The sequence below is a fragment of the Mobula hypostoma genome, chromosome 8 (genome assembly GCF_963921235.1).
Source record: "Mobula hypostoma chromosome 8, sMobHyp1.1, whole genome shotgun sequence".
In the NCBI taxonomy this organism is placed as follows: Eukaryota; Metazoa; Chordata; class Chondrichthyes; order Myliobatiformes; family Myliobatidae; genus Mobula; species Mobula hypostoma.
Window position 1 is genome coordinate 6,362,518 of NC_086104.1, and position 288,358 is coordinate 6,650,875.

The 288,358-nt window shown below is 46.6% G+C and overlaps 5 protein-coding genes, 6 non-coding genes and 1 pseudogene across 14 annotated transcripts in view; 8 read left to right on the forward strand and 4 right to left on the reverse strand.

Annotated features, from left to right (window-relative positions):
* The window catches only part of phactr2 (phosphatase and actin regulator 2), a 143,240-nt gene extending 129,786 nt beyond the window's left edge, over positions 1-13,454 (forward strand). For all 4 annotated transcript variants that reach the window (XM_063055435.1, XM_063055433.1, XM_063055434.1 and 1 more), the window contains 4 exons: positions 3,262-3,323; positions 4,640-4,777; positions 7,394-7,470; positions 8,763-13,454. In XM_063055435.1, coding sequence (XP_062911505.1) covers positions 3,262-3,323; positions 4,640-4,777; positions 7,394-7,470; positions 8,763-8,778 — 293 coding nt within the window. In that variant the 3' untranslated portion in view covers positions 8,779-13,454. The remainder of the gene's footprint in view (positions 1-3,261; positions 3,324-4,639; positions 4,778-7,393; positions 7,471-8,762) is intronic.
* An 18,038-nt stretch (positions 13,455-31,492) lies between these two features.
* Positions 31,493-63,283, forward strand: ltv1 (LTV1 ribosome biogenesis factor). The gene is made up of 11 exons (XM_063055437.1): positions 31,493-31,625; positions 40,619-40,747; positions 42,875-43,069; positions 43,916-44,003; positions 45,047-45,182; positions 49,147-49,384; positions 49,490-49,617; positions 51,972-52,108; positions 54,567-54,619; positions 55,535-55,735; positions 62,533-63,283. Exons 1-11 carry the CDS (start codon positions 31,623-31,625, stop codon positions 62,641-62,643), a joined length of 1,419 nt encoding a protein of 472 aa, XP_062911507.1. The 5' UTR covers positions 31,493-31,622; the 3' UTR covers positions 62,644-63,283.
* A 9,156-nt stretch (positions 63,284-72,439) lies between these two features.
* Positions 72,440-103,694, forward strand: LOC134350045 (zinc finger C2HC domain-containing protein 1A-like). The gene is made up of 7 exons (XM_063054956.1): positions 72,440-72,539; positions 79,892-80,011; positions 82,155-82,293; positions 87,272-87,573; positions 100,208-100,274; positions 101,286-101,355; positions 102,533-103,694. Exons 2-7 carry the CDS (start codon positions 79,973-79,975, stop codon positions 102,552-102,554), a joined length of 639 nt encoding a protein of 212 aa, XP_062911026.1. The 5' UTR covers positions 72,440-72,539; positions 79,892-79,972; the 3' UTR covers positions 102,555-103,694.
* A 12,865-nt stretch (positions 103,695-116,559) lies between these two features.
* sf3b5 (splicing factor 3b, subunit 5) lies at positions 116,560-119,064 on the reverse strand. The gene has a single exon (XM_063054957.1). It carries the CDS (start codon positions 119,016-119,018, stop codon positions 118,758-118,760), a length of 261 nt encoding a protein of 86 aa, XP_062911027.1. The 5' UTR covers positions 119,019-119,064; the 3' UTR covers positions 116,560-118,757.
* Positions 119,065-121,274: 2,210 nt separating this feature from the next.
* LOC134351239 (small nucleolar RNA U3) lies at positions 121,275-121,493 on the forward strand. The gene has a single exon (XR_010019086.1). It is a non-coding gene; the product is annotated as a small nucleolar RNA U3 (small nucleolar RNA).
* A 6,454-nt stretch (positions 121,494-127,947) lies between these two features.
* Positions 127,948-128,166, forward strand: LOC134351238 (small nucleolar RNA U3). The gene has a single exon (XR_010019085.1). It is a non-coding gene; the product is annotated as a small nucleolar RNA U3 (small nucleolar RNA).
* Positions 128,167-141,805: 13,639 nt separating this feature from the next.
* LOC134351240 (small nucleolar RNA U3) lies at positions 141,806-142,024 on the forward strand. The gene has a single exon (XR_010019087.1). It is a non-coding gene; the product is annotated as a small nucleolar RNA U3 (small nucleolar RNA).
* A 3,854-nt stretch (positions 142,025-145,878) lies between these two features.
* LOC134351242 (small nucleolar RNA U3) lies at positions 145,879-146,085 on the forward strand. Its single transcript, XR_010019089.1, has one exon. It is a non-coding gene; the product is annotated as a small nucleolar RNA U3 (small nucleolar RNA).
* A 9,847-nt stretch (positions 146,086-155,932) lies between these two features.
* On the reverse strand, positions 155,933-156,151 carry LOC134351241 (small nucleolar RNA U3). The gene has a single exon (XR_010019088.1). It is a non-coding gene; the product is annotated as a small nucleolar RNA U3 (small nucleolar RNA).
* A 9,018-nt stretch (positions 156,152-165,169) lies between these two features.
* LOC134351237 (small nucleolar RNA U3) lies at positions 165,170-165,388 on the forward strand. The gene has a single exon (XR_010019084.1). It is a non-coding gene; the product is annotated as a small nucleolar RNA U3 (small nucleolar RNA).
* Positions 165,389-185,326: 19,938 nt separating this feature from the next.
* Positions 185,327-213,608, reverse strand: oprm1 (opioid receptor, mu 1). Its single transcript, XM_063055438.1, has 3 exons — positions 213,145-213,608; positions 200,125-200,477; positions 185,327-191,947 (listed from the first exon to the last, which is right to left on the reverse strand). The coding sequence occupies exons 1-3, from the start codon at positions 213,411-213,413 to the stop codon at positions 191,421-191,423; spliced, it is 1,149 nt and encodes a 382-aa protein (XP_062911508.1). The 5' UTR covers positions 213,414-213,608; the 3' UTR covers positions 185,327-191,420.
* LOC134351236 (U2 spliceosomal RNA) lies at positions 197,255-197,387 on the reverse strand (annotated as a pseudogene).
* Positions 213,609-288,358: the final 74,750 nt, after the last annotated feature.

Consider the following 288,358-nt stretch of genomic DNA (forward strand, 5'->3'; position numbering starts at 1 on the left):
GCTCTTCTCAGAATCAGACTTAGCATCACCGGTACATTTGTTGTTTTGTAGCAGCAGTACATTGCAATGCATCGTAATAACTAATAACTATAAATTACAATAATAAATATATATTTAAATTAAATAAGTGCAAAAAGAAGTCCGCAGAGAACCCAGATCTCCGGGTGACCATCACAGATGTCCTCTAGACATTGCGATCTATTAAATGTTAACATGTGTAAGAATATTTGTTTTTTTTTCGGGGGGGGTTATAATATTGCTGCTTCTCTTGCACCGCTTGGTTTATTCAGACTGATAATTCTACCCCCTCCCGTTCCCGGGGAAATTGTTGCAGAAGAGATCATTGTTGTAAAACGCACCTTCTAGCTGCATGGCTGCGGTTGCATGAAATAAAAATGCCCCCCATATCTTCCCCCTGTCTGCCGCAGCACCGGGGCTGTTGGGGAGTGAGAATCCGCCCCCTCTCCCTGCGTGGGAGCCTCCCCGATGGAATCCCACCTCCCGCCTGCGTCACCCAGGCTTCCCCGTGACGTCACGCCGCGGCGGATCCACTATAACCGTTTCAGTGCTGGGGGGGTTTCCTCTTCTGGCCTCTTCTCGCTGGAGTTTAGAGGAATCAGTGGGGATCTCATTGAAACCGATCCAATATCGAAAGCCCAAGTTAGAGTGGATGTGGAGAGGATGTTTCCTATTGTGGGGGGTCTACCTCCAGAGGGCACGGCTTAGAACAGAGATCAGAAGGAATTTCTTTAGCCAGAGGATGGTGAATCTGTTGAATTCATTGCCACAGATGGCAGTGGAGGCCGTGATTATGTATACTTCCAGCGGAGGTTGATGGGTTCTTGATTAGTCAGGGTGCCAAAGGTTACTGAGAGAAGGTAGGAGAATGGGGCTCAGAGGGATAATAAATGGAATGACCAGAGCAGACTTGATGGGCCAAATGGCCTCTTGCATCTTATGGTTTCCCCCTCCACAAAGCAGCCCTCCCCTTGGAGGGGAGGTTACATTGGGTGGGCAGAGGAAGGATGGCGGGAGGTCACTGTGATCTGAACTGTGAAAGATTGGTTTATTTGTTGCATGTACATAGAAACAAAGAGTGAAATGTGGCGGACACCCAGTGCAGTGAGCAATCCTTACAATAAAATTACTCTTAGAAAAATAAATAATGTAAAAAAAATGAGGTACAGTATCTCTGCAAAAGTCTTAGGCACACAGTAAGGTGCTTAAGACTTTTGCACAGTACTGTATTTGTCAACGTGGATTGGACAGCAAGTTTGTAACTCTGGCAGGAGCAAAGGATATTTGGAATGGTGAGGGAGGAGTGGGACAGGTGGCAGAGAAGTGCCAGGGGCCGGGTGGGGTGGTGTGGATGTAGACACACTCCTCCCGGAGACACCAGGCAAGGTCACTTGATTCCAGAAAATTGGTTTATTGATCATTACAGAATGTCTCTCTGGTGCTTCCCACTCTCTCCTCTCTCCCTTCCCCTTTTCCCAACTATGATTCCCCTCGACCTGCCCCCTTCCCACTCTCAGACCCATATCAGAATCAGGTTTATCATCATACTCACATAAGTCATGAAATTTGTTTATTTTTTGTGTGGCAGCAGTACCGTGCAATACATAAAATTCCTCAGGCACCCTAGATATATACTGTATATGCCCCTAAGACAGTGCTGTAGTCTATAAACCATTCAAAAACCTGATGGTGGAGGGGAAGGTGTGTTCTCAAATTGTTTAGTGCAGGTCTTGGGTCTCCTGTAGCCCCTCCCTGATGGTAGTAATGAGAGGAGAGCATGTCCCGGGTTATGGGGATCCTTAACAATGGACGCTGCTCTCTTGAGGCATTGTCTCTTAAAGGATGTCCTGAGTGTGGAGAGAGTTTTGTTGTCCTGAGTGTGGAGAGAGTTTTGTTGTCCTGAGTGTGGAGAGAGTTTTGTTTTCCTGAGTGTGGAGAGGGTTTTGTTGTCCTGAGTATAGAGAGAGTTTTGTTGTCCTCAGTTTGGAGAGAGTTTTGTTGTCCTCAGTGGTGGGGAGGGCCTGTGTAGTCTCTGCAACCTCTGTTTGTTGGACTTCATTGTAAAGTGAGGTCAGTCAGAGCTCCGGGCAGAGTCCTAGGTTTCCCAGAGTAGTCCCAGGGAAAGATTGGGCTTTAGGTCCATGGATTCAGATTATTGTCACATCCAGCAGGGTGCTATAAAGTTCCTCGCTGGCGTGAAGCTAATAGAATGCAGAGCGTATCTGGTAATAATGATGGTGCAGAGATTGTACGACAGACTAAGGCTGTGCACAAAGGAACACTGACGTGTCAAAGGCGTACGTACGGGCTAAGGATAGTGCGTTGTGGGCTGAAGGTCCCATAGAACAGGAGGCGGGCGTTGGGACCAACCCAGAAGTGTCGGGTTGCACCGTCTGCTGGATCTTACCTCCCGTGGGTGCTTGTTTCTTGCGTTGTGGCAAACAGCCTGATTCCCAAAGGGCGGTTGAGGGTGGGGCTGAGTTTCATTCTCACAGCCGATCTCACCGGCTGCCTGCTCGCCCCTGGGCTCCAGGGTCCCCCCCCCCACCCTTTAGATTGCACTGGGACGGTCCTACGACTTTGGGCAAGCCGTTGGTCAGCTGTTTATCCGATGACACTCCTGCTGATTGCCCTGGGATGCTGTACTATGCTCAAGATGCTCTACAAGTGTCAGATGCTGATGTCCTGTGGGGAATTTGCCATAGGAATCAGTGGGTGTGCAGTCGATTGTTGCCTCTGAGCTGTGAAATGTAGGGTGGTGGTGTGTGAATGTCGATGTGTGTATGTGTCTGTGGGATTCTCTGTGTATGAGTGTGAGTGTGTGTATGTGGGAGTGTGTGTGTGTGTGTGTCTAGGTGGTGGTGTGTCGATGTGTGTATGTGTCTGTGGGATTCTCTGTGTAAGTGTGTGGGAACATGTGTGTTTCTGAATTTTGTGTGTCTCTGAGTGTGTGTGTTACTGTGTCAGTGTGTTTCTGTGTGTGGGTGTGTGTCTCTGTGTACGTGCACGTTTGGGTAAGGTTGACACAGCTCCTGACCCTGGGAACGTGCTACTATTCACTCGGGACTGTGCGCGGTGATGTCACTGCTCGGGAGGACCTCTTGCACATCATTGCTGGGCCTCCCCCCGCCCTCTTCGGGTAACACCCGCAGAAGTGACCGTCGCGGTGGCTGCGAAGTGCCCCCGCCCCGCAGGGCTGCACACTCACCCTCTGCATTTTGTTTCTGTTTGTCTTGGTAACAGACCGCAATGAAGAGGAGGAGCAGGAGGAGCGGCTGGAGATCCGGAGGAGGCTGACACGCAAGGTAAACCTCGGCAAAGCGATCTGCCGACCCTGGGGGGGGGGGCGCGGGGAGGAGTGTCCTCACCGGAATCCAGCAAACCCAGGGCTCAATGACCCTCCATCAAAGTGTGAGACATTGAGACATCCACACTCCCCAGTCGTGGGCTTCATTCGTTCGTTACGTGTTGTGGCAATGGCAAAGCACTTCTGTAGAAAGATTTGCCGAGAACAGTCTCGGTCGTGGAAAGACCATGATCACCCATGTCAGCCCTGGGAAGGGGTATTCAAATCCACAACCCATGGGTGCTGGGCTGCTGAGGGGGGGGGGTTGTCGTGGTGCAGAGATTTAGAATCCTGTTTATGACAAGAACTATCTTTAGGTGTCACATTTGCCCCACTCTCTGCTGCAGGAAGGATTTGGTCTGTGGAGACATTAACCCAAAGTACTCTCTCACTGAATGCACATCCTGGCAGAAGTCATAGTGACCGTCCCCTTGCACTTACTGAGTGAACATAGAACAGCACAGGCCCTTCGGCCCACAGTGCTGTGATAACCTTTTAACCTGGTCTAAAATCAATCTCACACATCCCTCCCATGTAATCCTCAATTTTTCTATCAACCATGTTCCTATCTAAAAGTTCTTAATGTCCGTAATGTATCTGCCTCCACCACCAGCCCCTGGCAGGGCATTCCACACACTCTGTGTAAAAAAAACTTACCTCTGATATTCCCCCTATGCTTTCTTCCAATCATCCTAAGATATGCCCTCTCCTGTTAGCCTTTTCCTCCCTGGGAAAAAGCCTCTGGCTGTCCCCATCTTGTACACCTCTATCAAGTCTCCTCTCAGCCTCCTTCATTCCAAAGTGAAAAGCCCCAGCTCGCTCAATCTATCCTCTTAAGGCACCATCTCTAATCCAGGCAGCATCCTAGTAAATCTCATTGGCAAGGTCTCTAAAGCTTCCACATCCTTCCTGTGATGAGGCGACCAGAACTGAACACAAGTGTGGTCTAGCCAGGGTTTTATAGAGCTGCAACATTACCTCACGGCTCTTGTGGTTAATCTCCCGACTAATGAAGGCCAACACACCATACTCTACCTTAACCCCTTATCAACTTGTTCACAACTTTGAGTGACCTATGGATGTGGATCCCTCTGTTCCTCCACGCTGCTAAGAATCCTGACGTTACCCCTTTACTCTGCCTTCATGGTTATTTCCCCAGCCTGTGAGTGCAATAGGCCATTCAGCCCGTTGTGTTGGTCGGAGGGCAGCTTTAGGTGGTGTGAATTTTGCAGGATCCCAGTGAATGACGGGCCACCCTCCCTCTTCTCCCCTCAGCTCAGTCTCCGCCCTACTGTTGCCGAGCTGCAAGCTCGCCGCATCCTGCGCTTCAATGAGTACGTGGAGGTGACGGAGGCCCAGGACTACGACCGGCGGGCGGACAAACCCTGGACCCGTCTCACACCCGCTGACAAGGTGAGGAGAAGGGGCCCAGTCGGGAGCTCCGGGGCTGCCTCGGGCGGTGGTGGGGGGGGGGGGGTCACCTGTTTACTCTGCTTGCTCAGCGGGACCCACCAGTCACAGCTGTGCTCTCCGAACCAAGACCACCTCCTGCATCCCTACCCTTCTCCCAGCCTCTCCTTCTGTTGTCTCTCTGCCCACACCCTCTCCCTCCCACAGTGTGTTTCTTTGTTCCTCCTACTCTCCCTCTCTGTCTCTCTCTACATATGTGTTCCAGTTGGAATCCATCTCAGGTGAACCTTCACCTTTCTGAATCTTTATATCTTCCTGCCTCATCCTCTGCTTCTATTGTCACTCTCTCTCTGCCTTACTGTCTTAGTATTGTTCTCAGTCTTCATCATCTCTCTCTCTGACTCTCTCCCCCTGAATCTCTCTGGCTCCTCTCTGACCCACTAGTCACAACCTCTCTCTCTTCCCCCACCTCTCCGTCTGGGAGGGATGAGCGCTGGATTAAAAAGCTGTGCATCCCAGTAATGAACCCTGTGCTGTCTCCCATCTCCATGGCAACACATTGCAAAGAACTTACTGCTTGTAAACCATCCAAAGTGCAGGGAAGGGAGTTATTTTTATTTTCTGTGGTTTTATTTTTTTCTTAAGTCTACAACTGTACCACCTTCATGTGAAATTGCAGATACAAAGTGTTGATAATGTGTGGGTTGTTCTGCCGGGTGTCTTGTGAAGCAATTAAAACTCTTTAATGCATGCATTAAATATAGCAGGAACATTCCAATGTGATCCTCGGGAACTGAAAATAAAATTGCCCCTGTTACCTACAGTTATATTAAAGGAGGTGTCTAGAGAGCTGAGAGAGAGAGAGAGAAATGTATTTTAGATAGAGGAAGAGGGCGTGTGTGGGAGAAACAAAGGGACAGAGCTGAGAGAGAGAGTGAGATGGAATGGTTCATGGGAGGGATACCAGCTCTGGAGTGATTAACTTCAGGAGTCTGGGGCTGGGACAGCAGGGAAGCAGGAGGAGGTTGTGGAGGGAGAGGGGGTGAGGCAGCAGAGGCTTGAGAAGGCAAGGATGACTAGTAGAAAGAGGGCACTGCCAAACCCAGACCACTGGATGTCGGTGGTGATGCCTGCGAGGCTACTGGTTCATTAAATAGTTTATTTCGGAACCTTTTTCAGTGGGATCCTACTTAGGAGAGCCGGAGGTTGAGGGGAAATTAGAATTCAGGAAGGGCCATTATGTGTGTAGTGTACCGGGATAGAGACAGCTCTTTAGAAGGTGTGCGTGGCACAAGTGCATGGAGAGGGTGGACATTTCATTCCTATCTGCTCACTCATCCTCGTTGGACGACATGAGGTAGAACATAGAACGTTACAGCACAGTACAGGCCCTTTGGCCCATGACGTTTTAACCTACTCTAAGAGCAATCTACATAGCCACATAGCCCTCCATTTTTCTATCATCCATGTGCCTATCTGCTTCTCAAATGCCCCAATTGTATCTGCCTCCAGCACCTCCAATGCCTTCCACTCACCTAACTTATCCCTGACACCCCCCTTTACTCATCTCCAATCACTTCAAAATTATGCCCAGCACAGTGAAAACCTTTGTTTTCCTTGCCATCCATACAACAGTGCATTGAAGTAAGACAAGGGAAAACAGTAACAAAATGCAGAATAAAATGTTACAGTCACAGAAAGAGTACAGTGCATGTAAACAATAAAGTGTGAGATCGTATCGAGGCAGATCGTGAGGCCAAGAGTCCATCTTATCGTACAAGAGGTCTGTTTAAGAGTAATAACAGTGGGCTAGAAGCTGTCAGGGTTTTGCATCTTCTGCCTGATGAGAGAAGGGAGAAGAGAGTATGCCCCAGGTGGATGGGGCCTTTGATTATGTTAGCTGCTTTTACTGGGTCAGTGAGAAGCGTAGAGAGACTCCAGAGAGGGGAGGCTGGTTTCTGTGATGTGCTGAGCTGTGGCCACAACTCTCCGCAGTTTCTATCGGTCACGTGCAGAACAGTTATTCAGACAGAATGTATTCTTTTAATTAAGAGCAGCGCAGTTCTCCCCACTATCCTAGACCCAAAATGCAACCCTTGTTTAGAATAAAATTGCATTTTCCTTGTGGGAGTTTACTGTGTACAAAGTGGCTGCCAAATTTCCTCCTCTGGGAGTGTGACTATCTCCAAAGTACCTGATTGGTTGTGAAGTGCTTTGGGATGTTCTGAGTGCTATATCAATGCAAATAGACTTCCTGTGCTTTCATAGTGGGAAGCACAGCGGAATGACATTGAAGAAGGGAAGGGTTAATGGTTTAATTTCCTATATTTGGTGACAATGCTGAAAAGATCCAATAACCATCTATCTGTGACACACAGTGGACCTGACTGTCTCTGATAGAGGGGACCTTTTAGTGGAACTGCCTGTAAGGGAGTTCACCGTGTAGAAACAATTACCTCAGCCAGGAGGCTGTGTATCCTTGCAGCAGAGTTGAGGGGGGAGTCCCGCTTCTGGCTATGGGGCTGGTGTGTCCGTAATCGGGTACAGACGCTGGCCTGCTGTGCTCACTCGTGTGACGTCTCGTTCTCTCTCTCTCTCTCTCTTTCTCTCGTTACGAAGGCTGCAATACGGAAAGAATTAAATGAATTCAAAAGCAGAGAGATGGAGGTTCATGAAGAGAGCCGACACTTAACAAGGTGAGTAGCATGATTCATCCATCTTTGTCCGTGCACTCCCACCCTGTTCCCATAGAATGTGTCTCCCTGTCCCTCTCTCTCTCTCCCTCCTTCTGTCCCACACTTTGTTGTAACTTATCTTCCTCTCCCTTCCCTCTATGTGTCCACTTCTCCCTCCCTCCACCCCCAGAGTGTGTACCAGAGCTCTGAACTGATGCAGTTAGCACTGTACAATGATGGCATTCGTCCCACATTAACCCCCCCCGACTATTTCACATAGTTCACGCCATTCCACCAGCAATCGCCACCCCCGGTGTTTGGGGACATGAGTCAGCTGCAGTCACTCGAGGCTTCCCACAGCTCTCGCTCATCGCTCCAGATCTCCGACAGTGCAGGTTCAGAGCACAGCTGACAACAGCAAGCGAGTCACTGTTATTTTATATATATGGTATAACATACATGTATGTATGTATAATATATACACTCATTTGTATGTTATATGCATAATTGTATACACACACGCACACACACATATAAAATTATTGCATGTATAACATAAAATTACAAGATATATATGTATACACACACTATTAAATAAGGCATCCATTAGTCTTGCGAGACCATGGATCTGCGCCTGGAAAGTCTTCACTCTCCAGGGCGCAGGCCTGGGCAATGTTGTATGGAAGACCAGCAGTTGCCCGTGCTGCAAGTCTCCCCTCTCCACGACACCAATGTTGTCCAAGGGAAGGGCATTAGGACCCATACATCTTGGCACCAGTGTCGTCGCAGAGCGATGTGTGATTAAGTGCCTTGTTCAAGGACACAACATGCTGCCTCGGCTGGGGCTCGAACTCACAACCTTCAGGTCGCTAGTCCAATGTCTTAACCACTTGGCCATGTGCCCACATTATTAGATATATATACTCCAGCGTCCTCTGTAAGGTGTTTGTACGTTCTACCCTGTGACTGCATGGGTTCCTTCTGGGTGCTCCAGTTTCTTCCCACATTCTAAAAACATACCAGTTAGTAGGTTAATTGGACATTGTAAATTGTCCTGTGGTGAGGCTAGGGTTAAATCAATAGGTTGCTGGGTGGTATGGCTCATTTGTCCAGAAGGGCCTATTTTGCATTGTATCTCTAAGTAAATAAAAAATAAAGATCTTGTAATTTACTGTATTTTTAAAATCTATTGCAATGTACTGCTGTCACAAAACAACAAATTTCACTGCCTATGTCGTTGATAATGAACCTGATTCTGACTGTGCATTTTTGGCATTGCGGCCCCTAACGAGACCTCCGTTGCTGCTCTGCAGGTTCCACCGGCCATAAGGCAGCCAGCCGTGAGCGACCCGACCTGAGCAAGTATCGACAACGGTGCGTTGGTTGAATCACAGCGAAGGCTACTCGTGACTTGACGTGTGTTCCGTGCACCCTCCCATGTCAGCGGCTGGTGCTCAACAGCGAGCTGGCCATGCACGCTACAACAAAACAAACACACACACAAAAAAAAACGAGAAGTTTTAATATCTAAGTATTTTTTAAAAGATCCTTTCTCAGTGGAAGCAGGCTAGCTTCTTTTGTTGTGGCTGTCGTGGGAAAGTGGAGATGATGTCACTCTAACGGAAGTGATCCTTGAGAATGAGGGACCCTCGTGCAACGGCGGATTCAGAGGTGGAGCTATACCTATCGGTGACAGTGGACAGGTTATCCAGAGTCAGACGTTGTGCGTATGTGTTGTGTTCTGCCGTGTGGAAATTCATAGCCGGTATTTTGGGAGGGGTGGGGGAGCATTTCTCCTGCTGTTTATTAACCGGCTTCAATTTACGCTCCCTCCTGAAGAACCAGTAGCAGGTGGGAAGGGGGAATTATTTTTCAATGTAACTACATCAAGTGACTACTGCTGTCAATTTAGCGCAGAGAGTGATGTGAGCTGTGTCTCAGAGCAGTCAACCACTCCAGTTGTCCATGCTGAATGAGTCTTTAGTCTGAACTTGTACCTTATTACTTATCTCCCTCTCTGTATCTCTTTTTAACCCCTCGCCCTCTTACTCCTCAGACTGTGTTGGTCATTGATGCAAAATAACCCTAAGTCAGCCATGATGGAATGGCGGAGCAGATTTAATGGGCCGAATGGCATAATTCTGCTCCTATGTCTTGTGGTCTAAAATGCCAGCCACATTATACTCGTGCAACATTGGTGTACATCATAATGTATCAGATATTCTACTTCTGTTATCGCCCCGGCAGACTGTTCCAGGCATCTGCAACACTCCGTTTTTAAAAAGCAAAACATGCACTGTGTTTCCAATGGTGGAAGAGTCTTGGACCAGAGGGCATCATCTCATAATAGAATGGAGATGAGGAGGAATTTCTTTAGCCAGAGGGTGGTGAATCTGTGGAATTTGTTGCCACTGGCGGCTGTGGAGACCAGGTCATTGTGTCTGTTTAAAGTAGAAGTTTGTCGGTTCTTGATCAGTCAGAGTGTCAAAGGCTACGGGGAAGAAGGCAGGAGAATGGGGTTGAGAGTGATAGTACATCAGCCATGATGGAAAGGCAGAACAGACTCAATGGGCTGAATGGCCTCATTCTGCTGCATGTCATATGGTGCTCATTGATGCTAATTTGTTCCATTTGCGGGAGTTTCAGATTCTGCTCCCAGTGACCTGAGGCACAGACGTAAAATTTTACGATCTCCCCGCAATATGTACAGTTCAGAGCAATAGAGATACACTGAGCCAGGTTCTCGGATGCATGGATTTGCCGGAGGGAGGGCAGCTCTCTGCAGACGGAAGGGGATAGGTGGGGATTGGGAAGGGGCTGTACAGGTGGGCTCTGTGCCAGTCAGTAAGTGGGTGTTTGCAGAGTCACTTGAGACAGGAAATGAACAACTTCAATTTGCTGTTCTGCAATAGAGAGATATTTTCTTTAGGCATGCACTCTCCCTCCCACTGGCACTCCTGTAATTGGAGGGTGGGATTCAAGAGTTGATGATCCTTCACCCACCACTCCCCAATGCTGAGCTCCCACTGAGCCCTGGGGACCACTTACAGAGCGAGGGCCTCCCAGCCTCCTGTTAAATTCACCTCTTCGAGAGTTCAGCCTTGTAATGGAACAGAACTGTTGCCCTCCCAGGGGGGAGGACCACCTCCTGCGATGCCCTTGGGACCAAACTGGCATAAATTAGACTAGATGAGAGAGATTGGCTTTATGTTATCAAACATGCTGTGAAATGGATCGTTTTGCATCAATGACCAGCACAGTCCGCAGATCGTAGTGGGGCAGCCCACAAGTGTCGGAGCCAACATGGCGTGCCCACAGCTCACTAACCCTAAGCCAGATCTGAGGAAACCCATGCAGTCACGGTGAGAATGTACAAATGGCGGCAGGAATTGAACCTGGGTCGCTGGCTCTGTGCTACTATGATCCTGAAGCCCCGTTCCTGACCAAGGAAGGCGGAGGTGGTGAGGGAAGATTTTTTTCCCAATGAGAATCAACTGGATCACTCTTTTCCAATGCCCATTGAGGGCAAGCCAAGGGGATTGCAACAGACGGGTCATGTGGGCTGTCCAGTAATCAAAATATCAATGGTACATTCTCTGGGAGTGATTGGACAGGAGGTGGAGAGAGAGAGTTGGGACATCACGATTTGCACAAAGCTATTACAGCTCGGGGTAATCTGGAGTTTGGAGTTCATTACTGACGCCATCTACTGTGGAGTTTGTACGTTCACCCCGTGACCGTGTGGGTTTCCTCTGGGTGCTCCAGTTCCTCCCATGGTCCAAAGCCATACTGGTTAGTAGGTTAACCAGTCACTTTAAGCTGTCCTGTGATTAAGTTAGTGTTAAATTGGCGGGTTGCAGGGTGGTGCGGTTCACTGTGTTGGAGGAGCCTGTTCTGCTCTGTATCTCTAAACAATATAAAATACAATAGAGAGAGGGAATGCTTTTTAGGTGGAAATTTCCCAGGAGTGGGTTTTATTTAAACAGTTCTAACATGCCGTGAGAGAATGTTAGGCCTGAAGCTTGTTCATGTGGACAGAGAGTGGAGCAAAGAGCTTAAGGTTTTTGTATACATACCAACTTATTGTGAATTTAAAACCCTCCTTTTTAACTGTGACCGACTCGGTCGGTAGGTCGGTACAGAGTAATGTGTAAACTTGCACACTGCCAGATGTTGGCACATTGATGGTGTTCTAATGTATTTCCAGATGCTGAGACATGATGTGTAACTATTCTGTTGCCAGATGTTTGAATATGGTTATGTATAATCCAGATGTTGGCATGTGATGGTATGCCATACAGTGTATTTCCAGATGCTGAGACAAGATGTGTAACTATTCTGTTGCCAGATGTTTGAATATGGTTATGTGTGACCCAGACGATGGCAAAGATGTATGACCCACTGTGTTGCCCAGATATTGGCCCACAGTGCGAGCCAGCGGACTGCAATGTGCTCACAGCTGCCTCTGTGACCTTGGCCTTCTGCCTCATTAGCCCACTCTCTGTACAGCCCCCTAACCTTACTCTGTGAACTTCCTTTCCTATATCACCCACAGAACAGGGTGGAGGAGAGGTTGGGGGATGGGCTTCCTCCCCTGTTTAATTGATTGTCCTCCTCCCCTGTCTGGGAGGGGGCTGGGGCCCACGGGAGAGTGCAGGGCAGGGTCGAACACATCCCATGGAACAGAGTCCCCTCCCCTTTGGGTGACAGGATCCAAAAGGTATAAAGCATTAACTGGAGAGAGAGAGAGAGAGAGAGGACAAGCTTGAGTTAATCAATATGTTTTTCTGACATGTCTTGTGGGAGTAATCCTCATCATTGCAGTACACAAGAGTGGCCACTTCATTAGGTACACCTATACACCTCGTTAATTCAAAGATCTAATCAGCAAATCGTGTGGCAGTGACAGTGCATAAAAGCATGCAGGCATGGTCAAGAGGTTCAGAATGGGGAAGAAATGTGATCTAAGTGACTTTGACCATGGAATGACTGTTGGTGGCAGATGGGGTTTGAGTATCTCAAAAACTGCTGATCCCCTAGGATTTTCACACACAACATTCCCCAGGGTTCACAGAGAATGGTGCGAGAAACCCAAAAACAAAATCCAGTGATCAGCAATTCTGTTGGCGAAAATACCTTGTCAATGAGAGAGGTCAGAGGGGAATGGCCAGCCTGGTTCAAGCTAACAGGATCAAATAACCACACATTACAACCGTGGTGTGCAGAAGAGCTTCTCTGAAAGCACAAACTTGAACCTTAAAGTGGTTGTGCTACAGCAGCAAAAGACCAGGAACATCCATACGGTGGCCACTTTATTGGGTATAGGAGGTACCTGTGAAGCTGACAACCCAGTTCTGATTAAGATACACACTCTATACAAGATCTGACCACAAGCAAAATTCTCATTCTCATTCTCTCTCTCTCTCTCTCTCTCACACACACACACACACACACACACACACACACACGCTCTGTTACCCGTGTGTTGCCTTGATCATGAAAGTGGGGCAGTTCTGAAGACCAGCATTTCTCTCAAGCTGGCATCTGAGAAATATCTACCTGTTCTGTAAAACTCCTGTCTTGTGGACAGGAGAGCCTCTACATAAGGACAACAGCTAAGAATGTAAATTAGATTTATATGTGTACTGGTGTAAATAACTGGAAAATTGTATGCTGTCTGGAATCCGAATATAATTTTACAGCTTCTCCAAGGTTTTCTCTGTAAAGTGTTGCAATAGTATTTATTTTCAAAACAAAAACAATCAAGAAATTTCTGTGTTCGATGCCAACGTGTTCCCCTTCTGGTCGTACACCAGACCTGGTTACTTGTATGTTTTTAACTGTTCCTAAATTGTATTCTACCTTTTTGGAAGGTATTTAATGTGATAATATTATGTTGTAAGCTAATTTGTTCTACACGGTGAGCACATTCTTGAAGTGCCTTAAATTACCGCTTGTCTGATTTAATGTTTCCTGTCAACTTTTGTTAATAAAATATTATCAGGTGCTGACTTGCATTTTGGTTCATTTCTTACACCCCTTGGCAACAATAGCAGTAGGCAGGATGAAAGGTCAGTCACAGAACACTGCAGCAAGGAAACAGGCCTTTGGGGCCAACTAGTCCACACCAAACTATTAATCTCCTTATCCCAGTGACCCCGCACCTGGACCATAGCCCGCCATACACCATCCAAACTTCTCTTATATGTTGAAATTGAATCCACATCTACACTCTCATCACCTTCTGAGTGAAGTTCACCTTCACATGCTTCACCTTTCACCTATGACCTCTAGTTCTAGTCTCAGCCAACTTCAAATGAAAAGGCCTGCTTGCATTTGCCCTATCTATACCCCTTGACCAAATCTCTCCTCAAGTGGCCAAAGCTCTCTTTGAAGTTCAGTAGATGTCACACCAGGGGTGGGGAGTTCTGGGGAGAAGAGGAGGAAGTCTTTTCATTGCTCTGGGTGAATCCCAAATTCGTGCTGAAATGGAAACACACTGGCAATCAGAATACAGTTGTCACATCTCCAAGGATCTCATATGGTCTGTACATATCAGCTGTGTGGTGAAAAAAGCCCACTATTCAGGATGTTTACAAAGACAAGTGTGTAAAAACGGCCCGAAGGTTCACTGGGGACCCAAGTTACTGCAACCACAAACTGTTCCAGCTGCTACCATCCAGGAAACGGAACCTGCATATTTATACGGAGACAGCATAAAGATTTTTACTCCATGAATATGAAGGATGTAAGTAATAAAGTCAATTCAATTCAAACACAAGAGATTCTGCAGATAGTGGAAATTAAGAGCAACACACACAAAATGCTGGAGGAACTCAGCAGGTTGGAACATCTATGGAGGAAATGAACAGGCAACGTTTTGGGCCGAGACCCTTCATGAGGAAGGGGGCAGGAGCCAGAATAAGAAGTCTGGGGGGGGGGGAGTAATTACCAGATGGTAGAGAAATAGATGTTCACATTGGAGACAACCAAGATGGAATATGAGATGTTGCTTCTCCAAACTGAGAGTGACCTCATGGCCACAATGTATGAAAGTAAAATGGAGGGATATACGGGAGTGAACCGTTAGATCATGGTTAAAAGGTGGGCACTATATTATGGGCCAAAGGGCCAGTACTGTACTGTAATGTTCTAAGTTCTATGGTAGTAGTGGAGGCCATGGGCAGTCATGTGAGAATGGAAAGTTGAATCTAAATGGGTGCCACTGAGAGATCCTGCTTTATAACGCCATAAGACATAGCAGCAGAATTAGGCCATTTGTCCCATCGAGTCTGCTCTGCTATTTCATCTTGGCTGATCCATTTCCCTCTCAACCCCTTCTCCTGCCTTCTCCCCATAACCATTCACACCTCATTACTAATCAAGAACCTATCAACGTCCACCTAATGACAGCTTCCACAGCCGCCTGTGCAACGAACTCCACAGACTGACCACTCCCTGGCTAAAGAAATTCTTCCTCATCTCCATCTAAATGGATGTCCCTCTATTCTGAAACTGTGCCCTCTGGTCCTAAATACCCCCACCAAAGGGGACATCCTCTTAACATCCACTCTATCTGCGCCTTTCAACACTTGATAGGTTTCAATGAGATTCCCCCCTCAATCTTCTAAATTCCAGCGAATATTATGGACAGAGCGAAGGTGCCTAGTGAAGAGTCAAAGCATGTCTACCTGCCGTAAAGGAGGTGGCACTAGGGGTACTGGATACAGTCGATGATCCTGACATGTCAGCAAATACAGTGGTTTACTGCAAAACCATGTGTGCGAGAGTGGATTTGGTGATGTTGATAAGAAAACCCTGATTCATATATTCAGGGAGCACTGGATGGCATCCGTTAGTCTCGTGAGACCATGGATCTGCGCCTGTAAAATCTTGCTTCAGTTTCTCCAGGGCGCAGGCTTGGGCAAGGTTGTATAGAAGACAGGCAGTTGCCCAAGCAGCAAGTCTCCCCTCTCCATGCCACCGATGTCCAAGGGAAGGGCAAGGGCTGATACAGCTTGGCACCAGTGTCATCGCAGGAGTTGCCAGAGCTTGGTTGAAAGCAATGTTGGACTGCCTTGGGGACTCCAGCTCCAGATTTGTCCTCAGGGTTTACTCCCGAAGCCTTTCCCATAAATGGGTATGGCCACAAGGCAGCAGGGCACTACAGCACTGAAAAGGGCCCTTCAGCCCATCTAGTCTGTACCAAACTACTCTTCTACCTAGTCTCCCTCTATGAACTCTGCCTACACTTCTCACTGACTTGGTAAAACAGCCAGTTTCCACCCAGTTTCCAAAGTCCCCACCCTCCCCAAACATTCTCTCTTCCCTCTCTCCCATCGGGAGAAAATACAAATGCCTGAAATCATGTGCCTCGATATTCAGAGACAGTTATTATCCCACTGTGTAAGACTATCGAATGGTCCTGAGCACATTAAAGATGAAGTCTTGATCTCGTTGGAAGAAAATGTAGGGGGGGATGTCAGAGGTAGGCTCTTGTGGGCGCGTGGAACACACCCTTGGTGGTACATCGATGATAGGAAAATAGAGGCTTATGTGAGAGGGGAGGGTTTGATTCATCTTGGAGTAGGTTAAAAGGTCGGCACAACATTGTGGGTGTAATAACTGTGAACAAAGTCAGCAGAAAGACACAAGCTGATGGATATAGAAGTATTTATTCAATAAAACAAGCAGCAGGTATCATGTCTTGAGTATCACTCTTAGAAGAAGAGGCCTCCTAAACAAAAAGTACATATAAAAATCAATGGTAACTCAATACAGTTTCAATTATTACGAAGACATAATTTACTTCAATACCTTGGGTTGACAATGTTTCATTTAAATTGCAAATAATTTTCAAACATCTAAATCATCACACCAACACCCCAGCCACCCTAGACTGAATGTTAATCAGCATTTTCTCTCTAACTGCTTTCATGCATATGCAGACATCTCAGGTCAATGGGATGTTTCCTGGTTTACGATCAGCCCCAGCCTACAACTCGAGTAAGACAATTGTTCAGAGTTGCATTTTAAATTAAATCTACAATCCACATTCAGATCTCAAGGCTGGTTGCTGTTGAAATTAATATTTGTAATATACCATAATGTGCCCTAAATGGGCTGAAGGGCCTGTACTGTGCAATGTTCTATTCTGCATTGTGTTATCTTTCCCTTGTACCACCTCAAAGCAATGACGTGATGAAATGACCAGTGTGGATGGCATTGCAAACCAAGCTTTTCACTGTGTCATCTGACAATAATAAACCAGATTACTGGTCACCACTGCACCAAACCAGGTCACCATCAAACCAGACCTGGTTACTGCCACTGCACCACAATCGGACACTTACACCAACAGCTACAGCCACAACTGCACCACAGAAGGGGTCTCACTCGGACCAATGTGGTCACCATTGGCACCAAACCCATGAGACACAGGAGAAGGCCATTTGTCCCTTTGACACTTGCTCTACCATTTGTCAAGGTCATGGCTAACTTTTGACCTCAGTACCACCTCCTGCACTATTCCCATCTCCCAATTTCTCCAACGTGCTGGAATCCGTCAACTGAATTCCCCTCACCCCCTCCCAAACTCCCTTCTGATGCGGGCTTTCAACCCAAAAACTCAACAGTTCCCTACCACCACAGATGCTGCTCGACCTGCTGAGTTCCTCCAGCAGATTGTTGGTTGCTCCAGATTCTGGAGGTCTCTCGTGTTTCCTTGACGCCAGCACCCCGATTCGTTGGTAGAAAAGAAAGAACAGAGTGGCGTTTGCAGTGCATATGAAATGAGAAAAAAGTAATGGATACGGCCCAGCCCAGCACGCATAAAGCCCTCCCTACCATTGAGATCAATGGTTGTGGATGCATTTCAATGACAAGGCAAGTGAGTTGAGTATAATTATCCCGGTTTGTTCAAGAACCTAATGGTTGCGGGATAGTAACTGTTCTTGAACCCAGTGGTGCAAGTCCTGAGGGTCTTGAACCTTCTCCCTGGTGGCAGCAGCGAGTAAATTGTATGGCCTGGGTGGTGGGGATCCTTGATGACGGACGGCTGCTTTCCTAGGACAGCGTTTCATGTAGACGTGCTCAATGGGGATATGAATTAGATATGAATGTAAGAAAAATGAAGTGTTATTGGCTTTGTGGGAGGAAAGAGTTAAATTGACCTTGGGAGGAGGTTAAAAGATCAGCACAACACTGTGGGCCAAAGGGACCATACTGTACTGTGATGATGCATGTTCTATGCTCTAAATGTGAGGTGATTCACTTTTGCAGGGGAAACCAAGAAGAAAGAACACGTTATTTAAATAACAACGAGCACAGAACAGTTTGAGTGTGTTGAATCAGCAAACACAACATGTAATTAGGAAACATTAGTCATAAGTCAGGAAGATGCTGCGGTCGCACAGTGCTTTGGAGAGGTATCATTTGGAGGAGTGTGCAGTTTTGGTCTCTGTATTTGAGGAAGTACACACCATGGATTCCGGTAAATTGGGACACAGCGGGACCGGTACATTTTCAAGTCAAGTCACTTTTTATTGTCATTTCAATCATAATTGCTGGTACAGAACATAGTAAAAATGAGACAACGTTTTCCAGGACCATGGTACTACATGAAACAATACAGAAACTACACTGAACTACGTAACAAAAAACACAAAAACTACATTGGAGAACAGACCTATCCAGGACTGCATAAAGTGCAAAAACAGTGCAGGCATTACAATAAATAATAAACAAGACAATAGGCACAGTAGAGGGCAGCAGGTTGGTGTCAGTCCAGGCTCTGGGTATTGAGGAGTCTGATGGCTTGGGGGAAGAAACTGCTTCATAGTCTGGTCGTGAGAGCCCGAATGCTTCAGTGCCTTTTTCCAGATGGCAGGAGGGAGAAGAGTTTATATTTTGGCCCAATTAGCTGAAGTTTCATGGAAATAGTTAAAAAGTTGTAAAAAAAAAGACAAAGTACTATTTAATTGAGTAACAAATTACAAGACCATAAGACATAAGAGCAGAATTAGGCCATCTGGCCCATCGAGTCTGCTCCACCATTCAATCATGGCTGATGCTTTTTTCTATCTCCTCCTCAACCCCAGTTCCTGGTCTTCTCCCCGTAAATTTCGATGCCATGGCCAGTCAAGAACCTATCAATCTCTGCCTTAAATACACCCAACGACCTGGCCTCCACAGCTGCATGTGGCAACACATTCGACAAATTTACCACCCTTTGGCTAAAGAAATTTCTCCGTATCTCTGTTTTGAAAGGGCGCCCCTCTATCCTGAGACTGTGTTATCGACAGAAGACTTCATCCAGTGTACCCTGCTACGTTCTTTATACTGACTGTAAATGTACAAAATCAGTGCAGACACCTAGTGTAGATAACGGACTGAATTCATACAATGCCATCTTCGACTGCATCCCCCAAATCTTCATTTTCATTGTAATATTCAAGATGATTGTCGATACCTTCGAATTTTTCATAGTTCCTAACTTGATGAAGTAGTGAAATTGTTCTGTTTTCACTCCCAGACGTTACTGGCATCTCCAAGCCTGAATGCATGAAACCGCAGTGAGCAAAACAGTTCGAAATTGTCTCACTGCTTATTACTCACCAACTGCTTATAGAACACAGACACGCAAGTAAAGCTATTTAAAAACTTCTCCCTCTAAGCATGGAGTAGCGTCTAACAATAGATAATAGACACTAGGTGCAGGAGTAGGCCATTCGGCCCTTCGACCCAGCACCGCCATTCACTGTGATCATGGCTGATCATCCACAATCAGTACCCTGTTCCTTCCTTCTCCCCATATCCCTTCACTCCGCTATCTTTAAGAGCCACATAAGTACACATATCTGATACTAGTTAGAATTGTTCGGCAAAAGTCTCCTGCCCCAATTAAGCGGCATAGTGTACCGAATTAACAAGAGGAATCCTGGCTATTTTCTTGATTACTTTAAGAGTTGTCCCAAATAAGTGGCTGCTGCAAATAACTGGAGTCCACTGTACACGTAGATAGGACTCGCAGACACATGCAATTGACCCTGCCACTGCTATTGACCCTAGGTGCCGCCAACCATGGGTTGACCTTCGGGCTTCGATTTCCAGACTCGCATGGACCCCCCCCCCCTATTAGCTACCAGCTTGTAGTCTACCCCCTCCTGCTTGTTCTGGATTTCTCCCTTTCTTCTCCTGTTGAAGGATCTTGGCCCGAAACGTTAACTGTTCATTTCTTTCCACAGAGGCTGCCTGACCTGCTGAGTTCCTTCTGCATTTTATACACGTTGTTGCTGATAACAAATCTGATTCTAAAGTAAGGTTCTCGTATTGACCTCCTATACACTAAAGAGGAACTCTCGATCTCTCAATCTATCTGGTTGTGACTCTTGCACCTTATTGTCTACAGGCACAGCACTTTTGTCTGTAACTGTAACAAAAGCCTGAAGGCACGTACCACCAGGCACAAGAACAGCTTCTACCCCGCTGTAACAAGATTGAATGATTCCCTACAATAAGATGGACTCCTGACCTCACATCTACCTTGTTATGGTCTTGCACTGCACTTTCTCTGCAACTTTGTTCTGTATTCTGTTATTGTTTTACCTCAATGCACTGTGTAGTGATCTGAACAGTATGAACAGTATGCAAGACACACCGTACCTCATATGACAATAAACCAATATGACAGATATGGATGATACCCACAAGGAGGACTTTAGTACAAATAGTCATCAAGATTAGCACAGTATTGTGGGCCGAATGGACTGTGCTGTACTGCTCTGTGTTCTGAATGCTCTGCTGGGGAGGTGGTAGTGGCAGATACATTGGGGGTATTTAAGATAGGCACATAGATGATAAAAAAACGGAGGGTTTGGGTGGGAAGGATCAGTTTGATCTTAGAGTAAGTTAAAAGGCTGGCCCAAGAGCCAAAGAGCCTGTGCAGCAATGTAAAGCTCCTATCAGATCCTTTTTTCTTCAGGCCTGCACTTTTTCCACCTATCATCTCACAGCTTCGTACTTCATCCCCCTCCCACCCACCCGCTGGGCTTCAATTACCACCTTCTAGACCGTCCTCCTCCCTCCTTCTTATTCTGCGTCTTCGGCCTTCCTATCCAGGCCCGATGAAGGGCCCCAGGCCAAATACTGACTGCTTACTCCTCTCCATACACACTGCCTGGCTTGTTGAGTCTCTTAAGCATGTTGTGTGCGCTACTCTGGATTTCTAGCATCTGCAGAATCTCTTGGTTATAATGCTGTAACATTCTGTGTTCTCAATGAAAGTATGGGCCCGAGATGTTGCAGAAGCTGATCTAATCATGAAAGAACATCTAATTCTGGTTTCTCAGCAGAGGGCTTTGAATGTATAAAGGCAATCTGTTCGCACTCAGAGGAAGAGCATACAGAGATAGGATTGGTAAAGAAAATGAAAAAGAAGGATTACAGTATTGAGAACAGGAGTTGGGATGTTATGTTGAAGTTGTGAAAGACATTGGTGAGGCCTAATTTGGAGTATCATGCGCAGTTTTGGTCACCTACCTGAAGAAAAGACATCAATAAGATCAAAAAGAGTACTGAGAAAATCTACAAGGATGTTGCCAGAACTTGAGGATGTGAGTGATAGGGAAAGGTAGAATAGGTTAGGCAGCATCTAAGGAGAGGAAGTAACAGCCAACATTTGGGGCTGAGAGGGATATAAAGGGTCTTGGCCCGACACGTCAACTGTTTATTCATCGATGCTGCCTGGCCTGCTGAGTTCCTCCAGCAGTTTGTGTGTGTTACTCTGGATTTCCAGCATCTGCAGAATCGCCTATGCTTTTGAAAATGTTATGATTTTATTCCTTAGAGTGTAGAAGATTGAGGAGAGATTTAATAGAGGTATACAAAATTATGAGGGGTATGAATAGAGTAAATGCAAGCAGTTCCCCCCCCCCCGCCCCCCATGGAGGTTGCTGAGACTAGAACTATAGGTCATAGGTTAAGGGTGAAAGGTTAAATATGTAAGGGGAACATGAAGGTTAACTTCTTCACTGGAGGGGGCTGAGAGTGTGGAACGAGATGTCAGTAAAAGTCATGGATGTTGGTTTGATTTCACTGCTTAAGAGAAGTTTGGATAAGGACATGGATGGGAGGGGTATAGAGGCCTTTGGTCCACATGCAGATCGATGGGACTAGGCCGAATAACAGTTCAGCATGGACCAGATGAGCCAAAGGGCCTGTTTCAGTGCTGTAGTGTTCTATGACTCTATACAGGAGACTCAAGATACTGGAAATCTGGAACAAGACACAATCTGCTCGAGGAACTCATCAGGTTAGGCAGCATCTGTGGAGGGAAATGACCTGTCGACATTTCAGGCCGAGACCCTTCATCAGGTAGGACAGATGGGGAGAAGGTCAGTGAGTTTGCAGATGACTTAAAATTAGGAAATGTTGCTAATGGTGAAGAATGTCATTGTAAATTACAGTGGGATCTTGGTCAGTTCGGAAAGTGGGCTGAGAAGCAGCAAATGGATTTCTGTACAGCTAAGTGTGAGGTGATTCTCTTTGGGAAAATCGGTCAGAAATGGGATTGTCCTGATGAAACGTCCAAAACATTGACTGTTTATTCACCTACATCGATGCTGCCTGACTTGCTGAGTTCCTCTAGCATTTTGTGTGTGTTGCTCTGGATTTCCAAGTTTAGAATCTCGTGTTTAGAAATGTGAGCTGGCATGGACTCGATGGATCGACTGCCTTCTGCAACGTGGGAAAGTAAAGTATTGGTATATTTTTGGATGTTGAGGGAACTAAGGTGCCCGTGGTCACTGCAGAAAAGTGATGCTGTGGGTAACACTTTGGCCACAACCTCACCAAGCACCACCCCAGGCTCAACGGGGGTGGGAGGTGAAGTCATCTGCTTCTTACGTCTTCATCCACCTAGAAATCCAACTGCAGCTCCTGAGATCCTTTGGGTCTCTTTCATGGCTCAGCAGTACAGCAGCCAACGTTCTGCAATTTCCAGAAAAGCTCCTGGTTCTGAGCTAAATTTAAACCTTTAATAACTCCAAACCTACAGAGACCGCAGGAAATGTCTGCAAGTAAAGTCTTCATCCCGAGCCCCTTTACTAAAGGCACCTATAAACTGTGATTCTTCTGCACAGCATCTGTTTATATATTAAATGAAGAGCCTACCTTTGTAGATCTTGCTCTTTGTGCGTGTGCGGTACAGTAGCAGTTAGCGTAACGCTTTACAGTGCTAGCAATCCGGGTTCAATACCTGCCGCCTCTGTAAGGAGTTTGCACGTTCCTCCTCCCCCACACCCCCCCACCCCTCGTGACCGCTTGGGGTTCTTCTGGGTCCTCCCAAATTCCACAGAGGTACAGTTTAGGGTTAGTGAGCTGTGGGCATGCTATGTTGGTGCTGGAAGTGTGGCAACAGCACATCCTCGGACTCTGTTGGTTGTTTGAATGCTTTCCTAGTGCAGTAAGACCATAAGATACAGGAGCAAACCTCCAAGAGGACCACAAACGAGTTGTAGGGTTTGGAGGCTTGCGTGCCTCAACGACCCATTGATCTATGCTGGCTGGAGTCAGGGCCTTGTGCTTTGACTTGGTAGGGTCACCCATGCCAAACAGGTCAAAGGGTAGAGGCCAGGCCAAGAGTGGTCCATTGGTGTTCCAGGTTCGAGGGTTCAGCTAACAACCCTGCCTGGTCAAAGAAAATTGTTACGGAAACAGCACTGCCCTAAATGCCAGCAGCGTAACAGCAGTAACTAACTAAGTATTACAGGAGCACAGTTCGGCCATTTGGCCCAGCATCTGCTCCACCGTTTCATCGTGGCTGTTCCATTTCCCTCTCCTGCCTTCTCCCCATATCCCTTCATAGAGCCTTTCAACCTCTGCCCTAAACATACCCATTGACTTGACCTGCACAGCCACCAAGGTCCGATAGGATGGACCCTCGACCTCACCATGTCCCTCATTGTGATCTTGCACCTTATTGTCTGCCTGCCATGCACTTTCTAACACTTTATTCTGCACTCTGCTACTGCTTTCCCTTGTACTACCTCAGTGCACTGATGTGGTGAAATGATCTGTCTGGACCGTACGTAAAACAAGGCTTTTCACTGTATCTCAGTACGTGTGACAATGATAAACAAATTCACCAAATCCCATCAGATACTGAATCACAATCATGTTTAATATCATTGGCCTATCTCATGAAAATCTGTTGTTTTCCAGCTAGAAATAAAAATTATTAACAGATACAATAAGAAATATAAAACAGAAATAAACATTGAAAATGCCAGTCTTTGGTGACAAACCAAATCTCTTCAAACTCATTCTAATGATATACAGCCACTGGTGGGTCTTCGTATTTGCTTTCAATGACGCAGTGGACTCTGCCCAATTCATCACAGACAAATCCCTCCCCACAGTCGGTGGTCTCTACAGGACGCGCTGCCTCAGGAAGGCAACATCCATCATCAGAGATCCCACCATCTGGTCCACAGCATCTTCTCACTGTTACCATCGAGCAGGAGGTCCGGAAGCCTGAAATCCCACACCACCAGGATCAGGAACAGTGACTTCCCTTCAATCATCAATCACTGCCGGTTAGCTACACTGTGATCATATCCATCCCTTTGCACTGAAGACCAGAGGGCCAGAAGACACAAGAGTAGAATGAGGCCATTTGGCCCATTGAGTCTGCTCTGTCATTCCATCATAGCTGATTTACTATCCCTCTCAAAACTATTCTCCTGCCTTTTCCCCATTACCTTTGATGCTCTTACTAATCAGGAACCTACCAACCTCTTCCAGTCCTGACTCTGGTTCCCACCCCCGGTACAAAAGGATGAGTTACACCTGAACCAGAGGGGATCCAATACCCTTGCAGGCAGGTTGGGCAGAACTGCTGGGGAGAGTTTAAACTAATTTGGCAGGGGGATGGAAACTGGAGTGGTAGAGACTGAGGCTCTATCATAGGCACTAACCTCACCATCAACAAAGACAGCTACAAAACGTGATGCCTCAAAAAGGCAGAATCCATCTTTATAGACCCCCATAACCCAGGACTTGCCCTCTTCTCATTGCTACCATCAGGGAGGAGGTTCAGGAGCCCGAAGACACACACTCAATGTTTCAGGAACAGCTTCTTCCCTTCCCCCATCAGATTTCTGAACAGATAACCCATAAACATTACTTCACTGTTTTTTTAGCTTTCTTTTTGCACTACTTACGTGATTTAATTTTTATATACATTTCTTATTGTAATTTATAGATTTTTACGTACTGCTGCTGCAAAACAACAGATTTCACAACATATGTCAGTGATTTCAAACCTGAATCTGAATTTTGATAACTGGGACAGGACCTTGTGGAGGTTCACAGCTTGACTCAAAACTGCAGAAGTGATTATACAGATTGCTACAATTTGCAATCCAATTCCGTTGTGAGTCGACGTCAACACTTACTGACTCAATCGGATTGATGATAAGGCAATCAGTGCTTGTTATTTGTGAGTCAGCACCAAATATACACTCAGTGGCCACTTTATTAGGTACACCTGCTCACTGATGTAAGTATCTAATCAGCCAGTCATGTAGCAGCAGCAAGTCAATGCATGAAAGCATGCAGACATGCTCAAGAGGTTCAGTTGATGTTCAGGCGAAACATCAGAATGGGGAAGAAGTGTGATCTAAGTGACTTTGACCATGGAATGATTGTTGGTGCCAGATGGGGTAGTATGAGTATCTCTGGAATTGCTGATCTCCTGGGATTTTCACGCACAGCAGTCTCTAGAGTTTACAGAAAACGGTGTGGAAAAACAAAATAAAAATCCAGTGAGCAGCAGTTCTGTGGGTGAAAACACCTTGTTACTGAGAGAGGTCAGAAGAGAAGGGGCAGACTGGTTCAAGCTGACAGGAAGGTGACATTAACTCAAATAACCACATGACCACGTTACAATAGTGGCGTGGAGAAGAGCATCTCCGAATGCACAACATGTCGAACCTTGAACTGGATGGGCCCCAGCAGCAGAAGACCATGACGGCCCAGAGCAAGCCCTGTTCTCATTGCTACCATCAGGGAGGAGGTACAGAAGCCTGAAGGCACACACTCAACGATTCAGGAACAGCTTCTTCCCCTCCGCCATCAGATTTCTAAATGGACACTGAAGCCATGAACACCACCTCACTACTTTTTACTTTATTTCTGTTTTTACACTACTGATTTAATGTAACTATTTTATATACGTGCATATAAATATACTGTATTACATATACACACTTACAAACTTACTGTAATTCACATTTTTTCATCTCTGTTATTATGTATTGCATTGTATTGCTGCCGCAAAGATAACAAATTTCACGATGTATTCGTTTTCGGATTCTGATTATCAGGTATGCTCCCGTACCTAGTGAGGTGGCCTCTATCTGTATCTCACTGACGGTCAAAAAGCACCCGAACCTGCTGTTCTTTCACCTTTGGCAACTGCACTGCAAAGATTGAGAATAAAGGGGGCAAGATGGCACCAGTGAGCAACGCGACCAATGGCAACATCCTGCAGACACTTCATGAAACTGCTCCTTTTACTTCTTCTTCTTTCAAATATGATTCTACTACTACGCTGTGAGCAACTGGAACTTGTGATTTACATCTTGATGTGTGTTTTTGGGGCCGAATGGGTGATCTGGCACTTTTACTGTCTCTGAGGGAGTTTGGTGAGGTTTGAAGTGGAGTGTGCAGAAGCCTGGAGATGGGGCGCCAGCCCATGATTGACTCCGTTGCTTCTCTCCAATTGAGGTGTCAAGCAAGGCTAAGGTTGACGAGGATGAGCGCAGAGGACGGATGGCTGGGTGTTCGGCACCGCCTGCCTGCATTTGGCCGGTCTTCCTCTCCCTCTTGCTAGCTGCTGTCGGAGCAAAGTGCAGGAGTCTTGAGATCCACGTTGTCAGGTTTGGCCAGTGAGGCTGTGGACTCGCTTTGGGAGACTTTGAGGTTCATGTTGCATGTGTTCCTGGAATCTGGTTACTCTATTTTTGCTGTTTTCGAGCGGTTTGATCGATGTGGACTGGGGCGCTTTGGCGAAAAATAGCCCTGCTGCCTGCAGCAGGCCAGTAGACTAGCGGCGCAGCGCTGAACTGAACTAAACTGAATACGACTGGATTCCTGGTTCGACATTTGATATTCTATTGCTCATTTTTTGCCGTTTGCGCAACTTGTTCTTCTTTCGCGCGTTGGGTATTTGATGTTTTCGTGAATGTGTGCAAGGCGTTTCTTTGTTTTGTGGCTGTCTGCAGGAGGACAAATCTCGGAAATGGTTGTATTCTGTATACGTACTTTGAACTTTGCATATGCCAGTGTGAGGCGGTGCTGAGCTGATGCTACCATCTAGTGGTGGGGACTTGACCTGCAGGGACGATTCAAACACCACAGCAATACAGACTTCCCAGTTTTCCACTGCATCAGCTGACAAACGGTTTTCTATGGAGGGACTACACTGTACTTAACCTGTTTTACAGAGAAAGAGCACTACAACACAGAAACAGACCCTTCAGCCTACCTAGTCCTCATCGGACCATTTAAATTGCAAACTCCGATCAATCCACAGCCCTCCATATTCCTCCTACCCGCGTACCTACCCAAACTTCCCCTGAATGTTGCAATCCAGCCCGCATCCACAACTTCTACGAGGAACTCGTTCCACAATCGCATCACCCCCGAGTGAAGAAGTTCTCCCTCATGTTCCCCTTAGACATTTCACCTTTCACCCTTAACCCATGACCTCCAGTTCCAGTCTCACCCATTCTCAGTGGGAAAAGCCTGCTTGCATTTACCCTATCCATACCCCTCATTATTTTGGATACCTCTATCAAATCTGCCCACATTCTCCTAGGCTCCAGGGATTAAAGCCTTAACCTATTCAACCTTTCCGTGTTACTCAGGTCCTCATGTCCTCATAACATCCTTTAAATTTTCACTGTATTCTTTCAGTATTAACACCTTTCCTGTAGATAGGTGACTGAAACTGCACACAAGGGTTTTTGTTCCTGCTTTATCCCCTGTTTTGTGTCTGTGCATTTCTGTTTTAAATCTACTCCAAGTGAAATATCACTCTTTGACTAGGGCGCATTCCAGTCCCTTTATGTTAAATAACAAGTTTACTCCACACTCACAAAATTATATTGTTCTCAGTTCAGTATTTAGCACAGTACAGGCCCTTCGGCCCACGATGTTGTGCCTACCTATTAACCTACTCCAAGATCAGGATCAGAATCAGGTTTAATATCCTGGCATGTGTTGTGAAGTCTAGTGTTTTATAGCAGCAATACATAATAGTAAACTACCAGTTACAATAGGAAATACACTTTAAATTAGTGCAAAAGGAAAAGAGAAGAAGTGTAGTGTACTTGGTCTTATTGCCCATTCCAAAATCTGATGGCAGAGATCAATCTAACCCTTCCCTCCCACATCGTCCTTCATTTTTCTGTCATCCACGTGCCTATCCAAGAGTCTCTAAAATGCCCCCAATGTATCTGCCTCTACCACCACTCCTGGCAGGGTGTTCTATGCACCCACCACTCTCTGTAAAAAAAAACACAACCTTTGACATCCACCACCACCACCACCACCCACCCCCCGCCCCATTCAGTCCTCCAATCACCTTAAAACTATAACCTCTCGTGTTAGCTACTTCTGCCCTGGGAAAAAGTCTCTGGCTGTCCACTTGATCTACGCCTCCTTCTTTCTGTACACCCCTATCAAGTCACCTCTCATCCTCCTTCACTCCAAAGATAAAAGCCTTAGTTCGCTCAACCTATCCCCATAGGACATGCTCTCTAATCCAAGCAGCATCCAGTAAGTCTCCTTGGCACCCTCTCTAAAGCTTCCACATCCTTCCTATTATGAGGTGACCAGAACTGAACACAATATTCCAAGTGTGGTCCAACCAGGGTTTTATAGAGCTGGAACACTACCTTGTGGCTCTTGAACTCAATCCACTGACTAATGAAAGCCAGCACACCATAAGCCTTCTTAAAAACCCGATCAACTTGTATTGCAACTTCGAGGGAACTATGGACGTTGACCACAAGATCACTGTGTTCCTCCACACTGTTATGAATCCCGCCATTAAACCTGTATTCTGCCTTCAAATTCGATCTTCCAAGGTGAATCACTTCACACTTTTCCAGATTGAACTCCATCTGCAACTTCTCAGCCCATCTCTGCATCCGTCAATATCCTGGACCCACTGCAATTTGCCTATCACCACAACAAGTCAACGGCAGACGCAACCTCAATGACTCTTGACATGGCTTTAAACCACCTGGACAACACAAACACCTACGTCAGGATGCTGTTCATTGACTATCGCTCAGCATTTAATACCATCATTCCCACAATCCTGATTGAGAAGTTGCAGAACCTGGGCCTCTGTATCTCCCTCTGCAATTGGATCCTCAGCTTCCAAACCGGAAGACCACAGTCTGTGCGGATTGGTGATAACATATCTCCTCACTGACGATCAACACTGGCGCACCTCAGGAGTGTGTGCTACTCTCAACATACACAGGACTGTGTGGCTAGGCATAGCTCAAATACCATCTATGAATTTGCTGACAATACAACAATTGTTGGTAGAATCTCAGGTGGTGACGAGAGGGCGTACAGGAGTGAGATATACCAACTAGTGGAGTGGTGTCGCAGCAACAACCTGGTACTCAATGTCAGCAAGACGAAAGAGCTGATTGTGGACTTCAGGAAGGGTAAGACAAAGGAGCACATACCAATCCTCATAGTGGGATCAGAAGTGGAGAGAGTGAGCAGTTTCAAATTCCTGGGTGTCAAGATCTCTGAGGATCTAACCTGGTCCCAACATAGCAATGTAGTTATAAAGAAGGCAAGACAGCGGCTATACTTCATTAGGAGTTTGAAGAGATTTGGCATGTCAACAAATACACTCAAAAACTTCTAAGTGGAGAGCATTCTGACAGGCTGCATCATGGTCTGATATGGAGGGGCTACTGCGCAGGACTGACAGAAGCTGCAGAAGGTTGTAAATCTAGTCAGCTCCATCTTGGGTACTAGCCTACAAAGTACCCAGGACATCTTCAAGGAGCAGTGTCTCAGAAAAGCAGGTCCCATTATTAAGGACCCCCAGCACCCAGGACATGTCCTTTTCTCACTGTTACCATCAGGTAGGAGGTGCAGAAGCCTGAAGGCACACACTCAGCGATTCAGGAACAGCTTCTTCCCCTCTGCCATCCGATTCCTGAATGGACATTGAAGCTTTGGACACTGGCTCACTTTTTAAAAAAATATACAGTATTTCTGTTTTCGCACTTTTTACAAATTTGCTCAATATACATAGACTGTAATTTATTTATTATGTTTTAATATAACTTGTTTAAAGTAAAGGGGCTGAAGTATTCCTAATAAAGGCTGCCCCATCTTTCTTAAAAGCCATTGCACTGGGGCAGTTCCACTCTGGCAACCTCAGAAGTCTAGGTCCAGTGGTACGAGAAGTCGTCACAACTGGCGTCTCCTGTGATTGCAGTGAATGGGCATGACTCTGTGCCTCATCAACCCCTTCACTCCCCATGGAGCGTAGTCGAACCATTTTCCTGGTCGTCAGATCTCAATGTTGACCTCATGTACCCAGTCCACCAGAGCTGTCTTCACATGCGAGGACAGGCTTGCCCCTATCTCACCGGGTTATGAGCCCACCAGCTACCCCCACCTGTTCAGAAATCTGATGGCGAAGAGGAAGAAGCGGTTTCTAAAACATTGAGTGTGTGGGTGCCTTCAGGCTCCTGTACTCCTCCCTGATAGTAGCAATGAGAAGAGTGCATGTCCTGGGTGATGGGGGTCCTTCATGTTGGGCATCGCTCCTTGAAGATGTTCTGGGTGCTGGGGAGACCAGTGCCCACAGTAGAGCTGACGGAGTTTCCTGCAGCTTGTTTCGATCCGGTGCAGCGGCCCCTCCATTCCGGACGATGGTGACAGAATGCCCTGCATGGTACATCTGTAGAAATTGGTTAAGTCTTTGGTGACATACCAAGTCTCCTCAAACTCCTAATGAAATATAGCCGCTATCATGCCTTCTTCGTAAACGCATCAATATGTTGGGCCCAGGATAGACGTTGATACCCAGGAACTCAGAACTGCCACCCTCTTCCTATAGATGCTGCTTGGCCTGCTGCGTTCACCAGCAACTTTGATGTATGTTGCTTGAATTTCCAGCATCTGCAGAATTCCTGTTGTTTGCGTTTAAATTCACTACTGCGAAGCCTCTTCCAGTGATGCCTACACCGAAGAAGTTTAGATCCTCTCTTCGACGGGAGTTCAGTGAAACCATCTCTCACTGCTCCCCATCTGTAATTTCTTCGGCTCTTCAACTTTTCCACCACACTTTGTTCCTATCATTTTGCATCTCCCCCTCCCCCTCCAGCTTTCAAATCCCTTACTCACTCTTCCTTCTGTTAGTCCTGACGAAGGGTCTCGGCCTGAAACGTCGACTGTACCTCTTCCTAGAGATGCTGCTTGGCCTGCTGCGTTCACCAGCAACTTTGATGTGTGTTGCTAGACCTAGCTTAGATGGATTCCCGATCAGGGCAGAATTTCTGTGCCTCTGCAACTCGATGCCTGGGTGACCACTCGGCCATCGCTCTCCTGCTCCCACCGTGTCGGGACTGCTGGAGCCTCCGGTGACTGACGCCCCTGACGTCCGGCCCAGGTCAGCGCGAAGTCGTGCGGATCCGGGAGGACCACAGCGGTGCGGTCGGCCAACCCATCAGGGTTCAGGGACCAAACCCACCGCCCAAATAAGCGCGGAGAATGTAATCGGTACCTCTGTGGATTGGGCAGCATCTGTGGAGAGACGCTCGGACAACACCCGCCACCAGCGCGAAACCCACCTGACCGCCCGCAAGGGATCCGATCCGACAGTCACTCAGCTCGGGAGGTCCAATCCTCAAACAGCCACGATCCCAGAGAGCTTCGCACCAGCAGCGGTCTGGAGGTCCGATCTTGTGACAGCCAGTATCCCAGAGCTCTTTGTACCGTTAGCCAATCAGAATTCAGTGTGGTGCTCCTCGCCTTCAGCGTGCGGGGCCGGGGCTGGTCGGTGTTGTCCTTCGCCGCGGTGTGGTCGGAGCGGGCCGGTCAGGCCTCGGAGCGGCGGCAGGATGGTGAGTGAGTGAGTGAGGAAACGGCGGTGAGAGAAGCGCCGGGATGGGTGGAACTGGACTGACATGCCCCACGTTGCTGCCGCTCGGAGCGTGGCAGCGCGCACAGCAAGATCCCAGGGGTAGAGGTTAGGGCCCGGTCTAGAGTAATAATCACGCCCTGTTCAGGGACAGTTATTAGCCTTCAACCATCAGGTTCCTGAACCAGCGTGGATAACTTCACTCACCTTAACTCTGAACTGATTGTACAACCTAAGGGCTCTACAACTCCTGTTTCTTTTTGTATTTCACAGTCTTTGTCGGTAGTTTTCATTGTTTTTTTTGTATTTCCTCTTGAACCAGAGGGGATAACTTTACTCAACTTCACCGAACCGTTCCCACAACCACTCACTTTCAAGCACTCCTCATCTCATGTTCTTGATATTTGTTGCTTCTCCTCTTCTCTTTCTTTTTTGTATTTGCAGTTTTTGGTTTTGCTGTTGGGAGTAGGCTTTATGTTTCTTGTATTTACTGTGGTTGCCTGCAAAGAAATGAACCTCAGGGCGGTATGTGGTGACATGTGCGTGCGTTGATAATAAATTTGCTTCGAGCTTTTTTTTGTTCTACTGTGACTGCCCGCAAGAAAATGAATGTTGAGGTATTATTCGGTGACATATACGTACTTTGAGGCCAGGTGGTATTTATGGTTTTGGCTGAGACCCTTCATGCTGCCTGACCTGAGTTCCTCCAGCACTTTCTGTGTGTGGTACTCTGGATTTCCAGCATCTGCTCATGATCTCTTTTAGCCTGTTATACAACAAGATGGACCAAGAAGGTGTGGGTGAGGGGCAGAGTAATCCTGTTCCTTTCAGCAGTAATTTTGGAGGATATAACCAAGTTTGCCAGACCCCATCCGGTGAAATCCCAGAGCGACAGAAATGCCAACAGAAGCTCCAAAGACCTCATCCCTGGGAGAGAAAGTATCAAGAAGGTGGGCTACATCTGAAAGACTGGCCCAGGACAGACGACTCTGGCGAGCTGCTTTCAGTAGCCCTATGCCCCAGTAGGGGCGGGGGGATGGTCTTGAGAAGAAGATGTGAAGCTATGAGCTACAGGCTGGCTGGGTGTGGTAGGATACTGATCAGTGATCCCGCCCTCCCAACCAACAATCTCTTCGACCCCCTAGCATCAGGCAGGAGGTACGATTAGGACAAGGACTGTTAGGGTGGAAAACAGCTTCTTCTCCCAGGCCATGAAGCTACTGAACTCCCTGCCACCACCCAGGTCTCATTACTGGTAGCATTGTACTGTTTACTTTTTAACTTGTGTCATAAATGCACCTTATTATTTGTTAATTTACTGGTGGTAATATTACTTTGGTTAATACTACTCGTGGTTTTGTATGTGTTGGGCATGTGGCCAAATGGTTAAGGCGTTCGTCTAGTTACCTCAAGGTTGCTAGTTCGAGCCTCAGCTGCGGCAGCGTGTTTGTGCCCTTGAGCAAGGCACTTAACCACACATTGCTCGAGAGTGGCGCCCCACACAGACTTCCAATCTGTGCCTTGTAAGGCATGAAAATGCGCGACGCAGGCCTCTCATGGTCGGAATCGACGTTCCCTCCCCTCCCCTCCTCTTTGTATGTGAGGTATATGTACTGTGGTGCATCTTGGTCCAGAGGATCATTATTTTTGGTGGTGCACATGTGTACGAGTGAATAGCAAGAAAGTGAAATTGATCTTGACGGACAGTGGTTGGTGCACTGAATTCCGTCACTGCTGCAGCTGCTGCTGGGAATGATATTTCCACTGTCTGGAGTCCAGAGCAAAAGGTCCTGATTAGTTGATTGCCGAAGAAATTATAAATTCCACAAGTTGTCGCTGTGCCTCGGCGAGGTAGTCAGTACGCCAGACCAGGCCATTGTCTCCCACACCATCACCCCACTAAGGAGCACCAGGCCATTGTCTCCCACACCATCACCCCACTAAGGAGCACCAGGCCATTGTCACCCACACCATCACCCCACTAAGGAGCACCAGGCCATTGTCTCCCACACCATCACCGACTTTATCCGCTCAGGGGATCTCCCATCCACTGCTACCAACCTTATAGTTCCCACACCCCGCACTTTCCGTTTCTACCTCCTACCCAAGATCCACAAACCTGCCTGTCCTGGCCGACCTATTGTCTCAACTTGCTCCTGCCCCACCGAATTCGTTTCTGCATACCTCGACACGGTTTTATCCCCCCTTGTTCAATCCCTTCCTACCTATGTTCGTGACACTTCTCACGCTCTTAAGCTTTTCGATGATTTTAAGTTCCCTGGCCCCCACCGCTTTATTTTCACCATGGATGTCCAGTCCCTATATACTTCCATCCCCCATCAGGAAGGTCTCAAAGCTCTACGCTTCTTTTTGGATTCCAGACCTAATCAGTTCCCCTCTACCACCACTCTGCTCCGTCTAGCGGGATTAGTCCTTACTCTTAATAATTTCTCCTTTGGCTCCTCTCACTTCCTCCAAACTAAAGGTGTAGCTATGGGCACCCGTATGGGTCCTAGCTATGCCTGCCTTTTTGTTGGGTTTGTGGAACAATCTATGTTCCGTGCCTATTCTGGTATCTGTCCCCCACTTTTCCTTCGCTACATCGACGACTGCATTGGCGCTGCTTCCTGCACGCATGCAGAGCTCATTGACTTTATTAACTTTGCCTCCAACTTTCACCTTGCCCTCAAGTTTACCTGGTCCATCTCTGACACCTCCCTCCCCTTTCTAGATCTTTCTGTCTCTGTCTCTGGAGACAGCTTATCCACTGATGTCTACTATAAGCCTACTGACTCTCACAGCTATCTGGACTATTCCTCTTCTCACCCTGTCTCTTGCAAAAATGCCATCCCCTTCTCTCAATTCCTCCGTCTCCGCCGCATCTGCTCTCAGGATGAGGCTTTTCATTCTAGGACGAGGGAGATGTCTTCTTTTTTTAAAGAAAGGGGCTTCCCTTCCTCCACTATCAACTCTGCTCTCACTCCATCCTCCTGCCACCCCACTAGGAATAGGGTTCCCCTGGTCCTCACCTACCACCCCACCAGCCTCCGGGTCCAACATATTATTCTCCGTAACTTCCGCCACCTCCAACGGGATCCCACCACTAAGCACATCTTTCCCTCCCCCCCCTCTCTCTGCATTCCGCAGGGATCGCTCCCTACGCAACTCCCTTGTCCATTCGTCCCCCCCATCCCTCCCCACTGATCTCCCTCCTGGCACTTATCCGTGTAAGCGGAACAAGTGCTACACATGCCCTTACACTTCCTCCCTTACCACCATTCAGGGCCCCAAACAGTCCTTCCAGGTGAGGCAACACTTCACCTGTGAGTCGGCTGGAGTGATATACTGCGTCCGGTGCTCCCGATGTGGCCTTTTGTATATTGGCGAGACCCGACGCAGACTGGGAGACCGCTTTGCTGAACATCTACGCTCTGTCCGCCAGAGAAAGCAGGATCTCCCAGTGGCCACACATTTTAATTCCACATCCCATTCCCATTCTGACATGTCTATCCACGGCCTCCTCTACTGTAAAGATGAAGCCACACTCAGGTTGGAGGAACAACACCTTATATTCCGTCTGGGTAGCCTCCAACCTGATGGCATGAACATCAACTTCTCTAACTTCCGCTAATGCCCCACCTCCCCCTCGTACCCCATCTGTTACTTATTTTTATACACACATTCTTTCTCTCACTCTCCTTTTTCTCCCTCTGTCCCTCTGTCCCTTGCCCATCCTCTGGGTCCCCCCCCCCCGCCACTTGTCTTTCTTCCCGGACCTCCTGTCCCATGATCCTCTCGTATCCCTTTTGCCTATCACCTGTCCAGCTCTTGGCTCCATCCCTCCTCCTCCTGTCTTCTCCTATCATTTTGCATCTCTCCCTCCCCCTCCAACTTTCAAATCCCTTACTCACTCTTCCTTCAGTTAGTCCTGACGAAGGGTCTCGGCCTGAAACGTCAACTGCACCTCTTCCTAGAGATGCTGCCTGGCCTGCTGCGTTCACCAGCAACTTTTATGTGTGTTGCCGTTTAGTTTATTGTCTAGTACACTGGTGTGGATTGAAATTCCTTGCTCATGTGTGGCTCAGAGTAAATTGTGTCTGAGATAATAAATATGGGTTAATTCTAAATGCCACAGTTTCTGCAGATGCTGGAAATCCAGAGCAACACACACAAAATGCTGGAGGAACTCAGCAGGTCAGACAGCATCCATGAAAATGAATAAACAGTTGATGTTTCGGTCCGAGACCCTTCAGCACTAGAGAGAAAGGATGAAAGTTACCTGAATAGAAAGGTGGGGAGAAGGAAAGGAAGACAAGCTAGATTTTCTATTCCGTGGACCCCAGGTTCAGAACCCCTGAACTAGAAGGTGGTTGGTGAAGCCAGGTGGGTGGGAAAGGTCAAGGGGTAGAGAGAAAGGAATTTGATAGGAGAGGAGAGTGGGCCACAGGTGAAGGTGCTGAAGGGGAGACACCTGTTTGGAGGTGATGGGCCAGTGTGGAGAAGAGGTAAGAGGTCATTGTAGGGAATAGAAGAGGGAAGCGGGAGGGGAAGGTTACTGGAAGGAGAAATTGAAGTTCATGCGGTCAGGTTGGAGGCTACCTTGTAGGTATATGAGATGCTGCTTCTCCACGCTGAGAGAAGCCCCATCATGGCAAAAGAGAGGGCCTGGCCCAACCTGTTGGAACAGGTGTGAGGGTAGGAATTTAACTGGTTGGCCACTGGGAAATTCCGCTTTAGGTGGATGGAACGGAGGTATTTGACAAAGTGGTCCCCCAATTTACCAATGTAGAGGAGGCTGCATTGGAAGCACCGGCTATAATAGACCCCAAAAGATTTGCAGGTGAAGTTTTGCCTCACCTGGAAGGGCTGTTTGGGCCCTGAATGGAGGTGAACGATGAGACGGTTGGGCAGGTGTAGCATTTCTGTCACTTGCAGGGGTAAGTGCCAGGAGGGAGATTAGTGGGGAGGGATGAATGGACAAGGGAATCATCCCTGTGTCACTAAATCATAGCTGGGAGCTTAATGTCCAAAGACGTACATTGGATGGAAAGGATAGGCAAGAAGGCAGAGGGCTGGCATTGCACTGTTGGTAAAAATGAAATTCAGACAGATAAAATGTAAATGAGAGGTGAGAGTGGATATCAGACTACTGGAACACGATGCTGGAGAGATAGTAATGGGGGACAAGGAAATGGCAGATGAACTGAATGAGTATATTGCACCAGTCTTCACTGTGGAAGACAGTAGCAGTAGGGTGAAAGTTCCAGGTGTCAGGGGCATAAAGTGTGTGAAGTTGCCATTGCTAGGGAGAAGGTTCTTGGGGAAACTGAAAGGTCTGAAGGTAGACCTGGACCAGCTGGTGTACACCCCAGGGTTCTGAAAGAAATGGCTGAAGAGATTGTGGAGGCATTAGTAATGATCTTCCAAGAAGATTCTGGAATGGTTCCAAAAGATTGGAAAATTGCAAGTGTCACTCCACTCTTCAAGGAGGGAGAGAGGCAGAAAAAAGGAAATTATAGGCTAATTAGTAGCTGGGAAGATGTTGGAGTCAATTGTAAGGATGGAGTTTGGGGGTACCTGGAGGCACCAGATAAAATAGGTCAAGTCAGCATGCTTTCCTCAAGGGAAAATCTTACCTGACAAATCCATTAGAATTCTTTGAAGAAATAACAAGCAGGATCGACAAAGGAGAATCGTTGAAGTTGTGGACTTGGATTTTTAGAAGGCCTGTGATAAGGTGCCACATACGAGTCTGTGTAACAAGCTGTGATCCCATGGTATTACAGGAAAGATTCTGCATGGAGAAAGCAGTGGCTGACTGGCAGGAGGCGAGGAGTGTGGATAAAGGGAGCCTTTTCTGACTGGCTACCAGTGACTAGTGCTGTTCTATCGGGGTCTGTGTTGACATCGATTCTTTTTATGTTTCATGTCAATGATTTGGATGTTGGAATTGATGGCCTTGCTGCAAAGTTTGCAGATGATCCAAAGATTGAGGAAACAGAGAAGCCACAGAAAGACATAGAAACATAGAAAACCTACAACACAATACAAGCCCTTTGGCCCACAAAGCTGTGCTGAACATGTCCTTACCTTCGAACTACCTAGGCTTTACCCATAGCCCTCTGTTTTTCTAAGCTCCACGTAGCCATTCAGGAGTCTCTTAAAGACCCGATCGTTTCCACCTCCACCACCACCAACAGCCCATTCCATGCACTCACCACTCTCTGTGTAAAAAAACTTAGCCTTGACATCTGCTCTGTACCTACTTCCAAGCACCTTAAAACTATGCCCTCTCGTGCTAGCCATTTCAGCCCTGGGAAAAGCCTCTGACTATCCACACAATAAATGCCTCTCATTATCTTGTACACCTCTATCAAGTCACCTCTCATCCTCCGTCGCTCCAAGGAGAAAAGGCCGAGTTCACTCAACCTATTTCCGTAAGGCACGCTGTACAATCCAGGCAACATCCTTGTAAATCTCCTCTGCACCCTTTCCATGGTTTCCATGTCCTTCCTGTAGTGAGGTGACCAGAACTGAGCACAGTACTGCAAGTGGGGTCTGACCAGGGTCCTGTATACCTGTAACATTACCTCTCGGCTCTTAAACTCAATCCCACGATTGATGAAGGCCAGTGCACCGTATGCCGCCTTAACCACAGAGTCAAAATAAATGCTTTGCCTTGCAGCCATACATTCACAAGTTCAAGTGCACTCAGGGGCCACTTTATTAGACACACTTGCTCATTAATGCCAATATCTCATCAGCCAATCATGTGGCAGCAACTCAGTGCATAAAAGCATACAGCCATGGTTCAGTTCAGTTGCTGCTCAGACCAAACATCAGCCTGGGGTATATCCCATCTGGTCCCGGTGATTTATCCAACTTGATGCTTTCCGAAAGCTCCAGCACATCCTCTTCCTTAATATCTACATGCTCAAGCTTTACAGTCCACTGTAAGTCATCCCTACAATTGCCAAGATCCTTTTCTGTAGTGAATACTGAAGCAAAGTATTCATTAAGTACCTCTGCTATTTCCTCCGGTTCCATACACACTTTTCCACTGTCACACCTGATTGATCCTATAGTGTGTGGAATGGACTTAGACGGATTAAGAGCATGGGCAAAGTGGCAAATGGAATACCAGGTCGAAGTGTATGGTCATGCACTTTGGTAGAAGAAATAAAAGGGTTGACTGTTTTCTGAATGAAGAGAAAATACAAAAAACTAAGGTGCAAAGGGATTTGCGAGGATTCCCTGAAGGTCAATTTGCAGGTTGAGTCTGTGGTGAGGAAGGCCAATGAGACGTTAGTATTCATTTCAAGAGGACTAAAATATAAAAGCAAGGATGTAAGGTGGAGAGTTTATAAAGCACTGGTGAAGCCTCACTTGGAGTATTGTGAGCAGGTTTGGGCCCCTTGTCTTAGAAAGGATGTGTTGAAACTGAAGAGTGTTCAAAGGAGGTTGGCAAAAATGATTCCAGGATTGAATGGCTTGACATTTATAAATCTTTTTTTAAATGACTCTGGGCCTGTATTCACTGGAATTCAGAAAAATGAGGAGTGAAATCTATCGAATGATGAAAGGCCTTGATAGAGTGGATGTGGAAAGGATATTTCCTATGGTGGTAGAGTCTCAGACCAGAGGACACAGCCTCAGAATAAAACGGAGATGACAAGGAATTTCTTTATCTAGAGAGTGGTGAATCTCTGGAATTCTTTGCCACAGGCAGCTGTGGAGACCAATTCTTGATGTATATTTAAGACAAAGGTTTGTAGACTCTTGAACACAAAATACTCTGCAGATGCTGGGGTCAAAGCAACACTCACAACACGCTGGACGAGCTCAGCGGGTCGGGCAGCATCCGTGGGAATGATCAGTCAACGTTTCCACGGATGCTGCCCAACCTGCTGAGTTCATTCAGCGTGTTGTGAGTGTTGCTTTGTAGATTTTTGATTGGTCAGGGCATGGAGGGATACGGGGAGAAGGCAGGAGATCGAAACTGAAAGGGAGAATGGATCAGCCAAGATGAAATGGCAGAGCAGACTCGATGGGCCAAATGGTCTAATTCTGCTCCTATGTCTTATGGTTTTGTGTGGGTAAAAATTTACTGGCTTATGTAGTGTTTGGGACCACATGCTTTATATTGGAAGGTAGATAAGCATAAAGGCTCCTTAAGATTGTTATAGCTGGGGGTTGAGCTCCCACTGTCTCCCAATGACCTAGCCTCTGACAACAACTGGCCTTCATGTGTGGCTTAGCTACTAAGCCCGGCAGAACTGTATCTACTGACAGGAGAAGGGGCAAAGGCAGGTTACTGGTGCCTTAAGACCAGTCACTTGGGGGTCACCAGCCGTGGTTAGCAGCTCATATAGGAGAAGGAATGCAACCTGTGCTGTCTTGCGCTGTACCCACTCATGGGGATGTCTGGAGCTGGAGTACCTAAGGCAGTCATACGTTAGAATCAACACTGACTGGCAACTCCTGCAATGCCGCTGGTCTCTGCTGTTTCTTTGGATTGATCAGTTACGTGGAGAGGGGGAGCCTGCTGCACGGGCAACAGCTTGCTGTCCATTTTGTACGGTCCCTAGCTTGCATACTGGCTTGCATATCGACTTCAACAACTAGAATGCAACATCCATAGTCAACCTCGACCAACGGAGGGCCATAGATAAACATAGAGGTTGTAGAACTGAATAATGAAGGGAGTGGAGGGAATCTTCTCTGGAGTTAATGTACTGGCACATTGCAGATGGGTCAAATGCCTGTTGTTAAAAATCTGATGTTTTGCTTTCAAATCTTTGCTGTTTCTACTCACCTTTGTCGAGGACATGGCGCCCGAATGCGAGCAGGCTGTCGCGTCAGGTTTGTCAGTTGGGAAATGTTAGGAAGCCAAGGCAGATAGCCTGGCCGGTGTCAGAGGCTGTGGTTCCCACATCCGGTACTTAACCCATTTCCTTTTCCTTTTCCTTTTCCCAGCCACATCGCAAGAAGAAATCGTTTATCCAGAAGAAGTCAGCAGTGACATTTCACCTGGTGCACAGGAGCCAAAAGGACCCTTTGGTTGCAGATGAGAAAGCTCCCCAGCGCGTTCTGCTGCCAGCTGAGGTGCTACATGTGGACAGGGGACATGGAACTGTACTGGCCCTTCGGCTCACAATGTTCTGCCGACCTCTTAACCTGCTCTAAGATCAACCTAGCCCTTCTGTCCCACGTAGCCGTCCGTTTTTCTATCATCTATATGCTTATCTAAGAGTGACTTAATTGTCCTTAATGCATCTGCCTCTACCACCATCCCTAGCAGGGTGTTCCACGTACCCACCACTCTCTGTTTAAAAAATATATCTCTTACATCTCCCCTAAACTTTGCTCCAATCATTTTAAAATTATGTCCCTTCTTGTTAGCCATCTCATATTAGACTTTGTCGCCCTGGGTAAAAGTCTCTGGCTGTCTGCTTGAACTATACCTCAATCATCTTGAAGTAAGTAAACTTTAATCCTCCTGAGCTCCAACAAGAGAAGCCCTAGCTCACCCAGCTTATCCTCATAAGATATTTTCTGTCATTGAGGTAGCATCCTGTTCAATCTCTTCTGCACCCTCTAAAGCACCTACGTCCTTTCTATAGCGAGGCGACCAGAACTGGTTTTAGTACTCTGTTAAGGAACACGATAGGACAGGTGACAGAATTGTGTGCAGGGAACATTTTGCATCTAGTGATCATAATGCCATTAGTTTCAAGATAATTACGGAGAAGGATAGGTCTGGCCCTCAGGTTGAGATTCTAAATTGGAGAAAGGCCAATTTTGATGGTATCAGAGAGGATCTGGCAAGTGTGGATTGGGACAGACTGTTTTGTAGCAAAGGTGAACACAAGATAATGTGCAGATGCTGGGGTCAAAACAATACTCAAAACACGCTGGAGGAACTCAGCAGGTCGGGCAATATCAGTGGAAACGATGAGTCGACGTTCGGGCCGGAACCCTTCGTCGGGACTGAAGAATGAAGGAGGGGGAAGGATTTGAAGAATGCTTGTAGGTTCAGTTGAAAGACCAGTAATTTGAAAGACGAAAGGGTGGGGGAGGGGAAGCATCGAAGTCATAGCCAGGAAAACAATGGGTAGTAGAAGAAGGAGGCGGAAACATGAGGGAGGTGATAGGCAGATGGGGGAGGGGGCAGAGTGAAATAGGGATAGGGGAAGGGAGGGGGAGGGAATTACCGGAAGTTGGAGAATTGTATGTTCATGCCAAGGGGCTGGAGACTACCTAGACGGTATATGAGGTGTTGCCTCTCTAACCTGAGTTTAGCCTCATCATGGCAGTAGAGGAGGCCATGTATGGACATATCTGAATGGGAATGGGAAGCAGAGTTGAAGTGGGTGGCTACCGGGAGATCCTGTCTGTTGTGGCGGACGGAGTGGAGGTGCTCGACGAAATGGTCCCCCAAAAATACACCTTTGTAGCAAAGGTGTACTTGGTAAATAGGAGGCCTTCAAAAGTGAAATCTTGAGAGTGCATAGCTTGTCAGAATAAAAGGCAAGGATAACGGGTTTAGTGAACCTTGGTTTTTGAGAATTAGGGAAATAAACCTAATAGGGTCATAAAGAAAGCTTTTGGCATATTGGTTTTCATAAATAAGTATTGGGTGCAGGAGTTGGGATGTTATTTTAAAGCTATATAAAATGATGATGAGCCCAAATTTGTAATATTGTGTGGAGTTCTGGTCACCTATCTTAACAGGAAAGATTGAAAGAGTACAGAAAAAAATTACAAGGATGTTGCCGGGACTTGAGCTGTGTTATAGGGACGGCTTGAATAGGTTCGGACTTTATGGGGTGCAGGAGAATGAGGGGAGATTTGCCAGAGGTATACAAAATGATGAGGGGTGTAGATGGGATAAATGTAAACAGGCTTTTTCCACTGATGTTGTGTGAGAATTGGGTTAAGGGTGAGAGGTGAAATATGTCTGGGGAGCAGGAGGACCTTTTTCATTCAGAGGGTGGTGCGAGTGTGGAACGAGCTGCCAGCAGAAGTGGTGATGCAGATTCAATTGAAAATTTAAGAAGTTTGGATAAGTACATGGATGGGAGGATGTGGCTGGCTATGATCCAGGTGCAGGAACTAAATGGTTTGGCTTGAACTCGATGGGCTGAAGGGCCTGTGTCTGTGTTGTTGTGTTCTATGACATTGCACATCACATATTTCTGTGGTAATAAACCAAATTCTGATTTACTGCAGAGGGCTGACTTGCAGAAGCAGAAAGAAGAACAGAGGAAGTACGGCATCTTCTTCGATGATGCCTACAATTACCTGCAGCACCTGAAGGAGGCGTCGCCCGTCACTGAGCTCGTGGCAGCCAGCCCGCGGCCGCGGGGTGGCACAGAGACAGCTCCTTCAGAGGATGGCGTCCAACAGGAGATACATCAGATTTCCGTAAGGATCAGGGAGTCAAGCGGGACAGGAGAAACGTCCTCATCTAGTGGGGGAAGGGGGGGAGGAGGAGAGCATTCCAAGCAGCAATACTCTGTTCATCACTCCTTACCTCCTCGCTAATACTTTCAGATGATGAGAGGAAATGGGAGCACTTGGAGCAGGGGTTCCCAATTTTTTTAATGCCATGGACCAATGCAATTAAGCAAGGAGTCCATGGACCCCAGGTTGGGAACCCCTGACTTAGAGGAAACTCGTGGGGAGAATAGTCTAGGTTCTTTCAGGCATTGGCGGGTATTGAACCCCAATCTTTTGTGCAGTAATTTTTTTAGGCATCCGTTAGTCTTGCGAGACCATGGATCACCTGGAAGGTCTTCACTCTCCAGGGCGCAGGCCTGGGCAAGGTTGTATGGAAGACCAGCAGTTGCCCATGCTGCAAGTCTCCCCTCTCCACGACACCAATGTTGTCCAAGGGAAGGGCATTAGGACCCATACAGCTTGGCACCAGTGTCGTTGCAGAGCAATGTGTGATTAAGTGCCTTGCTCAAGGACACAACACGTTCCCTCAGGTCGCTAGTCTAATGCCTTAACCACTTGGCCATGTGCCCACACTTGTGCTGTAATAGCATTATGCTAAATGCTAATCCCTGTGCTATCATGCTGCCGATGTGACAGATTATTTAGTAAATGTCCTGGATGAAAGAAAGTCAATTAACAGGGTAGAGAGAATGTGAACTTGTGGGAGACAGACAAGGAGAAGTTATCGCTGGGCTCAGTCTGCAGGTGAGTATTCCCTTGCGCTTCATCACAAATGGACCTTCAACCGGTGATCTGTCCTTGTGTTTCCAGAGTTGCTCCATTAACCTGCCATCCTCGGTGTTCGCCTCAGAGTTTGAGGAGGAGACGGGCCTGTTGAACAAAGCTGCCCCTGTTCGAGGTAACTCCAGAACCGCTGTTTCATGCTGATTCTGAATGCTGTCTGAGCATCTGTCTGCATTCAGTGCTTGAGGCTGTAAAGTGTGATTTGACATAGAGCTCGAAGGGGTTTGGCAAGTGCGGGAATGTAGCATTGAATTCCAACCTCTTTTATGCCATGGACCAATGCCATTAAGCAAGGAGTCTGTGGACTCCAGGTTGGGAACCCCTGGTCTAGAGGGTCAGTTGTGATCCAGAGAGAATGTGTTTAAGGTAAGCGGGGGGAAAGCTCATAGGGGTTAGTGGGTGTGTGGAATACCCAGCCAGGGGTGGTGGTGGAGGCAGATACATTAGGGACATTTAAGAGACTTCTAGATAGGCTCATGGATGAAAGAAAAGTGGAGGGTTATGAAGGAGGGAAGGGTAGGCTTAATCTTGGAGTAGGTTTAAAGGTCAGCACAACATCATGGGCTGAAGGTGATGGGAGGGTTTAGAAATGTGCAGATAATTTTTTTTTCCTCAGAGTGGTGAGTGCTTGAAACAGGCTGTCAGGTGGTGCTAATAGCAGATACAACAGTGGCACTGAGCCTGCAGGGAAGAGAGGGAAATACGTTTATAGATCAAACCGAAAAAGTTTTGAGAGGTCCAGATAGAGTAGACATGGAGAGGATGTTTCCTATAGTGTGGAGGACTAGGACCAGGGGCACAGCCTCAGAATAGAGGGATGTCCCTTAGAACAGAGATGAGGAGGAATTTCTTAGCCAGAGGTGATAAATCTGTGGTATTCCTTACCACAGATGGCTGTGGACACCAAGCTGTTGGGTATATTTAAAGCAGATGTTGATAGGTTTTTGATTAGTCAGGCATCAAAGGTTACAGGGAGAAGATAGGAGAATGGGGTTAATAGAGATAATAAATCCGCTATGATGAAATAGCAGAACATACTTGATGGGCTGAATGGCCTGCAGTGGGTCACACTGGCTGCCTGCAGTGGAACCAGCAGCTCCTAGATTAGCCGCGAGAGGTCACCTGGATGCTCACAGTGTGCTTGGTGTCTTCCATCAGGACCACTCCCGGAGCTGGACCCTGATATCGTGGCTGCCCTGGATGATGACTTCGACTTTGACAACCCAGACAATGTCCTGGAGGATGACTTTGTGATGAAGGCAGTAGGGAACAGGGGCGAGACAGTCGCTCGCACGTACGTGAGTTGGTTGTCACTGGGAGTTGGGGTGTATCCTGTGAGTTGGAAAGGTTGAGGGGAGTAAAAACTGGGTTTACTGTCAATGCTTAAGTAGAGATGCAATGAAAAACAGCATGCAGGAACCTGGCATCAAGGAAGCAGCATTCACAAGAAAACAAGTTAGACACAATTTTTTTTCAGGAAAAAACACAATGACTGCAAAAGAAATCTCCACTTTAGTGCAGTTATTAATTTATTTTTATTTCGAGATGCAGCACAGTAACCGGCCCTTTCAGCCCAACAAGCCCCCACCGCCCAGTTACACCCATATATCCAATTAACCACCTAACCAGCGTGACTTTGGAATGTGGGAGGAAACCCATGCACTCACGGGGAGAACATCCTGTACAAACCGGCAGACAGCAGCGGGAAGGTGGTCATAGTGTTGCTAAACACTACTGGTTCGGGTTTTGCTGGTCGGTGAATGGTTGAAGGGAAGTTACTGTTCCTGAACCTGGTTGTGAGAAGATGGTATGGCATGGATGCTGGTGTTCTCCAATGATGGATGTTGTCAGAGTGTTCGGCGACAAGCTAAACCTTCTTAACTTCCTAAGTAAAGATGTTGGTGCGCCTTCCTAGAGATTGCGTCAATGTGCTGGCCGAGGACAGGTCACCTGATCACTAACACCCTGGAATTGAAAGCGGCTGGCTCTCTTCAATGCTGATTACCCCTTCTCCCTCCTCAAGTCAACAATAGGCACTTAGTTCGTGCTGAAGTTGAGCAAGAAGTTGTTGTTGTTGCAGTAGCACTCCAACAGGAATCCTGTCTCGCTCTGGGAATCTGGGCGCTCAATCAGGAATCCTGTCTCTGCACTTTAGGTAGCTGGTGATCTGGATGTTCAATCAGGAATCCTGCTGCTGCAACTCAGGGAGCTGGGGAACTGGGTGTTAGACAATAGACAATAGGTGCAGGAGTAAGCCATTCGGCCCTTCGAGCCAGCACCACCATTCACTGTGATCATGGCTGATCATCCACTATCAGTATCCAGTCCCTGCGTTATCCCCATAACCTTTGATTCCACTATCTTTAAGAGCTCTATCCATCTCTTTCTTGAAAGCATCCAGAGACTTGGCCTCCACAGCCTTCTGGGGCAGAGCATTCCATATATCCACCACTCTCTGAGTGAAAAAGTTTTTCCTCAACTCCGTTCTGAATGGCCTACCCCTAATTCTTAAACTGTGGCCTCTGGTTCTGGACTCACCCATCAGCGGGAACATGCTTCCTGCCTCTAGCATGTCCAATCCCTTAATAATCTTATATGTTTCAATAAGATCCCCTCTCAGCCTTCTAAATTCCAGAGTATACAAGCCCAGTCGCTCCAGTCTTTCGACATAAGTCGCTCCAGTCTTTCGACATATGACAGTCCTGCCATCCCGGGAATTAACCTTGTGAACCTACGCTGCTCTCCCTCAATAGCAAGAATGTCCTTCCTGAAATTTGGAGACCAAAACTGCACACAGTACTCCAGGTGTGGTCTCACCAGGGCCCTGTACAGCTGCAGAAGGACCTCTTTGCTCTTATACTCAATTCCCCTTGTTATGAAGGCCAGCATGCCATTAGCTTTCTTCACTGCCTGCTGTACTTGCATGCTTGCTTTCAGTGACTGATGTACAAGAACACCTAGATCTCGTTGAGCTTCCCCTTTTTCCTAACTTGACTCCATTTAGATAATAATCTGCCTTCCTGTTCTTACCACCAAAGTGGATAACCTCACATTTATCCACATTAATCGGGAATTCTGTCTCTGCATCTCAGGGAACTGGATGTTCAATCAGGAATTCCGTCTCTGCATCTCAGGGAACTGGGTGTTCAATCAGGAATTCCGTCTCTGCATCTCAGGGAACTGGATGTTCAATCAGGAATTCCGCCTCTGCATCGCAGGGAACTGGGTGTTCAATCAGGAATTCCATCTCTGCATCTCAGGGAACTGGGTGTTCAATCAGGAATTCCATCTCTGCATCTCAGGGAACTGGGTGTTCAATCAGGAATTCCGTCTCTGCATCTCAGGGAACTGGGTGTTCAATCAGGAGTTCTGTCACACTCTGCATCTCGGGGGACTGCGGGACTATTGCATGAAGTTGGACGGGAAGGGCCAAGACCCTGTTGACTGTGACACTTCACCTTCAAATATGTTACCTTGTCACTTTCTCTGGTAAACAGGTGACGAAGTGGAGTAGTGGGGATTGGGCTGGTGTTGGAGCGGGTGCCTGAAATTCTTCCCAGGCAAGCAGACGGTATTGGTATTGGCTTATTACTGCCATGTACCAAGATAGAGTGAAAAACTGGTCTTGTACGCTGTTTAGACAGATCAATACTGAGCTAAGCAAGGTACTTCTAGAGGCACACTGTTGGGTAGCACAGTAGAATAGCAGAAAATGTAATGTTTTACAGTGCCAGCGACCTGGGTTCAGTTTCCACAGCTGTCTGTAAGGAGTTTGTACGTTCTCCCCGTGACCACGTAGGTTTCCTCTGGGTGCTCCGGTTTCCTCCCACACTCCAAAGATGTATGGATTGCTGTGTTAATTGGTCACATAGGTGTTAATGGGCAGCATGGGTCTTTGGGCCAGAAGGGCCTGTTATCGTGCCGTATCACTAAACAGTGCAGTATAAAGTGTTACAGCTACCGAAAGAGTGTAGTGCGGGTAAACGATGAAGTGCTGGATCATAACGAGGTAGATTGTGCAGCCAGGAATCCATCTTAGCATACAAAAGGTCTGTTCCAAAGTCTGATAACACCAGGAGAGAAGCTGTCCTTGAGCCTGGTGGTACGAGTTTTCAGGATTTTGTATCTTCTACCCAATGGGAGAGGAGAGAAGAGAGAATGTCTGTAGTGGGTGGCGTCTTTGATTACGCTGGCTGCTTTACCAAGGCAATAAAAGGTATAGACAGAGTCCATGGCTGATTCCTCTGATGTGAGTTCTGGCCACAGTTTAGCACAGCTTTAGCATGGATGAACTGGTTCCCCACATCCACTCTATCTAGACCTTTCAGCATTTAATAGGTTTCAATAAGATCACCTCTCATCTTTCAAAACTCCAGCAAGCACAGGCCCGGAGCCATCAAAAGCTCCTCATATGGTTAACCCTGTCCTTTCCCACGATCATTCTGGTGAATCTCCTGTGGACCCCTGCCAACGACAATACATAACATGTTCATAAGGGTACATGTTTGGCACAGCATTGTGGGCCGAAGGGCCTGTATTGTGCTGTAGGTTTTCTGTGTTTCCTTAACGAGCAACCGGGCAGGAGTTGGGGCCCTATAAATAAAGTTCAAACCTTTCCTCCAGGGAGGGATTGCTGAATAGGACGCCAGTGAATCAGGGATCTCCCTCCCTCCTACTCCCCTCACCACCTGCCATCACTTAGCATTCCTGAACTATGGGGGGTGACAATGAGGAGAAAAAGTCCTGCACAGGGAAGGATAGAATACAGACCAGTACAGCAGTGGAACAAGCCCTTCTGCCTAAACGAGGTCCATATCCTTCCATTTTCCACACATTCACATAGCTAACTAAATGCCTCTTAGGTCTCTAATGTTAGGAGAGAAAAGGTGAAATATGAAATTAAGCAGAGGCTCAGAATAGGGGGACATCTTTTCAGAGCAGATGAGGAGGAATTTCTTTAGCCATAGGATGGAGAATCTGTGGAATTCACTGCCACCGACGGCTGTGGGGGTCAAGTCATTGGGTATATTTAAAGCAGGGGTTGATAGTTTCTTGATTAATCAGGGCATCAAAGGTTACCCAGGAGAATGGGATTCAGAGGGATAATAAATCAGCCTTGGTGAAATGGTGAAACCCTTGATGGGCTGTATGGTCTGATTTTGCTCCCATGCCTTACGGACTTAGAATGGTCATTTGGACATCTGTGAGGCGACATCTCACATTGGAGACTCCGAATCAGTCAGTTCTTACTCTCCCAGGGGATCCGACGGTGAAGATGATGAGGAAGATTGGGAGGATACAGAAGACGAGGATTGCGACTCGGACAGCGCACTCTCTGATGAGTCCCGGTCGGGTTCTGGTAGTGGCAGGAGCAGCCCCCGGGAGTTCCTCTTCGCGGAGGAAGAGACGAGAAGTCGCTTCACCAACTACTCCATCACCTCCTCAGTGATGAGACGCAACGAGCAGCTCACCCTGTTGGATGACCGGTTTGAGAAGGTCAGTGTAGAACTGATATCCCTGTGTCCATGTTCCTCTCCTCCCCTCCCCGCCTTATGCCTCCTCAGTCTGTGGCCTCTCTTCACGGTGTTCTTTTCCCCCCAGCTGTATGAAGAGTACGATGACGATGAGATTGGGGCCCTGGACCATCTCGAGCTCGAGGGCTGCATCCAGGTGGACAGTGAGCGTCTTGGTGTAGTCATCTCCGATTACCACAGTCAGAAGTCTAAAGTGTAAGTGAAATTTTCCAACCATTCCGAAAGACTGCCTTTTATAAGATTATCTGTCACATGTGCATCGAAAAGTCAGTGAAATGCAACATTTGCGTCAGTGATCAACACACTCCAAGGATGGTTTGCCCATAACTTAGTAACCCTAACCCTGTAACGTGGAGCAGGGCGGGGGGGCAGGTTCGGAGATCCAATGAGCAAAACAGAAAACATTTTAAAATGGGTGCGTTAACTATTTATTTAAAAATGAACAATGAAACACTAAACCAGGTGTTTAGCTAAATAAGCGTTCATTTAAACTATCCAAAACCACTACACTGTACATTCAGTTACCCTTTAATTGAGCGGACACTCTGCTAAATCTTCCTGACATAAAAGCAAAGAACTAAGCGTGTTACGAATGGATAATTAACTAAACAAACGTAGGGAAGCCAGCCTGCCCTCAAGTTTACCTGGTCCATTTCTGACACCTCCCTCCCCTTTCTAGATCTTTCTGTCTCTGTCTCTGGAGACAGCTTATCCACTGATGTCTACTATAAGCCTACTGACTCTCACAACTATCTGGACTATTCCTCTTCTCACCCTGTCTCTTGCAAAAACGCCATCCCCTTCTCGCAATTCCTCCGTCTCCGCCGCATCTGCTCTCAGGATGAGGCTTTTCATTCTAGGACGAGGGAGATGTCTTCATTTTTTAAAGAAAGGGGCTTCCCTTCCTCCACTATCAACTCTGCTCTTAAACGCATCTCCCCCATTTCACGTACATCTGCTCTCACTCCATCCTCCCACCACCCCACTAGGAATAGGGTTCCCCTGGTCCTCACCTACCACCCCACCAGCCTCCGGGTCCAACATATTATTCTCCGTAACTTCCGCCACCTCCAACGGGATCCCACCACTAAGCATATCTTTCCCTCCCCGCCTCTCTCTGCATTCCGCAGGGATCGCTCCCTACACAACTCCCTTGTCCATTCGTCCCCCCCATCCCTCCCCACTGATCTCCCTCCTGGCACTTATCCGTGTAAGCGGAACAAGTGCTACACATGCCCTTACACTTCCTCCCTTACCACCATTCAGGGCCCCAAACAGTCCTTCCAGGTGAGGCATCACTTCACCTGTGAGTCGACTGGGGTGATATACTGCGTTCGGTGCTCCCGATGTGGCCTTTTATATATTGGTGAGACCCGACGCAGACTGGGAGACCGCTTTGCTGAACATCTACGCTCTGTCCGCCAGAGAAAGCAGGATCTCCCAGTGGCCACACATTTTAATTCCACATCCCATTCCCATTCTGACATGTCTATCCACGGCCTCCTCTACTGTAAAGATGAAGCCACACTCAGGTTGGAGGAACAACACCTTATATTCCGTCTGGGTAGCCTCCAACCTGATGGCATGAACATTGACTTCTCTAACTTCCGCTAGGCCCCACCTCCCCCTCGTACCCCATCTGTTACTCTTTTTAATGCACACATTCTTTCTCTCACTCTCCTTTTTCTCCCTCTGTCCCTCTGAATATACCTCTTGCCCATCCTCTGGGTCACCCCCCCTCCGTCTTTCTTCCCGGACCTCCTGTCCCATGATCCTCTCGTATCCCCTTTTGCCTATCACCTGTCCAGCTCTCGGCTCTATCCCTCCCCCTCCTGTCTTCTCCTATCATTTTGCATCTCCCCCTCCCCCTCCAGCTTTCAAATCCCTTACTCACTCTTCCTTCAGTTAGTCCTGACGAAGGGTCTCGGCCTAAAACGTCGACTGCACCTCTTCCTACAGATGCTGCCTGGCCTGCTGCGTTCACCAGCAACTTTGATGTATGTTGCTTGAATTTCCAGCATCTGCAGAATTCCTGTTGTAGGGAAGCCAGTGGTAGATTCCTCAATGGTCCTTCAGCGCTGGTCACGACTTCAGCCTGAAGCGGGCCTCGTGAATGGCAGAAAAGAACGATGGCAAACCTCCTGCACAAGCTACTCTTATCTCCCCTCCCGCCAAACCACCCGGAACGGGAAATGAGTGCCGTGGCACGCAAGCCAACCAATGGGAAAGAGTGTTGCAGACTTTAAGTGGACCAATCACTGATCACTAACTGACACAATGGAAGCAGCTTTCGACCGGCAAATAAGCCACACCGCCCCACACAACAAACCTGTACGCCTTGAAAATGTGGGGGGAAGCCGGAGAACTTCCTCCGGGTCATGAACAGAGCATCCAAGCTCCTTGCAGACAGAGGACGGAATTGTATCCCTGTAGCTGCTGCTGTAAAGAGTTATTCTAACCGCTACACCACCGTGCCACAGAGGTGACCCTTCGCGGTGCGTTTCGGACTTCGGAAGGAGCTCTGGTTTAACTCCTGATCTTTCCCACAGCTGTCAGATGCCGGACGATCTGGGACCGAGAGCGGAGGTCCTATTACAGGAGGAGGAGGAGGAGGAAGCGCAGGGGGAGATGGAGACCATTGTCACTGAGGAGCCCACTGAGCAGTGGGACTGTGAATCCATTCTCAGTGAGTACTGTCTGCGAGAAGCTTGGCCTAAAGAAATTCCCTCCCTCTGCTGTGCTCGACAGTGCTACTCTCATTTCGAATCACTGCAGCTGGAATTGGTTTATTATTATCACATGTACCACGATACAGTGAAAACATCGAACATACAACAGTACAGCGTAGTACAGGCCCTTTGGCCCACAAAGTTGTGCCGACCCTTAAACCCTGCCTCCCATATAACCCCCCACCTTAAATTCCTCCATATACCTGTCTAGTAGTTTCTTAAACTTCACTAGTGTATCTGCCTCCACCACTGACTCAGGCAGTGCATTCCACGCACCAACCACTCTCTGAGTAAAACCCTTCCTCTAATATCCCCCTTGAACTTCCCACCCCTTACCTTAAAGCCATGTATTGAGCAGTGGTGCCCTGGGGAAGAGGTGCTGGCTTTCCACTCCATCTATTCCTCTTAATATCTTGTATACCTCTATCATGTCTCCTCTCATCCTCCTCCTCTCCAAAGAGTAAAGCCCTAGCTCCCTTAATCTCTGATCATAATCTGTACTCTCTAAACCAGGCAGTATCCTGGTAAATCTCCTCTGTACCCTTTCCAATGCTTCCACATCCTTCCTACAGTGAGGCAACCAGAACTGGACACAGTACTCCAAGTGTGGCCTAACCAGAGTTTTATAGAGCTGCATCATTACCCCATGACTCTTAAACTCTATCCCTCGACTTATGAAAGCTAACATCCCATAAGCTTTCTTAACTACCCTATCTTTCTGTGAGGCAACGTTCAGGAATCTGTGGACATGTAACCCCAGATCCCTCTGCTCCTCCACACTACCAAGTATCCTCCCATTTACTTTGTACTCTGCCTTGGAGTTTGTCCTTCCAAAGTGTACCACCTCACACTTCTCTGGGTTGAACTCCATCTGCCACTTCTCAGCCCGCTTCTGCATTTTATCAATATCTCTCTGCAATCTTCAACAATCCTCTACACTATCCACAACACCACCAACCTTTGTGTCGTCTGCAAACTTGCCAACCCACCCTTGTCTTGCGTACTGTTCACACAGATCAGATCATTACACGGTACATTGAGGCAGGAAAAAAGTGAAGCAATAACAACGCAGAATAAAAAAAATCTTCATTTAAAGATTTTTTATTTGTCACATATATTAAAACCTATAGTGAAATGTGTCATTTGACCAACACAGTCTGAGGTGTTGTCCACAACTCCACTAACCCCGACTCTTATGTCTTTGAGATGTGGCAGGAAACCGGAAACACAAAATAATCTGCAGATGCTGGGGTCAAGGCAACACTCACAACACGCTAGAGGAACTCAGGTCAGGCAGCATCCGTTGAAAAGATTGGTCGACGTTCCGGCCTGAAACAACGACCGATCTTTTCCACGGATGCTGCCCAACCTGCTGAGTTCCTCCAGCGTATTGTGAATGTGGCAGGAAACTGGAGCACCCAGAGGAATCACATGGGTTTCATGGGGAGAACCTGCAAATCCTTACAGCCAGTGGTGGGAATTGAACCCGGGAGATAATCAGATTTAATAGCATGTACATATGGCATGAAATATATTTTGTGGCAGCAATATATTGCAATGCATAATTTTTAAAATTTAAATTATAACAAGAAATATATTACCAGTGGCGTTGTAAAGCGTTGCACTAACCGCTATGCTGCTGTGCCCTCACAATGTACTATGATGCTGTGAAAAGCTTGTCTTGCATACTGTTCATACAGATCAGATCCTTACACAGTGCAATGAGGAAGAACAAGGTAAAACAATGACAGAATGCAGAATAAAGTGCAGCGCCAGCAGACAATAAGGTGCAAGGTTATGAGGTACCGACAGACCACTTGAGTGCTCCGCTGGGTCAGTCCAAACACTCTTCTTATTTAAGTTTGTCTGCTTCGGGCTCTTCCCTGATGCTGGAGGTGTCTCGGTGGAGCACATTCCCACCTCTTGAGCGATGTCAGAACAAAATCCGGTGTACAGAGCAGTGCTGGGGGGGGGGTGGGGGGGGAAGGTCAGTGCTGCACTGCACGAGGGGTGACACTGAGGGAGAGCCGGCACTGTGAGTGCCACTCCGGGAGGGACAGCACTGAATGACAGTCCGTGCTGCTGTCGGGGTGGATGGAACACTGAGCCTGACCCTGTACCACAGCTGGTCAGAATAACCCTAGGGAGGGTTTCCCAATCACTTATATGCCATGGACCAATACCACTAAGCAAAGGGTCTGTGGACTACGTGCTGGGAACCCCTGCGCCTATGCACGTGAATGTGAGGAAAATGGAAGGATTTGAACATTATGTAGGCAGGAAGAGATTAGTTAGCCATTGGATTACCAATTTATCTGGTTCAGCAAAACACTGTGGGTTGATGGGCCTGTTCCTGTGCTGTACTGGTCTCTGTTCCCTGTAATACGATGGAACTCAATCTTTATTTTTCTGCAGGCACCTACTCAAATCTCTACAACCACCCGAAGCTGATAACAGATCCACCAAAGGTATGACGTTTGTTTTTTCCCAGAAAGGTAACTAGTAGAGATGTACTGCAGGGAAATAGGCTCACCACCTCCATACTGACCTGTCATCACCGCCACAGAGCCAGTTCAGTGCTGTAACTAACCCAGGAGCCCGATGGCTGCAGGCCACAGCTGAGGAGCCGAGTTCAGTGCTGAGGCAAATAAAGCGTCCCGGAGTAGTGATATGAACACTGGTTCATCTTATTAACCTGGCCCTGCCGCTTCTATCTTCCCTGAAGTTTCAATCCAGCCCCAAGTCCACTTCAGCAATGGTTGATGCAGCCGTACCTCTGCATTCTTGAGAGTCCAGTTCACCAAATATTTGAGGATACCACAAAATCGCCGGGTTGTACAAATCGTTCAAAAGCGCACTTCCCAGCAGGAAGTTACAGGCTGTAGATTGCAGCGATATTAGTCCCAAAAACATATTTAATAGAACTGTAGTTTGTTAGATGCCTGCAAAGTGCCACTGTGTCTCGCCAGCCGTAGAAGACCACAACCTGCACTCAGTAGCCACATTGTTAGGTACGGGAGGTAGCTAATGAAGTGGTCAGTGAGTGTATACTTTCAAGTCTCTTTCACTCCAGGGAAAGTAAGCCCAGTGCTGTCCAATCTTTCCAAAAATACCAGAGTCCTACATCCGTAAGAGCATAAGGCACAGGGCCCGAATGGGGACGTGGACCCCAAGATCCCCTGTTCCTCCTCGCTGCTAAGAGTCCTGTCATTAACCCTTGTCCTGCCTTCCAAAGTGAATCACTTCACACTTTTCCAATCTGCCACTTCTCAGCCCAGCCTTAAATTTGTACTTATTTTTCAAAGCACTCAGACATTTCATTAAGTTGCTTGCTGTCACCATGTTGAATGGAGTAAGGTCTTCACACCCAGTACTCTTTTCAGCCCAGAACAATCAAGGTTTCCCGTAAAACAGGAATCCCATTGGGTGTCCTGCCGAAGTCAGGTCTCACGACAAAACAGCTGGAGCGAATGGAAATGATCAACGACAGCGACCTGCCAAGGGCTTCCACACAGACCCGTCCGCGCGACGAGAACAAGGAAGAGAAGAAGTTGCGGAAACAGGCGATTAAAGTGGAGCGAAAGGTGAGTGTTCCTGGCTGGGTCCGCTCCATGAGACTGCGGGACTAAGGATATACAGCGAGGACCCGTTGCTGAGGGGTGGGTGTTCAGCTGCTTCCTATTACCGTCAGGTGCGGAGAGGTCCACGCTGATGTTCGGACACAGATCCGAGGGCGTGCCTTACCATCACAGGTAGTGTCTTTCTGATAAGACCTCAAACCAAGGCACACAGTCTTCTCTTAAGTGTGGGTAAGGGGTTTCCAAAAGTTTGCCCCCTATTTAACCACTACTGTAGGTTATCTAGTATTAGAACATAGAACACTACAACTCGCATTCAAGCCATTTGGCCCATCGAGTCTGTTCCACTATCTGATCATGGCTGATTTATTATCCCTCCTCACTCATTCTCCAGCCTCTTCTCTGCAGCCTTTGAAATGCTTACTAATCAAGAAACTATCAGCTTCTGCTTTAAATATACCCAATGACTTGGCCTCCATAGCCATTTGCGGTAATGATTTCCATGCATTTACCATCTCTGGCTAAAGAAATTCCTCCTCATTTCTGTCTGAAGGACATTCCCTTATCCTGAGGCTGTGCCCCTTGGTCTTAGACTCCCCCACTATAAGAAATATCGTGTCTGTTGACTCTTTCTGGGCCTTTCAATATTTGTTCAGTTTGATCTATTTCCCTCTTTTCCCTGCATGTCCAGTGTTTACTGATCTCGTCAGTGCCATTGTTGTATCTGCTATTACCACCACCCATCCACCTGTTCCAAGCATCCACCACTCTGAAGAAAAGATTACCTGTACATCTCTAAACCTCCTGTCACCTCCGGCCCATGATGTTGTGCTGACCTTTTAACCCAGGGGTCCCCAACCTTTTTCGCACTGCGGACCGGTTTAATATTGACAATATTCTTGCGGACCGGGGGGGGGGGGGGTGCGGGGGCAGGGTTGCCAACGAACAAGAGTAGCAGTCAAATGCGTTGTTTACCCAAAAGACTACAATAACCATGAAGCCTTGCGCGGGCACCAATGCGCATGCGCGTCATGACCTGCTGATTCCTTCCCCCCCCCCCCAAGCAAATCCTTTTTGGCGATTCTGTTCGTGGGGGTCGGTGTTAATCACTACTGGAATATAGGTGATAAGTGGGTAATACACTCAATTTTGTATCTAAAAGGATTTATCTAACGGATTTAATATTAAACACACAGCGCATATTTTCCTCGCATGGATATAATGATAAATCAATTATCAGGGGAGCTTGAAGTGTTGAACGAACTTCCAGTAGAAGTGGCAGAAGCAGGTTCGATATGATCATTTAAAGAAAAATTGGATAGGTATATGGACAGGAAAGGAATGGAGGGTTATGGGCTGAGTGCAGGTCGGTGGGACTAGGTGAGAGTAGCGTTCGGCACGGACTAGAAGGGCCGAGATGGCCTGTTTCCATGCTGTAATTGTTATATGGTTATATAGGTCACTTATAAGTCAATAGCATTATAACATTTTAAGTAATATTTGGATATTAAATGCACAGCACATATTTTCCCCGTATGAATATATAAAATCATTGCAACACACGAATATCGCTGAATCAGTGGGAGCCCTGGGCTTGTTTCCCTGCAACAAGACAGTCCTATCAAGGGGTGATGGGAGACGCCTGAAACGTCGACTGCGCCTCTTCCTATAGATGCTGCTTGGCCTGCTGCGTTCACCAGCAACTTTGATGTGTGATACTCGAAGGGGGTTCCTTATGTCCAGTCTATTCCGCAGTTTAGTTTTCGTTGCATTTATTGCAGAAAACTCCGCTTGGCAGAAAAATGTTGGAAATAAAAGCAACGTTTTCAGTGCTTTTGTGGCTGTCTCAGGATATTTAGCCTTGACTTTGATCCAAAATGCCGATAGAGATGTTATGTCAAACATACTTTTCAGCCCGTTGTCATTTGCAAGCTCGAGGAGTTGATTGCCTTCCCGCCCTGACACGGATGACGCGCGGGTCATGGCCTCGCATGCGTAATGGCTGATCAGTGGCTGTGACAGGGAATGAGGAAAGGTGCAGCTGACCAAATCATATCGCTTCCTCGCGGCCCGGTAGTGCATGCTCTGCGGCCTGGTACTGGTCCGCGGCCCGGTGGTTGGGGACCACTGTTTTAACCTATTCCAAGATTACTCTAACCCTTCCCTTCATAACCCTCAACTTTCTTTCATCCATGGGCCTATCTAAAAGTCTCTTAAATGTCCCTAATGTATCTGCCTCTGCCACCAACCCTGGCGAGGTATTCCACGCACCCAACTCTGTGTAGTAAAATGAACACTTAACTCTGATATTCCCCCACTTCCTCTTCCCCCCCCAACATACTTTCTCCAGTCACCTTAAAAATTATACTCCCTTGTGTTAGCCATTTCCACCCTGAGAAAAAGGCAGTGTCTGTCCACTCTGGTGTCCAGGCTGATGTTCAAACACAACCCTGAGAGTGACCCACCATTGGAGGTGTTGTCTTTTAAATGAGACTTCAGACCGAGACACTGTATTGTATCAAATGTGGATAATGTTTGTACCACGTTTAACTGCTGATGTACAGTACTGTGTGTGCAAAGCCTTGAGTATATATCTAGCTAAGGTGCCTAAGACTTGCACAGTACTGTATTTGTCAATGTGGAACAGGGTGAGTTTGTAAATCCAGCAGGAGCAAAAGATGTTGGAATAGTGGATGTGGAGTACCTCATGAGGAGAGTGGGGCAGGGGCAGGGGGTGGCACGGATACAGACTCACCCAGCCCTAAGACACCAGGCAAGGTAATTTGGTTCATCATTACAGGACGTCTCTCTGGTGCTTCTTGCTCCCTCCCTTCTTTCCCCTTCTCCCAACCACGATTCCCCTCTCCCTGCCCCCTTCCCACTCTCAATCTTCAGTAGACCCATATCAGGATCAGGTTTATCATCACTCACATAAGTGATAAAATTTGTTTTTTTCTGTGGCAGCAGTGCAGTGTAATACATAAAATTAGCACAGTACTATGTATACTTAGCTAAATGTATGTGTCTTCAAGATTTGTACAGTACTGAACATCCTCTAGTCTCATATAGAGTCATAACACATAGAAATAGGCCCTTCAGCCCAACCCATCCATGCTGGGCAACGTGGCAAGTGTAAACTAGTCCGTTCCCTGCATTTGGCCAATAAACCTGTCCTATCAATGCGTCTGTCCAAACCTCTCAAGTGCTTAAAAATCAGGGGAGTCTTTTTCATGCAGAGGTTGGTGAGTGTGGAAAGAGCAGTCAGAGGAAGTGCAGGTTCAAATTCAACATCTAAGAGAAATTTGGATAGCTACGCAGATGGGAGGGGCATGGAGGACGATGGTCGAGGTGCAGGTCGATGGGACTAGGCAGAATACTAGATGGGCCAAATGGCCTGGTTCGTTGCTGTAGTGTTTCATGACTCAAAATGTTGTTGTTGCACTAGCTTCAACCACTGAAGGCAGCTTGTTCCATATACAGACCACAGTATGGGTGAAACCCTTGAGTTCCTATTAAATCTCTTCCTTTTCACCCCTCTGTCCTCTAGTTGTTGATTACCCAAACTTAAGAGGAAAATACTGGAAATCTTTACTTATTTGCGGAACAGTGCGGAATGGTTCTTGAACTAAAACAGGCATTACTCTTCAACATCTTTTTTCCAAAGTTCCCAAAGAAACTGGAAAGTCGCTATATAAATGCAGGACTTTTCCTTTGTGTTGGGTACCGTGTAATGCTCTACCAGGAAGGTGCTACATGGCGGCAAAGTGCAGCAGTTTAAAATAATTCTGAATAGTAGTTTAGAGATTTATTTAAGAGAGAGAGAGTGCAGAACAGGCCCTTCAGGTCCGGTGAGCCATGCTGCCCAGCCTAATGACCAAACAGCTGAATAACCGGTATGTCTAGACTATGGGAGAAAACTGGAGCACCCGGAGGAAACCCACACGCTCACAGGGAGAACGTACTATACAAACCCCCTACAGACAGCAGCGGGGAAGTGGTCACAGTATTGCTAAATGCTGCTGGTTAGGGTTTTGCTGGTCGGTTCAAGGACTGAATGGTTGAAGGGAAGTCACTGTTCTTGATCCTAGTCATGTGGGACTTCAGGCTTCAGTACCTCTTGCCCAATGTGAGAAGATGGCATGGCCCAGAGAGGTTTCAATAGGTACATTTAATGTCAGGGAAATGTATACAATATACATCCTGAAATTCTTTTTCTCTGCAAACATCCACAAAAACAGAGGAGTGCTCCAAAGAATGAATGACAGTTAAATGTTAGAACCCCAAAGTCCCCACCAACTCCCCCCTCCCACACATAAGCAGCAACAAAGCAACAACCCCCCCCCACCAGTAAAAAAGCATCGGCATCCTCCCACCGAGCACTCAAGCGTGCAGCAAAGCATCAATAAAGACACAGACTTGCAGTACCCCAAAGACTACTCGTTCACCCGGTAATTTGACATACCACAGGCTCTCTCTCCATAATAAGGGAAAAAGAGGTGTCCCTGTTTCACAGCGAGAGGGGAGACATAACAAGCAACTCGCTGATTTATGATGTTAGAAGTCTGTTCCGTCACTTCTTCCGAGCTCTGTGCCCAAAGAACTCGGGTCTCTGGGCACACAGCCAGCTCGCTGCTTTTGATCTTTTGTCTCCTGCGACACCGGTTTTCTGAGGCAGTACTGACCTCCAATCCGCCCGCCTCCAGAGCCATGAGAATCCGGCACCCTGAAGGTACGCTAGTCTTCTAGGCTGCATCCTTGGCATATCAAAAAGCAGCTAGTCATGAGACCCCGAGAGCGGGTCCCATTTCCGCAAAGAACCAAAGTCAACGTGTAACTATTAAAGATGGAAATAGAGCTGTTTCTGAAGATGCAAGCAAAGGAGTAGCTGTTAGGCGCCATTGCCCTCCTAAGATAGTGGGTCAAGAGTCAGGAAACCTGCGCTGTCATGCAGAGAACGTACCAACTCCTTACAATTGGCATCAGAAATGAACTCCATACTCCCCTACACGCCGAGCTGTAATAACATCCCACTGACCCCAAGATATTTATTGATTATTTGTCCTTGGCTGTAGTAAAGATGGTGGGGTAATCCTACAGGTCCAACGTGTTGTGTGCGTCCTTCCTTCAGTATTGACTGTTTGTGTTGAAGTTTCACTAATCTAGTGAGTTCCCAGATTCAAGATTAGTTAATGGTCACTTCCAGTCAGTGGTTAACTTCACGTTAATCCTGATCATCACTCCTGATGATGGGTCTCGGTCCAAAACGTGACTGTTTATTCTCATCTATAGATGCTGCTTGACCTGCTGAGTTCCTCCAGCACATTGTGTATTGCTCTTGATTTCCAATATCTGCAGTGCCCTTTAAGTTGTCTGCAGCGGCTTCACTGAAGACCTCTACTGAGATTAGAATCAGTATCTTATCACTGAGATTATAGTATGTTGTGAAATTCTGGCACCTTCCCCCTTCCATTTCAGTCCTGAAGAAGGGTCTCGGCCTCTGCTCATCTGCTCATTAATGCAAACATCTAATCAGCCAGTCATGTGGCAGAAACTCGATGCATAAAAGCTTACAGACCTTGTCAAGAGATTCAGCTGTTGTTCAGACCAAACATCAGAATGGGGAAGAAATGTGATCCAAGTAACTTTGACTCTGTAATGATTGTTGGTGCCAGATGGGGCGATCTGAGTATCTCAGAAACTGCTGATTTCATGGAATTTTCATGCACAACAGTCTCAAAAGTTTACAGAGAATGGTGTGAAAAATGAAAAGCATCCAAGGAGCTGTAGTTCTGTGTGAGATAATGTGCCTTGTTAATGAGGGAGGTCAGAAGAGAATGGCCAGTCTGGTTCAAGCTGACAGGAAGGTGACAGTAACTCAAATAACCATGTTTTACAACAGTGGTGTGCAGAAGAGTGCACATCACTGAATGTATAACACGTTGAACCTTGAAGTGGATGGGCTACAACAGCAGAAGATCATGAACGTATACTCAGTGGCCATTTTATTAGGTACAGGAGATATCTAAAAATGTGGTCATTGTGTGCATAGAGATACTCAAACCACCCTGTCTGGCACCAACAATCATTCCACACAAGCAATCATTGAAAAGTTCAGTCTCAAGAAAAATAGCGATTCTACAGCCCAAATCAAGTGTTCCCACTACCTTTTTTATACAAAGTCTTCTAGATTACTTCAAAAGTAATCTCTCTGGTTTGTATTGTCATTGATTTAAAATTTCTGGTCGCCAACTCTTCTGCTTCTAAAAACTACGTTTGACGTTAACAGTTTGATTCACTCCCATAAGGGAGGAGGCTATGTAGCATTGACACCAGAATGAAAAACAGTTACTTTCCCCAAGCAGTGAGGCTGATCAACACCTCCACCCACTAACTCCATCACTACTTTATTATTTCCTGTCAGTCACCTTACGTACAGCCTAGCATCACGTTGTGAACATACAATCAACCTATGTAAATAAGCTATCTTTTATATTTATATTCATCGTGTGTTTTATTTTAACTCTCATTATTCTCTCATTGTCCTTTCTTTAGTGTTTTTTGAGCTGCATTGGGTCCAGAGTAACAATTAGCTTGATCCCCTTACACTTGTGTATTGGAAATTACATTAAACAATCTGTAACAAAACTCTGAATACCTGTGCCAGATCTCACAGTGGGCTCCTCCACTCTAGTGAGGAAACCCCCCCCCCAGAGTCTGTGGTTCAGATCCATGCTGAGAAGCATTTTGCCTCATCTGATTATCTTCTCTCTCTCTCTCTCTTTCTCTCTCTGATCCCCGGGCAGGAGCGAAGAATTGAGAAAAAATCGAACAGAACAGCATTCAAGGTGGAGAAAACACGACAGGAGCAGGTGCTACTGAACCTGAGACACAACTTGCAAGGGATTAAACTCTAGGGGACAGTGATGGGGATACCAACCACGTTTACCCCTCCTGTGGGGATTGGACCAAGGGGGTGTGTTACCTCAGACTCACATCTTGGCAAGTTGTCACTTCCTACACCGGATTTGAACAGATGGACATGGCACCCCCTGGGGAATTTGCTGCTTTGGAAGCAGCAGTGACCCAGGGGTCTCCACAAAAAGAGCTCTCTGGACATCAAAGGGTGAAGTTTTGAGAGGGGAGTGATATGGGGAAGAGCAGCTTCCATTGCAGAACCTATTGACGACCAATGCCAGATATTTTGAAGAACAGAAATTGGATCATTCCCATACATGCTCATAAAATGTTTTATGAAATGGGTTATGGGGCTGCTGGTGTTATTTCTGTGGCGTGGTATGGGCTGTCACTGTTCCCTCGGCAGTGGAGCATTTCAGCAGAGAGCTTCCCCTTCACCCACGTCTCAGTGAGTGGTGAAGGTCAGTGCACATGACCCAGCCTTGTGCTCTCTGCTGCATCAAAGGAAGAACAGATCAGGTTTATTATCACTGACATATGTAATGACATTTGCAGTACAGTACAATACATTAAAAGATTTTACTGTACAAGTTATAATAAGAATATTAAAATAGCGTGAAAAGAGAGAGCAAAATACTGATGTAGTGTTTATGAACCATCCAGAAATCTGGTGGCAGAGGGGAAGAAGTTGTTCCTAAAACTTTGAGTATAAGACAGAATTAGGCCATTTAGCCCTTCAAGTCTGCTCCACCATTCCATCATGGCTGATGTATTATATTGTCAGCCCAGTTCCCCTGCCTTCACTCTGTGACCTTTGACGCTCTTACTAATCAGGAAGCTATCAACCTCTGCTTTAGTTATACCCAATTTCATGGCAATGAGTTCCATAGATTAACTACCCTCTGGCTAAAGAAATTCCTCTTCATCTGCAATCTAAAGAGACGTACTTCTATTCTGAGGCTGAGCCCGCTGGTCCTGGACTCCCCCACTGTAGTAAACATCCTCCCAACATCCACTCTCTCCAGGCCTTTCAATATTCAATGAGATCCTCCTCCCCTCATTCTCCTAAACTCCAACGAGTACAGCTGTACCTTTAGTTTCTCATTGGTAGTAATGAGAAGAGGGGAAGGTGTGGGTGGTGAGGGTCCTTACTGATGAATGCTGTCATCTTGAGGCATTGCCTTTTGTTAATGTCATTTTTGGTGGGGAGGTTAATGCCCATGAAGGACCGCTGTTGCAGGTTTAGCCCTTTGGGTGAATTTTTGGTGAGCTTTGGGTGAATTGGGTCCTTTTTAGTGGGGAGGTTAGTGCCCATGACGGACCGCTGTTGCAGGTTTGGGCCTTTGGGTGAATGCTCCTTCTTAATTGATGAGGCCTAATTTTTGGAGTATTGTGTGCAGTTTTGGTCACCTACCTACAGTAAAGATGTAAGTAAGGTTGAAAGAGTGCAGAGAAAATTTACAAGATGTTGCTGGGACTGAGGACCTAAGATATAAGGAGGATTGACTTTATTCCTTGGAACATAGAAGATTGAGACTGGATTCAATAGAGGTACACAAAAGTATGAGGGGTATAGATAGGGTAATTGCAAGCAGGCTTTTCCCACTGAGGGGTGGGATTACAACCAGAGGTCATGGGTTAAGAGTGAAAGGCAAAAAGTTTAAGGGGAACATGAGGGGAAAGTTCTTCACTCGAAGGATTGTGAGAATGTGGAATGTGCTGTCAGTACAAGTGGTGCACACAAGCTTGATTTCAACATTTAAGAGAAGTTTGAAGAGGTACATGGGTGTGGAGGGTTATTGTCCCGGTGCAGTCGATGGGAGTAAGCTGTTTAAATGGTTCGGCACAGACTAGATGGGCTGAAGGGAGTGTTTCTGTTCTGTACTCTATGACTATGACGAACATTTCTGACAACTCTTGGTGTTTGAGGGAGAGCAAGTATTTCTCATTTGCAGAATAACTGAAGAAAGATTAGATCTATTTGTACATTGAAATATGCAGTGAAACACATTGTTTGTGTCAACAGTCAAGATGTTCCTGGGGCTGCTCTGCAAGTGTCAGCAGGCTTCTGGTGCCAACATAGTATGCCCACAATGTAACTAAGGTGCTCAAGTCCCGGCAACATCCTTGTAAATTTCCTAACCCGTACGTGGGAGGAAAACGGAGAACCAAGAGAAAACCCACAAGGTCACAGGGAGAACATGCAAAATCCTTGCAATTAGCAGCCTTAAAGCTGGGCTGTAAAGTGTTACTCTACCATGTCAACCATGATACATGGCTGATCTACACACTCAACTTCTCTTTGGTGATGGTTCCACTGACCTTGAGAACTGTTGATGGGATTAAAGGCCTTTGACCTTAAACAGGGAGTGTTTTAGAATCAGCACTACTGCACGGCAACAGGCCCTTTGGCCCATCTAGTCGATGCCTAGGCCCATCGACCTGCACCCAGACCATAGACCTCCAAGCCCCTCCCATCCATGTACTTAACCAAACTTCTCTTAATTGAACCCACATACACCACTTCCACTGGCAGCTTGTTCCACACTCTCACCACCTTCTCTATTTGATCTTTCACCCTTAACCATGACCTGTAGTTCTAGTCTCGCCCAGCCTCAGTGGAAAAAGCCTGCTTGCATTTACCCTTTCTATACCCCTCATAATTTTGCACACCTCCATCAGTCTCCTACTTTCCAGGGAATAAAGTCCTAACTTACTCATAACACCAGTCCCCAAGTCCCGCCAACAACCTTGGAAATGTCCTGATTTATGAAGCTCAATTAGAGAATCCAAGCTGTTGAATGATGCAACCTTGAACCTGAAGAGCTCAATATCTTGAATACAATACAGTGTCGGAACCTTGGCGTTGTCTATCAAACTGAAATAACTGTTCTTCCTTAATTATCCCTCTTCTCTCAGGAGTGAGATACATTTATGACTATCAACCCCACAAATAAATAGTTTCAAATGAATAATTACGTTACCAAGTGCACTGAAGGGCTGGTGAAGGGAAGCACTGTTGAGGAAAGGGGAGGGAGATTGCTTCCTTTGTCAGCCCTAGCAACGGTTGCTAGAGAGGTCAGCACAGTCTGACACGGGCAGGGAAGTGAAGAGAGTCTGGTCGCCCAGCAGACCCACACCACCCGGTTTGGGGCCTGAGCTTCAATAAGGAGGCGGGAAATGAGAGCTTCTCGTAAGTAGTTGGGCGGCCGTCAACCATTTGACACTGGCACGGTCAGAGACTAGGGTACATGGGAAATGGTGTGATAGCACCCACTTCTGGAGCAAACATGGGTCATTGACCACTACAACACAGTACAGGCCATTCGGCCCATGACGTGTTGAACTTTTAACCTATTCCAAGGTCAGTCTAACCCTTCCTAGATAGCCCTCTGCTTTTCTATAATCCATGAGCTCATCTGGAGCCTCGTAAAATGTCCCAAATGTATCTTCCTCCTCCACCATCGTCCTTGGCAGCGCATTCCAGCACGTTTGTAAAAAGAAAACTTAGCTCTGATATCCACCCCTGTACTTTCCTCCAATCAACTTAAAATTATGTCAAAAATAATTTCCACATATATTTTCACATATTGGTTGGATGGGATAGAGTTTGTCAAATGTTCAGAAAAGTTTCCTTAATCGATACATAGAGCCCTTCAAAAGTAAAATTTTGAGAGTACCTTCCTTCCTGTCAGAGTAAAAGGCAAGGAGCCTTGGTTTTCGAGAGATATTCAGGCCATGTTTCAGAAAAAGGGGTGGGGTGCAAAGTGGGTATAGGCAGGTAGGAACAAGTAATGAGTACAAGAAATGTGAGAGAAGAAAATCAGAAGGGCTAAAAGAAGGCATGAGGTTGCTGTAGCAGGCGTGAAGGAAATCCCAAGGGCTTAACGGACGAAATTGGTCCTCTGGAAGATCAGAATGATCATATATTCATGGAGCTGAAAGAGATGGGGAAGATCTTAAATGGATTTTTTTGCATCTGTAAATATTCAGGAGATGGATGCAGAGTCTATGGAAGTGAGGCAAAGCAGCAGCAAGGTCATAGACACCATACAGATTACAGAGGAGATAATGTTGGCTCTCTTGAGGAAAATTAGTGTGGATAAATCCCCAGGGCCTGACACGGTGTTCCTTCAAACCCTGGGGGAGGCTAGTGCAGAAAATGCAGGGGGTTTAACAGAGATATTTAAAATGTCCTTGGCTACAGATGAGATGGTAGAGGCTTATGTTGTTCAAGAAAGGCTCTGAGAACAAACCAGAAAGCTAGAGGCCAAAGAGCCTGACATCAGCAGTGGGCAAGTTAATGGAAGGTATTCTAGGGGACCGGATCTATAAGAATTTGGATGGACATGGACTGATTAAGGATAGTAAGCATAACTTGTGCGTAGTACGTAGAGTCTAACCGATCTGGAGCTTTTCAAAGAAGTTACCAGGAATGTTGAAGGCAAGGCAAGGCAATGGATGTTGTATACATAGGCAAGGCACTTGACAAGGTCCCACATGAGAGGTTGGTCAAGAAGATTCAGTCGCTCGGCATTCAAAATGAAGTAATGAATTGGATCAGACATTGGCTTTGCGGGAGAAGCCAGAGAGTGGTAGTGGATGGTTGCCTCTCTGACTGGAACCCTGTGACTAATGGAGTGCTGCAGGGATCGGTGCTGGGTCCGTTGTTTGTCATCTATATCAATGATCTGGTTGATAATGTGGTTAACTGGATCAGCAAATTTGCGGATGACACCAAGATTGGGGACATGGTGTTTAGTGAGGAAGACTATCAAAGCTTGCAGTGGGATCTGGACCAGCTGGAAAAATGGCAGAATTTAACGCAGGTAGATGTAAAGTGTTACATTTCAGGAGGACAGACCAGGGTCAGACTTGCACAGTAAGAGGCAAGGCACTGAGGAGTGAGGTAGAGCAGAGGGATCTGGGAACACAGATCCATAATTCCTTGAAAGTGGCGTCACGGGTAGATAGAGTTGCCACATTGTCCTTCATTAATAAGTATTGAGTTCAGGAGTTGGGATGTTATGTTCAAGTTGTATGGGACGTTGGAGTATTGTGTGCTGTTTTGGTCGCCAGCCTACAGGAAAGGTGTAAATAAGATTGAAAGAGTACAGAGAAAATTTACAAGGATGTTGCCAGGTCTGGAGGGCCTGAATTGTAGGGAAAGATTGAATAGGTTAGGACATTATTCCCTGGAATGTAACAGATGGAAGGGAGATCACAAAATTATGGGGAGTATAGATGGGGTAAATGCAAGCAGGGTTTTTCCTCCACAACCGGAGGTCACGGGTTAAGGGTGAAAGATGAAGTATTTAAGGAAATGACAGGAGAACGAGCTGCCAGTGGAAGTGGTGGCTGCAGGTTGGATTTCAATATTTAAGAGTAATTTTGGGTAGGTACATGGATGGGGAGGGGTATGGAGGATATGGTCCTGGTGCAGGTCGATGGGACTCGGCAGAATAGTTCGGCACAGACTAAATTTTTTTTAATTTCAAAATATACTTTATTCAAAAATAAATATATACAATAAACCATTCAATAACTTTTCATCCTTGACATACGTTTCCATTATAGTCAGTACATATCTGTATTTATAGCCACCCACGTGGCACTCCAGTAGTTCAGCTTACCATATCATTGTTGAGGGGTATACTCCCCACCCACCGACCCCTCCCACTCCCACGGGTGGAGAAACCTATACTGTGGTCCTTCCCCATCGGGCCCTTGCGGCGGCTGCACCGAGTTTCAGTGCGTCCCTCAGCACGTACTCCTGCAGCCGAGAATGTGTCAGTCGGTAGCATTCTCCCACGGACACCTCCATGTGCTGGTAGATCATCAAGTTTCGGGCCGACCAAAGAGCGTCTTTCACCAAGTTGATGGTCTGCCAGCAGCACCGGACGTTGGTCTCCGTGTGCGTCCCCGGGAACAGCCTGTAGATCAGCGAGTCCTCTGTTATGCAGCTGCTGGGGATAAACCGTGACACTAGCCCGTCCATCCTCCTCTACACCCTCTCTGCGAACTGACAGTGTGCAAAGAGGTGGGTCACAGACTCCTCCTCACTGCAGTCCTCCTGTGGGCAGTGGGGTGCAGAGACGATGTACCGGGCGTACAGGAGGGCTCTGACTGGGAGTGCCCCTCTCCCGCCAGCCAGGCGAGGTCTTGGTACCTGTTGGTTAGATCTGGAGATGAGGCATTTTGCCAGATGAACTGGACAGTCTGCTCAGGGAACCACCCCACTGTGTCCATCACGTCCTTCTCCTGCAGTGCCTGCAGGACATTACGTGCCGACCACTGCCTGATGGCCCTGTGGTCAAAGGCGTTCTCCTGGAAGAACTTTGCTACGTAGGACAGGTATGCCGGCAACGACCAGCTGACTGGGGCGTTGCGCGGGAGTGGGGCCAGACCCATCCTTCGTAGCCAGGGCGACAAGTAGAACCTGGGCACATAGTGGTACTTGGTGCCCACATACCTGGGCTCTACACACAACCTGATGCAGCCACATACAAAGCTGGCCATCAGGGTGAGGGCGACATTGGGGACGTTCTTGCCCCCGTTGTCCAGGGACTTGTGCATGACGGTCCGTCTCACCCGCTCCATCTTGGATCCCCAGACGAATCTGAAGACAGCCCGGGTGATTTCCGAGCTGTAGGAGCAGGGGACGGGCCAGACCTGCGCCAAGTACAGCAGCCCTGAGAGCACCTCACACCTGATGACCAGGTTCTTGCCCGTTATCGACAGGGAGCACCCTCCCCACAGTCCCAGTTTCTGTTTCACCTTGGCAGTCCGCTCCTGCCAGTTCTTGTTGCACGCCTCAGCCCCTCCAAAGGACCTTATTCCATGCTATGATACTATATATTAAAAAAAAACATACCTCTGACAGCCCCACTATATTTTCCTCCTACCACCTTAAAATTATGCAGTCTTGTATTAGCCATTTCCACCCCGGGAAAGTCTATGGCTGCCTACTTGATCTATGCCTCTTATGTAAACCTCTATTAAGTCACCGCTCATCCTCCTTCACTCCAAAGAGAAAAACCCTATTTTGCTAATCCCATCCTCATAAAGCATGCCCTCAGGCAGCACCCTGGCAAATCTCTGAATCACTTCACGCTTTTCCCAATTGAACTCCATTTGCCACTTCTCCATTGTAACCCAATGTTCCTGTAGCAGCCTCAGTCATGTGATACTGGCTGTATTGTTAACATCACAATAGCCTAGTCTTCAGGTAACTTCTCGAGGCCCTATAAACTTTGGCAACCTCAGCGAGCCTCTGGGTGGAGCCCACTTGGGGCCCCCAGTAGAGGATACCCATGGAGGGTGGAGATAGGATTTGGCAGCAGGAATTCTGAGCACTGCAGCCCTTTCCCCTTGGTATCTGCGACACCTTAGGACACCTGCGTTACGGTGTGACAGGTGTACCGCCCCAGTCAAACTCCCCATCTGCCACTGTCCCCGGAGACTTTCTGGGCAGACTTTCCTTTTACTCTGTGACCCCAGTCCCACTTCCGGTTGGGTGCACGTCAGGAGAGGTGTTAGGTTTATGGAGGTCGGCAGTACATGGTATAAAGCAAACAGCTCTTCTCAAGAACCATAGTACACCCTTGCCCTGCGATTCAATGTCTAATGAAGGATTCAGAATCCTTTATCACATGAACATTGAAACATACAGTGAATACTGTACTTTGTCAGGCTATCAAGAAGGCAAATGGAATGTTGGCCTTCATTGCTAGAGGGATTGAATTTAAGAGTGGAGAGGTTATGCTGCAAACTGTACAGGGTACTGGTGAGGCTGCACCTGGAATACTGCATGCATTTCTGGTCTCCTGACTTGAGGAAGGATAAACTGACTTTGGAGACGGTGCAGAGTTGGTTCACCAAATTGATTCCAGAGATGAGAGGGTGACACAATGAGGAGAGATTGAGTCACCTGGGACTGTACTCACTGGAATTCAGAAGAATGAGAGGAGATCTTATAGAAACATAAAATTATGAAAGGGACAGATAAGATAAAGGCAGGAAAGTTGTTTCCACTGGTAGGTGAGACTAGAAATGGGGGACATATCCTCTTTATTCTTGGATAGAGATGAGCATGAACTGCTTTTTCCGAAGTGTGGTGAATTTGGAATTCTCTACCCGATGAAGTAGTGGAGGCTACCTCAGTAAATACATTTAAGACAAGGTTGGATAGATTTTTGCATAGTGGGGGAATTGAGGGTTATGGGGAAAAGGCAGGCAGATGGAGATGAGTCTATGGCCAGTTCAGCCATGATCTTATTGAATGGTGGAGCAGGCTCGACGGGCCAGATGGCTGACTCCTGCTCCTATTTCTTATGTTTGTGTTAACAGTCAACACAACCTATGGATATTCTGGGGGTGGGAGAGGCAGCCTGCAAGTGTCACCCCACATTCCAGCACTGACAGTACATAGCATGCCCATAAAGTTCAGCAGCTCAACACAAGCAACAACAGCAAAACATGCCTCTTTCCTACACACAAAGGCAGGCCTCCAATGCTAGGATAGGCTGCTTTTGGGCCTCCACCCTCAAATAGACTCACAGACATTGGGCCTCGACTTCCCCAGTGGACTCGCAGACCCAAGACTTTGGCCACCAGGCCTCAATTTAAGTACTGTGAATCCTGCAAGTTTAAAAACAAATAGATAATTTGGTCACTTATTCTATCTGAGCCTTAATTCCTGCAAAACATCTAGCTCAGTTTGTACTTCGCATTTCTGTTTAAATCTTGGAATTTAAAGATTAACTTTATCTGTACTTGCACACTGCCTAGTCCTGCTCCTATTTATTATATTCTTAAGTTCTTATGAAATGTGCTGTTTGTGTCAACAACCAACACAGCCTGATGATGTGCTGAGGACAGCTGCAAGTTTTGCCATGCACCCAATGTCAAAAGAGCATGCCCACAACTAACTAACCCTAACCTCTACGCCTTTGGAGTGTGGGAGGAAACCAGAGCACCCAGAGGAATTCCACGCCATCATAAGAAGAATGTACAAACTGCTTATAGACAGCGGCAGGAATTGAACCCCTGTCGATACCACTGTGAAGTGTTATGCTAGCTACTACACTACAGTGCCACACCTCCACAAAGGAATGAAAGGAAGATGTCTCCCTCCCCTTTCCTACCACAATCTCTCCGCTCTAATGGAAATAAGAACATGCTGTATCCTTGATGTTAACTGAAGTGTCATCAAGCTAGTTTTGACACAACCTTGCAAGGCTGGACAGCTGGCGGAGAGGTGGGTTTTAGTGGAATGTCAGAGAAAGGAGGGTCGGTGAGGCTATGGAGAGAATTCTAGAATGTAAGGCCCGACTGTTCTCTCATCAACGCTGTTTCACTGACCCCCACCAATACCCAGTCCAACACATCTCGACAGGAAGATTCCCAACCTGGTTTGCAAATCTCATAATATAGAAATGGCCCGTGAAGTGGCGACCTTTTAACCTACTCCAAAATCAATCTAACCCTTCCCTTCCACATAGCCCTCCATTTTTCTATCATCCACGAGCCTAACCAAGCCTCATAAATGTCCCTGATGTATCTGCCTCTTTCACCACCCTGGCACATTCCAAGCACCCACTAGTCTCTATCTTTAAAAAACCTCACTTCTCACATTCCCCCAAACGTTCATCCTTAAAATTATGTCCCCTCATATTAGCTGCCTAAACCCGCTGAGAAAATTTCTAGCTGGCCTTTCAGTCTACAATGTTGTGCCAACCACTAGAAATACTTAGAATTTCCCTGCTGCATAGCCCTATGCAGATTGCTTTTTGAACTGAAACTTCAATGCTTCTCTCTTTTCTCGAGGATAGAGCAGGGCCTGACCCTCGTGGCGTGCAAAATCTGCGGGCGAAGTTTCGAGGCCGACAGCTTGGTAAGCTCCCGAAGGTCCCCTTGCTCTCACTTGCTTCATTTTAAGCGTCCCTGGGAGCTGTTATTTGGGCCAGTGATATGAGGAGGGGATGGGAGTGGGAGTGGGGGTGATTATGGCAGGTTGTGTGCACAAGATTCAAGATTGTTTAATGCCATTTCTAGAACACAAGTGTAAAGGAGAACGAAATAATTGTCATTCCAGATTCAATGCAGCAGGAAAAAACACAATAAGATAAAAATCACTATAATAGAATATAGAAACCTACAGGCCCTTCCGCGCACAGCACAGTGTTGTGCCGACCACGTAACTGCCTAGAATTTCCCTACCGCATAGCCCTCTATTTTTCGAAGTTCCATGTACCTATCTAAGAGGCTCTTATAAGACCCTGTTGTATCTACCTCTACCACCTTTGCTGGCAGTGCATTCCACGTATCGACCACTCCCTGTGTGAAAAACTTACCTCTAACATCCCCCTTGTACTTGTTTCTAAGCACCTTAAAACTATGCCCCCTCATGTTCGCCATTTCAGCCCTGGGGTAAAAAACCTCTAGCTATCCACATGATCAATGCCTCTTATCATCTTGTATACCTCTATCAGGTCACCTCTTATCTGCTGTCGCTCCAGGGAGAAAAAGTCAAGTTCACTCATCCTACACGAGGGGACATAGTGGGGGGGTGTCAGAGCTAAAGTTTTTCACACAGAGAGTGGTGGGTGCGTGGAATGCACTGCCAGCAAAGGTGGTAGGGGTGGATACAATCAGGTCTTTTAAGAGACTCTTAGATAGGTACGCGGAGCTTAGAAAAATAGAGGGCTATGCAGCAGGGAAATTCTAAGTATTTCTAGTGGTTGGCACAACATTGTAGACTGAAAGGTCTGTAATGTGCTGTAGATTTCTATGTTCTATTCTCATAAGGCATGCCCTCCAATCCAGGCAACATCTTTGTAAATCTAATAAAAATAAAAAAACAACAAATATAAATAAGATAGCTTATATACTGTAGATTGATTGTATGCCCACAAAGTGATGCTAGGCAGAGGAGTGTCTGTACACAAAGTAACTGACAGGAAATGATAAAGTAGTAGGGGTGGGGGTGGAGGTGTTGATCAGCCTTACTGCTTGGGGAAAGTAACTGTTTTTGAGTCTGGTGGTGGTCCTGGTATGAATCTTAATGGGAATGGGACAAACAGTCCATGACTGCAAGATGGGTGGAACCTCCCTCCTGGGGCTTGCCTCCACCTGGATTCCCTTCCAAAGGTGAATGCATCACAGACGGTTGTACAGGAAAGATGTAAATAAGGTTGAAAGATACAGAGAAAATTTACTAAGATGTTGCTGTGACTGGAGGACCTGAGTTACAAGGAAAGATCAAATAGGTTAGTTCTTTATTCCTTGGAATGTAGATTGACAGGAGATTTGTTAGAGGTATACAAAATTATCAGGCGTATAGATAGGCCAAAAGCAAGCAGGGTGGGCGGGACTACAACTAGAGGTCATTGAAATTTGTCATCTGGATCAATGACCAACAGAGTCTACCGATCTGCTGGAGACAGCCCGCAATTGTCGCCACGCTTCCAACATTGCATGCACACAACTCGCTCGCCTGAACACATACTTCTTTGGAACGTGGGAGGAAACCAGAGCCCCCAGAGGAAACCCACGTAGTCACAGAGAGAATGTACAAACTCATCATAGACGGCGGTGGGAATTGAACGCTGATCATCCGATCACTGGCATTGTGAACCAAGCTTTATAGATTAGCTTTCTTTATCACATAAACATTGAAATACACAACCAAACCAGTCCCAAGGAAGTGCTGGGGGCAGCCTGGAAGTGTCACCATGCTTCCGACACCAATGTACAATCCTAGGCAGTAATTAACTGCAAACCTACCAACAGTAGGACTTTGGAATGTAGGAGGAAACCCACGTTGTTACAAGGAGAAGATACAAACTTCTATAGACAGTGATAGAAATTGAACCCCGATCAGTGATCGCTGGCGCCGTAAAGCGTTACACTAACCAGCACACTACCACGTCTCTCCAGTGCCAGTGGACAGGCCAGCGTTTACCGCCCATCCCCTAGCTATCTCATCATCTTACTGGGCGATTTCAGAATACACTTGTATCAGCAACATTGTTGAAGACCTGGAGATGTAAATACAAGGTAAGAACAGCAGATTTTTCTGGAGCAGCACAGTGAAACAAATATCTAATGAGGATGTCATGAACAGAGCAAACACAAAAAGAGAAGTCATGTATGAGACCATGAAAAGGCAACATAACTTCATTGGACATGTGATTAGGAAAGAGGAGTTAGAATGCACGGTTATTATGGGAAAGATTGAAGGGAAGAAAGCAAAAGGAAGACAAAGACAAATGATGATGGAGACAGCAGCCAAAGAACTGGAAATGAATACCAATGAATTGATCCACTTGGCCCAAAACAGGAGTGTGTGGGCCATGGCAGTCAAAGCCCAAACTGGGCACGGCACCTGATGATGATGATGATGACAGTGGGTAGAGCCACTGCTTCACAGTGCTGGAGACCTGGATTCAATCCTGGCCTTGGATGCGAAGTTGGTATGTTCTCCCCGTGACCACGCCGATTTCCTCTCACATCACAAATCAGAATTAGATTGAATATCACCGGCATATGTTGTGAATTTTTTTAATATGGCAGCATTACAGTGCAGTACATAACAATAAACTAAATTATAATAAGTATTATATAAAATATATACTTCTGTTGGCAGAGGGGAAGAAGCTGTTCCTGAATAGTTGAGTGTGTGGCTTTGGGCTCCTGTACCACATCCTTGATGGTAGTAATGAGAAGAGGGCATGTCCTGGGTGATGGGGGTCCTTAATAACAGACGCTGCCTTTTTGAGACATCACATTTTGAAGGTGTCCTCGATGCTGGGGAGATCAGTGGCCATGATGGAGCAGGCTGAGTTTAAACAACTACAAAATAACAAATTTCACAACATATGCCAGTGCTGTTAAAGCTGATTCTGAAACTTCTAATGCTATTTCCACTAACTAAAGCCAACTCCTCCATTAATCTGTATCTGCTGTATTGCTCCATGACTTCATTACTCCTCACTTGTTATTGCATTAATCAAAGCTAACTATTCCACTAACTAAACCAGAATACTTCCATTAACTAAAGCTAACTATTGCATTGTTCAAAACTAACTATTCCTTAAACTAGACCCAACTATTCTGCTAACGTTTGAATGGGTGGACTGGACTGTATTCTGGGATTCATCTTCGAATCTGGATGAGTATGCCACAGTTGTCACCGATTTCATCAAGATCTGTATGGATGAGTGTGTGTCTGCAAAAACTTGCTATACATACCCAAATCAAAAGCTGTGGATGAACCAGCAGGTTCTTAGTCTCTGCTAAGGGATAGATCCATGTCATTCAAGACTGGTGACCCAGGTCTGCGCAAGAAAAGCAGGTATGACTTGTGGAGAGCTATTTCAAGGGCTAAGAGAGGCAATTCCAAGCGAAGTTAGAGGCGACATCGGATGCACATCAACTTTGGCAGGGTTTGCAGGTGATACCTAACACCATGAATGACAGTGATGCTTCACTCCCAGATAAGCTCAACATCTTTTATGAAAGGGAGAATAAAACTACATCAATGAGGATCCCTGCAGCACCCAGTGACCCTCTGATCTCTATCTGGAAGGCTGACATCAGGCTGTCGTTCAAGAGGGTGAACTCTCGCAAGATGACGGGCCCGGATGGCGTACCTGGAATACCTCTGCCAACCAATTGGCAGGGATGTTTGAAGACATTTTAAACCCCTCATTGCTACAGTCAGAAGTACTCACCTGCTTCAAAAAGGCAAAAAATTATACCAATACTGTACCCAAGAAGAGCACGGTAAGCTGCCCTAATGTCTATCGTCCAGTAGCACTTACAGTACGTCTACAGTGATGAAATGTATTGAAAGGTTGGTTATGGCTAGAATTAACTCCTGTCTCAGCAAGGAGCTGGAACCACTGTGATTTGCCTATCGGCCCAGTAGGTCTACAGTGGAGGTGATCTCATTGGCTCTTCACGAAGCCTTGGATCACCGAGACAATATAAATACTCATGTCAGGATGCTGTTTGTTAACTACAGCTCAATATTTAACACAATTATTCCCACAATCCTGATCAATAAGCAGCAGAACCTGGGCTTCTTTCCTCCCTCTGCAAATGGATCCTCGGCTTCCTAACCGGAACCTGTGTAGATCGGGAATAACATATCCACGTCGCTGACAATCTACACTGGTGCACCTCAGGGGTGTGTGCTCTGTCTCTACTCCGCTCTACACTGTCTACGCCCATGACTGAGAGGCTCGGCACAGCTCAAATTACATCTATATTTTTGCTGAACCATTGTTGGCAGAATTTCAGATGGTGACAAGAGGACCTACATGAGCGAGATATATCAGCTCGTTGAGTGGTGCCACAGCTACAACCTTGTTCTCAATGTTAGTAAGGCCAAACAACTGTTTGTGAACTTCAAAAAGGGTATTATTCCACCTCACCTGGATCCACCCATCACCTCCTGATCTCTATCACTATTCTCACTCTCCCCTCCTCCATCTGCCCATCACCCCCTCACCTGGATCCACCTATCACCTGCTAGGTTTTGTTCTACCTCTTCCCCTCACATCTTTATACTGGCTTCCAATCCAGATAAAGGATCTCAACCCAAAACGTTGACTGTCCATTTCCCTCCACGGATGCTGCCTGACCTGCTGAGCTCCTCCAGCATCTTGTGTGTTGCTCTGGATTCCAGCGCCTGCAGTCTCTTGTGTCTCTGAACAAATACCTTGCTGTTTTCACTGCCTTTGACCTCTTCCACCTACCAGACAGTTGGGACATTAAGTTGTTAGGTTTATAGAACACAGTACAGCACAGGAACCGGCCCTTCAGCTCACAATGTCTATGCTGAGCACAATGCCAAGTTAAACAAATCCCTCTGCCTGCATATGATCCATATCCCAACCATTCCCTGCATGTGCACGTAGCTGTCTTAAAAGCACTCTAATAGTGGCTTCCACAACAACCACCGCCACCCCGACAGCACATGCAGCACATTTCAGGTACCCAGCACTCTGCATTTTTTAAAACAAGACTTGTCCCACACAAACACGAGGAATTCTGCAGATGCTGGAAATTCAAGCAACACACATCAAAGTTGCTGGGGAACGCAGCAGGCCAGGCAGCATCTCTAGGAAGAGGGCCGAGTGGTCTCCTAGAGCCTTGTCCCACACATCTCCTTTAAACCTACCCTTCTCACCTTCTACTGTTCAACATTTCTACGCTGGGAGAAGGATTTGGACTCCCTGCCCTATCTATTGAGGCATTGACCACGGATGTTGCGTCCTCAGCCTGTACACAAGCCTGGGCATTATGATATAGAGAACAAGCTGTTGCCCATACAGCAAGCTCCCCCACACCACGCAGCAGATTAACGGCAGAGACCAATACAGTTTGACACCAGCAGCATCGCAGGAGTTGCCAGTCCGCATTGAACTCAATGTTGGACTGCCTTAGGGACCCCAGTTCCGAATTTGTCCTCTGGGTTTGCTCCCAAAGTTTTCTCCATGAGTGGGTATAGCCACGAGGCAGCGAGGTTTTGAAATCAGAGTTTCCCTTCTCTTAGATGAGCTGCCAAACAATGCTGACGAGCCCATCTGCCTAAGACGACTGGCTGTAAGGTGCCAGTAAACTGACTTTGCCTCTTTTCCTGTCAGTAGAAATGGTTCCATCGGGTTTAGTAGCTAAGCCACATGTGGAGGCCAGGAGCTAGACTCGGTTGTAAGAGGCTATTTGAGACGCACAACATTGGGAGCGTTTAATGAGTAGTGGGAGTTGGGAGCTTGTCCCCACTACTCCCCCCCCCCACCTGCTGTGACAACCTTATGGAACCAGACAGAAATATAGCACTTGCATTAGCAACCAACATACCTAAGGATGTGATGGAGGGCAGTCTCCAAGTATTGCCACAGGTTCCCACGCCAACATAGTATGTCCACAACACAGGACACCACAAAACACAACATATCAAGTAAAATATCATGGTGGAGGATTACAAATACCTGGGGATACGAATTGACAATAAACTGGACTGGTCAAAGAACACTGAGGCTGTCTACAAGAAGGGTCAGAGCCGTCTCTATTTCCTGAGGAGACTGAGGTCCTTTAACATCTGCCAGACGATGCTGAGGATGTTCTACGAGTCTGCGGCGGCCAGTGCGATCATGTTTGCTGTTGTGTGCTGGGGCAGCAGGGTGAGGGTAGCAGACACCAACAGAATCGACAAACTCATTCGTAAGGCCAGTGATGTTGTGGAGATGGAACTGGACTCTCTCACGGTGGTGTCTGAAAAGAGGATGCTGTCTAAGTTGCATGCCATCTTGGACAATGTCTCCCATCCACTACATAATGTACTGGGTGGGCACAGGAGTACATTCAGCCAGAGACTCATTCCACCGAGAGGCAACACAGAGCGTCATAGGAAGTCATTCCTGCCTGTGGCCATCAAACTTTACAACTCCTCCCTTGGAGAGTCAGGCTCAGGGACATCAAACACTTTTCAAAGCTCTTCTTTGGCTTCCAGCACTCGCCGAGTTACAGTTATTGGGCCTTCAACTTTGCAGCGGATCTGCAGAGGTTCACAGATTCGGGGCTCCGGACATTGGGTTTCGACTTCTGGGTTTCTGAATCGACCTTCAGCCTTCAGGCTTTGTGCTTGGGAAATGATTGCAAACGGCTTTGATGCGAATTGCCCGTCCCAAGCATAAATATTGTGATCAGTTTTGGGCCCCTTATTTTTAAGAAGAGATGTGCTGGCATTGGAGAGGGTCCAAAGCGGGTTCACAAGAATGGAAGTGTTAACGTATGAAAAGTGTTTGATGTCCCTGAGCCTGTACTCACTGGCATTTAGAAGAATGAGGGGGAGAGGAGGAAGGACCTCATTGAAATCCATTGAATAGTGGAAGGCCTTGACAGAGAGGATGTTTTCTACAGTGGGGGAGTTTAGGGCACTGTCTCAGAAGAGACAGACATTCTTGTAGGACTGAGATGAGGGGGAATTTCTTTAGCCAGAGGGTGGTGAATTGTGGAATTTGTCACCACAGACAGCCGTGGAAGCCAAGTCATTGAGTATATTAAAAATGGAGGTTGATATGTTTTTGATTAGTAATGGCATCAAAGGTTACAGGGAGCAGGCAGGAGAATGGGGTTGAGAGTTCAATCAGCTGTAATGGAAAGTGGAGAAGATTTGATGGACCAGATGGTCTAATTCTGCTCCTATGTCTGATGGTTTTATGGTCATATTTCCAGGCCAGACATGAACCGATCTGCAGCAAAGTCAACAACAAGAGGAAACAGGTGTTCAACTCGTACAAGCAAAGAGCTCAGGGGATGGAGCTCGGCTCAGTAAAAGGATCATTAGTTGGGAAGGTAGGAAAAACCTTTCAGCACCGGGGGCATACACTGAGGGGTCTCAACACCAGTATCTCTGAGTACCAGGGGACAGACACTGAGGTGATCTCAACCCCAGTTTCTCTGAGTACCAGGGGACAGACACTGAGGGGTCTTAAAACCAGTATCTCTGAGTACCAGGGGACAGACACTGAGGGGTCTCAACACCAGTATCTCTGAGTACCAGGGGACAGACACTGAGGTGATCTCAACACCAGTATCTCTGAGTACCGGGGACAGACATTAAGGGATCTCAACCCCAGTATCTCTGAGTACCAGGGGACAGACACTAAGGGATCTCAACCCCAGTATCTCTGAGCACCAGGGGACAGATACTGGGGGGGTCTCAACATTGGTAACTCCGAATACCACAGGACAGACACTGAGGGGTCTCAACACTAGTGAGCTCTCGGGTTGGGTTAAGACCATAAGACAAAGGAGCAGAATCAGTCCATTCAACCCATCGAGTCTGCTCCACCATTCCATCATGGCTGATTTATTATCCCTCTCAACCCCATTCTCCTGCCTTCTCCCCATAAGCATTGACGCCCTGACTAATCAATAACCTTTCAAGTTTCACATTAAGTATACACAATGACTTTGCCTCCACTGCCAAAAATAAATTCCGCAGATTCACCACCCTCTATCTAAAGAAATAACTCCTCATCTATGTTCTAAATAGACTTCCCTCAATTCTGGGGCTGTGTCCTCTGGTCCTGGACTCCCCCACCACATGAAGCATCCTCTCCACATCCACTCTATGGAGGCCTTTCAATATTTGATAGGTTAGTCAGAAGATTGGATGGGGGTGCTGGGGAGAAAACGGGGGAGTTTCTCCAGTGTTTTGTGTGTGTGCTCCAGACTACCAGCATCTGCAGAATCTCGTGTTTACAGAGGGAGAGACCTCTCCGAATGCTGTGGCAGGTCATCAGATTTGACACATGCAGCCTGATTGGTGGGGTGGGTGCAGAGACAGTGGGCAAAAAGGGAGTGAAGCTAAGAGGAATGAACAGGGTGGGAGTTGAGAGAGAGGCAGGGAGAAGGCTGTTCCTCGACCTAGAGGCAGGGGAAGCATTAAACTAGCTGGTTCCTCAACTGAAAGACGGGGAGGGTACAACTGGCTGGTTCCTCGACAGAGAGATGGGGGGAGGGTACAACTGGCTGGTTCCTCGACAGAGAGATGGGGGGAGGGTACAACTGGCTGGTTCCTCGACAGAGAGATGGGGGGAGGGTACAACTGGCTGGTTCCTCGACAGAGAGGCAGGGTAAGGGTCAGACTGACTGGTTCCTCGACCGAGAGGCAGGGGAAGGGTCAGACTGGCAGATTCCTCGACAGAGGGAGTGAACTAAATCTGCCGATTCATGGCCATACTTTGAAGAAAAGTAGGGAAATCCTCTCCGTTGTATAGGCTCCTACACTTCACACCTTTAGCATGAGATTACTATGAGAAATATAAAAATAATGTATTGCAAAAAGAGTGCAAAATAATGAGCTAGTGTTCCTGGGTTCATGGACCATTCAGATATCTGAGGGCAAAAGGGAAGAAGCTGTTCCTAAAATGCTGAGTCTGTGTCTGCAGGCTCCTGTACCTCCATGGTAATAATGAGAAGAGGACATGTCCTGGAAGGGTGGCGGGGGGGGTAGTCCATGATGGATGCCGCCTTCGTGAGGCATTGCCTTTTGAAGATGTCCTCAGTAGAGGGAGGCCAGAGCCCATTATGGATCTGGTTGAATTTTCAAGCTCTGCAGCTTTTTCCAACCCTGTGTAGTGGCCCCTCCGTACTAGATGGTAATGCAACCAGTCAGAATGTTCTCCACCGTACATCTGTAGAAGTTTAGCAGGTCAGGCACGATCTATGGAGAGCAATAAACAATCGACCTATTGGGTTTGTGTATATTGTCCTGGATTTCTGGCTTCTGCAGAATCTTGCGTTTATGATGCGTAGAAATTTGCTGGAGTCTTTGGTGACATGCTCAAAATCCCACCACTTTGCTCCCGGCCGTGATCTTCACGATGTTGCTGTGTGGGTGATCCTTTGCCCGCAGGGTTGGTGGTGTTGGGGGGGATGGTGCGGTGGTGAGTTCCATCAAGTGGTGACCGATTCTCTTGTATCCCCGCAGAACTTCGCACCCCCGGTCTCGCGCTGGAGAGAGCAACATGAGGACTTCATCAACACCGTCAGAAACGCCCGGCTGAGCACCGACGCCATGAAGAAGGGGCTCCCCCTTCCTCCACCACCGCCCCCCAGCATTAACCCAGGTGCCTCGCCATTCTGCCCGACTTTACTCACACCAACACCACTTCTATATCTTACACCACAGAGAGGACATTTCCTATTGTGGGGCAGTCTAGCACAGCCCCAAAACGGAAGGATGTCCCTTTGGAACATAGGAGGAGGAATTTCTTTAACCGGAGGGTGCTGAATCTGTGGGATTAATGGCCATAGTCTGCTGCAGAGATCAAGTCTTTGAGTATATTTAAAGCAGAGGTTGATAGGTTCGTGAGTAGTAGGTGTCAAAGGTTATGGGGAGAAGGCAGGAGAATGCGGTTGAGAGGAATAATAAATCAGCCATGATGGAATAGCAGAGCAGACTTGATGGGCCAAATGGCCTAATTTGGCTCATATGCCTCATGGTCTACACCGCCACATGTTGTCTACGTGGACTTTCATAAGGCATTTGACAAGGTCCCACGTGGGAAGCTGGTCAAGAAGGGTCATTTGCTCAGCGTTCTGGTTGAGCCAGTAAATTGGATTAGACTGGACTGGCTTTGTGGAAGAAGCCAGGGATTGGCATTAGAGGGTTGCCTCTCTGACTGCAGGCTTGTGACTTGTGGTGTGCCACGAGGATCGGTTCTGGGTCCTTTGTTGGTTGTCATCTATTCAATGATCCGGATGATAATGTGGTTAACTAGATCAGCAAAGTTGTGGATGACACCAAGATTGGGGCTGTATTGGACAGTGAGGAAGGCTGATATGGCTTGCAGAGGGATCTGGATCAGCTGGAAAAATGGCAGATGGAATTTAAGGAAGACAAGTGCGAGGTGTTGCACTTCAGTAGGACCGACCGGGGAAGGACTTGCACGAAGAACGTAGGGCACTGAAGAATGTGGTAGAACGGAGGGATCTAAGAATACAGAGCCATAATTCCTTGAAAGTGGTGTCACAGGTAAATAGGGTCATAAACAAAGCTTTTGGCATATTGGTTTTCATAAATGGCAGGACTTACATATGATGAAAGACTGGATCGACTAGGCTTATACTTGTTGGAATTTAGAAGATTGAGGGGGGATCATATTGAAACGTATAAAATCCTAAAGGGATTGGTCAGTCTAGATGCAGGAAGATTGTTCCCGATGTTGGGGAAGTCCAGAACGAGGGGTCACAGTTTGAGGATAAAGGGGAAGCCTTTTAGGACCGAGATTAGGAAAAACTTCTTCACACAGAGAGTGGTGAATCTGTGGAATTCTCTGCCACAGGAAACAGTTGAGGCCAGTTCATTGGCTATATTTAAGAGAGAGTTAGATATGGTCCTTGTGGCTAAAGGGATCGGGGGTATGGAGAGAAGGCAGGTACAGGGTTCCGAGTTGGATGATCAGCCATGATCATACTGAATGGTGGTGCAGGCTCGAAGGGCCGAATGGCCTACTCCTGCACCTATTTTCTATGTTTCTATTGGGTGCAGGAGTTGGGATGTTATTTTAAAGCTATATAAAATGATGATGAGCCCAAATTTGTAATATTATGTGGAGTTCTGGTCACTTATCTTAACAGGAAAGATTGAAAGAGTACAGAAAAGAATTACAAGGATGTTGCCGGGGCTTGAGCTGAGTTATAGGGACAGCTTAAATAGGTTCGAACTTTATGGGGTGCAGGAGAATGAGGGGAGATTTGCTAGAGGTATACAAACGATGAGCGGTATAGATGGGGTAAATGCAAACAGGCTTTTTCCACTGAGGTTGTGAGAGACTTGGGTTAAGGGTGAAAGGTGAAATATTTCGGGAGAATAGGAGGACCTTACACAGTGAGTGGTAAGAACAAAGGGATATGGGAATACTGTACAAGTCCATAATTTGCTGAAAGTTGGGTCACAGTAGATAGGGTCGTAAAGAAAGCTTTCTGCACATTGGCCTTCATAAATCAAAATATTGAGTACAGGAGATGGGATGTTATGATGAAGTTGTATAAGACATTGGTGAGGTATAATTTGGAGTATTGTATGCAATTTTGGTCACTTACCTACAGGAAAGATGTAAACAAGGTTGAAAGAGTACAGAGAAAATGTACAAGGATTTTGCCGGGTCTGTAGGACCTGAGTTATAAAGAAAGATTGAATAGGTTAGGGCTGTATTCTTTAGGATGTAGAAGATTGAGAATCGATTTGATAGAAGTATACAAAATTATGAGGGGTATAGATAGGGGATATGTAAGCTGGCTTTTTCCACTGAGGTTGGGTGGGACTACAAGGTCATGAGTTGGGGTGAAAAGTAAGAAGTTTATGGAGAACATGAGGGGAAACTTCTTCACTCAGAGGGTCACGAGAGTGTCGAATGAACTGCCAGCACAAGTGGTGTATGTGAGCCCGATTAAGTTTAGATATGTACATGCATAGAAGGGGTATGGTCCTGGTGCAGGGTTGGTGGGAGTAAGCAATTTAAATGATTTCGACATGGACTAGATAGGCCGAAGAGCCTGCTTCTCTGTGACTTCATGTCACAGAAAAAGGCCACTCATCCATCTCACATAAAAGTTGCTGGTGAACGCAGCAGGCCAGGCAGCATCTCTAGGAAGAGGTGCAGTCGACGTTTTGGGCCGAGACCCTTCGTCAGGACTAACTGAAGGAAGAGATAGTAAGAGATTCGAAAGTGCTTGCACTCATCCATCTCGCCCATCTTGAATCCATGGGATACAATTCCGCTGGTCCCTCTTACACCTTGAAATTTGTCTGCTTACAGGCAGCCATAAAGCAAGAGACCTGAATAACCCAATTTTTAAAAAAAAACAAAAACCACTGCATAAAGAAAGAAGGAAAGAAAGAAAATAGAAGCAAGCCTACAGCATGCTGAACCAGACTGAGTCCCAGATCCACTCCCAGAACAGCCGGAGTAGGCCCACAGCGGGAAATCTCCTTATCCCCCTAAAATTTGCAACATTCACATTCTCTTATTTCCTCTCTCCCCCACTTCCCCCCTCCCCCCTCCCCCTCCCCCCTCCCCCTCCCCCTCACCCCCCCCACACACACCCAATCAACTCCCCTTTTATTTTTCCTGACCCTCACCTGCAACTAACTGCTGGAAGTTAACCCTAACCCACCCATGCATCCTGAGGACCTAGGAGGAAACAAACAATCCTGAAGCAACACAAGCTAATGAAACTAAAACTAGTGAGATAACAAAATAAACAGTCTTAGCGTACTAACTGTACTTAAGCTTTGTTCAATGTATGAAAGTAAGCATAAAAATTAACAAAATAGATATCACACTCGGCTGTCTCTAATTCTGACTGACTCCAAGTGAACGAAAGACAAAGCATGAGTATGTATAAAGTTCAAAGGACATTTATTATCAAAGTATGTATACATTATACTACCTTGAGATTCATCTCCTTACAGACTGCCACAAAACAACAAAACCCAAAAAACCTATTTTAAAAAGACGGACAAACACCCAATGTGCAGAGAGAGAGAGAGAGAGGAAAAAAAAGTGCAAAAAAATTAAAGTAAGCAGACAGCACTTAGAAGGAAAGTGAGTGCAAAGACACGAAGCCTGGAGCAGGCCCACAGCCTCAGTCTCAGTTCAAAGCAGAGCTGAGTAAATGTCATGGAGCAGCAAGCAGAACTGGCCAGATGCTCGCTCCTTGTCCTGATGTGCTGCCCTTTCGATCCACCTGGCCTAGAGTTGAAATCATTGAGTCATTCCTTGCTGTAAGACCCAGGCCCCAGTCACATTGATATGCTCCAGCCTCCGGCCCATGTTTCAACCAACGTTTCCAAATTGGCCTGGCACTTAGATCGATCAAACCTCGCTCCCGGTTCAGGGTAACGTGCCCTGAATCTACCTCGCCTAAGCTCCAACTTTCTTTGCTCGCCCCAACTCCATCTCTAATATGTCTCGATCTTGTATAACTAGATACGTAACTGAACACTTTGCTTTCACCATACCCTCACCCACATGACTAACCACCGTAATAGACGTAATAAACGCACAACACAGAATACAATGCAGACAGAGGATAGATACATGGCTCCAACAAATAACTTAAAATCTGAATTGGTTTAGTATTGTCACATGTAGTAAGGTACAGTGGAAAACTTTGGTTGCATGCCGTCTGCACGGTTGGACCAGGATATGCTTTTGGTGATGGTCACCCCTTGGAACATGAAGCTCTCAACCCTCTGGCCTTCAACATCGTTGAGGGATCTTCTTCTTCTTCTTTGAGTTTTTATGGCCGTTAAGGGATCTCAGTACATGTGACAATGACAAACCAATGGAAATCCCAGGCTCTGCAGGTCTCTCTGGCAATAGGCCAGTGCTGGGCCACACCCGTTCTTGGCCACACCAGTGACCCTGAGACAACTTTCTCTCCTCACGCCTCTGCCGGATTCAGAGATCGCCCAGCTTCACCAGTGACCAGACCCTCGCTGGGGTGGAGTGGGGGCGGGGGGAGACACCAGAATTTGGTTTATTATCTCCATTTTATGTGCGGTGAAATTTGTTGTTTGGTGCAGGATGGGCTGGAAAAGCCTGTTACAGTGCTGTATTCTGGATTCAAAATGGTTTACTGGTAGCCTTCAGTACATCGGTGTAAAGGAGAAGAAAATCATTGCTACTCCAGATCCGATGCAGCATTAAAAATCATAGTAAGCATAAAGAACGCAAAAAACACAAAAAAATACATATTTTATTTACGTAGTTTGATTGTATGCCAATAATGTGACACTAGGCACAGGGGTATCTGTACATAAAGAGACTCTGACAGCAAATGATAAAGTAGTGGTGTTTTGAGGGTGTGGAGGGGTGGGTTAGTGGATGGAGGTGTTGATCAGCTTCACTGCTTGGGGAAAGTAACTGTTTTCAAGTCTGGTTGTCCTGGAGTCTAGCCTCGTCTCCACTGGAATGGGACAAACTGTCCATGAGCAGGGTGGGTGGGATCCTTCATAATATTGTTGGCCTTTTTATTGTCTTTATCTCTAATAAACAAAAATAGGTTTGATATTTTTGTCTGTGTTCAAACCTACAGACTACATCGAATGTCCCTATTGCAACAGGCGCTTCAATGAGACCGCTGCTGAGCGTCATATTAACTTCTGCAAGAGCAACGTCAACCGTAAGGTGGTGGCCAGGCAGACGATTCAGTCCCCATCTACTTCCCAGGCCAAAACCCCGTCTCCCACCCTGCAGGTGCGGATGGCTTCGAAGCCGACGGCGGGCACCAGCAGGGCTGTGCCTGCATCATCATCCTCGCAGCAGACCGCCCGGGGCCCCCCTGCTCGCACCAGACCATCTGCATACTCACCATCAACAGCGACGGCATCGCAAAAGGTACAGGGGCCATATCTGAAACTGGGATACATAGTCAAAAAGGGCAACAACACAGAAACAGGCCCTTTGGCCCATCTAGTCCATGCTGAACTATTATTCTGCCTAATCCCATCAACCTGCACCCAGATCAAGCCAATATCCCTTGCATTCATATACTCATCCAAATTTCTCTTAAAGGTTGAAATTGAACCCACATCTACCACTTCCACAATTCACACACAACACTCCAGACATGGCCTCACCAATATCTTATGGGACTGCAACATAACATCCCATCTCCTGTACTCAGTACTGATTTGTGAAGAGCTGTCAAAAGCTCTCTTTATAACTCTATCTACCTGTGATGGCACCTTTAAGGAATTATGGATCTGTATTCCCAGATCCCTCTGTTCTACCATGCTTCTCAGTGCCCCACCATTCACTAGTTTGTCCTCCCCAAGTATTAAATTCCATCTGCCATTTTAAAGCCCATTTTTCCAGCTGGTCCAGATCCCACTGCAAACTTTGATAGCCTTCCACTCTGAGTCTTCTGCAAATTTGGCTGATGTCTTCTTGAGGCAGTCCCTCCTGTAGATTTCACTGATGGTAGGGAAGGATGTTCCCATAACGTATTAAGCTGACTCAAATATTCTTCATAATTCAACAGTACAGGAGAGACATGATTGCTACTACTGGAACCATGAATTTTGTTCAGAGTTTGTTTGTGCATCCCTGTTGATGCAGTCTTTCATTGATTCTTTGTACTTACTGTGAATGCCCACAAGAAAGTGTATGGTGTACGGTGACATAAAGTAATAACACACAAACAATTGCTCTTTTCACATCTTTATTGAACACATTGTTTAATCTAGGCTGGAAAAAAGTATGCGAACCCTTGTATTTAAAAACTAGTGGAACCTCCTTGAGCAGCAATAACCTCCACCAAACATTTCCTGTAGCTGCTGATCAGACTTGCATAATGGCGAGGAGGAATGTTAGACTCTTCATGCAAAACTGTTTCAGTTCATCAAAGGTTTCACAAACTTTTGCTTGCAACTGCATTTGTACTTAGATTATAAATTTACTTTGAACTTTTAAACTTAATCCCCAAATATCCTTTCCACCAAATGACCTATTCATCTACAGAGCCTATGAAAAGTATTCAACCCCCTTGGAAGTTTTCATGTTTTATTGTTTTACAACATTGAATCACAGTAGATTTAATTTGGCTTTTTTTGACACTGATCAACAAAAATAAACTTTCATGTCAAAGTGAAAACAGATCTTTACAAAGTGTTCTAAATTAATTACAAATATAAAACAGTAAAGATTTGATTGCATAACTATTCACCCCTTAATATGACACATCAAATCATCTGTGGTGCAGCCAATTGGTTTTAGAGGTCACATAATTAGTTAAATCGAGATCACCTGTGTGCAGTCAATCTGTTTCGATTGATTGTGTAAAAATACGCCTGGATCTGGAAGGTCCAACTGCTGTGCTGAAAAAACAGATCATGGCTGGGCTGGCTCTTCAGCTCGAGGAGCAGCAGTAGATAGCACTGGCTGTGAATGGTGTGGGGATGTTGAGAAATAGCGTAGGTTCAGGTAGGGGGAGGAAAAGGAACTGCAAATGGAGGGTTCAGGTGTGTGTGGGTTGGTGGAAGGAGGTTGGAATGAAGTTGAATCTAGATCTGGAAAATGGAAAAAGAAACATAATATTGGAATGATAGTGAGGAAGGGTAGGATATTTGGGGGGGAAAAGGAAAGAAGACTTCAAGGTATTGTTTAAATTTGTCCCAGAACAGCCTTCTTTTATTAATCCCATTAAATTAACTAGAGTTGAAATTGGTCATAGGGAATATAGATTGTTCTCATACTTTAAGAGGAGGTGATGTGTTAATCGTTTGTAAGGATAAGAAACAGTGTGAGAAGGCATTACGAATGAAAATTCTACTTGGCAAAAAGATAGGTCTATGTTGCCTAACGAAAATAGAGGTGCTAGGGGTGTTATAAATTCTGGTGGAGATTGTTAAATCTCATATGTTGGGAGGCAAGGTTAAGGAGGTAAAGATATTGCAAGTAGTCAGAAATGGGGAAAGGATGGATAGTTTATCTATATTGATATGTTTGGATGTGGTGAAGCTCCTTGATAAAGTTAGTTTGGGGTAGATTAGTTACAAGGTTCGTGGTAATATTCCAACCCTGCTTAGATGTTACAAATGTCAGAGGTTTGGGCTTGTTGCGGCAGTATGTCGGGGGAAACTAAGACGTAGTCAGTGTGGTGAGGAATGTAAGTACAAAGATTGTTAAGGTATTGTGGTAAACCATGTATATATGTTGTAACTCGGTTACCTGTCTGGACACACCCCTCTGCTGACTGCCCCTGTGGCTCCTCCCACAGAGTCCTGTATAAAGGTGTTCGCCTTGTCCCTCCCCCTCAGTCCAGGGGCAGACACTCACTGTGGAGGTCGTATTGTAAGCGAATAAAAGCCTTTCAGTATTTTACCAAACCTCAGTCTTTTGGAGTAATTGAAGGTGCTTCAATTTTATTCGCTGTACGTTTTAAAACATGGAACAGGCCCTGAGACCAGAAAAATTAGACCTCAATCCGCAAACACCTGAAGCTGGAAACGCTTTCGAACTCTGGCTGGCCTGCTTCGAAGCGTATCTAGAGGAGATTAAAGCGACCGACCCCGTAGCGAAGCACAGAGTTCTACTCTCCAGGGTCAGTCCACAGGTCTATTCGCTGATCAGAGACCAGCGCTCAGTCGCATTCATGTTTAATAATCAGCAGCGGAGCAAAATCAAAAATGATAAGATTCTGAGGTGGAGAATCGAACTCTCCACCTACAACTATGACATCATGTACAGGCCTGGGAAGCTCAACGAGCCCTCCGATGCCCTATCCTGGGGAACATGCGCCAGCGCGCAGATCGACCGGCTATAGGCCCTACATGTAGACCTTTGCCACCCGGGAGTCACCCGGCTTTTCCACTTCGTGAAAGCCGGGAACTTGCCTTACTCCCTTGAGGAGATCAGGATGATGACCAGGGACTGCCAAGTCTGTGCAGAGTGCAAACCGCACTTCTACCGACCCAAAAATGCACCACTCATCAAGGTCACCCGACCCTTTGAGCGACTGAGTGTTGACTTTAAGGGCCCCCTTCCCTCCACCGACCGCAATGTGTACTTTCTTAACGTAATCAATGAGTACTTGCGGTTCCCCTTCGCCATCCCCTGCCCCGACACCACTACCACGTCAGTTATAAAAGCCCTGCGCAAGCTCTTCACTCTGTTCGGATACCCATGCTATATCCACAGTGACAGAGGGTCCTCATTTATGAGTGACGAGCTGCGCCAATATCTACTGGCTAGGGGAATTGCAACCAGTAGGACCACGAGCTATAATCCCCGGGGGAATGGACAGGTAGAGAAGGAGAATGGCACAGTGTGGAAAGCCACACTCTTAGCCCTCAGGTCAAAGGGACTGCCGGTCTCCCGCTGGCAGGGGGTCCTTCCCGAGGCACTCCACTCCATCTGCTCCCTGTTATGCACAGCCACCAATGCCACCCCTCATGAGCGGCTCTTTTCTTTTCCCCGAAAATCGACCACTGGAACCACCCTACCATCTTGGCTGACGTCCCCGGGGCCAGTGCTGCTCCGGAAACATGCGAGGAGCAATGAATACTCCCCGATAGTCGAGAGGGTTCACTTACTTCATGCGAACCCCCAGTATGCCTACGTGGTTTTACCTGATGGGCGGGAGGACACGGTCTCCATCCGCGACCTGGTGCCCGCAGGAGCTCCGGGCCCCTACCCTGAACACTTCATGGTGACTATTGACCCCGTACCCACCAATGTATGTAGCTACGAGACACCGTGCACCCCAAACCCTATACAGACACCACACGACACTCCCATACCGGGCGCGACGCACACGCACGAGGGATTGCCGACGCCTAGCGTGCTGGCACCTGAAGTCAGGCCGGAGCCAGCACAACCGCCATCGCCGGTGCAATCACCGCCGGTGCTACGTAGATCACAGCAACGGACTCGACCGCCTGATAGACTTAACCTGTAAATATACTTCTTGTAAATACTGTCAGTCACTTCACCCCACAGGACTCTTTTTTTTAAAAAAAAAGGAGGGGTGAATGTGGTAAACCATGTATATATGTTGTAACTCGGTTACCTGTCTGGACACACCCCTCTGCTGACTGCCCCTGTGGCTCCTCCCACAGAGTCCTGTATAAAGGTGTTCGCCTTGCCCCTCCCCCTCAGTCCGGGGGCAGACACTCACTGTGGAGGTCGTATTGTACAGCGAATAAAAGCCTTTCAGTATTTTACCAAACCTGTCTTTTGGAGTAATTGAAGGTGCTTCAGGTATAAAGTTTAAATGTTGTAACTGTGGAGGAGAACATAGTGCAGCTTACAGAGGATGTGAAGTGCTTAAGAAGGCAGTTGAAGTTCAACAGGTTAAACGCAAACAACAGGAATTCTGCAGATGCTGGAAATTCAAGCAACACACATCAAAGTTGCTGGTGAACGCAGCAGGCCAGGCAGCATCTTTAGGAAGAGGCGCAGTTGACGTTTCAGGCCGAGACCCTTCGTCAGTCCTGACGAAGGGTCTCGGCCTGAAACGTCGACTGCGCCTCTTCCTAAAGATGCTGCCTGGCCTGCTGCGTTCACCAGCAACTTTGACGTGTGTTGCTTCAACAGGTTAAAGTACAGTTGACTGTCTTATGCAGGGGCCTTGCAAAAAGTTAAACCAAATGTTGATAAAAAGTATCACCAGTCAGAGAACAGAATGTGAAGTCAGAGGCTTCATACTTCTAATACTAAAGATACTTTACTAGCTGATCAAATGAAGTTTGTGATGTTTATAATGGATGTGGTGAATTGTACTGCTCAGACCTCTAGTTGCACTGAGAAAATTAAAATTATAGTGAAAGCTGCTGAAAAGTATCTGGGTATAACTGATGTTATGTGGGAAGCTGTAAATGAAGCTCTGATGGGTGGGGTATCTGTATTTCAGTCTCTTTGTGAAGGTACATAATGGGATTAAGAATATTGCAGTGGAATGCGAGCAGCCTGATTTCTGATGGTCAAGACTTTAAGAAGTTTATTTCTGATTTATCAAATCCACCTGATGTTATATGTATTCAGGAAACCTGGTTTTTACCACATTTAAGTTTTACCTTGCAGGATTATATTGTAATTAGGTGTGATAGATTAGTTGCTAGAGGGGGTGGTGTTGCAAGTTTTATAAGGAACGGAATAGGACATTAGGGTGGATGTAAATGAAGTATATGAGGCACTTGTAGAAGTATTTGATTCAACAGGTGGGGGTATTAAAGTGGTAAATTTTTACAACCCTGGTGGAAAACTTCCGATTGATTTGTTGGAAAGCCTATGTAGCTCTAGCTCACTAAGGGTTATATGGTGTGGGGATTTTAACGCACAGAGTTCACTGTGGAGTTGTTCACAGAATGATAGTAATGGTTTCATTGTAGAAGAATTTTTAGATATTTCACATCTTGTGTGTCTTAGTGATGGGAGGGGTACAAGATTTGATGTTCATTATCTTTCTGAAACTGCCATAGATTTAACTTTAGTTTCGAACATTCTGACTGGAGTGAGTGAGTGAGTGGGATGTCATGGGAGATGAAACATTGGAGAGTAATCATTTTCCTATATTTAGCTTGGGTTTGGATTTGTATAGGGGACAGGAGGCCACTTTTAGGACGTGGAATTTTGGTAATGCAAATTGGGAGAAGTTTAAGGTTTTATGTGATGAATGTCTGACAGGGCTGAATAATGAAGATTATGTGGATTTATGTAATAAAAGATTATGTTGCATTATTCATCAAACTCTGATTCCTATTAAAAAAGGCATTAATAGGAGAAAGGCTGTACCATGGTGGACTGAGGAGGGTGCAGAGGCAATTAAGGAGAGAAATAAGGCGTTTAGGAAAGTTAAGAATTATCACTCTCCAAATGACCTTATTAAGTATAAAAGGACACAGGCCATGGTGAGGAAAGTAGTGAAAGTTGCAAAAAAGGTCATATTGTGATTGAATGGGAAGGGATATTAAATGCTTGGGGAATGTTTTAAATAAAAAGGGGGGGGGGAGGGGAATTTATTGGGATAATAACATTCCAGTATAGATTTAAAAAGGTAATACGATTGTTACTGAAATTGAGAAGTTACTAGATCAGACATTTCAGTCATTTGCTGCAATTCAGGCTATATGAAGGTTGTATGATTTTTTTGGAGTTTATTTGGAAGGTCTATGCAGGTAAGGGTAGGAAAGGTATATTTGGGCGTCTATGAGATAGAGAATAGGACTCCACAAGGCAGTATTTGCAGCCCCTTATTGTTTAATATGATTAATGATACTTTCTCCGAGATAGGCACTGGGGTGGGTAAATCACTTTTTGCAGATGATGGAGCTTTATGGATCAGGAGAAAAAATGAATTTAGGATGCAATTTAGGTTGAAAATTGAGCAAATAGATGTGGTTTTAAGCTTTCAGTAGCTAAAACACAAGTTACACATTTTACAAAGAGAATCAATAGACCTGCACTTAATTTCAAATTGTATAGTCAAACTCTTGAACTCTTGAAGAAGATTTCTTGGCACGTGGCTGGATAATAAGCTGACATGGAAACATCACATCAGTATAATTGATCAATGTAAAGGGGCATTAAATATCCTTGGGTGACTATGTGGGTATTCTTGGTGTGCTGCATGAAAATCTCTGTTAACCATTTATATTTGTTTAATTAGATTTGTACTTGATTGTGGCTTTGTGGCTTACGGATCAGCTTCATCTTCAAATTTAAATTGTTTGGATGTGATACAAGCACAGGGTCTAAGACTGTGGTGTGGTAAGATTGTCCCTTTTTCAGCCATACTGGTTGAAATGGGACGATTGCCCTTGCGGTTGTGGAGGTTAAAGTTGTTGTTAACATACTGGATTAATTTGAGGGGTAGATGAATGATCACCCTGTTAAAAGTGTGTTGGAAGACTGTTGGGAACATCACAAGAAGAGTGTTTTTCATTTTGGGTGGCAGGTTCTTATCGTGCTAGGAATATAGGTTTGCTGGATTACCCAATATGTCTGACTGTAGCTTTTTCAGTAACCTCACCATGTTTTTTTTGCAATGGCTTTGGTTGATTTTAGGTTGCATGATTTACTGAAGTCCAAGGATCCTGATATTCCTTGGTGTCCGTTGGTTCATCAATATTTAAGGAAAATTATTGTGATATGTTAACCATTTTTACTGATGGATTTAAAGATAATTTAATAGGAAATGTAGGTGTGGCTGTTTTTTTATGCCTGAATTACAGGTAACAGTAAGAAAATGTCTTACTAACCATTTATCAGTATACACAGCAGAGCTGGTTGTCATCATTTTGCGCTTACAGTGGGTGGAGGAAATTTGTCCTTGCAAAGTTGTAATTTGTTCAGATTCTTTTTTTTGGCTTTGAGGAGTCTTAAAATAGGTCATTCTCGCAATAGGTCAGATTTACTGCTGGAAGCTCTTCAGACTTTACTTCAGATTCAGTGTCTGCTCCTTATGGGTCCCTGCACATAGAGGTGTCAAAGGGAATGAGCGGGTTGATTGTTTGGACAAAAAAGCTACTAAAAATTCTACTGCGGATATAGACCTTCCATTTAGCAAATCAGAAGCTTAAAGGGTTGGTGGGGTTAAGAATTGGGATTGTGGCAAGACTCATGCGATAATGGGCATACCGGGAGACAGCTTTACAGAATACCTAAAACTGAAGGGAGTAAGACAAGGGGGGGGGAAGGAATTATATTGACTCGACTTAGAAATAGGCATACTATGCTTAATTATTCCTTATATCTTGTTGGAAAACATCACTCTGGGGTGTGTAGGTTTCTCAGCATTATTAAAGAGTTGAACACATTATTTTACAATGTGAAGCATATAAGGTTGAAAGAAAGCAAATGCAGTCTGCACTACTATCTTTGGGTGTTGACAGTTTTCATTCAAAAAGTTTAAGTTATGGAAGTGATTTTAACTTAATTCACAATATTGTCTTTCATTATTTACAACTTATAAGGCTCTTTGGGGTAAGTTAGTTTTCATTCGATAAAGGAGGAGTAGGGATTTTATTTCCCAACTCTACGCCACACTCCAGTCCAATTGGTGGTGGTAATGCACCTTTAAGTTGGACTACCAAACTCCATTAAAAGTCAGAGGAAGAAGGTGGTCCACCTGCTCGCAAGTCATTATCCTGGCAAAAACTACATCATGAAGACAAAAGTACACTCCAAGCAACTCCACAAAAAGGTTATCTCTCAGTGGGAGAGCATTTTGGAGATAGTAAACACAATTCTCCTTTACCACTGAGAGATCTGACACCTGTTTCATTTCCCAATACGAGATCAAGTACAGCCTCTCTTCTTGTAGGCTTACTGACATATTGTGTCAAGAAGCCTTCCTGAACACACCTAAACACATCTAAATCCCTTGCTCTAGGAAAACCCCAAGGCATTCTACAAGTATGTGAAGAGCAAGAGGATAAGACATGAGAGAATAGGACCAATCAAGTGACAGTGGACAAGTGTGTACGGAACCGGAGGAGATGGCAGAGGTACTTAATGAATAATTCAGTATTCACTATGGAAAAGGATCTTGGCGATTGTAGGGATGACTTGCAGCGGACTGAAAAGCTTGAGCATGCAGATATTAAGAAAGAGGATGTGCTGGAGCTTTTGGAAAGCATCAAGTTGGATAAGTCACCGAGACCGGATGAGATGTACCCCAGACTACTGTGGGAAGCGATGATCTTTACATCATCAATGGGGATGGGAGAAGTTCTGGAGGATTGGAGGGTTGTGGATGTTGTTCCCTTATCGAGAAAGGGAGTAGAGGTAGCCCAGGAAACTATAGACCAGTGAGTTTTACTTCAGAGGTTGGTAAGTTGATGGAAAAGATCCTGAGATGCAAGATTTATGAAAATTTGGAAGCATAATATGATTAGGAATAGTCAGCATAGCTTTGTCAAAGGCAGATCGTGCCTTACAAGCCTGATTGAATATTTTTGAGGATGTGACGAACACATTGATGAAGGTGGAGCCATAGATGTAGTGTATATGGATTTCAGCAAGGCATTTGATAAGGTACCCCATGCAAGGCATATTGAGAAAGTAAGGAGGCGATGTCCAAGGGAACATTGCTTTGTGGATCCAGAATTGGCTTGCCCATAGAAGGCAAAGAGTGGTTGTAGATGGGTCATATTCTGCATGGAGGTCAGTGACCAGTGGTGTGCCTCAGGGATCGGTTCTGGGACACCTTCTGGATGAGGAAGTGGAGGGATGGGTTAGTAAATTTGCTGATGACACAAAGGTGGGGGTGTTGTGGATAGTGTGGAGGGCTGTCAGAAGTTATAGCGGGACATCGATAGGAAGCAAAACTGGGCTGAGAAGTGGCAGTTGGAGTTCAACCCAGACAAGTGTGAAGTGGTTCATTTTGGTAGGTCAACTATGATGGCAGAATATAAAATTAATGGTAAGACTCTTGGCAGTGTGGAGGATCAGAGGGATCTTGGGGTCTGAGTCCACAGGACACTCAAAGCTGCTGCGCAGGTTGACTCTGTGGTTAAGAAGGCCTTCATCAACCATGGGACTGAGCTTAGGAGACGAGAGGTAAGGTTGCAGCTGAAGAGGGCCCTGGTCAGACCCCACCTGGAGTACTGTGCTCAGTTCTGTTTGCTTCACTACAGGAAGGATGTGGAAACCAAAGAAAGGGTGCAAAGGAGATTTACAAGGATGTTGCCTGGATTGGGGAACATGCCTCATGAGAATAGGCTGAGTGAACTTGGCCTTTTCTCCTTGGAGCGGTGCAGGATGAGAGGCGACCTGTTAAAGGTGTATAAGATGATGAGAGGCATTGATCATGTGAATAGTCAGAGGCTTTTTCCCAGGGCTGAAATGGCTAACACAAGAGAGCATAGTTTTAAGGTGCTTGGAAGAAGGTACAGAGGAGATGTTAGGTATAAGTTGTTTTTTTTTAAATACGCAGTGAGTAGTGAGTGCATGGAATGGGCTGCCAGCGACACTGGTGGAGACAGATACAATAGGGTCTTTTAAGAGACTCCTGGATAGGTACATGGAGCTTAGACAAATAGAGGGCTATGGGTAACGCTAGGTTATTTCTAAAGTAAGTACGTGATTGGCACATTATTGTGGGCCGAAGGGCCTGTATTGTGCATGGAGGTTTCCTATGTTTGTACGAAAGTTTTTTTTTCTGTTGATTAGTGACAAAAAACCTAAATTAAATCCACTGTGATTCAATGTTGTAAAAGAATAAAACATGAAAACTTCCGGGGGGGGGGGTGAATACTGTTTTATGGGCATTGTATCTATCTATTAATCTTTTTTTTTCTTTCTGTCTACCTCTGTCTACTGTATCTACTCATCTTGGAGAAGCCTTCTGACGGTTGATGTTGACCGTTGATGTTGCGTCCCAGCTGCTTGCATGATACCCAAGCCTGGGCAGTACGATATGGAGAGCAAGCTGCTGCTCGTGTAGCAACCTCCCCTCTCCATGCGGCTTCTAAATAGAAATGAACAGCACAGACAGATACAGTTTGGTACCAGCAGTGTTGCAGGAATTTCCAGTCAGCATTGAGCTCAATGTAGAACTGCCTGAGGGACTCCAGCTCCAAATTTTTCCTTCGGAGTTTACTCCCAAAGCTTTCCCCATGAGTGGGTATAGCAGCAAGGCAACGGATGTTTGAGATCAGAATTTTCCTTCTAGATGAGCTGCCAACCACGGCTGACAAGCCCCTGGAGGAATGTGCCTTTGCCCCTTCTCCTGTCGGTAGAAACTGTTCCACTGGGTTTAGCAGCTAAGCCACACATTCAGACCAAGAGCTGGACTAGGTTGCTATTTGAGTCACACGCCATTGGGAGCATTTTATAGGTAGTTGGAGCTTATCCCCATTATAACAACCTTAAGGAATCTATGCATCCATCTATCTACTTATTTGATTAATTATCCTGTTAATCTTTTTAATTGGCTGTTAATTAATTAATTCATTTATCGCATACAGTGAAATGCGTTGCTTGTGTTAACCTACACATTCCGGTGCCAACATAACATGTCCACAATGTTGAGCAGAACAACACACCGCCAAAAACAAAACAATACCTTCCCCACCATCACCCCCACCCACAATACCCTGAATTCCATCATCTGCAGGGCGTTTTGAGACCAGTGGTCAGGTGGTGTAGTTTGATCCTATTGACTGCCAATTAATCTGGGAGAGTTTCTCGCTTCTCCTTGTGTTATGAAAACTTTGCTGCCTCACTGAGAGACCAGAGACCAGACTTTAAGCCATCAGTTTAAGGAATAATTCATTGCTGTGGATGGTTGTGAAGACCAGGTCATTGGGTATGTTTAAAGCGGAAGTTGATAGATTTTTGATTAGTAAGGACATCAAAGATAATGAGGACAATGCAGAAGGGGTTGGGAGGGATAATAAATCAGCTATGATGGAATGGCCTAATTCTGCTCCTATGTCTTGTGGTCTTACAGGGTACTTTCAGTCCACACTGGAGTGTCTGGGGTGAGATTCAAAGCATCAGCACCAGCGCTCAGATACAAACGTGAGGGCTTCAGCATTGAGCCTGACTAACATGAGACAGGCAAAGTGAACTTGCTTCCCTGGCAATGGGAATGGAGTTTGTATCTGTACAAATCTCAATTCCTGCTCAAAATAAGACCAGAATCAGGCCATTCTGCCCAGAGTCTGCTCTGCTATTCCATAATGCTGATTTATTATCCCTTTCAACCCCATTCTCCTGCCTTCTCCTTGTATAACCTTTGATGCCCTGATTAATCAAGAACCTATCAACCTCCAATTTAAATATGACTTGGCCTCTACAGCAGTCTGTAGCAATGAATTCCACAGATTCACCATCTCTGTTCTAAAGGGATGTCCCTCTATTCTAAGGCTGTGTCTTTTGGTCCTAGACTCTCCCACTACAGGAAACATCCTTTCCATATCCACCTATGGTCCACTCAACTCTATCATATTCCTCCTTCTCCAGCCCTTTATCTTACCAGTGCACCTGGATTTACTTTTCTCCTTCTAGCCATCCTCCTCTTCTTCCCCCCACCCACCTTTTTTTATTCTGGGGTCTTACCTTCATTTCTGAAGAAGAGTCTTGGCCCGAAACATCGACTGTTTATTCATTTCCATAGATGCTGCCTGATCTACTGAGTTCCTCCCAACATTTTGTGTTTCCAACATTCAATAGGTTTAAATGAGATTTCCCCTTATTCTTCTAAACTCCAGTGGATACATGCTCAGAGCCATCAAACACTCGTACATTAATCCAAGGTTAGGTTTCATTCCTGGGATCATTGCCGCAAACTTCCTCTGGACCGCTCCAATACCAGCACATCTTTTCTTACATATGGGTCCCAAAACTGCTCTCAATATTCCAGCACATCCTCGGACTATGTGAGTCATTGAGGTAAATCAATGCATTTCACTGTATATTTCGGCAATGTTGCAAATAAAGCTAATCTCTAAACAATGTTGTTTGACCAAAACATTAACACTCTCCTGTTTCTTTCCCAACCTAATGCTCCATCCCATCAAAGGCAGCTGGGTCTCCGTCAAAGGGTAGGCTGACCGCTGCAGCCCAAGCCGTCATGGGCATCAGAGAAGGTGAGGAATCCCCTGAAGATGTACTGTACCAGGTCTGGTCAATGAGTGGAGCAGATAAGAAAATTGGTGGAGATGTTGAGAGTGAAGAGAGTCTGAAGATGCAGCGGGACATAGCAATGTGGTCACTCGGGGTTGCCTTTAGGTGGCTGTAAAGGTTGATGTGGGATACCCATACACTGGTGTGTGTGGACAAGAGTAATTGGTGGCTGTGGTTAGTGGTTGTTCAAATTCTCCTTTCACAGCTGCTGTTTGTACAACAGTGGAGATCTTTCTCATGTAGCACACTTCACTCTTGAACAGATTTCCTCCAGGAGTATCTATTGAATGTAATGTCTTCCCAGTGTTTAGTTCTTCAGGTTGATTTTAAAGTTATCTTTGAAGTATTTCCTTTGCTCACCAGGGGCTCACTGACCGACCTTCAACTGGGAGTAAACAAACTATTTAGGGTGACATTAGTTGGGCCTCTGGATGACATGACATAGACAAGTTGGAAAGTTGGGTGGAGGAGTGGCAGAGGTTGATGCATCAGGGACTTTTAAGAGACATTTAGATAGGCACGTGAATGTGAGGGAAATTGTGTAGGCCAAAGAGATTAGTTTAGTTGGCTATTTAATTACAAATTTAATTGGTTCAGCTTAATGCTGAACAGCCTGTTCTTGTGCGGTACTGTTTGATGTTTTGTATTCAGAAGGGAATTAGGATCTGGAACTTAATACTTGAAGGGTTGGTGGAAACAGAGACTCTCATAATATACAACAAGCCCAGGCACTAGGCAGAGAGGTCTATCAGCCTAATATGGGTAAATTGGATCAGGACACAGAAGTACAGTGGGCAGTATGGACACAATGGGCCAAGTTACCTGTATAACTCAAGGAACACCGCATGATGGGGGAGGTGGAATGTGGACAGAATCACTGTCTGGGCACTGACGGTCACATCCCTTGGTGTTTTTGCTGTCCTACCCATGTTTGTCACCCGGCTTCACTCTCTCGTCTCTCCCATTGGTCCAAGATGATGCGTCCACCAGCCGACGGCACGACGCGCTGAGAACGGACGGCAAGGGTCAACCTTCAGCGCAGTAGTGAGTATGCAAAGTTGTCTCTTTGGTTCAAGTGGGGGTGTATTCCAGAACAGTTGTGAGTACACGAGTGGGGCTCCTGGTGTCAGGGTAAGCATGGACTGGGGCATAGTGAGTACATGAGTGGTCTCCTGCTGCCAGTGTTGGGTTGTAGTGAGCACACAAGAGTCTCCTGGTGTCTGGGTGGGGACACTGACTGAGTCAGTGGTGTCAGGATAGGGGTACAGACCAGGGCAATAATGAGTAACGAGCAGGTCTCCTGCTGTCTGGATAGGTCCACAGACTGAGACTTTAGTGAGTACACAAGATAGTCTCCTGTCATCGGGGTTGGTACTGGAGTGGTGACACTGACCGGGGCAGTAGTGAGGTGGTTTCCTGCATTTGGGGTGGGACACATATCAGAGCATCATAGAGTACATGACAGTGTCTCCTGGTGCCAGGTTGGGAGCAGGTTAGTGAGAACACAAGCTGATCTCATGGTGTTGGGTGGGTCACAGTACGGGACTATAGTGAATACATGAGGTGGTCTCCTGCTGTTGGGGGGGGGCGGGGGGACACCGACTGGGGTCTGTACTGAGTACGTGAAATGGTCTATTGGTGTTGGGTTGGTGACAGACCGGGGTCTGAGTGAGTACACAAGGTGGTCTCCTGGGGTTGGGTTTGGACAGACCGGGGTCTATAGAGAGTATATGAGGTGGTCTCCTAGTGTCTGGGTTTAGACACAGATCAGGATATGTAGTGAGTATTCGAGGTGGTCTCCTGCTGTTGGGTTTGGACAGACCGGGATCTGTAGGGAGTATAAGAGGTGGTCTCCTGGTGTCCAGGCTTAGACACAGACCGGGATCTGTACTGAATACGCTGGTCCCTGGTGTTGGGTTGGGATACAAACCAGGGTTAGTCGTGAGTACGGTGGTCTCCTGGTGTTGGGGTGCAGGCACAGACTGGGGAAGTATTGATTACATAAGATCTCTCTCTCCATCTCTGTCTCAAATGCTTTCTTTCTCCTACTTTCCAGGACACAGAACACTACAGGGCCTTGGGCCCACAATGTTGTGCTGACCATTTCCTCCCACATAGCCTCCATCTTACTGTTATCCATGTGCCTCTATCTCCCTCTCCCTGATATCTACATTACTGTTATACAGTAAGTCACTGCCCTTCTCCCTCTGATGTTTTCCAGCTCCCGATACGGCCAGATGTAGAAGAGAGGCTGTGAAGTCCGGAGCCTCATGAAGCAGTTTTGCCCATCCAGCGGAGGAATTCAGTGGGGCATCACCAGCTGGTTATACCAACATCTACTCAACTCCCCACACTAGCACCCTCCCCAAACTGCAGTAAATGTCAACTCATTTCCCTGTGTTTTATTTGAAAAGGGGGAGTAAGTGGGGGTTGGGAGCTCTCAGTGAGAAGGGTATATGCCAGGCTCATTTTCAGCAAGGCCACTTGTCTGTGTGAGAGCACGGGTACACACACTGTGTCAGTGGCTCTGAGTTCAGGGGGACCCGTTGTGGAAGAATTATTGGCTGCAGTGTGGATGCCACCGACACCAGTACCTCTCTCCATGCCTTGCCTGGGAACAAACTGCTTGCTTCAGTGTCCTTCACTGCACCGACCACATTTCCAGAGATCGCTGTGGTCACCCCAGTCCCCATCACTGCTCTGAAACATCATTGTGAATGTGTTATCACCAAAATAATGTGTGTATGCTCTCACACACTCATTCTGCCCGTCACACTGTCTCTTGAATTTGTTCTGTCTTTTGCATGGTCCCTTTCTCGCAATTGGTGTAACTGTCTCTCTCTCTCGCCTCGAGACCTCTCTTTCACTCACTCAACTCTTTCGCACTTTCTCAGTTTTTCTCTCCATCACATTTTTCTGTCTCATTCTCATTGTTTCAGTCCCTCTACCTCTCAAAGTCAGTCGCATTCAGTCAGATGCAGATCTGCACGCAGCTTATAAAAGATGTAATGCTAATCTGTGCACATGCATGCAGATGTGAGTACAAACACATGGATACAGAAGCAGATGAATAATGTGCACATGTTCATCACGCCTCAGACACTTAAGACCATAAGGCTAAGACATAGGAGCAGAATTAGGCCATTTGGCCCATGAAGTCTGCTCCACCATTCAATTATAGCGAATCCTTTTTTACTAATTTAATTGCTTCAGCACAATATTGAGCGCTGAAGGGGCCCATTCCTGTACTGTACTTTGTTCAATGTTCTCTTCCCAAAAATAGACTTTCCTTTCGATTATAAAACGTAGAACAGTAAAGCAGAGGAACAGGCCCACAATGTTCTGTCAAACCAATTAAATTACTAATCACGTAAATGCCTTCTGCCTGCTCAATATCCATATTTCCCTTTCCTGCAATTCATAAATTATTAATAAATCTGCAGTGAATTCCAAATTGCAGCATAAAACACTCTCGTCACCCCTTTTTTTTTTTTTGCAGTGTGTCAAGCTGCCAGAGAAAGTGGTTGAGGCAGGTACAATAACATAAAATCAGGATATAGGTAGGAAATGTTTAGAGGCATTGAGTGCAAATTATCTTGTCCTGATCCATCACCCAGGACAGGCCCCCTTCTCATTGCTACCAGCAGGGAGAAGGTCCAGGAACCTGAAGACACACAGACAAACGTTTTAGGAACAGCATCATTCCCTCCACCATCAGATTTCTTACTGGACATTGAACCATGTTCACTACCTCTATTTTGTTCCTCTTTTTACACTAATTTAATTTTTATACATTTATTGTAATTTACAGTTGTGTATTGCAATGTACTGCTGTAAAACAATAAATGCCGGAGATATTAAACCTAATTCTGATCGTTACTGCACTGCACTTTACTTTCTCTGTAGCTATAGCCGCATAGAAGCTGATGAGCTCGACGCCTTCCATCTGCGCTTTGATAGGGAGAATATAACTAAAGCTGTGAAGATCCCTGCTGCACCCAGGGACACTGGTCTCTGTCTCAGAGGCTGACGTTAGGTTGTCTTTAAAGAAGGTCCTCGCAAGGCAGAAGGTCCCGATGGAGTACCTGGTAAGGCTCTGAAAACTTGTGCCAACCAACTGGCAGAAATATTCAAGGATATTTTCAGCCTCTCACTGCTATGGGCAGAAGTCCCCACTTGCTTTAAAAAGGCAACAATTATACCAGTGCCCAAGAAGAATAATGTGAACTGCCTTAATGACTATCACCCAGTAGCACTCACATCGACAGTGATGAAATGCTTTGAGAGGTTGGTCATGACTAGACTGAACTCCCACCTCAGCAAGAACCTGGACCCATTGCAATTTGCTTATCACCAATAGGTCAACAGTAGACACAATCTTAATGGCTCTTCACATGGCCTTAGACCACCTGGATATTACAAACACCTGTGTCAGGATGCTGTTCATCAACTATAGCTCAGCATTTAACACCATCATTCCCACAATCCTGATTGAGAAGTAACAGAACTTTGGCCTCTGTATCTCCCTCTGCAACTGGATCCACAACTTCCTAACCGGAAGACCATAGTCTGTGCGGATTGGTGGTAATATCTCCTCCTCGATGCCGATCAACATTGGTGCACTGCTCTACTCCCTACATACATATGACTCTGTGACTAGGCATAGCTCAAATACCAGCTATAAATTTGCTGATGATACAACTATTATTGGTAGAATCTCAGCTGGAGACGAGAGGGTGTACAGGAGTGCCAACTAGTAAAGTGGTGTCACAGCAACAACCTTGCACATAATTACACTCAATGTCAGAAAGACGAAAGAGCTGATTGTGGACTTCAGGAAGAATTAAGACAAAGAAACACATACCAATCCTCAGAGGGATCAGAAGTGGAGAGAGTGAGCAGTTTTGAGTTCTTGGGTGTCAAGATCTCTGAGGACCTAACACCTGGTTCCAACATATTGATGCAGCTACAGAGGTGGCAAGACAGAGTCTATACTTCATTAGGAGTTTGAAGAGATTTGGTACATCAACAAAAACACTCAAACTTCTATAGATGTACCATGGAGAGCATTCTGACAGGCTGCATCACTGTCTGGTATAGGGTGTTACTGCACAGGACTGAAAGCAGCTTCAGAGGGTCATAAATTTAGTCAGCTTTGTACTAGCCTACATCGTACCCAGGACAAAGGAGTAGTGTCTCAGAAAGGCAGCATCCATTATTAAGGACCCCCATCACCCAGGACCTGCCCTCTTCTCACTGCTACCATCAAGGAGCCTGAGGACACACACTCAATGTTTCAGAAATACTTCCTCCCCTCCGTCATCAGATTTCTGAATGGACAACGAACCCACGTACACTACCTTTTTTTTGCTTTCTTTTTGCACTACTTATTTAATTTTAAAATATAGTTCTTATTGCAATTTAGTTTTCATTATTATGTATTGCAATGTACTAATTCTGAATGGGTGTGGGCACATGGCCAAGTGGTTAAGGCATTGGACTAGCGACCTGAAGGTCGTGAGTTCGAGCCCCAGCCGAGGGAACGTGTTGTGCCTTTGAGCAAGGCACTTAATCACACATTGCTCTGCGACGACACTGGTGCCAAGCTGTATGGGTCCTCGTGCCCTTCCCTTGGACAACATTGGTGTCATGGAGAGGGGAGACTTGTAGATGGGCAACTGCTGGTCTTCCATACAACATTGCCCAGGCCTGTGCCCTGGAGAGTGAAGATCCATGGTCTTGCAAGACTAACAGAATTCTGAATGGTCAGTCTTTTCCCTGGGGTAGGGGAGATAACTATAGGGCACAAGTTTTGGGTGAAAGAGCAAGATTGCAGAAGACTGGAGGGGCAAATGATTCCCCACAGAGGTTGGTGGGTATATGGAACGAGTTGTCATAGGAAGCAGACGAGGCAAAGTTTAAAAGACACTTGCACATGTCCATCGATACTAAAGGTTTAGAGGGATGTGGGCTAAACTCAGACGAAAGGGATTGGCTCAGGTAGGTAGCTGGATGGGTAACAGTAGGCAAGGCAAATGCTGTTAGCATTAATTACGAGAGAACTAGAATATAAAAGCAGGGATGTAATGCCAAAGCTTTTCAGTATATTTAAAGTGGAGACATCTGGAGTATTGTGAGCAGTTTTGAGCCCCGTATCTAACAAAAGGTGTGCTGGCACTGGAGGGGGTCCAGAGGAGGGTCATGAGAACGACACCACAAATGCAAGGGTTAACATGAGAGGCATTTGATGGCTCTCGACCTAGACTTGCTGGAGATTAGAAGAATAAGGGAAGGTCTCATTGAAACCTATTGAATATTGAAAGGTCGAGATAAAGTGGACATGCAGGGGATTTTACCATAGTGGTGGTGAATCTGGAATGGTTGTCACAGAAGGATGTGAAAGACAAGTCATTGGGAGTATATAAGTGGAGGTTGATAGGTTTTTGATTGGTTGGGGCATCAAGGATTTATGGGGAGAAGGCAGGAGAATGGGGTTGAGAGAGAAAATTCTCAGGCATGATGGAATGGAGGGACTCATGGGTCAAAGACCTACTTCTGCTCCTGACTTATGGACAAATTGGGTCATTGGAAGGAGCCATTTCTGTGTTATACAATTTTATTCCATCTCCTATTTATGTTCCTACAGATATTTAGCATTGAATATGGATGTGCTTTTCATTCTATACAACACATAGCTGTAAGCACCAGGAATCACTCATCATTCACCCCTGTCGTAGTGAGTGTTAAAAGATGCCTCAGTTACCACAAAGTACATCAAATCTCCTCTCAATCTTTTACGTTCTAAGGACAATAGACAATACGGGCAGGAGTAGGCCATTCGGCCCTTCGAGCCAGCACCACCATTCACTGTGATCATGGCTGATCATCCATAATCAGTATCCAGTTCCTGCCTTATCCCCATAACCTTTGATTCCGCTATCTTTAAGAGCTCTATCCATCTCTTTCTTGAAAGCATCCAGAGACTTGGCCTCCACAGCCTTCTGGGGCAGAGCATTCCATACATCCACCACTCGCTGGGTGAAAAAGTTTTTCCTCAACTCCGTTCTAAATGGCCTACCCCTTATTCTTAAACTGTGGCCTCTGGTTCTAGACTCACCCATCAGCAGGAACATGCTTCCTGCCTCCAGCATGTCCAATCCCTTAATAATCTTATATGTTTCAATAAGATCCCTTCTCAGCCTTCTAAATTCCAGAGTATACAAGCCCAGTCACTCCAATCTTTCAACATATGACAGTCCCGCCATCCCTGGAATTAACCTTGTGAACCTACGCTGCACTCCCTCAATAGCAAGAATGTCCTTCCTCAAATTTGGAGACCAAAATTGCACACAGTACTCCAGGTGTGGTCTCACCAGGGCCCTGTACAGCTGCAGAAGGATCTCTCTGCTCTTATACTCAATTCCCCTTGTTATGAAGGCCAGCATGCCATTAGCTTTCTTCACTGCCTGCTGTACTTGCATGCTTGCTTTCAGTGACTGATGTACAAGAACACCTAGATCTCATTGTGCTTCCCCTTTTCCTAACTTGATTCCATTTAGATAATAATCTGCCTTCCTGTTCTTACCACCAAAGTGGATAACCTCACATTTATCCACGTTAAACTGCATCTGCCATGCATATGCCCACTCACCCAGCCTGTCCAAGTCACCCTGCATTCTCATAACATCCTCCTCACATTTCACACTGCTACCCAGCTTTGTGTCATCGGCAAATTTGCTAATGTTACTTTTAATTCTCTCATCTAAATAATTAATATATATTGTAAACAGCTGCGGTCCCAGCACTGAACCCTGCAGTACCCCACTGGTCACCGCCTGCCATTCCAAAAGGGACCCGTTAATTGCTACTCTTTGTTTTCTGTCAGCCAGCCAATTTTCAATCCATGTCAGTACTCTGCCCCCAATATCATGTGCCCTAATTTTGCCCACTAATCTCCTATGTGCGACTTTATCAAAGGCTTTCTGAAAGTCCAGGTACACTACATCCACTGGCTCTCCTTTGTCCATTTTCATAGTTACATCCTCAAAAAATTCCAGAAGATTAGTCAAGCACGATTTCCCCTTCGTAAATCCATGCTGACTCAGACCGATCCTGTTACTGCTATCCAGATGTGTCGTAATTTCATCTTTTATAATTGACTCCAGCATCTTTCCCACCACTGATGTCAGGCTAACCGGTCTATAATTCCCTGTTTTCTCTCTTCCTCCCTTCTTGGAGAGGGACAACATTAGCCACCCTCCAATCCACAGGAACTGATCCTGAATCTATAGAACATTGGAAAATGATTACCAATGCGTCCACGATTTCTAAAGTCACCTCCTTAAGTACCCTGGGATGCAGACCATCAGGTCCCGGGGACTTAGGAGCCTTCAGACCCAACAGCCATTTCCTGCCTAATATAAATTTCCTTCAATTCATCTATTACCCTAGGTCCTTTGGCCACTATTACATCTGGGAGATTGGATCTGTCTTCACTAGGGAAGACACAAACAAAGTACCTGTTCAACTCGTCTGCCATTTCCTTGTTCCCCATAATAAATTCACCCGCTTCTGTCTTCAAGGGCCCAATTTTGGTCTTAACTATTTTTTTTCTTTTCATATACCTAAAGAAGCTTTTCCTATCCTCCTTTATATTCTTGGCTGGTTTACCTTCGTACCTCATTTTTTCTCCGCGGATTGCCTTTTTAGTTACCTTCTGTTGCTCTTTAAAAGTTTCCCAGTCCTCCGGCTTCCCACTCGTCTTTGCTATGTTATACTTCTCTTGTATTTTTATACTGTCCATTATTTCCCTTGTCAGCCCCGGCCTCCCCTTAAGATCTTTCTTCCTCTTTGGAACGAACTGATCCTGCACCTTCCGCATTATTCCCAGAAACACTTGCCATTGTTGTTCCACTGTCATCCCTGCTAGGGTATTGTTCCATTGAACTTTGGCCAGCTCCTCCCTCATAGCACCATAGTTCCCTTTGTTCAACTGTAATACTGACACTTCCGAGTTTCCCTTCTCCCTCTCAAATTGTAGATTAAAACTTATCATATTATGGTCACTACCTCTTAATGGCTCCTTTACCTCGAGATCCCTGATCAAATCTGGTTCATTACACAACACTAAATCTAGAATTGCGTTCTCTCTGGTAGGCTCCAGTACAAGCTGTTCTAAGAATCCATCTCGGAGGGACTCCACAAACTCCCTTTCTTGGGGTCCAGTACCAACCTGATTCCTCCAGTTTATCTGCATGTTGAAGTCCCCCATAACAACCTTTGCAACTCTTGATTCAACTTACACCCTACATCCAGACTACTGTTTGGAGGCCTGTAGATAATTCCCATTAGGGTCTTTCTACCCTTAGAATTTCTCAATTCTATCCATACTGACTCTATGTCTCCTGATTCTATGTCCCCCCTCGCAAGGGACTGAATATCATTCCTCACCAACAGAGCCACCCCACCCCCTCTGCCCATCAGTCTGTCCTTTCGATAGGACATATAACCTTGAATATTCATTTCCCAGGCCCTGTCCACTTGAAGCCATGTGTCTGTTAAGGATACAGTCCTTCCCTATCTTTCCATATAGCTCAGGTCCACCAGACCTGGCAACATCCTTGCAGATTTTCTCTGCACTCTTTTCAACCTTGTTTACATCTTTCTTGCAGGTAGGTGACCAAAGCTGCATACAATAATCCAAATTAGGCCTCTTGCCTTATACAACTTCAACATAACATCCCATCTCCTGTACTCAATACATTGATTTATGAAGGCCAATGTACCACAAGCTTTCCTTACGACCCTATCTACCTATGACACCACTTTCAGCGAATTATGGACCTGTATTCCCACTCCCTTTGTTCTACCACACTCCTCCGTGCCCTACTGTTCACTGTGTAAAGGCTGATTTATACCTGTGTGTACTAGCTTGTGCTGTAGCCCACGCAAGTGGGCTACGCTGTTGTGAGCATTTATACTTGACCGTTGGTGTGTCTGTGTTACTCGCAATTCACCCCCAAAACACTAGTTGGCGGTGGGGTTTCTATACCACTGTGTTGAGTTTCTTCATGTTGAAACTCAACACGAAGAAACTCAAACTTCAAACAATGGTGACTGAAACTGAAGGAGGGTGAACTTTGTGCTTGTCTGGCCACTGAGAGAAAGGACGAGGAAATGCATTTTAAATATTTTCGGATGTCAGTAGGTAGATTTGACAATTTGGTTCATCGTCTCCAACCATTAATATCGCAAACACGAGGAAATCTACAGATGCTGGAATTTCAAGCAACACACACAAAAGTTGCTGGTGAACGCAGCAGGCCAGGCAGTATCTCTAGGAAGAGGTACAGTCGACGTTTCTGGCTGAGACCCTTCATCCTGAAATCAACTGCACCTCTTCCTAGAGATGCTGCCTGGCCTGCTGCGTTCACCATTAATATCGCATCAGCGTACACACAGTATACTCAGAGACTGGCAATCACCATTCGAGTTTTAGCTTCAGGTGGAAGTCAACAGGCTGTAGCAGCTAGCTACAAACTGGTGTCAAGCACAGAGTCCTCCGTAATTTCGGAGGTGTGTAAAGCTTTATGGAAGCATTGCAGCCAGAGTTCCTTTCCTTCCCTTCAGTCGCCCAATGGGAAGCTATTGCAGCGTAGGAGGAAATGCAATGCTACCAAGCGGACCAATCACAGTTGTTGCGGTCTGTGTCTCCGCGACATGTAGTTACATTTTGGGAGAGGTGAGCGTTAGGCTACGGCGTAGGGTTTGTGTACAGTACAGCGTAGGGTGCGCTGCTACGCCATGCATTTGACTCACAAGTATAAATCAGCCTTAAGACCTACCCTGGTTGGTTCTTCTGAAATGTAAATCCTCGCACTTATCTGCATTAAATTCCATCTGCCATTTTTCAGCCCATTTTTCCAGCTGATGCAGATCCCTCTGCAAGCCATGATAGTCTTCCTCACTCTCCACTGCATCTCCAATCTTGGTGTCATCCATAAATTTGCTGATCAAGTTAACATTATCGTCCCGATCATTGATATAGATGACAAACAACAAAGCACAAATCCCTGCAGCACACCACTAATCACAGGCCTCCAGTCAGCGAGGAAACCCTCTAATGCCTCTCTCTGGCTTCTCCCACAAAGCCAATCCAATCTAATCCAATTTACTGCCTCATCCAGAATGCCGAGCCACTGAACCTTCTTGATCAGCCTCCCAAGTGGGTCTTTGTTAAACGCCTCACTAAAGTCCACGTAGACAACATCCACTGCCTTAGAAATAGAAACATAGAAAAACATACAGCACAATACAGGCCCTTCGGCCCACAAAGCTGTGCCGAACATGTCCTTACCCTAGAGCTACCTAGGCTTTACCCACAGTCCTCTATTTTTCTAAGCTCCATGTAGCCATCCAGGAGTCTCTTAAAAGACCCTATCGTTTCCGCCTCCTCCAGTCCATTCCATGCACTCACTACTCTCTGCGTGAAAAACTTTCCCGACATCTCCTCTGTACCGACTTCCAAGCACCTTAAAACTATGCCCTCTCGTACTAGCCATTTCAGCCCTGGGGAAAGGCCCCTGACTATCCACTCATAATGCCTCTCATTATCATGTACACCTCTATCAGGTTACTTCTCATCCTCCATTGCTCCAAGGAGGAAAGGCTGAGTTCACCCAATCTATTCTCATAAGGCATGCTCCCCAATCCAGGCAACATCCTTGTAAATCTCCTCTGCACTCTTCCTATGGTTTCCACATCCTTCCAGTAGAGAGGTGACCAGAACTGAGCACAGTATTCCAAGTGGGGTCTGACCATGGTCCCATATAGCTGCAACATTACCTCTCGGCTCTTAAACTCAACCCCACGATTGATGAAGGCCAATACACCGTATCCCTTCTTAACCACAGAGTCAACCTGCACAGCAGCTTTGAGTGTCCTATGCACTCGGACCCCAAGATCCCTCTGATCCTCCACACTGCCAAGAGTCTTACCATTAATACTATATTCTGCCATCATATTTGACCTACCAAAATGAACCACCTCACACTTATCTGGGTTGAACTCCATCTGCCACTTCTCAGCCCAGTTTTGCATCCTATCAATGCCCCATTGTAACCTCTGACAGCCCTCCACACTATCCACTACACCCCCAACCTTTGTGTCATCAGCAAAGTTACTCACCCATCCCTCCACTTCCTCATCCAGATCATTTATAGAAATCACTAAGACTAGGGGTCCCAGAACAGGTCCCTGAGGTACACCACTGGTCACTGACCTCCATGCAGAATATGACCCACCTACAACTACTCTTTGCCTTCTGTGGGCAAGCCAGTTCTGGATCCACAAAGCAATGTGACCTTGGATCCCAGGCCTCCTTACTTTCTCAATAAGTCTTGCATGGGGTACCTTATCAAATGCCTTGCTAAAATCCACATACACTACATCTATGGCTCTACCTTCATCAATGTGTTTAGTCACATCCTCAAAAAATTTAATCAGGCTCGTAAGGCACGACCTGCCTTTGACAAAGCCATGCTGACTATTCCTATTCATTGACTTCATCAACTTTCCTAGCAACTTTCTCATAAAACTCTAAGAATGGTTAGACACGACCTTCTACACACAAAGCCATGCTGACTATCATTAGTTAGTCCATTCTATCCAAATACTTATATATCCAGTCCAATAACTTTATCGCAACTAATGTCACACGCCCCAGCCTATAATTTCCCGGTTTATGTTTAGAGCCTTTCTTAAATAGTGGAACATTGGTTATCCTCCAATCCACTGGTACCTCTCCTGTCAATAAGGATGATTTAATTATCTTTGCTAGTGCCCTGTCAATTTCTGCACTTGCCTCCCATAGGGTCCAAGGGAATACCTTGTCAGGCCCTGGGGATTTATCTATGATTTACCTCAGGACAGCAAACACCTCCTCCTCTGTAATTGGTACAGGATCCGTGAAATTGATGCCACCTTGCCTCACTTCTATAAACTCTGTGTCCATCTCCCAGGTAAATACAGACAGAAAGAATGTATTTAAGATCTCCCCATCTGTTTTGGCTCCAGACATGGATTACCATTCTGTCTTCCAGAGGATCAATTTTGTCCCTTGCGTTCCTTTTGCACTTAACATATCCGCAGAATCCATTAGGATTCTCCTTCACCTTGTCTGCTAGAGCAACTTCATGCTTCCTTTTAGCTGTCATGATCTTTCTTAAGTGTTCTTTTGTATTCCTTATACTCCACAAGCACCTCATTTACCTGTATATCCAGCTAGGCACCTCCTTTTTTTCTCTTAACCATGGCCTTGCTATCTCTTGAAAACCACAGTTCCCTACACTTGTCATCTTTACCTTCTATTCTGCCAGGCACATACAAGCTTTGAACTCTCAATATTCCCACGCATTTGCCAGAAAACAGCCTGTCCCAATCTACACTTACCAACTCCTTTCTGATACCATTAAAATTGACCGTACTTCAATTTAGAATCTCAGCCCACAGACCAGACCTATCTCTTTGCACATTTACTTTGAAACTAACGGCATTGTAGATGAAAAGCGTCCCCCTATACAAACTTCTGTCACCTACCCTGTCTCATTCCCTGATAGCAGATCCAGTGTGCTGGCCTTCATTAGTCGGGGGATAGAGTCCAACAGCTGTGGGGTAATGTTGCAACACTAGTAAGAGTACACTTGGAGTTCTGGTTTCCTTAATATAGGAAGGACGTAGAAGCTGTAGAGAGGGTGCAGGGATTTATCAGGATGCTGCCTGGATTTAAGAGCATGTTTATGAGGATAGGCTAAATGAGCTAGTGTTTTTCTTTTTGGAGCAAAGGAGCACGAGTGGTGACTTGATTTGAGATGTACAAGATGATAAGAGGCACGAAGAGTGGATAGGCAGAGATGTTTTCCCAGGGCAGAAATGGTTAATACAAGGGGACACATTTTAAAATGATAGGAGGAAAGTATAGGTGGGAATGTTAGAGATAGGACACGGACACAGTGGTGGGTGAGTACAACATCATGCCATGGATGGTGGTAGATTCAGACACATTAAGAACATTCAAGAGCCTCTTAGATGGGTACATGGAGGACAGAAAAAAAATGGAGGGCCATGTGGGTGGGAAGGGTTAGACTAATCTTGGACTAGGTTAAAAGGTCGGCACATCATTGGGCGAAGGGTCTGTACTCTACAGTGCTGTAATATTTATTGTTCTATGTTTAAAGAGTATTGTGGTTCTGATGCTTTCAATACAATCCCACAATTTATGGCATGCATTTACAGTGATCCTTCCTCTAACACCCCCACAACATCTCCCTTAAACATCTTGGCAAATGGTTTCCTCTGGGATTTTGCTTCCTTGCAGAAATGAAATGTGGTTCTGTGTTATCAGAGGACTATCACATTGAATATCGAGAGGCATTGACAGAGCAGATGGGGAGAGGATGCTTCCTGTTTCCTGTAGTGGGGAGTCTGGGACCAGGGAGCACAGTCTCAGAATAGAAGAAACAGAGATGAGGAGGAATTTCTTTACCCACAGGGTGGTGAATCTGTGGGATTCATTGCCACAGGCGGCTGTGGAGGCCAAGTTATTGGGTATATTTAAAACAGAGTTGGCAGGCTCTTGATTAGTCAGGGTGTCAAAGGATACAGGGAGAAGACAGGAAAGTGGGGTTGGGTGGGAAATAAATCAGCCATGATGGAATGGCAGAGCAGACCCAGTTCTGCGATGTCTTACAGTCTAGAAACAGGCTTAAAATAATTACTCAAGTCTCATTTCAAACTTCTAATCAGATCTGAGCTTTCCTGAATGTGTATTTACTGAAAGCATAAAGAAAATTTTAAACACAAGATTGCAAATGAAGTTGGAAAGATCAACAAACAGAAAACTCCTAACAAAATCAAATCTTTCAAATGTCTTCCAGGAAATTGACTTCAAGACAAGTTAATGTAACTGTCTGTTGCTAATGGAGTACACAGTTTGTCTATTTCAGTGTGAAAACATTATTCATTATAGGTAGAGCATTAAAAAAATGTTAAGAATAATTTCTAGAGCTCATACAATTGAACGATCGTAAATTCACGATATAGCTAATGTGGATAAAAGTATAATTCTTTTATACGACAAGATGGACTTTGACTTCACAATCTACCTCATTATGACCTGTGCCTGCACTTTAAAATTACCTTTATTTATCACACGTACATCAAAACATAGTGAAATACGTTGTTTGCGTCAACGACCAACACAGTCAGAGGATGTGCTGGGGTCGGCATGCTGGAACTCACTAACCCAAACCCATATGTCTTTAGAATATGGGAAGAAAGTGGAGCCCCCGGAACTGACTGGGCCGTTGACACTGCAGTGGTGATACACTAACACTATGCTATCACGCTGCACAAATGTTGCAGTTACACATTCTTTGTAGCTGCTACACTTTATTCTGCATTGTTACCGTTTTCCCTTGTACTACCTCAGTGTACTTTCTAACAATCTGCTCTGTATGGATGGCAGTGTTCCTACGACTTTCGCACAGTATTGTGGTAATTTTATGTACTGCAGCCACAAAAACATTATTTAATGACCTATGTCAGTGACAATAAATCTAATTCTGATATGGGTCTCTACTGTGGACTGAGAGTGGGAAGGGGGCAGGGAGAGGAGAATCATGTTTGGGAAAAGGGGAAGGGAGAGGGGAGGGAGCGGGAAGCACCAGAGAGACATTCTGTAATGATCAATAAACCAATTGTTTGGAATCAAATGACCTTGGCCTGGTGTCTTAGGGCTGGGTGTGTCTACACCTGCACACTCCCCCTACCCCTGACATTCCTTCAATGCCACCTACCCACACCCCTCCATGGCACTCCAACCTTGGCATTCCCAACACCCCTTGCTCCTGCAGATTTACGAGCTCACTCTCCGCTTCATGTGACAAATACAGTAGTGCATAAGCCTTAGGCATCCTAACTATATAATTCTGCCTAAGACTTTTACACTCTACCTTGGGACATTTAACAATAAACTAATTTACTTACATTTAAGTGTAACTAGATACAACCTGTGAACATCAAGATAAATTTAGTATCAAATTAAATTGAGCAAATTAAATTTAGAGGAAGTTTCTGTACAACCCTTCCAACCAGTCTCACTCTCCCACCCCTTGTCAGCTCTTCCTGCCACCCCCTCCATCTCCCCCTTTTGAAAGCAGTTCCCACCATTCGAAAACACTGACGACAAGATAACCGAAAACTATTTATTATACCAGTAACAAACATCTAACCAAACCTCATTTTCACAAATTTCAGCAGCTTTATCCTTAAATTGTTTACTTAGACCAGATTTGAAGAGTTTCGACTTGAGGTCATGTGGACCCCTCAAAGGAAGCCTCCTCCTGCATGAAGAGTTTATCTCCAAAGACTACAGCTTCTTACTGAGGGGTCCACATGGCGATATTATCGGTAGCAGTCCAGCCACTTGGCACACAGTCAGGCCTGAAATCCCCCACTGCTGAACGATAGGCCAGCATCAACTCAGTGGGCAGAATGGCCACCTTCTGAGCCAATGCAATGGAATGGGAGGGGCTCCTCACCATCACAGGCAGGGCTGTTGCGGTTCCAAAGCCAGCCAGTCATCCAGTGCGAATCTCCGTCAAAACACAACCCCTCTTTGCAGGTGGACTGGTGGACGCTCGAGGTCTGAGAATCACTCAGTGGTTTGGGTTCCATCCCAAAGTCTGTTACTCTACGCCACATGCATTCCTTTGTTTGGGAAAAAGTAGTACTATATTTAAATAGCTCGCCTTACTACATCAAAATCAGGTTCCTTTCCAGATGTACTCACTGTGGTAAACGTAGAAGTCAATATGAACTTAGAATCCCTTAAACAGAAATAATAATGAATTTTCCAATCATGATGTTAATCATTTGTTAAGCAAATATTGGTTAATTCATGTGGCATGCCACGAACGCCATCTTTGTTCCGCATCCTGTTGGGACTCAGCAAGCCGGGTCGAGGTGAAGGGACTTTGGCCGAGGTCACTTGGTGAAATAAAATCTCCCCCAGCTCCTCGGCAGAGTTTGGCAGCCGCACTCTACTAACAGGGCAAATCACTGGCTGATGGTGAGCAGAAACCAAGTCACTGGGTGAGCTCAGCGGGTCAGGCGACATCCGTGGAGACAGAGACTGTTACCCCTGTTTTATTCACTGAGAATTTTCTCCCAGGCCTCCTCAACACACTAGAATCGACCAGTAGATACTGATGAATAATCCAAATGCAAACCTCTTCCTGTTCAAAGAGGTTATCCCTGAAGACCAAAGCTTCTCATTGTGGGGTCCACATAGTGATATTAGGTGCAGTGGGGACACGAGGCTTCCTGTCAGTTACTGCAGTTGTGGTCTCATCTTGCTGAAGCACCAACAGTGATTCCAGTTCACTGGACGACTTGAAAGCTACAAGTTTGAAAAGGGACGCTTTTTATCCTTCAGAAAGTCAGCCAAAGGACAACTCTTGTGAGAGAGCCGCTCCTACATTTGGACAATATCAGGTATCGCCTCAATGGTTGCTGGTGTTTGTGAGAAATAACGAGTCAAAGTCTGGTGTTTCCAACTCTGCAAAAAGAGCACGTCATGTCAAGCAGAAGTCTTTGCAGCAATGATGCAGCGCAGGGCGAGTTCAGCAGACTCCTCACCTGAGGGGTCGCGGTGCGTTTGGCAGGATATTAGATCACGGCAGGTCGACCACTACCAGTTGTTGCACCCTGGGCTATGGCAGCAAGCAACAGATAACCTTGGAAAATGGTGATGGCTAAAACAATTTGATTGCAGTTACCACCATGGACTGAAATGCCAAGCAAGGACGAACCCAAAATAGAGGCAGGGTGGGCAAGCGTGGAACCCCTCAGCAGCCGTGGGAAGAAAAAGAGCGGCAACTCCCCGGGGGGGGGGGGGGAGAGAAGTAGTTTCATGAGTCCAGATGGAAATGGGCCAGGGACTTGTGACTGAGCTGCAGGGTCTTGAGGGCGCATCTGCTGAAGAGTCTCAGGTTTGAAGGAGGGACGATGGTGAGGGGCTGGGTGGAGAGGAACTGGGTGAGAAAGGATGGAGGGTGGAAAAAGGCTGGGAGAGGAGATGGGGAGGATAGAGGTAAGAGAAGGAGGGAAGAGAAGTGTGAGGATGGGAAGGAGGGAGGGGAGGATGGAGGGAGTTTGAGGAGGGGCTGGAACAGAGGAGGAAGGAGGAAGGTATGTGAAGATAGGCAGGAAGGTAGGTGGAGTGGGGCTGAGAGGAGATGCAGGGGGTGGGGGGTGGGAGTGAGCCAGAGGCTGCCCCTTCCCAAATCTGAGACCCCCTTTCCCCGGCTCAAGCTCCTCCCTCAACCACCTCTTCCTTCCCTCACCCCCTCGGCCTCTCCTTGCCCTCGCCCAGGGTCGGAGGCTCCTCAGGCCTCCTCGGGCTTGTCGGGTGGCGGCCCACACGGCTGCAACATCTTCTCCATGAGATTGAAGCGGACTCGGGCCTTGGTCTCGTTCTCGGCCACGGCGAAGTAGTTGAGCAGGTCGAAATGGCCCATGTAGGAGGCGTACGAGTCGCGGTGCTGGTTAACCAACCACTCCCACTTGGTGGTGTCGGCGTGGCCCGTGCCGATGTACTTGGACTGCAGGTGTTCCAGCTGGCTGTGAATGTTGTAGCGGTCCGTCATGGCGCCGGCTGCCCGTCCTCACCGCCCGCCTGAATCGTTGCCCACACTTGCGCAGTCCGGAAAACCCAAGATGGCCGCCGTTACCATGGCTACCCATCGGTCTGCTTTTTTAAAATTCATCCTTAAGAACTTACAACCAGTACTAAAGAATACAGAATGTGTTTTTTTTAAACCAGAAAATATCACTTGCGTAAATAAGACTGGTTTAAAAAGAAAATAAAGTTGAACGCATGCGCAGTTGGAATGGACGTCCGCTTGCTCTGGACTGCCCTCTAAGCTGGAAGACCGGTAGAATGGGGAACTGCAAGGATATCTTTCAGCCGCCCCCGACCGGGAAACCTTTAAGTGCACATCCTCAAGTTTCAGACATTTAAAGTTTCCTCTGTCTGCCCCTCAATCTTATAAACTATCAGGTCTCCCTTCAGCTTCCGCGCAGGTGCTGGAAATCGAAGCCACACACACACAAAATGCTGGAGGAACTCAGCAGGTCAGGCAGCATCTATGGAAAAGAGTACAAGTCGGCCTTTCACCCCCACCTCTTTCCTAAAATGGGGCGACCAGAACTGTATATAATATCTAAAATATTTTGATACTAGCGCACAAAAGGTTGTCCCCCTCGTTGACATGTTAAGTATATTTGATGGGCATTGACCGAACTTTTCTTGCATCTCTTTACACTTTATTGTCGCCAAACAATTGATACTAGAACGTACAATCATCACTGCGATATTTGATTCTTTACAACTTTACAACTCCTCCCTTGGAGGGTCAGACACCCTGAGCCAATAGGCTGGTCCTGGACTTATTTCCTGGCATAATTTACTTTTTACTATTTAACTATTTATGGTTTATTACTATTTATTATTTATGGTGCAACTGTAATGAAAACCAATTTCCCCCAGGATTAATAAAGTATGACTATGACTCTGCACTTCCCACTCCCTGGATTACAAATATTATTAAAAATATTAAAATTAGTAAATATTAAAAATTTTAATTATAAATCATAAATAGAAAATAGAAAAATGGGAAGTAAGGTAGTGCAAAAAAAATGAGATGCAAGTCCGGATATTTGGAGGGTACAGCCCAGATCCGAGTCAGGATCCGTCCAGCAGTCTTATCACAGTTGGAAAAAAGCTGTTCCCAAATCTGGCTGTACAAGTCTTCAAGCTCCTGAACCCTCTCCTGGAGGGAAGAGGGACGAAAGGTGTATTGGCTGGGTGGGTCGTGTCCTTGATTATCCTGGCAGCACTGCTCCAACAGCGTGCGGTGTAAGGTGAGTCCAAGGACGGAAGATTGGTTTGTGTGATGTGCTGCACTGTGTTCACGATCTTCTGCAGCTTCTTTCGGTCTTGGACAGGACAACTTCCATACCAGATTGTGATGCACCCCAGAAGAATGCTTTCTACGGTGCATCTATAAAAATTAGTGAAGGTTTTAGGGGACAGAACAAATTTCTTTAGTTTTCTCAGGAACTATCTGGACTGATATAGACCCGCTGACCCGATGACCTGGGGGAAATCAACATCCCTTGTGATTTCCACCTACACAGACCTCGGAACCAGAATCTGAGAATCGTTCAGCAGCGGCAGATTCATTCTCAGTTGGCAGACTTTCAGCTCCTTACTGAGTCAGAATCAGGTTATTCTCACTGAATGTGTTGTTTTGTGGCAGCAGTGGGGTGCAAAGGCATAAAATTACTATCAATTACAAAACAAATAAATACTGCAGAAGAGGGGAATAGTGAGGTAAGGTTCATGGGTTCATTGTCCATTCAGAAACTTGATGGTGGAGGGGAAGAAACTGTTTCTGAAACTGTATTTATTACGGATGCTTATTGTAATTTTTAGGTATTGCAATGTACTGCTGCCATTGAACAGAAAATTTCAAACATATCAGTGATATTAAACCTGATTCTGATTCTAGGTGCAGAAAATCACTGGAATAAGCAACACACACAAAATGCAGGAGGAACTCAGCAGGCCAAGAGGAAGTGGAAATGAGTAAAGAGGCAGTGGGTGGAGCCCGGATGCTAAATTATGCAGATTTTCACTCCTCGTGTCAGTCGCAGCAAGAAGAGTAACTACAGGTTGTGTCTGACTGTGAAGTTTAGAATGGATGGGGAGAGGTCGGTTGTAATTATCTTCCACCCCGTCCGTGATCCCTGTGAATAACCGAGGGAAGGAAGTGACCGCTCGCCGTGAGGTGAAAGTGTTTGTTTGTGGGTGGGGAGCAGCGCGGCGGGAGCTGGTGGTTAAGACTATACTTTTAAGGATCATTTCTATAGTCTGTGACTGAGAAATCGAGCACTAAAAAGTTTGGTCTCTGCAACCACGAGGAAGAGTCGTGGCGTTTCCTCCTGAGCGGGAAGCAGCCGGTGAGTGTTGTTTTGTACAGCGGCTCTCCGGTCTTGATGACCGTTCCCTTCTCCCCATTGCGGGGAGCTGCGGAGGGAGGAGACGCTGTCTGAGTGGTTGCTCTTCATACTCCTTAAAAAAAATAGAGCTGATGACACGATTTCAAATACTCTCAATGCTGTTTTGCTGAGCCCTTGCCTGCCGGGGGGTACGGCTGAAACGTCCACTGTTCACTCTTCTCCATAGATGCTGCCCGGCCTGCTGAGTTCCTCCAGCATCTGCAGATTTTATCTATCTTAAAGGCAGAATGACACAACCTCGGCTAACTAGAGAAGTCAAAACACAAAATCCAAAGAGAGCATATAATAGAGAAAAAAATATTGGGAAGGTGGAGGATTGCGAAGCTTTCAAAACCAACAGAAGGCAACTAAAACAAGTCACTAAAAGGCCAAAGATGCAATACAACAGTAAGCTAGCCAACAATATTAAAGATATAAAAAGTTTCTTCAGATAGCTACCGCTGCCATTGAACAGAAAATTTCAAACATACATCAGTGATATTAAACCTCATTCTGATTCTAGGTGCAGAAAATCACTGGAATATGCAACACACACAAGAGGCGAGAGTGGATATCAGACCGCTGGAAAAGCATCAGTCTTCACTGTGGAAGACTCGAGCAGTATGGTGCAAGTTCCAGTTGTCAGGGGTCAGAAGTGTGTGAAGTTACCATAACTAGGGAGAAGGTTCCTGGGAAACTGAAAGGTCTGGAGCAGGGTTCTGAAAGAGGAGGCTGAAGATTGAGAAGACAATAGTATTGATCTTGTACTGTGATCCCCAATAAGAGACAATTCATAAACAGGAGAATACCATAGTGTGACGCTGTTACAGCCCAGGGCGTCAGAGTTCAATTCCAGCGTCCTCTGTCAGGAAGTACGTCAGTTCTTCCCATGTGCATGTGGGTCTCCTGTGGATGTAGATGTCAATATATATTACCTTGAGGTTCACTCTTGCAGACATTTACAGGAAAATAAGGAAATACAATAGAATTTATGAAGAACTATACATAACAGAAGGTTGATAAACAACCAATGTGCAAAAGAAGACAAACAGAATAAAGAAGTGCTGAGAAGACAAGTCTTTGAAAGTGAGTCTGTAGCTTGTAGAGTCATTTCAGAGAGGTGGTGGGTGAGTGAAGATATCCACGCCAGTTCAGCTGCTTGGTAGTTGAAGAGTAAGTGAGTCCTGATGAAGGGTCTTGGCCCTAAACGTTAACTGTTTATTCATTTTGATAGATGCTGCCTGACCCGAGGCTCCTGTGCCTTCTGCCTGGTGGCAGCAGTGAGAAGAGAGCACGGCCTGGGTGTGGGGGGTCCCTGATGACAGCAGCGAGAAGACAGCATGGCCTGGGTGTGGTAATCCCTGATGGTGGCCACTGCTTGGCAGTATACTCAGTAGTGGGGAGGGCTTTGTCTGTGATGGACTGGGCTTTTTCCACCACTCACTGACAACATTTATGTTCCTGACTCTCTCAGTAACTTGGGATACTGTAGTTACAACCAGGGGTATTTCCACCCACCCCAATAATCATCAGTAGATCAATGCTTCACCCTTCCAAATCTCAGCGTGACAATAGGTGACAAAAGGGCTTTGCATCCAGATGAGCTCAATGCCTTCTGTGCTGGCTTTGACCGTCAGAACATGGAGGGACCACCACAAACTCTCACAGCCCCCAGTATTCCAATTATTTCGGTCTCTGAGGCCGACATGCATCCATCCCTAACGAAGGTGAGCCTTACTCATTTTACACTTATGACTGTGTGGCTAAGCACAGCTCCAATGCCATGTTTAAGTTTCCTGACGACACCGCTGTTGTAGACCAAATCAAAGGTGGTGATGGATCGGCTTGCAGGAGGGAGATTGGAAATCTGGCTGAGTGGTGCCACAACAACTTCTTACCCAAGAAGTTAGTCAGCGAGACCAAGGAGCTGGTTATAGCTTTCAGAAGAGGAAACTGGAGGTAGATGAACCAGTCCTCGTCGGGGATTCTGAGGTGAAGAGGCTCAGCAACTTGGAATTCCTCAGTGTTATCATTTCAGAGGGTCTGTCCTGAGACGAGCACAGAAGTGAAATTATGCTGGAGACACAGCAGCACCTCTCCTTCCTGAGAAGTTTGTGAAGATTCAGCATGACAGCTAAAACTTCGACCAACTTCTATACATGTGTGGTGGAGACTATACTGACTTGGCTGCATCACAGCCTGGTATGGAAACACCAATGCCCTTGAACGGAAAGTCCTGGAAAAATGAATAGATATTGCTGAGTCCATCACAGGCAAAGCTCTCCCCATTGTTGGCCACATCTACATGGCGCATTGTTGCAGGAAAGCAGCACCCACCACCATCGTCACGGACCCCCACCACGCAAGTCATGCTCTCTTCTTGTTGCCGCCATCAAGGAGGTCCGAAAGCCTCAGGACTCACACCGTCAGGTACCAGAACCATCAGGCTCTGAACCAGAGGGGATAACTTCACTCAGTTTCACTTTCACCATCATTGAAATGTTCCCACAAACTACAGACTCTTTCAAGTACAGTTCATTTCATGTTCTGATGTTTGTCACTTAGTTATTATTATTAGTTCTTTTTTTTTAGTATTTGTATAACAACTGATTGAATTCTCAAGTTGGTGTGGTCTTTCATTGATTCTATCACAGTTATTATTCTATTATGGATTTATTGAGAATGCCCACAAGAAAATGAATCTCAGGGCTATATATGGTGGGATATAGAGACTTAGGTAATAAAATTACATTGAGCTTTTGAACATGGCCCAGATTATCAGTTCAGATTCAAGTTAATTTATTTATCACACATACATCAAATCATACAGTGAAATGTGACACTTGGGTTAATAATGAAAACAACTCAGTGATGTGCTGGGGGCAGCCCACAAGGGCCCAGATTGCATGCTCATAATACACACACACACACACACACACACACACACACACACACACACACACACACACACACACACACCTGGGATAGGCTGCCTTGAAGCCTCCAGTTTCTGAACTTGACTCACAGACATTGGGACTTCAACCTCCAGTTTCTGTCCTGGACTCTCATATTCACAGACATCAGGCCTCTGACATCTGCATAAGCTGACCCACAGCCTTTAACCTTTGAGTTTCTATCTCTGAACCTCACTGGTGTCTGGATATCAACCGTAGGATTCGCCAATTACAGGTTTTTCTTTTGGGCTTTGACTTCTGGACTTGTGCACATCTCTGACCCCAATGACCTGGGATAATCACTGTCCGTCATGACCCCAACCTATACAGACTTCTGAACTGGGACTTGGGCATCTCGTTGGGATGGCCAACCTGAAAATTGTTCAGCATCTGCCGATTCATTCTCCTGCTGTGTCCTGGGACAATGTGATGGAGACAATTTATTTGTTATTTTGCAACTGCAAACTCAGAAGTCAAAGCGCCTGTATCCCTCATTTCTCTGGATTGTTACCAACAGACTATTTATTACAGAACACACTGAGAAAGTGACAGGGCCTGTATCCCTCGTTCTCTGGATTGTTACCAACAGACTATTACGGTACACTGTTATATAGCCCTATGGTTCATTTTTTTCCGTGGACTGTCACTCTAAAAAGTGCAGAGAGAATGAGACTGACTTTTGGGACACTGTTGGATTTCGGCTGACTGAAAAATTGCTTGGTTACTACGGTGAGAGGGGGAGTTGTTTGATGGACAATGAATGTTTATGGTTTCTCATGGCTTGTTTTGAATAAAGCAAGTTCAGATGATCCTCTTACAGACACACGCAGTTCAGAGTCAAGATGGATTCGGTCAATGGAAGACACCAGTGAGTGGGGTCGCTGGTTTAAACTTTCAGTAGCCCAAAAGAGTGAGTTGATATCAACCCAGAGTATTGATAAATGACTCTCATAAAGTACTGCAACTAGAAGAAGTTTGCAGAGAAGAGAGGAGAGGATGGTTTGAAACAGAAGAAACCTAGTGACAAAGAGGTCACTGTTTGGACTCTCTTCTAAGTAGCCCGTAAGGATGGGTTTGATTCCATTTGAATACAAAAGTGTGATTGTCACATAGTTAATCCACAGGAGAGGGTTCTTTGGTGAGGGAAAAATCTTTGTGATTACCACGTGTGTGTTTACCCTTTGTCTGGGTGTGGTATTTCACTGAAGAAAGGCACCCCTGTGGCAAATCACTGTTGGAGTTATTTCGTATGTCATGGAACTGGATAAGTGGCTATCACGTTGTGTGTGATTGGGGTAACCTTGTGAAATCTACCGGTTTGTCTACCCTTGCCTGGGTGGTAGTTTTCCCTGGAAGAGGGTCCCCTTTGTGATAAGCTACAGTTGGTGATAATCCATATGTGGATTCTGTTGGAGTATCCTGTGGCCACCACTTTGAGACGTCCCATAGCTGAATTCAGGTGTGGTACCACTTGTGTTGAAAGGATATTCGTTGAAGATCACTGTTGGTGATACTTCATGTGTGGAATGGAACAACTTCAGAGATAAAACCTACTGCTATGGTTATTTTGTATTGCTGTCGTGGAATCTGTGGAATATCGACATAATTGCCTTCTCACAACATTCACCTTTGGATTACAAACATCTCACATTAATTAATCTGAGTATTGAATTGAACTTTCTTACATACCATTGTAAGACTAACTCTTGCCACCTGAGCTTGGATAAGTTTGGGAACTTTATCTGTACACCTTTATATGCGTAATCCTTAACTCTTGGTTTACCTGGTTCAAGTTACTATATCCAATAGTTACTAATAAAATAGTGCTTGTTAACAGTAAAACCAAACTCCAGGTGTGTTCTATTGCTGCTAATACTTTTACAGTGTTGCATGCACGTAACTGGTACTTTCCCCAGGGTTGAGGGTACGTAACAACACTCAGAAAGTGACAGGGCCTGTATCCCTCGTTCTCTGGATTTTCATCAAAAGACTATTTATTACAATAGGAAAGGAAAGGAACGTCGCATCCGGAGTTTCTCCGGATAGCGATTTCCCTCCACGCCTCTCTGTCGTGAAGAACCGCGCACGAGGGAAGTTACAGCAGTGGTTTGCCATTGCCTTCTGCCGGGTGAGTTTCCAAAGAGATCATCAGCTCATAACCCAGCACAGATGGAAAGCGTGCAGGGGAGCCGGCTGGATTCGAACTCAGGACCTATTGTCCCGAAGTCCGATGCTGATGCCACTATGCCACCAGCCAGGTCTTTATTACAGTACAAACTCAGAAAGTGACAGGGCCTGTATCCCTCATTCTCTGGATTGTTACCAATAGACTATTTATTGCAGTACTGAAGTGCACATTTAGGAATATTCATTTATTTATTTTGAGATAGAGCACGGTAACAGGTCTTTCAGCCAGTGAACTGCACCAGCCCATTGCACCCACGTGAACAATTAATCCACACACCCATATTGTTGTTTGCATTACTATCTCTCTATCCACAACATCTCTACCGATCTGTCTATCAGTCTCTCTATAGTGTCTGTCTATCTATCTATTTGTCTATTTTTATCTATCTATCTCTGCCTAAACAAGAGAAAATCTGCAGATGCTAGAAATCCAAGCAACACACAAAACGCTGGAGGAACTCAGCAGGTCGGGCAGCATCTATGGATATGGATAAACAGTTGACATTCAAGGTCGAGTCCGTCAGAACTGGAAATTGGAAGATCCCAGAATAAGGGGGGGGGGAGGGAGGGGAAGAAGTACAAACTGCCAAGTGATAGGGCGAGACCAGGCGGGTCGCGGAGAGGGGGCGGGGTTAAGTAAGAAGCTAGCTGGTCATAGGTGGAAAGGTAAAGGGTTGAAGATGGCATCTGATAGGAGAGGAGTGTTGACCAGAGGAGAAAGGGAAGGAGGCAGATAAATAGATATTTATCTCCCTCAGAATCCAAATCGGACTTAATATCACTGGCATACCCTGTGAAATGTGTTGCCTTGCAGCAGCTGTACATTGTAATACATAATAATAAAGTAAATAAATATATGTAAATTAAATAAGTCATGCAGAAAGAGAAGGGAAAATACGGAAATAGTGTTCATGGGTCCATTCAGAAATCTGATGGCCGAGGGGAAGCTGTTCACGAAACTGTCTCTCTGCCTATTTATGATAGATGTTTGTAGTCACTTATAGTACTTTGTGTATTGCAATGTACCGCTGCCACAGTATAACCAATTTGACAGGACGTGTCAGTGATATTAAACCTAATTCTGACTCGGAGATCACCAGAATCATTTCAGATGAAGGAAGAAGCTGTCAGTGGGTGGAGCCCGGATGCTAAATTATGCAGATTTTCACTCCTCGTGTCAGTCGCAGCAAGAAGAGTAACTACAGGTTGTGTCTGACTGTGAAGTTTAGAATGGATGGGGAGAGGTCGGTTGTAATTATCTTCCACCCCGTCCGTGATCCCTGTGAATAACCGAGGGAAGGAAGTGACCGCTCGCCGTGAGGTGAAAGTGTTTGTTTGTGGGTGGGGAGCAGCGCGGCGGGAGCTGGTGGTTAAGACTATACTTTTAAGGATCATTTCTATAGTCTGTGACTGAGAAATCGAGCACTAAAAAGTTTGGTCTCTGCAACCACGAGGAAGAGTCGTGGCGTTTCCTCCTGAGCGGGAAGCAGCCGGTGAGCGTTGTTTTGTACAGCGGCTCTCCGGTCTTGATGACCGTTCCCTTCTCCCCATTGCGGGGAGCTGCGGAGGGAGGAGACGCTGTCTGAGTGGTTGCTCTTCATACTCCTAAAAAGTAGAGTTGTTAACACAGTTTGAACTGCTCTCAATGCTGAGCGGAATCTTCCAGTTGTGAAATACTAAGTGGTGTTCCTCCAATATAAGTATTATCACGACAATTCCCTCCCCCTTCTTTCCTCCATGGACTTCTGTCTCTTTCAGCAATCAACTTCCCAGCTTTTTACTTCATCCCTCCTCCTCCAGATTTCATCGATCACCCTGTGTTTCTCTTCCCCCTCTCCTCCTCCAGTCCTGCCAGCCGAAACGTCCACTGTACTCTTTTCCGTGAATGCTGCCTGGCCTGCTGAGTTCCTCCAGCGTTTTGTGTGTGTCGCTCGGATTTCCAGCATCTGCAGATTTTATCTATTTAAAGGCAGGATGACACAACCATGGCTAACTAGAGAAGTCAAAACACACAAAATCCAAAGAGAGGGCATATAATTGAGAAAAAAATATTGGGAAGGTGGAGGATTGCGAAGCTTTCAAAACCAACAGAAGGCAACTAAAACAAGTCACTAAAAGGCCAAAGATGCAATACAACAGTAAGCTAGCCAACAATATTAAAGATATAAAAAGTTTCTTCAGATAGCTACCGCTGCCATTGAACAGAAAATTTCAAACATACATCAGTGATATTAAACCTCATTCTGATTCTAGGTGCAGAAAATCACTGGAATATGCAACACACACAAGAGGCGAGAGTGTTTGTCCCCAGAGATGGAGAAAGTGTGGGGGGGGGGGGGAGTATCAGAGACGGACCAAGTGAATTTAAGGGCATGGTGGAAGCTGGAGGCAAAATTGATAAAATTGACCAGCTCGGCGTGGGCGCATGAAGCAGCGCCAATGATGTCCGGAATGTAGCGGAGGAAGATTTGGGGAGCATTACCAGAGAAGGCTTGGGCTATGTAACCAACAAACTAGCAGGCATATCTGGGGCCCATGGCTACTCCTCGGGTCTAGAGAAAGTGTTGAGGGTGAGGACCAGTTCTGCAGTTTGGTGAGGGTGATGATGGAGGGGAACTGGTTGTTTTTTTTTTAATTAAGGAGCGGAGATGTTTAAGCCTTCATGGTGGGGGGGGGGGTGGAAGTGTTTAGGGAATGCTCATCCATAGTGAAAATGAAGAGGTCAGGGCCAAGGAATTGAAGAAGATCGAGGCCATGAGAAGTGCCGCAGGTGTAGGTGGGAAGGGACTGAACCAAGGGGATAGGATGGAATTGAGATTGGAGGACATTAATTCAGTAGGGAGAAGCAGGCAGACACAATAGACCTACCAGGAGAGTCCGGTTGTGGATCTTGGGTAGGAAGTAGAAGATAGACGCGCAGGACAGGGGAACTGTAAGTGGCCCCCTTTGTCTGCAGGTTTGATGGTAAGGTTGGGAATGGTGCAGAGAGAGAGCAGTGGGCTGAGAGCAGGTACGGTTCGAGGAAGCGGGAGGGGAGTACTGAAGTTGAGACGGCTGATGTCTCGTCGACTACTTGAAATGAGAACCAGAGCGCGTGTGCAAGAAAAGGAGGAGGGTTGGAGACGGGAGATGGGGTCATGAGCGCAGGGTGTGGAATCGTTGCCAAAGAAGTCGGCCCAGAAACGGGGGTGATGGAAATAGAGATCAACGTCGTGGTAGGCGCAGAACTCGCTGAGGTGCGGGCGAAGGGGGGCAAAGGAAATACACTTACGAGGACAGAATGTCTTAACTCTTGACCAAGGGTTGAGAGTAAGCGCATGATTTACTGTAAACATCTTTCATTTGTAAATGAACAGAGAGTCAACGCATAATTTTTATTGTTAATAACTTTATTGAATAAGGACTCAGAGTCAACGAATGTTTTTTTCTTGTATGTAATTAACTTTATTTTGTAACACTTCTGAATAAAGTATTTTCGAAAAAAAAGACTCCAGTGTTCGTTCTGATACGAGATATCCGGCGCTAGGGTTCGGCCAACTTCCAAGAGCTAACCTGGCTGGGGAGAGAGCTAAGACCAAGCGGCGTTGTTCGGAACGCTGCGATCTCCAGTGTCCATTTCCGGACACAGCGACCGTGGGCTGAGGAGCGGCCGAGCGCATCCCCCTGTGTAGCGGCGGTGGAGGCGAAGATGGCTGGAGAGACCAGTCATGGGGTAACCAGCCTCGCACTACGTGCAGGACAGGGGGTGGACCAGGAGAAAGTCTCCTTACGTGACGGACGTAAAATAGGATTCGGGGAGGGAATCCGGAACTGGATCAAACTGCTCTACACAGACATCCGTAGTGCAGTCCAAGTCAAAAAGGTGGGAAACAGACAGCTTCCCAACCAAGTCTGGAGTCAGGCAGGGCTGCCCTGTGTCTTGTTTGTGCGCTGTTTGCCGAAGCCGCCATGATGGGTGAAGGCATAAAAGGGGTGACGCTGCCAGGCAGTGGATGGACCCAAGTGAAAACCTCCCTGTACATGGACGACGTCACCGTCTTCTGCTCTGATCCGAGGTCGGTCCGCAGGTTTATTAGCATCTGCAGGGGCAAAAACGTTCCCAAAGTCGCCCTCACCTAGATGGCCAGCTTCGTGTGTGGAACCCAGATATGTGGGCACCAAGTACCACTATGTGCCCAGGTTCTACCTGTCACCCTGGCTACGAAGGATGGGTCTGGCCCCGCTCCCGCGCAACGCCCCAGTCAGCTGGTTGTTGCCGGCATACCTGTCCTACGTAGCAAAGTTCTTCCAGGAGAACGCCTTTGACCACAGGGCCATCAGGCAGTGGTCGGCGTGTAATGTCCTGCAGGCACTGCAGGAGAAGGACGTGATGGACACAGTGGGGTGGTTCCCTGAGCAGACTGTCCAGTTCATCTGGCAAAATGCCTCATCGACAGATCTCACCAACAGGCACCAAGACCTCGCCTGGCTGGGGGTGAGAGGGGCCCTCCCAGTCAGAGCCCTCCTGTACGCCCGGAACGTCGTCTCCGCACCCCACTGCCCACGGGAGGACTGCAGTGAGGAGGAGTCTGTGACCCACCTCTTTGCACACTGCCAGTTCGTAAAGAGGGTGTGGAGGAGAAAGGACGGGCTAGTGTCACGTTTTATCCCCAGCAGCTGCGTAACAGAGGACTCTCTGATCTACGGGCTGTTCCCGGGGACGCACACGGAGACCAACGTCCGGTGCTGCTGGCAGATCATCAACTCGGTGAAAGACGCTCTTTGGTCGGCCCGAAACTTGATGATCTACCAGCACATGGAGATGTCCGTGGGAGAATGCTGCCGACTGGCACATTCTCGGCTGCAGGAGTATGTGCTGAGGGACGCACTGAAACTCGGTGCAGCCGCCGCAAGGGCCCGGTTTAGGTTTCTTCTCCCGTGTGGGCGGGGTGGGGGGGGGAGTATACCCCCCAACTATGGTTGTCTTCTACAATATGAACCAGCAGAGTGCCATGGGAGTGGCTGAAATTGATAAACTGCATAGAATGTAATGGTAATGTCTCTAAAGAATTCAGTTATTGAATGGGTTATTCTGAATAATTTTATTGTAAATAAAGTATATTTTGTTAATAAAAAACTTGTCCAATATCTGATTAAGGATAATATTTGTGGTGGTGTGGGAGCTGAGGCTCCTGTAAAGGTAAAGGCATCCGTTATTCTTGCAGGACCATGGATCTGCCTCTGGAAAGTCTTCACTCTCTAGGGCGCAGGCCTGGGCAAGGTTGTATGGAAGACCGGCAGTTGCCCGTGTTGCAAATCTCCCCTCTCCACGAAACTGATGTTGTCCAAGGGAAGGGCAAGGCTGATACAGCTTGGTACCGGTGTCATCTCAGAGCAATGTGTGGTTAAGTGCCTTGCTCAAGAACACAACATGTGGCCTCGGCCAAGGCTTGAACTCACGACCTTCAGATCACTAGTCCACCTGGCCGCGTGCCCAAAGCATAAGAGGCTCCTGTACCTCTTTCCCAGAGGTGGTAGCAGGAAGAGAGCATGGCCTGAATGGTGGACGCCCCCGCTGTTGGATGATGCTTTCTCGTGGCAGTGTTCCTTGACAATATACTCAATAGTGTGGAGAGCTCAGTCTGGGATGGGTGAGCTGTATCCACCACTCTGTAGACTTGTATGTCCTCACTCTCAAAAACCTGGAATGGATCAAGCAGGGCCATTCCACCTCAGTATTAGTCAGTAGATCCAATGCTTCTTCCTTCTTGATCTCAACGTGGCCCAGGTTATTAGTTTAGATTCAGACTCGTTTACTTATCACAAGCCAAGAATGTGCTGGGGGCAGCCGACAAGCGTCCCCACACACTTCGGCACAACATAACATTCCCAGAATGCTCAGCAGAACAACACCAGAAATGGCAACAACAGCAACAAGACAAATACCCACCCACCTGCTCACACTCACACTGACACACTCATACTCACAGACTCACACACACCCACCTGCTCACACACACACTGACACACTCATACTCACGGACTCACACACTCACACACACACACTCACCTGCTCACACTACAACACTCACACACGCCCACCCGCTCACACACACACACTCACACACACACACACCTGCTCACACAGACACTGACACACTCACACACACACACACACACCTGCTCACACAGACACTGACACACTCACACACACACACTCACACACACCCACCTGCTCACACACACACACACTCACACACACACACCTGCTCACACACTCACACACGCACACCTGCTCACACACACACACTCACACACACACACACACACACACAGACTCACAGATTCACACACACACACCTGCTCACACACACACACTCACGGACTCACACACACACAGACACACAGACTCTCTCACACCCACACTCTCTCTCTCACACAGACACACACACACACTCTCACTCATACACAGACACACACACACTCATACACATCCACACACTCTCACACACACACACTGTCTCACACACACTCACTCACACACACACCTGCTCACACAGGCCTCAAACTCCAGGACAGGCTGCCTTGAGGCCTCCAGTCCCTGGCTCAGACTCACTGATTCAGATGCATCGGGACTCTGACCTCCAAACAAGCTGACTCAGGGGCTTTAACCTTCAAGTCTCGCCCTTTGGATTTGCGTTTCGTGACCCCTGCCTGTACACACATTGGAACCAGGACCTGAACACCTCAGGATGGCCAACCTAAGAATCGTTCAGCACCTGCCGGTTCATTTTCAATCAGCAGCACTTTCCGCTGCTTACTGAACCAGAAGCAGGTTTGTCCTCACTGGTGTGAAATTTGTTGTTTTGTGGCAGTGGAGGGTATAAAATTACTATCAATTACAAAGCAAACAAGCACTACTAAACAGAAGTGAATACAGCGATCGTGTACCTGGGTCCATTGCCCGTTCGAGATCAGATTGCAGAGGGGAAGGAGCTGTTCGCGAGTCACTGAGTGTGGGCCTTCAGCCGTCTGCACCTCCTTGTGGAAGGTAGCAAAGAGACGAGGGCATGTCCTGGATGGGGGGGTGAGTGGTCCTTAATGACGGATGTTGCCTTTTGCAGCATCGCGTTTTGGAGATGTTCTCGATGGTGGTGGGGGGGTTGTGCCCGTGATGGAACTGGCTGACTGTATTCACCCGATCAACGGCCTTGATAATTTCATTTGAGACGTAATATCACATGGAGCTTCCAAGTGTCTCCTGCTGTATCCCGGGGCAATGGGATACAGACAATTTATTTGCTCTCTTGTAGTTGCAAACCGTGAAAGTGACAGGGCCTGTATCCCTCGTTTCTCGGGGTTGTTATCAATAGGATTATGATGATGATTATGAAGACACGCAGTCCTCTTTTATTGTCATTTAGTAATACATGCATTAAGAAATGATACAATATTCCTCCGGTGTGATATCACAAAACAGGACAGACCAAGACTGAAAAAACTAACAAAACCACATAATTATAACATATAGTTACAACAGTGCAACAATACCATAACTTGATGAAGGAAGTCCATGAGCACAGTAAAAAGTTCAAAGTCTCTCAAATGTCCCACATCTCACGCAGATGGGAGAAGGAAGAAAAACTCTCCCTGCCATGTCCGACCCCAGTCCGACTCTGAGTCATCCGAAAACTTCGAGCTCTGATCAGCTCTCCGACACAGAGTACTGAGCGCCATCTCTATCGAACGATTCGACCTCCTTTTCATAGAAACATAGAAACATAGAAAATAGGTGCAGGAGTAGGCCATTCGGCCCTTCGAGCCTGCACCGCCATTTATTATGATCATGGCTGATCATCCAACTCAGAACCCAGCCTTCCCTCCATACCCCCTGACCCCTGTAGCCACAAGGGCCATATCTAACTCCCTCTTAAACATAGCCAATGAACTGGCCTCAACAGTTTGCTGTGGCAGAGAATTCCACAGATTCACCACTCTCTGTGTGAAGAAGTTTTTTCTAATCTCGGTCCTAAAAGGCTTCCCCTCTATCCTCAAACTGTGACCCCTCGTTCCGGACCTCCCCAACATCAGGAACAATCTTCCCGCATCTAGCCTGTCCAATCCCTTTAGGATCTTATACATTTCAATCAGATCCCCCCTCAATCTTCAAAATTCCAACGAGTACAAGACCAGTTCATCCAGTCTTTCTTCATATGAAAGTCCTGCCATCCCAGGAATCAATCTGGTGAACCTTCTTTGTACTCCCTCTATGGCAAAGATGTCTTTCCTCAGATTAGGGGACCAAAACTGCACACAATACTCCAGGTGTGCTCTCACCAAGGCCTTGTACAACTGCAGTAGTACCTCCCTGCTCCTGTACTCGAATCCTCTCGCTATAAATGCCAGCATACCATTCGCCTTTTTCACCGCCTGCTGTACCTGCATGCCCACTTTCAATGACTGGTGTATAATGACACCCAGGTCTCGTTGCACCTCCCCTTTTCCTAATCGGCCACCATTCAGATAATAATCTGTTTTCCTATTTTTGCCACCAAAGTGGATAACTTCACATTTATCCACATTGAATTGCATCTGCCATGAGTTTGCCCACTCACCCAACCTATCCAAGTCACCCTGCATCCTCTTAGCATCCTCCTCACTGCTAACACTGCCACCCAGCTTCGTGTCATCCGCAAACTTGGAGATGCTGCATTTAATTCCCTCATCCAAGTCATTAATATAGAAACATAGAAACATAGAAAATAGGTGCAGGAGTAGGCCATTCGGCCCTTCGAGCCTGCACCGCCATTTATTATGATCATGGCTGATCATCCAACTCAGAACCCAGCCTTCCCTCCATACCCCGTGACCCCTGTAGCCACAAGGGCCATATCTAACTTCCTTTTAAACATAGCTAATGAACTGGCCTCAACAGTTTGCTGTGGCAGAGAATTCCACAGATTTACCACTCTCTGTGTGAAGAAGTTTTTCCTAACCTCGGTCCTAAAAGGCTTCCCCTCTATCCTCAAACTGTGACCCCTCGTTCTAGACCTCCCCAACATCGGGAACAATCTTCCCGCATCTAGCCTGTCCAATCCCTTTAGGATCTTATACGTTTCAATCAGATCCCCCCTCAATCTTCTAAATTCCAACGAGTACAAGCCCAGTTCATCCAGTCTTTCTTCATATGAAAGACCTGCCATCCCAGGAATCAATCTGGTGAACCTTCTTTGTACTCCCTCTATGGCAAGGATGTCTTTCCTCAGATTAGGGGACCAAAACTGCACACAATACTCCAGGTGTGGTCTCACCAAGGCCTTGTACAACTGCAGTAGTACCTCCCTGCTCCTGTACTCGAATCCTCTCGCTATAAATGCCAGCATACCGTTCGCCTTTTTCACCGCCTGCTGTACCTGCATGCCCACTTTCAATGACTGGTGTATAATGACACCCAGGTCTCGTTGCACCTCCCCTTTTCCTAATCGGCCACCATTCAGATAATAATCTGTTTTCCTATTTTTGCCACCAAAGTGGATAACTTCACATTTATCCACATTAAATTGCATCTGCCATGAGTTTGCCCACTCACCCAACCTATCCAAGTCACCCTGCATCCTCTTAGCATCCTCCTCACTGCTAACACTGCCACCCAGCTTCGTGTCATCCGCAAACTTGGAGATGCTGCATTTAATTCCCTCATCCAAGTCATTAATATATATTGTAAACAACTGGGGTCCCAGCACTGAGCCTTGCGGTACCCCACTAGTCACCGCCTGCCATTCTGAAAAGGTCCCGTTTATTCCCACTCTTTGCTTCCTGTCTGCTAACCAATTCTCCACCCACACCAATACCTTACCCCCAATACCATGTGCTTTAAGTTTGCACACTAATCTCCTGTGTGGGACCTTGTCAAAAGCCTTTTGAAAATCCAAATATACCACATCCACTGGTTCTCCCCTATCCACTCTACTAGTTACATCCTCAAAAAATTCTATGAGATTCGTCAGACATGATTTTCCTTTCACAAATCCATGCTGACTTTGTCCGATCATTTCACCGCTTTCCAAATGTGCTGTTATCACATCCTTGATAACTGACTCCAGCAGTTTCCCCACCACCGACGTTAGGCTAACCGGCCTATAATTCCCCGGTTTCTCTCTCCCTCCTTTTTTAAAAAGTGGGGTTACATTAGCCACCCTCCAATCCTCAGGAACTAGTCCAGAATCTAACGAGTTTTGAAAAATTATCACTAATGCATCCACTATTTCTTGGGCCACTTCCTTAAGCACTCTGGGATGCAGACCATCTGGCCCTGGGGATTTATCTGCCTTCAATCCCTTCAATTTACCTAACACCACTTCCCTACTAACATGTATTTCGCTCAGTTCCTCCATCTCACTGGACCCTCTGTCCCTTACTATTTCTGGAAGATTATTTATGTCCTCCTTAGTGAAGACAGAACCAAAGTAATTATTCAATTGGTCTGCCATGTCCTTGCTCCCCATAATCAATTCACCTGTTTCTGTTTGCAGGGGACCTACATTTGTCTTTATCAGTCTTTTCCTTTTTACATATCTATAAAAGCTTTTACAGTCCGTTTTTATGTTCTCTGCCAGTTTTCTCTCATAATCTTTTTTCCCCTTCCTAATTAAGCCCTTTGTCCTCCTCTGCTGAACTCTGAATTTCTCCCAGTCCTCAGGTGAGCCACTTTCTCTGGCTAATTTGTATGCTACTTCTTTGGAATTGATACTATCCCTAATTTCTCTTGTCAGCCACGGGTGCACTACCTTCCTTGATTTATTCTTTTGCCAAACTGGGATGAACAATTGTTGTAGTTCATCCATGCAACCTTTAAATGCCTGCCATTGCATATCCACCGTCAATCCTTGAAGTGTCATTTGCCAGCCTATCTTAGCTAATTCATGTCTCATACCTTCAAAGTTACCCCTCTTTAAGTTCAGAACCTTTGTTTCTGAATTAACTACGTCACTCTCCATGTTAATGAAGAATTCCACCATATTATGGTCACTCTTACCCAAGGGGCCTCTCACGACAAGATCGCTAATTAACTCTTCCTCATTGCTCAAAACCCAGTCCAGAATAGCCTGCTCTCTAGTCGGTTCCTCGACATGTTGGTTCAAAAAACCATCCCGCATACATTCCAAGAAATCCTCTTCCTCAGCACCTTTACCAATTTGGTTCACCCAGTCTACATGTAGATTGAAGTCACCCATTATAACTGCTGTTCCTTTATTGCACACATTTCTAATTTCCTGTTTAATACCATCTCCGACCTCACTACTACTGTTAGGTGGCCTGTACACAACTCCCAGCAGCGTCTTCTGCCCCTTAGTGTTACGCAGCTGGGGTCCCAGCACTGAGCCTTGCCGTACCCCACTAGTCACCGCCTGCCATTCTGAAAAGGTCCCGTTTATTCCCACTCTTTGCTTCCTGTCTGCTAACCAATTCTTCACCCACACCAATACCTTACCCCCAATACCGTGTGCTTTAAGTTTGCACATTAATCTCCTGTGTGGGACCTTGTCAAAAGCCTTTTGAAAATCCAAATATACCACATCCACTGGTTCTCCCCTATCCACTCTACTAGTTACATCCTCAAAAAATTCTATGAGATTCGTCAGACATGATTTTCCTTTCACAAATCCATGCTGACTTTGTCCGATCATTTCACCGCTTTCCAAACGGTTGCCAAAAGCAGGCAAGGCCGGGGATTTTGAGGCCTACCCTCCGAAAGATTCCTGACCACGCAGTAACGACAGCAGCGAATGAGCCTTTCAGAAATTTTTCCAGATGTTCCTCTGTGCTTTCATGTCCATCTTCATCAAATCAGAATTGTCCACGGCCCCTGTTTAACAGATACGACATCATTTTTCATCGCAGGGCTGTGCACGCACGGCACGCTGCTTCTCTTCTGTAATAAGTAGACTATTTATTATAGTACAGAATCAGAAAGTGACAGGGCCTGCATCCCTCACTTCTCTGGAGTGTTACCAACAGACTATTTATTATGGTATAGAAGTGGACATTTAGGAATATTCATTTATTTATTTTGAGATACAGCATGGTAACAGGTCTTTTGGCCCAGTGAGTTGCACCAGCCCATTGCACCCACAGGGACAATTAATCTACCCACCTATATTGTTGTTTGCTTTACTAGATATCTATCTATTGACACTATCTATCAATCTATTTATCTATCTGTTTGTCTATCTGTCCATCTATCTATCTATCTATCTATCTGTCTATCTGTCCATCTATCTGTCTGTCTATCTGTCTATAACTATATCTATCTAAACACAAGAGATTCTGCAGATGCTGCAAATGCAGAGACAAACACACACAGTGCAGGAGGAACTCAGCTGTTCCGGCAGCATCCGTGGCAATGAACAAACAGATGACATTTCAGGCCGAGACCCTTCACCAGGCCTGGGAAGGAAGGGGGAAGAAGCTGGAATAAGACTGTGGGGGAGGGGAAGGAGGACAAGCTGGAAAGCGATAGGTGGAAAGGACAAAGGGATGATGAGGAAGGAATCTGATTGGAGAGGAGTGTGGACCGGGGGAGAAAGGGAGGGAGGTAGATAAATAGATATCTACCTACCTCAGAGTCAGAATCAGGTTTAATATTACCTGCAATTATTGGAAAATGCAAATGCACACATTGTATTTTCTGTGTATTACCGTATTTACTCAAATGCACACATTGTATTCTCTACACTATTCTCTATGTAGCCACTGCTAGCTCATTAGAAGGTATTCACTATGTAGCCATGACTTTTGACCTGTTCACTATTAATTCATGAAGAGAACTAGAATGAAACCAGGTAGAAAGATAACGGTGGCGAGTAAGGTGATGAAATATATGGCAGTATGTCAACACAAGACTAATTAAGAAATAACTGTGGTTAAGGATGAGAGGATATATGGTCTAAAATGTAAACTAGGACATAATTAAGTTGGAGAGTAAAACAATAGTGGAAAGTCGAGAGAGGATATATTGATGATGTGTAATCACAGTCCGACTGGATATGATAATGTAGCTAAGATAGGAGATTGCTATAAAAAATGCTGTGTACAAGCCTCGATGGGCAGTCAGCTATTAGCTTTCTGATTGTCTCAGCTTTGATTTGCAAATGAAAGTTTAAAATGTCTTCATGGGTTTTCGGCGTCTCCTTGTCATTTGTGAGAAACGAGAAACCACGACACAATCCCATCCCATGAAATCTGTTGATTTGTGGCAGCAGGACATTGCAATACATAATGATAAAAACCATAAAGTACAAAAAGGCAACCCTGGACACTGGGTTCCAACGGCATTGACACCCCCAGACAGCGATCCCACTAACTCCCACTCCGACCTGATTTGATCAGATGCCCCGATTACAGATCTCACCGACTCTATCGCTGGCTCTGACGGCTCTGGACGCCTCCGGACCGGGTACAGTATTGTCACCAACCCCAGTTCCAATGACCCCGAGTGAATTTGGATTCCACCACTGCCATTGCTGGTTCCTGTGACACCAGACACATTCAAACTGCTAATTGCATGGCCTCTTATTCCATCTCCGGCCTGGACCTTGATCACTAACACTTCCAGGCCAAGACTTTATGTGTTGCTGCTGGCCCCCCCAGTCTCACCTTTCTCCAACACCACTCTTCATTCTAGTCTCTCACAGGTACCATCGCCAACCCTTCTGTCCTTGGAGACCCCATCTTCATCTCAAATATCGAAAGTCAAATATGATGGCAGAATACTATATTAATGGTAAAACTTTTGGCCATATGGGAGATCAGAGGGATCTTGGGGTCTGAGTCCATAGGACACTCAAAGCTGCTGCACAGGTTGACTCTGTGGTTAAGAAGACATTCGGTGCATTGGCCTTCATCAACCGTGGGATTGAGTTTAGGAGCCGAGAGGTAATGTTGCAGCTATATAGGACCCTGATCAGACCCCACTTGGAGTACTGTGCTCAGTTCTGGTCGCCTCACTACAGGAAGGATGTGGAGACCATAGAAAGGGTGCAGAGGAGATTTACAAGGATGTTGCCTGGATTGGGGAGCATGCCTTATGAGAATAGTTTGAGTGAACTCTGCCTTTTCTCCTTGGAGCAACGGAGGATGAGAGGTGACCTGATAGAGGTGTATAAGTTGATGAGAGGCATTGATCACATGGATGGTCAGAGGCTCCCAGGGCTGAAATGGCTAACACGAGAGGGCACAGTTTTAAGGTGCTTGGAGGTAGGTAAGAGGAGATGTTATGGGTAAGGTTTTTTATTCAGAAAGTGGTGAGTGTGTGGAATGGGCTGCCAGCGGTGGTGGTGAAGGTGGATACAATAGGGTCTTTTGAGAGACTCCTGGATAGATACATGGAGCGCTATGGTGTTCGGCACAGCTTTGTGGGCCGAAGGGCCTGTATTGTGCTGTAGGTTTTCTATGTTCTATGTTCTTTATGTTCTGTGGTAAGAAAAATTCCCTCCACCTCCCCTCTTCTTCTGTTCTCTACTCTGGCCACTTACCTCTTTTCCTCACTTACCTCACTTCCCCCTGGATTCCAAGCCCCTTCCCTTTCTCCTGTTTCCCACTCTCCTCTCCTGTCTGATTCCTTCTCCTGCCCTTGACCTTTCCTCCCTATCGTATTCACCTGTCGTCTTCCACTCTTTTCCCCATCTTTTTATTCTGGCATCTTCCCCCTTCCTTTCCAGCCCTGATGAAGGGTCTCGGCCTGAAACGACAACTGTTTGTTCATTTTCTCAGACGCTGCCTGACCTGCTGAGTTCCTCCGGCATTTTGTGTGTGTAGCTGTGGGTTTCCAGCAACTGCAGATTTTCTCGTGTTTGCTATCTAGCTAACTATTTATCATAGATGCCTAATGTAATTTTAATGTATTGTTACTGCAATGTTGTAACACATGTCAGTGATATTAAACGTGAATCTGATTCTCATCCTCGGGCCGGAAATCCACCGGAAGAGTTTCAGCTCACAGAAGAGGCAGTGGGTGGAGCCCGGATGCTAAATTATGCAGATTTTCACTCCTCGTGTCAGTCGCAGCAAGAAGAGTAACTACAGGTTGTGTCTGACTGTGAAGTTTAGAATGGATGGGGAGAGGTCGGTTGTAATTATCTTCCACCCCGTCCGTGATCCCTGTGAATAACCGAGGGAAGGAAGTGACCGCTCGCCGTGAGGTGAAAGTGTTTGTTTGTGGGTGGGGAGCAGCGCGGCGGGAGCTGGTGGTTAAGACTATACTTTTAAGGATCATTTCTATAGTCTGTGACTGAGAAATCGAGCACTAAAAAGTTTGGTCTCTGCAACCACGAGGAAGAGTCGTGGCGTTTCCTCCTGAGCGGGAAGCAGCCGGTGAGCGTTGTTTTGTACAGCGGCTCTCCGGTCTTGATGACCGTTCCCTTCTCCCCATTGCGGGGAGCTGCGGAGGGAGGAGATGCTGTCTGAGTGGTTGCTCTTCATACTCCTAAAAAAAATAGAGCTGATTTTGAAATGCTCTCAATTAGCTGAGCACCTACTAGAACAAGCGGAGTACCAGCAGCACCTGAACCCTCAGCAGGTGGAAGACTTCACCTCGACTGTGGGTATGAGGCCTCCAGACGGGGAAGAAGAGAACGAGGATTTATAAAAAGGTGATGGACCTTAAACGTCCGCAGTGTGAAGAGTACGGGGCGTTGCGTCAGCGCGCTTCGGTACTTGAACACCGTGAACGCCGACGTGACCTTCCTGCAGGAGTGCGGTCTGCCGCACCTCAGGAGTTATCGACGGTGGTCCCGGGGTTTGTCTGTGTGGTCGGGGGAGAACGATTGTCGCGCTTCCGGCCTGGGGGTTCTGCTGCGTGGAGGCAACTTCTCAATCGCCCAAGTTAAAGAGGTGGTTGCGGGGCGCCTCCTGGTAGCAGACGTCAAATACCGGGGCACTCCGCTCCGGCTGATCAACGTGTACGCCTCCCCCGTTCGGAGCGAGCGGCTGGCCGTCTTCGAGCAGCTCCCACAGCTGCTGGTGACGCCCCAGCCGGTCGTTCTGGCCGGAGACTTCAACTGCACCATTGATGCGGCTGGAGGACCCGGCAGGCTGGACACCCCACAGGTGGACCACAGCCGCAAGCCACCTGGACACGATCGGACGGCTCAGCCCGCTCCCGGATCGACTTCCTCTTCCTGTCAGAGTCCCTCACGGTCAGGTCCACCGCCGTCACGCCGGTGTTCTTCTCTGACCACTGCCTTCTGAGAGCCACCTGTCGCTTACGGGAGGACCAGAAGGCGGGCAGGGGGACTTGGAAGCTGAACGTAAAGCTGCTGACCCCAGAGAACATCGAGGAACTAGAGAGGGAGTACACAGGTTGGAGAACCTTGAAAGCCTTCTTTGATTCCCCGGTTCACTGGTGGGAAGCCACCAAGGAGAACATTAGGAGGTTCTTCATTCGCAAAGGTATCCAGAAGGCAAGGCAGGAGCAGAGGGAACTGCGTAAACTCCAGACAGAGTTGCAGCAACTTCTCCTTCTGCAGTCGAAGGGGGTGGATGTCAGGGAGGAATTGCGAGAGGTGAAGGGCCGGCAAGCCCATAACCTCGCCGCCGAATCCTCCAAGATCATCTTCCGATCAAGGGTCCGAACCGTGGAGCAGGACGAGACGTGCTCACGCTTCTTCTTCCAAAAGGTGCACAGGGGGAGCTCTGTGATCCACAACCTTAAGGAAGAGGACGGCTCAGTCGCGTCCTCGCAGACCGACATACTGAGGATCTGCAGGTCCTTCTATGCCGGTCTGTACGACGAAAAGGCCACAGAATCCACAGCCTCCCGCAACTTCCTGTCCTCTATCACGCAGGTCTTAGACGACGGCAAGCGGGAGAGTCTGGATCAGCCACTGACCCTTGGCCGACGAGCTGACAGGCTCCATCCGTTCCTTTGGGTCGGGTAAGACTCCCGGAAGCGACGGCTTACCGGCTGAGTTGTACTCGGCTCTGTGGAACTGGATGGGCCCAGACCTGCTGGAAGTGTACAACGCTATGCTTCTGGCCGGCAGTATGTCTGAGTCCATGAGGAAGGGCATCATCACCCTCATCTACAAGCAGAAGGGGGAAAGGGAGGACATTAGAAATTGGAGGCCCATCTCTCCTGAATGTGGACTACAAGATCCTGTCCAAGGCTATCGCCAACAGGGTCAAGTCTGCTCTGGGACAGGTGATCCACCCGGACCAAACCTGTGCTGTACCGGGCAGGAAGATCTCAGACAGCCTCGCGCTGCTGAGGGACACCATCGCCTACGTGCAGGACAGGGGGGTGGACGCCTGCCTGGTCAGCTTGGACCAGGAGAAAGCCTTCGACAGAATATCGCACACGTACATGGCGGACGTGCTCTCCAAAATGGGATTTGGGGAGGGAATCCGGAATTGGATCAGACTGCTCTACACAGACATCCGTAGTGCAGTCCAGGTCAACGGGTGGGAAACAGACAGCTTCCCCATCAGGTCTGGAGTCAGGCAGGGCTGTCCCCTCTCCCCTGTCTTGTTTGTCTGCTGCATAGAACCCTTTGCGGAAGCCATCAGGAGGGATGAGGGCATAAGAGGGTTGACGCTGCCAGGCAGTGGAGGGACCCAAGTGAAAACCTCCCTGTACATGGACGACGTCACCGTCTTCTGCTCTGATCCGAGGTCAGTTCGCAGGTTGATTGGCATCTGCGAACAGTTCGAGCTAGCGTCGGGGGCCAGGGTCAACCACACGAAGAGCGAAGCCATGCTCTTCGGCAACTGGCCCGACCGATCCAGTATCCCCTTCACCATCAGGTCTGACCACGTGAAGGTGTTGGGGATCGGGTTCGGAGGGGCTGAGGCGTGCAACAAGAACTGGCAGGAGCGGACTGCCAAGGTGAAACAGAAACTGGGACTGTGGGGAGGGCGTTCCCTGTCGATAACGGGCAAGAACCTGGTCATCAGATGTGAGGTGCTCTCAGGGCTGCTGTACTTGGCGCAGGTCTGGCCCGTCCCCCGCTCCTACAGCTCGGAAATCACCCGGGCTGTCTTCAGATTCGTCTGGGGATCCAAGATGGAGCGGGTGAGACGGACCGCCATGCACAAGTCCCTGGACAATGGGGGCAAGAACGTCCCCAATGTCTCCCTCACCCTGATGGCCAGCTTCGTGTGTGGCTGCATCAGGTTGTGCGTGGATCCCAGATACGTGGGCACAAAGTACTATTATGTGCCTAGGTTTTACCTGTCGCCCTGGCTACGAAGGATGGGTCTGGCCCCTTTCCCGCGCAACACCCCTGTCAGCTGGTCGTTGCCCCCTTACCTGTCCTTCATAGAAAAATTCTTCAAGACCAACGCATTTGACCACAGGGCCATCAGGCAGTGGTCGGCACGTAATGTCCTGCAGGCACTGCAGGAGAAGGACGTGATGGACACAGTGGGGTGGTTCCCGGAGCAGACCATCCAGTTCATCTGGCAAAATGCCTCATCGCCAGATCTCACCAACAGGCACAAAGACCTCGCCTGGCTGGCGGTGAGAGGGGCCCTCCCAGTCAGATCCCTCCTGTACTCCCGGAATGTCGTCTCCGCACCCCACTGCCCACGGGAGGACTGTAATGGGGTGGAGTCGGGGGCTCACCTCTTTGCACACTGTGGGTTCGCGAAGAAGGTGTGGAGGAGAATGGAAGGGACGGTACTAAGATTCATGCCCAGCAGCTGCATTACCGAGGACTCCAATGATCTACGGGGCTGTTCCCGGGGACGCACACGGAGACCAACATCCGGTGCTGCTGGCAGATCATCAACTCGGTGAAAGACGCTCTTTGGTCGGCCCGAAACTTGATGGTCTACCAGCACATGGAAATGTCCATGATTCAATGCTGCCGACTAGCACATTCTCGGCTGCAGGAGTACGTGCTGAGGGACGCACTCAAACTTGGTGCGGATACCGCGAAGGCCCGGTGGGGAAGGACCATAGTTTAACGTTCATCACCCGTAGGAGGGGGAGGGGTTGGGTGGGGAGGAGACCTACCCTCATCAGCGGTGTGGACAGATAATCAACATGGTGCCCAAGGAGTGGGTGGAATTGTTAATTTGGGAAAGTATTAAAGCCATTGCCTGCCTTTATTGTTGAAAATTTTGATTGTTAATAAGTCTTAACTCTTGACCAAGGGTTGAGAGAAAACGCATGATTTACTGTAAACATCTTTCATTTGTAAATGAACAGAGAGTCAACGCAAAATTTTTAATGTTAATAACTGTATTGAATAAGGACTTACAGTCAACGAATGGTTTTCTTTTCTTGTATGTAATTATTTTTATTTTGTAATATTTCTGAATAAAGTATTTTTGGAAAAAAAAACTGACTGAGAAATCGAGCACTAAAAAGTTTGGTCTCTGCAACCACGAGGAAGAGTCGTGGCGTTTCCTCCTGAGCGGGAAGCAGCCGGTGAGCGTTGTTTTGTACAGCGGCTCTTCGGTCTTGATGACCGTTCCCTTCTTCCCCATTGCGGGGAGCTGCGGAGGGAGGAGACGCTGTCTGAGTGGTTGCTCTTCAGAGTTTCCGGAACTGAACGGAGTCGAATGGGGCGCCTTCCTGATTTTAAGTATGTTATGATCTGGCGTGACTTACGAAAGTCGACTTATTGATGCTGTGCAACTCCCTTCGATCCTGTGTAATATCGCCACTTAACAACCCCCCTCCCCCGGACGCAGATGTAGCCTATGAGAATGATCTCCCCAGTACATCTGTAGAAATTTGAGTGTTTTAGGTGACAGACCAAACTTCCCTAGGTTCCTCATGAAATATAGCCGTTGTTTTGATTTCTTATTAGAAATGTTGGGAGCAGGTTAGGTCCTCCAAGATATTAATATCCAGAAATTTGAAATTGCCCACTCCCTCCACTACCGATCCACCCATGATGACTGGTCTGTTTTCTCATCTTATTCTTTTTGAAGCACACAATCTGCTGTTTGGTCTGATAAACCGAAGTCAGCTCACACAGCATCCAAAACAGTCAACGTTTCGGGCCGTGACACTTCCACAGAACAGGGTTATTTAATGAAAGCTTACGTTTTCTACGCTATTGTCTCCGTCATACACCCCGAGGTTCTGTGTCAACTTCATTCGGGACTTCCTGCATCTCTTGATAAATACAGTAGCATGCAAAAGTTTGGGCACCCCGGTCAAAATTTCTGTTACTGTGAATAGTTAAGTGAGTAGAAGATGAACTGATCTCCAAAGGTCACTAAGTTAAAGATGAAACATTATTTTCAACATTTTAAGCAAGATTAGTGTATTATTTTTGTTTTGTACAATTTTAGAGTGAAAAAAAGGAAGGGGGCAGCATTTCAAACGTTTGGCACCCCAAGAGATTTGAGCTCTCAGATAACTTTTACCAGGGTCTCAGACCTTAATTAGCTTGTTAGGGGCTATGGCTTGTTCACAGTCATCGTTAGGAAAGGCCAGGTGATGCAAATTTCAAAGCTTTATAAATTCCCTGACTCCTCAAACCTTGTCCCAACAATCAGCAGCCATGGGCTCCTCTAAGCAGCTGCCTAGCTCTGAAAATTAAAATAAATGATGCCCACAAAGCAGAAGGCTAAAAGAAGACAGCAAAGCGTTTTCAGGTAGCCGTTTCCTCAGTTCGTAATGTAATTAAGAAATGGCAGTTAACAGGAATGGTGGAGGTCAGGTTGAGGTGTGGAAGACCAAGAAAACGTTGGGAGAACTGCTCGTAGGATTGCTAGAAAGGGAAATCAGAACTCACGTTTGACTGCAAAAGACCTTCAGGAAGATTTAGCAGACTCTGGAGTGGTGGTGCACTGTTCTACTGTGCAGCAACACCTGCACAAATATGACCTTCATGGAAGAGTCATCAGAAGAAAACCTTTCCTGCATCCTCACCACAAAATTCAGCGTCAGAAGTTTGCAGAGGGACATCTAAACAAGCCTGATGTATTTCGGAAACAAGTCCTGTGGACTGATGAAGTTAAAACAGAATTTTTTGGCCGCAATGAGCAAGGTATGTTTGGAGAAAACAGGGTGCAGAATTTCATGAAAAGAACACCTCTCCAACTGTTAAGCACGTGGGTGGATCGATCATGCTTTGGGCTTGTGTTGCAGCCAGTGGCACGGGGAACATTTACTGGTAGAGGGAAGAATGAATTCCATTAAATACCAGCAAATTCTGGAAGCAAACATCACACCATCTGTAAAAAAGATGAAGATGAAAAGAGGATGGCTTCTACAACAGGATAATGATCCTAAACGCACCTCAAAAAAAAAACATAATGGACTACCTCAAGAGGCGCAGGCTGAAGGTTTTGCCATGGCCCTCACAGTCCCCCAACTTAAACATCGTTGAAAATCTGTGGATAGACCTCAAAAGAGCAGTGCTTTCAAGATGGCCAAAGAATCTCACAGAACTAGAAGCCTTTTGCAAGGAAGAATTGGCAAAAATCCCCCAAACAAGAATTGAAACAATGGGATGGAGACAATTTATTTGCTCTTGCAGTTGCAAGCCGAGAAAATGACAGGGCCTGTATCCCTTGTTTCACTGGATTGTTACCAACAGACTATTTATTACAGTACAGACTCAGAAAGTGACAGGGCCTGTATCCTTCACCTCTCTGGATTGTTACCAATAGACTATTTATTACAGTACAAAAGTGCACATTTAAGACGACTTATTTTGAGATACAGCTCGGTAACAGGTTTTTCCGGCTCAATGAGCTGCACCATCCCATTACACCCACATGAACAATTAATCTACACACCTATATTGTTGTTTATATTACTAGCTATCTATCTATTGACACTATCTATCAATCTATTTATCTGTCTGTCTGTCCATCTATCTCTATCTATCTGTCTATAACTGTCTATCTATCTAAACACAAGAGATTCTGCAGATGCTGCAAATGCAGAGACAAACACACAAAGTGCAGGAGGAACTCAGCTGTTCCGGCAGCATCCGTGGCAATGAACAAACAGCCGACATTTCTGGCCGAGATCCTTCTTCAGGACTGGGAAGGAAGGGGGAAGAAGCTGGAATAAGACTGTGGGGGAGGGGAAGGAGGACAATCTGGAAAGCGATAGGTGGAAAGGACAAAGGGATGACGAGGAAGGAATCTGATGGGAGGGGTGTGTGGACCGGGGCAGAAAGGGAGGGAGGTAGATAAATAGATATCTACCTAGCTCAGAGTCCGAATCAGGTTTAATATTACCTGTAATCCCATCCCATGAAATCTGTTGATTTGTGGCAGGAGAACATTGCAATACATAATGATAAAAACCATAAAGTACAAAAAGGCAACCCTGGACACTGGGTTCCAACGGCATTGACACCCCCAGACAGCGATCCCACTAACTCCCGCTCCGACCTGATTTCAGAATCAGATGCCCCCAATTATGGATTTCACCAACTCTATCGCTGGCTCTGACAGTTCCGGATGCATCCAGACCAGGTACAGTATTGTCACCAACCCCAGTTCCAATGACCCCGAGTGCATCTGTATTCCACCACTGCCATTGCTGGTTCCTGTGACACCGTACACATTCAAACTGCTAATTGTCACAGTGGGGGGCTGGGAATGGACCCAAATGCAAGACACATACACTGAACAGGACTTGACTTGAGTAGGGATGTGACAGGATTCAGACCAGGAGCAGGGACAAGAACGCAGACTTGAGTTAGGGAAAATGGGACCAGGACTAGAAACCATGTACTAGGAGGCAAGGCTTCGACTCCAAGCCCAAGACTGGACAAGGACCCAGAACCTGGGTCTTGCCTCGGGCTCAGACCCCAGAACCAGGCAAGGACATGACATGGCTCAAGGACAGGATGTGGCTGGGGTCTAGGGGCCTGAGCTTGGAGACAGGCTGGGGTCTTTGCTCTTGAGGCTTGACTGCAGGCTGGGGTCTTTGCTCTTGAGGCTTGACTGCAGGCCGGGGTCTTGGGTCTTGAGGCTTGACTGCAGGCCGGGGTCTTGGGTCTTGAGGCTTGACTGCAGGCCGGGGTCTTGGGTCTTGAGGCTTGACTGCAGGCCGGGGTCTTGGGTCTTGAGGCTTGACTGCAGGCCGGGGTCTTGGGTCTTGAGGCTTGACTGCAGGCCGGGGTCTTGGGTCTTGAGGCTTGACTGCAGGCCGGGGTCTTGGGTCTTGAGCTTGGCTGTAGGCCAGGGTCGTGGACTTGAGGGATGGAGGCTGGGATCCTCGAGGCTTGGGTTCTTGGAGCTTGGTTTGGGATCCTCGAGGCTTGGGTTCTTGGAGCTTGGTTTGGGATCCTCGAGGCTTGGGTTCTTGGAGCTTGGTTTGGGATCCTCGAGGCTTGGGTTCTTGGAGCTTGGTTTGGGATCCTCGAGGCTTGGGTTCTTGGAGCTTGGTTTGGGATCCTCGAGGCTTGGGTTCTTGGAGCTTGGCTTGGGCAGGATGCAGAACTTCACCCCACCAAGGCAAGGACAGGGAGGAACAGACCCAACCACAGGGTAACAGCAAACAGCCTACTTACCCAACAGAGGCAAGGGACAGGAAGGGACAGAACAAACCACAGGATAACAGCAATTACAACCTGGCTTACCTAACAGAGGCAAGGAGCTCAATCCAGGGTGGCTCTGAGTCTCGGGGCAGCCAGCAATCTTGTCTGGCTACAGAAACAGCCAAATCCATACCACAATAACTACTCCAAGGAGTGGCAACAAGGCTCCACGAAGCAGTTGTCCTCCAACCAGGCCTAGAGATCACAAATGGTTTCACTAGCCTTCCATCAGCAGATTGCTCCAAGGGGGACTGACCAGCCACACACACTCAACCCCAAGGCTACTTATATTCCAAGCCTAGAGATGGGAATCAGGTGCCTATGATTAACTCAACCAAAGGAGGGACAGCTGGAAGACCCGGAGTCCTGAGTCCACGAACTAGACTGTGAACCGGAATGCGGACTTCACGGACCGGTCCATGACACTAATTGCACAGCCTCTAATTCCATCTCCGGCCTGGACCTTGATCACTAACACTTCCAGGCTGAGGCTTTATGTGTTGCTGGCCCCCCAGTCTCCCCTTTCCCTAACACCACTCTGCATTCCAGTCTCTCACAGGTACCATCGCCAGCTCTTGGGTCCTCGGAGACCCCATCTTCCTCTCAGCCCACCATCCCTCCCCTCTCCTCTGATACCACCAACTCTCTTCCCTGTTCTGATCCCAGCTCTCATCCATGCCGGGTTTTCACCATCCCCTCTGACCTTCCCATCTCTGAGACAGAATGTTCTGTCCTCAGTAAGGACCTCAGCTTTGTCCCCCTTCACCCACACCTCAGTGAGTTCCACGCCTGCCATGATATCGAGTTCTTCTTCCATCGCCCCCGTCTCCGAGTCCGTTTCTTTAACGAGGATTCCACACCCCGTGCTGATGACACCCTCTCCCTTCTCCAACGCTCCTCTTCTTCTTGGACATCTCACTCTCGTTCTCTACCTGCTCTGGATCTTTTCATCTTGAATTGCTGATGAGACATCAACTGGCTTACTCCTCACTCCTCACTCCTCATGAAAACTAACCCTCTCTGAACGCACTGCCCTCCACACTGTCCACAACAATCCCAATCTTAACATCAGACCCGCAGAGGACCCCATTCCAGACCATCAAAAACTGTCTCTCACACCATCACTGATGTCATCAACTCTGGAGAACTCCCATCCACTGCCACCAGACTCCTAGTTTCCTTACCGCACACTGCTCACTTCTACCTCCGACCCAAGGATCAACACTTTATAGAAACATAGAAAACCTACAGCACAATACAGACCCTTCGGCCCACAAAATTTTGCCGAACATGTCCCTACCTTAGAAATTACTAGGCTTACCCATAGGCCTCTATTTTTCTAAGCTCCTTGTACCTATCCAAAAGTCTCTTAAAAGACCCGTTGCCGGCAGCCCATTTCATGCACTCAGCACTCTCTGAGTGAAAAACTTACCCCTGATATCTCCTCTGTACCTACTCTCCAAGCACCTTAAACCTGTGTCCTCTTGTGGCAGCCATTTCAGCCCTGGGAAAAAGCCCCAGACTGTCAATCAATGCCTCTCATCATCTTATACACCTCTATCAGGTCACCTCCCATCTTCTGTCGCTCCAAGGAGAAAAGGCCGAGTTTACTCAACCTATTCTCATAAGGCATGCTCCCCAATCCAGGCAACATCCTTCTAAATCTCCTCTGCACCCTTTCTATGGCTTCCACATCCCCCCTGTAGTGAGGTGACCAGAACTGAGCACAGTACTCCAAGTGGGGTCTGACCAGGGTCCTATATAGCTGTAACATTACCTCTCTTTATATTCTGACTGGGTCGCCTCCAACCTCAGGGCACACATAACAACTTTGCCTTCCGGTCAGAAAAATTTCCTCCACCTCCCCTCTTCTTCTGTTCCCTTTTCTGACCTCTTACCTCTTTTCACCAGCCTATCACTTCCCCTGGATTCCAACCTCCTTCCCTTTCTCCTGTGGCCCACTCTCCTCTCCTGTCCTTGACCTTTCCTCCCTATCGTATTCACCTTTCGTCTTCCAGTTTGCCTCCTACTCCTCCTCCCATCTCGTTATTCTGGCATCTCCCCCCTTCCTTTCCAGCCCTGATGAAGGGTCTCGGCCTGAAACGACAACTGTTTGTTCATTTTCTCAGACGCTGCCTTGACCTGCTTTTTTTTTATTTCAAAATATACTTTATTCAAAAATAAATATATACGATAAACCATTCAATAACTTTTCATCCTTTACATACGTTTCCATTATACACAGTACATATCCGTATTTATAGCCACCCACGTGGCACTCCAGTAGTTCAGCTTACCATATCATTGTTGAGGGGTATACTCCCCACCCACCGACCCCTCCCACTCCCACGGGTGGAGAAACCTATACTGTGGTCCTTCCCCATCGGGCCCTTGCGGTGGCTGCACCGAGTTTCAGTGCGTCCCTCAGCACGTACTCCTGCAGCCGAGAATGTGCCAGTCGGCAGCATTCTCCCACGGACATCTCCATGTGCTGGTAGATCATCAAGTTTCGGGCCGACCAAAGAGCGTCTTTCACCGAGTTGATGATCTGCCAGCAGCACGGGACGTTAGTCTCCGTGTGTGTCCCCGGGAACAGCCCGTAGATCAGAGAGTCCTCTGTTATGCAGCTGCTGGGGATAAACCGTGACACTAGCCCGTCCATCCTCCTCCACACCCTCTTTGCGAACTGGCAGTGTGCAAAGAGGTGGGTCACAGACTCCTCCTCACTGCAGTCCTCCCGTGGGCAGTGGGGTGCAGAGACGACGTTCCGGGCGTACAGGAGGGCTCTGACTGGGAGGGCCCCTCTCACCGCCAGCCAGGCGAGGTCTTGGTGCCTGTTGGTGAGATCTGTCGATGAGGCATTTTGCCAGATGAACTGGATGGTCTGCTCAGGGAACCACCCCACTGTGTCCATCACGTCCTTCTCCTGCAGTACCTGCAGGACACTACGTGTCGACCACTGCCTGATGGCCCTGTGGTCAAAGGCGTTCTCCTGGAAGAACTTTGCTACGTAGGACAGGTATGCCGGCAACGACCAGCTGACTGGGGCGTTGCGCGGGAGTGGGGCCAGACCCATCCTTCGTAGCCAGGGCGACAAGTAGAACCTGGGCACGTAGTGGTACTTGGTGCCCACATACCTGAGCTCTACACACAACCTGATGCAGCCACATACGAAGCTGGCCATCAGGGTGAGGGCGACATTGGGGACGTTCTTGCCCCCGTTGTCCAGAGACTTGTGCATGGCGGTCCGTCTCACCCGCTCCATCTTGGATCCCCAGACGAATCTGAAGACAGCCCGGGTGATTTCCGAGCTGTAGGAGCGGGGGACGGGCCAGACCTGCGCCAAGTACAGCAGCCCTGAGAGCACCTCACATCTGATGACCAGGTTCTTGCCCGTTATCGACAGGGAACGCCCTCCCCACAGTCCCAGTTTCTGTTTCACCTTGGCAGTCCGCTCCTGCCAGTTCTTGTTGCACGCCTCAGCCCCTCCGAACCCGATCCCCAACACCTTCACGTGGTCAGACCTGATGGTGAAGGGGATACTGGATCGGTCGGGCCAGTTGCCGAAGAGCATGGCTTCGCTCTTCGTGTGGTTGACCCTGGCCCCCGACGCTAGCTCGAACTGTTCGCAGATGCCAATCAACCTGCGAACTGACCTCGGATCAGAGCAGAAGACGGTGACGTCGTCCATGTACAGGGAGGTTTTCACTTGGGTCCCTCCACTGCCTGGCAGCGTCAACCCTCTTATGCCCTCATCCCTCCTGATGGCTTCCGCAAAGGGTTCTATGCAGCAGACAAACAAGACAGGGGAGAGGGGACAGCCCTGCCTGACTCCAGACCTGATGGGGAAGCTGTCTGTTTCCCACCCGTTGACCTGGACTGCACTACGGATGTCTGTGTAGAGCAGTCTGATCCAATTCCGGATTCCCTCCCCAAATCCCATTTTGGAGAGCACGTCCGCCATGTACGTGTGCGATATTCTGTCGAAGGCTTTCTCCTGGTCCAAGCTGACCAGGCAGGCGTCCACCCCCCTGTCCTGCACGTAGGCGATGGTGTCCCTCAGCAGCGCGAGGCTGTCTGAGATCTTCCTGCCCGGTACAGCACAGGTTTGGTCCGGGTGGATCACCTGTCCCAGAGCAGACTTGACCCTGTTGGCGATAGCCTTGGACAGGATCTTGTAGTCCACATTCAGGAGAGATGGGCCTCCAATTTCTAATGTCCTCCCTTTCCCCCTTCTGCTTGTAGATGAGGGTGATGATGCCCTTCCTCATGGACTCAGACATACTGCCGGCCAGAAGCATAGCGTTGTACACTTCCAGCAGGTCTGGGCCCATCCAGTTCCACAGAGCCGAGTACAACTCAGCCGGTAAGCCGTCGCTTCCGGGAGTCTTACCCGACCCAAAGGAACGGATGGAGCCTGTCAGCTCGTCGGCCAAGGGTCAGTGGCTGATCCAGACTCTCCCGCTTGCCGTCGTCTAAGACCTGCGTGATAGAGGACAGGAAGTTGCGGGAGGCTGTGGATTCTGTGGCCTTTTCGTCGTACAGACCGGCATAGAAGGACCTGCAGATCCTCAGTATGTCGGTCTGCGAGGACGCGACTGAGCCGTCCTCTTCCTTAAGGTTGTGGATCACAGAGCTCCCCCTGTGCACCTTTTGGAAGAAGAAGCGTGAGCACGTCTCGTCCTGCTCCACGGTTCGGACCCTTGATCGGAAGATGATCTTGGAGGATTCGGCGGCGAGGTTATGGGCTTGCCGGCCCTTCACCTCTCGCAATTCCTCCCTGACATCCACCCCCTTCGACTGCAGAAGGAGAAGTTGCTGCAACTCTGTCTGGAGTTTACGCAGTTCCCTCTGCTCCTGCCTTGCCTTCTGGATACCTTTGCGAATGAAGAACCTCCTAATGTTCTCCTTGGTGGCTTCCCACCAGTGAACCGGGGAATCAAAGAAGGCTTTCAAGGTTCTCCAACCTGTGTACTCCCTCTCTAGTTCCTCGATGTTCTCTGGGGTCAGCAGCTTTACGTTCAGCTTCCAAGTCCCCCTGCCCGCCTTCTGGTCCTCCCGTAAGCGACAGGTGGCTCTCAGAAGGCAGTGGTCAGAGAAGAACACCGGCGTGACGGCGGTGGACCTGACCGTGAGGGACTCTGACAGGAAGAGGAAGTCGATCCGGGAGCGGGCTGAGCCGTCCGATCGTGTCCAGGTGGCTTGCGGCTGTGGTCCACCTGTGGGGTGTCCAGCCTGCCGGGTCCTCCAGCCGCATCAATGGTGCAGTTGAAGTCTCCGGCCAGAACGACCGGCTGGGGCGTCACCAGCAGCTGTGGGAGCTGCTCGAAGACGGCCAGCCGCTCGCTCCGAACGGGGGAGGCGTACACGTTGATCAGCCGGAGCGGAGTGCCCCGGTATTTGACGTCTGCTACCAGGAGGCGCCCCGCAACCACCTCTTTAACTTGGGCGATTGAGAAGTTGCCTCCACGCAGCAGAACCCCCAGGCCGGAAGCGCGACAATCGTTCTCCCCCGACCACACAGACAAACCCCGGGACCACCGTCGATAACTCCTGAGGTGCGGCAGACCGCACTCCTGCAGGAAGGTCACGTCGGCGTTCACGGTGTTCAAGTACCGAAGCGCGCTGACGCAACGCCCCGTACTCTTCACACTGCGGACGTTTAAGGTCCATCACCTTTTTATAAATCCTCGTTCTCTTCTTCCCCGTCTGGAGGCCTCATACCCACAGTCGAGGTGAAGTCTTCCACCTGCTGAGGGTTCAGGTGCTGCTGGTACTCCGCTTGTTCTAGTAGGTGCTCAGCTAATTGAGAGCATTTCAAAATCAGCTCTATTTTTTTTAGGAGTATGAAGAGCAACCACTCAGACAGCATCTCCTCCCTCCGCAGCTCCCCGCAATGGGGAGAAGGGAACGGTCATCAAGACCGGAGAGCCGCTGTACAAAACAACGCTCACCGGCTGCTTCCCGCTCAGGAGGAAACGCCACGACTCTTCCTCGTGGTTGCAGAGACCAAACTTTTTAGTGCTCGATTTCTCAGTCACAGACTATAGAAATGATCCTTAAAAGTATAGTCTTAACCACCAGCTCCCGCCGCGCTGCTCCCCACCCACAAACAAACACTTTCACCTCACGGCGAGCGGTCACTTCCTTCCCTCGGTTATTCACAGGGATCACGGACGGGGTGGAAGATAATTACAACCGACCTCTCCCCATCCATTCTAAACTTCACAGTCAGACACAACCTGTAGTTACTCTTCTTGCTGCGACTGACACGAGGAGTGAAAATCTGCATAATTTAGCATCCGGGCTCCACCCACTGCCTCTTCTGTGAGCTGAAACTCTTCCGGTGGATTTCCGGCCCGAGGATGAGAATCAGATTCACGTTTAATATCACTGACATGTGTTACAACATTGCAGTAACAATACATTAAAATTACATTAGGCATCTATGATAAATAGTTAGCTAGATAGCAAACACGAGAAAATCTGCAGTTGCTGGAAACCCACAGCTACACACACAAAATGCCGGAGGAACTCAGCAGGTCAGGCAGCGTCTGAGAAAATGAACAAACAGTTGTCGTTTCAGGCCGAGACCCTTCATCAGGGCTGGAAAGGAAGGGGGAAGATGCCAGAATAAAAAGATGGGGAAAAGAGTGGAAGACGACAGGTGAATACGATAGGGAGGAAAGGTCAAGGGCAGGAGAAGGAATCAGACAGGAGAGGAGAGTGGGAAACAGGAGAAAGGGAAGGGGCTTGGAATCCAGGGGGAAGTGAGGTAAGTGAGGAAAAGAGGTAAGTGGCCAGAGTAGAGAACAGAAGAAGAGGGGAGGTGGAGGGAATTTTTCTTACCACAGAACATAAAGAACATAGAACATAGAAAACCTACAGCACAATACAGGCCCTTCGGCCCACAAAGCTGTGCCGAACACCATAGCGCTCCATGTATCTATCCAGGAGTCTCTCAAAAGACCCTATTGTATCCACCTTCACCACCACCGCTGGCAGCCCATTCCACACACTCACCACTTTCTGAATAAAAAACCTTACCCATAACATCTCCTCTTACCTACCTCCAAGCACCTTAAAACTGTGCCCTCTCGTGTTAGCCATTTCAGCCCTGGGAGCCTCTGACCATCCATGTGATCAATGCCTCTCATCAACTTATACACCTCTATCAGGTCACCTCTCATCCTCCGTTGCTCCAAGGAGAAAAGGCAGAGTTCACTCAAACTATTCTCATAAGGCATGCTCCCCAATCCAGGCAACATCCTTGTAAATCTCCTCTGCACCCTTTCTATGGTCTCCACATCCTTCCTGTAGTGAGGCGACCAGAACTGAGCACAGTACTCCAAGTGGGGTCTGATCAGGGTCCTATATAGCTGCAACATTACCTCTCGGCTCCTAAACTCAATCCCACGGTTGATGAAGGCCAATGCACCGAATGTCTTCTTAACCACAGAGTCAACCTGTGCAGCAGCTTTGAGTGTCCTATGGACTCAGACCCCAAGATCCCTCTGATCTCCCATATGGCCAAAAGTTTTACCATTAATATAGTATTCTGCCATCATATTTGACTTTCGATATTTGAGATGAAGATGGGGTCTCCAAGGACAGAAGGGTTGGCGATGGTACCTGTGAGAGACTAGAATGAAGAGTGGTGTTGGAGAAAGGTGAGACTGGGGGGGCCAGCAGCAACACATAAAGTCTTGGCCTGGAAGTGTTAGTGATCAAGGTCCAGGCCGGAGATGGAATAAGAGGCCATGCAATTAGCAGTTTGAATGTGTCTGGTGTCACAGGAACCAGCAATGGCAGTGGTGGAATCCAAATTCACTCGGGGTCATTGGAACTGGGGTTGGTGACAATACTGTACCCGGTCCGGAGGCGTCCAGAGCCGTCAGAGCCAGCGATAGAGTCGGTGAGATCTGTAATCGGGGCATCTGATCAAATCAGGTCGGAGTGGGAGTTAGTGGGATCGCTGTCTGGGGGTGTCAATGCCGTTGGAACCCAGTGTCCAGGGTTGCCTTTTTGTACTTTATGGTTTTTATCATTATGTATTGCAATGTCCTGCTGCCACAAATCAACAGATTTCATGGGATGGGATTGTGTCGTGGTTTCTCGTTTCTCACAAATGACAAGGAGACGCCGAAAACCCATGAAGACATTTTAAACTTTCATTTGCAAATCAAAGCTGAGACAATCAGAAAGCTAATAGCTGACTGCCCATCGAGGCTTGTACACAGCATTTTTTATAGCAATCTCCTATCTTAGCTACATTATCATATCCAGTCGGACTGTGATTACACATCATCAATATATCCTCTCTCGACTTTCCACTATTGTTTTACTCTCCAACTTAATTATGTCCTAGTTTACATTTTAGACCATATATCCTCTCATCCTTAACCACAGTTATTTCTTAATTAGTCTTGTGTTGACATACTGCCATATATTTCATCACCTTACTCGCCACCGTTATCTTTCTACCTGGTTTCATTCTAGTTCTCTTCATGAATTAATAGTGAACAGGTCAAAAGTCATGGCTACATAGTGAATACCTTCTAATGAGCTAGCAGTGGCTACATAGAGAATAGTGTAGAGAATACAATGTGTGCATTTGAGTAAATACGGTAATACACAGAAAATACAATGTGTGCATTTGCATTTTCCAATAATTGCAGGTAATATTAAACCTGATTCTGACTCTGAGGTAGGTAGATATCTATTTATCTACCTCCCTCCCTTTCTCCCCCGGTCCACACTCCTCTCCAATCAGATTCCTTCCTCATCATCCCTTTGTCCTTTCCACCTATCGCTTTCCAGCTTGTCCTCCTTCCCCTCCCCCACAGTCTTATTCCAGCTTCTTCCCCCTTCCTTCCCAGGCCTGGTGAAGGGTCTCGGCCTGAAATGTCATCTGTTTGTTCATTGCCACGGATGCTGCCGGAACAGCTGAGTTCCTCCTGCACTGTGTGTGTTTGTCTCTGCATTTGCAGCATCTGCAGAATCTCTTGTGTTTAGATAGATATAGTTATAGACAGATAGACAGACAGATAGATGGACAGATAGACAGATAGATAGATAGATAGATAGATGGACAGATAGACAAACAGATAGATAAATAGATTGATAGATAGTGTCAATAGATAGATATCTAGTAAAGCAAACAACAATATAGGTGGGTAGATTAATTGTCCCTGTGGGTGCAATGGGCTGGTGCAACTCACTGGGCCAAAAGACCTGTTACCATGCTGTATCTCAAAATAAATAAATGAATATTCCTAAATGTCCACTTCTATACCATAATAAATAGTCTGTTGGTAACACTCCAGAGAAGTGAGGGATGCAGGCCCTGTCACTTTCTGATTCTGTACTGTAATAAATAGTCTACTTATTACAGAAGAGAAGCAGCGTGCCGTGCGTGCACAGCCCTGCGATGAAAAATGATGTCGTATCTGTTAAACAGGGGCCGTGGACAATTCTGATTTGATGAAGATGGACATGAAAGCACAGAGGAACATCTGGAAAAATTTCTGAAAGGCTCATTCGCTGCTGTCGTTACTGCGTGGTCAGGAATCTTTCGGAGGGTAGGCCTCAAAATCCCCGGCCTTGCCTGCTTTTGGCAACCGTTTGGAAAGCGGTGAAATGATCGGACAAAGTCAGCATGGATTTGTGAAAGGAAAATCATGTCTGACGAATCTCATAGAATTTTTTGAGGATGTAACTAGTAGAGTGGATAGGGGAGAACCAGTGGATGTGGTATATTTGGATTTTCAAAAGGCTTTTGACAAGGTCCCACACAGGAGATTAGTGTGCAAACTTAAAGCACATGGTATTGGGGGTAAGGTATTGGTGTGGGTGAAGAATTGGTTAGCAGACAGGAAGCAAAGAGTGGGAATAAACGGGACCTTTTCAGAATGGCAGGCGGTGACTAGTGGGGTACGGCAAGGCTCAGTGCTGGGACCCCAGCTGCGTAACACTAAGGGGCAGAAGACGCTGCTGGGAGTTGTGTACAGGCCACCTAACAGTAGTAGTGAGGTCGGAGATGGTATTAAACAGGAAATTAGAAATGTGTGCAATAAAGGAACAGCAGTTATAATGGGTGACTTCAATCTACATGTAGACTGGGTGAACCAAATTGGTAAAGGTGCTGAGGAAGAGGATTTCTTGGAATGTATGCGGGATGGTTTTTTGAACCAACATGTCGAGGAACCGACTAGAGAGCAGGCTATTCTGGACTGGGTTTTGAGCAATGAGGAAGGGTTAATTAGCGATCTTGTCGTGAGAGGCCCCTTGGGTAAGAGTGACCATAATATGGTGGAATTCTTCATTAACATGGAGAGTGACGTAGTTAATTCAGAAACAAAGGTTCTGAACTTAAAGAGGGGTAACTTTGAAGGTATGAGACATGAATTAGCTAAGATAGGCTGGCAAATGACACTTCAAGGATTGACGGTGGATATGCAATGGCAGGCATTTAAAGGTTGCATGGATGAACTACAACAATTGTTCATCCCAGTTTGGCAAAAGAATAAATCAAGGAAGGTAGTGCACCCGTGGCTGACAAGAGAAATTAGGGATAGTATCAATTCCAAAGAAGTAGCATACAAATTAGCCAGAGAAAGTGGCTCACCTGAGGACTGGGAGAAATTCAGAGTTCAGCAGAGGAGGACAAAGGGCTTAATTAGGAAGGGGAAAAAAGATTATGAGAGAAAACTGGCAGAGAACATAAAAACGGACTGTAAAAGCTTTTATAGATATGTAAAAAGGAAAAGACTGATAAAGACAAATGTAGGTCCCCTGCAAACAGAAACAGGTGAATTGATTATGGGGAGCAAGGACATGGCAGACCAATTGAATAATTACTTTGGTTCTGTCTTCACTAAGGAGGACATAAATAATCTTCCAGAAATAGTAAGGGACAGAGGGTCCAGTGAGATGGAGGAACTGAGCGAAATACATGTTAGTAGGGAAGTGGTGTTAGGTAAATTGAAGGGATTGAAGGCAGATAAATCCCCAGGGCCAGATGGTCTGCATCCCAGAGTGCTTAAGGAAGTGGCCCAAGAAATAGTGGATGCATTAGTGATAATTTTTCAAAACTCGTTAGATTCTGGACTAGTTCCTGAGGATTGGAGGGTGGCTAATGTAACCCCACTTTTTAAAAAAGGAGGGAGAGAGAAACCGGGGAATTATAGGCCGGTTAGCCTAACGTCGGTGGTGGGGAAACTGCTGGAGTCAGTTATCAAGGATGTGATAACAGCATATTTGGAAAGCGGTGAAATGATCGGACAAAGTCAGCATGGATTTGTGAAAGGAAAATCATGTCTGACGAATCTCATAGAATTTTTTGAGGATGTAACTAGTAGAGTGGATAGGGGAGAACCAGTGGATGTGGTATATTTGGATTTTCAAAAGGCTTTTGACAAGGTCCCACACAGGAGATTAGTGTGCAAACTTAAAGCACATGGTATTGGGGGTAAGGTATTGGTGTGGGTGGAGAATTGGTTAGCAGACAGGAAGCAAAGAGTGGGAATAAACGGGACCTTTTCAGAATGGCAGGCGGTGACTAGTGGGGTACCGCAAGGCTCAGTGCTGGGACCCCAGTTGTTTACAATATATATTAATGACTTGGATGAGGGAATTAAATGCAGCATCTCCAAGTTTGCGGATGACACGAAGCTGGGTGGCAGTGTTAGCAGTGAGGAGGATGCTAAGAGGATGCAGGGTGACTTGGATAGGTTGGGTGAGTGGGCAAACTCATGGCAGATGCAATTTAATGTGGATAAATGTGAAGTTATCCACTTTGGTGGCAAAAATAGGAAAACAGATTATTATCTGAATGGTGGCCGATTAGGAAAAGGGGAGGTGCAACGAGACCTGGGTGTCATTATACACCAGTCATTGAAAGTGGGCATGCAGGTACAGCAGGCGGTGAAAAAGGCGAACGGTATGCTGGCATTTATAGCGAGAGGATTCGAGTACAGGAGCAGGGAGGTACTACTGCAGTTGTACAAGGCCTTGGTGAGACCACACCTGGAGTATTGTGTGCAGTTTTGGTCCCCTAATCTGAGGAAAGACATCCTTGCCATAGAGGGAGTACAAAGAAGGTTCACCAGATTGATTCCTGGGATGGCAGGTCTTTCATATGAAGAAAGACTGGATGAACTGGGCTTGTACTCGTTGGAATTTAGAAGATTGAGGGGGGATCTGATTGAAACGTATAAGATCCTAAAGGGATTGGACAGGCTAGATGCGGGAAGATTGTTCCCGATGTTGGGGAGGTCTAGAACGAGGGGTCACAGTTTGAGGATAGAGGGGAAGCCTTTTAGGACCGAGGTTAGGAAAAACTTCTTCACACAGAGAGTGGTGAATCTGTGGAATTCTCTGCCACAGCAAACTGTTGAGGCCAGTTCATTAGCTATGTTTAAAAGGAAGTTAGATATGGCCCTTGTGGCTACAGGGGTCAGGGGGTATGGAGGGAAGGCTGGGTTCTGAGTTGGATGATCAGCCATGATCATAATAAATGGCGGTGCAGGCTCGAAGGGCCGAATGGCCTACTCCTGCACCTATTTTCTATGTTTCTATGTTTCTATGTATCGCGTTGATTTCGACGTTGGTTTCGCGGTAGAATCCCGACTCTGGTAACAGATGTCTGTCTCGCTGACCAAATGCCCGAGACTGGCGGTGTGCCGCAGGGATCGCTGCTGCGTCCATTTTGTCTGTCATTTTATAAATGATGTTGCTGGGATTTGAGAACCTGAGTTATAGGGAAACGTTGAATAGGTTAAGATTTTATTGCTTGGAGCGTGGGAAAATTAAGAGAGATTTGATAGAGGTAATGGAAATGCTAACAGGATTTTCCCACTGACGTTGAGTGAGGCTAGAACTAGAGGTCTGGGGAAAGGATGAAAAGTGAAATATTTAAGGTGAACCTCGGGGAGACTTCTTCAAACAGAGGGTGGTGGAGTGTGTAATAAGTGCTGCTTGAATTTCAATGATTAAGACAAGTTTGGATCGATATATGAACGAGAGGGGATGCAGGTCTATGGTACAGGTGCAGTTTGATAGGACTAGGAATAATAATAGTTCAGCATGGAATAGACGGGCTGAAGGGCCTATTTCTACCTTGTATTGACTTATGATTCTATAACAGAGTTTTACAGAGCTGCAAAATTACTTCATGGCTCTTGATCTCAATCCCCTGACAAACGTTCGCCAGTATACCACAGTCCTGCTTAGCAACCCTATCAACTTGTGTGGCAACATTGTGAAATCTGGGGACATGGAACCAAAAATCCCCCCTGTTCCTCCACACAGGAAGAATCCTACAATTAACTCTGCATAGGTGTGGAAGGGTAATGTAGGGGCTGTACCAGTAACAGAGGACTGGCACGGTGACGTGGAGGTGGCATGATATCGTAGAGGTGATACGGCGGTGGAGGACTGGTAGAGTAATATGGGGTGGCACAGCGATGCAGGTGTGATATGGCTGACACAGTAATTTTTTTTACAACATATCTTTATTAGAAATTCGGTGTTATATATACAAATCAGTGACTAACACAATTACTTCACTACAAATAGACAATACACATTAAACCAAAATGTTTCCATCTCTGTCAATGGTGGCACTAACCCGCCCCCACCCCCCCCCCCCACCCCACCCGCGCCGCGGAGCCCAACTGTCCCGGAACGGCTCGAAGATCACCGAGAACTGCGAGTGTTCCTTCTCAATATTTACCCGGGCACGAACATATCCCCTAAGTATTGCCAGGCAGTGTACCCGGGCAGATCCTCCCGCCCCTTGGTTCCAACACACGGACGGCTGTTTTCGCCAGCCCCAAGGGCAAGTTGACACAGATATGCTCATCCCAACACGCCCCCGTCCTTACTGGATGACCATATATAAATAGGGTGGGTCTCAAATGCAACCAGAAGGCAAGAAGCAGCCCACGCAGATACACAAAAAGGGTCAGCTGCCTCACAAACTCCATGTACATGTGGTACACGGTCTCCTCCAGCCCGCAGAAGTGAGATGCAGCTGGGAGATCCGTGTACAAGCTGAAGAACTTACTATGGTTGACAAGAGCTAAGGTGCTTGGAGGTAGGTAAGAGGAGATGTTATGGGTAAGGTTTTTTATTCAGAAAGTGGTGAGTGTGTGGAATGGGCTGCCAGCGGTGGTGGTGAAGGTGGATACAATAGGGTCTTTTGAGAGACTCCTGGATAGATACATGGAGCGCTATGGTGTTCGGCACAGCTTTGTGGGCCGAAGGGCCTGTATTGTGCTGTAGGTTTTCTATGTTCTATGTTCTTTATGTTCTGTGGTAAGAAAAATTCCCTCCACCTCCCCTCTTCTTCTGTTCTCTACTCTGGCCACTTACCTCTTTTCCTCACTTACCTCACTTCCCCCTGGATTCCAAGCCCCTTCCCTTTCTCCTGTTTCCCACTCTCCTCTCCTGTCTGATTCCTTCTCCTGCCCTTGACCTTTCCTCCCTATCGTATTCACCTGTCGTCTTCCACTCTTTTCCCCATCTTTTTATTCTGGCATCTTCCCCCTTCCTTTCCAGCCCTGATGAAGGGTCTCGGCCTGAAACGACAACTGTTTGTTCATTTTCTCAGACGCTGCCTGACCTGCTGAGTTCCTCCGGCATTTTGTGTGTGTAGCTGTGGGTTTCCAGCAACTGCAGATTTTCTCGTGTTTGCTATCTAGCTAACTATTTATCATAGATGCCTAATGTAATTTTAATGTATTGTTACTGCAATGTTGTAACACATGTCAGTGATATTAAACGTGAATCTGATTCTCATCCTCGGGCCGGAAATCCACCGGAAGAGTTTCAGCTCACAGAAGAGGCAGTGGGTGGAGCCCGGATGCTAAATTATGCAGATTTTCACTCCTCGTGTCAGTCGCAGCAAGAAGAGTAACTACAGGTTGTGTCTGACTGTGAAGTTTAGAATGGATGGGGAGAGGTCGGTTGTAATTATCTTCCACCCCGTCCGTGATCCCTGTGAATAACCGAGGGAAGGAAGTGACCGCTCGCCGTGAGGTGAAAGTGTTTGTTTGTGGGTGGGGAGCAGCGCGGCGGGAGCTGGTGGTTAAGACTATACTTTTAAGGATCATTTCTATAGTCTGTGACTGAGAAATCGAGCACTAAAAAGTTTGGTCTCTGCAACCACGAGGAAGAGTCGTGGCGTTTCCTCCTGAGCGGGAAGCAGCCGGTGAGCGTTGTTTTGTACAGCGGCTCTCCGGTCTTGATGACCGTTCCCTTCTCCCCATTGCGGGGAGCTGTGGAGGGAGGAGACGCTGTCTGAGTGGTTGCTCTTCACACTCTCAAAAACAGATCAGACTAGTCCGTCTGTTTTAGTCTTTATTTTTGGTGACGTAGACAGGGGGTTCTGGCCCGTCTGGGAAAAGGGAAGGACCTAAGGCGAGATCGTTACATTGAAAATACCGGAAGAGAGAAGGGGGGCTACGATGAGCAAGGAAAGGATGCTTGGAGTACAGGAGACCCCGCGGGATGTGCCGGTTCACCCTCTTGGAAGCTGTCGGGACAGAAGATCATACCAGCCTGAGAGGCGGTCAGGTCTGTGAGTCAACAATTGGCGCTGAAGCAAAGCCGAGGAGACGGACGTCAGGCAGAGCCGTGGTAGTACGGGACTCCATAGTGAGAGGTACAGAAAGGGGTTTCTGCGGCAACAGGCGGGATTTAAGGATGGTGTGTTACCTCCCTGGTGCCGGGATCCAGGATGTCACGGAATCCTCAAGAGTGAAAGTGAACATCCGGAAGTGGTGGTGCATGTCGGCACTAATGACGTGGGGAAGAAGAGGAAAGACATTCTACAGAGTGAGTTCAGAGAACTCGGAAGAAGGCTGGAAAGCAGGACTTCCAAGGTGGTTATCTCCGGTTTGCTTCCAGTTCTTTGTGCTGGTGAGGACAGGAACAGGGAGATAGGGGATCTGAATGTGTGGCTGAGGAGGGATTTAGATACTTGGACCACTGGGATCGGTTTTGGGGTAAGGATGAATTGTACAGAAGGGACGGGTTGCACCTTAACAGACGGGGGACCAGCGTTCTGGCAGGCAGGTTTGCTACTGCTACACAGGTGTGTTTAAACTAAGTAGTCGGGGGGCGTGGAGGATGAACTGGAAATATAAGAATGGAGTTAAAGGGAAAGAGAGAATAAGGAAAGTTAAGAAAGACAACAGAATTAACGGGGCAGAAAGCTCGGGAAGGGATCAGAGAATATGGCCAAGTGAAATAGGAATCGATGTGAAAGGTGAGAGGAGTAAAGGATTAAAAGTATTATATATTAACGCACAAAGTATAAGAAATAAAGTGGATGAGCTTGAGGCTCAGTTGGAAATTGGCAAGTATGATCTTGTAGGAATAACAGAGACGTGGCTGCAAGAGGACCAGGGTTGGGAAATGAATGTTCAAGAGTATACGTCCTATCGAAAGGACAAGCTGATGGGCAGAGGGGGTGGGGTGGCTCTGTTGGTGAGGAATGATATTCAGTCCCTTGCAAGGGGCGACATAGAATCAGGAGATGTAGAGTCAGTATGGATAGAACTGAGAAATTGTAAGGGTAGAAAGACCGTAATGGGAGTTATCTACAGGCCCCCAAACTGTAGCCTGGATGTAGGGTGTAAGTTGAATCAAGAGTTAAAATTGGCATGTCGCAAAGGTAATGCTACAGTTGTTATGGGGGATTTTCACATGCAGGTAGACTGGGAAAATCAGGTTGGTACTGGACCCCAAGAAAGGGAGTTTGTGGAGTGCCTCTGAGATGGATTCTTAGAACAGCTTGTACTGGAGCCTACCAGGGAGAAGGCAATTCTGGATTTAGTGTTGTGCAATGAACCGGATTTGATCAAGGACCTCGAGGTAATGGAGCCATTAGGAGGTAGTGACCATAATATGATAAGTTTTAATCTACAATTTGAGAGGGAGAAGGGAAGATCGGAAGTGTCAGTATCACAGTTGAACAAAGGGAACTATGGTGCTATGAGGGAGGAGCTGGCCAAAGTTCAATGGAACAATACCCTAGCAGGGATGACAGTGGAACAACAATGGCAAGTGTTTCTGGGAATAATGCGAAAGATGCAGGATCAGTTCATTCCAAAGAGGAAGAAAGATTCTAAGGGGAGTAAGGGGAGGCCGTGGCTGACAAGGGAAGTCAAGGACAGTATAAAAATAAAAGAGGAGAAGTATAACATAGCAAAGATGAGCGGAAAGCCGGAGGATTGGGAAACTTTTAAAGAGCAACAGAGGATAACTAGAAAGGCAATATGGGGAGAGAAGATGAGATATGAAGGTAAGCTAGCCAAGAATATAAAGGAGCATAGTAAAAGCTTCTTTAGGTATGTGAAGAGGAAAAAATTAGTTCAGACCAAAGTTGGGCCCTTGAAATGGGTGAATTTATTATGGGGAACAAGGAAATGGCAGACGAGTTGAACAGGTACTTTGGATCTATCTTCACTAGGGAAGATACAAACAATCTCCCAGATGTAATGGTGGCCAAAGGACCTGGGGTAACGGAGGAACTGAAGGAGATTCACATTAGGCAGAAAGTGGTGTCAGATAGACTGATGGGACTGAAGGCTGATAAATCCCCAGGGCCTGATGGTCTGCACCCCAGGGTACTTGAGGAGGTGGCTCTAGAAATCGTGGACGCATTGGTAATTATTTTCCAATGTTCTATGGATTCAGGATCAGTTCCTGAGAACTGGAGGGTAGCTAATGTTCTCCCACTTTTTAAGAAAGGAGGGAGAGTGAAAACAGGGAATTATAGACCAGTTAGCCTGACATCAGTGGTGGGGAAGATGCTGGAGTCAATTATAAAGGATGAAATAGCAGCACATTTGGATAGCAGTAACAGGATCGGTCCGAGTCAGCATGGATTTACGAAGGGGAAATTATGCTTGACTAATTTTCTGGAATTTTTTGAGGATGTAACTATGAAAATGGACAAGGGAGAGCCAGTGGATGTAGTGTACCTGGACTTTCAGAAAGCCTTTGATAAGGTCCCACATAGGAGGTTAGTGGGCAAAATTAGAGCACATGGTATTGGGGGTAGGGTACTGACATGGATAGTAATTTGGTTGGCAGACAGGAAACAAAGAGTAGGGCTTAATGGGTCCTTTTCAGAATGGCAGGCAGTGACTAGTCGGGTACCATAAGGCTCGGTGCTGGGACCGCAGCTATTTACAATATACATTAATAATTTAGATGAAGGGATTAAAAGTAACATTAGCAAATTTGCAGATGACACCAAGCTGGGTGGCAGTGTGAAATGTAAGGAGGATGTTGAGATAATGCAGGATGACTTGGACAGGTTGGATGAGTGGGCGGATGCAGTTTAATATGGATAAATGTGAGGTTATCCACTTTGGTGGCAAGAACAGGAAGGCAGATTACTGTCTGAATGGTGTCAAGTTAGGAAAAGGGGAAGTACAACGAGATCTCGGTGACCTTGTTCATCAGTCACTGAAAGCAAGCATGCAGGTACAGCAGGCAGTGAAGAAAGCTAATGGCATGCTGGCTTTCATAACAAGGGGAGTTGCGTATAGGAGCAAAGAGGTCCTTCTGCAGTTGTACAGGGCCCTGGTGAGACCACACCTGGAATATTGTGTACAGTTTTGGTCTCCAAATTTGAGGAAGGACATTCTTGCTATTGAGGGAGTGCAGCGCAGGTTCACGAGGTTAATTCTTGGGATGGCAGGACTGACATATGTTGAAAGATTGGAGCGACTGGGCTTGTATACTCGAATTTAGAAGGCTGAGAGGGGATCTGATTGAAACATGTAAGATTATTAAGGGATTGGACACGCTAGAGGCAGGAAACATGTTCCTGATGTTGGGGGAGTCCAGAACCAGAGGCCACAGTTTGAGAATAAGGGGTAGGCCATTTAGAATGGAGTTGAGGAAAAACTTTTTCACCCAAAGAGTTGTGGATCTGTGGAATGCTCGGCTTCAGAAGGCAGTGGAGGCCAAGTCTCTGGATGCTTTCAAGAAAGAGTTAAACAGAGCTCTTAAAGATAGCGGAGTGAAGGGATATGGGGAGAAGGCAGGAACAGGGTACTGATTGTGGATGATCAGCCATGATCACAGTGAATGATGGTGCTGGCTCGAAGGGCCGAAGGGCCAAATGGCCTACTCCTGCACCTATTGTCTGTTGTCTATTGCTCGTTGAAGATACCTTGGGTGCAAGAAGTGCCCTTGATGGTTTTCCTGCTTCACAACCCTCTGCAGCTCACTTCGATCCTTTGATAGTAGGATCCACCTCCCCCCGCCAATACCCAGACACTGATGCAGATGTAGCCTATGAAAATGCTCTCCCCAGTACACTTGTAGAAAATTGAAAGTATTTTAGGTGACAGACCAAATCTCTTCAAACTCCTCATGAAATATAGCTGTTGTCTTGCTTTATTTATAGTTGTATTGATATGTTGGGGCCAGGCTAGGTCCTCGGAGATAGTATCACCCAGGAACTTGAAATTGCACACTCCCTCCACTTCCGATCCCCTATGATGACTGTATGAAGGCCTGCCGAAGAGTTTTGGACTGAAAGGTTGACTGCACATTTTTGCATAGATGCTGCCTAGCCTGCTGAGTTCCTCCAGCATTTTGTGCGTGTTGTTCCCCTATGATGACTGGTCTGTTCCCTCGTCTTACTCTTTCCAAAGTGCACAATCTGCTCTTTGATCTGCTAGACCAAAGTCAGCTTACACAGCGACCAAAACAGTCAGCGTTTCGGGCTGTGATCCTTCCTCAGGACAGGGTTATTTAATGAAAGCTTACGTTTTCTATACTATTGTCTCCGTCGTACACCGTGAGGTTCTGCGTCAACTTCATTTAGGACTTCCTGCATCTCTTGATCAATACATTTTATCAGATTGCAGTTCATTTATGCTGCAATATTATCATTTTTACAAATAAACTACTCATAAGTAACGTTTGGAGTCAGGCAGGGTTCCCACTCTCCCTGTCCTGTCCTGTCTGTGTGCCCGATAGAACCCTTTCCCGAAGCCGTGAGGAAGGAACGAGAGCAGAGGAGGGGTGATGCTGCTGAGCAGTGGAGGGTCCCAGGTGAAAACCTCCCGCTACATGGATGACGTTGACGTCTTCTACTCAGCTCCCAGGTCGGTTTGCAGATTGATCACCATCTGCGACTAGTTTGACTTGGCATTGGGGTCCAGGGTTAATTGCACACGCTCTTCGGCAACTGGCCCAACCGATCCACTGTCCCTTCACCATCAGATCCGATTCCATGGAGTGCCGGCGATCTGGCTCAGAGGGTCGAGGCCTGCAGCAAGAACTGGCTGGAGCTGACTGGGACTGGGAAGGTGAAACGGAGATTGGGGCTGTGGGGAGGCCCCCCTCTCCCGTCGATAACTGGGAAGAATCTGGTCATCTGGTGTGAGCTGCTCTCCGGTTCCGCTGTACTTGACACCTTTGTGGTCCATCCCCTGGTCCTCCAGTTTGGGAATCACCCGAGCCGTCTTCAGCTTCATCCGGGGGTCCAAGATGGAGCGGCTCAGACGGGTCACAATGCACAAATCGGCAGAGGAGGGAGGCGAAATGAACCCACTATCACCCTCAACCTGATGCCCACCTTTGTGCTTGGCTGCATCAGACTGTGTGTGGAGTGGAGCATGGGTTTCTCCCAGGCCTGACTCCTCAGCTGGCTGTGGAGACCGATCTGGGATCCACATTTTCTGGTCAGTGTGGGTGAGGGCGGGTGATGACTGTGCTGAGTGGTCGGGTCTTTTGGTTGTTCAACCTCTCCTTTACAGCTGCCACTCGTTTTGTGCGACGCAGCGGAGGTTGTCCTCATGTATCAAAGCTCCATCTTAATCAGATTTCCTCCAGGTGTATCTATTAAGTGTAATGTCAACTCTTCACACATTTTAGAAACAATGTAGAATTGATTCTGGGTGAATTTGTTATTGTCGTTGAATTGTTTTTGGGGAAACGCAAGTTAGGCATCCAGTTGACGTGACCTATCTATTGGAGTTGGTGTTGCTTTATCATGGTGGAGATGGCCCTCAACACCCAGAGGACCAAGGAGATCATTGTGGACTTCAGGTATGCCAGGAGTCACACTCACATCCCCATCTACATCAACGGAACTGTAGTGGAGTGTGTATCAAGCTTCAAATTCCTCGGTGTCCTCATTTCCGAGGATCTCACCTGGTCCCTGAACTCCTCCATCCTGATCAAAAAGGCACAACAGCGCCTCTATTTCCTGCGGAGCATCAAGAAAGCTCACCTCTGTCCCAGGATACTGACGGACTTTTACCACTGTACCATTGAGAGCATACTCACCAACTGCATCTCAGTGTGGTTTGGCAATTGTCCCGTATCAGACTGCAAAATGCTCCAGCGTGTGTTGAAACTGCCCAGCGGATTATCGGCACCCAATTGCCCACCATTGAGAACATCTACCATAAACTCTGCCTGGGCAGGGCGAAAAGCATTATCAGGGATGCATCTCACCCTAACCATGGACTTTTTACTCTCCTCCCATCTGGTAGGTGCTACAGGAGCCTCCACTCCCGCACCAGCAGGCACAGAAAGAGCTTCTTCCCTGAGGCTGTGACCCTGCTGAACCTCACATCACAGCGCTAAGCAGTATTGCATCCATATTGTACTGTCTCAGTACTTTTATATTTGTGTGCTGTAGCACTTACTTTTTATTCACAGTTATTTTGTAAATAACACTATCCTTTGCATTTCTGGTCAGATGCTAACTGCATTTCATTGGCTTTGTATCTGTACTCGGCACAATGACAATAAAGTTGAATCTAATTAACTGATGTTCATGTTGGCTCCCCCCAGTACGCGGAGTTACTGTGTTTGGTGCTGGTGTGTCTGTCCTAACCCCTGAATCGTCAAGATCTTTCAGAAGGATTTTTGATGGTATTGTTCCAGGACTTTCAGTTGTCCATGATTTAGATGTAGGAGAATGACAGCTCTATTGAACAAATGTTCTGTATAGACCTGTAGATAGCAGTTTTCAAAGACTATTTTGCATAATATTTTACCAGCACCACCACCACTCCTCCGACAGATGTCTGAGTCAATGTTTGCTGTTGAGAAGAGAATACCGCCAGGGTCAGAAAAGTGGTCTAGTGGGTGATATCATCAACTTTTATGGAGAAGATCTGTAAAATATCCCGCATGCCTTTGCCAAGGTACATAGGGCCTTTGGTGTTGTTTTGAACGCGAAAAAGACACAGGTCCTGTATCAGCCCCCAACACCCCCCCCCCACCTGCCATTTATCCAGCCCTTCATTAAAGGTTGATGATATCACTCTTCAGAATGCGATTTGATTTATTTAGGGACACGGCATGGAACAGGCCCTTCCAGCTGAGCTGCCCAGCAAGCCACCGATTTGACCCTAGGCTAAGCACAGGGCTTACGCGTAGAGATAACATCTTGTCGGACTTACTATATGGAAAGGTGGAGGGAAAGAAAGGAAGAGGAAGGCAAAGAACAACGTGGCTGGATAACATCAAGGATTGGACCAAGATGGACAAGACTAGGGATGTTGTGGATATGTGTCGGGACAGAGCGGCGTGGAGGGAAATCCACCAACTGGAAATTCCAGGTGCGACCTAACGACGATGAAGCACAGGACAATGTACAATGACCAATTAACCTACTAACTGGCACATCTTTGACTGTGGGAGGAAACCGGAGGATATGGGGAGAACGTACAAACTCCGAACAGAGGGTGCCAGAATTGAACTCCGAACTCTGATGCTCTGAGCTGTAACAGTGTGCATCAATCCACTAATGTGGACACAATCTCTTCATAAACGAACTCTATTTGTCAGATGTACACCGAAACATTGAAACATACAGTGAAATGTGTCGTTTGTGTCAACAATGAACATAGTTCGAGGAGGTGCCCGCAAGTCTGCAGAGAGGTAGCAGGCAACTGCAGGAAACATAAAGTTGTGGTGGTAGGGGATTTTAATTTTCCATATATTGATTGGGACTCCCATACTCTTAGGGGTCTAGATGGTTTAGAGTTTGTAAAATGTGTTCAGGAAAGTTTACTAAATCAATATATAGAGGGACCAACTAGAGGGGATGCAATATTGGATCTCCTGTTAGGAAACGAGTTAGGACAAGTGACGGAAGTCTGTGTAGGGGAGCACTTTGGTTCCAGTGATCATAACACCATTCGTTTCAACTTGATCATGGACAAGGATAGATCTGGTCCTAGGATTGAGGTTCTTAACTGGAAGAAGGCCAAATTTGAAGAAATGAGAAAGGATCTAAAAAGCGTGGATTGGGACAGGTTGTTCTCTGGCAAGGATGTGATCGGTAGGTGGGAAGCCTTCAAAGGAGAAATTTTGAGAGTGCAGAATTTGTATGTTCCTGTCAGGATTAAAGGCAAAGTGAATAGGAATAAGGAACCTTGGTTCCCAAGGGATATTGCAACTCTGATAAAGAAGAAGAGGAGTTGTATGACATGTATAGGAAGCAGGGAGTAAATAAGGTGCTTGAGGAGTATAAGAAGTGCAAGAAAATACTTAAGGAAGAAATCAGGAGGGCTAAAAGAGGACATGAGGTTGCCTTGGCAGTCAAAGTGAAGGATAATCCAAAGAGCTTTTACAGGTATATTAAGAGCAAAAGGATTGTAAGGGATAAAATTGGTCCTCTTGAAGATCAGAGTGGTCGGCTATGTGCGGAACCAAAGGAAATGGGGGAGATCTTAAATAGGTTTTTTGCGTCTGTATTTACTAAGGAAACTGGCATGAAGTCTATGGAATTAAGGGAATCAAGTAGTGAGATCATGGAAACTGTACAGATTGAAAAGGAGGAGGTGCTTGCTGTCTTGAGGAAAATTAAAGTGGATAAATCCCCGGGACCTGACAGGGTGCTCCCTCGGACCTTGAAGGAGACTAGTGTTGAAATTGCAGGGGCCCTGGCAGAAATATTTAAAATGTCGCTGTCTACAGGTGAGGTGCCGGAGGATTGGAGAGTGGCTCATGTTGTTCCGTTGTTTAAAAAAGGATCGAAAAGTAATCCGGGAAATTATAGGCCAGTAAGTTTAACGTCGGTAGTAGGTAAGTTATTGGAGGGAGTACTAAGAGACAGAATCTACAAGCATTTGGATAGACAGGGGCTTATTAGGGAGAGTCAACATGGCTTTGTGCGTGGTAGGTCATGTTTGACTAATCTATTGGAGTTTTTCGAGGAGGTTACCAGGAAAGTGGATGAAGGGAAGGCAGTGGATATTGTCTACATGGATTTCAGTAAGACCTTTGACAAGGTCCTGCATGGGAGGTTAGTTAGGAAAATTCAGTCGCTAGGTATACATGGAGAGGTGGTAAATTGGATTAGACATTGGCTCGATGGAAGAAGCCAAAGAGTGGTAGTAGAGAATTGCTTCTCTGAGTGGAGGCCCGTGACTAGTGGTGTGCCACAGGGATCAGTGCTGGGTCCATTGTTATTTGTCATCTATATCAATGATCTGGATGATAATGTGGTAAATTGGATCAGCAAGTTTGCTGATGATACAAAGATTGGAGGTGTAGTAGACAGTGAGGAAGGTTTTCAGAGCCTGCAGAGGGACTTGGACCAGCTGGAAAAATGGGCTGAAAAATGGCAGATGGAGCTTAATACAGACAAGTGTGAGGTATTGCACGTTGGAAGGACAAACCAAGGTAGAACATATAGGGTTAATGGTAAGGCACTGAGGAGTGCAGTGGAACAGAGGGATCTGGGAATACAGATACAAAATTCCCTAAAAGTAGCATCACAGGTAGATAGGGTTGTAAAGAGAGCTTTTGGTACATTGGCCTTTATTAATCAAAGTATTGAGTATAAGAGCTGGAATGTTATGATGAGGTTGTATAAGGCATTGGTGAGGCCGAGTCTGGAGTATTGTGTTCAGTTTTGGTCACCAAATTACAGGAAGGATATAAATAAGGTTGAAAGAATGCAGAGAAGGTTTACAAGGATGTTGCCGGGACTTGAGAAACTCAGTTACAGAGAAAGGTTGAATAGGTTAGGACTTCATTCCCTGGAGCGTAGAAGAATGAGGGGAGATTTGATAGAGGTATATAAAATTATGATGGGTATAGATAGAGTGAATGCAAGCAGGCTTTTTCCACTGAGGCAAGGGGAGAAAAAAACCAGAGGACATGGGTTAACCAGAACGAGGGGCCACCGTTTGAGGATAGAGGGGAAGCCTTTTAGGACCGAGATTAGGAAAAACTTCTTCACACAGAGAGTGGTGAATCTGTGGAATTCTCCGCCACAGGAAACTGTTGAGGCCAGTTCATTGGCTATATTTAAGAGGGAGTTAGATATGGCCCTTGTGGCTACGGGGGTCAGGGGGTATGGAGGGAAGGCTGGGGCGGGGTTCTAAGTTGGATGATCAGCCATGATCATAATAAATGGTGGTGCAGGCTCAAAGGGCCGAATGGCCTACTCCTGCACCTATTTTCTATGTTTCTAAAGGTGAAGGGGGAAAAGTTTAAAGGGAACATTAAGGGGGGGCTTCTTCACACAGAGAGTGGTGGGAGTATGGAATGAGCTGCCAGACGAGGTGGTAAATGCGGGTTCTTTTTTAACATTTAAGAATAAATTGGACAGATACATGGATGGGAGGTGTATGGAGGGATATGGTCCGTGTGCAGGTCAGTGGGACTAGGCAGAAAATGTTTCGGCACAGCCAAGAAGGGCCAAAAGGCCTGTTTTCTGTGCTGTAGTTTCTAAGGTTATGGTTTCTAAGTGTTGGCACACACCTGACGCCAACATAGCATGCCCATGTCCCTATCCATATGTCTTTGGAATGTGGGAAGAAATCCACAGAGTCCTGGGGAGAACATGCAAACTCCTGACAGACAGAGGCGGGAATAGAATCCCGAATCTCCAGACCCTGGTGTGGTAGAGTGTTACACTAACCTCTCTGCTGCCGTGCCACAAGAAAGACATTGACACAAGTTATACATCATTTTTACAAGTCCTTCCCAATTTCTAATTTCACTGCTCTGGTTTTATGGCAGGCGCCGTGCCAAGTATTTCTTCAAAGTCTCTGTCACTCCCTAATTCCCCAATATTAATATTACCAGTATCTCTGGGTTACAGGGAGAAGCTGAATAGGTAGGTTAGGACTTTATTGCCAGAAACACAGGGGAGCGAGGGGAGATTCGATAGAGGTATACAAAATTATGAGGGCACAGATAGGTAGATGCAAGCTGGCTTTTGCCCACTGAGGTTGGGTGGGACTAGGACTAGAGGTCACGGGTTGAGGGTGAAAGGTGAAATATGTAAGGGGGACCTGAGGTGGAATGTCTTCACTCAGAGGGTGGTGAGAGTGTGGAATGAGCTGTCGGTGGAAGTAGTGGGTGTGGGTGTGATCGCAACATTTAAGAGGAGTTTGGATGGGTACGAGGCCAGGAGGGGCGTGGAGGGTTATGGTCCAGGTGCAGGTTGATGGGACAGGGTGGAATAACAGCTTGATACAGACTAAATGGGCCAAAGTGTCTGCTCCTGAGCTGTGGTGCTTTATGACCCAATGACTCTTCCTCTAAGGGACCGAGGTACCTCTTCGGCTGTCCATCGATTTTCAATGATGACTGAGGCCTGGGCAAGGTTCTATGGAAGACCGGCAGGTGCCCATGCTGCAAGTCTCCCCTCTCCACGCCACCGATGTTGTCCAAGGGAAGGGCACTAGGACCCATACAGCTTGGCACCGGTGTCGTCGCAGAGCAATGTGTGGTTAAGTGCCTTGCTCAAGGACACAACATGCTACCTCAGCTGAGGCTCGAACTAGCGACCTTCAGATCACTAGACAGATGTCTTAACCACTTGGCCACGCGCCAACACAAAGGGACCAAGGTATAGTCAATGTGTAAGAGGGTGATAGACCTAACAGGGAGTGCTCTGGAGGACTTACGATCTGCAGGGTCGGTCAAGGTTAAAGACAAGTTCATTGTCATATGCACGAGTACCTATATGTACAGGTGCAATGAAAACCTTGGTTCCTTAAGGTTGTCGTAGCCGGCGGTGGTAAAGGGGACAAGATCCCATTACTGGGTAAATGCTCCTAATGGTGTGTGCCTCAAGTAGCCCCTGACCACCAAGCCCAGCTCCTGGCCTTCACGTGTGATTTAGCTACCGAGCCCAGCAGAACCACTTCTACTGACAGGGGAAGAGGCAAAGACGGGTCACTGGCACCTTAAATCCAGTCGCTTCAGGCAGATGGAACTCATCAGCTGTGGTCTGCAGCTCATCTGGGAGAAGGAAAACCCTGATCTCAAACCACCGCTGGCTTGCGGCTCCAGCCACTCATCGGTAGGGTTCTGAGAGTAAATCCCAAGGGAAAAATCCAGAGCTGGACTCCCTGAGGCCATCCTACATGGAGTTCGACACTGACTGGCAACTCCCATGACACGACTGGTGCCAAACCGCCGTTCCTTTGGATTCATCAGCTGTGTGGAGAGGGGGAGCCAGCTGCCTGGGCAATGACTTTCTCTCCATAGTGTACTGCCCTGGCTTGTGTATCATGTAGATACAATATCCGTGGTCAATCCCAATGAAAAATGTACAGCATTACAAATGTATAGGTTGGGACCAAAAACTGGGACCCTTAGATCGGCACATGGTTGAATAAATGCAAATAAATGAATTGGAAGCAATCGGTTGGGCGGTGTAGTGTGATTGACAGATTCCCTTTCAACAGATCAAACCCACTTTAATATTGCTGCGAAGAAAGCCAAGACATCAACACGCACACTGAGCTGTGGAAAAGGACAATGGTTACTGTATCAAACTGTTGAGCCTGGTTTTCATTCACCCCTGCTGTAAATCACAACGCACACCAGTGAGGAGATAAAACAGATGTGGAAACATCGCTTTGTGCAATAGATAGAACATCAAACACTTAACACAGACTGTTACAGCACAGTACAGGTTCTTCAGCACATGATGTGTGCCACACATTTAACCTGCTACCCCTTCCCTCCCACGTAGCCCTCCATTCTCCCATCATCCACATGCCTTAGAGTCTCTCAAAAGTTCCTAATATATCAGCCTCTAACATCACCCCGGCAGTGCTCTCTGTGTAAGAATCTACCTCTGAAATCCCCCCTATACTTCCCTCAAATCATCTTAAAATTATGCGCCCTGGTATTAGCTATTTCCATCCTGGGAAAAAGTCTCTGGCTGTCCACATCTATCTACGCCTCTTATCATCTTGTACACCTCTATCAAGTCACCTCTCATCCTCCTTCAATCCAAAGAGAAAAGCCCCAGCTCGCTCAACCTACCCTCATAAGACATGCTCTCCAATCCAGGCAGCATCCTGGTAAACCTCCTCTGCCCCCTCTCTAAAGCTTCCACATCTTTAATATAATGAGGTGACCAGAAATTACTTTGGGACTTTCCAACACTGTCTCTGTAAGCGATGTTTATTCCAAAAGCAAATGGGAACAATGTCCTGGGCCCTGCGGGCAAGGCCAGCATTTACTCCCCATTCCTGATCACAGTTGGATCTGCACCAGGGATGCGGGTTCAATCTCGAACTTGGGCGCTGTCTGGGTGGAACCTGCTGGATTCCGTGTGGGTTTCCCTGGGTTTTCCAGGTCCCTCTCACATTCCAAAGACATGTGGGTTAACTGGACACTGCAAGTTGTCCATTTCGAGACACAGCAAGGTGAGAGGACTTCTGACCCGACGAGCCTGGGCTATCCAGTTGCACATTTGTGACCGATTAACCTACTAACCTGTACACCTTTGAAATGTGGGAGGAAACCAGAGCACCTGGAGGAAACTAACTTGGACACGGAGAGGATGTACAAACTCCTTACAGACACCAGTGTGAATCAAACCCGTGTCACTGGTGCTATAATAGCGTTACGCTAACCGCTACCCTACTGTGCCGCCACAGTTTCCCCTGTTGTGTCAGTAGGTGGTGGAATCCGGTGGGGTGGGCAAAGAAGATGGGATGTGGGGTGATTGAAATAGGATCAGTTTGATGCTCAGTACCCTCAGTGGGCCGAATGGCCTGTTTCTGCTCGGTACGATTGTTATTACAGGCTGCGGAAAGGTGTGGAACTACCAGTCTGGCAGCCATGGCTTTCTCTTTTATTGAGGGTCCTATTTATTCTCACTGTCTTATGACAAGATGTTGGTATTTATGACATTAAATGTGTGAGCATCCTGGTAAATCTCCTGTACACCCTCTCTAAAGCTTGGATGAGGGTAGCAGACACCAACAGAATCAACAAACTCATTCGTAAGGCCAGTGATGTTGTGGGGATGGAACTGGACTCTCTGACGGTGGTGTCTGAAAAGAGGATGCTGTCCAAGTTGCATGCCATCTTGGACAATGTCTCCCATCCACTACATAATGTACTGGTTGGGCACAGGAGTACATTCAGCCAGAGACTCATTCCCCCGAGATGCAGCACAGAGCGTCATAGGAAGTCATTCCTGCCTGTGGCCATCAAACTTTACAACTCCTCCCTTGGAGGGTCAGACACCCTGAGCCAATAGGCTGGTCCTGGACTTATTTCCTGGCATAATGTACATATCGCTATTTAACTATTTATGGTTTTATTACTATTTAATTATTTATGGTGCAACTGTAACAAAAACCAATTTCCCCCGGGATCAATAAAGTATGACTATGACTATAATGTGCTTTGTGATGTCAGTACAGGGCAAGGACATAGAATTATTTTAGGTTACAAAATGAATAAAGAGTGGGAACAAAAACAGTGACAAATTAGTGTTCATGGTGGGTTCATGGACGAGAAGGGAAAAAGCAGTTCCTGAATGACTGAGTGTGGGTCTTCATGCTCCCGTACTTCCTCCCCAATGGTAGCAACGAGACCGCGTGTCCTAGATGGTGAATTTCCTTCTTGAGGCATCACCTCTTGAAGATATCCTTGATGGTGGGGAGAGTTATAGAGTCATAGAACAATACAGCTCAGGAGCAGGCCCCTCGGCCCATCTAGTCCATGCCAAAACCATTTAAACTGCCCCCTCCCACTGACTTGCACCAAGACCATAGCCTTCCATACCCCATCATCCATGTACCGATCCAAACTTCTCTGGGACTCTGAAATCAAACTCACATGCACCACATGTACTGGCAGCTCGTTCCACAATCTTACGGCCCTCTGAGTGAAGATGTTTCATCTCATGTTCCCCTTAAACTTTTCACCTTTCACTGCTTTGGGTGTTGTGGTCTGTATCATCTGGGGTCAGGAGGCTGAGTACGGAAGAGTGGTGGACAACTTTGTGGAGTGGTGTGGTGCAGCTCAACATCACTAAGACAAAGGAGTTGGTGGTGGACTTCAGGAAGGTGAAAACACCCTGCATACCCATCTCCATCAAGGGAATGGATGTGGAAATTGTCCAGGACTGCAAATACCTGGGAACTTACCTGGACAATAACTGGACTGAACTAGAAATGCAGGGTCTCTCTACAAGAAGGGACAGAGCCGACTGTACTTCCTGAGGAGGCTCTGGTCATTCAGCGTCTGCAGTGCTCTGCTGCAAACGTTCTACGACTCAGCGGTGGCTGGCATTCTATCCGACGCTGCAGTCTGCTGGGGCAGCAGGGTGAGAGCAGCTGATGCCAAGAAGATCGATAAACTCGTCAGGAGGGCTGGTTCTGTTCTGGGGCTGGAACTGGACTCCCTGGTGGTTGTGTCTGAGAGAAGGATGCGGCAGAAGCTACAGAGCATTATGGACAATCCCTCTCACCCCCTCCATGACGTACTGGACAAACAGAGGAACACCTTTAGTGACAGACCGAGTCGCAATAACGAACACCACGGGAGAGCCTTCCTCCCTGTGGCTATAAGATCGACAACTCCTCCTCCTTAAGTACATGGATTCATTGTTCATCTGTATTTTGCACTATTACTTTTTCATGCACATTTTGTATTCTTTTTAGTAGCTCAATGCTTACATTTTGTATTAAAGTATATATTTATGACTGAGCAAAACTTGCAACAATAATTTCCCTCAGGATAAATGAAGTTTTATCTTATTTCTTATCTTAACCCATGTCCTCTGGTTGTAGTCCCACCCAACCTGAGTGGAAAATGCCTGCTTTCATTTACCCTATCTATACCTCTCATAATTTTGCGTATCTCTATCAAATCTCCTCTCAATTTTCTTCGTTCTGAGGAATAAAGTCTTAACCTAGTCAATCTTTCCTTATTAGTCAGGTCCTCCAGACCCAGCAACATCCTTGTAAATTTTATCTGCACTCGTTCAACCTTATTTACATCTTTCCTGTAGGTAGTGATCAAAACTGCACACAATACACCAAATTAGGCTTCACCAATGTCTCATACAACTTCAACATAACATCCCATCTCCTGTACGGAATACATTGATTTATGAAGTCTATGGGTTGTGCCATGATGGAGTTGGCTGAGATTAAAACACTTTGCAACTCTTGTGTTCTTGTGTACTGGCCCCTGGATACCAGACGGTGGTGCGCACAGTCATGGTATATCTGTAGGCCATTGCAAGTTTCCCTCCGTGCGCTGAGGCCCAGAGATGTCTGGGCCGATGTCCCATCCGTAAGATCGTGGTGCTTGGAACTAATATCAACCCCTCATTCTCGCCTACCCCAGCAGCAACCCTTCCCCTTGCCTATCAAGGATCCATCTTCTTCTGCCTGAAGAATCTCCTTCCACTGTGCTTTGGGCCACAACATTACAGCCAGTGGAGTCGCTAACTCACAGATCCAGAGACCTGGGTTCAGTCCCGAACCTAGGCTCTGTCGGTGTGGAGTTTGCACGTTCTGCCTCTCCCCACCACCCCCGTCTCCTGGGGAGCTTCGGTTTCCTCCTGCATCCCACAGCCACACGGACTCGTTGGGTTGAATGTCAGCTGTGAATTATCCCTGGTCTATGGGCTTGTGGTAGAATCTGTGGGGAGATGGTGGGGTTGTGGGGTGAGAAATGAGGTGGTGGGAATGCGGCTGGTGAGATTGCTCAGACCATAGACCTAAACCCCATTCTCTGACTGGCCTTTCGTCCATAGACATAGAACTGTCGAGCACAGTAGAGGCCCTTCAGCCCACAATACTGTGCCGACCCTCTAACCTACAATAAGATCAATCTAACCCTCCCTCCATTTTTCTACCATTCGTGTGCCTATCGAAGAAAAATAGAGGTTTATGTGGGAGAAAAGGGTTAGACCGATATTGGAGTAGGTTAAAAGCTCACCACCATGCCAATGTCTGAAGGGCCTGTATTGTGCTGTAATGTTATATGTTCTAGAGTTTCAAAGATTTATGATCTGCATGGAGGCAAAAAGAGAGGGAACCACTTTGCTTCCATCTTAGACGAACAACTTCTTATTTTGACTCAGTGACCATTGGCTTTGGATTCTCTGTCATGAAGAATCATTCTCCCTGCACTCACCTCGGGATTATATTCACTCAAGTCTGACCCACCCTCCAAATTCCAGCACCTATTCAACAGTGGCTGCAAGAGTGCTGCCCGCATTGTGGTACACCCTTCTGCAAGCTAGCTGCAGGGATTACACCTGCAAGCCCAGAAGCTCTCAGCTGTGAGAACTCACATAAGGGATGCTGTGTTAAAATCGACACGGTGATTCTGTCTTCTTGGATTAAGTTAAAAGGTTGGCACTGCATTGTGGGCCGAAGGGCCTGCACTGTGCTTCACTGTTCTGTGTTCTATTTCTACGTCTCTCACTGCCTCAGTAAAGCAGCCAGCATAATCAAAGAGCCCACCCACCCTGGACATTCTCTCTCTGCCCCCATAGAAAGGAGATACCAAAGCCTGAAAGCACGTACCACCAGGGCCAAGGACAGCTTCTACCCCGCTGTTGAACGGTTCCCTAGTCCTATAAGGTGGGCCGTTGACCTCACCATATACCTTGGTTATGATCTTGCACCCTTATTGTCTGCCTGCACTGCACTTTCTCTGTACTGTAACATTTTATTCTGCATTCTGGTGGTAGGGTGGAGATATATCTCTAGCAAAGGAGGTCACCCTCGGGCAAGGTGGGGCACCGCTTAGCCCCCCGATCAGGGTCACATGAAGCTATGGGAGCAGGTGGTGGATGGTCGTACAAGCAGCCGGTGCACATCACAAGTCCTGGTTATACGACCACTGACGCCAGGCAGACAATCTCTGAAGAGTATTGTTAACGGCTGGGGTGACCTGTCTTGTGAAGACACTGCCCAGAAGGCGGCAGTGGCAAACTACTTCAGTAGAAATATTTGCCAAGAACACTCATGGTCATGGAAAGACCATGATCACCTATGTCGACATCACAAGGCACATGATGATGATGACCTGAATATACTGATATGATGAAATGATCTGTGCAGATGGCATGAAAATCAAAATTTTTGGTGGTACATTGGTCCACGTGACAATAAGAAACAAACTGACCAGTTTATGTTTTCTGTGGACCACACATCTAAAGGTGTGTGGTCCACATCTGAAACTTTTATGGGACTTGGAAGGGAAGAGTTCACTTGTCCACTTGTCCTCCACCCCCTCTCCCCAACTTTTTATTCTGGTCTAAACCTTATGAAGGATCTTGGCCCAAAACGTCGACTGTTTCTTCCTCTCATGGATGATGCCTTATCTGCCAAGACCCTCCGGCATTCTGTGTGTGTTGCTTAATATTTCAAGCATCTGCAGAATCTCTTGTGTTTATCAAAAACTGCTGGAAAATCTCAGCAAGTCAGGCAGCGTCTGTGAAGACGGAAACGGTGAATGTTTTAGGGTCTGTAAGATACCAGAACCTTGACTGCTTCTCTCTCCAGAGATGCTGCTTGATCTGCTGAGTGTTTTTCTTAGTTTTTCCTCTTACTTCAAATTTCTGACAAAGAACATAGAACATTACTGCACAGTACAGGCCCTTCGGCCCATGATGTGCTAACCCTCTAACCTACTCTAAGCTCAATCTTCCCTCCTACATAGCTCTCCATTTTTCTATCATCCACATGCCTTTCTAAGAGTCTTTAAAATGTGTTCTGTGTTCTATGTTGACTGTTCACATCAAAAGACACATTTATTGGTACAGGAAGTTCAAATTTTGGGGGGGTGACCTTTGACCTCAGAACACCTTCCCGCAACACCACTTGTTTGGACATCTTGGAGGATCTTTCCTGGGTCCAACACATTGACATAATCACCAAGAAGGCACATCAGAGGCTCTACTGCAATAGGAATTTGAGGACATTTGGAACGTCACCAAAGACTGGTACACATATCTGTAGCTATAGAGCTGAGAGGCTTCTGACTGGTGGCATCACTGCCCGGAAAGGGGACTCCAATGCATAGGATCACAAGAGATTACAGAGGGTTGTGGACTCAGCGATCTCCATCATGGGCACGACACTCCCCACCCATCAAGGAATCCTTCAAGAGGCTGTACCTTGAGAAGGCAGCTCCATCACTAAAGACCCTCACCATCTGGACGTGCCCTCTTCTCATTACTACCGTTATGGAGGAGCTACAGGAGCTCAAAGACACTGATTTAGGAACAGCCTCTTCCCCTCCACCATCAGATTTCTGAACAGTCCATGAAACCATGAACACTATCTCATTCTTCCATCTTTTCACACTATTTATTTATAGCAATGTTAAGTCTTTACACCGTACTGCTGACACAAGACAAACAAGTTTCATATCCTATCACTCAGTGATAATAAACTTGGGTAACACACGCACAAAATGCTGGAGGAACTCAGCAGGTCAGGCAGCATCGATGAAAATGGATACTCACAGGGGATTCTGCAGGGCGCTGGAAACCCAGAGCAACTCACAGAAAATGCTGGAGGAACTCAGCAGGTCAGGCAGCATCTATGGAGAGGAATAAATAATCAGTGTTTTGGGCTGAGATACTTCTTCAGGACTGGAAAGGAAGCGGGAAGATGCCAGAATAAGAAGGTGGGGGGGGGGGAGAAGGAGTACATGTTAGAAGGTGATAGGTGAGAGGTGGGGAGAGGGGAATGAAGCGAAGAGCTGAGAGGTGATGGATGGAAAAGGTTAAGGGCTAGAGAAGAAGAAATCTGATAGTAGAGGAGAGTGGACCATGGGAGAAAGACAAGGAGGAGGGGCACCAGGGGGAGGTGAGGAGAAGAGGTAAGAGGCACTTCCCCCCCCCCTTCTATTTTGGCATCTTCCCCTTTCCTTTCCGGTCCTGATGAAGGGCCTCGGTCTGAAACATCGACTGTTTATTCATTTCCTTAGATGCTGCCTGACCTACTGAGTTCCTCCAACATTTTGTGTGTGAGCTTCTTTGGGAAGTGGTTGCAATGGGGGTGAAATTAACAGCAACCATTCAAACCCAGAACCAAGTCAATGAATTGACTTGGATCCCGTTTCTTCCCACACATGGTCAGATTGCGACAGGGAAAGTAATGACTCCGATAGCAGACAAAATGGTTCCCTGTACCACGCCAATGAACATCACGTTGACGTTTGGTGGACGTTTATGTAATGTTCCTTACTCCGTTCTTGGGGAACTAAAATACTGAAGATGAAATAAAGTCAAAGGAACTGCAAACTGCTTGCTCAGATAAAAAGCTGGAGGAAGTCCATGGGTCCGGCAGTATCTGCGGAGGAAATTTGGCAGCTGAAGTTTCCGGTAGGGGCCTTTTATCTTGTCCAAACTGTCCATTTTCCTGTTCATTTCCCTCCTTGGACTCTGCCTAAACTGTTGAGTTTCAAAAGCTTTTTGTGTGTTTCTCCAAATTCCAGCATCTTTAGTTTCTACAAGGTATCTTCTGCTGGTTTAACCCGTGTCCCACACCCGTCAGGGAGACCTCAATGCATCCAAGCCAGGACCACCAGACTCAAAACCAGTTACTTTTCCCAAGCAGTAAGGCTGATCAACACCTCCACCCACTACCCCACCCCTCCACACCCCCGACCACCAGTACTTTAACATTTCCTGTCCCTCACCTTATGTACAGGCACTCCCGTGCCTAACATCACTTTATGGACATACAGTCAATCTCTGTATATAAGCTAATTTATGTATTTACATTTATTGTGTTTTTTATTGTCATGTTCTTTATCTTTTGTGCTGCACTGGATCTGGAGTAATAATTATTTTGTTCTCCTTTACGCTTGTGTACTGGAAATAACATTAAACAATCTTGAATCCTGAATAATCTTGTACAGGTGTGTCATTTTAGGGAAGATTAAGATCATTTTTAACGGATGCAGGCTTGGTAGGGTGCGACAAGCCTCTGTAACTCAATTTCCAGAAGATTTTGTTCTTCCTCTTCATTCAAGGGACATAGACCTTGCAGGCTGAGCCAATGTTTGATTGCCCATCCCTAGTCACCCTTGAGAAGCTGAGGGACAGATGCTTTCTTCAACCACTGCAGACCTTTTTAAAATTTATACAGAAGTACAGTGTGGAACAGTCCTTCTAGCCCTCTAGTCCTAGACTCCCCCACTACACGAAACATCCTCTCCACATCCACTCCATCTGTGTCCTCTGGACATACACTCCCCCACTACATGAAACATCCTCTCCACATCCACTCCATCTGTGTCCTCTGGACATACACTCCCCCACTACACGAAACATCCTCTCCACATCCACTCTATCCGTGTCCTCTGGACATACACTCCCCCACTACACGAAACATCCTCTCCACATCCACTCTATCTGTTTCATCTGGATGTACACTCCCCCACTACAGGAAACATCCTCTGCACATCCACTCTATCTGTGTCCTCTGGTCATAGACTCCCCACTATCGGAAACATCCTCTCTACATCCATTCTATCTGTGTCTTCTGGTCATAGACTCCCCCACTGCAGGAAACATCCTCTCCATATCCATTCTATCTGTGTCCTCTGGTTGTAGACTCCCCCACTGCAGGAAACATCCTCTCCACATCCATTCTATCCAGGCCTTCCAATATTCGATAGATTTCAATGAGATCCTCCCTCATTCTTCTGAACTCTAATGACTACAGGCCCAGAACCACTAGATGCTCCTCATATGTTAACCCTTTCTTTCCTGTGATCATCCTTGTGAATCTCCTCTGGACTATCTCGAATGCTAGAACATTCTCTCTTGGATAAGGGGCCATAATTGCTCACAATACTCCAAGTGCAGTCTGATCAGTGCCTTCTAGAGCCTCAACATTACATCGGTGAGATGGCTGCTTTGACCCTCTGGGCTACTGGGTACGTCTTTGGACTGTGGGAGGAAACGGGAAACCAGAGGAAGAGGAAACCAGGTGCCCATGGGCAGGAAAGCGGAAATTTACTCACAGAGGGTGCTGGAATTGAACTCCGAAACCCAACCCCAGAGCTGTAATAGTGTCACCCCTCGCGGGGAGGGTACACCCACAGGGCTGTTAGCAGGGGGGAGTTCCCGGATTTGACACGGTGATGAGTCTCAGGGTTACATGCTGCCTACATACTTTGATAATAAATGTACTTAGATTCTTCAAATCATTGAGTATTTCCAAGTCAGGGTGAAGGGCAGCTTCCAGGGGTGGTGTTCCCCAGGCTTGTGGTACCCCTGTCCTTCCAGCTGGTAGAGGTGGTGGGTTTGGAAGGTGCTGTCTGAGGACTCTGGATGAGTTGCTGTAGTTGCTACCGATTTCTGAGACTGCGTGTCCGTGATAGAGAGCGTGAGCAGTAGTGGATGGGTTGCCTATCAAGCGGGTTGTCATATCCTGTCTGGTGTTGAGTTTCATGAGCACAGTTGAAGCTCAAGGCAATCGGAGAGTGTCCCATCACACTCCTCACCAGAGCCTTGTAGATAGTGGATGGGTTTCAGGGAGTTAGGAGGTGAGTTACTTGCCGCGGGATCTCTGCCCTCTGACCTTCCTGTAGCCACACTGTTATGACCAGTCCAGCTCAGCTTATGGTCAATGCCAACTGCGGGAGATTGACAATGGGGTATTCAGTGATGGTAAAGTCATTGAATGCCAGGGGTGAGAGTTGAATTTTCTTTTACTAGTGCTGGTCAGGGGAATAATTATTTGAGCAACATGCACAAAATGCTGGAGGAACTCAGCAAGTCAGGCAGCATCTATGGAGGGGAATAAACAGTTGGCATTTCAAACTGAGACCCTTCATCTAGACTCATCAGGGTTTTGACCCCATTCCTGCCTTCTCCCCATAATCTTTGAGCCCTGACTAATCAAGAACGCCTCAACCTCTGGTTTAAATATATCCAATAACTCATCCTCCACAGAAATCTGTGGCAATGAATTCCACAGATTCACCACCTTCTGGCTAAATAAATTCATCTCTATTCTAAATGGACAACCACCTATTCTGATACTGTGCCCTTTGGTTCTAGACTCCCCCACAATAGAAAACATCCTCTCCACATCCACTCTGACCTGGCCTTTCAATATTCAATAGGGTCCAATGAGATTCTCCCCCCTCATTCTTCTAACCCCTATGAATACAGCTATCAAAGGCTCCTCATATGTTAACCCTTTCTTTCTCAAGATCATTCTCATGAACTTCCTCTGGACCCTCTCCAATGACAGCACATCCTTTCTTAGACAAGGGGCCCAAAACTGCTCACAATACTCCAAGTGCAATGAGGATATTGCCGGGACTTGAGAAACTCAGTTACAGAGAAAGGTTGAATAAGTTAGGACTTTATTCCCTGGAGCGTAGAAGAATGAGGGGAGATTTGATAGAGGTATTTAAAATTATGATGGGTATAGATAGTGAATGCTAGCAGGCTTTTTCCACTGAGGCTAGGGGAGAAAAAAAACCAGAGTACATGGGCTAAGGGTGAAGAAGGGAAAAGTTTAAAGGGAACATTATGGGGGCTTCTTCACACAGAGAATGGTGGGAGTGTGGAATGAGCTGCCAGATAAAGTGCTAAATGCGGGCTCACTTTTAACATTTAAGAAAAACTTGGACAGGTACATGGATGGGAGGTGTATGGAGTGATATGGTCCAGGTGCAGGTCAGTGGGACTAGGCAGAAAAATGGTTCAGCACAGCCAAGAAGGGCCAAAAGGCCTGTTTCTGTGCTGTAATGTTCTATGGTTTCTAAATGCAGTTAGATCATTGCCTTCTAGAGGCTCAGCATTAGATCTGTGAGATGGCTGCTCTAATCCTCTGTGCTACTGGGCTGATAAAAGACATTGGAGCAGAATAAGGCCATTCAGTCCATCAATTTTGCTCTGCCATTCAATCATAGTTGATTTATTTTCCCCAACACCATTTTTCTGCCTTCTCTCTGTAACTTTTGACACCCTGACTAATCAAGAACCTATCAACCTCTGCTTTAAATATACCCAATAACTTGGCCTCCACCATTATCTGTGGCAATGAATTCTACAGATTCACCACCCTCTGGCTAAAGAAATTCCTCCTCACCTCTGTTCTAAAGGGAAAACCTTCTATTCTGAGGTTGTATCCCCCGGGCCTGGACTCTCCCACAATTGGAAATATCCTATCCATATCTACAATGTCTAGGCCTTTCAATATTCGATAGGTTTCAATGAGATTCTCCCCTCATTCTTCTAAACTCCAGTGAGTTCAGGCCCAGGGCCACCAAATGCTCCTCATACGTTAAACATATTCAACTCAACCCATAGATGGCCTGCACAAGGACACTCACCTTCAGCTCCACCTCCTCACAAGGCAAAGGAAAATTTTACGCATGCAATGCACTATAGAAAGTTTCCTATCTGATGCATCATGGCTTGGGATGGCAACTACTTTGCACTACGTCTCAAAAAGCTGCAGAGAGTTGTGAGCACGGCTCAGCACATCACAGAAACCAGCCTCCCCTCCATGAAATCTGTCTACACTTTTTGCTGCCTCAGTAAAGCAGCCAGAAGAATCAAAGCTGCGACGTACTTACATATGGAATGATCTGTGTGGACAGCATGTGAGCAAAAGCTTTTCACTCTATCTCGGAACAAGTGGCAGTAAAAAACGATTTACCAATTCCGCCCCTTGGAGGGCTGCACTAAAGTTTGATGACCCCACCCGAGGCACTTCTGCGGACTGCATCTCACTGAATGTGTTCCATGATGTTTAGGATTTAAATGGAGATCCATTCTTTCCTTAAGCTTCCCATTGACAATTTTGGTCATAGAGCTATAGAGCACTACAGCACAGAAACGGGCCCTTCGGCCCATCTGTATGCAAACTGTTAATCTGCCTTGGTCCATTAACCTGCACCCATGCCACAGCCCTCCACACCCCTCCCATCCGAGTGCTTACCCAAGCTTCTCATAAACGTTGCAATCAAATCCCCATCAGCCTCTTCCGTTGGCAGTTCGTTCCACACTTCCACCACCCTCAGCGTAAAGACGCTGCCCCTCAGTGCCCCTTAAACATGTCACCTCTCACCCTTAACCCATGACCTCTAGTTCTAGTCTCACCCAACGTCAGTGGAAAAAGCCTGCTTGAATTTACCCTATCGACACCCCTCATAATTTTGTACACCTCCATCAAATCTCCCCTCATCCTCCTGAACTTCAGAGGAATAAAATCTTGACCTATTCAACCTTTCCCCGTAACAGAGGTCCTCAAGTTGTGGCAAGGTCCTTGTAAGTTTTTTCTGTACTCTGTCAAGTGAGGATCGAGGCCCGCGGATCAAATCAGAAGTCAGGAAGTCGAGGTCCATTGGTTAGAGACTGTGAATCTCTGTGAGTCTCCTGGTGAAGACTTAGTATCTGTGAGCACGAGTCCCACTCCGCTGGAAGATGAAGGGTGAAGATGGCCCGTCCTGGGAATAGGGACGTGTGGACGTGCCAGGGTTGGAGGATAGAGGTTTGCCTTCCAGTTCAAAGAAAATGCTAGAGGGACGCAGCAGGTCAGTCAGCGTCCATGGATTGTGGGCAGCTATGTTGGCGCCGGAATGCGTGGCGACATTTGCAGGCTGCCCCCTAGGTTGTGTTGGCTGTCAACGCAGACGACGCATTTTACTGCATGTCTCCACATACTCCAGATAAATAAAGAAGAACCTTGAGTCTACATTAACAAAGTGTAAAAGTTACTTGGACGGGCAAGATTTCGAGGGACACGGGCCCAGTGCAGGCAGAGAGACTGTCCTGGATGCAGCATCTTGGTCAGAATGGACCAGATGGGCCGAACGGCCTGTTTCCGAGCTGAGTGACTCGTCTATGTGTCCCCTCCATCCTCATGAGGGCGTCGATGTACATAGGGAAACGTGCTGTGAAGACGACATTGAAGGCGTGTTAGCCAGTGGGGGAGGGGCGCGAGTTCCGGCGCGGGCCAGCCCCCAAATCTGGGATCTCCACTGGCCCGCGAGGAAATGGTCACAGCCCAGTGGTGACCTGGGTGAGCTCGTCGCCGAGCTCGTCCCCGGGTCGGGGCCCCGCCCCTAGTCATAGCCGCTGGTCAGTCCTGTCGGCGGTGTGGGCGGTGGAGGGGTGCTCCCGAGCCTGGCTTCTGGGCTGGTTGGAGCTCTGGCGGGGCAGCGAGGAGGCCGACGGCAAGCAGAACTCACGGAAGCACCGCTTGAAGTTCTCGTCGAGGTAGGCGTAGAGCACGGGGTTGAGACAGCTGTTGGTGTAGCCCAGGGCGATGCAGAAGTGCCAGGCCACCATGTCGAGGACGGTGGAGGGGATCCTCACCAGCGCCCGGAGGATGACGTAGATGTGAATGGGCGTCCAGCAGATGATGAACACTACCACCACCACCAAGACCATCCTGGTGATGCGGCGCAGGTTGCGGTCCTTCCCCCTGGAACCCGAGAGTATCCTCACACTCTTCAGGCGGATCACCATCAAACCGTAGCACACGGTGATGATCAGCACCGGCATGACGAAGGCGAAGATGAAGACACAGATCTTCAGGAGGTTGTCCCAGTACCAGTACGGATGCGGGAATTTCAGCGTGCACTCCAGCTCCCCTAGAGTGGGAAGGGGAAGGGAAGAGCCGGATATGGGATTAGATCTGCATTATTGTTACATACATCCACCAAGCAATGGACTCTTCATCTTACAATCTACCTCATTACGATTTTGCACCTTATTGCTTACCTTTACTGCACTTTATTCTGCATTGGTAGTGCTTTACCTTGTTCTACCTCACTGCTCTGTGTAATGACCTGATCTGTACACACAGTAAGACAAGCTTTTTTTTATTTCAAAATATACTTTATTCAAAAATAAATATATACAATAAACCATTCAATAACTTTTCATCCTTGACATACGTTTCCATTATACACAGTACATATCCGTATTTATAGCCACCCACGTGGCACTCCAGTAGTTCAGCTTACCATATCATTGTTGAGGGGTATACTCCCCACCCTCCGACCCCTCCCACTCCCACGGGTGGAGAAACCTATACTGTGGTCCTTCCCCACCAGGGCCCTTGCGGCGGCTGCACCGAGTTTCAGTGCGTCCCTCAGCACGTACTCCTGCAGCCGAGAATGTGCTAGTCGGCAGCATTGAATCACGGACATCTCCATGTGCTGGTAGATCATCAAGTTTCGGGCCGACCAAAGAGCGTCTTTCACCGAGTTGATGATCTGCCAGCAGCACCGGACGTTGGTCTCCGTGTGTGTCCCCGGGAACAGCCCGTAGATCAGAGAGTCCTCTGTTACGCAGCTGCTGGGGATAAACCGTGACACTAGCCCGTCCATTCTCCTCCACACCCTCTTTGCGAACTGGCAGTGTGCAAAGAGGTGGGTCACAGACTCCTCCTCACTGCAGTCCTCCCGTGGGCAGTGGGGTGCAGAGACGATGTACCGGGCGTACAGGAGGGCTCTGACTGGGAGGGCCCCTCTCACCACCAGCCAGGCGAGGTCTTGGTGCCTGTTGGTGAGATCTGGCGATGAGGCATTTTGCCAGATGAACTGGACAGTCTGCTCAGGGAACCACCCCACTGTGTCCATCACGTCCTTCTCCTGCAGTGCCTGCAGGACACTACGTGCCGACCACTGCCTGATGGCCCTGTGGTCAAAGGCGTTCTCCTGGAAGAACTTTGCTACGTAGGACAGGTATGCCGGCAACGACCAGCTGACTGGGGCGTTGCGCGGAGTGGGGCCAGACCCATCCTTCGTAGCCAGGGCGACAAGTAGAACCTGGGCACACAGTGGTACTTGGTGCCCACATACCTGGGCTCTACACACAACCTGATGCAGCCACATACGAAGCTGGCCATCAGGGTGAGGGCGACATTGGGAACGTTCTTGCCCCCGTTGTCCAGAGACTTGTGCATGGCGGTCCGTCTCACCCGCTCCATCTTGGATCCCCAGACGAATCTGAAGACAGCCCGGGTGATTTCCGAGCTGTAGGAGCGGGGGACGGGCCAGACCTGCGCCAAGTACAGCAGCCCTGAGAGCACCTAACACCTGATGACCAGGTTCTTGCCCGTTATCGACAGGGAGCGCCCTCCCCATAGTCCCAGTTTCTGTTTCACCTTGGCAGTCCGCTCCTGCCAGTTCTTGTTGCACGCCTCCGCCCCTCCGAACCCGATCCCCAACACCTTCACGTGGTCAGACCTGATGGTGAAGGGGACGCTGGATCGGTCGGGCCAGTTGCCGAAGAGCATGGCTTCGCTCTTCGTGCGGTTGACCCTGGCCCCGACGCTAGCTCGAACTGTTCGCAGATGCCAATCAACCTGCGAACTGACCTCGGATCAGAGCAGAAGACGGTGACGTCGTCCATGTACAGAGAGGTTTTCACTTGGGTCCCTCCACTGCCTGGCAGCGTCACCCCTCTTATGCCCTCATCCCTCCTGATGGCTTCCGCAAAGGGTTCTATGCAGCAGACAAACAAGACAGGGGAGAGGGGACAGCCCTGCCTGACTCCAGACCTGATGGGGAAGCTGTCTGTTTCCCACCCATTGACCTGGACTGCACTACGAATGTCTGTGTAGAGCAGTCTGATCCAATTCCGGATTCCCTCCCCAAATCCCATTTTGGAGAGCACGTCCGCCATGTACGTGTGCGATATCCTGTCGAAGGCTTTCTCCTGGTCCAAGCTGACCAGGCAGGCGTCCACCCTCCTGTCCTGCACGTAGGCGATGGTGTCCCTCAGCAGCGCGAGGCTGTCTGAGATCTTCCTGCCCGGTACAGCACAGGTTTGGTCTGGGTGGATCACCTGTCCCAGAGCAGACTTGACCCCGTTGGCGATAGCCTTGGACAGGATCTTGTAATCCACATTCAGGAGAGATGGGCCTCCAATTTCTAATGTCCTCCCTTTGTCCCTTCCGCTTGTAGATGAGGGTGATGATGCCCTTCCTCATGGACTCAAACATACTGCCGGCCAGAAGCATATCGTTGTACACTTCCAGCAGGTCTGGGCCCATCCAGTTCCACAGAGCCGAGTACAACTCAGCCGGTAAGCCGTCGCTTCCGGGAGTCTTACCCGACCCAAAGGAACGGATGGAGCCTGTCAGCTCGTCCAGGGTCAGTGGCTGATCCAGACTCTCCCGTTTGCCGTAAGACCTGCGTGATAGAGGACAGGAAGTTGCGGGAGGCTGTGGATTCTGTGGCCTTTTCGTCGTACAGACCGGCATAGAAGGACTTGCAGATCCTCAGTATGTCGGTCTGCGAGGACGCGACTGAGCCGTCCTCTTCCTTAAGGTTGTGGATCACAGAGCTCCCCCTGTGCACCTTTTGGAAGAAGAAGCGTGAGCACGTCTCGTCCTGCTCCACGGTTCGGACCCTTGATTGGAAGATGATCTTGGAGGATTCGGCGGCGAGGTTATGGGCTTGCCGGCCCTTCACCTCTCGCAGTTCCTCCCTGACATCCACCCCCTTCGACTGCAGAAGGAGAAGTTGCTGCAACTCTGTCTGGAGTTTACGCAGTTCCCTCTGCTCCTGCCTTGCCTTCTGGATACCTTTGCGAATGAAGAACCTCCTAATGTTCTCCTTGGTGGCTTCCCACCAGTGAACCGGGGAATCAAAGAAGGCTTTCAAGGTTCTCCAACCTGTGTACTCCCTCTCTAGTTCCTCGATGTTCTCTGGGGTCAGCAGCTTAACATTCAGCTTCCAAGTCCCCCTGCCCGCCTTCTGGTCCTCCCGTAAAAGACAGGTGGCTCTCAGAAGGCAGTGGTCAGAGAAGAACACCGGCGTGACGTCGGTGGACCTGACCGTGAGGGACTCTGACAGGAAGAGGAAGTCGATCCGGGAGCGGGCTGAGCCGTCCGATCGTGTCCAGGTGGCTTGCGGCTGTGCTCCACCTGTGGGGGTGCCAAAGGCGTCGCGCAGCTTGGCTGTCTTTACCGTTTCCCTCAGGAGTCTGGAGGTACTGTCCAGCCTGCCGGGTCCTCCAGCCGCATCAATGGTGCAGTTGAAGTCTCCGGCCAGAACGACCGGCTGGGGCGTCACCAGCAGCTGTGGGAGCTGCTCGAAGACGGCCAGCCGCTCGCTCCGCACGGGGGAGGCGTACACGTTGATCAGCCGGAGCGGAGTGCCCCGGTATTTGACGTCTGCTACCAGGAGGCGCCCCGCAACCACCTCTTTAACTTGGGCGATTGAGAAGTTGCCTCCCCGTAGCAGAATCCCCAGGCCGGAAGCGCGACAATCGTTGCCCCCCGACCACACAGACAAACCTTTTTTCCACCACCGTGACCACCTCCGGTAGTTCCGGAGGTGTGGTAGTCCGCACTCCTGGAGGAAGGTCACGTCGGTCTTTACAGTGTCCAGGTACTGGAGCGTGCTGACGCATCGCCCAGTACTCTTCAAACTTCGCACGTTCAAGCACGCCAATTTAAGGTCTGCCATCATTGTAAGTCCTTTATTTTGGCTGCTCTCCGTCCTCACCCTTGCCATCCTGAGCCTTCATTCCCACCGCCTTTGTGAAGTTTTCCACCTCCTGTGGGCTCAGGTACTGCTGGTAGTACTCCCCCAGGTGTGGCCGTTCTGGTTCTGGGCCCGGGGGGTTGTTGACTTCCTGGGCTGCTTCCCCTTCCGGCTGCTGGGTGCCAGCCGTGGCTCTGCTCCCGGATTCCCGGAGCTCTGTGTGTCTGCTGCTCTCCGCCTCCTGTACTTGGGGGGTGGCCAGCAGACTTCCTCCCTCCTCTCTCCTCCTCTCCACCTGTTCTGCCAGCCGCTTCTTCCGCCGGGGCTGCTGGCCTCCCCCAACTCCTTCCTCCTCTGAAGAGGACAGGGTACGAGAGGCTGTGTGGTTCCCTGCCCTTTTCCTGTGTTGCTCCGCCTTCTGTCGCTTGGCCGCGGCCTTTTGGGTCTTCTTGCGTTTCACGACCTTCCATTCCGTTTCCACCTCAGCTCTCCCCTCCTCCATGGACTCCTGCTCGCCGTTTGCCTGGTCCTGGAGGGTCTGCAGTGGGGTGGCAGGTCTTGGGGTGCTTCCACCTTCCTCCCTGGTTTCATCGTCCGTCCTGTCGGGTGCCTCGTCTGCAGCGCTGGCGGGTACGTCCGAAACTGCCTGGGCCCTTTCAGGACCAGCACCTCCCCTGGTCGCCTGTGCGTAGGTGCCCCCACGCCTCGGGCAGACTCTGTACAGGTGGCCAGCCTGTCCGCAAAGGTTGCAGGACTTGGCCTGCGTACAATCTTTGGTCAGGTGGCCTTCGGTTTTACAGTTCTTGCACATCACCACCCTGCACTGGGCTGCGATGTGCCCCGCCTTGCCGCAGTTTCGGCACACCCTGGGTTGCCCCGCGTACACCGTGTACCCTCGGTTCCCTCCGATGGCGAAGACAGAGTGTGGGGGGCGGGGTGGATGACGCCGCCGTTGGAATGCAACCTCAGCTTCACCTTGACCTGCCGTTTGCTGGTCCAGATTCCCAGTCCGTCCTTCACGTCCACTGGTGCTCCTACGCTCTCCACATACCGAGCGAGGAATGTCAGGACATCCACCACTGGCACTGCGGGTTGAACATGTGCACCGTGATTGTCCGTTCCTGTTGCGTAGCCGTTGCAAAGAGGGCCTGCGCTTTCAGCAGCGACAGCGGCGCCTCTGTCCCCTTCAGCTGAAGCTGCTGCTACAGCTTCTGCCACCCTGCAGCCTGCCGGAAAGTGACATCGAAGAAACCTGCGAAGTCCTGGACGCAGTAGATGTCGTCGGGCGTAAATCCGCAGCACTCCACAAAGACCTTCCGGATGAAGGTCTCTCGGGTGAAGCCGGTGCCCCCGTTCCGGTCTCGCACTGTCAGCCTGACAGTGTTCTTGATACCCGGGCCTCCAGCCGATGCACTGCTCGCTGCTGCCATCTTCTTCCTCACTGCTGTCGTCGCTGGTATGGGGTGTTAGATTGGAGGCCAATCAGCATTAGGATCCACCCCTTCATCAGCGCGAACTCTTCTCCTCCGCCTTCTGGTCTGATAAGAACAGATACTACACTTGATCTTAGCCAAAAGGCAAGACAAGCTTTTTTTTAATATTTCAAAATATACTTTATTCAAAAATAAATATATACAATAAACCATTCAATAACTTTTCATCCTTTACATACGTTTCCATTATAGTCAGTACATATCCGTGTTTATAGCCACCCACGTGGCACTCCAGTAGTTCAGCTTACCATATCATTGTTGAGGGGTATACTCCCCGCCCACCGACCCCTCCCACTCCCACGGGTGGAGAAACCTATACTGTGGTCCTTCCCCACCGGGCCCTTGCGGTGGCTGCACCGAGTTTCAGTGCGTCCCTCAGCACGTACTCCTGCAGCCGAGAATATGCCAGTCGGCAGCATTCTCCCACGGACATCTCCATGTGCTGGTAGATCATCAAGTTTCGGGCCGACCAAAGAGCGTCTTTCACCGAGTTGATGATCTGCCAGCAGCACCGGGTGTTGGTCTCCGTGTGCGTCCCCGGGAACAGCCTGTAGATCAGAGAGTCCTCTGTTACGCAGCTGCTGGGGATAAAACGTGACACTAGCCCGTCCTTTCTCCTCCACACCCTCTTTGCGAACTGGCAGTGTGCAAAGAGGTGGGTCACAGACTCCTCCTCACTGCAGTCCTCCCGTGGGCAGTGGGGTGCGGAGATGATGTTCCGGGCGTACAGGAGGGCTCTGACTGGGAGGGCCCCTCTCACCGCCAGCCAGGCGAGATCCTGGTGCCTGTTGGTGAGATCTGGCGATGAGGCATTTTGCCAGATGAACTGGACAGTCTGCTCAGGGAACCACCCCACTGTGTCCATCACGTCCTTCTCCTGCAGTGGCTGCAGGACACTACGTGTCGACCACTGCCTGATGGCCCTGTGGTCAAAGGCGTTCTCCTGGAAGAACTTTGCTACGTAGGACAGGTATGCCGGCAACGACCAGCTGACTGGGGCGTTGCGCGGGAGCGGGGCCAGACCCATCCTTCGTAGCCAGGGCGACAGGTAGAACCTGGGCACATAGTGGTACTTGGTGCCCACATACCTGGGCTCTACACACAACCTGATGCAGCCACATACGAGCTTTTCACTGTATCTCGGTATATGTGACATTAATAAACCAATTCCAGTGTGTGACTTCAGACCCACCATAGGGCGTCATGGTAGCACATTACAGTACCAGTGACCTGGGTTCAATTCCCACTGCTGCCTGTACGGAGTTTGTACGCTCTCCCCGTGGCCACGTGGGTTTCCTCCGGGTGCTCCGGTTTCCTCCCACAGTCCAAAGATGTACCGATTGGTAGGCTAATTGATCATTGTAAATTGCCCTGTGATTAGGTTGCGGTTATATCAGGGGTTGCTGGGCAGAGTGGCTCGAAGGGCGGGAAGGCTGTGCTGTATCATTATAAATAAATACAATTGTGCTTGGCTGTTAACTGGCCTCCCTCACCTACACAACCCATAATCCTCCATTTTCTCTTCTATCCGTGCATCTACCTAAGAGTCTTTTAAATGTCCCTGATGTATCCACCCCTTGCAATGCATTCCAGTTAAGGGTTCAGTTAACCAATTCACATGAGTGGTTGCAATGAGAAACTACAGAGTTGTGGACACAGCTCAGCACACCGCAGGAACCAGCCTCCCCTCCGTAGACCTTCTTTCCTGCTGCCTCAGTAAAGCAGACAGCACAATCACAGACCCCACCCACCCCAGACATTCTGTCTTCTCCCCTCTCCCATCGGGCAGAAGATACAAAAGCCTGAAAGCAGGTAACACAGGCTCAAGGACAGATTCTACCCCACTGTTGAACAGACCACTCGTTTCATAAGACGGACTCTTGGTCTCATAGTCTACTTCGTTAAGATCTTACTCTTTATTGTTTACCTGCACTGCACTTTGTTCTAATAACGATGAACACTGCAGCACATTACAGGCCATTCAATCCACAAAGTAACATCTTATTAGAACATAGAACGTAGAGGCTGGCAGATGGTATTCACTCCAGAAAAGTGTGATATGATTCACTTTGAAAGGTTGGACTTGAAGGCAGGCTACAGGGTCTATGTCAGGATTCTTAGCAGTGTGGAGGAACAGACAGATCTTGGGGTTCACGTCATGGATCCCTCAAAGCTGCCGTGCATGTTGATAGGGTGGTTAAAGGCAAAAGGTTCATTCGCTGGGGAAACGTGTTCAACGGGCAGGAGGTCATGTTGCAGCTCCACAAGACCCTGGTTACACCACACTTGTGTTCGGTTCTGTTCGCCTCATTATAGGAAGGATGTGGAAGCTTTAGTGAGAGTGCCAAGGAGATTTACCAGGATACTGCCTGGATTAGAGAGGATGTCTTATGAACACAGGTTGAACAAGCCAGGGGTTTTCTCCGTGGAGCGAGGGAGGATGAGACGTGACTTGATAGAGATGTACAGGATAATCAGGGGCATAGATAGAGACTTCTTCCCAGCATGGAAATGACTAACACAGGAGGTATAATTTTAAGGTGATTGGAGGAAAAGATAGGGGACAACACAGAGACAGGTGTGTGCCTGGAATACACTGCCTGGGATGGTAGTAGAGGCAGATATACTAGGGACATTTAAGGGACACTTTGATAGGCACATGGGTGATAAAAAATGGAGGGTTATGTGGGAAGTAAAGATTAGATTGATCTTAGAACAGGTAAAAATTATTTGCAGAACACCGTGGGCTGAAGGGCCTGTATGTTCTCCATTCTGTGTTTGGTGTTCTATAACACCATTTCAATAATCTCCAGTTGGGTCAGAAGGATCACTCACCTCTGTTGACCATCGTGTTGGCCATGATCATCACCGGCAGTCCAATGGCAGATGAGAGGATCCAGATGCAGACGTTGATGATCTTGGCATTGTGCGGCGTGCGGAAGTCCAAGGCTTTGACCGGGTGGCAGACGGCGATGTAGCGGTCCATGCTCATGGTGGTCAGGGTGAAGATGCTGGTGAACATGTTGTAGTAATCGATGGACATCACAAGCTTACACAGCAGCCGGCCGAAAGGCCAGGACCCCATTAGGTAGTTGATGTTCTGGAAGGGCAGTGTGCTGGTGGCCAAGGCGTCTGCCAAAGCCAGGTTGAAGATGTAGATGTTGGTGGCTGTTTTCATCTTGGTGTACCTGGAGATCAACAGGGGCAGGAACAGATCAATCATTGGGAAGTTGATAGCTCAGGGCTATCACTAGAGTTTAGAAGAATGGGTGGGGTGGTGAGTGAACCTACCAAACTGGAGTGGTGTGTCAACATAAACTCAAACAAAATCCAAACGTTAGTGCTAGTCTGTGAAGCTGGTGATTTATAGTAAGAGCATTAATCTGTAAAGAGTGTGAGGAACTGATTGTGGACTTCAGAATCGACATCAGTCCTCTTCGAGGGATCAGTAGTGGAAAGGGTGAGTAGTTTCAAGTTCTTGGCTGTCAACATCTCTGAGGAACTATCCTGGGTCCAACATATTGATGCATTTACAAAGAACGATGGACGATTAGGATTAGCTTGCAGTGGGCATGTCTCGTTGCCACCCAGAAGTGTAGTAACACTTGCGGGCTGCCCAGCTCATTCTTCGCTGATCTGAGTTGATGCAAATGATGCATTTCACTGTATGTTCCGATGTACATGTTGTGAATAAAGCTAATATTTAAGCCAGTTTTGAATATTGAAAGGTCAAGATAGAGTGGATGTGGAGATGATGTTTTCTATGGTGGGAGAGCTTAGGAGCAGAGGACACATCCTCAGAATAGAGGACATCATTTTAGAACAGAGATGAGAAGGGTTTCCTTCAGCCAGAGGGTGGTGAATCGGAGGAATTCATTACCACAGACGGCTGTGCAGGTCAGGTTATTGGGTATATCTAAACCAGAGGATGATGGGTTTCTGATTAGTCAGGGCAACTAATCTTGATTAGTTCTTGATTAGTTCCTGCAAAAGTCACTGGGAGAGGGTAGGAGAATGGGGTTAAAATGAAAATAAACCAGCTATGATCAAACAGCCCAGAGTTGATGGGCCGAGTGACTTTTAGGAAAGACAGGAGAGTCTAAGAGGGAAGGGTCAGTTGAAAGATTAGCTGAGGTTGACAGAGTTGCTCTGAGAGCTAGCATAGACAATGGGCAGAATGGTCTCCTTTACCACAGGGAAACATAGAGGTATAGAATCACTTACAGGGCTGCAAGGATAAGCAGAGGAAGGGGAATGAAGGATTGCCTGTCTCGGAGCCAACTCGGATTCAGTGGGCAGAGGTGATGGGCCAAATGGCCGAATTCTGCTCCTATATCTTATGGTGTTATGGAGGTGCTTTTGAGATAAGGTCTAGATTGGCTTTACTTGTCACACGTACGTTGAAATATGAAAACAATGCGAAGTGTACCATTTGCAGCCGCGGCGAATTCAGTCCGAGGATGTGCTGAAGATGCCCGTAGGCATCACCATGCTTCTGGTGCCAACGTAGCACGTCCACAATGCTCTAGCTCTAACCTGTACATCTATGGAATGTGGGAGGGAGCCAGAGCACCCAGAGAAAGCCTTGCAGTCACAGGGAGAACGTACGAACTCTTTATGGACAGTGGGGGATTTGAACACCAATCGTTGATTGTTGGCATTGTAAAGTACCATGCTAACACTATTGTGCCATCCTATTTACCTACTGCGCCTGGGGAGGACAGGTTAGTTTGGGTGGGACGGGTCAGTCGCTCCCTCTACACCATACCTTGAGAGGGAAGCCAGTATCCGGTGTTCGGAGGGTTAATTTAATCAATAGACTCCAATGTCTAAATTATTGTCATCTGCACAAGTACCTTTCAAGTCAAGTCGCTTTTATTGTCATTTCAGCCATAACTGCTGGTACAGTACACAGTAAAAATGAAAGGATGTTCCTCCAGGATCATGGTGCTACATGAAACAACACAAACTACACTAGACTAAGTGAGACAACACAAGCTACACTAGACTACCTGAAACAACACAAAACTACACAAGACTATGTGAAGCAACAGAAAACTACATTAGACTACCTGAAACAACACAAAACTACATTAGACTACCTGAAACACAAAACTACATTAGACTTCAGACCTACACAGGACTACATAAAGTGCACTAAACAGTGCAAGACAGTACAATAATTAATAAACAAGACAATAGGCACAGTAAAGGACAAATTAAAATATAATCATAAATGATGTAAATGTAAATGCTAAAACAGGAATTGAGAAAGAAATAAGCAAAAATTGCAAAGGGAGTGGAGTGGTGTTCAGCTGTGTGCGTGTGTGTGTGTGTGTGTGTGTGTGTGCGTGTGCGTGTGCGTGTGTGTGTGTATTTTGGTGTCAGTCCAGGCTCTGGGTATTAAGGAGTTTGATGGCTTGGGGGAAGAAACTGTTACACAGTCTGGTTGTGAGAGCCCGAATGCTTCGGTGCCTTTTGCCAGATGGAAGGAGGGAGAAGAGTTTGTATGAGGGGTGCGTGGGGTCCTTCACAATGCTGTTTGCTTTACAGGTGCAGCGTGTGGTGTAATGGTACAGGTGCAATGAAAAACCTACTAGCCCCAGCATCTCAGGCACGTAGAATCAGATAAGCAGCACTCGCAAGCTGTAGCTTGGTGGTTAGCAAAACGTTTTACATCACCGGCAACCCAGGTTCAATTCCCACAGCTGCCTGTAAGGAGTTTGTACGCTCTCCCCATTTATGCACGTTTCTTCCGGGTGCTCTGGCTTCCTCCCACAGTCCAAAGATGTGCCGGCAGGGAGATTAATTGGTCATTGTAAAGTGTCCTGTGATTAGGGTTAAATAGGGGGAAAATCGCTGGGTGGCGTGGCTCGAAGTGCCAGATGGGCCGATTTCACGTTGTATCTCAATAAGGAAAACATACAGTACTGTATGTTGCAACCTTGCGAAACACTAGCTAGGCTACACTTGGAGTACTGTGGGTGCAGTCTGGGTCACAACAGTGTAAGGAGGAGGGTGGCTGTGCTGGGGAGGGACCAGAGGAGATGGGAAAAGAATTAGAAGGGAGCAGAGAGGCAGCTTTTCCAGGCAGAGGGTGTTGAGTTTATGGAGCAGGATGCCAGAGGAAGTGGTTCGATCGGGTACAATAGTATCACTTCAGAAGCACTTGGACAGGTACGTGGAGGGGTAAGGCTTGGAGAGAAATGGGCCAAAATCCGGAAACTGGACAAGCTGGAGGACACCATGTTGGATGGTGGGGTGGAGATGCGTCTCTACCAAAGGAGGTGTAAGACACTCCTTCCCTCCGCTAGCCTGCAGGTCACCCTTGGGCAAGGTGTAGCACCTGCTTGGCACCCCCCCCACCCCGATCAGGGTCATGTGAAGCCATGGGAGCAGCCGGTGCACATCACAAGTCCTGGTTGTGTGACCACTGACGTCAGGCAGACAATCTCTGAAGAGTATTGATAATAGCTGGGGTCACCCATCTTGTAAAGACACCGGCCAGAAGAAGGCAATGGCAAACCACTTCTGTAGAAACATTTACCAAGAAAAGCCATGGTCATGTGATCATGATTGCCCACATCGTTTGACATGGCACATAGTGATGATGATGATGGGTATACTGTGGTTGGCATGGACTGGGTGTGCTGAAGGGTCTGCATCCAAACTGTCTCTACAAGATATCCTTTGTCTCTACAAGATTTCCCAAGAGATAGAGATTAGCTTTATTTATTACAGAGTTGTATATCATTACAGCACAGAAGAAAGCCTTTCAGCCCATCTAGTCTGTGCTGAACTGTTATTCTGTCTTGTCCTGTCAACCTGCACCTGAACCATAGACCCTCCTGTTCATGTACACTGAAACAGCAAACCAGACAGTGAAATGTGTTGTTTAGCATCAACGACTAGCACTGTTCAGGGATGCGCTGGGGTCACATTTCTTGTAAGGGAAATGGCCCGATCAGGATTCAAACTCAGGTGGATGGGTTACAAGTCCAGCACTCTACCACTGTACCACCGAGGACTGTGAGTGAACCCAATTGCAGAAACCATGACGGAGACAAGAGTTGATGTGGAGATTCAAAAGCAACATTTACTTTCTTTTAGCAAAGTTGGGCAAAAGCAGGCAACAGACCAACACATAAAATGCAGGAATTCAAACACAGGTTCAGTAATACAGGATAATATATTATTCAAATATAGCAGGCAGTAAGTAGACATAAACACACACACACAGAATACTGACAGGAAGACACTTTCAGACTGAGCAAAGTAAGGTTCAGAAAGCAGGATTTAAATTCACAGACTTTAATTGGGAACATGTGAAGTCAATGGTCAATAACAAGAGAGTCCAACCAGTACTGAGAAAAACCCTTCGGGAACTATGCCTTCATCTGCTGGCCAACTCCGGAATAGACCAGAGTTCTAACACTTCAGAGTCATAACAAGCTCACAACTATCCGATCCTGACGCGTATATCCTTGAACGTGGGAATCCAGAGCACCTGGAGGAAACCCACGCAGTCACGGAGAGAATCCCAGTCACTGATCACTAAAGCTGTCAAACCTTGTGCTAGTTCATCTGTAGATTTTATCCTTACCTTCATAAGTTATGGTGTGTTATGTACTACTGCGCATACCCTAGCTCAAAGAAACATCTCACTTCCATATACAAACATTGTACATTACTGTATGTGGTTATATATGTTCTATACATGTATACGGTTATATATATTCCGCACTGAGAGCGGTAAACGTAAAGGAGTTGGGGCTTGCTGTTCTGGTTAACAATGGACGGTGCAATCCTGGTCATAGTACGATCGAGGAACGTGCTTGTAGCCCGGATATTGAAATTTTTGCTGTTGGACTCCGGCCATATTCCACCGAGATACAACACTGGGCGGCACGGGAGGTCGTTCCTGCCTGTGGCCATCGAACTTTGCAGCTCCCCCCGTGGAGGGTCAGACATCCTGAGCCAATAGGCTGGTCCTGGACTTTTCCATCTGGCATAGTTTGCATTTTGTTGTTTGATTGTTTGTGGTTTTTGTATTGCTATATTTATGCTCTATTCCTGGTTGGTGCAGCTGTAACGAAACCCAATTTCCCCTGGGATCAATAAAGTACATATATCTATCTATATATATAGTTAAATGACAATAAACCTGACTTGCTACACTAGCAAGCCACACTTGGATTGGAGGGCTTTAGTTGTGAAGAGGGAGAGACTGGCTAAGCTGGGCTTGTTTTCCCTGGAGTATCAATAACAAGAGGGCAGAGGTTGAATGTTAGAGGTAGCGGTTTTAATGGGCATCTGAGGGGGAAGTTTTATTGCACAGAGAGTGGGTGATATCTGCAATTCACTGCTGAAGGAGGCTGTGGAATCAGACACAGTCATCACATTTATGATGCACTTAGACAAGATTCAAGATTGTTCAGTGTCATTTCCAGAACACAAGTATAAAGGAGAATGAAATAATTGTTACTCCGGATCTGATGCTGCACAAAAAAGACACAATAAGTTAAAAACACTATCATTATAAATACACAAGATAGCTTATATACATAGATTAATTGTACAGCCATAAAATGATGCTAGGCACAGGAGTGTCTGTACATAGGGTGACTCCAGCAGGAGATGATAATGCAGTGGTAGTGAGGGACGTGGAGGTGTTGGTCAGCACTACCCCTCGGGAAGAGTGACTGTTTTTGAGTCTGGTAGTCCTGCAGTGGATGCTACACAGTCTCCTCCCCGATGGGAGAGGGGCAAACTGTCCGTGAGATTTAAATAAGCATCGCACAGTCTTCTGGGACAACTCACTGGGTCGAGCAGCGTCTCTGGGGGGGAGGGGGGAATGGAACTGTTGACATTTCATGTCGAAACCCTGCATCAAGCCCAACATCCATAGTCCTCTTGTGTCTCGATAGCTTTCTCCTAATGCAGCGAAAGTGAATTCAGAGTAGGAGGACAGGAAGTAGGTCAACTTGGACATGATGGGCTGAAGGGCCTGTTTCTGCATTACATGACTCTTTGTAGTGGAGTAGATCAACTCTGCTTCACATTCCCATTCAGATATGTCCATACATGGCCTCCTCTACTGCCATGATGAGGCTAAACTCAGGTTGGAGGAGCAACACCTCGTATACTGTCTAGGTAGTCTCCAGCCCCTTGGTATGAACATAGAATTCTCCAACTTCCGATAATTCCCTCCCCCTCTCTTCTCCTATCCCAATGTCACTCTGCCCCCTCCCCCAGCTGCCTATCACCTCCCTCATGGTTCCGCCTCCTTCTACTACCCATTGTGTTTTCCCCTATTCCTCCTTCACCTTTCCTGCCTATCACCTCCCTGCTTCCCTCCCCGACCCCTTTATCTTTCCCCTTACTGGTTTTTCACCTGGAACCTACCAGCCTTCTCCTTCCCACCCTCCCCCCACCTTCTTTATAGGGCCTCTGCCCCTTCCCCCTACAGTCCTGACGAAGGGTTCCGGCCCGAAACGTCGACCGATCTTTTCCACGGATGCTGCCCGACCTGCTGGGTTCCTCCAGCGTGTTGTGAGTGACTCTTTGTAGGCTGGAAAACAGCTTCATCTGGCAGGCAGTGAGAACTGAGCAAAGTGCTACACATTGCATATGACAGTGCCGGTAACAGTAACAATAACAGATTTAATTATATGTCTTCTAGGCACTTCATGTCAACTTGTACGTCTACAGAATGTTCTAGCATCTGTGCCGTATGTGATAGACGTACTGTGTTCTGCAGCTTTGTCCCTGAGGAACGTTGTTTAGCTGTATTCATGTGGAGGACAGAATGACAACATGCTTCAGCTTGAAAGGTTGGCAGAAACTAGAAGGCCGTGGAAGAAGGACGGTGAGGAAAGAGACTAGAGCGTGCATTAACGGCAATTAATGTGCCATTATGCACAGGATCAGGGCTCCCAAGCAAAGGAGTCCACTTCAGCTTGATTATTACTAACGTATTGAAATGGATTTTATTGATTTGCAGCAGCAGCAGAGGACTATACATTAGAGAATTACTACGTGTTACAATAAAGAATATTACCAATATAAATAAGTCGCGCAAAACAGAGAGAAGATGGTGAGGTTGTCTCCTTGGGAATCTGTAGTCACCTCATTGCTCCGCACGTGACCGGTAAAAACCGCAGAGAGCTGTGGACACAGCTCAGCACATCAGAGAAACCGGCCTCCCCTCCGTGAACTCTGTCTACACCTCTCACTACCTCAGTTAAACATCCAAAGAAACCCACCCACCCGGATGTTCTCCATTCTCCCCACTCCTATCGGCAGAATATACAAAAGCCTAAAAGCAGGTTCAAGGACAGATTCTACCCCGCTGGTGTACGGCTACTTAATGATCCCTTCAATGAGATGGATACTTGACCTTACAATCTATCTCATTATTATCTTGCACTTTGCTGGCCACCTGCACAGCACTTCCTCCGTAACTCAGGACCATAACACCATAAGGTACACGAACTAGCTCAGGGCATTCAGCCCATCAAGTCTGCTCTGCTGTTCCATCATGGGAGATTTATTACCCCCTCAACCACGTTCTCCTGCCCTCTCCCTGTAACTTCTGTTTCCTTTACTTGTCAAGAACCTGCACTTTAAATATACCCCATCACCTGGCCTCCACAGCCGTCTGTGGCAATGACTGTCACAGGTTCACTACCATCTGGTTAAAGAAATTCTTTTTCATCTCTGTTCTAAAGGGGTGCCTTTGTATTCTGAGGCTGTGCCCTCTGGTCCTAGACTCTCTCACCATTGAAATCATCCTCTCCACGTCCACTCTATTCAGGCCTTTCAATAGGATTCAATAAGATACCTCTTCATTCTTCTTCTCAAGCACAGGCCCAGAACCCTCAAATATTCCTCATGTGTTAACCCTTTCATTCCTGGTATCGTTCACATGAACCTCCTCTGGATCATCCCCGATGTCAGCACGACCTTTTTAGGATATGGGGCACAAAACATCTCAAAATACTCCAAATACAGTCTGACCTCAGCACTACATCCTTGCTTTTATATTCTAGTCCTCCTGAAATGAATGTTAACTCGGCATTTGCTTTCCTCACCACAGAATCAACCTAAAAGTCAAGCTTTTGGGTATCCTGCAGAAGGACTTCAAATTCCCTTGGCAACTCAGTTTTTTGAGTTTTCTCTCCATTTAGAAAATACTCTACTCTTTTATTTCCTCTACCAAAGTGCATGACCACACACTTCCCAACACTGTATTCCATCTGCCACACCTTTACCCATTTTCCTAATCCGTTTTAGTCCTTCTGTAGCCTCTCTATTTCCACAAAACTACCTGCCCCTCCACCTATCTTTAGATTGTTTGCAAACATTGCAAAAAAGCCATCAATTCCATCATCCAAATCATTAACATATAATGTAAAAAGAATTGGTCCCAACACAGATCCCTGTGGAACACCACTAGTTACTGGCAGCCAGTCAGAAAAGGCTCCCTTTATTCCCACTCTTTGCCTCCTGCCAATCAGCCACTGCTTTACCCATGCTAGAATCTTCCCAGCAATACAATGGGTTTGTAGCTTGTTCAACAACCTCGTGTGTGGCATCTGGTCAAAGTCCTTCTGAAAATCCAAATACACAACGTCAGCTGATTCTCCTTTGTCTCTCCTGCTTGTTATTTCTTCAAAGAATTCAACAGATTTGTCAGGCAAGATTTTCCCTGAAAGAAACCATGCTGGCTATGGCTTACTTAATCCTGTGCCTCCAAGTACCCTGAAACCTCATCCTTATTAATCAAATCCAAATCTGCCCAACCACTGAGGTCAAACTGGCCTATAATTTACTTTCCTGTACTTCGTTCCTTTTTGAAGAGTGGAATGACACTTGTAATTTTCCAGTCTTCTGGAACCATTCCAGAACCCAATGATTCTTGAAAGATCATTACTAATGTCTCCACAATCTCTTCAGCCACTTCTTTCAGAACCCTGAGGTGTACACCATCTGGTCCAGGTGACTTATCTATCTTCAGATCTTTCAGTTTCCCTAGAACCTCCTCCCTAGTACTGGTATCTTGACACACGTCATGACCCCTGACACCTGGAACTTCCACCATACTGCTAGAGTCTTCTACTGTCAAGACTGATGCCAAATTACCAGTAGGCTAGACAAGGGAGATGCAGTGGATGTTGTATATTTGGATTTTCAGAAGGCCTTTGACAAGGTGCCACACATGAGGCTGCTTAACAAGATAAGAGCCCATGGAATTACGGGGAAGCTACATACGTGGATAGAGCGTTGGCTGATTGGCAGGAAACAGAGAGTGGGAATAAAGGGATCCTATTCTGGTTGGCTGCCGGTTACCAGTGGTGTTCCACAGGGATCAGTGTTGGGGCTGCTTCTTTTTACATTGTACATCAACGATTTGGATTATGGAATAGACAGCTTTGTGGCTAAGTTTGCTGACGATACGAAGATAGGTGGAGGGGCTGGTAGTGCTGAGGAAACGGAGAGTCTGCAGAGAGACTTGGATAGATTGGAAGAATGGGCAGAGAAGTGGCAAATGAAGTACAATGTTGGAAAGTGTATGGTTATGCACTTTGGCAGAAAAAATAAACGGGCAGACTATTATTTAAATGGGGAAAGAATTCAAAGTTCTGAGATGCAACGGGACTTGGGAGTCCTTGTACAGGATACCCTTAAAGTTAACCTCCAGGCTGAGTCAGTAGTGAAGAAGGCGAATGCAATGTTGGCATTCATTTCCAGAGGAATAGAGTATTGGAGCAGGGATGTGATATTGAGGCTCTATAAGACACTGGTGAGACCTCACTTGGAGTACTGTGGGCAGTTTTGGTCTCCTTATTTAAGAAAGGATGTGCTGACGTTGGAGAGGGTACAGAGAAGATTCACTAGAATGATTCCAGGAATGAGAGGGTTAACATATGAGGAACGTTTGTCCGCTCTTGGACTGTATTCCTTGGAGTTTAGAAGAATGAGGGGAGACCTTATAGAAACATTTCGAATGTTAAAAGGCATGGACAGAGTGGATGTGGCAAAGTTGTTTCCCATGATGGGGGAGTCTAGTATGAGAGGGCATGACTAAGGATTGAAGGGCGCTCTTTCAGAACAGAAATGCGAAGAAATTTTTTTAGTCAGAGGGTGGTGAATCTACGGAATTTGTTGCCACGGGCAGCAGTGGAGGCCAAGTCATTGGGTGTATTTAAGGCAGAGATTGATAGGTATCTGGGTAGCCAGGGCATCAAAGGTTATGGTGAGAAGGCGGGGGAGTGGGACTAAATAGGAGAAAATGGATCAGCTCATGATAAAATGGCAGAGCAGACTCGATGGACCGAATGGCCTACTTCTGCTCCTTTGTCTTATGGTCTTATGGTCTTAAATACTTATTCAGTTCTTCCACCATTTCCTTGTCCCCCATTACAACAACTCCAGCATAGTTTTCCAGCAGTCTGATATCCACTCTCACCTCTCTTTTACACTTTATTTATCTGAAGAAAGTTTTGGTATCCTCTTTAATATTATTGACTAGCTTACTTCTGCATTCCATCTTTACCTTCTTTTGACTTTTTTTAAGCTGTCTTCTGTTTATATTTGAAAGCTTCCCAATCCTCTAAGTTTCCACGAATTTTTTGCTCTATTATATGCCCTCCCTTTGAATTTTATGTTGGCTTTGACTTCTCTTGTTAGCCATGTTTGTGTCATTTTGCCATTAGAATACTTCTTCCCCTTTGGTATGTATATATCCCGTGCCATAATCCCTGCCAGTGTTGTTTTCCAATTAATTCTAACCTCTCTCATGCCTGTGTGATTCCCTTTACTCCACTGTAATATTGATACATCTGACTTCAGCTTCTCCTTCTCCATTTTCAGGATGAATTCAATCATATTATGATTACTTTCCCCTAGGGGTTCCTTTACCTTAAGCACTCTAATCAATTCCAGTTCTTCGCATAACACCTGGTCTAGAATAACTGATACCCTAGTGGACTCAACCACAAGCTGCTCTAAAAAGCCTTGTAAGCACTCTAGAAATTCCCCCTCCTGGAATCCAGCACCAACCTGATTTTCCCAATCTACCTGCATATTGAAGTCCCCCATGACGATTGTAACATTGCCCTTTTGGCATGCAATTTCTATCTCCCATTGTAATTTGTAGACCACATCCTCACCACTGTTTGGGAGTCTGTATATAACTCCTATCAGTGTCTTCTTACCCTTGCAGTTTTGCAGTTCCTTGGCTCTATCCAGAATGATTCAACACCTTCTAACACTATGTCACCTCTTTCTAATGATTTGATTTAATTTTTCGCCAATAGAGCAGTGCCACCTTCTCTGCCTTCCTGTCTCTCCTTTCAATACAACGTGTATCCTTGGATCTTAAGCTCCCAGCTATAATCTTCCTTCAGCCATGATTTAGTGATGTCTACAACATCATAAATACCAATCTGTAACTGTGTTACAGGTTCATCTACCTTATTCCATAAACTGCCTGCATTTAAATATAACACCTTCAGTCCTGTGTTCACCCTTTTCAATTTTGTCCATCTTTTATGTTGCAACTCACCCTGTTGACTGCAATTTTGCCCTATCATCAGCTTTTCCTTTCTAGGAGTCTTGTCTCTGTTTGTAAACCCTCATCTTCAGCAGTATCACTCTGGTTCCCATTCCTTTGTCAAATTAGTTTAATCCCACTCGAGCAATCCTAGCCAACCTGCCCACAAGGATTTTGGTCCCCTTCAGGTTCAGGCGCACCCGTCCCTATTTTACAGGTCATACCTTCTCCATAAGAGATCCCAATGATCCATAAATCTGAACCACCGTCCCATGCATTCACTGAGCCAAATCAGTCTACTATTACCCTCACCGGCACGTGGCACAGGCAGCAATCCAGAGATTATTACCCTGGAGGTCTTGTTTTTCACCTTTCTACCTAGCTTCCTAAAATCTCTCTCTTCAGGACCTTGTCACCTTGTCTACCTATGTTATTGGTGCCAATATGCGCCAAGATCTCTGGCTACTCAACCTCACCCTTGAGAATGCCATGGACCTGATCCGAGACAGCCCTGGTTCTGGCACCAGGGAGGCAACATACCATCCAGATGTCTCCATGGTACCCACAGAACTTTGTCTCTGTTCCTCCAAGGAATCTTCTATCAACACTGCAGTCCTCTTCAACTCTCTGATCCTCTGAGCAACAGCACTGTGGCCCCCCCCGCCCCCACCCCAGTAGTTTGTTCCGCTCAATAATATCTAAAGTTGTCTCCTGATTATTGAGGGGAACGGCCACAGGTAGTCTCTGCTCTGGCTGTGTATTTCCTTTCCCTTCCAGTTGTATTACCTTTTTCTGCATTCTGTTCATTATTTTTTCCTTGTATTACCTCAATACACTATTGTCATGAGGTGATCTGTATGCATGTCAAGCAAAAAAAGAGTTTTTTAGTGTACATGGAACAATATTAATCAACCTCACCAATTTTCCTCGGGGAAGCGCAGTCCCGCATTCGACAGATAGATGGCGAGCTTGACCGCCCTATCGAGGCAGGAGGCGAGCAAATTCCAACCCGAGAGCGCCCGAACCCGCTTCGGACACCTCGGTGTGAGACCCCTGGTAAGAACCGCTGGGCGGCCACGCAAACAGGGGATCCTGGAAATCCTGCCATGCCCTTTCCACTCCTGCCTTCTCTCTTACCCGAAACAACTGCGCCGATCAAAGCACGAGAACCGGGCGGAAAAGACGGCGTGCGCGCTACTCGGGAACGCCAGAGGCAGAGTGAAGTTTTGTTTTGGGGGCAGTTGGTTGGGGTGCCGCGGGTGACTGCGTTTGGAAGGCATCTGGGTCCGTTGTCTTACCTGACGATGACAAACATGACGAGGACGTTGCCGACCAAACCCAGCACACACACGACGGAATAGAGGGCCGTGATGATGATGGAACTGATGACCGAAGAGGAGCTCTTGCCCAGCGGGTTGCCCTCCGTACGGTTACACCGGAGGACGGTACCCTCGGGGCATAGGGCGGAGGTGTCGGTCAGGCTGAAGTTATCGGCGGACCCGGGACCCTGGCACCAGTGGGAGCCATTGGCGGCCGGAGTCAGGCAGGACTGCAGAAAGGTGTCCATTGCAAAGGTCCAGAACCATTACCCTCAAGGCAGAGGGTCTGAGCAAAGGCGACCTCAGCTGCGTACAAGGTTTCTATGTTTGTTTGTATGTGTGGGGGAAGGGGGTATCTGCAGTCTCCTCCTCCACCTCCCCGGGCTGGGCGAGGGGTTCGCGGAGAACGCGGGCGAGGAAACGGGCAGACTCGCCACCTTCGCCCTCCGCCCTCCTCTCTCCTAGCGCACTGTCCGTGCTCACCGCCCCGTTTCTCGCATTTATTGGATGGCGTGACGTCAGATTTCCCCTCCTTCTTGCCCCTCGCCAAATCTCTCCCACCCCCACAACTCAACCCAACCCCCACCCTGCCGTGGATCGGGGAGAGCGGGAAGAGACGGGACGGAGCGAGGAGCTGGCCAGGGTGCTGAAAGGGAAGGCGGCGGAGAGCGAGGGCGGACCGCACACGGCTGAGGGCACCAGACAGGTGCACTGGACAGATGATACGGAAACGATGTTCTGTGTTAAAGCATTGAACAGAATTCTCTGGGCTTATGTTACTGAACAGATGACACTGGACAAATACACTGGGTTGGTGCTCTGAATTTCGGGCTAATGGGATCAATGTAATCACCCCCTGCCCATTGGGTCCTACGCAGAGCTACAATGTTGAGTTCCTGGCGTCCGCGTTCCTGTCTATACTAGATACACAGAGCACTACAGCGCAGAAAAAAAAAGCCTTCTACCCATAAGCACAAGAGATTCTACAGATGCAAATCCAGAGCAGTACACACACGCACAAAATGCTGGAGGAACAAACAGTCGGCGTTTCACAAGGGTCTTGGCCAGAAACTTCCTCTGTTTGTTTCCGCACTCCACCCCTCCCTCTGGTCTGCTGTCTTCACCCAGCAATTTGCGTGTGTTGATCAAGCTTTCCAACATCTGCAGAATCTCTTGCGTTTGTGGTTTGCTGCTCAACTACAAAGTTTCTTCAGGGTATGCTTTCCTGCAGAAGTTTAAACCAATGGTCTACGACTGCCTGGTCTGCATCGTTCCAGCGATCTGTACCTGAGCCGTAGCCATCTATACCCCGCCCCGCCCCCCCCATCCCTGTAGTAATCCGAACTTCACTTAAATGTTGCAATTGAACGCCACCCTCCACTTCTTCTGGTAGCTTGTTCCATATTCACAGCACCCTCTAAGTGAAGGTTTTGCTCCTCGGGTACATGTTAAATACTTCAACTTTCACCTTAAACCTATAACCTCTAGCACTAGTGAAGTAACCTTTAGGCTCTCTCAATGTGCATGATATTCCCTTTCTGGAGATTCACATTGAATGGTGGAAGTTGCCTGTGGGTGGTTTCATAGGACCCAATGCAGAAGAACAGAGGCATCTGGGAATGCAGATCCATAATTCCCTGGAAGTGTCATCACAGACAGATAGGGTCCTAAAGAGATTTTGTTTTGGCATTTTGGCCTTCTTAAATCAGTTTTGAGTACAGGAGTTGGAATGTTATGTTGAAGTTGTAAAAGACATTGGTGTGTGAAGTTTTGGTCACTTACCTGCAGGAAAGATATCAATAAGATTGAAAGAGTACAAAGAAAATTTACAAGAATGTTGCCAGGAGTTGAGGATCTGAGTCATAGGGAAAGGTTGAATGAGCTGGGACTTTATTCCCTGGAGTGCAGGAGAATGAGGAGAGATTTGATAGAGGTATACAAAATTATGATGGTTATAGAGAGGGTGAATGTAACCTGGATTTTTACACTGAGGTTGGGTGAGACTTTGAACTAGATGTCATAGATTAAGGGTGAAAGGTGAGATACTTAAGGGGAACTTAAGGGAGAACTTCTTCTCTCAGAGGGTGGTGAGAATGTGGAATGAGCTGCCAGCTGAAGTGGTGGATGAGGGTTCAATTAAAACATTTCAGAGAAGTTTGGATGTACCTGGATAGCAGGTTGATGGGACTAGGCAGAATAACAGTTCAGCACAAACTAGATGGGCTTAAGGGCCTGCTTCTGTGCTGTAGAGTTGTACAGCATGATTCTATGTTTCATTCTGTGAAGAGCTCAGCAATGGGCTAGTTATAGTTACCTTTGGTGTTGGTCTAGCAGGGTCCATCCAGCATGCAGCTGATGGGAGCTTGCATGAATTCTCACTGAGTCTCTGTCTGGTGGGGCACGACGCACACTGGACTAAATACAATTGGAGAGTGATAGGTGACTCTCCTGATAATAATGTTCTACACAGAGCAAACATAACACATTAATTATGGGTCGTCAAAACTGGCCGATGCAACACTGGATTCAGCCCACCCACCATCAAGGAGATATATAAAGAAAGGTGCCAGAAAAGAGCCAGAAATGTCATGAAGGATCACACCTACCATCCTCATGGACTGTTTGTTCCACTCCGATCAAGCATCCACACCAGGACCACCAGACTCAAAAACAGTTACTTTCCCCAAGCAGTAAGGCTGATGAACACTTGCACCCACTAACCCATCTCTCCACACCACCCACCACCACTACTTTATCATTACATGTCAGTATACTTATACTTTACTGTCGCCAAACAATTGGTACTAGAACATACAATCATCACAGCGATATTTGATTCTGCACTTCACACTCCCTGGATTACAAATATTAAATATTAAAAATAGCTAAAATTAGTAAATACTAAAAATTTAAATTATAAATCATAAATAGAAAATAGAAAAATGGGAAGTAAGGTAGTGCAAAAAAACCGAGAGGCAGGTCCGGATATTTGGAGGGTACGGCCCAGATCTGGGTACAGTCATACTTGTGCCTAGCATTACTTTATGGACATGTGATCAATCTATGTATATAAGCTATCTCATGTATTTATATTTATTGTGTTTTTTTATTATCATGTTCTTTATCTTATTGTGTGCTTTCTGTGCTGCTTCAATCTGGAGTAACAATCATTCCTTTACACTTGTGTACAGAAAATGACATTAAACCATCTTGAACCTTGAATATGATCATCTGGAGAGGTGAAGCACATGGATAAAATATCATAATGAAACAAAATCGTTAAATGGAAGAAGTAGTTTAAAAATATTAATGGAGACATAGATAGATGAGATAATAGGATTCTTTTTCCTGGGGTAGGAAATATTAACTTCTAGAGGACATGCATTTAAGGCGAGAAGAGAAATTTTAAAGGGGGCAAGTGAGTATTCAGAGAAGGAGATACAATAGTGATGTTTAAGACATACCAATTTTCCTCAAACTCTGTTGTGCCTTCTTTGTTTTTGCATCAATATGTTGTGCCCAGGTATAATGTTGAATCTGGTTTGTGGGTCTGGAAAGTGAGACAGAAAACGCTGATTGCAAATAGGTATATTAATCATTTATTTACAAACAGTAAAATTTCAAACATTCATGTTCCCAAAGTTACAAACACTGCAAAGCTTAATATTCAACAAACATACTTAGTTAAAAGCACACACAAAGGATACCTTCCCAATGGTCATGTGCACTGCTTTTCTTAATCAAAAGGAGAGAGAACCTCCCACACACACACTCTATATACCCAGTATATTTGAAACTGAACACCAGGCAGCTATCCAATGGGAGAAACAGCTGCCGTTCATGACGGAAGCAACTTTCGACAATCAGAATAAAGCATGGATACCAGGATAAATCTTCAGAGACATTGACAACAAGAACTTGAAACTGCTCATCCTTTGCACCTCTGATCCCTTGATGAGGACTGTTGAGTGTTCTTTTGACTTACCCTTCCAGAAGTCCACAATCAATTGCTCTTATTGACGTTCAGTGCAAGGTTTTGTTGAGACACCACTCAACCAGCTGATCTATCTCACCCTTGTATGCATCCTCATCACCATCTGAGATTCTGCCATCTGAGTAGTCATGTTATCAGGCATTTGAGTTGTGCCTAGCCACACAGTCGTGGGTGTAGAGAGAGTAGAGCAGTGGGTTAACCATGCATGCTTGAGTGTCGATTGTCAGTGAGGAGGAAATGCTATTTCCAATCTGTTTGTGGTCTCCCAATGAGGAAGTAAAGGATCCAGTTGCAGAGGGAGATACAGAGGCTCAGGATTTGAAGCTGGTTGATGAGAACTGAGGGTATGATTGTGTTGAATGCTGAGTTGTAGACAATAAACAGCAGCCAAACTTAGGTACTGCTATTGTAGGTATTAAGATCATAAGACTGCCTATCAGAATAGAAGGTAAAGCTAACAAGTGTAGGGAACCTTGGTTTTCAAGAGATATTGAGATCTTGGTTAAGAGAAAAAAGGAGTTGCATATCAGGTATAGGCAAGTAGAAACAAATGAGGTGCTTACGGAGTACAAGAGATGTAAGAGAAGACTTAAAGAAATCAGGAGGATTAAAAGAAAGCATGAAGTTGCTCTAGCACACAGGGCGAAGGAGAATCCTAAAGGATTTTACAGGTATGTTAAGAACAAAATTGGTCCTCTGGAAGACCATGTGTGGAGCCGAAACAGATGGGGGAGATCTTAAATGCATTCTTTTCATCCGTATTTACCTGGGAGAGGGATAGAGAATCCATAAAAGTGAGGCAAAGCAGCATCAACTTCATGGACCTGTATAGATTACAGAGGAGGAGCTCTTTGCTACCCTGAGGCAAATCAGGGTGGATAAATCCCCAGGGCCTGACAAGGTGTTCCCTCAGACCTTTTGGGAGGCAAGTGCAGAAATTGCCAAGGCCCGAGCAAAGATACTTAAAGCATCCTTAGTGACAGGAGAAGTACCAGAGGATTGAGGATAGCCAATATTGTTCAGCTGTTTAAAAAAGGCTCTAAACAGAAACCAGGAAATTATAAGCTGGTGAGTCTGGCATCAGTTGTGGGCAAGCTATTGGAAGGTATTCCAAGGGACCATATATATAAGTATTTGGATATACATGGACTGGTTAAGGATAGTCAATGTGGCTTTGTGCGTGGTAGGTCATGTCTAACCAACCTCAGAGTTTTTTGAAGAAGTTACCAGGAAAGTGGATGAAGACAAGGCAATAGATGTTGTCTACATGGACTTTAATAAGGCATTTGACAAGGATCCGCATGGGAGGCTGATCAAGAAGTTTCAGTTGCTCAGCATTCTAGATGAGGTAATAAATAGGATTCAATTTTGGTTTTGTGGGAGAAGCCGGAGAGCAGTAGGAGATGGTTGCATCTCTGACTGGAGGCCTGTGACCGGTGGTGTGCACAGGGATAAGTGTTGGATCCTTTGTTGTTTGTCATCTATATCAAAGATCTGGTGATCAACTGGAACAGCAAATTTGTGGATGACACCAAGAGTGGGGGTGTAGTGGACGGTGATGAAGACTATCATGGCTTGCAGAGGGATCTGCACCAGCTGGAAAAATGGGCTGAAAAATGGCAGATGGAATTTAATGCAGACAAGTGTGTGATTTTGCACTTTGGTAGGACCGACCAGGGTAGGTCTTACACAGGAGATGGTAGGGCACTGAGGAGCGGGAGAACAAAGGGATCTGGGAATTCAGGTCCATAATTTGTTGAAAGTGGCATCACTGGTAAATAGGGTCGTAAAGAAATCTTTTGTTACATAGGCCTTCATAAATCTATAAATCGAGTGCAGAAGATGGGATGTTATGTTGAAGTTGTATGAGACATTGGTGAGGCCTAATTTGGAGTATTGTGTACAGTTTTGGTCACCTACCTACAGGAAAGATGTAAACAAGGTTGAAAGAGTGCAGAGAAAATTTACAAAGATGTTGCTGGGTCTGGAGGACCCGAGTTATAAGGAAAGGATGAATAGGTTAAAAATGTATTCCTTAGGATGTAAAGGATTGAGAGGAAATTTGATAGAGGTATAGAAAATTGAGGGGGATAGATAGGTAAATGCAAGCAGGGCTTTTCCACAGAGGTTGTGTGGGACGACAACCAGAGGTCATGCGTTAAGACCATAAGACATAACAGCAGAATTAGGCCATTTGGCCTATCAAGTCCTCTCCACCATTTCATCATGGCTGATCCATTCCTCCTCTCAGCCCCAATCTCCAGCCTTTTCTCCCATATCCCTTTATCCCCAGACCAATCAAAAATCTATCAACCTCTACCTTAAATATGCATAAAACCTTGGCCTCCACAGCTGTCTGTGGCAACAAATTCCACAGATTCACCACTCTTTGGCTAAAGAAATTCCACCTCATCTCCATTCTAAAAGGATGACCCTCTATTCTGAGTCTATGCCCTCTGGTCTTAGACTTTCCCATAATAAGCATCCTCTCCACATCCACTCTATCAAGGCCTTTCACCATTTGATAGGCTTCAATGAGGTCACCCCTCATTCTTCTGAATTCTAGTGAATACAGACCCAGAGCCATCAAATGCTCTTCATATGCCAATCCATTCAATCCTGGAATCATTTTCGTCAACCCCCTTTGAAGCCTCTCCAAATTTAGCACATCCTTTCCAAGATAAGGGGCCAAAAACAGCTCACAATAATCCAAGTGAGGGCTCACCAGTGCTTTATGAAGTCTCAGCATTACACGCTTGCTTTTATATCCTTGCTGTAGCGTTTAGGTTCGGCTGTCCAGGAAGACAGTCTCTGGCCGCACCAAACGTGTGGAATCTGAGGTGCAAAACCTTTCGTTTGTGTGGATGCTGTGTGATCGGTTCCCCCCATTACAAGTCAGTACAACGGAATAACAGATAGCACACCATATGGAATTAAATGATTTAGCCTTATAATTCTTAATTTGACTAAAGGGTTAGTAAAGAAAACAAATAAAGGGCCTATTTTAATGAAACAGTCCAATGTGCATAAATTGGAGCTCGCGGTTTCCCTTCCGTTGGTCCTCCATTGATTTCCCCGGGCTTCGTCCACTCCCGGCCCCACTTCAAGTCCACTCCGTCCTGCTGGCTACGACTTCTCATTTCAGGCATGTTCTCTCTTCATCTCTCACCGAACAAAAAACCCAGAATCAGCTCACACACAACAACAGAAAAACCCTCCCTTCACTGTATGGAGCACATTCCAAAAGACTCTGTTATCTCTAGCCATAACCCAAGCACTGCTGCTACATGGGAATCACTGGGATGGTTAGAGTATTGGCTGATTGGTAGGAGGCAACAAGTAGGAATAAAAGGATCCTTTTCTAGTTGGTTGCCAGGGTCTAGTGGTGTTCCACAGGGGTCAGTGTTGGGACCACTTCTTTTTATGCTGTATATCAATGATCTAGAAGATGGAATAGATAGCTCTGTTGCCTAGTGGAGGGGCAGGTAGTGTTGAGGTGTTTCCTGTTTGGTAGGCTGCAGAAGGACATGGAAAGATTAGGAGAATGGGCAAGTGAGTGGCAAATGAAATACAATTTTGGAAAATGCATGGTCATTCACATTGGTAGGAGAAATAAATGTGAAGACTATTTTCTAAATGGGGAGAAAATCCAAAAATCTGAGATGCAAAGGGACTTGGTGTCATAAGGGCATGGCTGAGAACAGACCCAAGTGCAAGACACAGACACTGAAGTACTAGGGACAGGACTAGGATACAGGATGATGGCAAGGACATGGACAGGAAAACCAGGAACCTGGAACAGGACTGGACAAAAGAGCTAGGAGCCCGGGCTTGGACTCCGAGCCAGAGACTGGACAAGGACCCAGTACCTGGGTCTTGCCTCTGGCTCGGACCCCAGAACTAGGCAAGGACGAGGCTTGGCTGGCAGGTGGGACAAGACTTGAGACTTGAGGCGAGGCGAGGCTGCAGGCAGGAGACTTGAGTGTACAGGCTAGAGGCTAGAGACAGGAGACTTGGCTCCTCCGGGGCAGGGCGCAGATCACCACCCAACAGAGGCAAGGGACAGGAAAGGGCATAACCGACCACAGGTATCAGCAAAACAGCCTGGCTTACCTGGGCAGAGGCAAGGGAGCTAGGAACAGGGTGGATCCAGGACAGGACTGCAGGCGAGGCGAGGGAACAGAAGGCAGAGGAAGGGATACAAGGAGTAAGGACAAGAACAATCCAGCAGCCACACCCTGGTCTCTGAAGGTATTTATGCAGCCAGACCCAACGAGCATCAGCAGCCTCAATTAGCTCAATGAGGACAGAAACAGGGTAGAAAGGAAAACCTGGAGTAAGGGTCGATGGACCGGACCATGAACCGGAATATGGACTTCATGGACCGAACTATGACACTTGGGGGCCCTTAATGCAGAACACCTTAAAGGTTAACTTGCAGGTAGAGTTGGTGGTGAGGAAGGCAAATGCAATGTTATCATTCCTTTCAAGAGGTCTAGAATACAAGAACAGGGATGTGATACTGAGGCTTTGTAAGGCACTGGTGACGGCTCACCTTGAGCATTGCGAACAGTTTTGGGCTCCTCATCAAAGAAAAGATGTGCTAGCTTTGGAAGGGTTTCAGAGGAGGTTCACAAGGATGATTCCGGGAATGAAAGGGTTATCATACGAGGAACGTTTGATAGCTCTGGGTCTGGACCTGCTGGAATTTAGAAAGGTGAAGGGGTATCTCATTGAAACCTTGAATGGCCTAGATAGAGTAGATGTGGAAAGAATGTTTCCCATGGTGGGAGAGTCTACGACAAGAGGATTAGGACAATAGACAATAAGAAAGAGGATGTGCTGGAGCTTTTGAAAAACATTAAGTTCGCTAAGTTGCCAGGACCAGACGAGATATACCCCAAGTACTGTGGGAAGTGAGGGAAGGGAGTGCTGAGCCTTTGGTGTTGATCTTTGCATCATCAATAGGGACAGGAGAAGTACTAGAAGATTGGAGGGTTGCAAATGTTGTTCCTTTGTTCAAGAAAGGGAGTAGAGATTACCCAGGAAATTATAGACCAGTGAGACTTACTTCAGTGGTGGGCAATCCTGAGAGGCAGGATTTGTGAGCATTTGGAGAGACATAATCTGATTAGGGATAGTCAGCATGGCTTTGTCAAGGGTAGGTCATGCCTTACAAGCCCAATTGAATTCTTTGAGGATGTTGGTAGATACATTGATGAAGGTAGCGAGTAGATGGAGTGTATATGGATTTTAGTAAGGCTTTTGATAAGGTTCTCTTTGCAAGGCTCATTCAGAAAGTAAGGAGACATGGGATCCAAGGAGACCTTGCTTTGTGGATCCAGTATTGGCTTGCCCACAGAAGACAAAGGGTGGTTGTAGGTGGTTTGTTTTCTGCATTGAGGTCAGTGACTAGTGGTGTTCTGCAGGGATCTGTTCTGGAACCTCTCTTTTTACTGATATTTATAAATTACCTGGATGAAGAAGTAAAAGGGTGGGTTAGTAAGATTGCTGATGACACAAAGGTTGTGATTGTTGTGGATAGTCTGGAGGGTTGTCAGAGGTTACAGAGGGACATCAATAGGATGCAGAACTGGGCTGAGAAGTGGCAGATGGAGTTCAACCCAGATAAGTGTGAAATAGTTTATTATGGTAGGTCAAATTTGAAGACAGAATATAGTTTTAATGGTAAGACACTTGGCAATGTGGAGTATCTGAGAGAAATTTGGATCTGTGTCCATAGGACAATCAAAGCTGCTGTGCAGGTTGACAGTGTTGTTAGGAAAGCATATGGAGTGTTAGTCTTCATCAACCATGGGATTGAGTTCCAGAGCTGTGAGGTAATGTTACAGCTATATAAGAGCTTGGTCAGACCCCATTTGGAGTATTGTGTTCAGTTCTGGTCACCTCACAACAGGAAGGATGTGTATCATTGGTCTCTCTTTCAGGGAAGGTGGGACCTGTACAGAAGGGACAGTTTGTACCCGAGCTGGAGGGGGAACTAATATCCTAGCCGGAAGGTTTGTTGATGCTACATGGTGGGGTTTAAAGTAGAGTTGGGGGGGAGGGGGTTGGGTAGGAACCAGAGGGCCAGAACAGATCGTGGAGAGGTTGTGAAGGCAGATGTTGGTAAGACCTCAGACAAAGTTAGGAATCAAAAGGTTGAGCATGGTGCAACAAAATCGAGAAGAGTGAATACAGGACTGAAGGTGTTGTATCTGAATGTGCATAGCATATGGGACAAGGTAGGTGAACTTGCAGCACAGTTGCAGATTGGCAGATAGGATGTTGTAGGCATCACAGCCTATGGCTAAAAGAGGATTATATCTGGGAGCTTAATGTCCAAGAATACACATTGTATCAAAAGGAAGCAGCATTGCCCTGTTGGTAAAAAATGAAATCAAATTATTAGATAGAGGTAACATAGGGTTGGGAAGTGTTGAATCACTGTGGATAGAACTAAGGAACTACAAGGGTAAAAAGACCCTGATGGGAATTGTCTACAGACCCCCAAACAGTAGTAGTAAGGATGTAGCTTACAAATTACAACGGAAGACAGAAAATGCACGTGAAAAGGGCAATGTTACAATAATCATGGGGAACTTCAATATGCAGGTAGATTGGGAAAATCAGGTTGGTGCTGGATTTCAGGAGGGGGATTTTCTAGAGTGCCTATGAGATGGCTTTTTAGAGCAACTTGTGGTTGAGCCCACTAGGGAATCGGCTATTCTGGATTAGGTGTTGTGCAATGAAACAGAATTGATTAGAGAACTTAAGGTAAAAGAACCCTTAGGGAAAAGTGATTATAATATGATCAAATTCATCCTGGGCCTCTGTACCTCCCTCTGCAATCGGTTCCTTGACTTCCTAACTGGAAGACCACAATCTGTGCGGATTGGTGATAACACATCTTCCTCGCTGACGATCGACACTAGCGCACCTCAGGGGTGTGTGCTTAGCCCACTGCTCTACTCTGTCTATACCCATGACTGTGTGGCAAGGCATAGCTCAAATACCATCTATAAATTTGCTGACGATACAACCATTGTTGGTAGAATCTCAGGTGGTGACGAGAGGGCTTACAGGAGTGAGACATACCAACTAGTGGAATGGTGTCACAGCAACAACCTGCCACTCAACGTCAGTAAGATGGAAGAGCTGATTGTGGACTTCAGGAAGGGTAAGACAAGGGAACACATACCAATCCTCAGAGAGGGATCTGAAATGGAGAGAGTGAGCAGTTTCAAGTTCCTGGGTGTTAAAATCTCTGAGCATCTAACCTGGTCCCAACATATCGATGTAGTTATAAAGAAGGCAAGACAGCAGCTATACTTCATTAGGAGTTTGAAGAGATTTGACATGTGTCACGTACCCTGTGACAGGTTAAAGATCCAACAGAAATGGAAAACACTTTTGGAGTCTGGTATTGCTATTAACTAATACTATTTATTAGTAACTACGCAATACAGTAATATAAATGCAGATATATCAAACAGGTTAGTAATGATTATATAAGTGTAACGAAACCAAATTTCCCTCGGGATTATTAAAGTATATCTATCTATCTATCTACCTATCTATCTCATGTGGATAGGGTGGTGAAGAAAGCTTTTGGTTTGCTGGTCTTTATAAATCAGAGCATTGAGTATAGGAGTTGGGATGTAATGTTGAAATTGTACAAGGCATTGGTGAGGCCAAATTTGGAAATTTGAGCAAGTAGAGAGGCTACAGGAGGACTTAGACAGATTAGGGGAATGGGCAATGAAATGGCAGATGGAATACAGTGCTAGGAAGTGTATGGTTGTGCACTTTGGTAGAAGAAATGAAAGGGTTGACTATTTTCTAAATGGAGAGAAAAATACGAAACAAAACTGAGATGCAAAGGAACTTGAAAATCCTTGTGCAAGATTCCCTAAAGGTTACTTTGCAGGTTGAGGAAGGCAAATGCAATATTAACATACATTTCAAAAGGAGTAGAAAATAAAAGCAAGGATGTAATATTGAAACTTAATAAAGCACTGGTGAGGCCTCACTCGGAGTACTGTGAGTACATTTGAACCCTTTATAGGACCATAACATCACAGCAGAGAGTTAGGCCATTTGGCCCATCGAGTCTGCTCTGCCATTCGATCATGTCTGATCCTTTCTCCCCTCCTCAGCCCCACTCCCCAGCTTCTCCCTGTAACCTGCTGTGTCCAATCAAGAACCTATCAAGCTCTGCCTTAAATACACCCAACAACCCGGCCTCCACAGCGGCCTGTGGTAATAAATTCCACAAGTTCACCTCCCTATGGCTAAAGAAATTTCTCCACATCTCTGTTTTAAATGGATGCCCCTCCATCCTGAGTCTGTGTCCTCTTAGAACGTAGAAATCTACAGCACAATACAGGCCCTTCAGCCCACAATGTTGTGCCGACCGTGTAACCTACTCATAATCCTCTATTTTTCTAAGCTCTATGTACCTATCAAAGAAACTGTTAAAAGACCCTATTGTATCCGCCTCTGGCACTGTCACTGACAGTGCATTCCATGCACCCACCACTCTCTGTATTGTGACGAGAATACACAGAAATTAAGATGTTTGCTGGCCTGGGCTTGCACCAGTGGCATCAGCAGTTGGTCTGCCACCTGTCCTCAGGGGAGGGAGAGATAAGGAACAATGAAGCAGCATTTGGAGATGTTAATGAAGGAGCCATCAGTCTGGGTATTGTCAAGATCAGCTCCCCCTTTGAATCCTGAACTGTTTGAAGTGATGGACAGGTGATCTGGAGATGTGTAATGAAGGGACGGGAGAGAGAGCTGTCTAGAGCGGCTCCCTCTTCGAACCCTGAACTGTTTGAAGTGATGGACAGGCGATACCCCAGCAGGGGGATAAAAAGGGACAGGTTCGCTAAGGCAGGACACACACGACACTCGAGGTAATGAGACCCTGGAAGTGGTGCGCCTCTCACGAGTCGGTGGGAAGTACTGGGCCACAAACGCACAGGGTGGAAAGGTACGATCAGCGGGAACCCGGTGTGTGTCCGCCCTTGCTTGGGTGCCGGGTTCACTGCAGAGGATCGACTGCATCTGGAGGAGGGGTCACAGTCGGTGACCCCAGGTGACATCACAAAGGACCCGCCCGAAAGCTGCTTGTGAGAAATATCGCAGGTCTGTGAGTGGAAGCCGTTCTGAATGATCAGTCATTCTCGATCTCTCTCTCCCTGCCCCCACATTGTCCATCGCCATGGCAACGATTACTGCGAACTGAACTAAACTGAACTGGACTTTGTGTCACTTTGAAATTAGTCATTTACCCCTAGACAACGATAGAGCTTGATTGATCCTGTTATCTTAATTCTGTGCACATGTGTGTTTATCATTGCTGAACTGTTGCATTTATTATCCTTCCGATTACTGTGTTGCTTGCTTCTTTAATAAAACTTTCTTAGTTCTAGTAATCCAGACTCCAACTGAGTGATCCATTTCTGCTGGTTTGGCAACCCAGTTACGGGGTACGTAACATAAGTGGGGGCTCGTCCGGGATTTTGAACGCTAAATTTGGGACGGAGTAAATTGATTGGGTTAAAATTCCCGAAAGAAAGAAAAGACAAACAGCAGAAATGGAGGCTGAGGAATTTATAAAGGCACCGACCTTGGAGGCATTAGAGGATGCCAGGAAATCGGAATTGGTAGCTGTGGCCAAACGGTTGAATCTTGCTAAGGGGAAGTCGACAATGAGGAGAGAGAAGATACACAGAGCTATTGTAGAGCATTATGTATCTAAAGGTGTGTTTCCCCAAGGCGAGATGGGGGTGGTGTCTATTGAAAAACCTGCTGGAGACGCGGTACAGGTGCAGCTTGAAAAACTGAGACTCGAGCACGAGTTCCGGGTACGACAGTTGGAGCGAGAAGAGAAGGAGAGAGAGGTAGAAAGGCAAGAGAGAGAGAGACAGTTGGAAAGAGAAGAGGAAGAGAGAGAGAGACAGTTGGAGAGAGAAGAGAAAGAGAGAGAGAGACAGTTGGAGAGAGAAGAGAAAGAGAGAGAGAGACAGTTGCAGCGAGAGGAGAAACGAAGCGAGAGGGAAAGGGAATTCGAGTTGGAGAAGTTAAAGATAAGGGCCGAGCAGGGGCTCGTGCCGAACCAAGGTGGAGGGTTCCGGGCGACCCAGGAGGTTAGGCTGGTTCCCCCATTTGACGATACCGACGTGGATTGGTACTTCCTCCATTTCGAAAAAGTGGCTATAAGTCAGGACTGGCCGAGGGATAAGTGGGCTGTTTTACTTCAGAGTGTACTGAAAGGGAAGGCCCAAGAAGCTTACTCAGCTTTGTCCGCGGAAGATGCCCAGAGGTATGAGGTGGTGAAAGAGGCCATTCTCAGGATTTATGAGTTGGTCCCAGAGGCATACCGGCAGAGGTTCCGGAATGCGAGGAAGCAGTGGGACCGCACGTATTTGGAGTTTGTCCGTGAGATGCAGACATATTGTGACTGTTGGTGCGCCTCAAAGGGGGTAGAGGGAGATTATGACAGACTGCTACAGCTGATCCTGATTGAGCAGTTTAAAGGTTGTGTCCCTGAGGGTACGAGACCCTACCTAGATGAGAAAGAGGCAGCCACGTTAGCCGCAACTGCTAAGTTAGCGGATGAGTATGCATTGATGCATAAAATGAAGTTTGCCCCGAGTAAAGGCTACCAAAAGGGTCGTCAGGACGGCGGGGAGAGTCCGCCGGAAAAGTCAGTAAGTAAGCCGGGGACTAGCGAGAAGGATAAGGTAGACCGGGAGCAGTCTGGCAGGAAGTCTCCTGGGGTCGTCTGTTATAATTGCGGGAAAGTCGGACACTTTGCGTCCAGGTGCTTTGCCCCAAAGAAGGAGACGGGAAAAGGGAAGACAGTGATTTTGACTGGCTGTATCGAACTGTTAAGCGAACCGCTAGGGAAGGACAGGTCTGCCAAAGTTCAGGAAGGGTGCGAGAGGTTTATCTCGGCCGGATTGGTGTCAGTGAAGGAGGGGTTAAAACCAGTTCCAGTGCGGATCTGGAGAGACACGGGAGCGTGTCAGTCACTAATACTGAAGAGTGTATTAGAGTTTAGCACAGAGACCCAGACTGGGGAGGTAGTGGTCAAAGGTGTTGGGGAAGGGACAGAGTCAGTCCCTTTGCACCAGGTACACTTACAAAGCAACCTGGTCTCTGGACTAGTCATGATCGGGGTGAGGTCCGAATTACCAATGAAAGGCGTGGAAGTCTTGCTCGGTAATGACGTCGCCGGGGGAATCGTGTTCCCAATCGTGAGATTGACAGGTCAGCCTGCCAGCATTGAGGCCCCGCCCATGGACTCACAGGTTCATCATGGGGCTGCGGTAGTAAATTTAGCTGTGGTGGTAAATTTAGCTGAAATGTTTCTGCCAACCTTGTACGAGAAGGGGGTAGAAAATGAAAAGAAGGAGTGTAGTGAGACAAGAGGTAGGGAGGGAGCTGGGACAGATGTAGCAGTAGCCAGGAGAGAATTTGTGCAGACGCGGAAGCGAGACGAGGGGCTGATGGTTTTGGCAGAGACAGCTCTCTCTGACACAGCCTTAACAAGGGAACCAGTAGGCTATTGTGCGGAGGTGGAAGTGCTAAGGAAGAAAGGGAAATCAAGTACAGTACCCGCAGATGAGGAATGGGGGGTGGTGCAAAAGAGTTATGAGGATGAGGTTTTTAACCTGGCCCACGAGGTACCCCCCGGTGGATATTTTGCGGTGCTGGAGGAAACAGTTGGTGGAATCATGAAAGAGGTTTACCGGCTGCCCAGGGGGAAGGATGTTATTGATCATGACCGACGCGAACTGAGACGGTCACAGGCTTTTGATATGCTAACAAACCTAGTCGGGGTTAGCGTGGACATCAATGAAGCTAGGGTCCCCCCGATAAGAGAGAAAAACCATTTTGATAAGATTAGTATGGTATCGATCAGATGGGAGAAGGCTATTGTTTTGGCCAGGTCTGCTGATAAGGTCTCTCCCTTAATCCCCGAACAAAGTGACTCTTTAGGAGAAGTAATTAAACGACTCGCACCCGTGTGTTTGATTTTCCCGAGGCGATGCAAAGAACTGGGACGTTGGGGGGGTGTCTGTTACAATAGGTCAGCCTAGCAAACAACATCCATATAGAATGAGTAATTCAGTGACTAAAGGGCTGATGAACACAGGGGTGTGTATTGGCAATTTAATACGGCTGTCTGAAGCCAGCTTGATAGTGAACCTTGAAAAAAACGAGTTCAGCCACGCGAAGGTCACTTACCTGGGAATTGTGGTGACACAGGGGCAGCTGGCAGTGATGCAAGCTACAGTGCAGGCTATCTCTGACATCCCAACCCTGACAGACAAGAGGGCCCTCAGAAGGCTCTTGGAGAAGGTGGGGTACTGTAGGAAGTTTTGCAATAACTCTGCGGTCACTACCCCTCCCCCTCCTACTAAGCCCTTGAGAGAGAGAATAAGTCGGAATGGGACGACCCTTGTTATTGTGGTCCGGGACAAAACCAAATGAGAGGTTACATTGATCGCAATTCATCAGTGTTTTTGGCCACTATGAAGTTTGCTGAGTTGGAGCCTGGTCTAAGGGATTATTAATAACACATATAAATGGGACAGAAAATGTGATTACTGACTGTCTGTCAAGGTGTTGACAACTTCAAACTCGCTGTGTTAGCCAAATAGCTGATAAAGATGTATATTTGTGTGTGTATCAAATAATATATTCATGTTTGTAATTTTTACCTCCCGGTAAAAATCCTTAAAGGGGCCAAGTGTGACGAGAATACACATAAATTAAGATGTTTGCTGGCCTGGGCTTGCACCAGTGGCATCAGCAGTTGGTCTGCCACCTGTCCTCAGGGGAGGGAGAGATAAGGAACAATGAAGCAGCATTTGGAGATGTTAATGAAGGAGCCATCAGTCTGGGTATTGTCAAGATCAGCTCCCCCTTTGAATCCTGAACTGTTTGAAGTGATGTACAGGTGATCTGGAGATGTGTAATGAAGGGACGGGAGAGAGAGCTGTCTAGAGTGGCTCCCCCTTTAAACCCTGAACTGTTTGAAGTGATGGACAGGCGATACCCCAGCAGGGGGATAAAAAGGGACAGATTCGCTAAGGCGACACACACGACACCACGAGGTAACGAGACCCTGGAAGCGGTGCCCCCCCGCAAGTCGGCGGGAGTCGTTTGGAAGGCTGGTTGCGGAACCAAGCCACAAACGCACAGGGTGGAAAGGTACGATCAGCGGGAACCCGGTGTGTGTCCGCCCTTGCTTGGGTGCCAGGTTCACTGCAGAGGATCGACCGCATCTGGAGGAGGGGTCACAGTCGGTGACCTCAGGTGACATCACAAAGGACTCGCCCGAAAGCTGCTTGTGAGCAATATCGCAGGTCTGTGAGTGGAAGCCGTTTTGAATGATCATTCGTTCTCGATCTCTCTCTCCCTCCCCCCACGTTGTCCATCGCCATGGCAACGATTACTCCGAACTGAACTAAATTGAACTGGACTTTGTGTCACTTTGAAATTGGTCATTTACCCCTAGACAACGATAGAGCTTGATTGATCCTGTTATCTTAATTCTATGCACATGTGTGTTTATCATTGCTGAACTGTTGCATTTATTATCCTTTCGATTACTGTGTTGCTTGTTTCTTTAATAAAACTTTCTTAGTTCTAGTAATCCAGACTCCAACTGAGTGATCCATTTCTGCTGGTTTGGCAACCCAGTTACGGGGTACGTAACAGTATGAAAAGCTTATCCTAGATATCCCCTCTGGCTATCCACATGATCAATGCCTCTTGTCATCTTATACACCTCTATCAGGTCACCTCTCTTCTTCTGTCGCTCCAAGGAGAAAAGGCCGAGTTCACTCAACCTACTCAACGTTCAATCTGTACTGGGTCCAATGTTATTTGTCATATACATGAACGATCTGGATGATGGGGCGGTAAATTGGATTAGTAAGTATGCAGATGATACTAAGATAGGTGGTGTTGTGGATAATGAAGTAGGGTTTCAAAGCTTTCAGAGAGATTTAGGCCAGTTAGAAGAGTGGGCTGAAAGATGGCAGATGGAGTTTAATGCTGATAAATGTGAGGTGTTACATTTCGGTAGGACTAATCAAAATAGGACATACATGCTAAATGGTAGGGCATTGAAGAATGCAGTAGAACAGAGGGATCTAGGAATAATGGTGCATAGTTCCCTGAAGGTGGAATCTCATGTGGATAGGGTGGCGAAGAAAGCTTTTGGTATGCTGGCCTTTATTAATCAGAGCATTGAGTATAGGAGTTGGGATGTAATGTTGAAATTGTACAAGGCATTGGTGAGGCCAAATTTGGAGTATTGTGTACAGTTTTGGTCACCGAATTATAGGAAAGATGTCAATAAAATTGAGAGAGTACAGAGAAGTTTTACTAGAATGTTACCTGGGTTTCATCACCTAGGTTACAGAGAAAGGTTGAACAAGTTGAGTCTTTATTCTTTGGAACGTAGAAGGTTGAGAGGGGACTTGATAGAGGTGTTTAAAATTATGAGGGGGATTGATAGAGTTGATGTGGATAGGCTTTTTCCATTGAAAGTGGGAGAGATTCAAACAAGATGACATGAGTTGAGAGTTAAAGGGCAAAAGTTTAGGGGTAACATGAGGGGGAACTTCTTTACTCAGAGAGTGGTAGCTGTGTGGAACGAGCTTCCAGCAGGAGTGGTTGAGGAAGGTTCGATGTTATCATTTAAAGTTACATTGGACAACTATATGGACAGGAAAGGAATAGAGGGTTATGGGCTGACTGCAGGTCAGTGGGACTAGGTGAGAGTAAGAGTTCGGCACGGACTAGAAGGGCTGAGATGGCCTGTTTCTGTGCTGTAATTGTTATATGGTTATATGGTTATTCTCATAAGGCATGTCTTCCAATCCAGGCAACATCCTTGTAAATCTCCTCTGCACTCTTTCTATAATTTCCACATCCTTCCTGTAGTGAGGTGACCAGAAGTGAACACAGTACTCCAAGTGGGGTCTGACCAAGGTCTTATATACCTTGCCCAGGCTTTCATCCTGTCAAGATCCCTATTCAAGCTTGCTGTCACTGCATTACTCTCTCCTGCTCTAATTGGTGCAAATAGTGTGGAGCCGTCAGCGAACAGGTATAGCTCGTTACTATAACATTACCTCAGGGCTCTTGAGCTCAATTCCACGGTTGATGAATGCCAACACACAACATGCCTTCTTAACAAAACTGTCAACCCGCACAGCCCCTTTGAGTGTCCTACGGACATGGACCCCAAGAACTCTCCGATCCTCAACACTTATCCATTGCCAACATTACCAACGTGCCAACATTAATACCATTATAGTATTAATGGTAAGGGTCTTATCGTTATTACTATATTCTGTCTTCAAATTTGGCCTACAAAAATGAACCACTTTACGTTTATCTGAGTTGAACTCCATCTGCCATTTCTCAGCCTAGTTCTGCATCCTATCAATGCCCCTCTGTAACCTCTGACAACCCTCCAGACTATCCACAACACAGCAACTTTGTGTCATCAGCAAACTTACTAACTCACCCTTCTTCATTCGGGTCACTTATAAACATCACAAAGAGGAGGGGTCCCAGAACAGATCCCTGCGGAATACCACTGGTCACCGACCTCCATGTAGAATACCAACCACCTACAACTACCCTTTGCCTTCCGTGGGCAAGCCAATTCTGGATCTACAAAGCGAGGTCTCCTTGGATCCCATGCCTCCTTACCTTCTGAAGGAGCCTTGCATGGGGAACCTTATCAAATGCTTTACTGAAATCCATGTACACTACATCCACTGCTCTACCTTCATCAATGTGTTTTGTTACATCCTCAAAGAATTCATTTGGGCTCATAAGGCATGACCTGACCTTGACAAAGCTATGCTGACACTCACAACACGCTGGAGGAACTCAGCAGGTTGGGCCTCCAGCATGTTGTGCCACGGATGCTGCCCGACCTGCTGAGTTCCTCCAGCGTGTTGTGAGTGTTACCTGACTCCAGCATCTGCAGAGTATTTTGTGTTTACGGAAAGCCATGCTGACTATTCCTAATCAGATTATGTCTCTCCAAATGCTCATAAATCCTGCCTCTCAGGATCTTCTTCAACAACTTGCCCACCACTGAAGTAAGACTCACTGGCCTATAATTTCCTGGGTTATCTCTACTCACTTCCTTGAACAAGGGAACAACACTTTCAACCCTCCAATCCTCCGGTACTTCTCCCGTCCCTATTGATGATACAGAGGTCATCACCAGAGGCTCAGCAATCTCCACCCTCGCTTCCCACACTAGCCTGGGGTATATCTTTTCCGGTCCTGGCGATTTAACTAACTTACTGTTTTTCAAAATCTTCAGCACAGTTTACAGATTCTGTTCACAGTTACTGTTCAATAGATTTGCTAAGTATGCCTGCAGAAAATGAATTTCAGCGTTGTATGTGGTGATAGGTATATCCTGTGATAATAGATGTTACTTTGAACTTTAAACCTTTCCTGTTTATGTTACTACTCATGCAATGTCTAAGAAAGGCCAATACAAACGTTCTGACAATCTCTCTGATATCGCCTTCTTTATGGCCAAAGGTGATGTAGATCTAACAAGGATTGGTCAATGTTACCCTCTCATGAACAGCTTGTACTTGGATGGAAAATAGACCCTTCTCTGTCTCCTCTGTTTGAAGAGGTGGCCTCAGAGGAAGCAATTGCAGAGGCCCACTGTGGTTATTAGAATGAGGATTGCCCCAGCAACCTTTCAGCATGTGCTCAGTAAGGTGTTGGAGGGAGTTGCGGGTTGTGATTCTTACTTTGATGATCTGACAATTGACAGCTCCACCTGGTCTCAACGTAAAACCCAGCTAGAGGAGATGTTCAAGTGGCTAGTGGCTGCAAATTTGACCCTGAACCTCCCCGAGTCTGAGTTTAAGCAAGCTACAGTTGCCTATCTGGTAAAGTTGGAGGTCAAGTTTGCTCTACTGGGGCTAAAGTAGAACTTTGCTGTGCCAGCATTCCAGAGAGAGCTGAAATGGTTCCCGGGGACGGCAGGTTACTAGAGAAGGTTTTGCAAAAAAAATTCCACTGTTGCTGCTCCCTTAACTAACCTGCTTGGTCCCAAGGTTCCTTCTGTTTGGGTGGAGACATGTCAGCGTGTCTTTGAGAATCTGAAGGCGTTGCTGGGTAGTGCTCCTGATCTAGCAGCTCCTGGTTTCAGTAGGCCCTTTAAGCTGGTAGTTGATGCCAGTGATGTTGGTGTCGGGGCTGGGCATCTTCAAGACGACTCACTGGGTGTGGCGCATCCTGTGTGCTATTTCTCGAAGAAATTCGAGGTCCATCAGAAGCTCTGCTCCACAACGGAGAAAGAGGCTTCAGTCATTATTCTTGCCCTGAGTCATTTTGATGTCTATATTGTTTCCAGTTCTCCACTCATTGAATACACAGACTATAACCCTCTGGTCTTTCTCTGCAGTGTGAGGAACTCTAACCAGTGTTTAACACGGTTGTGTTTATTCCTGCAGGGGTACAACTTTGCCACCTCTGTGGAAGGGATAAAGAGATAGAAGATCTCTTTTGAGGTCATAAGCATACCTGCCATCTGTATCTTTATTGAACATATTGTATGCATTATTGGGGTAGCCATAGGTTGCCTCAGAGCAACCTTTTTAAGGGTGGGGGTGTCACATCCTGTACATTTCCTGCACTGTGTTTCCTCTTTAACCTGTTGCAGTTCCCTGGGACACCTACAGAGACCTTTCTATTGCCGGCATCTGCTGGGCACTGCTTAACATCAAGGCCACTCCCACTCCCACTCTCTCTCTCTCCCATTCCGCAGCCAGAACTACCACACCACACATTACCATTTTACACTTCACCTTAGCAACATAGACAATAAACTGGACTGGTCAAAGAACACTGAGGCTGTCTACAAGAAGGGTCAGAGCCGTCTCTATTTCCTGAGAAGACTGAGGTCCTTTAACATCTGCCGGACGATGCTGAGGATGTTCTACGAGTTTGTGGTGGCCAGTGCTATCATGTTTGCTGTTGTGTGCTGGGGCATCAGGCTGAGGGTAGCAGACACCAACAGAATCAACAAACTCATTCGTAAGGCCAGTGATGTTGTGGGGATGGAACTGGACTCTCTGATGGTGGTGTCTGAAAAGAGGATGCTGTCCAAGTTGCATGCCATCTTGGACAATGTCTCCCATCCACTACATAATGTACTGGGTGGGCACAGGAGTACATTCAGCCAGAGACTCATTCCACCGAGATGCAACACAGAGCATCATAGGAAGTCATTCCTGCCTGTGGCCATCAAACTTTACAACTCCTCCCTTGGAGGGTCAGACACCCTGAGCCAATAGGCTGGTCATGGACTTATTTCCGGGCATAATTTACATATTACTATTGAATTATTTATGGTTTTATTACTATTTAATTATTTATGGTGCAACTGTAACGAAAACCAATTTCCCTCCGGATCAATAAAGTATGACTATGACTATGACTATTAATAAATAACTTTTGTTTGTAATCCCTGTTGTGGCCTGACTCCTTTCTGTTACTTCGTAACAGGCTCCAACAAATCCCGGGAACAGCTTCTGAGATCTCGGTCCAGGAGAGCACATGACTAGGAACAGATACTGCGCTGAATGCTCGAGCTTCCAGTCCTCTGACAGAGGACCAGCGATTGAGGGAAAAATACACACACACACACACACACACACACACACACACACACACACACACACACACACACACACACAGACACACACACAGACACAGACACAGACACACACACAGACACACACACACATACACACACACACACCCACACACACACACACACACACCCACACAGACACACACACAGACACACACACATACACACACACACACCCACACACACACCCACACATCCACACACACACACACACACACCACCCGGGGTTCTTTGTTTTGTGAATGCCTGTTAGGAGACGCATCTGAAGATTGTATAATGTACACATACTTTGTTAATAAATGTATAATGTATACATACTTCGATAATAAAAACTTTGAACTTTTTGAACTTTTTTCTCAGCAATGGACTGCTGCCACAAAACACCACCTTTCATGATTTATGCCAGTGATGTTAAATCTGATCCTGAGAGCCGTCATCAGGATGGGAAAGGAAGGGGCAAGAAGCCAGAGTAAGAAGGTGGGGGGTGGGGAGGGAAGGAGTACAAGCTGACAGATGAGACCAGAGGTGGTGGGGGGGGAAATAAGAAGACAAGGTTAATTAGATTAGATTATGAGGACACTCAGTCCTCGTTTATTGTCATTTAGAAATGCATGCATTAGAAAATGATACAATGTTCCTCTGGTATGATATCACAGAAATACAAGACAGACCAAGACTAAAACTGACAAAAAACACATAATTATAACATATAGTTACAACAGTGCAAAGCGATACTGTAATTTGATAAAGAGCAGACCATGGGCACGGTAAAAAAAAAGTCTCAAAGTCCCGATAGCCTCATCATCTCACGCAGACGGTAGAAGGGAGAAGCTCTCCCTGCCATGAGCTTCCAGCGCCGCAAACTTGCCGATGCAGCATCCTGGAAGCAACCGACCACAGTCCGACTCTGAGTCCATCTGAAAACTTCGAGCCTCAGATCAGCCCTCCGACACCGAGCACCGTGCACCATCTCTGCTAAGCGCTTTGACCCCGAACCCAGCCCTGGCCACCAAGCAACAGGCAAAGCCGAGGATTCGGGGCCTTCCCCTCCAGAGATTCTGGACCACACAGCAGCAGCGGCAGCGAAACAGGCATTTCAGAAGTTTCACCAGATGTTCCTCCGTGCTCTCATGTCTGCCTCCATCAAATCAGAATTGTGCATGGCCTCCTACTTGACAGATTACAGATATTTATCACCGGAGAGGCCGCGCACACTGCGTCGCGCCACCATCTTCTCCTCCTCCCGATTAAAGCCTTCTGACTGACATTGCACCTGCAGCTCTGGCAATTATATAGAAATTATATGAGAAGTGGTTTGCGGGTGGTATGGTAGCGTAGTGGTTGGTGCAGCAGCTTATAGCAACAGTAACCCCGGTTCAATTCCCACTGCTGCCTGTAAGGAGTTTGTATCTTCTCCCCGTGACCACGTGGGTTTCCTCCGGGTGCTCTGGTTTCTTCCCACAGTCCAACGACACACTGGTTGGGAGGTTAATTGGTCATTGTAAATTGTCCCGTGATTAGGCTATGATTGTATCGGCAATTTTCTTGGTGCCATGTCAATAAATAAAGAAATAAAAATGCCACCTTTAGACAAATTGTTAATTACTGCCTCACACTGTGATGGTAAGGGTCACACGAGAGTGACAGAGAAGGGAGCAAGAAACAAACTTCATAGATTGGCCACACAAGATGTAGGAGCAGTAATAGACCACTTGGCTCATCGCATCTGCTCCACCAATTCATCATGGCTGATCCATTTCCTTCTCAGTCCCAAACTCCTGCCTTCTCCCTGTAACCTATCAACCTCTGTCTTAAGTGACTAGGCCCCCACAGATGCCTGCGGCAATGAAATCCACAGATTCACCACTCTCTGGCTAAAGAAATTCCTCCTCATCTCCATTCTAAATGGACGTTCCTTCATTCTGAGGCTGTGTCCTCTGGTTTTAGATTCTTTCATCACAAGAAACATCCTCTCCACATTCACTCTACTGGGGCCTTTCAGCATTCGATATGTTTCAATGAGATCCCTACTTATTCCTCTGAATTCCCGTGAGAACAAGTCCAGAGCCATTATACTCTCTTCATAAGATAAGCATTTCAATACCAGAATCATTTTCGTGAACCTCTTTTGAACCCTCTCTAATGTCAGCACCTTCCTTAGATCAGGAGCCCCAAACCACCCATAATACTCCGAGAGGCCTCAGCAGTGCTTTACAAACTCAACATTGCATCCTCGCTTTTATATTCTAGTCCTCTTGAGATGAATGCTAACACTCACATTTGCCTTCCTTACCAGCCTCACCCTGCAAATTACCCTTGAGGGAATACTGTACGAGGACTCCCAATTCACTTTGCACCTCAGAATTTTGAAGTTTCTTTCTATTTAGATCATGGTTCATATAAACATAAAGAACTAAAGACTGCTATTGCGCAGCACTGGTTCATCTTCCTTGATCTATATCTTCATGTAGGGGAGTATTTGAGGAGTGTTTGATGTATCTCGGCCTGTGCTCGCTATCGATCAAAATGATGGAAGGGCCTGCATAGAGTCGATGTGGAGCGAGAGACTGGATTGAGTCGATGTGGATGAGAGACTGGATTGAGTCGATGTGGACGAGAAACTGGATCGAGTCGATGTGGAGTGAGGGACTGAATCGAGTCGATGGGGAGTGAGAGACTGGATCGAGTCGATGTGGAGTGAGAGACTGGATCGAGTCGACGTGGACGAGAGACTGGATCGAGTCGACGTGGACGAGAGACTGGATCGAGTCGACGTGGAGTGAGGGATTGGATCGAGTCGACGTGGAGTGAGGGACTGGATCGAGTCGACGTGGACGAGAGACTGGATCGAGTCGACGTGGACGAGAGACTGGATCGAGTCGACGTGGAGCGAGGGACTGGATCGAGTCGACGTGGAGCGAGGGACTGGATCGAGTCGACGTGGAGCGAGGGACTGGATCGAGTCGACGTGGAGCGAGAGACTGGATCGAGTCGATGTGGACGAGAGACTGGATAGAGTCGATGTGGAAGAGACTCTAGCCAGTCTCTCACTCCACATCGACTCTATACAGTCTCTGACTCCTATTTTTAAATTTTATTAACCCCTGTGTTTAACAGTCATGCCTGACGGTCCAATGAGGTGACATTTTGAATTACAATTATTAGATTAGATTAGATTATGAGGACACGCAGTCCTCTTTTATTGTCATTTAGTAATGCATGTACTAAGAAATGATACAATGTTTTTCCAGAATGATATCACAGAAACACATGACAAACCAATTTAAAAACTAACAAAAACCACATGATTATAACATATAGTTACAACAGTGCAAAGCAATACTGTAATTTGATAAGAACAGACCATGGCACGGTAAAAGTCTCAAAGTCTCTCGAAAGTCCCATCATCTCACGCAGACGGTGAACCTCCAGCACCGCCAACTTGCCGATGCAGCATCCTGGAAGCATCCAACCACAGTCCGACTCCGAGTCCGTCCGAAAACTCCGAGCCTCCGACCAGCTCTCCGACACCGAGCACTGAGCACCATCTCTGCCGAGCGTTTCGACCCCGGCCCCGGCAACAGGCAGTAGGCAAAGCTGAGGATTTGGGGCCTTCGTCTCCGGAGATTCTCGATCGCGCAGTAGCAGCGGCAGCGAAGCGGGCATTTCAGAAGTTACTCCAGGTGTTCCTCCACACTTCTCACAGCTGTCTCCATCAAATCCGGATTGTGCACGGCCCCCTAGTTAACACATACGATATTCATTCGGAACAGCCGCGCACGCTGCGTCGCCATCTTCTCCCCCCTCCATCCTGTCTGTCATCAGAGTCATTTCACTACACTAGCCCAACAACAGATACAAAATGGTCCGTCCTTGCAATGGAAGTTACTTATCAATGGTTTTACATGGACTGGGGATCCAAGTTGTCCTATTCCATTGTGCCTAGTTTGTGGCAAACAACTTAAAAATGCAACGATGGTTCTAGCAAAATTGAAAGGACATTTATCTACAAACCACAGCCATATGACATCTAAAAGTGTTGATTATTTTAAACAGAGTAAAGCTTTTGTTACTATAGTCACAGTTAGTAAAAAGAACCAGGAAGGATTTCTGCATCTCTGTTTTAAATGGACGCCCTCCATCCTGAGATTGTGCACTATTGTCCTAGACTCCCCCACTATGAGATCCCCCTCATTCTTATGAACTCCGGCGAGTACAGACCCAGAGCCATCAAATGTTCCTCGTATGATAAAGCTTTCATTCCCAGAATCATTCATGTGAGCCTCCTCTGGACCCTCTCCAATGCCAGCACATCTTTTCTTAGATGAGGAGCCCAAAACTGTTCACAATACTCATGGTGAGGCCTCACCAGTGACCTTATAAAGCCTCAGCATCACATCCCTGCTCTTGTATTCTAGACCTCTTGAAATGAATGATAACATGGCATTTGCCTTCCTCACCACCGACTCAACCTGCAAGTTAACCTTGAGGGTGTTCTACCAAGGTCTCCCAAGTCCCTTTGCATCTCAGAGTTTTGGATTTTCTCCCCCTTTAGAAAATATTCTGCACATTTATTTCTACTACCAAAGTGCATGACCATACATTTTCCGATATTGTATTTCATTTGCCATTTTCTTGCCCATTCTCCTAAACTGTCTAAGTCCTTCTGCATCCTACCTGTTTTCTCAACACTACCTGCCCCTTCACCAATCTTCGTATCATCTGCAAACTTAGCAACAAAGCTATTTATTCTATTATCTAAATCATTTATATACGGCATAAAAAGAAATTGCCCCAACTCCGACCCCTGTGGAACACCACTAGTCACTGGCAGCCAACCAGAAAAAGATCCTTTTATTCCCACTCACTGTCTCCTACCAATCAGCCAATGCGCTAACCATGTTAGCAACTTTCCTGTAATACCATGGGCTCTTAACTTGGTAAGCAGCCTCATGTGTGGCACCTTGTTAAAGGCCTTCTGAAAGTCTAAACTTACAACATCCACTTCATCCCCTTTATCTGTCCTACTTGTAATCTCCTCAAAGAATTTCAACATGTTCGTCAGTCAAGATTTTCCCTGAAGGAAACCATGCTGACTTTGTCTTATCTTGTCCTGTGTCACCAAGTGCTGCAAATCCTCATCCTTAATAATTGACTCTAACATCTTCCCAGCCACTGAGGTCAGGATAACTGGTCTAGAATTTCCTTTCTGCTGCCTTCCTTCTTTCACAAAGAGTGGAGTGACATTTGCAATTTTCTAGTCCTCTAGCACCATGCCAGAATCCAATGATTTTTGAAAGATAATTTCTAATGCCACCACAATCTCTAACGCTACCTCTTTTAGAGCCCCGGGGGGCGGGGGGGGGGGGAGTTCATCTGGTCCAGGTGACTTATGTACTTTTAGGTCTTTCAGCTTTTTGAGCACCTTCTCCCTTGTAATAGTAACTACACCCACTTCTTTTCCTTCACACACTACAACATCTGGGACACTGCTAGTGTCTTCCACAGTGAAGACTGAAGCAAAATAGTCATTTAGTTCATCTGCCATCTCCTTATACCAATAGATGGCTTTGTGGCTAAGTTTGCTGATGATACAAAGATAGGTGGAGGGGCTGGTGGTGCTGAGGAAACAGAGAGTCTACAGAGAGACTTGGATAGATTGGAAGAATAGGCAAAGAAGTGGCAAATGAAGTACAATGTTGGAAGGTGTATGGTTATGCACTTTGGCAGAAAAAATAAATGGGCAGACTATTATTTAAATGGGGAAAGAATTCAAAGTTCCGAGATGCAACGGGACTTGGGAGTCCTCATACAGGATACCCTTAAGGTTAACCTTCAGGTTGAGTCGGTACTGAAGAAAGCAAATGCAATGTTGGCATTCATTTCTAGAGGAATAGAGTGTAGGAGCAGGGATGTGATGTTGAGGCTCTATAAGGCGCTGGTGAGACCTCACTTGGAGTACTGTGGGCAGTTTTGATCTCCTTATTTAAGAAAGGATGTGCTGACGTTGGAGAGGGTACAGAGAAGATTCACTAGAATGATTCCAGGAATGAGAGGGTTAACATATGAGGAACGTTTGTCCGCTCTTGGACTGTATTCCTTGGAGTTTAGAAGAATGAGGGGGGACCTCATAGAAACATTTCGAATGTTGAAAGGCATGGACAGAGTGGATGTGGCAAAGTTGTTTCCCATGATGGGGGAGTCTAGTACGAGAGGGCATGATTTAAGGATTGAAGGGCGCCCATTCAGAACAGAAATACAAAGAAATTTTTTTAGTCAGAGGATGGTGAATCTATGGAATTTGTTGCCACGGGCAGCAGTGGAGGCCAAGTCATTGGGTGTATTTAAGGCAGAGATTGATAGGTATCTGAGTAGCCAGGACATCAAAGGTTATGGTGAGAAGGTGGGGGAGTGGGACTAAATGGGAGAATGGATCAGCTCATGATAAAATGACGGAGAAGACTCGATGGGCCGAATGGCCGACTTCTGCTCCTTTGTCTTATGGTCTTATGGTCTTATTATTATTTCTCTGTCCTGATGTTCTATATCCATTCTCATCGCTCTTATTTTTTACATACTTGAAAAAGCTTTCACTATCCACTTTGATATTGTTTACTAGCTTGCTTTTATATTTCATCTTTTCCCTGCTGATGATTCTTTTAGTTGCTCTCTGTAGGTTTTAAAAGCTTTCCAATCCTCTACCCTCCCACTAATTTTTGCTTTGTTGTATGCCCTTTCTTTTGCTTTTACAATTGCTTTGACTTCCTTTGTCAGCCACACTTGTACTATTTGCCATTTGAGTATTTCTTCATTTTTGGTCCTGTCCTGCACCTTCCTCATTTTCCCCAGAAACTCAAGCCATTGCTGCTCTGCTGACATCCCTGCCAGCAGCTCCTTCCAATTAATTTGGCCAACTCCTCTCTCATACTACTGTCATTTCTTTTACTCTATCGAAATCAAGAAGATAGCAGTAAGAGGCTAAGGATTTCCAGCGAGAAGACATTTTATTTCTCGGAGTAGGAGAGAGGCCAGACTGCGCAGGCGCATGATGTCAGCCAGTTGAGTGCGAACAGTTTAAAAAGAGGAAGAAAGCCGCAGACTTTTTCTCTTCGGATCAAGAAGACAGCAGTAAGAGGCTAAGGAATTCCAGCGAGAAGACATTTTATTTCTTGGAGTAGAAGAGAGGCCAGACTGCGCAGGCACGTGATGTTAGCCAGTTGAGCGCGAACAGTTTGAAAAGAAAGCCGTCATATCCAGCGGGCAGCGTTGGAGCGGGCTGCGGAGTGAGAGGGTGCAGAGTGAAAGGGCTTTGGCTCAACGGGCTTTGGCAGAGACGGGAAGAGGCTTCCTGCGACCGTTGAGTCTCATAGTAATGGAGTAAGTTACAGTTTTTTGGTATTTAGTACAAACAGTAGCATTAGAGGTATGCATCTAGGATTAGTGTTGTGCTTGGAGTGCCAGATGTGGGGACCCTGGGAGACTCCCAGCCTCCCCAAGGATTACATCTGCACCAGGTGCACTGAGATGAGGCTCCTGAAGGACCGTGTTAAGGAGCTGGAGATGGAAATTGATGACCTTCGGCTAATTAGGGAAAGTGAGGAGGTGATAGATATTACCCATAGGGAGGTAGTGGATAGCACCCCTGTGACAGTCCCCCTCAGAAACTGATATATCGTTTTGGATACTGTTGAAGAGGCAGACCTGACAGAGGAGGACCACAGTGAACGAGACTCTGGCATTCTGCCCAGTGCCAAAATAAAGAGAGCAAGAAGAAATGCGGTAGTTATAGGGGACTCCATCGTAAGGAGGACTGACGAGATTCTGCGAGCCGGACAAGGATACCCGGATGGTGTGTTGCCTCCCTGGTGCCCAGGTACGGGATGTCTCAGATCGAGTCCAGAGTATTCTGAGAAGAGAGGGCAAGCAGCCGGAAGTCTTGGTACATGTTGGTACCAATGACATAGGCAGAAAAAGAGAGGAGGTCCCGAAGAAAGATTACTGGGAGCTAGGAAGAAAATTGAAAAGCTGGACCTCCAGAGTAATAATATCAGGATTGCTGCCTGAGTTGCGCTAATGATGGTAAGAATAGCAGAATTAAGCAGATGAATGTGTGGCTAAGTAACTGGTGCAGGGGGCAGGCCTTCAAATTCTTGGATCATTGGGATCTATTTTGGGGAAGGTATGACTTATACAAAAAAGATGGATTACACCTGAACCTAAAAGGTACTAATATCCTGGCGGGATTGTTTAATATAGCTGTTAGGGAGGGTTTAAACTAAGTTGGCAAGGGGAAGGAAACCAAGGTGTTAGGGTCGAGGAAGAGGAAAATAGAAATAAGTCAAAAATACTGTGCAGCAAAGATGGCAAGAAGGACAGGCCGATGAATATACAGGATAATTTGCTGCAAAATAGAAATATAGCAAAATCGACAACAGATACTGATCTAAATGTACTGTACTTAAATGCACGCAGCATTAGAAATAAAGTGGATGACATTGCTGCACAGCTGCAGGTTAAAAGATATGACATTGTGGCCATCACCGAGTCATGGCTAAATGATGGATGTGATTGGGAGCTGAATGTCCAAGGATACACAGTGTACAGGAAAGATAGGAAGGTAGGTAAAGGGGGTGGCGTGGCCCCGATGGTAAGTAACGATATCAAATCAATAGAAAGAAGGGACATAGGATCAGAAGAGGTAGAATCCTTATGGGTAGAATTAAGAAATGGCAAGGGTAAAAAGACACTAATAGCAGTTATATACAGGCCTCCAAACAGCAGTCGGGATGTGGACTACAAGTTGCAGCTGGAAATAGAAAAAGCGTGTCAGAAGGACAATGTCAAGATAATTATGGGGGATTTTAATATGAAAATGGATTGGGAAAGTCAGGAAGGTACTGGATCTCAGGAGAGGGAGTTTGTAGAATGCCTACAGGATGGCTTTTTGGAGCAGCTTGTCCAGAAGCCCACCAGGGGACTGGTTGTTTTGGATTGGGTACTGTGTAACGAACCTGAGGCGATTAGGGAGCTGGAGGTAAAGGAACCGCTTGTAAGTAGTGATCATAATATGATTGAGTTCAGTTTCAAATTTGAAAAGGAGAAGCTGGTATCAGGTGTATCAATATTTCAGTGGAACAGGGGAAATTACAGTGGTATGAGAGAGGAACTGGCCCAAGTCAATTGGAAAAGTAAGCTAAATGGAGGGATGGCAGAGCAGAATTGGATGAAATTCCTACAAGAAATAAGGAAAATGCAGGAAAAATATATTCCAAGAAAAAAGAAAATTATGAAGGGGAAAATGGCACAAATGTGGCTAACGAGAGAGGTTAAGGCAAAAATAAAAGCAAAAGAAATGACGTACAAGGAAGCAAAAATCAGTGGGAAAAATGAGGACTGGAAGACTTTTAAAAACTTACAGAAGGAAAATAAGAAAGTCATTAGGAAAGAAAAGATGAATGATGAAAGGAAGTTGGCGATTAACATAAAAAAGGATACTAAGAGTTTTTTTAAATATATGAAGAGTAAAAGAGTGACAAGAGTAGATACGGGACCGATTGAAAATGATGCTGGAGAAATTATAATGGATAACAAAGAGATGGCGGAGGAACTGAATGAGTATTTTGAATCAGTCTTAACAGTGGAAGACATGAGCAATATACCTGATAGATAGATAGATATACTTTATTAATCCCGAGGGAAATTTGGTTTCATTACAGCCAGAGGTATCAGGGAATAGAATTAGGTACAGTCAAGATAACTAGAGAGAAAGTGCTTGGGAAGCTAAGTGGACTAAGAATAGATAAGTCTCCCGGCTTGGATGAGGTGCACCCGAGAGTTCTGAAGGAGGTGGCTTTGGAGATTGTGAGAGCATTGGAAATGATCTTCCAGGAATCAATAGACTCTGGCATGGTTCTGGAGGACTGGAAGGTCGCAAATGTAGTTCCGCTGTTTAAGAAAGGAGAAAGGCAGCAAAAAGAAAATTACAGACCTATTAGTCTGACATCGGTAGTTGGAAAGATATTGGAGTCAATCCTCAAGGATGAGGTTATGAAATACCCCGAGGTGCATGACAAGATAGGCCGAAGCCAACATGATTTCATGAAGGGAAGATCCTGTCTCACCAACCTATTGGAATTTTTTGAGGTAACCTCGAATAAGATTGACAAGGGAGAGGCTGTGGATGTTGTGTATTTGGATTTTCAAAAGCCCTTCGATAAGGTGCTGCATATGAGGCTGCTTAAGAAGATGAGAGCTCATGGAATTATAGGAAAGATATTGAAATGGGTGGAGCATTGGCTGATAGGCAGAAAGCAAAGGGTGGGAATAAAGGGATCCTATTCTGATTGGTTGCCGGTTACTAGTGGTGTTCTGCAGGGGTTGGTGTTGGGGCCGCTTCTTTTTACGATGTATATCGATGATTTGGATTATGGATTAAATGGTTTTGTGGCTAAATTTGCAGATGACACCAAGATAGGTGGAGGAGCAGGAAATGTTGAAGAAACGGAAAGGTTGCAGAGAGACTTAGTCAGTTTAGGAGAGTGGGCAAAGAAATGGCAGATGAGATACGACGTTGACAAATATACGGTTGTACATTTCGGAAGAAGAAATAATCAGGCAGATTATTATCTAGATGGGGAGAAAATTCAAAAATCGGAAGTGCAAAGGGACTTGGGGGTCCTCGTGCAGGATACCCTAAAGGTTAGCCACCAAGTTGGATCGGCAGTAAGGAAAGCAAATGCTATATTGGCATTCATTTCAAGAGGAATAGTGTATAAGAGTAAGGAGGTGTTGATGAGACTTTATGGGGCATTAGTGAGACCTCATTTGGAATACTGTGTGCAGATTTGGGCCCCCTATTTTAGAAAGGATGTACTGATGTTGGAGAGAGTTCAGAGAAGATTTACGAGGATGATTCCTGGAATGCAGGGGCTAACATATGAGGAGCGTTTGTCGGCTCTTGGATTGTATTCATTAGAGTATAGAAGAATGAGAGGGGATCTCATAGAAATGTTTCGAATGTTGAAAAAGTTGGACAGAGTAGATGTGGAAAGGTTATTTCCCTTGGTGGGTGAGTCCAGGACAAGAGGCCATAGTCTTAGAATTAGAGGGTACCCAGTTAAAACAGGGATGAGGAGAAATTTTTTAGCCAGAGGGTCGTGGATTTGTGGAATTCATTGCCACATGCAGCTGTGGAGACCCGATCATTGAGGGTGTTTAAGGAGGAGATCGACAGGTATCTAATTAGTCAGGGTATCAAGGGATATGGGGAAAAAGCCGGATATTGGAACTAGATGGGTGAATAGTTTAGCTCATGGGGGAGCTGCGGAGCAGACTCTATGGGCCGAATGGCCTACTTCTGCTCCTTTGTCTTGTGATCTTGTGATCTTGTGAAATACTTCTATGTCAGGCTTTATTTTCTCCCTATCAAATTTCAAGTTGAACATTGTGATCACTGGTTCCTAAGGGCTTCTTTACCTTAAGCTCCCTAATCGCCTCCAGTTCATTACATAACACCCAATCTAGTATAACTGATCCTCTAGTGGCTTAAGGACAAACTACTCTAAAAAAAAATCTCATAGACATTGAACAAACTCACTCTTGAGATCCATTACCAACCTGATTTGCCCAATTGACCTGCATGTGAAATCTCCCATGACTATCACACCATTGCCCTTTTGACACGTCTTTTCTATTTCCTATTTTAATCTGTGGTGCACATCCCAGCCACTGTTGGGAGCCCTGTATTTACCTGCCATCAGGGTCCTTTTATCCTTGCAGTTTCTTAACTCAACCCACAAGGATTCAACATCTTCAGATCCTATGTCACATCTGTCTACTGATTTGATGCAATTCTTTACCAGTAGAGCCACACCACCCCCTCTGCCTACCTTCCTCTCCCTCTGATATAACATGTAACCTTGGACATTCAGCTCCCAACTACAACCATCCTTCAGCCACGATTCAGTGATGGCCACAACATTATACCCGGCAATCTGTAATATTGCAACGAGATCATCCTCCTTATTTCTTATACTACATGCATTGAGATATAACACTTTGAATGCTGTATTTACTACCCTTTTTGATTCTGCATCCCTAATGCACTGATACTCATCTTGCTGGCTGCAATTTTGTCCTATTATCTGCCTGCCCTTCCTGACAGTCTGACTGCATGCTATATTTGCTTTTTCCCATTCGTCCTATCCTGAATCCCTTCACTCCAGTTCCCACCCCGCTGCCAAATTAGTTTAAACCTTTCCCAGCAGGTCTAACAAACCGGCACATGAGGGTATCGGTCCTCTCAGGTTCAGGTGTAAACTGTCGCTTTTGAAGAGGTCATACCTCTCCCAGAAGAGATCCCAATGATCCAAGAACCTGAAGCCCTGCCCCCTGCACCAGCTTCTCAGCCACACATTTATCTGCCAAATCATCCTGTTTCTACCCTCACTGGTGTGTGGCACAGGCAGCAACTCAGAAATTAATACCCTGGAGGTTCTGCTTCTCAGCTTTCTACCTAGTTCTCTAAATTCTCTTTTCAGGACCACTTTGCTTTTCCTTCCTATGTCATTGGTACCAATAAGTACCAAGACATCTGGCTGCTCTCCCTCCCACTCCAAAATGTTGTGGAAGTGATCTGAGATGTCCCTGACCCTGGCATCTGGGAGGCAACATGCCATTTGGGTGTCCCGCACATGTCCACAGAATCTCCTCTCTGTTCCCTGCCAATTGAGTCCCCTATCACTACTGCTCCTTTCCGCTCTCTCTTTCCCTTCTGCACCACGGACCCTTGCTCAGTGCCAGTAACCTGGTCTCCGTAGCATTTCCCAGGGAGGTCATCCCCCCACAACAGTATCCAAAGCGGTACACTTATTTTTGAGGGGAATGGCCACAGGGGTGCTCTGTGCTAACTGCCTATTCACATTTCCATTTCTGCTGACAGTCACCCTCCTCCACTCGCCTCCTGCAACCTCGGGGTGACTACTTCTCTGTAACTTTGATCAATTATCTCCTCACTCTCCCATACAAGCCGAAGGTCATCCAGCTGCTGCTCCAGATCCCCAACACGGTCTTCGAGGAGCTGTAACCGGATGTACTTCACTCAGACGCAGCTCCCTGGGATGAAGAACCCACAGCAGCCATTTACTTCTCTAGGTACAGCAAGAGAAAACAAAAGGGATCCTTAACAGAAACTTACCCGGAGCCAACACAGCTTCCGAGCTGAAGCCTGACACTCTTACTCTCACCCCTAGCCTACTCCCAACAATGGCTGCCCCACTTGTCCCTTCTGTACCTTTATTTACTTCGCTGTGCTGTGCTCCTGCCGCTGGTTGGGCCTCCGGAATGTCTGAATGCCCACGATGCGTCGGCAGCATGTGAGAGAGCTCGCCGCTGCAGCCCGCTCCCGCCGCTGATTGGGTTTCCGGATATCTGACTGAGAAAGCAGCTGCTTAAGTTGGCCGTTGTATCTCTTGCATGGGGCGCCCTGATCTCTCTTGCCCTGAGAGAGCTCTCCACGGAGTGGTGCTTCCGGTAACCTGGAGCTGTCCGCGCGAGACACGTGGCCTGGCTGACCAGCAAAGTGGCTGCAGTGCTTGGAACCTGAGCCTTCTCCAGGACCTCGTCGTTGGTGATACGATCCTGCCAGCTGATACCCCTGGTGGGGCGGAGGCAACGCTGATGGAAGCACACGCGCAACCGGATTTGCGTGTGGCACAAGACCCAGGCTTTGGAGTGTTGTGACGACGGCAGCCCTGTACACGTGGATTTTTGTGGACAGAAAGTGCTGGTGGTTTTTCCACAAGTGCCACATGAGGGGCTTATAACATAGAAATCCACAGCACATTACAAGCCTTTCGGTCCACAATGTTGTGCCGACCGTGTAACCTACTCTAGAAACTGCCTAGAATTTCCCTACCGCGTAGCCCTCTATTTTTCTGAGCTCCGTGTACCAATCTAAGTGTCTCTTAAAAACCCCTATTGTATCCACCTCTACCACTTTCACTGGCAGTGCATTCCACACATCCACCACTCTCTGTGTGAAAAGCTTACCTCTGATATTCCCTTTGCACCTACTTCCAAGCACCTTAAAACTATGCCCCCTCGTGTTAGCCATTTCAGCCCTGGGAAAAGGCCTCTGGCTATCCACACAATTAATACCTCTCATCATTTTATACACCTCTATCAGGTCACCTCTCATCCTCCGTCATTCTAAGGAGAAAAGGCCAAGTTCACTCAACCTATTCTCATAAGGCACACTCCCCAATCCAGGTGACATTATTGTAAGTCTCCCCTGCACTCTCTCTATAGCATCCACATTCTTCCTGTAGTGAGGTGACCAAAACTGAACACAGTACTCCAAGTAGGGTCTGACCAAGGTCTTATAAAGCTGTAACATTACCTCTCGGCTCTTGAACTCATTCCCACGATTGATGAATGTCAACACACTGTATGCCTTCTTAACAACACTGTCAACCTGTGCAGCAGCTCTGAGTGTCCTATGGACACAGGCCCCAAGATCTCTCTGATCCTCCACACTGCCAAGAGTCTTACTATTAATACGATATTCTCTCTTCAAATTTGACCCACCAAAATGAACCACTTCGCACTTAAGGGGTTGAACTCCATCTGCCACTCCTCAGCCCAGTTCTGCATTCTATCGATGTCGCGCTGTAACCTCTGACAACTCTCCAGCCTGTCCACAACACCCACAATCTTTGTGTCAACATGGAGGGTCACTGTTTTCTTCAGACTGACCGTTACCCCAAAAGCCCTCGCAGCTTTGGCAAACTGAGAGACAGCAGCCTCTGCGTGCGTGAGAAGAGCACAGTCATCCCCATATAGCAGCTCGAGAATGGGCTCTTGCAGGGTTTTTGTTAGGCAATAAAGCAGCCACTCTCAAACAATACGACATGTTAATGTATTGATGACGTGTTTTGTAATGCTGAGGAGGTTTTGTGTGATTAAACTGAAAAACAACAGCTTCTCTATCCATATTTATGAGTCAACAGATTTTACCAATAAATGTCACGTTGTATCAATAAACTGTTTTCTGTTGGAAAGAGTTGCCCGAAACAAGCAGAGGCCAAGATATATTTCGTCTTGTCTTTGTACCTGGAAACAAAAGGTCTGTCGTGGAGGAACTGCGTTGGCATCTATACTGATGCTGCCTCATTCATAGTCCATCAGGGGTTTCGTTTCTCTTGTTAAAAAAGAAAATCCTGATGTTGTCACAACACACTGCTTTCTTCACAGAGAAGTGCTGATGCCAAAAGCTCTTGGAGATGAAATGAAAAACGTTCTGGATGATGCTACAAAAACTGTTAACTTTATTAAACAAAGACCAGTTCACTGTGGATGTTACAAAAATGGTGTGAAAATCTGAACAAAGAGCACACCAATCTCCTGCCAGGGGCAAAAGGGTTGAGAAAGGCTGTCTTACACAGTAATGTACCAGTTAATATAACATTTCACACAATAATGTAGCAGTCAGCGTAACACTTTACACAGTAATGTAAAGTCAGCATATCACTTCACACAGTAACGTACCAGTCAGCGTAACACTTTACACAGTAACGTACCAGTCAGTGTAACACTTCACACAGTCACGTACCAGTCAGTGTAACACTTCACACAGTCACGTACCGGTCAGCGTAACACTTCACACAGTCACGTACCAGTCAGTGTAACACTTCACAGTCACGTACCAGTCAGTGTAACACTCCACACCGTACCAGTCAGTGTAACACTTCACACAGTCACGTACCGGTCAGCGTAACACTTCACACAGTAACACACCGGTCAGTGTAACACTTCACACAGTAACGTACCGGTCAGTGTAACACTTCACACGGTAACATACCAGTCAGTGTAACACTCCACACAGTAACGTACCAGTCAGTGTAACACTTCACACAGTCACGTACCGGTCAGCGTAACACTCCACACAGTAACGTACCAGTCAGTGTAACACTTCACACAGTCACGTACCGGTCAGCGTAATACTTCACACAGTAACGTACCAGTCAGTGTAACACTCCACACAGTAACGTACCAGTCAGTGTAACACTTCACACAGTAACGTACCGGTCAGTGTAACACTTCACACAGTCACGTACCGGTCAGCGTAATACTTCACACAGTAACGTACCGGTCAGTGTAACACTTCACACAGTAACGTACCGGTCAGTGTAACACTTCACACAGTAACGTACCAGTCAGTGTAACACTCCACACAGTAACGTACCGGTCAGTGTAACACTTCACACAGTCACGTACCTGTCAGTGTAACACTTCACACAGTAACGTACCGGTCAGTGTAACACTTCACACAGTCACGTACCGGTCAGCGTAATACTTCACACAGTAACGTACCGGTCAGTGTAACACTCCACACAGTAACGTACCAGTCAGTGTAACACTTCACACAGCAACGTACCGGTCAGCGTAACACTTCACACAGCCACGTACCGGTCAGCGTAATACTTCACACAGTAACGTACCGGTCAGTGTAACACTTCACACAGTAACGTACCGGTCAGTGTAACACTCCACACAGTAACGTACCGGTCAGTGTAACACTTCACACAGTCACGTACCAGTCAGTGTAACACTCCACACAGTAACGTACCAGTCAGTGTAACACTTCACACAGTCACATACCAGTCAGTGTAACACTCCACACAGTAACGTACCAGTCAGTGTAACACTCCACACAGTAACGTACCGGTCAGTGTAACACTTCACACAGTCACGTACCGGTCAGTGTAACACTTCACACAGTCACGTACCGGTCAGCGTAACACTTCACACAGTAACGTACCGGTCAGTGTAACACTCCACACAGTAACGTACCGGTCAGTGTAACACTTCACACAGTCACGTACCGGTCAGCGTAACACTCCACACAGTAACGTACCAGTCAGTGTAACACTTCACACAGTCACGTACCGGTCAGCGTAATACTTCACACAGTAACGTACCAGTCAGTGTAACACTTCACACAGTAACGTACCAGTCAGTGTAACACTTCACACAGTAACGTACCGGTCAGTGTAACACTTCACACAGTAACGTACCGGTCAGTGTAACACTTCACACAGTAACGTACCGGTCAGTGTAACACTCCACACAGTAACGTACCGGTCAGTGTAACACTTCACACAGTCACGTACCAGTCAGTGTAACACTCCACACAGTAACGTACCGGTCAGTGTAACACTTCACACAGTCACGTACCGGTCAGTGTAACACTTCACACAGTAACGTACCGGTCAGTGTAACACTCCACACAGTAACGTACCAGTCAGTGTAACACTCCACACAGTAACGTACCGGTCAGTGTAACACTTCACACAGTCACGTACCGGTCAGTGTAACACTTCACACAGTAACGTACCAGTCAGTGTAACACTCCACACAGTAACGTACCAGTCAGTGTAACACTTCACACAGTCACATACCAGTCAGTGTAACACTCCACACAGTAACGTACCAGTCAGTGTAACACTCCACACAGTAACGTACCGGTCAGTGTAACACTTCACACAGTAACGTACCGGTCAGTGTAACACTTCACACAGTAACGTACCGGTCAGTGTAACACTTCACACAGTCACGTACCGGTCAGCGTAACACTTCACACAGTAACGTACCGGTCAGTGTAACACTTCACACAGTAACGTACCGGTCAGCGTAACCCTTCACACAGTAACGTACCGGTCAGTGTAACACTTCACACAGTAACATACCGGTCAGTGTAACACTTTAGACAGTAACATACCGGTCAGTGTAACACTTCACACAGTAACAAACCAGTCAGTGTAACACTTCACACAGTCACGTACCAGTCAGTGTAACACTCCACACAGTAACGTACCAGTCAGTGTAACACTTCACAGTCACGTACCAGTCAGCGTAACACTTTACACAGTAACGTACCGGTCAGTGTAACACTTCACAGTCACGTACCGGTCAGCGTAACACTTTACACAGTAACGTACCGGTCAGCGTAACACTTTACACAGTCACGTACCGGTCAGCGTAACACTTTACACAGTAACGTACCGGTCAGCGTAACACTTTACACAGTCACGTACCGTCAGCGTAACACTTCACACAGTAACGTACCAGTCAGTGTAACACTTCACACAGTAACGTACCAGTCAGTGTAACACTTCACACAGTAACGTACCAGTCAGTGTAACACTCCACACAGTAACGTACCAGTCAGTGTAACACTTCACACAGTAACGTACCAGTCAGTGTAACACTCCACACGGTAACATACCAGTCAGTGTAACACTTCACACAGTCACGTACCAGTCAGTGTAACACTCCACACGGTAACATACCAGTCAGTGTAACACTTCACACAGTCACGTACCAGTCAGTGTAACACACAGTAACGTACCAGTCAGTGTAACACTCCACACAGTAACGTACCAGTCAGTGTAACACTTCACACAGTCACGTACCAGTCAGTGTAACACACAGTAACGTACCAGTCAGTGTAACACTCCACACAGTAACGTACCAGTCAGTGTAACACTTCACACAGTAACGTACCAGTCAGTGTAACACTTCACACAGTCACGTACCAGTCAGTGTAACACTTCACACAGTAACGTACCAGTCAGTGTAACACTTCACACAGTCACGTACCAGTCAGTGTAACACACAGTAACGTACCAGTCAGTGTAACACTCCACACAGTAACGTACCAGTCAGTGTAACACACAGTAACGTACCAGTCAGTGTAACACTCCACACAGTAACGTACCAGTCAGTGTAACACACAGTAACGTACCAGTCAGTGTAACACTCCACACAGTAACGTACCGGTCAGTGTAACACTCCACACAGTAACGTACCAGTCAGTGTAACACTCCACACAGTAACGTACCAGTCAGTGTAACACTTCACACAGTAACGTACCAGTCAGTGTAACACTCCACACAGTAACGTACCGGTCAGTGTAACACTCCACACAGTAACGTACCAGTCAGTGTAACACTCCACACAGTAACGTACCAGTCAGTGTAACACTTCACACAGTCACGTACCAGTCAGTGTAACACTTCACACAGTAACGTACCGGTCAGTGTAACACTTCACACAGTAACGTACCGGTCAGTGTAACACTTCACACAGTAACGTACCAGTCAGTGTATCACTCCACACAGTAACGTACCAGTCAGTGTATCACTCCACACAGTAACGTACCAGTCAGTGTAACACTCCACACAGTAACGTACCGGTCAGTGTAACACTCCACACAGTAACGTACCGGTCAGTGTAACACTCCACACAGTAACGTACCGGTCAGTGTAACACTCCACACAGTAACGTACCGGTCAGTGTAACACTTCACACAGTCACGTACCGGTCAGTGTAACACTTCACACAGTAACGTACCGGTCAGTGTAACACTTCACACAGTAACGTACCGGTCAGTGTAACACTTCACACAGTAACGTACCGGTCAGTGTAACACTTCATACAGTAACGTACCGGTCAGTGTAACACTTCACACAGTCACGTACCAGTCAGTGTAACACTTCACACAGTAACGTACCGGTCAGTGTAACACTTCACACAGTAACGTACCGGTCAGTGTAACACTTCACACAGTAACGTACCAGTCAGTGTAACACTTCATACAGTAACGTACCGGTCAGTGTAACACTTCACACAGTAACACACCAGTCAGTGTAACACACAGTAACGTACCAGTCAGTGTAACACTCCACACAGTAACGTACCGGTCAGTGTAACACTCCACACAGTAACGTACCAGTCAGTGTAACACTCCACACAGTAACGTACCAGTCAGTGTAACACTCCACACAGTAACGTACCGGTCAGTGTAACACTTCACACAGTCACGTACCAGTCAGTGTAACACTCCACACGGTAACATACCAGTCAGTGTAACACTTCACACAGTCACGTACCAGTCAGTGTAACACACAGTAACGTACCAGTCAGTGTAACACTCCACACAGTAACGTACCAGTCAGTGTAACACTTCACACAGTCACGTACCAGTCAGTGTAACACACAGTAACGTACCAGTCAGTGTAACACTTCACACAGTAACGTACCGGTCAGTGTAACACTTCACACAGTAACGTACCAGTCAGTGTAACACTTCACACAGTAACATACTCTTGCTACTTAGGAAGCTGGGTGACATCAGATGGCAGGTGTGACACGGACACCAAAAGAAGAATAGGGATGGCGAAAGACACCTTTACGAGAATGAAGAGTATGGACCAATACTAAACTAGGCATGACAATCCACCTCAGAGTACTGAAATGTTATGTTTATCCAGTTATGTTATATGGCTCAGAATATTGGACAATATCTAGTAACATGAGGAAACGAATTGTAGCAGCAGAGATGTGGTTTTTGAGGAGGATGCAAAGAATATCATGGATGAAACAAATATCTAACGAGGATGTCATCAACAGAGCAAACACAAAAAGAGAAATAATGTATGAGATCATGAAAAGGCAACATAACTTCATTGGACGTGATTAGGAAAGAGGAGTTAGAATGCACGGTAATTATGGGAAAGATTGAAGGGAAGAAAACAAGAGGAAGACAAAGCAAATGATGATGGAGACAGCAGCCAAAGAACTGGAAATGAATACCAATGAATTGATCCACTTGACCCGAAACAGGAGTGTGTGGGCCATGGCAGTCAAAGCTCAAACTGGGCACGGCATCTGATGATGATGATGATAACATGTTTAAATTTGGAAAAAATCAGGAGTGGTACCACTGATCCTTCAGTTAAATTTGAAGAAACTTGGAGGCCATTTATTCAACATTTTCATGTGATGTAAGTTGACCTTTTCTGAAACCTTTTTAATAACTTTTTGTTTGTGTATAGAGGAGCGGAATTAATGACAAATAATGATCTTAACCGATGAAATATGGAAGCCCAGTTTCTGTATTGTTTTGTTTTGTTTTTTGTAAGCGTAGGGGGTAAAAACTTTTTTTTTTGAATCTTTTTCATGTTCAGTTATTAAGAGATTGGGAGGTTTAAATACGTTAACTGTTATTAATGTAATCCCGATCTCTTTGTATCATTATCATTGTTATGTTTATCAATTTGAAACTCAATAAAAAAAGATTGAAAAAGAAAGAGAAAGAAAGAAAAATAAGTGAATAAAAATTGACTGTTGCACTCAGTGTGATGACTGGAGCTGAATACTTTCTGCTAGTTCCCTGAAATTTGGCTCATAACTACAGACAGCCGGTCTGAGACAGTCTGTGAGGTGTCTGTCAGTAAGAAAGCTCCTGTACTTAGATTTAATAATTTTCATCTGTGAAAATGCAATTTCACACAGACAAGTTGACCCGAAATAGGCACTGACTTTTAGTGCACATGTGGTGAGATGAGGAAATTTCTCCCTGCTGACAAGCCCCCAAAAGTCACCGACCCTTGATCTTGGTTTAAGCTCGATGTCATTTTGCAAATGAATTATTTCCATTTCAATATCACTTGGCAGACTAAATACTTGCTGGAATTTGGCTGCTATCTGTTCTATATCAATCGGCAGAAATGGGTTTGAAATAAATGCAGCAATATCTTTCATGACGTTTAACTCCCCAAATCGCCGATCGAACTCTTTTGCCAGTTTGTCTAGGTAAGCACAATACTGCTCAGGGCGAAAAGCATTTTTTTCCTTGATGGCCTGTAACATTTTCTCCAAGTTGGGAAAGTGTGTCAGCCTCCTGTTCCTTAAATTTGAAATCCAAATACTGAGCTTGGCCTTAAACGCATTTACCGTGCTTATCATGTGGGGCAGGTGTCGGTCTTTTCCCGTGAGCTCATTCTTAAGTGCGATTAATTTAGCCGTTAGGTCTGTCAGAAACCCTAAATCCAGTAGCCACGCATCATCTGACAGCTCCTCGTGCTCCTCGTTTCTTGTCGACAGAAAAGTCTTCACCTCAGGCAGCAAGTCAACAAATCGTTGCAGCACTTTCCCGCGACTCAGCCACCGAACATCAGCGTGAAGAATTATGTCTCCGTAAGCGGCGTCGAGTTCATCCAATCACATCTTGAATAAGCGGTGCTGAAGCGCTTTTGCTCGAATCAAGTTTATCAGTTTGACCACCACTGTCATTACATGAGAAAAGTCCACGACCTTCCCAGCCAAGGCCTGCTGATGGATCACACAGTGATAATCCAGGAAGTTGGGAAAATCAGGGTCATTACGGCACAGTGCTATAAAACCAACGCGCACACCGCGGATTGCTGGGGCCGCATCAGTAGTAACTGCCACCAGTTTATGAATGGGGATGTCATTTTCACGGACATATTTTTTAAACCCTTAAAAAATATGTCAGTGAAAATGACATCCCCATTCATATTTTTTAAACAGGTTGATGTTCTGGAGCATGTTGATATTAAGGGAGAGGAGGTGTTGGAGTTGTTAAAATATATTAGGACGGATAAGTCCCCAGGGCCTGACGGAATATTCCCCAGGCTGCTCCACAAGGCAAGAGAAGAGGTTGCTGAGCCTCTGGCTAGGATCTTTATGTCCTCGTTGTCCACGGGGATGGTACCGGAGGATTGGAGGGAGGCGAATGTTGTCCCCTTATTCAAAAAAGGTAGTAGGGATAGTCCAGGTAATTATAGACCGGTGAGCCTTATGTCTGTGGTGGGAAAGCTGTTGGAAAAAATTCTGAGAGATAGGATCTATGGGCATTTAGAGAATCATGGTCTGATCAGGGACAGTCAGCATGGCTTTGTAAAGGGCAGATCGTGTCTAACAAGCCTGATAGAGTTCTTTGAGGAGGTGACCAGGCATATAGATGAGGGTAGTGCAGTGGATGTGATCTACATGGATTTTAGTAAGGCATTTGACAAGGTTCCACACAGTAGGCTTATTCAGAAAGTCAGAAGGCATGGGATCCAGGGAAGTTTGGCCAGGTGGATTCAGAATTAGCTTGCCTGCAGAAGGCAGAAGGTCGTGGTGGAGGGAGTACATTCAGATTGGAGGATTGTAACTAGTGGTGTCCCACAAGGATCTGTTCTGGGACCTCTACTTTTCGTGATTTTTATTAACGACCTGGATGTGGGGGTAGAAGGGTGGGTTGGCAAGTTTGCAGACGACACAAAGGTTGGTGGTGTTGTAGATAGTGTAGAGGATTATCGAAGATTGCAGAGAGACATTGATAGGATGCAGAAGTGGGCTGAGAAGTGGCAGATGGAGTTCAACCTGGAGAAGTGTGAGGTGGTACACTTTGGAAGGACAAACTCTAAGGCAGAGTACAAAGTAAATGGCAGGATACTTGGTAGTGTAGATGAGCAGAGGGAGCTGGGGGTACATGTCCACAGATCACTGAAAGTTGCCTCACAGGTAGATAGGAAAGTTAAGAAAGCTTGTGGGGTATTAACTTTCATAAGTCAAGGGATAGAGTTTAAGAGTCACGATGTAATGATGCAGCTCTATAAAACTCTGGTTAGGCCACACTTGGAGTACTGTGTCCAGTTCTGGTCACCTCACTATAGGAAAGATGTGGAAGCATTGGAAGGGGTACAGAGGAGATTTACCAGGATGCTGCCTGGTTTAGAAAGTATGAATTATGATCAGAGATTAAGGGAGCTAGGGCTTTACTCTTTGGAGAGAAGGAGGATGAGAGAAGACATGATAGACGTGTACAAAATAATAAGAGGAATAGATAGAGTGGATAGCCAGCGCCTCTTCCCCAGGGCACCACTGCTCAATACAAGAGGACATGGCTTTAAGGTAAGGGGTGGGAATTTCAAGGGGGATATTAGAGGAAGGTTTTTCACTCAGAGAGTGGTTGGTGCGTGGAATGCACTGCTTGAGTCAGTGGTGGAGGCAGATACACTAGTGAAGTTTAAGAGACTACTAGACAGGTATATGGAGGAATTTAAGGCGGGGGGTTTTATGGGAGGCAGGGTTTGAGGGTCGGCACAACATTGTGGGCCGAAGGGCCTGTAATGTGCTGTACAATTCTATGTTCTAAACTCGTTGTAAATATCCTCACCTCTCATTCTCTCTTTTAAGTACAAAAGAGTGAGGAAGCCCTCCTTTGTTGTAAAATCCTGGAAAGCCGTTCTGACAAAATACAGCAAGCTGAGCTGTTTGCATTACCTCCAGGGATTCATTGAACTGTAGTGAAGAATATTCACAGAGTGACAAGTCCTTTAACACTTGTCAATCCACGTTCTCTGACAGTGACTCTACCCTCCTTGTCACTGTTGCAGGGCCAAGCGGTATATTATGTATTGCGGTTGTGATGTCGTTTTTGTTTTTAAAGTCATTAAAAACAGTCTCTGTGGTAATGGCTATTGCTTCCTCGAATAAATCGCCATCTGTAAAAGGCTTCTTGTGTTTAGCCAAAAGGTGACTTACTCGAAATGATGCTTTAATAGCAGCCTTATTTTGAGCAGCGTGTTTTGTGGAAAACGATTGCTGGGCCTTCAACCCCGATTTCAGCTCAACTTTCCTGGCACGGATTGCGCTCTTTGGGGGGGGGTAGGTGCCTTTAAATTCCTGGTGGTTGGTGTTGTGGTGCCTCTCCAGATTCCCTCTTTTAGTCAGTGCTTGTGTTTGGTGGCACAACATACGTACACACTTGTCTTTCACCAAGGTAAATAGAAATTCCTCTTCCCATTCTGGATGGAATTTGTACGTTTTCGCTTCCCTTCTTTCGTGAAGCCTCCGGCATGCTAGCTAGCGACCTTGCAGGACATCACCAGCGAGTGCCGTATATTGATGTTTGCGACAGTCTGCACTCTTATCTAATCTAATTGGTCACTTTGATGCAGCACAAGCTACGCTGAAAAAATACAACAGCTAAATCAAGAGAGAGAGAGAGAGAGGCACTAACTTTTCAGTAAAAACTAAAATTAATGCTAATTACTAGCACACTATCTGAAATGCTAAACATGAACTCACGCTATCAAAGGCAAAAAATTCGAAAGAAAGAAAGAACAGTACAACTGATCAAACTTTTGCATAACTGACGTAATATAAATAGCAGCATAATAGAGTCAAAACTGACTAAAGTTGATCAAATTTCAGTGAGTCATGAATGCATAAGTGAGTCATTTTTATCCACACGTGTTGTTTTCTTTTGCCAGTTTGCCTGTTTGTTTGTTTATGTTTAAGATAAACGAAGCTCTCCCACGCTCCATGGAAATTTAACAGACAGCGGCAATAGTCACATGATGTCAGCACACATGTGACACAAAACGCTGGGCAGTGGAAAAAGAGAAACACAATAATCAGGGAAAGCAGCTAAGTGTGGGTTAAAAATGACTCACATATGAGCTTTGGGGGTAAAATTTGCTTTTTCATCAAAAAGTTTATTAGGCATAATGTATTTGTGTACTTATTTTTCATTTTCTTTCAGGATCTACTGGGGAAGTCTCAAAGATCGATCGGTCGATCGCGATCGACTGGTTGGCGACCACTCCTTTACACTGTATTGTACCAGTCAGTGTAACACTTCACACAGTAACGTACCAGTCAGTGTAACACTTCACACAGTAATGTACCGGTCAGCATAACACTTCACACAGTCACGTACCAGTCAGTGTAACACTTCACACAGTAACGTACCAGTCAGTGTAACACTTTCTGTGTTACTGATTGTGATCGACCTTTAATTCCCACCACTGTCTGCAAGGAGTTAGTGTGTTTTCTCCATTACCAAAGGTGTTACCTCCAGGTGCTCTGGTTTCCTCCCATATTCCAAAGATGTATAAGTTGGGGCTGGTAAATTGTGGGCATGGTATGTTGGTATCATTAGCATGGCATCATATGTGAGCTGCCTTGAGCACAATGCTCCGTTTGTATTGGTCATCGACGCAAACACTGTATGTTTTAATGTTTCGATGTCCATGTGGCAAATAAAGATAACAGTTTGAACCTTTTCTAAATCTTCTAACATTACTCTGTGGCTCCTGAACTCAATCCCCTGACTAATTCAGACCAACTCACCATAGCCCTCTTTAGCACCCCTATCAACCTGCTCAGCAACTTTGAGGAACCTCTGCACGTGCAGCCCAAGATCCCTCTTATTCTCCACCTTGCTTTGGATTCTGTGATTAACTCAGTACTCTGACTTCATGTTCGACCTTCCAGAGTGAATCACTTCACACTTCTCCGAGTTAGAAACATAGAAACATAGAAAACACACCACAATACAGGCCCTTCGGCCCACAAAGCTGTGCCGAGCATGTCCCTACCTTAGAACTACCTAGGTTTTACCCATTGCCCTCTATTTTTCTAAGCTCCACGTAGCCATTCAGGAGTCTCTATCGTATCCGCCTCCACCACCGTTGCCGTCAGCCCATTCCACGCGCTCACCACTCTCTGCGTAAAAAACTTACCCCTGACATCTCCTCTGTACCTACTTCCAAGCACCTTAAAACTATGCCCTCTCGTGCTAGCCATTTCAGCCCTGGGAAAAAGCCTCTGACTATCCACACGATCAATGCCTCTTATTATCTTGTCCATCTCTATCAGGTCACCTGTCATCCTCCGTCGCTCCAGGGAGAAAAGGCCAAGTTCACTCAACCTATTCTCATAAGGCATGCTCCCCAATCCAGGCAACATCTTTGTAAATCTCCTCTCCAAACTTCCTATGGTTTCCACATCCTTCCTGTAGTGAGGAGACCAGAACTGAGCACAGTACTCCAAGTGGGGTCTGACCAGGGTCCTATGTAGCTGCAACATTACCTCTCGGCTCTTAAACTCAATCCCACGATTAATGAAGGCCAATGCACCATATGCCTTCTTAACCACAGAGTCAACCAGCAGAGGAGCTTTGAGCGTCCTATGGATTCGGACCTCAATATCCCTCTGATCCTCCACACTGTCAAGAGTCTTACCATTAATGCTATATTCTGCCATCATATTTGACCTACCAAAATGAACCACCTCACACATATCTGGGTTGAACTCCATCTGCCACTTCTCAGCTCAGTTTTGCATCCTATCAATGTCCCGCTGTAACCTCTGACAGCCCTCCACACTATCCACAACACCTCCAACCTTTGTGTCATCAGCAAATTTACTAACCCATCCCTCCACTTCCTCATCCAGGTCATTTATAAAAATCACAAAGAGTAGGGGTTCCAGAAGAAATCAACAGATGGTTGATCTTCATTCGCCAGATCTCAGCCCAGCCTGCATCCATCCTGTCAGTGTCCCTTTGTAACCTAACAAGGGCTTTCTACACTGTCTACAACTTCACCAATCTATGTGTCATCTGCAGACGTACTAACCTGCCCTTCCACTTCCTCATCCAAGTTATTTATAAAAATCCCAAAGAGCAGAGATCCCCACAGAACAGAGTCAGAATTGGAATTCCCTATTTGCTGAATGAGGAGGTGTAAGCAGACCATTATTGAGTTTTCCAGGACTCTAGTCCTGGTTCCTTAAGGTTTTCATAGCTGGGGGTGGGGGGTGGTGGTGGTAGTGGGGATAAACACCCACTGCCTGTTAAATGCTCCCAATGACGCGCTTCTCAAATAGCCTCTGACGGCTAAGTCCAGCTCCAGGCCTTCCCGGGTGGCTTAGCTACAAGGCCCGATGGAACTGTTCCTACTGACAGGAGAAGGGGCCAAGGCGGGTTGCTGGCACCTTAAAACCAGGCGCTCCAGCAGATGGGGCTCGTCAGCAATGGTTGCCAGCTCACCTAGAAGAAGGGAGGCTCTGATCTGAAACCCTCTCTGCCCTGTGGCTCTACTCTCTGATGGGGAATGCCTCAGGAGCAAATCCCGAGGAATAATCCAGAGCTGGGGTCCCTGAGGCAGTCTTATGTGGAGTTCCTCGATGACGGGCTACTCCTGTGACATTGTTAGTGCCAAACTGTATAATTCTCTGCCGTTCCTTTGGATTCATCAGCCGTGTGGAGGGGGGGAGCCTGCCGCATTTCGTATTACCCCGGCTTTCTTGTCACATAGACAGCTGAGATGCAACACCCATGGTCGGCCCCTGGCCAACGGAGGGCCTCAAGCCCTGGTTCAGAGCCTGCCGCTAGTCTCCTGCAAAAATGCAGGTCTTGTTTCCACCCACGCTGTCTTTCCAGCTGCAGTCACCACAACAAAAGACTGAAGTGTAATCACTGCAGAACTCCAAGTCCTGCCTTGTCACAGTGAGTCGAATAAGCAGGAACATCTAGTACCGTAAGCTGAGGTTGCTGCAGAGGGGGAATTAAATTAGTGTTTCACAGCTTGTCAGGCAATAACACTGTCAACAGACTTTGTTCCGGGAGTCACGGCAATCTTTCCTAATAATCTGACACAAAATGAGAGTTGGAGTTGCTTTACTATTGTTACGAGTACCGAGGTACAGCGAAAACCTTGTCTTGCATGCTGTTCATACAGATCAAGAAATAAGAACAACGGAGCAGGGAAACGCTTTTCCAGTGCCAGCCAGTGACCCGGATTCGGTTCCTTGCCGCTGTCGGTAAGGAGATCATGTGTTCTCCTTGTGACTGTACGGTTCCCTCCCACAGCCCAAAGACGTACTGGCTGGCAGGTTGATTGCTCGTTGTAAATTGTCCTGTGATTAGGCTAGGATTAAATCGAGGGATTGCTGGGGGGCATGGCTCGGAGGGCCAGAAGGCGACATTCTACGCTGAATTGCTAAATAAAATAAAATAAAAAGTTGATGGTATAAATTCTTCCCTGTGGTTCATCCTTCCTTCTTCCTCAGGATTATTTCTTCGTCAATGAGGAACTTCTCATGAGCTTGACAGGACAGGCAGTGTCGCGACGTGTTGGCTCTGTTACTGGGCCATGAATCAAGTCATAGACCCACAGAGTCAGGCCCTTCAGCCCATCAGGCCCGTGCTGACCCTCAAGTACCCATCTTCAGTCATGCAGTTAGTCCGTAGCCATCTCCACCCTAGTGATTCCAATGCTGATCAGGTCTTGGCCCGAGACATAACTCTTTAATCCTTTCCATAGATGTTGCCTGACCTGAGTTCCTCCACCATTTTCTGTGTGTTGTTCTGAAGGAGGGAGGAGAAGATGGCGGCGCAACGCAGCTTGCAGCAACCACTTCGGTGAATGATATCTGTTATCTGTCAAGTATGGTGCTGTGCACAATCCTGATTTGATGGAGACAGACGTGAGAGCACGGAGGAACATCTGGTGAAATTTCTGAAATGCCTGTTTTGCTGCAGCTGCTACTGTGTGATCCAGAATCTCCGGAGGGGAAGGCCCCGAGTCCTCGGCTTTGCTTGTTGCTCGGTGGCCGGGGCGGGGTCGAAGCGCTCGGCGGAGATGGTGCTCGGTGTCGGAGGGCTGGACGGAGGTTGGTGTCCGCATAATCTAATCTAATCTCTTGGGTTTACACACCAAAAGCCTTACTGCTCTCAAAGTCTGTGGCCCAGCTAATGGAGGCAAGCATCCCCAATATCTTAAGTTGCCATATTTTCTCATGCCCTGTCTTCAGGCATCCTTGCACGTGTACACTGAAGTCACTCTGTTCCTCAGTACTTTCTGAGACCCTAACGTTCATTGTGAAAGCCCTATCTCGATTCTTTGGTTGTCTGTCATACCTAACGATGACAGAACTGTACGAAGAAACCTGTGCAGGAGAGTTTTTAAAGTGGAAAAGATGTTGCACTGGGCAACTTCCTCTCTCTCGATCTTGGAAGCACAGCTCCAGTGGCACGAGTAGTCGTCACAGCTGGGGTCTTCCTTGGCTGCAGTGAATGACAATTTGAAGCACTTCCACTTCTCTACCAAGCTTACCAACTCTACCCAAGATCACAGCTTAGCACATCACCTTCCCTCCATGGAGTCTGTCTACACTTCTCACTGCCTCAATAAAGCAACCAGCACAATCAAAGACCCCACCGACCCCTGACATTAATTCATCCCCCCCAACTTCCATCGGACAGAAGATACAAAAACGTTGTACCATCAGACTTAAGGACAACTTCTACTCTGCTGTTATCAGCGTCTTGAGTGGACCTTGTACAATAAGATGGACTCTTGCCCTCACAATCTACCTCGCTATGATCTTGCACTTTGTCATTTACCTGCATTGCACTCTCTCTCTAGCTGTTACACTTTATCCTTTACCTTGTTCTACTTCAATGCACTGTGTAATGACTTGATCTGTGTAAACAGTATACGAGACAAACTTTTCACTGTACCTTGGTACATTGATAAAATTAAGCCTATTTAATTACCAGTTGTCACTGGGCAGGTTCACTGTCTGTGACTGTTGTGCCATTGAATCTGTTGAGCTTTGGATTCCCTCAGAAATCTGCCCCAAGTTTCACAACCATTGTAACCAGGTTAATGTGTCTGCACTCACCAGGAACTGATAATTAATAGTGATTATTTGGCTGTCCACCATATCTAACGACAACAGCACTATACAAAGAAACACCCACTGCCTTTTAAATGCTCCCAATGACGTGCATCTCAAATAGCCTCTGACAACCAAGTCCAGCTCCAGGTGTTCACAGGTGGCTTAGCTAGAAGGCCCGACGGAACTGTTCCTACTGACAGGAGAAGGGGCAAAGGTGAGTTCCTGGCACCTTGAAGCCAGACGCTCCAGCAGATGGGGCTCGTCAGCTATGGTTGCCAGTTTACCTAGAAGAAGAGAAGCTCTGATCTGAAACCCTCTCTGCCCTGTGGCTCTACTCACTGATGGGGAATGCCTCAGGATATACCGGCTTTGGAAGCGGTGCAGAGGAGGTTCACCAGTTTGATTCCAGAGATGAGGGGATTAGACTATGAGGGGAGATTGAGTCCCCTGGGACAGTACTCACAGGAATTCAGAAGAATGAGAGGAGATCTTACAGAAACATATAAAATTATGAAAAGGATAGATATGATAGAGGTAGGAAAGTTGTTTCCACTGGTAGGTGAGACTAGAACTAGGAGACACAGTCTCAAGATTTGGGGGAGTAGGTTTAGGACGGAGATGATGAGGAACTGCTTTTCCCAGAAAGTGGCGAATCTGTGGAATTCTCTGCCCAATGAAGCAGTGGAGACTACCTCAGACAAAGTTGGATAGATTTTGCATAGTAGGGGAATTAAGGGTTATGGGGAAAAGGCAGTTAGGTGGATACGAGTTCATGGCCAGGCCAGCCACGATCTTATTGAATGGCGGAGCAGGCTCGACGGGCCAGATGGCCGACTCCTGCTCCTATTTCATGTGCTCTTTTGTTATGATCTTATGCTGCATTGAGGCAGTTCCAATTTCTTGACCTCAGTGGTCGAGCAATTGTCACTACTGGGGTCTTCCTTGGTTGCAGTAGGTGACCATGACGCCTTCTGTGCCTTGTCTCGGCCTTCACTCTCCATGAAGCATTGCTCCACGAAGGCTTCTTCTCCTTTGGTTCCCACTGTAGAACTCATCCACCCTGTCCAGCAGAGCCAACTTCACACGCTAGGGCGGGCAGATCCCTGTCTCACTGGGGTATGAGGCCCGACGACCACCCTTACCTGGTTCAGCCCACTTGGCAAAGATGTGTACCGGGATGTGACTGCTGTTGCATGCATCTGATTCATAACGGATTAGCCTATCGTCACACGTACTGAGGTACCGTGGAAACAGCCAAGTGGAGAGACAAGGCTAAGCTGCCATTTCAAGTCCTTTAGTGGTTTACCAGTAAAGTACATTCAGTAAACAGCTTAGAAGGCTGAAAGGAGCACACCAGTTCAGGTGCTAAGTGCTTTTGATTGAAGGCAGCTCATTATTCTTCTTATCAAAGGAAGCATGTACTGGTATTGCAGAGGGTTCAGAGGAGGTTCACGAGAGTGATCCAGGGAATGAAAGGGTTAACATATGAGGAGCATTTGAGGTCTCTGTGTTTGTACTCGCTGGACTTGAGCAGAATGAGGGAGGAGGATCTTATTGAAACCTACCGAATATTGAAAGGCCTAGAGAGAGTGGATGTGGTGAGTTTGTTTCCTATAGTAGGGGAGTCTAGAACTATAGGACATCAAAAATAGAACACACAACAGTACAGTACAGAAACAGGCCATCCGGCCCACAATGTTGTGTTGAAGCAATTAAATTAGAAACCAAATGGCTAACTAAACTAATCTCTTCTGTCTACACAATGTCCATATCTTCCATTTTCCTCGCTTTCTTGTGCCGATCTAAACGTCTCTTAAAATCCCTAATGTATCTGCCTCTACCACCACCCCAGGTAGCACATTCCAGACAGCCACCACTCGCTGTGTAAAAAAAACTGCCCCTCACATCTCTTTGGAAATTACCTCCCATCTCACCTTAAATACGTGCTCCCTGGAATCAGACATTTCAACCCTGGGAAACAGATACTGCCTGACTACTCAATCTATGCCTCTCATAATCTTACAAAGCTCTGTTGGATCTCCCCTCAAACTCCACAACTTCAGAGAAAACAACTCAAGTTTATCCAGCCTCTCATTATAGCACATGTCCACTAATCCGGGCAACATCCTGATAAACCTCTTCTGTACCCTCCCCAAAGCCTCAGCATCCTTCCTATAATGGGGCAACCAGAACCGTACACAAGCTCCAAAAGTGACCTAACCAGAGTTCTATAAAGCTGCAACATAACTTCCTGACTGTTGAAATCAGTCCCTCAACTAATAAAGACAAGCATGCCATACGCCTTTTGTACTACCTTATTAACCTGTGAGGACACTTTCAGGGAGCAGTGAGCTTGGACCAGAGGACATAGTCTCAGAATAGAAGGACATCCCTTTAGAACAGGTGAGGAGGAAGCTTTTTAGCCAGGGGGTGGTGAATCTGTGGAATTCATTGCCACAGATGACAGTGAAGGCCAAGTCATTGGGCATATTTAAAGTGGAGGTTGATACGTTCCTGATAAGTCAGGGTGTCAAAGGTTACAGCGAAAAAGCAAGAGAACGGAGCTGAGGGAGATAATAAATCAGCCGTGATGGAATGGCGGAGCAGACTCAATGGGCCAAATGGCCTAATTCTGATTCTCTGTGATTTGGTCTCATGTTCCATGCCTTGATTGCTTTTGTGAATTTCATGGGATTAACTGGTTACAAGTGTTGGAACGATTTCCACGGATGGAGTTCTGAAAGTTCGACGTTTTCCACATACCCTCTGTAAATCTCAACAATGTAAAAGATTCCTGGGAAATTCAATGGGTCAGGCAGCATCTATGGAGCACCTCTGCTCCACCTTCTAAAAGCAGGATCTCCTGGTGGCCAACCATTTAAATTCCTATCCCCATTCCTCTTCTGACACGGTAGTCCATCGCCTCCTCTTCTGCCACGATGAGGCCACCCTCAGGATGGAGGAGTAGCACCTCATATTCCGTATAGGAAACCTGCAACCTGAAGGCATGAATATTCACTGCGTAACTCGTAATTAATCGAAGCTTGCACTTCATTGTCTCTGTACAAACAACAACGTAACTATGTTGAATCCGAGCCAACAGCTTAGAACATGAATTCTTCTGTTCCCTTGACACAGGGAAGAAGTCATCACCCTGATACAGTGGTATCAAGAAAACAACCTCTCTCTCAATGTCGCAACAACAAAGGAGCTGGTTGTGGATTACAGGAGGAATGGAGACTGGCTAACCCCTGTTGACATCAATGGATCTGGGGTTGAGAGGGTAAACAGCTTCAAGTTCCTTGGCATCCACATCACCGAGGACCTCACGTGGTCTGTACACACCAGCTGTGTGGTGGCAAAAGCACAACAGCACCTCTTTCACCTCAGATGGTTTAGGAAGTTTGGTATGGGCCCCCCAAATCCTAAGAACTTTCTATAGGGGCACAACTGAGAGCATCCTGACTGGCTGCATCACTGCCTGGTATGGGAACTGTACCTCCCTCAATCGCAGGACTCTGCAGAGAGTGGTGCGGACAGTCCAGTGCATCTGTAGTTGTGAACTTCCCATGATTCAGGACATTTACAAGGACGGGTGTGTAAAAAGGGCCCGAAGGATCAATGGCGACCTGAGTCACCCCAACCACAATCTATTCCAGCTGCTACCATCCGGGAAATGGTACCGCAGCATAAAAGCCAGGACTAACAGGCTCCGGGACAGCTTCTTCCACCAGGCCATCAGACTGATGAACTCACGCTGATTTGAGTGTACTCTATATTATATTGACTGTTCTATTTATTATAAATTAATGTAAATTACAATGATTGCACATTGCACATTTAAATGGAGACGTAATGTAAAGATTTTTACTCCTCATGTATGTGAAGGATGTATGTGTGCTTGCAACACTGTGTGTCCGACAGAGTGATCAGCAGCACTGGGGCTCCACAGGGGACTGTCTTGTCTCCCTTTCTCTTCACAATTTACACCTCGGACTTCAACTACTGCACAGAGTCTTGTCATCTTCAGAAGTTTTCTGATGACTCTGCCATAGTTGGATGCATCAGCAAGGGAGATGAGGCTGAGTACAGGGCTACGGTAGGAAACTTTGTCACATGGTGTGAGCAGAATTATCTGCAGCTTAATGTGAAAAAGACTAAGGAGCTGGTGGTAGACCTGAGGAGCGCTAAGGTACCGGTGACCCCTGTTTCCATCCAGGGGTTCAGTGTGGATATGGTGGAGGATTACAAATACCTGGGGATATGAATTGACAATAAACTGGACTGGTCAAAGAACACTGAGGCTGTCTACAAGAAGGGTCAGAGCCATCTCTATTTCCTGAGGAGACTGAGGTCCTTTAACATCTGCTGGACGATGCTGAGGATGTTCTATGAGTCTGTGGTGGCCAGTGCTATCATGTTTGCCGTTGTGTGCTGGGGCAGCAGGCTGAGGGTAGCAGACACCAATAGAATCAACAAACTCATTCGTAAGGCCAGTGATGTTGCGGGGATGGAACTGGACTCTCTCACGGTGGTGTCTGAGAAGAGGATGCTGTCTAAGTTGCTTGCCATCTTGGTCAATGTCTCCCATCCACTACATAATGTACTGGGTGGGCACAGGAGTACATTCAGTCAGAGACTCATTCCACCGAGATGCAGCACAGAGCGTCATAGGAAGTCATTCCTGCCTGTGGCCATCAAACTTTACAACTCCTCCCTTGGAGGGTCAGACACCCTGAGCCGATAGGCTGGTCCTGGACTTATTTCATAATTTACTGGCATAATTTACGTCTTACTATTTAACTATTTATGGTTCTATTACTATTTATTATTTATGGTGCAACTGTAACAAAAACCAAATTCCCCCAGGATCAATAAAGTATGACTATGACTATAAGGATGTAAGAAATGAAGTCAATTCAATTCACTTTAATTCAATACTCACTCAGACCACTTTTCCGATATGTAACACTGAAACAGGATCTCCATTGGCCAGGTGACTAATCCTTTCTTCGCCCAGTCCCTGGTGTGGGGTTTCTTCCTTGTGATGGTGTGTCAATCGAAGTGTCCACTTTTATACTTGTTCCTTATCAATTTAAATATTGCATTCCAGTGTCATTGGCTGCAGGTCATCTGATTGATCTTTAACACCTTCTTATCAGCTCTACTCCCAGCCAGCATCTATTTATTGCCCTCTTCCCAGCAAGTGACAGAATTAATTTATGGCTCTTTGTTCTCTTCAGTAACCAGCTCGAATCATTCCAAACAGGCATCAACTCCAACATTCACAAATCTGCATGCTATGTTATATTAAAGAACACCTCACAAATAACTTCTTATTTGGAAATGATCTCCAGTCCAGTCCAGCAGATGATCTGAAACATCATTGTGTCTTCTTTAAAACATAGAAAACGAGGCAAATCCAACTTGCAAAATGGAGGATGTAAAACAGTTCCACAAAATGGTAGCCTCCATCTCCAAGCATATGGCAGGAACAAAGACAATTGATTTGTCTGCTTCTGCTACCCTTGACCCATTTGAGTTTAAAGGTTTCTTCCATATTTTAAATCTACCATGGCCAACAATATCATAAGACCCAGGAACCTAGTTAGGCCATTTGGCCCAGCAAGTCTTCTCCGACATTTTATCATGGCTGATCCATTCCTATGTCAGTCCCATTCTCCTGGTTTCTCCCCATGACCTTTCATGCCCTGACTAATCAAGAACCCGTTCCTCTCCTGTCACCTTCTTATTCTGGCTTCTTTGCAATACTGATGACGGGTGTCTGCTCAAAATGTCGACTGTTTATTCCTCCCCATACAGTTGCTGAGTTCTCCCAGCATTTTGTCTATGTTATTTTGGATTTCCAGCATCTGAAAAATCTCTTGTGGAATTAAAATTGGAACCAATTCCAATACCATTATCAGACTCCATCATCTCTAGCCCTTTGTCAGCTCCACCTATCACCTCCCAGCTTCTGAAAACATTCATGTCATCATCTTCCTATCATGTCCCCACACCTCTCCTGGATCCACCTATCATCTTCCAGCTTTTGAATTCATTCCTACCCTCATTTTACAAATAAGAGAAAATCTGCAGATGCTGGCAATCCAAGCAACACACACAAAATGCCAGAGGAACTCAGCAGGCCAGGCAGCACCTATAGAAAAAAGCACAGTCGATGTTTCGGGCCGAAACCCTTTGGCAGGACAGAGCAGCAGGGATCACAGTGGGGGAGCAGTGAGAGAGAGTTTCACTGAACTCCCGTCGAAGGGAAGATTTAAACTTCTTCAGCGTAGGCATCCCTGGAAGAGACTTCGCGGAGTAGTACTCAAATCACAAACAAGAGAAAATCTACAGATGCTAGGAATCCAAGCAACACACACAAAATTCTGGAGGAATTCAGCAGGCCAGGCAGCATCTATGGAAAAAAGTATGGTCGGTGTTTCGGGCCGAAACGTTGATTGTACTTTTTTTCCATAGATGCTGCCTGGCCTGCTGAGTTCCTCCAGCACTTTGTGTGTGCTACATTCATCTCCCTGTCACACCACCACACCTCACTTGGATCCGCTTATCACCTTCCAGCTTCTGATACAATTCCTGCCCTCATCTCCCTGTTACTCCCCTGCCCCTCACCTGGATCCAGCTCTCACTCCACCCCTTCCCTCCACCTTCGTACACCGGCTCCCTCTCCTCCTTTTTTCCAGTTCAGATGATCGGAAGGACCAGTGGGGCCAACGAGCCTGTTTCTGTGCATGCACAATTGCGCTGGAGGCCAGAGATGTCCTGTTCTGGGACTGGAGGACTCTGTGTGTGTGCAGGAGTATTTTTGGGTTGGGTGGGGGGAGGAACGGGGCTTGTTTTGCTGTTGTTGTTTTGTTGCTTGTGGTGGTCTGTGTTTTTCTGAGCTGAACTGCCCCAGGGAAGGCAGGGGTGAACCTTCTCTAATTTCTGCTGATTGTGATAATGACTCTACTGACGTCTTCATTTTCTCCCTCACTCAGGCATGTAATCGATAAAATAACCATTACTTCATTAAGTTTATCTAAATCCACTTCTCTGTGCTAAGCTGTCCTTGAAATGTTGGATACTGTGACCAGTATTTTTATTTGCATTGAATTAAAAGCTCCAGGAACACACCGCATCAGAGACAGGAGTATAATTTGTCTTCACACTTTCATTCATGTGGCACAGTCATTGCAGAGCGTAGAGTTTAATCCATCTACAGTTATGCCCTGGTGAGGAGCCGTTGCCATGGTGAAGTACTAATGACTGCACTGATGGGAGATGCATTCTCTGTCTGCCTTTGGAGCCCCTTCCAACCCAGCCCGTGCAGTCAGATGCATTCTGGGCAAGTACAATGACTGTGGTTACCCAAAATGAGCTTACAGGAAGTTCAAAGCCAGGGCCTTAATTATTGGACCAGATACACATGGAGTCATAGACTGGTATAGCATGGAAACAGGGTCTTCGGGCCAGCCCCTGCACATCATCCGAGATGCCCTTCCAGCACATCTCAGGAACCAGTCTCCCCTCCACCCTGTCCAGTCACAATGATGTCACGACCATGAAAGCTCACCAACGCCTCTACTTCCTCAGGAGGCTAAAGAAATTCAGCATGTCCCTGTTGAACTTTACCAATTTTTATCAATGCTCGACAGGAACCATTCTGTCTGAAAGCACGGCTGCTTGGTATGACATCTGCTCTGCCTGCGACTGCAATAAACTGCAGAGAGTTATGGACACATCAGAAACCAACCTCTCCTCTCTGGGCTCTGTCTACGCTTCTCACTGACTCAGTAAAGCAGCTAGTGTAATCAAAGACCCCACCCACCACGGATATTCTCTCTTCTCACCTCTCCCATTGGGCAGAAGATACAAAATCCTGAAAGCTCAAGCTTCTATCCCAGTGTTATCAGGTATTTGAATGGACGTCCTGTACGGTAAGATGGATTCTTGGCCTCACAATCTACCTTGTTATGATCTTGCACTTCACCATTTACCTGCATTGTACACTTTCAGTAGCTTTTACCCTTTGTTCTGCATTGCTTTTGTTTTACCTTGCTCTGCCTCAATGGACCGTATGGATAGTATGCAAGACAAGCTTTTCACTGTATCTTGGTATATGGGGCACAGAATCATAGAGCTCTGCAGCACAGAATCAGGCCCTTTGGCCCATGTCGACCATGCTGAACTATTGCTCCGTCCAATCCCATCGATCCACCCCTGGACCACCACCCTCCATACCCCTCCCAACCATGTACTTATCCAAATTTCTCTCAAGTGTTGAAATCAAACCCGCTAGGAGTTCGTTCCACTTTTGCACAAACCTCGTGGTGAAGAAGTTCCCTCTCATGCTCCCCTTAAATACTTCACCTTACATCCTTAACCTATGACCTCTAGCTCTAGTCTCACCCAACCTAGGTGTAAAAAGCCTGCTTACGTTTACCCTATCTATACCCTCATAGTTTTGTATACCCCTATCAAATCTGCCCTCATTCTCTTACGATCCATGCAACAAAGTCCTAACCTTTTCCTATAGCTCGAAGAGGCAGCCATTTTGTTGCCATCTTAGCTCCGCCTGTTCTGAGGGTGAAAGCAGACCTGACAAATTTCTTTAACCTCACGAGAAAGTAAAGGTGTTGGTGAGGTTTTTTTTTGACCATGGTGTCAATGTGGTTCAATCAGGTCAGACTACGGCATTGTCAATCCAAGGTGATGGAAGTGTGAGATGTGAATCTACCTCTTGCACCATTCCTCTCTTCAACGGCTCTTTTCCCTTTTCAAGGTGGCTGGGGTTTTGTTGAAGTCCCTGGTCAGCACTCAATTTGTGGATTTTAATGGCAATGAGATCCCGTTCTTGGAGTCCACCAGCTGGAATATGGCGCCTTCAGGGTGCGTCGCTGTGAGATGGGTGACACCTCTCCATCCCTTGTTAGTGAAAGAGGGAGCCTGCTGCATGTCGAACCATCGGGCAAATAGTAATTTTTGTTGACTGCGGATCGTGGTCTCTCTTTGGGTGCTTTGCTGTTGCTTGCTGGGTGGCGGGTGCTGACACTTTCTGCTGAAGCGAGTAGGGGCAGAGGGGGTAGGATGATGCTTGCATCCGAGGGCATGGGGGGGTTTTGGACTTCTAACATTTCTCATTCTTTTGGTGTTCTCTGTTGTTCGTGGATGTCTATGAAGAGTAAAAATTTCAGGTTGTATGCTGTATACGTTCTCTGATAATAGATGGAGCCATTTGAACCAATTGAACCCGCACCAGTTTTTTTTATCAATACACCAAAGAAAATATCCTAACACAGATACATCACAGCTTGGGGTGCCAACCGCTCTGCACGTGGCCACAAGAAACTTCAGAGAAACACACACAAAATGCTGGAGGCCCTTAGCACGTCAAAATCATGGGCACAGCTCAATGCAGATATTAGATTCCCCTTTTGGACCCCTCTACATTTCTCACTGCTTCAGTAAAGTTGCTGGCATAATCAAAGACCTGGGTCTTCTCTCTTCCCCCTCCCTTTGGGAGGAAGATAAAAAGCTTGAAAGTATCTGCCACTAGGCTCATGGACAGCTTCAAGCCCCCTGTTATAACAGTACTGAATGGCCCCCAGTATGATAAAACCACAAGACATAGGAGCAGATTTAGATTGCTTGGCCCATTGAGTCTGCTCCACCACTTGATCACGGCTGATCCATTTCCATCTGAACCCCATTTTCCTGACTTTTCCCCATAACCTTTCTTGCTCTGATTAATCAAGAAACCGTCAACTTCACCTCAAATACACCCAGTGACCTGCCTGTGGCAATAAATTTCATAGATACACCACCTTCTGGCTGAGGAAATTCCTCCTCATCTCCATTCCAAATGGACATCTCTCTGTTCTGAGGGTGTGCCCTCTGGTTCTGGACTCCCCCAACGTAGGAATAATCCTCTCTGCATCCACTCTATCTGGGCCTTTCAATATTCAACATGTTTCAATGAGATACCCACTCATTCTTCTAAATTCCAGTGAGTACAGGCCCAGAGCCATTAAACACATACCAGGAATCATTTTCATAGACCTCCTTTGAACGCTCTCCAATGTCTTGTGGACCCGGGTTCAATTCCAAGTTTGTAGGTTCTCCCAGTGACTGTGTTGGTTTCCACTGGGTGCCCGCTTTCCTCCCACAGTCCAAAGATGTACTGGTGGGTCGGCTAACTGGTTGTTGTAAATCGTCGCGTGATTAGGCTAGGGTTAAATCAGGGATTGCTGGACAGCACAGTTCGAAGGATTGGAAGAGCCTATTCCACATTGTATCTCAATAAGTAAGTAAGTAACTATGTAAGTAATTAAGTAAATAAATAAATAGATAGATAAGGGGGCCAGAATTTGGCCAATACTCCAAGTGAGGCCTCACCAGTGCCTGTAAAGTCTCAGCATTACATTCTTGCTTCTATATTCTAATCCCCCTGAAATGAATGCTAACTTTGCATTTGCCTTCCTCACTACTGATTCAACCTGCAAATTAACCCTTAGGGAATCATGTACATGGACACCCAAGTCCTTTGTGCCTTTGCTTATAAAATTTTCTCTCCATTTAGAAAATAGTTAACCCTTTTATTTCTTCTACCAAAGTGCATGACCATATACTACCCGACACTGTATACCATCTGCCACTGCTTTGCTCATTCTCCTAATCTGTCTAAGATCTTCTTCAACCTCCCTGCTTTCTCAACACTACTTGCCTCTCCACCTATCTTTGTATTGTCTGCAAACGTGGCCACAAAGCCATCAATTCCATCATCCAAATCATTGACATACAATGTAAAAAGAAGTAGTCCCAACACAGACCCCTGTGGAACACCACCAATCACTGGCACCCAAACAGAAAAGGCCCCTTTTATTCCCAACCTTTGCCTCCTGTCAATCAGCCAATACACTATCCATGCTAGAATCTTTCCTGTAATATCATAGGTTCTTATCTTGCTAAGCAGCACGTTGTCAAAGGCCTTCTGAAAATTCAAGCACACAACATCCACCATTTCTCCTTTGGCTATCCTGCTTGTTATTTCATTAAAGAATTTCAATGGATTTGTCAGGCAAGATTTTCCCTCAAGGAAACCATGCTGATTTTGGGCTATTTTATCATGTGTCTGCAAGTACCCCTAAACCACATTATTAACAGTTGACTCCAACAGCTTTCCAAACACTGGCATCAGGCTAACGGGTCTATAATTTCCTTTTTCTACCTCCCTTATTACTAATGCCTCCACAATCTCCTCAGCTATCCGCTTCTGAACTCTGTACACCATCTGGCCCAGGTGACTTATCTACCTTAAGACCTTTCGGCTTCCCAAGCACCTTCTCCTTAGTAGCAGCAACAACACTCACTTCTGTAATTCTCTTTACTCCACCGTAATACATTTGACCTTAGCTTCTCCCTCTCACATTGCAGGGAGAATTCTATCATATTATGATCACTGTCGCCTAAGGGTTCCTTTACCTTAAGCTCCCTAATTAAATCTAGTTCATTATACAACACCCAATCCAGAATAGCTGATTCCCTGCTGCGCTCAACCATCAAAAGCCATCATAGGCGTTCTGCAAATTCTCTCTCTTCGGATCCAAAGTCAGCACCAACCTAATTTTCCCAATCTATCTGCATATCGAAATCCCCCAACTATTGTAGCATTATTTTTTGACATGCGTTTTCTATCTAACATTGTAATTTGTAGACCACTTCCTGGCTACTATTCAGAGGCCTGTATATAACTCCCATCAGGGTCTTTTATATCTTTGCAGTTCCTTAACTCTACCCACAACAATTCTACATCTTCCAACCCTATGATACCTCTTTCTACGCATTTGATTTCATTCTTTTTACCACCAGAGTCATGCCAGCCTCTCTGCCTTCTTGCCTATTCTTTTGACACAATGTATACCCTTGGATATTAAGCTCCTAATTATAATTTTCTTTCAGCTACCATCAAATTGAATAAAGCTGAAATCAATGTCCTTTGCTGTTTATATTTAATAATGACTCTCATAAATAAACAACAGAAATTAAGAAGATCTTTTTATAACCATATAACCATATAACAACTACAGCACGGAAACAGGCCATCTCGGCCCTTCTAGTCCATGCCGAACTCTTACTCTCACCTAGACCCACCGACCTGCACTCAGCCCATAAGCCTCCATTCCTTTCCTGTCCATATAGCTATCCAATTTAACTTTAAGCGACAACATCGAACCTGCCTCAACCACTTCTGCTGGAAGCTCGTTCCACACAGCTACCACTCTCTGAGTAAAGAAGTTCCCCCTCATGTTACCCCTAAATTTTTGCCCTTTAACTCTCAACTCATGTCCTCTTGTTTGAATCTCCCCCACTCTCAATGGAAAAAGCCTATCCACGTTAACTCTATCTATCCCCCTCATAGTTTTAAATACCTCTATCAAGTCCCCCCTCAACCTTCTATGTTCCAAAGAACAAAGACCCAACTTGTTCAACCTTTCTCTGTAACTTAGGTGATGAAACCCAGGTAACATTCTAGTAAATCTTCTCTGTACTCTCTCTATTTTGTTGACATCTTTCCTTTAATTCGGTGACCAAAACTGTACATAATACTCCAAATTTGGCTTACCAATGCCTTGTACAATTTCAACATTACACCCCAACTCCTATACTCAATGCTCTGATTTATAAAGGCCAGCATACCAAAAGCTTTCTTCACCACCCTATCCACATGAGATTCCACCTTCAGGGAACTATGCACCATTATTCCTAGATCCCTCTGTTCTACCGCATTCTTCAATGCCCTACCATTTACCATGTATGTCCTATTTTGATTAGTCCTACCAAAATGTAGCACCTCACATTTATCAGCATTAATCTCCATCTGCCATCTTTCAGCCCAGTCTTCTAACTGGCCTAAATCTCTCCGCAAGCTTTGAAAACCTACTTCATTATCTACAACTCCACCTATCTCAGTATCATCTGCATACTTACTCATCCAATTTACCACCCCATCATCCAGATCATTAATGTATATGACAAATAACATTGGACCCTGTACAGATCCCTGAGGCACGCCACTAGTCACCGGCCTCCAATCTGACAAACAGTTATCCACCACTACTCTCCGGCGTCTCCCATCCAGCCACTGCTGAATCCCTTTTACTACTTCAATATTAATACCTAACGATTGAACCTTCCTAACCAACCTTCCATGTGGGACCTTGTCAAAGGCCTTACTGAAGTCCACATAGACAACATCCAGTGCTTTACCCTCGTCAACTTTCCTAGTAACCTCTTCAAAAAATTCAATGAGATTTGTCGAACATGACCTTCCACTCACAAATCCATGTTGACTGTTCCTAATCAGACCCTGTCTATCCAGATAATTATATATACCATCTCTAAGAATACTTTCCATCAATTTACCCACCACTGACGTCAAACTCACAGGCCAATCATTGCTAGGTTTAGTCTTAGAACCCTTTTTAAACAATGGAACAACATGAGCAATACGCCAATCCTCTGGCACCATCCCCGTTTCTAATGACATGTTTTTTGATGTTGCAATATTTGTATCTTTTTATTGAATCACAATATATTTATGAAGAGTGATTGATAATTCTGACCATAGTCAGAATCAGAATTAGGTTTAATGTCTCTGGCATATGTCATGAAATTTGTTGTTATGCGGCAGCAGTGCATAGCAAAACATAATAATGAAATCGATAAGTTACAATTTTTTTTCAGCGCGTCGTACCAGACATTCAGCGATTTTTGTCCAGCACGTGGTGTCAGGATTAACCGGGTCACGTTATGAATGTTTCTGACTCGACCCTTGTATTTTTTACGAGGCCTAGTGGCTAGCTCAACACTCAACCTGGCATGGATGGAAAGCATGCTTGGGGGTGGCCTGACCTGGATTCGAACTCAGGAACCTTCGCTCCAGGGTCTGGCGCTGATCTCACTGTGCCACCAGCCGTTACAATAAGAAGTAGATATATATATAGAAAAGTAAATTAATTAAAAGTAAATAAATTAAATAATTAAGTAGATATATATATATATGTATATAGAAAAGTAAATTCAATAATTATTGCCAAAAGAGAGGGAAAAATAATGAGTAGTGTACACGTGTTCATCATCCGTTCATAAATCTGATGGTGGAGGGGAAGAAGTTGTTCTAAAATATTAAGTACGTGTCTTTAGGCCTCTGTACCTCCTCCCTGATGATAGCAATGAAAAAAGGGCATAGCCTGGGTGATGGGGGTCTTTAATAATAGTTGGTGCATTTTTGAGATAGCATCTTTTGAAGATGTCCGGACTGCAGGGGAGGATAGTGCCCATGATGGACGTGACTGAGATTGCAAATTCCTGCAGCTTTTTCCGATCCTGTACAGTGGCCCCTCCATAGCAGACGGTGCTGTCACCAGTTAGAATCCACCAGCCAAATATTCTGATGCCTTAATGAGATTAACCCCAGGTTATGCAAGGAGGTAAAAGATGAGATTGCTGGGCCCTTGACCAGTGTCTTCATATCCTCCCAAGCCGCAGGCAAGTAAGTTTGAGGATGATACTGAGACTGGTGGAGTAGTGGATAACATAGAAGACTGGCAAAGAACATAGCACAATATAGATCAATTGCAGATATGGGCAGAGAAATGGCAGATGGAGTTTAACCCAGATAAATGTGAGGTGTTGCACCTTGGTAGGGCAAATGCAAGGAGGCAGTACACTGTTAAGGGCAAGATCCTTAACAGTATTGCTGAACAGAGTGACCTTGGGGTTCAAGTTCACAGCTCCATGAAACTGGCTACAGAGGTTGCTTGGGTGTTGAAGAAGGCATATGGAATGCTTGCTTTTATTAGTTGAAGCAGTGAGTTCAAAAGTCAAAAGGTTAAGTTGCAACTTTGTAGAATTCTGGTGAGGCCACATCTGGAGTAGTGCCTACAGTTCTGGTTGCCCCACTGTAGGAAGGATGTTGAGGCTTTGGAGAGGGTGCAGATGAGGTTCACCAGGATGCTGCCTGGTTTAGAGGGCATGTGCTACCATGAGAGGCTGGAGAAACTCGGGATGTTTTTTATGGAGCACTGGAGGCTGAGGGAAGATTTGATAGAGGTTTATAAGATTATGAGAAGGCATAGATAGAGTGGACAGGGGGTATTCGTTTCCCAGGGTTGAAATGGCTATTCCTGCACTGTACTCTTCTCTGTTCTGTTATCTGAAGATCAATTGGTTTCACACACAGCAGTCTCAAAAGATCAATTGAATAAAGCTGAAATCAATGTTCTTTGCTGTTTATATTTAATGATGAGTCTCACAGCTAAACAACAATAATTAAGGAGATCTTTTTGACATTGCAATAATTGTATTTTTAATTGACTCACAATATAGGATTGAATGATTGATCATTTTACTGTATGCTGTCAGCAGTGGAAAGGGTGAAGAGTTTCAAAATCCTGGGTGTCAACAACTCTGAAGATCTATCGTGGGTCCAGCATCTTGATGCAGTCATGTAGAAGGCACGACAGCAACTATACCTCATTAGGAGTTTGAGGAGATTTAGTATGTCATCAAAGACTCTAGCAAATTTCTACAGATGTACCGTAGAGAGTGTTTTAATTGGTTGCATCATCATTTTAAAACAAGTGTATAATTTGGCCTAAAAAAAGGCTGATAGATGGTGTTGAACACTCACTTGCCTTCCACACTTGCCTCAATATCTCAGTCTTCCTTGATGCTTTAATTGATGTGATTTGGAAGGAATGAAGTTGATCATGGGCTCGCACTCCATCTCTAAGCTTCTAGGCCTTGAGGGTGCTTGCCTCCTGGAATCTGCTCGGAGACAGCAAAGTGCCAGATCACTCAATCAATCTTCAAACTGTAGATCACAGGATTTAACAGTAGCAGAAACACATTGAAAATAAAAAGAAGGCGGAAAAGAAGTGAAAGAAATGGTTTTGTGAACTATCTGGAGATGCTGCCTGAGGTAGCATTGTTCGCTGGTGCCATCTTGACTGGAAAAGACTCCCATGGTTTTCTTTGTTTCGTAGCTGTCTTGGGACGATGAATCTCAGAGATGAATGCTGCATAAATACTTTGATAATAAATGTACCGTGAATCTTGAACCTTGAAGCTAATGAAAAAGTTTCAGCCATCAACTGACATAATTTAATTGATTTATGTACTGTATTTATTTTTTATATTTATATTCTTCCTTAACTCCCTGTATACCCATGACTGTATCACCACCCACAGCTCCAATTTGCTAATTAAATTTGCCGATGACACCACACTGATTGGCCTTACCTCAAACAATAACGAGGTGGCCTACAGGGAAGAAGTCATCTCTTTGACACAGTGGTGTCAAGAAAACAACCTCTCTCTCAATGTCGTAAAAACAAAGGAGCTGGTTGTGGGTTACAGGAGGAATGGAGAACGGCTAACCCCTATTGACATCAATGGATCTGGGGTTGAGAGGGTAAACAGCTTCAAGTTCCCTGGCATCCACATCACCGAGGACCTCACGTGGTCTGTACACACCAGCTATGTGGTGAAAAAGGCACAACAGCACCTCTTTCACCTCAGACGGTTGAGGAAGTTTGGTATAAGCCCTGAAATCCTAAGAACTTTCTACAGGGGCACAATTGAGAGCATCCTGACTGGCTGAATCACTGCCTGGTATGTGAACTGTACCTCCCATAATCGCAGGACTCTGCAGAGAGTGGTGCGGACAGCCCAGCACATCTGCAGTTGTGAACTTCCCATGATTCAGGACGTTTACAAGGACAGGTGTGTAAAAAAGAGCTTGCACGATCATTGGGGACCCCAGTCATCCCAACCACAAACTATTCCAGCTGCTACCATCTGGGAAACGGTACCGCGGCATAAAAGCCAGGACCAACAGGCTCTGGGACAGCTTCTTCCACCAGGCCATCAGACTGATGAACTCACGCTGATTTGAGTGTACTCTATATTACATTGACTGTTCTATTTATTATAAATTACTCTGATTGCACATGGCACATTTAGATGGAGATGTAACATAAAGATTTTTACTCTTCATGTATGTGAAAGATGTAAGAAATAAAGCCAATTCAATTCAATACAATCTTTCAACTTTTCAGAAACAATAACAAATACCTTCCTCACAGCTCCTAATAAAATGTCTTACTCCCCCTACTCACTTTGAAACTTTCTACCGAACACCACGGACACTGTGTCCCTGCCTTGCCCCTTTCCTCTCCATAACATACCACTTGACAAACTCATCTAATGCTGTCCAGCCAGTATCAGACCCAGACAAATTTGCTCATTCTCTGTTAGGTGCCATGACTGTAGCCCACAACTCACCTGATCTACTCTAAGAATGCCAGTAAATCAGACTACCCTTGTCCTGTCAACAACTCTTCACTGTGTGATCCCCAGCATTGAGGACATCTTCAAAAGATGATTCCTCAGAAAGGTGGCATCCATCATTATAGTCATACTTTATTGATCCCGGGGGAAATTGGTTTTCGTTACAGTTGCACCATAAATAATAAATAGTAATAGAACCATAAATAGTTAAATAGTAATATGTAAATTATGCCAGTAAATTATGAAATAAGTCCAGGACCAGCCTATCGGCTCAGGATGTCTGATCCTCCAAGGGAGGAGTTGTAAAGTTTGATGGCCACATGCAGGAATGACTTCCTATGTTCCTCTGTGTTGCATCTCAGTGGAATGAATCTCTGGCTGAAGGTACTCCTATGCCCACCCAGTACATTATGTAGTGGATGGGAGACATTGTCCAAGATGGCATGCAACTTAGACAGCATCCTCTTTTCAGACACCACCGTCAGAGAGTCCAGTTCCATCCCCACAACATCACTGGCCTTACGAATGAGTTTGTTGATTCTGTTGGTGTCTGCTACCCTCAGCCTGCTGCCCCAGCACACAACAGCAAACATGATAGCACTGGCCACCACAGACTGGTAGAACATCCTCAGCATCGTCCTGCAGATGTTAAAGGACCTCAGTCTCCTCAGGAAATAGAGACGGCTCTGACTCTCCTTGTAGACAGCCTCACCCAGGACCAACATCACCCAGGACATGTCCTGTTCTCATCAGGGAGGTGCAGGAGCCCGAAGACATGGACTTAATGTTTCAGGAATGGCATCTTCCCAGCGACAACAGGGTTCTGACTGGACAATGAACCCATGAACACTACCTCACTATACCTGTGCCACGTGGCAGTGAGACCAGAACTAGGAAAATTATACAGTTTAATATGTGGCTAAGTAGGAGGAGCGTTTAAACTGGAATTGCAGTAGAATTGGAACCAGAGTGCCAGAGCGGTTGGTGGAGAGGTTGTGGAAGCAGATGTTGATAAGACGTCAGGCAAAGTTAGCAATCAAAAGGTTGAACATCGAGTGACTAGTACTCTGAGCTGTGAAAATGTCAATGCAAGAAGTATTGTAGGAAAGGCAAATAATGATGCTGAAGATGAGGCAGCTGGTTTACAAACAGAGGAAGTGTTTAGTGAGGAGAGACTATTAACAGGGGAAATTGCAGTCAACAGGACGAGTTGCAACATAAAAGGTGGACAAAATTGAAAATGAATACAGGATTGAAGGTTTTATATTTGAATGTGTGCAGTATACAGAATAAGGTAGATGAATTTGTAGCACAGTTGCAGATTGGCAGGTATGATGTTGAAGACATCACTGAATCAGGGCTGAAAGGTTACAGCTGTGAGTTTAGTATCCAAGGATACACATTGCATCAAAAGGACAGGTAGGAAGGCAGAGGGGGTGGCGTTGGTAAAAAATGAAATCAATTCATTAGAAAGAGGTGACATAGAGTCAGAAGATGTTGAATCATTCTGGATAGAGCTAAGGAACTGCAAGCGTAAAAAGCCCCTGAGGGGAGTTGTATACAGACCCCCCAAACAGTAGTAAAGATGTAGTCTACAAATTACAATGGGAGATCGGAAATGCATGCCAAAAGGGCAATGTTATAATAGTCATGGGGGACTTCATGCAGGTAGATTGGGAAAATTAGGTTGGTGCTGGATTCCAGGACGAGGACTTTCTACAATGCTTATGAGATGACTTTTTAGAACAGCTCTTGGTTGTGTTGAAGGAGCGACTGAGGCAAACCCAAGTGCAGGACACAGGCACGGAGACTGAGTTGAGATGCTTACGCAGACGTAAATGTTGAACGGCAAACAGGAGGGATCTTGACACGGAGCCTCGATACGAAGTCTTGACACAGAGACGGGGTTTCATGGAATATCTTGAAACTGGAGCTGAACTTAGAACTAACGGTTCTAAGCAATCAGGAAATGAAGTTAGCACATGGGAAAAGACCAACAATCTGGCAACTAATGGTTGTAACGCCAGGGTTCTTATGCCACAGGTCTTGATAGAAACCAGGTGTCCATCATCAAAGAGAGTTAACAGTAAGTGGGAAATTAACAATTGGAATCAAGGTATAATCAAAGGAGGTAGGAGTAAGATAGAGGATTAACAATGGGGACCATGACAGCTTGAGCCGATTAGGGGATCATCTATTCTGGATTTGTTGTTGTGCAATGAACTGGATTTGATTATAAAGCTTAAGGTAAAAGAACCCCAAGGGGAAAGTGATCATAATATCATTGAATTCACCCTGAAATTTGAGAAGGAGAAGCTAAAGTCAGATGTGTCAGTACTATAGTGGAGTGAAGGGAATTACTGAGGCATGAGAGAGCAGTTGGACAGAATTGATTGGAAAAGAACACTGGCAGGGATGACAGCAGAGCAGCAATGGCTGGAATTTCTGGGAGCAACTTGGAAAGCACAGGATATATACATTCCAAAGAGGAAGAAGTATTCTAAAGAAAGATGACACAACCGTGGCTAACAAGAGATGCCAAAGCCAACATAAAAGCAAAGGAGAGGGCATATATAAATGAGCAAAAATTAGTAGGAAGTTAGAGGATTGGGAAGCTTTTAAATACTAACAGAAGGCAATTAAAAAAGTCATTAAGAAAGTGAAGGTGGAATACAAAAGTAAGCTAGCCACTTGTGTTAAAGAGGATACCAAAAGTTTTTCCAGATACATTAAGGGTAAAAGAGAGGCGAGAGTGCATATCAGACCCCTGGAAAACGATGCTGCAGAGGTAGTAATAGGGGACAAGGAAATGGTGGATGAACTGAATAAGTATTTTGCATTAGACTTCACTGTGGAAGACACTAGCAGAATGGTGGAAGTTGCAGAGTGTCAGGGGTCAGAAATGTGTGAAGTTACCATAACTAGAGAGAAGGTTCTTGGGAAACTGAAAGGTCTGAAGATAGATAAGTCACCTGGACCAGATGGTGTACACCCCAGGCTTCTGAAAGAGGTTGCTGAAGAGATCATGGAGGCATTTGTAATGATCTTTCAAGAATCACTAGATACTGGTTCTGGGAAATTGGAAAATTGCAAATGTCACACCACTCTTCATGAAGGGAGAGAGGCAGAAGAAAGGAAATTATAGGCAATTTAGTCTGACCTCAGTGGTTGGGAAGCTGTTGGAGTCAGTTATTAAGGATGAAGTCTCAGGGTACTTACGGGCAGATCGGGGAAAATCTTACCTGACAAATCTATTGGAATCCTTTGAAGAAATAATGAGCAGGATAGACAAAGGTGAATCAGTTGATGTTGTGCACTTGGATTTTCAGAAGGCCTTTGACAAGGTGCTACACAAGCTACAATCCCACTGTATTACAGGAACAATAATAACATGGATAAAGCTGTGGCTGACTGGTAGGAGACAATGAGTTGGAATAAAGTGAGCCAATTCTGGCTGACTGCCAGTGACTAGTTGTTTTCCATAGGGATCTGGGTTGGGACCAATTCTCTTTATGTTATATGTCAATGATTTGGATAATGGAATTGATGACTTTGTTGCAAAGGCTATAATGACCAATTGACCTACTGACCAGTACACCTTTGGACTGTGGGAGGAAAGATAGAGCATCCAGAGGAATCCTAAATGGTCATGGGGTGAACGTACAAACTCCTTAGAAACTCTGAACTCCGACGTCCTGAGCTGTAATAGCATCGCGTTAACCACTACTTCACCTTGGTGTCTCTCAATGCATTGAGGTACTTCATTACCTCAGTGCATTAATTAATTAATTTACTTATTGAGATTCAGCGCAGAATAGGTCCTTCTGGCCCTTCGAGCCATGTTTCCCAGTAATCTGAATTACAGGACAATTTACAATGACCAATCAACCTACTAACTGGTTCACCTTTGGATAAAAATATTAGTGGGAGGGGTATGGAGGGCTATGGTCCAGGTGCAGGTCAATGCGACTAGGTAGAATAATAGTTCAGCATAGAGTAGATGGGCCAAAGGGGCTATCTCTGTGCTGTAGTACCACCAAGCTCGCTGTCCAATCACCACTGTGCTGCTGTAAGTTGGATCTTGCTGTGCAGTTGGCCTCCCTTCCAATGATGACCACACTTCAAAATTACCTCGTTAGTTGTGGGGTGGTTGGGTCACCCGGAGGTTTGGAGGTAATAATGGGAAGTGTCACCTTTTTTGGAAGCAAGTTTGGAAAAGTCGGAATTAACAGTGTGGATGAGACGGTGAGGTGAAACTGCACATTTCAGGAAGGAGCCGTGCATCACTGAGGTAGAGAGCTGTCATCATTGTTGCCATGGAACAGTAATAAGACCTTTATGGCACGTCTAAGGGAAAATCTGAATAACCAAACCTCATGAACATAAGATAAAGGCCGGCTGTGGAAAGAACTCTATTATTTTGGTCTAAAATTGTTTTATTTTATTTGGGAACAGGCCCTTCCAGCCCAATGAACCACACTGCCCAGTAACCCTCCAATTTAACCCTAGCCTAATCACAGGACAATTTACAATGACCAATTAACCTACTAAAACAGGACTGTAAGAGAAAACTGGAGGACCTGGAAGAAACCCATGTGTCACGGGAAGGAGTGTCCAAAATCTTTATAGAGGAGGCCAGAATTGAACTCTGGACTCTGACACCCTCAGCTGTAATAGCGTTGTGCTAACCTTGGCATCCTGTATGCCCTTTATGCACTACAACAGAGTATTACTGGACAGTGGGGCTTTTATCTGACAAAAGCCGCGTCCTTGGC

What these genes read in the sequence shown, in the direction of transcription:
- LOC134350045 (XM_063054956.1), top strand. Translation starts at nt 79,973, where the DNA reads ATGGAGCTCGGCTCAGTAAAAGGATCATTAGTTGGGAAG. An exon ending in GCCCCCCAGCATTAACCCAG is followed by an intron (nt 82,294 to 87,271) that starts GTGCCTCGCCAT and finishes TCAAACCTACAG; the next exon opens with ACTACATCGAATGTCCCTAT. An exon ending in CGTCATGGGCATCAGAGAAG is followed by an intron (nt 100,275 to 101,285) that starts GTGAGGAATCCC and finishes CATTGGTCCAAG; the next exon opens with ATGATGCGTCCACCAGCCGA.
- ltv1 (XM_063055437.1), top strand. An exon ending in TGATAACAGATCCACCAAAG is followed by an intron (nt 54,620 to 55,534) that starts GTATGACGTTTG and finishes TACTCTTTTCAG; the next exon opens with CCCAGAACAATCAAGGTTTC. An exon ending in CGATTAAAGTGGAGCGAAAG is followed by an intron (nt 55,736 to 62,532) that starts GTGAGTGTTCCT and finishes ATCCCCGGGCAG; the next exon opens with GAGCGAAGAATTGAGAAAAA.
- sf3b5 (XM_063054957.1), bottom strand. Translation starts at nt 119,018, where the DNA reads ATGACGGACCGCTACAACATTCACAGCCAGCTGGAACACCTGCAGTCC.
- oprm1 (XM_063055438.1), bottom strand. Translation starts at nt 213,413, where the DNA reads ATGGACACCTTTCTGCAGTCCTGCCTGACTCCGGCCGCCAATGGCTCC. An exon ending in GTCATGTTTGTCATCGTCAG is followed by an intron (nt 200,478 to 213,144) that starts GTAAGACAACGG and finishes GTTGATCTCCAG; the next exon opens with GTACACCAAGATGAAAACAG. An exon ending in CAACACGATGGTCAACAGAG is followed by an intron (nt 191,948 to 200,124) that starts GTGAGTGATCCT and finishes TTCCCACTCTAG; the next exon opens with GGGAGCTGGAGTGCACGCTG.